Source organism: Sus scrofa, chromosome 13 (genome assembly GCF_000003025.6).
Source record: "Sus scrofa isolate TJ Tabasco breed Duroc chromosome 13, Sscrofa11.1, whole genome shotgun sequence".
Classification (NCBI taxonomy): Eukaryota; Metazoa; Chordata; class Mammalia; order Artiodactyla; family Suidae; genus Sus; species Sus scrofa.
The window spans coordinates 2,258,672-2,547,029 of NC_010455.5; the positions used below are offsets into that span (position 1 = coordinate 2,258,672).

Sequence of the window (288,358 nt, forward strand, 5' to 3'; positions counted from 1 at the left end):
CCAAGAAAGGGTTATACTACTTTAAATGCTGGGAGATCTGCAGGTGGGCCTCTTAAGTGCTCCAAGGATGGGAAATATCAACACCCTTGAACATGTCCTGTTGTTACTGGATCTCTGCCTATGCATTCCCAACTCCGGGACACGGGAAGGGCAGAGTAGGAATGAGAAATAGAAAATAGATCTCAGCTCAAATCATAGGCCATCCTTAGGATGGGTAAGCTTGACCCCTTTATGCCCAGGCAGCCAAGGTCATATCTAAAATAGAAATGCTGGAGTTCCCGTTGTGGCGCAGTGGTTAACGAATCCGACTAGGAACCATGAGGTTGCGGGTTCGGTCCCTGCCCTTGCTCAGTGGGTTAACAATCCGGCGTTGCCGTGAGCTGTGGTGTAGGTTGCAGACGCGGCTCGGATCCCGCGTTGCTGTGGCTCTGGCGTAGGCCGGTGGCTACAGCTCCGATTCGACCCCTAGCCTGGGAACCTCCATATGCCGCGGGAGCGGCCCAAGAAATAGCAACAACAACAACAAAAGACCAAAAAAAAAAAAAATAGAAATGCTTACCCAACCAGGCAGATGAGCAGCTCTACCTCAAAAGAGGGAACACCTACTGTTTCTTTCCCATCATGCTTTAGCCAAAATTGGTTATGATGTAGTATGTTAAGGCAGACACACACAAAAAAAGATAGTATTCAAGGTATTAGGAAAAAAAAAACAGGGTAATACCAAAATGGTTACACCAAAATGATTACTTTTGGGAGAAAAGATCACAGTTGATCATTATTTCTTCCATGTGCATTTCAGTGTTTTTTTATTTTGTTACCATAAAGACAGTTATCATTTTGTGACCAGATAAAAATAATTCTTGTAACAATATAGTAAAATTTTAATGTTTCTAGGAGCAGGCTTGTTCCCTCTCCATCTGCAGTGGGCTACAAAGAGGAAAAAAGAGATTCTAGAAGTCACAGATTCATTACTGAACCAAGAACTTGTCAAAAAGTAAGCTCACTCTGGGTCTCTGAGGGCAACCACCAGCTGCTGGTGACCTGTTATGGACTGGATATTTGTGTCCCCCACAAATTCATATATTGAAGCCCTATCCTCCATTGTGACTGTATTTGTACTTGGAGATATGGCCTTTAGGAGGTAATTAAGGTTAAATGAGGCCATAAGGGTGGGGCCCTGATCCTACAGCATTAGTGTCTTTATAAGAAGAGGCACCAGAAAACAATCTCTGTCTCTGTCTCGGAGGAAAGGCTCTGAGAAGCAGAGAAGGCAGTTGTCGTATAGGCCAGGAAGAGAGCTCTCACCAGGAACCAAATGGCCAACACCCTGATCTCGAACTTACAACCTCCAAAATTGTGAGAAATAAATTTCTGTTGTTTAAGCCACTCACTCTGTGCTATTTTGTATGGCAGCTTGAGCCAACTAATACATGGTGCTCCAGAGGCCCCACACCAGGAACCCTTAATACTGTGTAGCTCTAGAATTCTGTGCAATTGAGGACAGCTCTAGTCCTGTCCTCAAGATGGGCAACTAAGCTGTGAGCAAGCGGAAGAGCTTGCAAAACTGTAGTCATCCTCACTTATCCACATGGCAACATTTTTCATCCTCAGTGAACCTAGACCTTTCGTTTCATATACGCACTGACAAGGTCAGCCTTCATTTTTGAGTCACCAAGTTTTGAAGGACAGGAGTCACTGCAGTGTATGTCAAACTCACTGCTGTTTCCTCTCTATCAACTGCTACATCACGAAGTATAACAGATCACAATGAGGATATCTCACATCACACCAAGAATGCCTTTATTAGTAAGGATGAAATTTGCCCTTTTCCAGACCCCCACTTTGACTTATGCTTCCATGTTCTCTTAACTATAAAAAAAGGAAGTTAAGTTACAACTCATTTCCAAATTAGGTTTTACTCACAAAGCCAAGAACATTTTCTTTTTGCTACAATGCCAAGAAAATTTTGGGTAAGGTGAAGTTTCTTTTACATTCAGTTTGAAATCATTGAAAAACTTTCAGGAAGGTTTCAGTTCTTTTCTGAAATGACTAGAATGCAGTCATCTGGCCCAAGCCCTCACTGAAAGGAAAAGCTTCACAGGGTAAGGAGTTTGACCTCTGAGGTTGTAGCCTGGGCTTCATCACTTATGAGCCGTGGGGCATGGTCTCGGGCAAGGGCATCTCAGTTTCATCAGTTATTAAGACAGAGGCGGCAGTTCTGTGGCTCTGCCTGCCTCTCTGGGGAGATGAGACACACCAGGTTTCACATTCTTCCTTGGTCTCGAATCGGTTGGCATTGCCCCCACAGCCGCCATACCAGAACTGTCGGCAAGCCTGCTCCTCCTTGTTATAGGACCATTTTAGGACGTAGTTCTGGCACTCACCTTCCACTGGATCTAGGGAACAAGGATCTGCAACAAAACAAATACAGGCAGAGCTGAACTACCTGCGTCACAGCAGCAAAGAAGCTATAGTTTGGATTCACAAACCTAAAAACTAATCCTAACCTCACCAACACCTGGCTGTGTGGCCTTCAGCAAGTAACTCACATTCTCTGAACCTCAATTTCCTCCAAATATAAAAACAATATTTAAAAAAGGAAAACTACACCACAAGTTTGTTGTAAGGTGTCACATAACATGTGAAAGGGGCAATACAGTTAGAGCTATTATTTTACACTGAGTATATGACAGATATACCACACAATGTATGAATGAGTGAATGAATAAATCAATAAATCTTTCCTCAATAAAATGCTAACAAACCAAATTCAACAGCACATTAAAAGGATCATATGCCATGATCAGGTGGGATTTATCTCTGAGGTGCAAGGATAGTTCAACATATACAAATCAGCAATTAACAGAATAAAAGATAAAAACCATAGCAGATAGATGCAAACTGTTACATTTAGAATGGATAAGCAACGAGGTTACTGTACAGTACAGGGAACTATATCCAGTGTCTTGGGATAGACCATGATGGAAGATAACACAAGAAAAAGAGAGTGTGTGTGTGTGTGTGTGAGTGAGAGAGAGAGAGAGAGAGAGAGAGAGACTGGGTCACTATAAAGCAACTATACTCTAATAAAAATAAAATTTGAAAAAAATATGGTCATCTCAATACATAAAGAAAAAGCATTCGACAAAATTCAAGAGAACTCCTCACTGGCTTATTATGCTTATTTCCCTCTTTTTTTTTTCAAATCATCTCAAACTCTTGCCAAATCTCCAAACCTTCCAGCCTTCGAATGGCCCAAGCAAATCCATCTAATTTATTATTTACTGAACCTGACACTTGCCCAAGAAGTTAAGGTATCTATTAAAAGAAAAACACGATGTTCTTGGAAAATGGAAAATAGCATTGAGAATCATGGGGAGTTCCCATGTGGCTCAGTGGTAACAAACACTACTAGTATCCATGAAGATGTGGGTTTGATCCCTGGCCTCAAAACTCAGTGTTGTCTGGTGTTGCCGTAAGCTCTGGCGTAGGTCACAGACGCAGCTCAGGTCCTGCATTGCTGTGGCCGTCGTATAGGCCGGCAGCTGCAGCTCTGATTCAGCCCCTAGCCTGGGAACTTTCATAGGCCTCACCTGCAGCCCTAAAAAGCAAAACAAATAAATAATCAACAAGTTAAAATAAGAGCGAGCTCTGGGAGTGCCTATTTTAAATTTTCAGTCACACATGAATTTTCCCAAGTCTGTAACCTTTGGAATCTAGGGAGAATAGATTTCCTTGGGCACACTTTATATCAGGGAAAAAATATTCTTGTGTCAGGTCAGCCCTACAGCACAGAATGATGGTATCCACCAAATGAATTTCCCCTGGACCTTCCAAGCACTCCCAAATAAAGAGGATATTATTGGGATTTCTCTTACGGCGCAGCAGGCTAAGGATTGGTGCGTTGCCACTGCAGTGGCTTAGGCTGCTGCCACGTCATGGGTTCAATCCCTGACCTGAGAACTTCCATGCTGTGGGCACAGTCCAAAAAAAAAAAAAAAGGATATTGTTTTCATAAAGCAATTCATAGTCTTTTCCTAGGAAGCTACAATTCATAGTCTGTTCCTAGGAAGCTGCTTGCTCACCTCCCTCTAATATAATCTTGAAGAAGTGACCAGATGTCTTGGACCTCAGAGAATGAGATCCATTCATAGGAACTGTCTTGTGCCTCAAACAAGCACATCGAAATTGGCCTATTTCATGATTCCATGGAGGCTGTAACACAGGAAGCAACAAAGGCATGGGCAGAAGAAGCCAGAACAAACGCTTCTCCAAAAAAAATGTGAACAAAAAAAAAAACAAAAAAAAAACCCTCCAGGGTGAACTTTTCACTGTACTCTGTGGGTTCAACAAATAGATTTGGGGCTCAGCAACCAGCTGACACTTACCCTGGCCAATCCATTTGGAATTGTTTAAATTGATTCCAAACAGATTCATTTAAACAAACCATTCACTTTTCCTAGCGGCACTTTGTGGCTTTGGTCTTTAGGAAGCCCACCCTTGCCTTGAACCTGGGAGCCCATCAGACAGTGGTTGTTTCTTTTAAGATTATACTTCTTAGGGCCGCACTGTCCGGTAGAATGTTCTTCCCTGAGGAAAACGCTCTATATCTGCCCTGTCCAATACGGTAGCCACTGCCCAGGTGGCTGCTGGGCATCAGAAACGTGGCTATTGCAAAAAAGGAACTAAATTTTTCATTTGATTCCATTCTAAATTATTGACCAGAAAATGGAAATAGCTTATATGGTACAGCTATAGGTGAGTAAAACCTCATTGCTTTAAACCAATTATTTCTAAGAAAACTTAGAAACCTAACGCCCAAGAAGCCTCAGACTCTAATTTTTTCCTATCGGTATGAAAACGTGCCAGGGGCTATTTCACCCATGCAATTATTGACAGCCTCCAATTTTACATGTGGTGTTAATTTTCCCATGAGTAGTAACTTTCAACTTCTCAGAAGAACCCAGCAGCAGCAGTCAGTTTTACTGAAACAAGTCCACAGAATCCAAGAAGGGAAGAAAGAAGAGGGAAGAGAGAGGAGATGGCTGGAAAGGTATGGAGAGCAGTGACAGGGAAAGTGAAATTTTGCTGAGACCAGCTGTCTCCTGATGTACAAGTTTTACCATGTAACCCTACTGGGAGAAGAAAATCACAAAATATATCTGTACATTCTGGAGATTACCCTGAAATTGAAATCAGACCAAGATCAGCCTGGGTGCTGGGAAGAGAGAGGATGTTCATTTAATTCTTCACAAATAGATGCAGCAAAGGCGCCAGAGCTCTGGCAGAACTTGGCCCGAGATGCAGGGGTGCAGAAAGGCTCTGGATGCTTAGTAAGAGCCCTCTCCCAGAGCCATAGAGGGCTCCAAGTTTGGGTAACACCAGCATGGAGCAGTAAAAGATGAGCAGATGCAATCCAAGTAGATGCTGAGGAGAGGATATGGAGATGAGCAGGTGAGGGAGCAATGCCATGGAGACATAATAAAGAACAGGGTAGGAGAGCTGCTGCAATAGCACCAAAAATGTACACAGGGCAGTGGTGGCTAGTGAGACTCTGAGGACCATGCAGAAGCCTGTGTATCCCACTTGGGTTCCTGGACATGATCTCATGACAATGGGGAACCATAGAAGAGAAATGACTGGGCCAGATCTGCATTTTAGAAAAAACAATTTGATCTTCAGAATGCAACTGGGGGGAAAGGACAAATGGGAAGAAATGAGACCAGTCAGAGGACACTGAGATTACACTCGAGGTGGAAGCCTGGGTACAGAGAGGGAAGATGTGGAGGAGAAGAGAGTGGGTCTGAAGGATGCTGAGGAGGGAGCCACGCCAAGATCTGGTACCCAGCTAGGAGTAGAGGTGGGGAGCGAAGAACAGCTAGTGAAAGGTGGGTATGGCTTTCCATGCCTGGGCCAGTGTAGTTCCTTGCAGTAAAGGAATAAGTGGGGAGAAGGTTCAATGAGAAAGACAAGGCCTGTCTGCTTAACTGGGTTTGAGAGGACTGTGGGCATGTCCGATGATGCAGTCAGCAGAGTGGCTAAATATCCTGGTCTGCAGCTTAGAAGAGAGTTACAGGCAAAAGATATGGATCTGGAGTTGGAGTTGTTTCTACAGAGGGGAGAGCTGAAGTCACAGTAGGAATGCCCGATAGTGTGTGTAGACAGCTTTGAGATCTAAGACAGGACCTGGGGAAGGCACTGTGGATTCACCAGGAAATTAATGAAGCCTAAGCCAAAGCTGTTGAAGGGCTCCTTATGTGGGTAAGCCTCTTCTAAATAAATATCTACTTTTGCCCTTAATTTCAACAAGTTTGTATTCTTTAAGAGGGTCCTCTAAATTGTACAAACTTCTGGCTCCATAAAAACTGGATCCTCCTGTTAAGGATGGACCTGGGGAAAGATGGGCTGGTCAGAAGGAGATTAAAAGATAAGGATGTTGTCTCTGAAGCAAGACAGGAGCTGGCTTGAGGAGGGAGCCAGGGGTCACAGTGGCCCCAACCTGAGGCACTCAAGGCGTGAGGTCTCCCAGGGCCCTTTGGTCCTTTTGGTGTTCAGCACACCCTCAAAGACAGGGACAGCTCTTTCCCCTGACTGGAGGGCAGAGAGGAAGGCTGTGAGTGACACAGGGACTTGCAGGAGGTTGCACCTGGCCCCTTTATTTCTTCTGCAAGCAAAAACATCTGCTGAGGGGAAAAGACATGAGGGAAGGAGCGTGAAGAGGTGGTGAAGGCTCAGGATGGCCTTGGGGGTGCAACAGGAGAGCATGGGCAATTCTGGAAACCTTCAAGCTTCTGTGAATAAGGTTGATTAGGTCACCAGGAAGCTCTCTTCCATCCCTTTCACCTTAATTTTGTAAGAAGAGACTCCTCAGGGCCGTGCTTCTCACATTTGGTTGCCCAGTGGAATCATACCCAGAGCCTGACTGAATTGGGCTGAGATGAATTCTGAGCACTGAGAGTTTTTAAAGATTCCCAAATGATTCTAATTTATAGCCCAGACTGAAAAAAATCACTGCCTTAGTAATCCTTAGCAGATATTACATACCAAAAAAATAAATAAATAAATAAATAACAATCAATAAGAGAAGTTTTTCTATGCTTAATGTTTAGCCTAAGGGGTAAAATGTTACTGTCCCTGCTAGGAATGCCTATTCCTGTGTCTATCTGATGTTTGCTTTGGAATCTGAGAGACTGGACACTTCAGCATCTTAACAGCTAACTTGCATGCTTCCTGTGTAGCAAACATGAATTTTCAAGTTCATTCTCAAAACAACCCCATGAGGTAGGGATTCACGTAATCCCCACTTTACTGATCAGAAAACGGAGCCACAACAAAAGTAAGTAACTTTCCCATGGCCACCCAGCTAGCAGCACCAGACCATCTAAGTACATTCAAAACCTCTGGGCAGTGACCTCTCACTTAATATAAACAGGACTGACCACACCACTCACTAGAAACTCTCTCAGCTCTCTTCCTTCTACCCTTTTAAAACTTCAGAGTCAAATTCCCCCATATCTCTTCCTAATGTCTTTGTTCTTTGGCTTAATCTGTGGATCCCATGTGGCAATGGCATTTGTGTTACTAGAGGCTGAATCCAGAATGGATGCTGCAGTTGTTTAACATGGATCCCAAGTGTTCCTTAAACTTGGTCAGAACACATGTGGCCACTCAGAGGTGAAGGAGGCTTCTACAAGCCATTTTCCCCCAAGGTCAAAGGTAGTTTCACCACTTCCAAAACAAACCATTGCTTCTCTGCAATGAAGTACAGACACTCCACAGGGGGAGTCTCCAAAATACTCCCTAAGACAGCTTCTGCTAGCTCTAGTTTTACAGTCAGACAGAGGTCAGCCTTCATATATGGTTTCCTTAAACTAATTTCTTTAGCTACACACATGAATTTGTGCATTTAGAAGGAAACTGTCAAAAGCCAAAGTCGGCATGCTACCACAGAGCACAAGAAATTTTTTTAGGCTAAAGGTGTTAAAAAGTAAACCCAACCCAAAGAGCAAGGGAGAGTAGGGGTTTTACCATAGGCAGTGCCTGAATTTCTTTCTTTTCAGTTTCTTTTGGTTGTGCAGGCTTTTCCTGCTCATTTTCTTCAGCATTGTAGCCACTCTTTTCATCATTTTCGAGTGCCCCTTTCGAGTGCTGAGTGATAGATGTCTTTGTGGCTTTTCTAGTCTCCTCTAGAAAAGAGTCTGTTGCTTGAAGTGCTTCCAAATCACTGGCAAGGGCAGATCTGCCAAACCGGCTCCTGGGCAACCTGCACAGAACCCAAAAACCATGAGAACGAGGAAGTGAGTCCCACCTGGTGCAGCTGGGCATGGGGAACGTCAGGCTTGGGCATCTCCTGAGGACTTTGTTACTGCATCAGCTGTTGTCTTAGGTTTGCAGAGGTATCAGGATAAATATCAGAATAATATGTCTAGCATTATCAGGTTTACTTCTGGGACATGGGATTAGAGGATGGGAACAGGGTAAAATAGAAAATTCTGAGTGTTTGCTTTTATACACTTCCATGCTCTTTGAATTTTCTTCTATGATTTTTTCCATTATAGCTGATTTACAGTGTTCTGTCAATTTCTACTGTACAGCAAAATGACTCACATTATCTTTAATCATATTCCATCACAAGGGACCAGATATAGTTCCCTGTGCTATATAAGAGGATCTCATTGCTAATACCAAAACTAGACAAAGATACTACATAAAAGAAAATTATACGCCAAAATCTTTGAATTTTTTATCGGTCTTATATTAACCTTAATATTGAAGATAAGAAAAGAAAAACCAAACCATATCAGAGTGATCAAACACAAGAGTATCTAAGCCCCAATGGTATGAGTCAGGTCAAGGACTGGCAGGCACTGCCTATGACTTGAGGGAGACAGTCACCCACAGGGGACAGAGCCATGGGAAAAGCTCTGCCCTCATCCTACCTCTCAGGCAGGAGTTGTTGCTGCTGCCTCCTCAATAGCAGAGTGTCCCCTCGGCTCAGGCCCCCACACTCTTCAGTGAGCTCTGGGGGTGGGTACTGGTTTGTTCTACCTGAAGATAAAACAAAATATCAAATCACCTTAAGCACAAAATTATATGAAACTTGAAAATAAAACAAATTAAAATAAAGCATAAAAACAAAATATTATCCATTAAGACATACAACTTTAGACACAAAATGAAATCAAGAGTAAAATATGCTGTCCTTGAGAAAGACAAATGCACCCGCATGTTCATTACAGCACTATTCACAATAGCCAAGACATGGAAACAACTAAATGTCCATCAAGAGATGAATGGATTAAGAAGATGTGGTATATATACACAATGGAATACTACTCAGCCATTAAAAAGAACAAAATAATGCTATTTGCAGCAACATGGATGAAACTAGAGACTCTCATACTAAGTGAAGTAAGTCAGAAAGAAAAAGACAAATACCTTATGATATCACATATCTGGAACAAAGAATTCCACAAAAAAGAAACTCGTTTTTCTGACTTGGAGAACAGACTTGTGGTTACCAAGGGGGAGGGGGAGGGAGTGGGATGAACTGGGAATCTGGAGTTAATAGATGCAAACTGCTGCATTTGGAATGGATAAGCAATGAGATCCTGCTGTGTAGCACTGGGAACTACATCTAATCACTTACGATAGAGCACGATGGAGGAAATATGAGAAAAAGAACATGTATATGTATGTGTGTGTGTGTGTGTGTGTGTGTGTATATATATATATATATATATATATATATATATATATACTTGTGACTGGGTCACTTTGCTGTATAGTAGAAAATTGACAGAACACTGTAAACCAACTATAATGGAAAAAATAAAAATCATTTAAAAAATAAAATAAAAGAGCAACAAAATAAAAAAATATAAAAACCAAAAAAAAAATGACATAAAATCAAAAAGATGTTAATTCAAACAAAGCTAAAAATAAGAAAATAAAAATAAATTAAAATACAAACAAAATAAAAGCATTAAATGCATTCTAACATATAAGCAATATAAAATAAAATCGCACCAAGTTCCCACTGTGGCCCAATGGGTTAAGAATCCGACTGCAGTGGCTTGGGTCAATCTAGAGGTGTGGGTTCAATTCCTGGCCCAGCACAGTGGGTTAAAGGATCTGGCATTGTCACAGCTGCAGCTCAGATTCAATCCCTAGCCTGGAAACTTCCATATGCCATGGGTGCAGCCAGAATTAATTAAATTAATTAATTAAAATCACAACATAAAAGAACAGAACAAAATATGAAATGCAACCTAATATAATAAAGCATAAAAGATAAAGTGAAATGAAAGCAGATTAGAAAAGGTATCCTTTAGCCTGCTTCTCTGTCAAAGAATCATGAAGCCATCAACCATTTATTACAATTCCATCCTCCACCTCCTATAAAGGTAAGGAGTCTAAAGTCCAGCATGGTTCACTGACCTTTCTAGACTCACACAGCTCAGTAGGGGCAAAGCTCAGACTAGAACAAATCACCCATACCCCTCAAATGAGAGGGGCGCAAACGCTGTGTCAGTTCTTCCAAGATGTCCACATCAGACTCCCTTTACTCCTTCAGTGACAAATGGGCAGATGTTCCTCAGGGCTCCCAGGAGGATGTCTCACCCACTTTTAAACTGAGAAACCAAGGTCTCCCAGCAAGGAAGGTAAGAAGGCCTCCCTTGTTCCAGGAGTTGTTTTGGACTATGCCCAGCAGAACAAACTTCTGGAAATGTGACCAGGGTGATACCCACCCCTCAATCCTAACCACTTCTATTTTCATGCCTGGGTTACAGATTTGGTACTAGTTGCCCATAAACTTGGTTTACCTAGTTCCCAGCAGAAGTATGGATACCAAGTCAGGGTGCACGGAAGAATTCCAGCTGAGATGCACTATCACAGTAGCCCCTAAACTTCACTGGGGGCTTCACCCACCCAACCGAGGTGGGAGACATCGGACTTTCACCTGACTCCCTCCCTTCCTGGCAAGTCCCTACAGACCTTGCCATTCAAATGTGGTCCACAGACCAACAGCATCAGTATCAACCAGGAGTTTATTAAAAAATGCAGACTCTCAGGACCCAGCTCAGACCTAATGAATCAGAAGCCAAATTTTAACTGTATCCCCAGGAAATGTATGTGCATGTTAAAATCTAAGAAGCACTATTCCATAGCCCTGTTATGCAGAGAGTCATAAAATAACTATGCCTTATGTATGCATGGCAATGGTGTGTTCATGAATGTACTTGAATATACTCTTCACAAATAGAGAAGAAACTGTAATTCTCATTTTGGTAAAAGAAAATTGAGAGGTTAGGTGGGAAACCTGAAGCCTCTCAGCCACCAGAGGAGAAGTTCCAGACAGGAAACTAGGCTTGACACAGTGTCAGAGCAACATAGTTCAAGGTCTTTAAAAATGGGGTGCTCTATATTCACAATAGCCAGGACATGGAAACAACCCAAATGTCCATCAACAGATGATTGGATTCAGAAGATGTGGTATATATACACAATGGAATACTACTCAGCCATCAAAAAGAATGACATGATGCCATTTGCAGCAACATGGATGGAACTAGAGAATCTCATACTGAGTGAAATGAGCCAGAAAGACAAAGACAAATACCATATGATATCACTTATAACTGGAATCTAATATCCAGCACAAATGAACATCTCCACTGAAAAGAAAATCATGGACTTGGAGAAAAGACTTGTGGCTGCCTGATGGGAGGGGGAGGGAGTGGGAGGGATCGGGAGCTTGGGCTTATCAGACACAACTCAGAATAGATTTACAAGGAGATCCTGCTGAATAGCATTGAGAACTATGTCTAGATACTCATGTTGCAACAGAACAAAGTGTGGGGGAAAATGTAATTGTAATGTATACATGTAAGGATAACCTAACCCCCTTGCTGTACAGTGGGAAAATAAAAAAATTATATAAAAAAAATAAAATAAAATAAAAATGGGGTGCTCCCTAGGGGTTCTGCAGAAGATTTGGAGCTGTGCACAACTCAGCAAGAGTGAAGGTGTGAAGGGCACCCACCTGCCCAAATGCCAGCTCTGTACTTGCCCTCTCTCCCCACACACCACCCTCACCCCACCCCCAGGGCTCTGGGACTGCTCACTTTTTAGGAGATTCAGGAAGGCCCGAGTGAAGCCTCGGGCATAGGCCATCTCCTGATCCGAGATCCCCTCCAGGTGCAAGAGATGCTGTTCGGAGGGGGCACTGGCCACACGAGCCAGCTCCTCCAGCTCGCGGGTCCCCAAGCCCGGGCCCAAGGCCAGCACAAACAAAATGATGCCTTTGCACTTGGCCTCCAAGGACAGAGTCCTTAGCTTCTCCTGGTCCCAGCTGCTGGTCTTGCTGGCCACGATGGCAAGGAGGACCTGCGCCCTCCCGGGCAGCTGGGCTGTCAGGAGCACCCTCTCCAGTGTCCACTCCAGGGCATGACCCAGGGCGGGGGCTCCTGCAAGGGGTGGCCTGCGGCCTCATGCACACGCCTCTGCATCTGCGTCCGGTGGCCGTAGGAGGTCAGGTGGAAGCCCTCACGCACAGGGGGCTGCTGGGCACCCGGCCAGAAGCCAAGGGTCGTGTACGTCACCAGGGCCACGCGGGCCCCATGGGGGGTTGCACTCGGCTGCACAGCCACCTCCACGTCATCCAGCACAGCATCCACCAGAGTCAAGGCAGCACGGTAGAAGCTGGCGTCCACTCCATGGGAGCTGTCCACCACGAAGGCCACGTCCACATCCACAGCCAGCGGCCCCGATGCGTCCCACCCACACTCGGGGGCTGGGAGGCACTGGTCTGTAGGGGAGAGGCAGGGAGAGATGAAGTTACCATATGTCCCTTCCCTTTCCAGGTGCACACCCTTACAGGTACTCAGTAAGGAGAGCCACTGCTGAGGGCTACCTGCGTGGGGTGGACTCAGCCAGCAGATGGGCATTATAAGCAAATGTGCCCATTTTCCAGAAGAAGAGTTGAGAGGATCTGATTCCTTATTGAGCGTTTCTAACCACGAGGCCATCCGACTTCCTAATCCCTAGGTTCACAGACACCTGCCTGGTTCCATCAGGCCTGACCTGTTACTGGGTGTGTGATGTGAGGCAGATTACTCAGCTTTTTCATGGCCTCAACTTCCTCATCTGTCAGATGAGACAATGATAGCAGTAATAATGATACCTCCTTTATGAGGTCGTTTGTGTAGTTTAAAAGGAGTCACACAGGTGAGTGCTCAGAACGATGCCTGGTGTGAAGCAAAAGCTCAGGCTTGATGAAGCCCAGCTGGGTTTCTTCTTCCACAGGAGGGGGATGGAGGCCCAGAGGGACCACATGTCAAACAAGGCCATGGATGTGAAAGCAGTTCATCGGCTGTGACACAATCTACAAACACCAGTTCCTGCATTTGACCTGACCGAGTTCTCTGAGCCAAATCTCTCAAGGCAGATTTAGGTCTTAGTGTGGGTCAAGGAGAGGAACAATTAAGTCCCCTTTTGACATCCCCTTCAGGACTCACTCTGGCCTCAAGTGACGTGGGTGTGGATGAGAGTCCTTCACACTTGGGCACACACGGGTTTCAGCATCACAGTCTCTCCAACCCAGGCCAGTGTGGGGTGTGGGATATGGTGATAGAAGCTGAGGGCTCCAAGACAGGGAATGACTTGCCAATACCAAAACCCCACTGGTGGCCAATGGCAGTTCCAGGCTGTGAACCCAGGACTCCTGACCTCAGTTCAGTTGTCTGTCCTTTACAAAGTTGCCACTGAAGAAGGAACACAAGCCTGGGCATCTATGGAGCCTGGCAGGACAGGCAAGGAAGCAGAGCAGGCCAAGGAAGAGAGAAGGCGGAGAGGGACCATGAGACACCAGAAAACACTCACCCCTCCAAAGAGGGCAGGCACTACTCATATCTGACTGACCACAGCCACAAAGGAATGCAGTGTCTAGATTTCTTTGGACTATTCTGACTTCCTAAGAAGAACCTGGGATCCAGAGTTAACAGGAAATTCCCAAATTCTAAAGCTCTGCACATACCAAGCAAATTATCTGCAAAGCAGAACTGGCCCAGGTTAATTCATGCTGTTGTGAAGACCTCTGTCTGACCAGCAATGCCATCCAGGCTTACCATAGCAGAGTGTGCAGCGGGCCATGTGCTCTACATCTTGCTGGCCCTCTGTCTCCCAGACGTAAAGACGAAATCTGTTGGTTCCATTCATCTAGTGCAAACACACACATAAGGGTCTCGTTAGCCACATTAAATCTCGGACCATGTTTTTCATGCATCTCCCAATTCATACCGGAAAAACATTACTATGATATTTTTAAAGAATATGTCTACTTATATATGTCTACATAATTTGCCATTTCCATTCCAGTCATTTATAGCCATTTATAGTCTCTGATTCTAACGTGGAGGGTGACCAGCGTTGCTGTGAGTACATAAGCTGTGGGTCTTCACACCCTCAACGTGTATAAAACGCAGCCCATGTCAGGCTGTGCTGGAAGGAGGGTCAGGGAGGGGAGGCGTCAATCATTTATTAATTCTGTAAGTCTTCAGTGATCATCCATGGTATGCAATGCAGTGGGAGTTGTAACCCTAACAGGAAGACCCTTCTAGGGTGTAGTCCTAGAGGTTGTAAACCATGAGCATGGAAAGAAGCAGGACCATGACGGAGGCCTCTCCAGAGCATTTCTGGTGTGCAGAGCTGGGAAGAGTGAGGGGGAACCAGGGACAGCTTTCTAAGGGTGGCAAATCTGTTTATCTGCTTCACGGACCTTTCCAATTATGATTAATAGCTGACATCAGGTTTAAACAACAAAGAATATTAATAATAAATCCCACAAGGTCCATGTGATAACTGGCTGGATAAACCAGCCCATTCCCTCTTCTTTCCAGTGTCACAACTAGCCTGCACTTCTACCCTTCCTTGCAGTTAACTGGACCACATGACTGGGGTCTAGCCAACAGCTTGTAAGTGGAAGTGGAAGTGCCATTTCCAAGGCATGTGCTAAATTCCGTTGGCTCCTCAGCCCTCATCTGCCAGCCAGATGTAGAGGATCCAGAAGGTCTTGAGGCCCTAAGGCATGATGGGCCACTGACAGAAGGAGCCCAGGTCCTGAAGGCAGCAAAGCACCCCCTCCCTTCACCCACATACCCAAAGACCCACATAACTGGTGAAAGGTGCGGAAATAACACTTCATGGTGCTAAGCCCCGAGACTTGGGCATAAATGAGGTCTCACAGTCAACCCTCCCTGCAATGCAGACTGTTTGCAGGATTTCCACACCATAATGAAATTAGAAATGCTTTCAGCTTATTTCTCTTAGGAATTGAGGTGCGATTTGCAAAGAGCTGGCTAGCTAAGCTTAGTTGTGGCCATCACAGTGTCCACTCTGTGGAAGACAGGGCCTCCCTGAAGGCCAGTCCATCTTCCTCCATCCCTGAGGCCAGGACCAAGCAGACCTGGACCCTCCTCTGACAGTATGATGCTCGGGAGACACAGGCAGCAGTTACTCTGGAAAAGAACATTCTGTAACATATACTCCATACAGAACTCTTCACTGTTTCCACTTAGGACTGCAACATATCCCAAACATGCTCCCTCACACTGAGCTTCCTTGAAGGAAAGCCCTTGTAGGGAAAGAAATATAAAGAGTGGAACTTTACGCTAAAACATAAAACAAACATGGGAATGTAGCTAAGTCTCCCATGGCAAAAGCAATCTTAAATTATACTTCTTCCTGACTTAGAATCCAAACCGACCAAGACTGATGAAACTAGGTAAATGTCCTCTACATCTGGCTGGCAAATGAGGGCTGAGGAGCCAACGGAATTTATTCAGCACATGCCATCTTGAGACACAAAAGTGACACAACCACATCTTCAAGGAGCTTAAAGACATGAGGAGAAAAATGGAAAAACAATTTTCAAGAAAGAAAGAGACCCAGTAATATATTCTATAAATACAGGAAGAGGAGATTCATTTCAAAGGGAAGAGATACAGGGAACCTGATGAAGACAATGGCATCAGACACTTCTGAGAGAATGAGTAGTATATGCCTGCCTGGCAGAAAAGCAGGGAAAAGCATTACGGTGGGGAAGAATAGCATGTGCAAAGACTCAGAGGTAGGCAGTGGCTGTCCATGAATTCTTTTAATGCCCCACTCCCCCAGAGACTAGAGAACACGCATACCAATGGGCAGCCACACAGAACATCTGAAACCCTGGAACTTCTGATCAGATGGGGGAGGCTGACACAGTGAGTGGAGTGTCACCAACATCCAACATTCAAATCCACTCCACATGGCCATCTGACCAAATCAAATAGACCTAATAAATCACCCAGGATTAGAGAGAACAGTGTTGGCATCGATAAGACAGATTAAGAGCTTTTACTGGAAATCACACAAGGCAAACTGGAAGGCTTCGGAAGTCAGGATTCACAGCAGTGTTCCAGGAGATAGGAGGACAGTGCAGTAACCCTAGGAGCACTGACTTTACTCCGAGGGTTCTGGGAAAATGCTAAAGTGATGTATGTTTTTTTCTTTTTCTTCTCTTCTTTTTTCATTTTATGGCTACACCAACAGCATATGGAAGTTCTCAGGCTAGGGGTCAAATTGGAGCTGCAGTTGACGCCAACACCACAGCCACAGCAATTCAGGATCCAAGCCACATCTGTGACCTATACTGTAACTTATGGCAATGGCAGATCCTTAACCCACTGAGCTGGGCCAGGGATCAAACCTGCACCCTCACAGAAACAATGTTGGGTCTTTAACCCACTGAGCCACCATAGGAACTCTGGTGTACATTATTTTTAAACCACAGGAAATATGGGTGAATTGTGTTACAAAATGCAGAATTTGAGAGAATTTTTAATGTAGTGTGAAAGTTTTCAAAGAAATTCAAATGTACCCTTCAGTTTGTACAAAGGAAGTGTTCACAGGGGAAGTTCTATATAGCACCAAAGGACTAGGTGTGGGGAACTTGAGTCCCAGGCCTTGGTCTGCCAGAATTGGCTGTGTGGCCTTGGACAAGTCCCTAGCCTATTTCCTCAACAACAGAGTTTAAGGTAGCAGTCAAAGCTGCTAAGTTTTCTTCCTGTTTCAACACAGCCTATTCCTCCATTATTGTCTCCTGCATTTGCCTGTGTTCAGGACACTGTGTTACCTTGTCTACTCGGAGCAGCTCAGAGGATGCAATGCCTCTATCTGCTGTCCTGCTGGTTGGAAAACTACCAAATTCAACTGAATTGGCATTTCAACAAAACTTGCCTTTTTTTAAACTTTTCCTAAGAAAAATACTTTTTTGATAATACTTAAAATTTGTACCATTCCAACAAAACTTAAACTTTGGGAACAAGGATACAAAAACACTCTGGAAGCCCACAGGGGACTATGATTCAGTACAGGGTCATCTGAATCTAGATGTCATTAGCATTCAGTAACTTTGGCTTTGGACGGCCAGCCTGGTCCTAGTTGCTGATTTGGTAGACAAGAGGATTCTGGAGAAAGTGCAAGCTAAGAGATCTCATGGGAGGGAACCCCAGAGTGAGAAAACTGGCTCAGTGATTCCTACTGCAAACTCCCATCAGCACAAGAGAAGAAAACCTCGCAAACAGAGCACCTGAAACACAAACCAAGTGAGGCTCAAAGCTTTCCTATGGTTTGAATCAGCACCTTTGGTGATGCCGTCAACCACCTGAATGTCCAGATGTGCTCTTGTGAGACTAACTGTGCACTAAAGACAGGAGCATGTGGGGGAGAGGCAGGAAAGGGTGCAGCCCAGGGATGTGCGTGAACATCTCCTTTTGTTTAATAAACACAGGTAGCTGCTGTGGTGCACGTTCGATACCTAGCCCGGAAATTCGCATGCCACAGGTGTGACAAAAAAAAATAGACACAAAGACACAGTCTCAAAGGATACAGACAACCCTGAAACCTCAGCCCCCAACATTAAAGAAGGCTCCAGGGGCCCTGAGCTGGAGAGGCCCACGGGGTTCAAGTCAATGCTGGGCTGAGCTGCCAGAGGCCATGGGACACATTCATTCCTGGGATTGAGCTGAGGAGGCTCTTGGCTCAGGCAGATGGGAGGAAAGGGGAGAGAAGCAAGCGCCGAAAGGAAGCTTTGCCTCGGACAAGGGCTGACTGGGACCTTAGGGAGGAGAATTAGAAACTATCTGGCATCCAGATTCAGCTCCTGCCAGTGACACAGTCCCACCAGGAACCTGGTGAGACAGCTCACGTTTCCTGGATGCCCCAGTAAATTCAGACTGAGAGTGCTGGGTGGGAGAGTGGGACTCCAGAACCAGACATAGGGGAGTGCCACTTCAGGACCCTGTTGTTTAGAACATGTCGCTTCACCTCACCTCTACAGGTCACTTTCCTTACCTCCTCTGGGAAATGCATTATTGTGATTAACTTGTAGGACAGTGTGAAGAGCTCCTTAGACCTTAACATTCATGGAAACCATTTGAGGATCTTATTAAAAATGCAGAGCCTGGGAGTTATCTTGGTGCAGCAGGTTAAGGATCCAGTGTTGTCACTGTAGGGACTCAGGTCGCAACTATGGTGCGGGTTCGATCCCTAGCTGGGGAACTTCCACATGGCACAAATGCAGCCAAAAAAAAAAAAAAATGCAGAGCCTGATGGGTTAGATCAGGGATGGAGCTTAGGAGTTGGCATTCCTGGGAGTTCCCACTGGGGCTCAGCGGGTTATGAACCTGACTAGTATCCATGAGGATGCGGGTTCAATCCCTGGCCTCACTCAGTGGATTAAGGACCCAGTATTCCTGTGAGCTGTGGTGTAGGTTGCAGACGCAGCTCAGATATGGTGTTTCTGTGGCTGTGGCATAAGCCAACAGCCACAGCTCCCATTTGACCCCTAGCCAGGGAACCTCCATATGCCATAGGTGTGGCCCTGGAAAAAAAAAAAAAAAAGAGTTGGCATTTCTCACAAACCTGAGCTGGTTTAGTCTACTGGTCCCAGGACCACATTTTGAGTAGTGAGGATTGCAGATAACAAGGATGAAAAGCATGTGGTTGGGTCTTCACAGGAACTATAATGGAAGCTTTTGGATTTAATAAAGAGTTACTGGGCAAAGGCATATAGTTAATGACCTTGAGGAGATGGCAGTAACAACGGCCTTCATTGTGTACACACACAGTGAGTATCAGGTGTCCCTGTGGACATACCTCTTATAACTCTCACAGCATACCTGTAAGTTTATCCCCATTTTACAGGTGCTAAATTGAGGTGCCTATGCCAAATTACATGTTCAAATAACACAAGGGACAAAGCCAAAGTTTGAAGCCTCATTGCCTGATTCCTTCCATTGGCTGCTGATTCTGGCTCTAGGGGAGTAACAAGCCAAAAATTTTAAAATTACCCCCCAAATCCCTTTGGCCTTCCTCAATATTTTCCTCTTCTAAAGCTGTTTTTGTCTCCATGGCACCCAGTATAATATTCTTTGTATTCTTTTTAAGAGCAGCACACAGAAATAGAAATCTCTCTCATGGTATTCTTGGAAAGATGAAATTAATACATGGAAAGAACTTGGAACTTTTTGACTATCTTCTTTTCCTGTTTTTGACTTTTTAATAAAAATCTCATTGTGAATGGAGACTCCAGATCTTGAGCAAGCTATTTCACTGCTCTATGTCCTAGTTTCATCACCTAAATAATGGCCCCTTAACACCAGTTATCTCTTCGGTTGTTGTAAGGATTAAGTGAATGAATCAGTTAAGTGCAAGATCTTAGAACAGTGCCTGGATCTATGAACATGAGCTGTTTCCCTTGTTTCAAGGGAATAAATGTTAGACTATTTATAAATAAAATGAAATTTGAAAGGAGACACATAAACTGTAGTTTTCCTCTAATCCTCCACTTTCTGACTTTGTGGGGCAGGGGGATTAAATTGAGTTTTGTGGTTTGAGTTTTATTGTTTAAGACAACATAAAACCCCATCCTCAGAGCCTTTCAGAAAAATCCTCATTTCTTTCCAACTGGGTGTGTTGCATCCCATAACCTTCCCTACTCTGTGCATTATCCTTGAGTGGATCCAGTTAGGAGAATGGGAACGTCCTGTAATTTCGCTTCTGAACTATCTGTCTGAGGGTTCTCTTTGACAATCGTTGGGGCTTTTGTCTTTCATCTCTATGTTATTTTTCAGAACAACACCCAGGTGCTTCTGGAAGAATGATGGGTATTCAACTTGAAATGATTGTATGAACAGGTGCCCTAATGTCTCAGTCCACTTAAACATGCTTGGAGGTTGTGGGTTACATTGAAAAGATTTCTTAGGCCATCTACCAAATCCTCTCAGCCCTAAATAAAATAGTATTATAGTACCATTTAACATCCTTTCTAAATTGCTAAATGTAAGGAAAAGAGTCATCTCCAAGCATCCTGGGGCAAGAATATGTCTAAGAAATGAAGAGGATAGTACACAGAAAGGATAGTACTGAGATGCAAATACATTTCAGCTGGTGGGTTCTTCACACACACTATGACAGCCTTTCACTCAAACCTAAAGCAGCTGAGAGGGCAAGAACATCTTGACAAAGGACCATCCAAATGCTGTCTGCCCAGGACCATTTCTCAGAGAGCAGCACTGGTAAGCATACGCGGGGTGGGGGTGGGGGTAATTGTAATTGTACCCTGAGTGTCAATCTCCAAATGTTAGGGAAGTGCCTTTTTGAAAAGAGATAATTACACCTGGAAGGGAATCCAGATAATGTCTAGTTGTGACCCTCTCTCCATTTTGGAGTTGAGAAAAACGAGACTCAGAAAGACAAAGATCTTTTTCCAAAAGAACTTCAGTGTTGATGAAAGAGCCAAAGACAAAGGTTTCATCTCTAATTTAAACTGCTATGTGTATGAGACAAAAGCAAAAATACACAAATTGGACTACATCAAACTAAAAAGCTTTCCAACAGCAAAGGAAGGAAACCATCAACAGAAAGAAAAGGCAGTCTACTGGATGGGAGAAGATATTTGTAAACCATTTATCCAATAAGTATAGAAAGAATGCATACAATTCAACATCAAAAAAAATGACTCAATTACAAAATGGGCAGAAGACCTGAATAGATATTTTCCCAAAGACATACAGATGGCCAATAGGCAAGTGAAAAGATGTCCAACATCACTAATCGTCAAGGAAATGTAAATCAAAACCACAATGAGATACTATTTCACACCTATGACTGATAGTGAGAATGGCCATTAACAAAAAGAAAAGAAATAACAAGTGTTGGTGAGGATGTGGACAAAATGTAACCCTCTCACCCTGCTGGTGGGAATATAAATTGGTGCAGCCACTATGGAAAAGAGTATGGAAGTGCCCCAAAAAGTTAAAATAGAACTACCATAAAATCAAGTAATTTTACTTCTGTGTACCGAAGAGAACAAAACACAGATTCAAAAATGTATATGCACCCCTAGGTTCATGGCAGCATTATTTACAATAGCCAAGACATGGAAACAATCTGTGTCCTTCCATAGTTGACTGGAGTGTATATACATACACATATACAGACAGGTGTGTGTGCACATGTGTGTGTGTGTGTGTGTGTATAGGAGAGGGAGAGAAAGGGAGGGATGGAGGGAAAAAGAGAGGGAGAGAAACATACATACATATGCACATATACATACACATATACTAGAATATTACTCAGCCACAAAAAATGAAATCTTGCCATTTATGATAACGTGTATGATCCTAAAGGAATAAGTCAGATGGAGAGTGACAAATACTGTATGCTTTCACTTAAGAGTGGAATCTAAAAAAAGAAACAAATGAATAAACATTACAAAACAGAAACAGACTCAAAGATACAGAGAAAACAAACATTACAAAACAGAAACAGATTCATAGATACAGAGAACAAACTGGTGGTCAACAGAGAGAGAAGTGGGGAGGGGCATGAGGGACATAGATGAATGAGACTAAGAGGTACAAAATTCCAGCAACAAAATGAATAAGTCACTGATATAAAATGTACAGTGTGGGGAATATAGGCAATAACTATGTAATATCTTTACATAGTGACATACCATAACTAGACTTGTGGTGGTCATTTTGTAATATATAAAAATATTGAATCATGGGAGTTCCCATTGGGGCGTAGCAGAAACGAATCCAAGTATTTATGAGGATGTGGGTATGATCCCTGGCCTTGCTGAGTGTGTTGGGGATCTGGCACTGACATCAGCTGTGGTGTAGGTTGCCATCAGCTTGGATCCCATGTTTCTGTGGCTGTGGTGTAGGCCAGCAGCTGTAGCTCCAATTTGACCCCTAGCCTGAGAACTTCCACATGCCACAGGTAAGGCCCTAAAAAGACAAAAAAGCAAAAAAAATTAATAATAATAATACATTGAATCACTATGTTGTACACCTGAAGCTAACAAGAAATTGTAAGTCAATTATATGTCAATAAAAATAGAAAATAAAAATAGTAAACTGTGACTTGTTTCACCCTGCCTTTACTAATCCATTTAGGAAGTTACTGAAAGTTGCCATCATCCCTGTCCAGACATCCTGCAAAGCAAGACGGACTAACATGGAAAAAAGAACTCGCCTTGTACAACTTAAATTTGTTTCTCAAAACCCAAGATGTCTTGTTCATCCTTCCCAACTGTTTGCAAATTGTCACAATCTTATCTATTGATTCTTAGCAGCACATTCACAGCTGTGTTAACAAAATCTATCTCCTACCACTTGTGCTGCACATCCAACCTTCAGAGAAAATCAAATGGTCTAGCACAGCTGAATTCCTTAGCTATTAGGTTGAACCCTATAACATTTCCATTTTTTCAACTCAGAAACAGTTGAATATTGGCAATGGAACATAGCTCAACCTGATATTCACCAGCATCCTGAAATCTCTTAGAAAGAGAAGTGCCCTTAATTTTGATAAATCATCCCAGATACTCCATGAGGTATTTACATGGGTTCCAGTTAGAAAAGTAAAGTCTAGAGAATAGATCAGTAAATAAGTTGTGGTTCACATAGAAAACAAACTTATCAATGTGGTCAAAAATGACAATACTACCTAAGGCAATCTACAGATTCAATGCAATCCCTATCAAATTACCATTCACATTCTTTACAGAACTAGAACAAAATATTTTAAAATTTGTACAGAAACACAAAAGACCCTGAATAGCCAAAGCAATATTGAAAAGAAAAAATGAAACTGGAGGAATCATGCTCCCTAACTTCACACTCTACTACAAAGCTATAGTCATCAAAACAGTATGGTACTGGCACCAAAAAAAACGGAAATATAGATCAATGGAACAGGATAGAAAACCCAGAAATAAACCCAAGCACCTATGGCCAATGAATCTATGACAAAGAAGGCAAGAACATACAGTGGAGGAAAGACAGTCTCTTCAATAAATGGTGCTGGGAAAACTGGACAACTGCATTTAAGAGAATGAAATTAGAACATTTTCTAACGCCAAGCACAAAAATAAACTCAAAATGAATTAAAGACCTAAATGTAATTAAGGCCAGATGCTATAAAACTCCTAGAGGAAAACATAGGCAGGACACTCTTTGACATAATCACAGCAATATCTTGTTTGACCCACCTCTTAGAATAAGGACAATAAGGACACATATAAACCAATGGGACCTAATTAAAGTCAAGCTTCTGCACAGAAAAGGAAACCATAAAGAAAAACAAAAATACAACAGACTGTGAGAAAATTTTTGAAAAAGACTCAATTTAAAAAGGTTTACTCTCCAAAATATACAAACAACTCATGCAACTCAACACCAAAAATAACAAACAACCCAATCAAAAAATGGGCAGAAGATCTAAATAGACATTTCTCCAAAAAAGTGTATGACTCATCTGTATGAGATGGCCAGTAGGCACATGAAAAAATGCTCAATGTCTCTAATTATTAGAGAAATGCAAATCAAAACTACAATGAGGTACCGCCTCACACCAGTAAGTGTGGCCATCATTAACAAATCAACAAACAACAAATGCTGGAGAGGATGTGGAGAAAAGGGAACTCTCCTTCACTGTTGGTGGGAATGTACAACCACTATGGAAAACAGTACAGAGGTACCTCAGAAAACTAAATAGAGAGCTAACATATGATCCAGCGATCTCATCCCTGGGCATCTATCTAGACAAAGCTTTCACTGAAAAAGATACATGCACCCCTATGTTCACTGCAGCACTATTCACAATCACCAAGGCATAGAAACAACCTAAATGTCCTTCAACAGATGACTGGATTAAGAAGATGTGGTACATATACACAATGGAATACTACTCACCATAAAAAAGAACAAAATAATGCCATTTGCAGCAACTTGGATGGAACCAGAGATTCTCATAATACATGAAGTAAGTGAGAAAGAGAAAGACAAACACCATATGATAATCACTTATATATGGAGTCTAAAATATAGTACAAATGACCTATCTATAAAACAGAAAAGGTCATGGGCATGAAGGACAGATTTATGTTTGCCTGGGGGGTGGGGGAGAGAGTGGGATGGGCGGGAGTTTGGGGTTGGCAGGTGCAGACTGTTACATTTAGATTGGACGATGGGATCCTGCTATACAGCGCAGGGAATTGCATCCAATCTCTCTGGTTAGAACATGATAGAAAATTTTTTAAAAAAAGAACATGTGTGTATCGGTGGCTGGGTCATTTGCTGTACAGCAGCAATTGATGGAACATTGTAAATCAACTATAATTTTTTTAATTCAACAAAAGAAAAAGAAAGAAAACAAACTTATGGTCACTACAGGGGGGAAGGGAGGGGATAAATGAGGAGGATGGGATTAACATATGCACCACTACATATAAAATAGATAAACAAGGTCCTGCTGTATAGCAAAAGAAACTCTATTCAATATTTTGTTATATAAGGGAAAAGAATCTGAAAAAGAATATAGATAGATAATAGATGATAGATTGGCAGATAACTGAATCACCTTGCTGTACACTTGAAAATGACACATCATTGTAAATCAACTATACTTAAATAAGTAAATAAATAAATAATTTTAAGAACCAATAAAAATAAGTTGTGGTATATACACATACTAGAATACTTAAGAAGAGCAGTTTTTAAAAAAGAACAAATTACCCATAAACACAGCATGGATGAACAAGAGAACTAAGTTGAATGAAATAAGCTGGATACAAAGAGCTGTAGGATTCAATTTTCGAGACCCAGAGCAGGCAGGACCATATGATTGTGACAGAAGCTGGAAGAGTCGTATGGTTCAGGAAGGGTCATGAGAAATCTTAGAGAACACTAAAAAGCATTCAATACCTCAAATTATGTCTTGGGGCTTTAAACACACCTAAAATTCCATCCAACTGTTTCCTTAAAATCAGTATCCCTTACCCACTTTATTATATATATATATATATATGGATTTTCCAACCCAAGTGAAAAAGAGGAAAGAAAATGACAGTCGATGGACTCCCATGGTACAGGTTAGCACAGTGGTTAAGCAAAGACTCTGAAGGCAGATAAAACCTGCCTGCCCCTAATGAGGTATCTGACCTTTGATGACATACTTAACCTCTCTAAGCCTCAGTTTTCCTGTCTCTGGAAGGGAGATCTGCAATGACACCTGCTTTACAGATTTACGGCAAAGGGGGAAAATTCAATAAGACAATGTTTATAAGGTGCATATAGCATAGAGCACTGCTCAAGAGTGGCCAGTAGGTAACAGCAGTAACACTGGTAGCAGAGTCTATAATGAGACATGCCCCCCCTCCCTGCTTATACATAAGTTTCTGGGGAATTCTTCCTCTGACCAGCTTTCTCTCCTCACGTGATCCCTGATAGAAGGGTAGGAACCAGGCACTAACCCCTGGATCCCCTGCCCAGCCGTGGTCCCCCACATACCAACAAGGCATCCGGGAGGTTATGCCCCTCTGTAAATGTGATGACAACAGGGATGACATCCAGGGCACTGAGTTCAAGTACAGCGGTGCTGATGGAACCTGCATCCTGGGTCCAGCCCACCTGGAAGAACACTGCCACCTTCCTCAGCAGATGGCCTGAGCGCACACGCTTGAACACATGTCTCACCACAAACCTCATGGCATCCCCAAGGTTCCTTGTGCCAGAGGACCTGGCTAGGGTGAGTCCCCTGACCGCCTGCAGGAGGGTGGTCCTCCCCTTGTGGTCAGAGAAGCGAACCAGGTAGTCTGTTTTGCTGCTATAGGAGACGATAGCCACCCAGGCACCCGTGGGGCAATTACTCCCACTGATTTCCATCTTCATCAACAGAGACAGTAAAATGTCCCTCATCCTCTCAAAATCCAACTGGGAGACATCATCTGACACATCCAAGGCGAAGACCACCTCAGTCGGGAACAGTGGGCATTTGGAAACACCTAGACAGGTGGATACACAGATTTAAGATTGTCTGTAACGCTTCTCAATGGGAAAACGTTGGAGTGAATAAGAAGAAATGTTATTTACCTGTTGAACAAGCTGGAAGGGAAATTATTTTGGAGAGAAGAGAAGACACTGTTAGTTGACACGAAAACTATCTCCTCTGAGAAATTCAGCTAGTGGCCTGACTCCTACCTGAGTGTGCTAGAGCCCTCACCTTGCTCCCCAATGTCCACGCTCCCTTTTTCCCATGGCAACAGAATCCCAGTCTCTGGCCAGATGAATGGCCACCTGGGATAAAGACCTGCATTTCCCAGTGGGGTAGCATCTTACTAAGTTCTGGAAAAAAGTACCCTTCTCCTTTTCTTTCCCTTCTGGCTGAAGCTTAATGGTCATCTTGGAGCATGAGGTGATTTGGGAAACAGTAACCCCCACCCCACTGGCAGAGGAAGAAAATAAAAAGAACTTGCATCCCTGAGCACAGCGGTGTCCATCAAGTCTGGACTGGCTACCTCCAGGCTTTGACTGGAGAACTACATTTATGTCATTGCCATTGAGCTATACTGAACTTCAGTCTAATGCACTGAGCTACTCTGAAGCTATATACACACAACCCATACACATATACACACATCTTAAACTATACATATAATAAGCCATATCAGTGATATTAATATAATTAATATTATTAATAGCATATTAATGTACTGTATAAAGAATATTGATGTATTAACATATGGTCATATTAATAGACTGTATTAATATGTAAATATATTACTGTCAATACATATTAATATATAAATTATATTAATAATATAACATAACATACTAACATTATATATCAACATGAACATTTTAATATATACAAATATATTAACATTAATTAATGACATACTACATATATTATGTTAAGTGTATATACACAAGTAATATATTTTCAAGAAAAAATTTTGTTTTATTTTATAAGACTCGGAGTTTAGGATATGTTCTATTCTGAATCTTTTTTTCACTTAGCATGTGATGGACTTCTATTCTTTCCATCAATTAATTCAGAATAATCTCACCTGGTCTACTACGGTGGTCTTGTGATTTCTTCCACCAACGTCCCTTTGAAATGAGACTACATGAGCATGTATCCCTGTGTATCTGTCCAATGACAGCCCCATATAAGTCTCTACAGTCATGGCTTTGGAGAGATATTGCCAAATGGTTCTTCCGAAAGGTTGTGAACTTTGGATAGGGATTTTTTTTATTTTAAAAAAATGATATCTTAATTTTATTTTATTTTTGTCTTTCCTAGGGCTGCACCCACGGCACATGGAGGTTCCCAGGCTAGGAGTCCAATCAGAGCTGTAGCTGCCAGCCTACGCCAGAGCCACAGCAATGCAGGATCTGAACCGCATCTTCGACCTACACCACAGCTAACAGCAACACTGAATTTTTTACCCACTGAGCGAGGCCAGGGATCAAACCCGCAACCTCATGGTTCCGTATCAAATTTGTTAACCACTGAGCCACGACGGGACTCCTTAATTTTATTTTTTGACTTCTCGTGAAATCAAACATTTTTCCAGGTTTATTGTTCATTTGTATTTTTTCTTTGCTGAATCTTCCATTCATGTCTTTGGGCCATTTTTAGTCTAAGAGAGTTTTGTACATTTAGATTTAGCAAGTTTTTATTTCAGTTATTGTATTTTGCATCTCTGCTTGCTTAATCCTTAAATCTTCTTATTTCTTTGCTCAGCTTTTCTTGTAATTTATCAGTCTTGGCCTCTAGTTTATTTCCAAGATCTTGAATCATCTTTACTGTCACCAGTCTTTTTCATGGAGCTTGGTAATTACCAGATCTCTTAACTGTTTTTCTGGGGTGTTTTTCTTGCTCCCTTATCTGAGTCATATTTCTCTGCCTCTTCATTTTGTATAGATTTTTGTTTTATTTTTTTATTTTTATTTTGCTTTTTAGGAGGTTCCCAGGCTAGGGGTTGAATGAAGAGCTGCAGCCGCCTGCCTACGCCACAGCCACAGCAATGCCAGATCTGAGCCATGTCTGCAACCTACACCACAGTTCACGGCAACACTGGATCCTCAACCCACTGAGTGAGGCCAAGGATTGAACCTGCATCCTCATGGATACTAGTCGGGTTCATTAACCACTGAGCCACAATGGGAACTCCTGGGTTTAGCAAATGTGAAATATCTGTGTTTGTGGATGAAAATGATTGAGTAGCAGTGATTTTATATATTTCCACACGATAGAGTAAGGAAGTCAGGGTCTCCTCCTGGTTTCACTGCTCATATCGCATATGTTTTTCCCATTTTTCTGTTTGTTTTTTATTTCATGGTGCTCTTGCATATAAAATAGGTTCAATTTTTTATACAGTCAACTCTGAACTCTTTTCCTTGGTGGTCAAGATGATGGTACTATTATTTATGATTTCTAGGGAAAAGGATCCCAGAATCTCCCTGAAGAGCAAATGGATGGGAATGGACAGCACAGAGGAGAATTAGCATCTCATGGGACAGAATGATTGTAGGGAAAACCCAAACTAAGCAATTTGCCAAGTTAGTGTTCCCTCCCTATTGCCAGTAAGTGGAGAAAAGTGTACCCATTAAGATGCAAGTGTCCTGGAGTATGTTGAAGACAGTCAATAAATTCCAAACTGGGAATGTGACAAAGCATTACTTAACGTTTGATGACTCATTTTTTTAAATGTTAGTTTAAAAGGACATATTTCTTACTAAAGGCTCACTGTTGATTACTCTTGTTTAAATGGATGAAATAAAAGAACAGAGCTTTCCTTTGCCTGTTTTGTGGTAAGATGCACCAAGATGTAGACACCCAGGTGTGCAATTATCATGGGCATTGCACAAGATGCCATAGTGTAGTGGAATTTTTCTTTTGTGTGTGTGTGTGTGTGTTTTTTTACGGCCACACCTGAGGCATGTGGCGGGGTGGAATCAGAGCTACAGCTGCCGGCCACAACCACCGCCCATAGCAACTCAGGATCTGAGCGGTGTCTGTGACCTACACCATAGCTCAAGGCAATGCCAGATCCTTAACCCACTGAGTGAGGCCAGGGATTGAACCTGCAACCTCATGGTTCCTAGTCAGATTCATTTCCACTGCGCCATGTCAGGAACTCCAGGTAGTGGAATTTTTCTTCATTGTTGAGATGTCATGCCTTTCATCCACTTCATCCCTTTTTTTTAATTATTTTATTGAAATATAGTTGATTTATAATGTAGTGTTAGTTTCAGGTGTACATCAAAGTTATTCAATTTAATATACACACACATATAAACACATATTCTTTTTCAGATTATTTTCCTTTATAAATTATTACAAAATACTGAGTATATTTCTCCATGCTGTACAGTAGGGGGCCTTGTTTGTTTTCTATTTCACATATAGCAGTATGGATAAAGTAATCCCAACCTCCTAAATTACCCCTCCACCATCAATTCCCTTTGGTAACCATAAGTGTGTTGTCTATGTCTATAAATCTATTTGTTTCATAAATAAGTTCATTTGTATCATTTTCATAGATTCCACATATAAGTGATATCATATGATATTTGTCTTTCTCTGACTTATTTCACTTAGTATGATAATCTCTCTGTCCATCCATATTGCTACAAATGGCATTATTTCATCTTTTGTATGGCTGAGTAGTATTCCTTTGTATACACAAACCACATCTTATTTATCCACTCATTTGTCGATGGACATTTAGTTTGCTTCCATGTTTTGGCTTTGTAAATAGTATCACTATGAACATTGGGGTGCATGTGCCTTTTTAAACTATAGTTTTCTCCACCTCTATGCTCAGGAAATGGGGTATGGTAACTCTATTTTTAGCTTGTTTAAGGAACTTCCATACTGTTTTCTCTATTGTCCACTTCATTTCTGAAACCATAATGGGGAAGATTACTTACCCAAGGGGGGAATGAGCTGAAGATATTAAATTATAAGAGCCTTTCCTGATGGACCATGGCACCTCCCAAACCTCAGTCAAGTCCCTAGAGGATTTATATCCCCAATATGATCCATCCTCACTTCACACCACTGGCTCCTTTTCCCAAACAACTTACGGCAGTTTTCTCGAGCAAGACTGATGATTTCACAAAGCTGTTAGAAAGACGGAAAGAGCATTTAATTTGAAATGTGTTCCTCCTCACCCTCACGACTTAGAATGTCATATGGATTTGATCACGCCTATCTGAAGCTTTTTAATCCACAACGGAAAACCCAAAAGGTGTTAAGAACTAATGAAACTATCCAGAAGTTACATTTCTGAATCCAGTGGATATTTTAAAATATTTGATATACAATATAGTGCCCATATTATTAGAGATACATAGACAAGGGGAATATTTTTTTTAAAAAATCTGTCCCATCAAACAATGGAATCATATCTGATTTTAATAAAGTTTAATTCCAGGAATGTCAGCACAGAAGGCAGAGAAATGCTCTCAATTTTTGATCTCTACCAATTCCTGTAAGATTTCTTTAGAATTCCAGGACATTCTACCCCTAACACCTCCCTTAGAATTCTGCTCCATTCTGATCCTTCCTCTGTTCTGTTCTTCCCTCAATCCCATCACTTCGCACTCCTCAGCTGCCCCATGTCCCTCCCCACCCCCCTCATAGCATTTCTGTACTTGGGAGATGAAAAATTATCATAAAATTGAGATTGTTTTCAGGTGTGCCATATAGCACAGTGACCTGTACTCTACTATGTGTTAGCTTATAAATACTTTATAAGTAATTTTTAAACTTCACAAAAAGGCTTTTTTTTTTTTGCAGAGGGTGGTAGCTTCAAAGCCTTACCTTTCATGCCAACTCAAAAAAAAAAAAATCCAGATTTAAAACATTATTCTACTCTTTAAAATATTTAAATAATATTTTCAGTATTATTCTATTCCTCTAATTTGCTTATAACCTACCAGAGCAATGTCTATAAACTTTAAGTATTAAGAAAACTTTCAAGGAGAAACTAAAGAATCTTTATACATTTCTAGTTTGTGAAAGTGAGAAGCTTTGTGTTTTGAAAAATAATAGGGGAGTTCCCGCCATGGCGCAGTGGTTAATGAATCCGACTAGGAACCATGAGGTTGCGGGTTCGGTCCCTGCCCTTGCTCAGTGGGTTAACGATCCGGCGTTGCCGTGAGCTGTGGTGTGGGTTGCAGACGCGGCTTGGATCCCGAGTTGCTGTGGCTCTGGCGTAGACCAGTGGCTACAGCTCCGATTCGACCCCTAGCCTGGGAACCTCCATATGCCGCGGGAGCGGCCCAAGAAATAGCAAAAAAAAAAAAAAAAAGACCAAAAAAAAAATTAAAAAAAAAGAAAAATAATAAAGTTTAGAATTAAAATCTTCGCCCCAGCAGAAGCAGAACATTGTAAATAAACCATAATTTTTAAAAAATTTTAAGAAGATTCTGTAGCCATTTCAGATATTGGAATAATCAGATAGAGAATATAAAATAACAATGTTCTATATGTCTGAAGAAATAAAAGAGAACTTTAAAAACATGAAAAATAAATTTTCACCTACCGTCATATCTACCAAACCTTTGGGGCCCTTGATGCCCTAGAAAGAACAGAAACGGGTTTAAAATGCAAGATTCTGGAAGTCCAACATATTATTCTGAAAAGATGGCAAGAGAGTTTACAAAAGTTTGCCATGGTATGTAAACCACCTTCTCCCTCACTCCTGGGTCTGGAGTGATGTCTGACTCCTTAAAGAAGGAGGTCAGAGTGTCTAGGAGATTCTAGGAGCTGTGTGCCAGCCCTCAGAGTCAATGATGCCAGGGAGATGCTACATAAAAGGACAGGGAGTTTGTGGTTGGCAGATGCAAATAGTCAACATTTAGAATGAACAAGCAATGAAGTCATAATGTACAGCACAGGGAACTATGTCCAATCTCTTGGGGTAGAACATGGTGAAAGATAGTATAAGAAAAAGAATGTGTGTATATATATATATATGTGTGTGTGTATATATATATATATATGTATGACTGGGTTACTATGCTATACAGCAGAAATTGGCACAATGCTATAAATCAACTATACTTTAATAAAAAAAAATTTTTTTAAGGCTCTTAGGAGACCAGATCATTTTGAGACCAAATCACAGTCTAGGATCAAATTCAGGGAAAGGCCATTTAAGATCCCAGGACCACTTTTAGGCAGTTCTAAAGAAGATCCCAGGGCTCCCCTATCCCTTCTCCTCAGGCCATCCACCACCACCTTATCTACTTCCAAGTGTTACGCAAGTCTTTCTGGGAGCCCTTCCCAACAGATCCACCTGACTCCAGCCACTGTGGGAGTCTGGAGATCTTTGTTCTTATTTAGACTCTACAAAGTAGTTATTTGCAATTTCTGGCACCTCTCTATAATCTCTTCAGCCTTTGCTTCTGCATCTGTAAAATGGGCATGGGTAGTCCTTCTACTTTTAAGTTTTTTAATTCTACGTTTAAGATTGTTGTGCACCTCTCCCATAAACCCTAAGCTACCATGAAACCACCTGAGTCTATGGCCCACTCACTGAAACATCCTTAACAGATGAGGCTTCACCACTTAAGACAAAGGATGGGGCGAAGTAACAACTGTCTTAAATCTTTTCTTCCGTTCATACCAAATGAACTTCCAGGGAATTTTACAGATATTTGTGGGCTTGCAACATTATCAGTTCAGATAAGATTATATAAACATCATATTTGGTCAGAATTTCTTTCTGTTTTTTGCATAAATGTTGTTGTTCATCTTGTTTACACTGAGAAATTCACCCTCCAGCAAGTTTTTTGAATTGCTTTATGTATCTAGACAGATTCATAAATCTCCATACAACATTGCATATCAACCATACTTCAATAAATAAAAAAATTAATAAATCTCCATCCACTTTAGTATCTTCCCCATGTTCAAGCCAAAATATCTATAGCTAATAAATACTATACTGTATAAGGATCTGAAGCTAATGTTCTCTAAAGCAAATTTGGCTCATTCGCCATATAGCTCCTCCTGTACATTTTAAGGGTTCCTATCTTCTTAGAGATGCTTCTAATAAAATCCTTATTCATTTTTACACAAAAGTTGAAAATAAAAGAAAGGAGAAGGGTCCTTGTTACCACTGGTCCTGGAGGGCCTGGGTCACCAGGAGTTCCAGCAAATCCAGGAAGTCCAGCATTACCCTGAAAATGACCAAACCAAAGGAATAAGCTTTCCCCTTGAACACAACGTGATTGAAACCAACAGACCCACTTTGAGATTCCAAGATGTCACTACATCTGAGGTCCAGTAAGTCTGCTCTGGACCAGTTAGTTTATGAACCGTGATCAGTAGAGTGAGACACGGAGACTAGAGGGGGTGAGGTCTCTATGTGAAAACTATCTAAGTCCCCACCCACATACCTAACCCCAGCCAACATGTATGCATACACAAAAACACACACTTCCAAATAAATACACACTTCCAAACAGCCTTAAAGCATGTCTCAATACTCAGCTATGGCTCCAGATCATATAACTAAAAGGATGCAGGATCAGGTGTCAGGAGAAGGAAAAGCTCCTTTATTACCTTCTGGTCTTCTGAAAAGGTCTATGGTAACCATGGACTCACTGATCATCTTATGTGTATTTGAACTGACACAGCATTATCTGCATGTAATCGATGCTTTGTCTTTTTTAAATTTTAAACGAGAGAGAAGTTTAGCCAAGTAAGGTAATATTAGCCAGCAGCAAGCTAAGTTGGGCGTACACCAAGTTTTTCTTTATGTCCTTGCCAGTGTATGAAAATGCCAATTACTGGGTGCACAGAAAATACACATTCTGTTTCTGTTCCTCCTTTCTACATTGAACACTAGTCCACCTTCTTTTCCCATGACGCCTTGCTCTCTAATGCCTATCAGCTAAACACTACCAAGGTTTTAGGAATCCACAGTTACTCTTTCTAAAAAGAGCTGCCAGTGATTATGGCTCTTCCACTGAGTCTTTCGAACTGAAGGATTGGGGTTTTAATGGTAGATTCTATAAAGCACAGTAAAAACATGAAGCTCCCCAAGATGTTAGCCACATTCTTGAGAGTCTAGTCCTAGAACAGACTCAAAGTAAAAGCCTGGAAGAATCTCAAATAAATAGCAATGTTTGACCTGTAGCTAAACTATTCCATTTCAAATCACTTCAATTTCAATTCAAAATCAATTCATTTCAAAATCAATTCTAAATGATGTCTAGATTTACCAAAGACAGATGTGCCCCTAAACTTGTTCTTTAAAAGGCTGATACTGCCTAACAAACTCCAACTCGAATTTTCTGTTGTTATGGTTTGGTGAGCTGCATTTGCATTCAGAAGATAAATGACAGTGGGGTTAAGTGGGGAGTAACCAAGCACAGTATATTCTGAGGAGGACATGGGTTTCCAGCCAAGAAGTTCATTCGCCCAGTGGAAATATCCTCCTCTGAATAGAATGTCACAATGTAGGCCTCTATAGATTTAGGGAAATTCCTTTGGTTCTTACCCTCTTCCCTCTGGTTCCCTTTGCCCCCTTCTCTCCTGGGTGGCCTGGGTCACCATCTTCTCCCTTTAAAGAATCAAAAGTACAACCTTGATTGCAAAGAATATAAACAAAAACAAATGACACATGCTACATACCAGCTATCAGGCCCAAAAAGATAACTTCTTTTTTTGTTTTGTTTTGGTCTTTTTAAGGCCACACCTGCGGCATGTGGAGGTTCCCAGGCTAGGGGTCCAGTCAGAGCTGTAGCTGCCGGTCTACACCAGAGCCACAGCAACACTAGATCTGAGCCATGTCTGAAACCTACATCACAGCTCACAGCAATGCTGGATCCTTAACCCACTGTGTGAGGCCAGGGATCGAACCCACGACTTCATGGTTCTTAGTCGGATTCGTTTCTGTTGCGCCACAACAGGAATTCCCAAAAAAGTTAACTTCTTACTTGTGCGCCAGGGTAGCCAGGAAATCCAGGGTCACCCTAGTGTCAGAAATGAGATAAGGTCTCATTTAGTGTCATGTGATCAAGTCTTTCTTTGACATTCCTTGAGGAAAAAAGAAGAAATGTTAATTTTGAGGAAACAGATTCAAAACAGGTGCTAGAAAAATCAATTATCGCAAAAGTTATTTTCAGCTATTCCCAAGTGGCCATGTTTTATTTCTATAATTCAATGCAAAACAACTTGCAAATGATTTTTACAAATTCTTCTCCCCTCCTTGATATATTTTGTAATGGAATTTTCTCCTTCTTTTTTTTTTTTTTTTTTTTAGGGCTGTGCCTGCAGCATATGTAAATTCCAGGGCTAGAGATCAAATTGGAGCTGCAGCTGCAGGCCTATGCCAGAGCCACAGCAACACCAGATCCAAGCTGCATCTGTGACCTACACCACAGCTCACGGCAACACTGGATCCTTTAACCCACTCAGCAAGACCAGGAGCCACAGCAAACCCACATCCTCATGGATACTAGTTGGGTTCTTAACCCACTGAGCCACAATGGGAACTCCTGAAACTTTCTTTTTTTTTTTTTTTTTTTTTTTTTTTGTCTTTTGTCTTTTTAGGGATGCACCCATGGCATATGGAGGTTCCCAGGCTAGGGGTCTAATCGGAGCTGTAACTGCTTGCCTACACCAGAGCCACAGCAATGCCAGATCCGAGCCACGTCTGTGACCTATACCAGAGCTCACAGCAAGGCTGGATCCTCAACCCACTGAGCGAGGCCAGGGATCGAACCCCAACCTCATGGTTCCTAGTCGGATTCACTTCCTCTGAGCCATGACAGGAACTCCCTGAAACTTTATTCTTAAGCATTTTTATCTATTGGTTTAAATAACCAGAGATCTGATACAATGGAAACCAAGGGAAGGGCCCCAAGCTGACTCTTGGGAAGCAGGTGCTCATTGTCAGATCAAACACATACTACAAAGCACATATTCATTCAACAAGTGTATTAGCACCCACTGTGTGCCAGGCACATCTCCAGACACCAGGAATTCAGTGGTGAACAGAACAAAGACCCTGCTATAAAGGAACTTACCTCCAGTGAGGAAGAGACATACAATCTAAGAGATAAATCAATCTGCTGAAAAGATCAATGCTATTCCAGAAAAGGGATTAAGGAATAAAGAATGACATGGGGATAGTTATTTCATATAAGGGAGCCAGGCAAAACCATTTCATAAAGGTGGCATCTGGGTAAAGACCAGCATGAATTGAGGAAGCATCCTAGGAAAGAGTGTGGGAAAATCCTAAACAAGGGTGTGAAGGTGCACCATGTGTGAGGAACACTGCAGCAGAATGAGGGGGAAGAGATGAAGTCAGAGAGTTCACAGAGGGGCCATGTTAACAGTGGGGTTAACTCACATCGGGAGCCACAGCTGGGCTTTGAGTAAAGGAACACACTTTGTGTTTAAAAATGTGGCTCTGGTTCCTTGAAGGAGAGATAACTAGATGAGGACAGAAGCGGGGGCAGAGCTAGGTGGCTATGACAGTAATCCAGGTGTTAAATCATGTTGACTTGGCCCAGAGGGCAGCAGTGGCTGTGGGGAGATATGATGAAATGCTGGATATATTTTGAAGATGGAACCATCATTATTTGTTGATGGATTAAATGTAGGAGGTGAGATAAAGAAACGTATTAAAGGTGGAACCAGCATCTATCTTGAGTAACTGGCAGGATGGAATCTCCACTCCCTGAGATGGGGAAGGCTGGAGGAAGGGCAAGTTGTCAAGGGACTCAGTTTTGACTGAATGGAGGTTTGATGGTATTAAAGAGTCAGGAGTTCCTGTTGTAGTGCAGAGGATACGAATTCAAATAGCATCCATGAGGATGTGGGTGCAGTCCCTGGCCCCGCTCAGTGGGTCAGGGATCCAGCTTTGCCATGAGCTGCAGTGTATGTCTCAGACTCAGCTCAGATCCCACACTGCTGTGGCTATAGTATAGGCCAACAGCTGTAGCTCCTATTCAATCCCTAGTCTGGGAACTTCCATATGGCACACATGCAGAACTAAAAAGGAAAAAAAAAACTGTTGCTCATTCTTAGGTGTGATGGTTATATTTTTATTTTTAGAGATGCAGGCTGAAATATTTATGCATGAAATATATGGTATCTGGGATTTGCTTCAAAATAATTGGGGGGGCGAGGGATAAGTGAGTGGGACTAGAAATAAAACAAAATAAAACTGGCCAAGGGTTTTTCATTGTTTGAGCTAGGTGATGAGTACATGGAAGGAGGTATCATTACATTAGTCTCCCTACTTGTAGACCATGTTTGAATTTTTTGATAATAAAAGACTGAAAAACAAAGGAATAGGAAGAAAAAAGTTGTTTTGGGACATGCCAACTTTCAGGTATCTATGTGATAAACAACTGGGAACACATCTGAAGCTTAAGAGATTGGTTCAGGCCACACAAATAAACTGGAGACCATAGGATGGATGGCCCTTGATGCCATGAGACTGGAAAAATGCATAAATATGAGGATAGAGTCTTGAGTCTTCCAACATTTAGAGCTCAAGAACATTCAGAAGATCCAGAAACCAGTAGCCATGAAAACCAGGGAAGTGGTGTGTGCTGGATGTTGAGTGGGGGAAGGTTTAAAAAACAAAACTGTCACATGGTGCACAGGAGTAACTCTCCTGGTGAAGTCAAGTAAACATGGTAGTCCTTAGTTGAGAATACTCTATACGGTAACACTCACCTTTGTTCCTTTGCTTCCTGGATGTCCATATCCATCTGGACCAGAAAGACCCTAAGAAAATAATGCACAATGAATAGTAGAGTCATCCAGATCAACACTTGGTCAATAATATTATTTGAACCCTTGGATAAATCAGCAGTGCAAGGAGGTAGAGGAGGCAGAAGGGGCTTGGTGGAGGTTTATCCTACCTTTCCAGGATAAACACTAGACTAACCTTCACAGGACAAGGAGGGGATAAGGGTTAAAACTTTAAAAGACCATGAGATTTATGGGAGGGGGAGGGAGTGGGAGGGATCGGGAGCTTGGGCTTATCAGACACAACTTAGAATAGATTTACAAGGAAATCCTGCTGAATAGCATTGAGAACTTTGTCTAGATACTCATGATGCAACAGAACAAAGGGTGGGGGAAAAATGTAATTGTAATGTATACATGTAAGGATAACCTGACGCCCTTGCTGTACAGTGGGAAAATAATAAAAAAATAAATAAATAAATAAATTTAAAAAAAAAAAAAAAAAAAAAAAAGACCATGAGATTAAGTGCACACACGTGTGTCCGTCTGTGTGTGTGTCTATGTGTGTCTGTGTGTGTGTGTGTGTGTGTGTGTGTGTGTGTTGTTAACCCCCTCTTCGGCAATATTCTGACCTCATCAAGATGCTACTTTTGTTGTAGGAGCCGAATCTCTATACAGAGTTCCCCTGGGTCTAAACTTGCTTTCTTTGTAGGATAAAGTAACAATGGAAGAAGTTCTAGAATTGGAAAATCTCTAGGGATAAAGACAAATTTGGGGGTAAGGGAGACTGGGATAGAGGCAATGTCATGCATATGATGTAAACCCAGACAGACCTGAATTTTTATTCACTTCCAACACTGGTTAAATGAGTGACCTTAGCCAAGTTACTCAACCTCTATAAAGTTTCAGCTTCCTCATGTGCTAAATGCGGATAACAATAGGAGACTACACAGCATGGTTTGGGGAAATGTTAAGAGGGATTATGCATGGAAAGCACTTAGCATGATGCCAGCAACAGAGAAAGTACTTGATCAGTGGCCATTATTCTGCTGCTGATGGTGGCTGTAGTGGTGATGATGCAGGGGACAGTGATGGTGCTGGTGATACGGGTCACAATGACGGCACTGCCACTGGGGAATCTGCTGTGGTGATGACGACGGTACTTATGAAAAAGTTTATGATACTCCTGGGATCTTAACATGTGTACATACAGACAGTGAGCATCTTATAACAAAGAATGAATATCAAAATGAATATCATAACCTTTTAGATATTCTTTGCTGAATGGACAAAGACTGCACCTAAATCAAGTAGATCAGCTGAGGAGAAAAATGTTTAATTCTAAGCTACAAAAATCATTGCTATGACTTAAGGAGGAAAGTTTGAAATATGAGAAAAGAAAGAAAAAGGTAAAGAAAATCACCAAAAATAAATTATGGGGGGTGGGTGATAAAGGATGCAAATGAGGTTGAGTTGCTGCTACTCTAGCCTCCCTCTGCTGAAGGGCATAGTGTCTCCAGCATCTGCAACCCCAGACACCCAAACTGTATATTTTGAAAGTGTCCCCTCTGATGTGACAACTTCAGGAAAGGCACTGCTCCCCAGCTTTGTCTGTCTCAGGAAGAGGTCAGTAGGTACAAGTGTTGCATTATTTTAAATCAAGATATTTTAATAGAATTAAGCAGTGTCAATTTAACTTCATCATCTGAATTGAGTATAGAGGCAAAATATGATTTGCCCTATTTGAGAGTAATCCTATTTTTTTCCCTTTCCATATTTAAGTTTAAGCTTCTTAGGCGTGTTTTTGTTTCCTCTCCTTGCTAACAAATGCAATTTCAGTGCTGAGTGCAAAACAACAGGTCTTTCCTACTGTCGATGAAAGAAATTTCAGAAATGTGAGGTGCAGGAAAGACAGCATTACTCTGTCTCACAAAACTAATCCAGTGAGGTGGTGAATTAAAAATAGTCATGAAATAACTAACTTGCTCTCATGTTCAGAGTGATGAGTAAGGTAAAAATTCTCAGCCCTGCAGACAATCCTGGGTCTCCAAAGATTATTTCTATGCTCTGGATAATCAAATCTGGACTCTTAAAAGTTTGCGACTCTGACTGGTTGTCTTGTTTCTCTGGAAAAAAAAACTCTCATTGTACATCTCTGTATTCCTAAAGGCTCAAATGCTTATAAAATATCTGTCAAACAGAAGAGTCTCTTTAGAAATTCTCTCTTCAACAATATGTGAGAAGGCAAAATAAATCCTTGGATACCTTTTTTTGGCCACAGCCATGGCATATGGAAGTTCCCAAGCCAAGGACAAAATCCAAGCCACAGCTGTGACCTATTTAACACAATGTGGATCCTTAACCCACTGCAGTGGGCCAGGAATTGAACACTCTCCTCTGAAGCTACCTGAGCCACTGCAGTCAGATCCTTAACCTACTGTGCCACAGGGGCTTTCTTGATATAAGGGGTTGGGAAATCTTTGAACTATGTAGATCCATAACGGCTCTAGTGAGCATATCATATTTGTAACCCCAAACTGTCATCAAGAATACTCACACCAGTAAGAATGGCCATCATTAACAAGTCCACAAATAACAAACGCTTGAGAGGGTGTGGAGAAAAGAGTACCTTCCTTCACTGTTGGTGGGAATGTAAATTGGTACAACCACTATGGAAAACAGCATGGAGGTACCTCAGAAAACTAAAAATAGAACTTCTGTATGATCCAGCAATCCCACTCCTGGGCATATATCCTGACAAAACTTTCATTGAAAAAGATACATGCACCCCTATGTCCACTGCAGCACTATTCACAATAGCCAAGACATGGAAACAACCTAAATGTCCTTCAACAGATGAATGGATTAAGAAGATGTGGAACATATTCACAATGGAATACACTCAGCCATAAAAAAGAACAAAATAATGCCATTTGCAGCAACATGGATGGAACTAGAAACTCTCACACTAAGTGAAGTAAGTCAGAAAGAGAAAGGCAAATACCATATGATGTCACTTATATCTGGAATCTAATATACGGCACAAATGAAACTATCTACAGAAAAGAAACAAACTCATGGACTTGGAAAACAGACTTGTAGTTGCCAAGGGGGAAGGGGAGGGAGTGGGAGGGACTGGGAGTTTGGGGTTAGCAGATGCAAACTACTGCATTTTTAAGTGGATAAGCAATGAGATCCTGTGTATAGCATATGAAACTATATCTAGTCACTTGTGATGGATCATGATGGAAGATGATGTGACTGGGTCACTTTGCTGTACAGTAGAAATTGACAGAACACTGTAAACCAACTATAATGGAAAAAATAAAAATCATTTTAAAAATAAATTGACAGAACATCATAAATCAACTATAATAGAAAAAAGATTCTTTTAAAATTTTTTAAAAATAAAAAAATAAAACAATATTCAAACTTTGTCTGGAATAAGAACAAATAAAAAGAAATTCAATCAGGAGTCCAAAACAGAGAAACCAGACTTACAGGTTGCCCTCTTGGTCCTTGTCGACCCAGCAGTCCTCTTTCTCCTGCATCACCAAGCTCTCCCTTTCATAATAAAAGGTAAATATCAAATTAATTTTCCACTATGAATTTATGCAATTTTATGTCATTTTCCTTAGAGATTTGCAGGATTTTTCAAGTCCTATTAGCATCATCCTATAGCCTAAGGTCAATATGATCTTCTAGACTTGGTTAAATCCAGATAAGTAACAAATATAGTAAAGACTTTGGTTCTGAAAGTTAACAAAACCAGGTGTGCAGCACCAATTACAGAATTTATATCGCTACGGCTTTTTTTAGGTTTAAGTGTGGGAATCTATATGTTTGGTGAGTCCATAGGTTTATCTACTGATGCACCTTTTCTACTGATACATGTGACCATCTATCTATCCAACTTTCTATATGTCTGTCTAAATGTATTTTCTTCTCTGCATCCATCTATCCCACTATAAGGTAATGAACAGTCAATATCATCACCAACCCATCAGCCACTCATGGTGGAAATGACTGTCTAAGGAGATACTGAAGAAATATTCACGAGAACCCAAGTTGCAGTCAAGGAAGAACGTTTTTTGACATTTACCTTCATTCCTCTTGGTCCATCTTTTCCTTTTGAACCTTTTGGCCCTCGAGGCCCGGGATTCCCCTGTAATAAGACCAGGGCCCAAATCATCTCTAATGTTTCATACAATTAATTTTATCCTCCAAAGTGTGTAATGTACACATTTAACCACTGAGCTGGAGGCTGGTGTAGGGAGCAAGATGTTTTGGGCAAGAGGCCACATCTACCACAACCAGGATAATTGGAGGAATCACCTGTCTGCTAAAGGGAAAAAAGGCAGGTTTAGGATCTAGTGTTGTCGCTGCTATGGCTGGGGTCTCTGCTGTGGCTCAGGTTCAATCTCTGGCTTAGGAACTTCCACATGCCCCTGCACAGCCAAAAAGAAAAAGAAAGACAGAAAAACACCATCTGATTAAAAGATTAGGAGGACAGATGCCTGGACTTCTACTTTCTCTAAGTAGAAAATATGATGAAGTAAGAATGAAAATGATACTATCAGTTACAGGGCTAGACTTTTCTCCTCTAAGAGATAAATGGCTTAGGCCATCTCAGAGCTAATATTTTGAATCTCTGGATACTCTAATTCTTGGCTTAAATTTTGCTACTCAGATTTTTTAAACTATCTCAAATGCTCCTTGTAGGAAGCCACTCCTGATCGTCCGTCTCAATCTGAACTGACTGTTCTGTGACCCTTGGGATAGTGAGTGAGGGAGACACTAGACCAGCTTAAGCTCAGCCACTTACTATCCAGACGAAAGATTATTTAATTCCTTTGAGCCTCAGTATCCTCATGCATATAAAACTGGGGAAGTTTTAAGTAACACTTCCTTATATGTTTGTACAGGCATAGACTTTATATACATATATACATAGTTTATATAAACTAGTCATTTATGCCCCTTTGATACTACTACTTTTTCATCACTACATTTCCACAATATACCTTCATCAGAAGGGGTACATGGCTGGCAATTCTATCTACTGCCTCAAATCAACTATTTGTAGAAATCCCTGATACCCGCAGATCAAATGCTATTTGTCCAGAAACATGCAGGCACATGAACAAGACATTGGTAATGAGCAGCTGTGTTGAAGCTGTTAATTTGTCAACCTACCTAAGTGTTACTTTGTCAACCTACCTGGGCACCGACTAAGCCTTTTTCTCCAGAAGTTCCTGGTGGTCCTTGCCTTCCTCTCTGTCCCTGGTCCAGAGATGAAATTAAACGTCAACCAATTTTTATAGAGCTATTTTCCATGTAACTGCAAAATCATCTTAGATGCCCATGGAAGCACAAATGTTCACCACCTTCTCATTCATCACACTTGAATCAAGCAGCCTCTGCCCTGTAAAGTACCCCCAGCTTATTCACTCCAAATTCCTTCCATCTGAAGCCCAAAATGTGAGTCCTCAGTATCTATATTTTTAACCATCTCACCTGTTAAATCTGATGAACACTAAAGTTTGAGAACTGCTTTTATATTTTAATGTACCCAACCAATTTTAAATCCTTAAAGAGGAATTAGAGGAGCTGTAGGGATATTGATCTCCTTTGAAAAAAATCAACCTTTTCCTTATCTACACCAAGGCTAAGGACCTGAGTTTGCACTCTGGTATTATCAAGAACCCAAACATATTTAAGTGGCTTAATCTCAGTGAGATTAAGGCACACTGCTAGGGAGTTGTTCATGTTCTCCCCAATTTATTTTCCTCTAGTGATTTTTGACACTTTAATTTGCTCCAGCTTTTCTGAGAAATCCTTTCCTATTAGGAGCTATTAGAAGCATTGATCCTGCCTTCTATACTCCTGAGCAAGGAATTGCAATCATCTGTTTAAACAGACCATCATACCCACACCTCAGTGGGAAGGTGAAACCCAAGGGGAGATTTTATCAATTATCATGCTCATGATTTACAACATGACCTGTACATTCAGCCAGACAACAAAATGAATTTTAAAAAGAAGACCAGGACACAAAAGTGGGGGGGGGGTCCACATTTGAATCAAGCCAGTGATTAAAAAGAAAGCCAAAAACAACTCGAGCTTCTGTCCCTAGGTTCAGATACTATTTTCTATCATAAAATAAATACAAATCTCTAATTACACTTTGATGACCCATTTGTGTACATGTTTTTCATCAAGATGAAAAACAGAAGAAACCTTCTCAAATGACCATCTGACAGGCAAAGGATTTTTAAAATTATAGGGAATGATTCAGTGTGTTAGTAACACTTGTTGTTTTAACGTTCCTCCCCTTGAGGATCCTTGGAAACAACTTGGCTTTTAAAAAAAGAAAAATGTAGGAAGTGCTCCAGAAGGGTTTACAAAAGTGACAGATTTGGGTTATGCTCAGATTTCAGAAGAACACATTAGAAGTTTAATTTCCCCATTATCACCCAAGAGTTTACAATTGGACCAAACTCCTTCAGGGCAAGAACCTTGCCTTAATGCTCCAAAGGACACAGGCCTATTTGCAAAGCACCCTGTGTATACTAGATACTCAATAATATTTTGCTGGTGTTTTCTGCCAAATTAAATTCAATTTTAATGAATTAAATACTATTTGAGTAATTTGCATACACAGCTTCAGAGGCAATAATTAAGGACATAGATTTTATAACCAGACTGCCTGAGTTTGAATCCCGTCTCTATTATTACATGAGCCTGGCCAATTTACCTAACTTCTCTGTCCTCCTACATTTATCCATTATAAAATGAGGGTAATAAAAACTTCTCCACTGGAGTTCCCTGGTGGCCTAAAAGTTAAGGATCCAGCATTGTCACTGCTATGGCTTGGCTCACTGCTCTTGATATGGTTCAATCCCTGGCCCAAGAGCTTCCTCACATCACAGGTGAAGCCAAAAACAAAATAAAACAAAACAAAAATCCCCATTGAAAGATTAAATGAGCTAATACAAGTGTTTGGGGCTGAATCTAGGATATAATAAGAGCTCAGTAAAATTAGCTATCAGGGTTTAACCTTCCTAGAAGAGAGACGGAAAAATTTGTGTTCAGTAGTTCCAACATGGCTCAGTGATTAACAAACCCAACTAGTGTCCATGAGGATGCAGGTTCAATCCCTGGCCTTGCTCAGTGGGTTAAAGATCCAGCGTTGCCATGAGCTGTGGTGTAGGTTGAAGATGCGGCTCGGATCCTGCATTGCTGTGGCTGTGGCATAGGCCAGCAGCTACAGAGCCGATTCCACCCCTAGACTGGGAACCTCCCTATGCCGTGGGTGTGGCCCTAAATAGACAAAAAGACAAAAAAATTAAAAATTTGCATTGGGAGGCCATAGAAGGGAGGCATCTAAGACCCTTCTAAAGACCCTATCAAAGATTCTAAGGTACAGTTTCAAACAAATATTCCTTAGCACTAAAAGCAAGTTCAACAATACAACCTGTGAGCCTGGAAACCCTTGCTCTCCTTGGTAACCCCATTCACCAGATTCTCCATGCACACCCTGTCAAAACAAATAAAACTTAGTTAGTTCATCAGGCATTTTTACTGTTCCTATTGAAGGCAGCCTTCCCTGCAAGATGTCACTTGAAAGCTGTAAGAGAAAGAAAAAAAGATTTGACTGTCTGTACTTAGTCTTCTTAGGATACGGTTTTGAAGAAGAAATGGGGGGAGGGGTCCCACTTAATTGTTTGGGAAAATGCAAAACCATATTCTTACTGTCTTTCCCAGTCTCCTTCCAATATCTTAGCTAGTGATGGAAGCAAACATACTTTGTTTAAATAGCCCAGAGATGGGATTAAGATGGCAGAATAGAAGGACTGGAGCTCAACTTCTCTCCTAAAAACAACAAAATTCACAACTAAAGGCTGAGAAATCCCCACCCAAATGGACCAGAAACCTTAAAAAAGATACCCAACTCCAGAAGAAAAAGAGGAGGCCACATCAAGAGGTAGGAGGGGCGATCCCATGATATAAACAACCCCATACCTCCTGGGTGGGGAAGCCCCACAGACTGGAAAGTAACTGGTTCACAGAGACTCACCTACACGAGTGAGAGTTCTGAGCCCCACATCAAACTCTCAAGTGTGGGGATCTGGCACTGGGAGAAAGAGCCCCTGGAGCATCTGGCATTGAAGGCCAGTGGGGATTGTGCACAGGAGCTCCATGGGACTGGGGAAAATGGAGATCCCATTCTTAAAAGGCACACACAGACTCTGACGTGCACTGGGTCCCAGGGCAAAGCAAAGTCTCCACAGGAATCTGGGTCAAACCTGATCACAGTTCTTGGAGGACATCCTGGGAAAACAGGGGTGAACATGGCTTGTTGTGAGGGAGGGACATTGAAGGCAAAGCTCTTTGGAATATTCAGCAGCAGTGCCTTTCTCTGGAGGTAGCCTTGTTTGGGAAAATCCGGCCCCACCCATCACGCAGTGCTGAGAAGCCCCAGGGCAAACAACAATCCAGGTGGGATCATAGCCCCCCCCCTCAGTAAACAGGCTGCCTAAACACCCCTCAGGCACACAGCTGCCTCTAATCCCATCCAGAGACTAAGCCCCACCCACCAAAGGGATGAGAATCAGCTCCACCTACCAGTGGGCAGGCATCAGCCCCTCCCATCAGGAAGCCTACAGCAAACCCCCATACAGACTTCAGCCACAAGGGGGGCAGACACCAGAAGTAAGAGAGGCTGCAATCCTATTATCTGTAAAAAAGGTCACCACACCAAAAACATATAAAAATGAAAAGACAGAGAACTATAACTCAGAAGAGGGAGAAAGGAAAAACCCCAGAAAATCAGCTAAGCAAGGAGGAGATTCTTAGCCTCCAGGAAAGATGATGCAAGACAACGGAAATAAACTGGAGGCAAAGATGGATAACTTACAGGAAACACTGAGCAAAGAGATACAAGATATAAAACTTAAACAAGAATAATTGCAAAATACAATAACTGAAATAAAAAATTCACTAGAAGCAGCTAACAGCAGAATACAGGAGGCAGAAGAACGAATAAGCAAGGTGGAGGACAGATTAGTAGAAATTACGGACGCAGAAGAGAAAAGAGAAAAAAAGATTGAAAACAAATGAAGAGAATCTCAGAGAACTCTGGGACAACATCAGTATTATAGGGGTGCCAGAAAGAGACAAGAGAGAGAGAAGCAGAGAGAAAAAATATTCCAAGAGATAATAGCTGAAAATTTCACTAACATGGGAAAGGAGCCACTCACTCAAATCCAGGAAGCACAATGAGTACCATATAAAATAAACCCAAGGAGGAATACACAAAGACACATATTAATCAAACTGACCAAAATTAAAGACAGAGAAAATCTTGAAGCAATAAGGAAAAGAAACAAATGACATACAAGGGAACCCAATAAGGTTTTCTGCAGATTTTTCAGCAGAAACTCTGCAGGCCAGAAGGGAGTGGCATGATATACTTAACGTGATGAAAGGAAAAAACCTCCAACCAAGATTACTCTACCCAGAAAGGCTCTCATTCAGATTTGAAGGAGAAAGCAAAACCATCACAGATAAGTAAAAGCTGAGAGAATTCAGCAACACTAAACCAGCCTTACAATAAATACTAAAGGAACTTCTCTAGGCAGAAAAGAAAAGACCACAATCAGAAACAAAATTACCACAAATGACAAGGCTCACCAGTAAAGGTATATACACAGTAAAGATACGAAATCATCCATGCACAATTATACCACCAAAATCAGAAATCATGAGAAGAGGTGGGTGCAAATGCAGGACACTGCAGATGAACTTGCAATTAAGAGAACAACTTAAAACAATCTGATATACATCTAGACTCTTATATCAAAACTTCAGAATAACTGCAAACCAAAAATCTACAACTGATACACAAACAAAGAAAAATCAACTCAAGTACAACACTAAAGATAGTCATCAAACCACAAGAGGAGGGAACAAGAGAAGAGGGAAAGAAAAAAGAGCAACCAAAACAAATCCAAAGCACTTAATAAGATGGCAATAAGAACATACATATCAATAATTACCTTAAATGTTAATGGAATAAAAGCTCCAACCAAAAGACAGAGACTGGCTGAATGGATACAAAGACAAGATCCATATATATGCTATCTTCAAGAGACCCATTTCCCTTCTAGGGACACACACAAATTGAAAGTGAGAGGATGGAAGAAAATATTTCATGCAAACGGGAATCAAAAGAATGCTGGAGTAGAAATACTCATATCAAACAAAATACACTTTAAAATGAAAAATATTTTAAGGGACAAGGAAGGTCACTACTTAATGATCAAAGGATCAATCCAAGAAGATGATATAACAATTTTAAATATCTACGCACCCAACATAGGTTCACCACAATATATAAGGCAACTGCTAACAACCTTAAAAGGACAAATCAACAATAGCACAATTATAGGAGGGGACTTTAACACCCCACTTACAGCAAGAGACAGATCAACCAGACAGAAAATCAATAAGGAAACACAGGCCCTGAATGAAGCATTAAGTCTATGGACTTAATAGACATTTATAGGACATTCCATCCAAAAGCAACAGAATACACATTCTTCTCAAGTGCACATGGAACATTCTCTAAGAGTGATCACATCCTGGGCTACAAATCCAACCTCGGTAACTTTAGAAAATTGAAATAATATCAAGCATCTTTTCTGATCACAACGCTATACGACTGGAGATAAACAACAAGAAAAAAAACTGCAAAAATACACAAACACGTGGAGACTCAACAACATGCTACTAAACAACCAATGGATCACTGAAGAAATCAAAGAGGAAAATAAAAAATACCTAGAGGCAAATGACAACAAAGATACTCCAAAACCCATGGGATGCAGCAAAAGCCATTCTAAGAGGAAAGATTATACCAATACAAGCCCACCTCAGGAAACAAGAAGAAGCTCAAATAAACAAGCCAACTTTACATCTAAAGCAGCTCGAGAGAGAAGAACAGACAAGACCTAAAGTTAGTGTAAGGAAAGAAATCATAAAGATCAGAGCAAAAATCAAGGAAATAGAAAGAAAGAAAACCATAGAAAAGATCAATCAAACAAAAAGTTGGTTCTTTGAAAAGATCAACGAAATTGATAAACCCTTAGCCAGACTTATCAAGAAAAAGAGAGGACTGAAATCAATAAAATTAGAAATGTAAAAGGAGAAGTAACAACGGACATCACAGAAATACAAAGGCTCATAAGAGACTACTATATGCAACTATATGCCAATAAAATGGAAAACCTAGAAGAAATGGACAAATTCTTAGAAAAGTACAATCTTCCAAGACTAAACAAAGATGAAATAGAAAAGATGAATGGACCAATCACAAGAACTGAAATTGAAGCTGTGATTTTAAAACTTCCAACAAACAAAAGTCCTGGACCAGATGGCTTCACAGGCAAATTCTATCAAACATTTAGAAAAGAGCTAACACCTATCCTTCTGAAACTATTTCAAAAAATTGCAGAGGAAGTGATACTCCCAAACTCATTCTATGAGGCCACCATCACCCTGATACCAAAACCAGACAAAGATACCACAAAAAAAAAGAAAACTACAGGCCAATTTCACTGATGAACACAGACGCAAAAATCCTCAACACAACACTAGCAAACCACATCCAACAATACATTAAAAGGATTGTTCATCATGATCAAGTGGGATTTATCCCAGGGATGCAAGGGTTCTTCAGTATCCACAAATCCATCAGTGTGATACACCACATTAACAAACTGAAGAATATAAACCATATGATCCTCTCAATAGACATGGAAAAAGCCTTTGACAAAATCCAACATCCATTTCTGATAAAAACCCTTCAGAAAGTGGGCATAGAGAGAAGCTACCTCAACATAATAAAGGCCATATATTACAAACCCACAGTGAACATCATTCTCAATGGGGAAAAGCTGAAAGAATTCCTGCTGAGATCAGGAACAAGACAAGGATGTCCGCTCTTGCCACTACTCGTCAACATAGTTTTGGAAGTCCTAGCCATGGCAATCAGAGAAGTAAAAGAAATAAAAGGAATCCAAATTGGAAAGGGAAAAGTAAAACTATCACTATTTGCAGATGACATGATACTATACCTAGAGAATCCTAAAGACTCTACCAGAAAACTATTAGAGCTCATCCATGAATTTAGCAAAGTTGCAGGATACAAAATTAATACACATAAATCAACAGCATTTCTATACACTAACAACGAAAGATCAGAAAGAGAAATTAGGGAAGCAATCTCATTTACCATCACATCTAAAAGAATAAAATTCCTAGGTGTAAACCTAGCTAAAGGGAAAAAACACCTGGACTCTGAAAACTATGACACTGATGAGAGAAATCAAAGATGACACAAATAGATGGAAAAACATACCATGCTCTTGGATTGGAAGAGGCAATGTTATCCAAATGACTATACTACATAAGGCAATATACAGATTCAATGCAATCCCTATCAAATTACCAAGGACAATTTTCACAGAACTCAAACAAAATATTTTAAAGTTTGTTTGGAAGCACAAAAGACCCAGGATAGCCAAAGACATCCTGAAAAAGAAAAATGGAGCTGGAGGAATCAGGCTCCCAGACATCAGGCTATACTACAAAGCTACAATCATCAAAACTGGATGGTACTGGCACAAAGACAGAAATATACATCAGTGGAACAGGATAGAAAGTCCAGAATTAAACCCATGCACCTACAGCCAACTAATCTATGACAAAGGAGGGAAGAATATACAATAGAGAAAAGACAGCCTGTTCAATAAGTGGTGCTGGGAAAACTGGGCAGCCACATGGAAAAGAATGAAATTAGAACACTCCCTAACACCATACCCAAAAAGAATCTCAAAATGGATTAAAGACCTAGATATAAGACCAGACACTATAAACCTCTTAGAGGAAAACATAGGCCAAACACTTTCTGACATAAACGACAACAACATCTTCTCAGATCCACCTCTTAGAGTATGGACAATAAAAACAAAAATCAATAAATGGGACCTAATCAAACTTAAGAGTTTCTGCACAGCAAAGGAAACCCTAAACAAAATGAAAAGACAACCCACAGAATGGGAGAAAATCTTTGCAAATGAATCAACTGACAAGGGATTAATCTCCAAAATCTATAAACACCTTCTGTAGCTCCATACCAAAAAAACAAACAACCCCATCAAAAAAATGGGCAGAAGATCTAAACAGACAGTTCTCCAGAGAAGACATACAGATGGCCAAAAAACACATGAAAAGATGTTCAACATCACTAATTATTAGAGAAACATAAATCAAACCACTATGAGGTACTACTTTACACCAGCCAGAATGGCCATCATCAAAAAGTCTACAAACAAGAAGTGTTAAAGAGAGTGTAGAGAAAAAGGAACCCTATTACACTGTTGGTGGGGTTGTAAATTCGTGCAACTACTGTGGAAAACAGTATGGAGATTCCTCAGAAAACTAAAAATAGAACACACATTCAATCCAGCAATCCCATTCCTGGGCATCTATCCAGAGAAAACCACAACTCGCAAAGACACATGTACTCTGATGTTCATTGCAGCACTATGTGCAATAGCCAAGACATGGAAACAACCTAAATGTCCATTGACAGAGGAGTGGATCAAGAAGAAGTGGTACATACACACAATGGACTATTACTCAGCCATTAAAAGGAACGAAATATCAGCATATTTAGCAACATGGATGGACCTAGAAATTATCATGCTAAGTGAAGTCTGCCATACAATGAGATACCAACATCAAATGCTATCACTGACATGTAGAATCTGAAAAAAGGACAGACTGAACTTCTTTGCAGAATGGATGCTGACTCACAGACATTGAAAAACTTATGGTCTCTGGAGGAGACAGTATGGGGGGTGGAGGGATGTGCTTGGGTTATGGGATGGCAATCCTGTGAAAGTGGATTGTTATGATCATTATACAACTACAGATGTGATAAGTTCATTTGAGGAGTTCCCATTGTGGCTCAGTGGTTAACGAATCCGACTAGGAACCATGAGGTTGCGGGTTCGATCCCTGCCCTTGCTCAGTGGGTTAACAATCCGGCGTTGCAGTGAGCTGTGGTGTAGGTCACAGACACGGCTCGGATCCCACATTGCTGTGATTCTGGTGATGGCCAGTGGCTACAGCTCTGATTAGACCCCTAGCCTGGGAACCTCCATATGTTGTGAGAGTGGCCCTAGAAAAGGCAAAAAGCCAAAAAGCCATAAAAAAATTCTTTTGAGTAATAAAAAAAAGAAAAAAATGAAAACTATCTCTTGTAATTATAAAATATTCTAAAAATAAATTTGATAAATCAAGAGAAAAAATAAATAAATAAATAGCCCAAACTCCCATTTTATATAACAGGTTCCTAAAAGCCCATCCATTCCTCAGGGTGTGGGCTAAATGCTCACTGAAGTTCAGGACCCTTATTCCATGTGAGAAAACTCAGAATGCTGAGTCACAGCAACAAGCATGACATCTGGGGACAAAGGCACATAAAGCACACAAAGAAAACAGCAGAAAACTGGCTTTAAAACCCTACAGATTCTTACAGCATTAAGCTACCTCTCTAAGGAAAAGGTGAGCTATGAGAATGATTTATCTGGTAGTTGATTTAATTTCTCCTTCAAATTAATATTTTCATTTCTACAAAGAAGTTACATTTCCCAAAAATGAAGGTAATACCAATTTTTCTCATGTTGCTCACATATTGACTAGGTTGCTGATTAGTCTCAGATTTGCAAATAAAAGAAATCCTAAACTCATAATGAATCATCATGTGGCTCAATTACTTGTGCTTTTTGAGTTTTTTAAACAATTCAGCAAAATGGGAAGCACTTCTATTCATCATTACTATTAAATCATTCTGTTCTTCAAAAGTTGATTTCTAGATTTACAAATGTGAACTACATTTTTAAAGGCATTAAGCTAGAAATTTTGAAACAGATTGTGAAATGTTTCCTAATTTACACATCGCATTCGTGACACTGACAGTGCAACACTTGACAAAACAACATGGCTCTATACAGCAAAGGTCAGACTCTTTTACATTGTAACACCATGTGTATACATTCTTTACCTTTTTTTCAATCGAAGTATAGTTAATTTACAATGGTGTGTTATTTTCAGGTATACAGCAAAGTGATTCAGTTAAACATTTTTTTCTGATTATTTTCCATTGGGGGTTATTATTTTAAGATACTGAATATAGTTCCCTGTGCTACACAACAGGTCCTTGTTGTTTAGCTGCTTTATGCATAATAGTGTATATATGTTAATCCCAACCTCCTAATTTACCCATGCCTATGCATTTATATTAAGGAAATCATTTCAGCAAAAAAAGCAACAACAAAACAAAAACCCTGTAATGCAGTTTTTCTTTATATCACTGACCATGATACCTAAAAAAAGTAGAAATGGCCTAAATGTTCAAGAATAGTTTAGTAAATCATTTTTCTTCAACAGAGTGAGCTATAATGTGATCACAGTAATATTTGGAAACACAGAAAAGCAGAATATAAAATGGTGTATACGTCATATGTGTTAATGTTCCTCAGTCATAATAATACATGTACCACTCTGGTGGGGAATACAGACAACAGGGGCATTATGCATGTGTCAGGGACAGGAGGTCTGTGGGAAATCTTTGTCTGCTTAATTTCGCTGTGAATATAAAATTGCTCTAAAGATAAAGTCTATTTTTAAAATAATAAAAACTACTAAAATAGGTATACATTTATAATAACTCAGTATCTATACTAGTAAAGGAAACACACAAATGTGAAAATAATTGCAGGAGGGTGATGAGTTTGCAGACATTTAAAAATTAGTGATATTCTTAATTTTATTATGGTTAACAAATTAAAGTTTTCCCTTTTGTCAAAATAATCTGTGAATTTATTTGTTTGCCACAGTACAATCTTTTATGTAAATAAAATCTTATTTAGAATTTCATTTCATGCTACAAAATTAACATTTTGTTTATTTCTAGTAAATCGATCCCAAGATTATGTGATACTGACTCTTCTTCTCAAGAATTGCAAAATAAAGATGCTGATATGGAATTCATTGCAACAATAACTTGGGATATGAACTCGCATCTATAGAACACTGATGTAATGCTATGAGCTCATAATATAAACGGATGCTAAACCATCTCTGTTTTGTGACACATTACATCATCAAAATTTTTTGTGTCTAATTCTAAAATAAAAAATAAAACAAATTTGCAAATAAAAGAATTTCATTTTAACTCCTACTACCCATTGTGCAAACTCACTCAGCATCACAATACAAAGACGCAGGGCCAGAAGTCATGTCAGGATATGACCCTTGCACCAGGAGAATGTGGGCAGTGGGTAGTGGCAAGAAGCGAGGATCAGAAATAGGAAGCCAGAAGTCAGTCAACAGAAATATTTTTTTTCCATCGTAACAGCTCATGTATAAACGGAATGTTCACAGGGAAAACCTCCCAAGTTTAATCATCTTAATAATTCATATTAAAATTACCAATAAAAAGGAGTTCCCGTCATGGCGCAGTGGTTAACAAATCCGACTAGGAACCATGAGGTCCCGGGTTCGATCCCTGCCCTTGCTCAGTGGGTTAAGGATCCGGTGTTGCCACGAGCTGTGGTGTAGGTCGCAAACGTGGCTCAGATCCCGCGTTGCTGTGGCTCTAGCGTAGGCCGGTGGCTGCAGCTCCTATTGGATCCCTAGCCTGGGAACCTCCATATGCCGCGAGAGTGCCCCAAGAAATGGCAAAAAGACAAAAATAAATAAATAAAATAAAGTTACCAATAAAAAAGTGTGAGACCAAAGAAGCTTCTAAATCATCAATACTAAACTCACGAAGGAAGAGACTGGGTTGTCTTTTTATTTTCTATACATAAAATATTACGAACTCATTATCACATAACAAGATGACCAAAGAGTATGCAACCAAAATCGTAAGAAAAAGTGCTACAGAAATATGTTAGCAAGTCTCCTAATAGATCTATAATGTTTGGATTTTGTGATTTCTATGACAGTTAATTTAAAAAAATTTTAACTCACTGTGAATTCATTTCTCAATCTAAATAAATATTCACTTTCATAAAAAAATTTTCATTTTATTATGTATCTTGCAAAAGCCAGCATTTCTAATTTTATAGACAATAATGAGCCATATTTTCCCAAGGTCAATGGATGCTGTAATTTGGAGTTCAGCATCCCTGTAAGTTGTATTCTTCCAATAATACTGGCTGATATTCAGCAAGTTAGAGACTCACAGCATTAATGACCATTGCTCTAATACTGGATTAACTAGCAAACCACTGACTTCTTGGATATACCCAATTTACCCTGGAATCTGCAAACAGTTATAAATTTTATATCAGTTTCAAATGCAAATCAAAACTAACACAAGATACCACCTCACACCAGTCAGAATAGCCATCATTAATAAATCCACAAAGAACAAATGCTGGAGGAAGTGTGGAGAAAAGAGAACCCTCCTGAACTGTTGGTGGGAATGTAAGCTGGTACAACCACTATGGAAGACAGTATGGAGGTACCTCAGAAAACTATACATAGAACTACCATATGACCCAACAACCCAACTCTTGGGCATCTATCCAGACAAAACTTTCCTTAAAAAAGACATGTGCACCCGCATGTTCACTGCAGCTCTATTCACAATAGCCAAGACATGGAAACAACCCAAATGTCCATCAACAGACCATTGTATCAGGAAGATGTAGTATATATACACAATGGAATACTATTCATCCATAAAAAAGAATGACATAATGCCATTTGCAGCAACATGGATGGAACTAGAGACTCTCCTCCTGAGTGAAGTAAGTCAGAAAGAGAAAGAAAAAATACAATATGATATCACTTATATCTGGAATCTAATATAAGGCACAAAGGAACCTTTCCACAGAAAAGAAAATCATGGAGTTGGAGAATAGACTTGTGGTTGCCAAGGGGGAGGGGAGGGAGTGGGGTAGTTGGGGAGCTTGGCGTTAACAGATACAAACTATTGCCTTTGGAATGGATTAGCAATGAGATCCTGCTGTGTAGCACTGGGAACTATGTCTAGCTACTTATGATGGAGCATGATAATGTGTGAAAATAGAATGTGTACATGTATGTGTAACTGGGTCACCATGCTGTACAGTAGAAAAAAAACTGTATTGGGGAAATAACTATTAAAAAACAATTTAAAATAATTTTTAAAATAAAAATAAAATAAATAAATTTTATCTCAGTTTCAAAAATCAAAGCATGAATAGAAAAAAGAGCAAACAACTATAGGGATTGCTGAAAAACAGTAAAAAATATAGGGATTCATCAAGATTACAAGGCATTAAATAGGAGAGGCTTTCTATTAAAGATGGCAGTCTGCACACTTTGCTCTCAAAATAACAGGCTGCTGTTCCAAAATCTGTACCCCAGAAGATTACAGTGCAGAGGCATAGACAGCAATCAGCCTAGATTAGAGCAGAAGGACAGAGGGCCCAGGAAAGAGGAACCTAAGAAAAATAAACCTCACATGTTTGAACATACTGGGAGGTTATCAGTTTTGTCAAAGAGCTTTATGGTTAACTAATAGGCACATAGAACACAACCAATGGGCAAAGAGGATAACTCAAGGAATACAAAAGCTAGGTAGCTATAATATTTACTGGTCATCATCTCAACAATGAATTGATTTGACCAAAAGTGGGAAAAATAAGTATATTGTAAGGAAATGTATGAAAGAGATGGATAGGTTAAGAAAACTCCTCATTCTCACTCAAGAAATCAGTAGAAAAACATAAAAAACTGAAAACCAAGAAACAGCAAAGTAAGCACGTTCTTTAGAAAAATGGAAATAATGCCAGAAGGAACAGCCCCAAGAGATGAGTGGTCCTAAAGAGCTGGGAAACAATGGGCAGGGAAATATTTTTCATCTTACACTTACAAGTCCAATTTGATTTTAAACTTATGAACAGGCTTAGCTCTGGTTTAAATTAAATAAAAAGGCATAGGAGATGGAAAGTTTAGGAAACCAAAAATAAACAAGACCCAGCTGAGCAGAGAACCAGCCCACTGTCAAAGGGCTATCTAGATAAACTACATATAGCATTACAAAAGTATTAAATCATTCAAGGGTATGAAAATCCTTCTGCTGCCTAGGGCCACTGAATTTCTCTAAAAATTGGCCTAGTCAACCTGTAGTCTATTTCTTTCTGCCTTTTAGGGGATAAAAACAATAGGCTAAAATGATGGTTGAAAACATTGTTTATTTCACAAGTGTTCAAAAACATCTGAGGTCAAAACTGAATTCAAGACACAAGAAATGGTCGAGTTAAAAATTTATTTCAAATCTATGAAATAATGCCATTTGCAGCAATATGGATGAACCTGGAAACTATCATACTAAGTGAAGTAAACCAGAGAGAGAAAGACAAATGTCATATGATATCGCTTATCCACATTTGTATGTGGAATCTTAAAAAAAAATGACACAAATGAACTTATTTACAAAACAAAAACAGATCCACAGACGCAGAAAGGATAAACGGGAAGTTTAGGGTTGACAGATGCAAACTATTCCATTTAGAATGGATAAGCAATGAAGTCCTACTGTACAGCACAGGGAACTATATCCAGTCTCTTGGGGAGGAACATGCTGGAAGACAGTATGAGAAAAAGAATGTACATATAACATGACTGGATCACTATGCTGAACAGCAGAAATTGATACAATACTCAAAATCAACCATACTCAAAATAAAATAGAATAGAATAAAATAGAAAAAAACTTACAGTTACTAAAGGGGAAGGTGGGAGGGATAAATTAGAAGGTTGGAATTAATATATACACACTACTATATATACAATAGACAACCAAAAAGAACCTACTGTACAGTGTAGAAAACTGTACTCAATATTTTGTAATGACTCACATAGGGGAAAAGAATCTGAAAAAGAAAATATATAACTGAATCACTGTGCTGTACCCCTGAAACTAACATGACATTGTCAATCACCTACATTTCAATTTAAAAAATAGAATCACCAAAAATTGAAAATAAGAGAAAGAAAAAAAAAGAATTACTTCAAATCTTAACATTTCATGAGAAATAATATTTTGCTTGGTGTCAACAAAACTTGTTTGGATTTTTGAGACTTTGAGATTTCTCAATAGCCATGCTTTTTCGACATGTTTGGATTGAAGAGACAGGAGCCCATTCTTTTTGTAACTAAGGTCATTTCCCATCTTACAGACACAAACACACTCACGCATTCCTAGGCTTAGAGATGACATAAGTCAGTCTCTGACTTTTCCTCTATCTCTAAATCATGGGGATGCTGAAAAAAAAAAATTCCAGCAGAGCATGACCAGAATACATTAAATAGGAGTTTACATAATAAGGGTAACTTTCGTTTTGTATAAAAATTTCCAAGAGCATCTTAATCTTTGGATTTGTGGTCTCTGACAACTAACTTCATTTTGCTAAGCCTGTATTTCCTCTCTTATCCATAAAAAGTAACCAATGATGCTCATAAACTTCTAGAAAGGTTTACATGAGGCATATAAATAAAGGTCTAGCTCAGTGTCTGGTGTTAGATAAATCCTTAGTAAAATAAGATTCCCCCATAGAGATATCCCATTCCACCCTCAAATCACACCATTTCTTCTTTGGAAATTGTTAAAGCTCAACTTTTTCCCTTTATTTAGTGACTATGAGACCCCTTATGCACCCACACCAAGTCCTTCTTCTTTAAAAGTCATTATTTCAAAGGTAAAAGCAACTGTTTTAAGATATTAGCTTATTTTCTAGCTAAATGAAATAATACAGCATGCTGGGGAGAGAGCAGAGGAGAACCATACAAACTTTCCCTTCTTCATGGAAAAGGTCCCCATGGAAACTTCCCAGGGATCATGCAACTTCCAACAGCCCAACCAACACCCCTCCTTGACCCCAGAACTATTTAAAGTAGCCATATGTGTAGAACAGAAGCAACTCTTTCCAGAAAGCACTGACCTTCAGCCCCGGCAGACCTTGTCTTCCTCTTGAACCCTAAGGACAGAAGAGAAGTAGAGACCTTATAAAAAGAAACAGGCCGGTTTTCACTCCAGCCTACCTCTCTCTTCCACAAAAGCAGATAAAATACATCCCGGAAGCAGCTGTACCTACCTGAGGGCCAGCATTGCCGGTTTCCCCCTGAGGTCCATCAATACTAGAACTTCCCTGAAAAGAAAGAGGTAAAAGAAAGATCCGTTTAGATGCCTACACATATGGTGAGTTTACTCTCTAGACATGAGCTGTAAAAATAGAAAATATAGAAAATATTAGCTCATCCCATGTGGCTAATATTTAAATTAATCTAAAGCAAGTTAGGAGTTCCCTAGTGGCTCAGTGGGTTAAAGATTTGGTGTTCACTGCTGTTGCTCAGGTCACTGCTGTTGCACAGGTTTATTCCCTGGCCTGGGAACTTCTGCAAGCCATGGGCATGGCCAAAAAAAGAAAAAGTTAAATTAAAATTTTAGTTCCTCAGTTACAGTAGGCACATTCAAGTGTTCAGTAACCACATGTAGCCACATGTTCAGTGGCTTCCACATTAGACTGTAAGGATATAGATTATTTCCATGACACAGAAAGTTCTATTGGCTAGCACTCCTCTGGAAGCAAATGGATTTAGTTCTGGTATTTTAAAATATCCATGTAGGAGTTCCCATTGTGGCTTAGCAGCTTAAGAACACAACTAGTATCCATGAGGATGTGGATTCAATCCCTGGCCTTGCTCAGTGGATTAAGGATCAGACATTGCCACAAGCTTTGGCATAGGTCACAGAAGTGATTCAGATCTGGTGTTGCTGTGGCTGTGGCATACGCTGGAAGCTGCAGCTCCAATTCAACCCCTACCCTGGGAACTTCTATATGCAGCCCTAAAAAGAAAGAAATAAAAAAAATCATGTAAATATATTAAATGCTCCAACAAAGAGTCATAGACTGGCTGAATGAATACAAAATCAAGACCTATATATATGCTGTCTACGAGAAACCCACTTTAGATCTAGGGACACACAGAGACTGAAAGGGGATGGAAGAATATTCCATGAAAAGGGAAATGAAAAGAAAGTTGGAGTAGCAATACTCATATCAGACAAAATTATCTTTAAAATAAAGAATGTTATAAGAAACAAAGAAGGACACTACCTAATGACCAAGGGATCAATTGAAGAAGACATAACAATCATAAATACTGTATGCAGCCAACATAGGAGCACCACATTACATAAAGCCATAGAAGGGGAATCAACAGTAAAATGGGGGGGGGGAACTTTAACATCTATGGACACATCATTCAAACAGAAAATCAATAAAGAAACACAGACCTGGAGTTCCCATCGTGGCGCAGTGGTTAACGAATCCGACTGGGAACCATGAGGTTGCGGGTTCGGTCCCTGCCCTTGCTCAGTGGGTTAACGATCCGGCGTTGCCGTGAGCTGTGGTGTAGGTTGCAGATGCAGCTCGAATCCCGCGTTGCTGTGCCTCTGGCATAGGCCGGTGGCTACAGCTCCGATTCGACCCCTAGCCTGGGAACCTCCATATGCCGCGGGAGCGGCCCAAGAAATAGCAACAACAACAAAAAAAAAGCCAAAAAAAAAAAAAAAGAAAAAAGAAACACAGACCTTAAATGACACACTAGACCAGATAGAATTAATTGATATTTACAGAACATTCCATCTAAAAGCAGCAGAATACACATTCTTTTCAAGTGCACACTGAACATTCTCCAGGATAGATCACATCTTGAGCCACAAATAAAAACCTCAGTAAATTTAAGAAAATTTAAATCATATGAAGCACTTTTCCTAACCACAAAGCTATGAGACTAGAAATCAACCACAGTAAAAAACCAGCAAAAAATACAATCACATGGAGGCTAAACAATATGCTACTAAACAACCAATGGATCACTGAAGAAATCAAAAAAGGAAAACAAACGAAACCTAGACACAAATGACAACAAAGAAACAATGATCCAAAACCTGTGAGACACAGCAAAAACAGTTCTAAGAGGGAAATTTATAGCAATACAATCTCACCTCAGGAAACAAGAAAATTCCCAAATAAACAAGCTAACCTTACATCTAAAACAACTAGAGAAAGGACAAACAAAACTCAAGGTTAGGAGAAGGAAAGAAATAAAAATCAAAGCAGAAACAAATGAGATAGAGACAAAAAAACAATAGCAAAGGTCAATGAAGCTAAAAGCTGGTTCTTTGAAAAGATAAAATTAGGAGTTCCCATCATGGCTCAGTGGCATTAACCAACTAGTACTCATGAAGACATGGATTTGATCCCTGCCCGTGCTCAGTGGGTTAAGGATCTGGTGTTGCCATCAACTGTGGTATAGGTTGCACATGCAGCTTGGATCCCTCATTGCTGTGGCTATGGCATAGGCAGCTGCAGCTCTAATTCAACCTCTAACCTGGGAACTTCCATATGCCATGGGTGTGGCCCTAAAAAGACCAAAAAAAAGATAAACAAAATTGATAAACCTTTAGCCAGACTCATCAAGAAAAAAATAGAGAGGGCTAAAATCAATAAGAAATGAAAAAGGAGAAATTACAATTGACACCACCACAGAAATACAAAGGATCAGAAGAGACTACCACAGGCAACCATATGCCAATAAAATGGACAACCTAAAAGAGATGGACAAATTCTTACAAAGTTACAACCTTCTAAGACTTAACAAGAGAGAAACAGAATGTATGAATAGGCCAGTGACGAGTACGGAAATTGAAAATATGATTTAAAATTTTCCAAAGAACAAAAGTCCAGGACCTGATGACTTCACAGGCAAATTCCATCATTTAGAGAGCAGCTAACACAGACCCTTTTGAAACTCTCTTCTCAAAAATTGCAGTGGAAAGAATACCCAAGCACATTCTATGAAGCCACCATCACCCTGATACCAAAACCAGACAAAGACACCATAAAAAAGAAAACAGGCCAATATCATTGATGAACATAGATGCAAAAATCCACAACAAAATATCAGCAAACTGATACAACAATACATTAAAAGAATCATACATCATGTTCAAGTGGGATTTATCCCAGATTTTCAAGAATTTTTCAATATACGCAAATCAGTCAATGTGATATACACTACATCAACAAACTGAAGAATAAAAGACATTTGGTCAATTCAATAGAGGCTGAAAAAGCTTTTGACAAAACTCAACACCCATTTATGATAAAAACTTTCCATAAAGTAGGCATAGAGGGACCATATCTCAACAAAATAAGGCCATATATGACAAATCCACAGTAACATCAATCTCAATGATGAAAAGCTGAAAACATTTCAGCTAAGATCAGGAGCAAGACAAAGTTGTCCAATCTCACCACTTTTATTCAACATAGTTTTGGAAGTCCTAGCTACAAAAATCAAAGAAGAAAAAGAAATGAAAGGAATCCAAATTAGAAAAGAAAAAGTAAAACTGTCACTGCAAATGGCATGACACTATACGTAGAAAATCCTATTCAGGTCTTCTGCCCAGTTTTCAGTTGGGCTGTTTTTGTTTTTTTTGGTTTTTTTGCTGTTGAGTTTTATGAACTGTTTGTATATTCTGGAGATTAAGCTCTTATAAGTAGCCTCATTTGTAACTATTTTCTCCTATTCCAGAGGTTGTCTTTTTTTCTAGTTTCCTTTGCTATGCAAAAGCCTGTAAGTTTGATTAGGTTTATTGGCTTATTTTTGTCTTTATTATTAGAAAAATGCAAATCAAAACTACAATGAAGTACCACCTCACACCAGTCAGAATGGCTATCATTAATAAGTCTATAAATAACAAATTCTTGAGAGGATGTGGAAAAAAGGAAACCCTCCTCACTGTTGGTGTAAATTACTACAACCACTATGGAAAACTCAGAAAACTAAATAACTAACATATGATCCAGCAATCCCACTCGTGGGCATATATCCTGACAAAACTTTCATTGAAAAAGATACATGCACCCCTGTGTTCATTGCAGCACTATTCACAATAGCCAAGACACGAAAACAACCTAAATGTCCATCAATAGATGACTGGATTAAGAAGATGTGGTACATATACACAATGGAATACTACTCAGCCATAAAAAGAACAAAATAATGCCATTTGCAGCAACATAAATGGAACTCTCATGTTAAGAGAAGTAAGTCAGAAAGAGAAGGACAAATACCATATGATATCACATATCCGGAACCTAGCATACGGCACAAATGAACCTATCTACAGAAAAGAAACAAACTCATGGACATGGAGAACAGTCTGTGGTTGCCAAATGGGAGGTGGAGGCAGTGTGATGGACTGAGAGTTGGGGGTTGGTAGATGTAAACTATAGCATTTGGAATGGATAAGCAATAACTTCCTGGTGTATAGCACAGGGAACTATATCCAATCACTTGTGATGGAACATGATGGATGATAATGTGAGAAAAAGAATGTATGTATATCTATAACTGGGTCACTTTGCTCTAAAGCAGAAATTGTCAGAACATTGTAAATCAACTATAATTTTTTTAAAAAATGGAGTTCCCATTATGGCTCAGCAGAAATGAATCTGAATAGCATCCATGAGGACGCAGGTTCAATCCCTGGCCTTTCTCAGTGGGTTAAGGATCTGGCATTGCCATGAGCTATGGTGTAGGTCACAGACATGGCTCTGATACAGAGTTTCTGTGGCTGTGGCATAGGCCAGCAGCTGTAGCTCCAATTCACCCCTAGCCTGGGAACTCCATATGCCACAGGTATGGCCCTAAAAAGACCAAAAATTAAAATTAAAAATTAAATAAAATAATAAAAATTTTAAAATCCTGAAGATGCTACCAGAAAACTACTACAGCTCATCAATTAATTTGGTAAAGCTTCAGGATAAAAAATTAATACACAGAAATTTCTTGCATTCCTATATATTAACAATGAAAGATAAGAAAGAGAAATTAGGGAAACAATCCCACTTACCATCACATCAAAAAGAATAAAATACCTAAGAATAAACCTCCCTAAAGAGGCAAAAGACCTATACTCTGAAAACTAAAAGATACTGATGAAAGAAATCAAAGACGACACAAACAGAAAAATATACCATGTACTTGGATTGGGAATATCAGTATTGTCAAAATGGCCATACTATCCAAAGCAATCTACAGATTCAGTGTAATCCCTATTGAATTACCAATGGCATTTTTCACAGAACTAGAGCAAAAAAAATTTTTAATTTGTATGAAAACACAAAAGACCCTGAAGAGCCAAAGCAATCTTCAGAAAGAAAAACAAAACTGGAAGAATCAAATTCCCTGGCTTCAGACTACATTACAAAACTACAGTCATCAAAACAGTATAGTACTGGAGTTCCTATTGTGGCTTAGTGGCAACGAACCCAAATGGTATCAATGAGAATGTGGGTTCATTCCCTGGCCTCGCTCAGTGTGTTAAGGATCTAGCATTGCCATGAGCTCTGGTCTAGGTCACAACATGGCTCGGATCCCATGTTGCTGTGGCTATGTGATGCAAGCTGGCAGCTGCAGCTCCAATTTGACCCTTAGCCTATAGCCATATGCCACAAGTGTGGCACCCCCCCCCAAAAAAAGAAAACAGTATGGTACTGGTACGAAAACAGACATATAGATCAGTGGAACAGTATAGAAAGTCCAGAAATAAACCCACACACATATAGTCAATTAATCAATGACAAAGGAAGCAAGAATATTCAATGGCGAAAAGAAAATCTCTTCAATATGTGGTTCTGGGAAAACTAGACAGCTACACATAAAAGAATGAAATTAAAATATTCTCTTACACAACACAAAAAATGGATTAAAGGCCTAAATATAAGACCTGATACTATAAAAATCCTAGATGGAAACATAGGCAAAACACTCTTTGAGATAAATTGCAGCAATATATTTTTGACCCACCTCCTAGAGTAATGAAAATAAAAATAAAAATTAACAAGTGGGACCTAATTAAACTTAAAACCTTTTGCACAGCAAAGGAAACCATTAATAAAATGAAAAGACAACCCAAAGAATGGGAAAAAAATCTTTGCAAACAACTGACAAGGGATTAATCTTCAAAATATACAAACATCTCACACAGCTTTATATAAAAAAAAAAAACCAAACACTCCAACTAAAAAATGGTCAGAAGATCTAAACAGACATTTCTCCAAAGATATACTGATGGCCAAAAAGCATATTAAAAAGATGCTCAGGATCTCCTTGTATATCTATTCTAAATTGTGTCTGATAAGCCCAAGCTCCCAATCCCTCCCACTCCCTCCCCCTCCTGCTGAATAGCATTGAGAACTTTGTCTAGATACTCATGCTGCAACAGAACAAAGGGTGGGGGAAAAAATGTAATTGTAATGTATACATGTAAGGATAACCTGACCCCCTTGCTGTACAGTGGGAAAATAAAAAATTATATAAAAAAAAGATGCTCAACTTTACTAATTATTAGAGAAATGAAAAATCAAAACTACAATGACATAACACCTCACCAGTCAGAATGGCCATCATTAAAAAGACTACAAATAATAAAAGCTAGAAAGGGTGTGGAGAAAAGGGAATCCTGCTACACTGTTGGTGGGAATAAAAACTGGTGCAACCACCATGAAAAACAGTATGGAGGTTCCTTAAAAAGCAAATTGTAGAACTACCATATAATCCATAAATCCCACTCTGAGGCATCTAAACAAAGAAAATCATTATTTGAAAAGATACATGCACCCCAAGTGTTCATTACAGCACTATTTACAATAGCCAACATAGGGAAGCAACCTAAATGTCCATTCTTAAAGGAATGGATAAAGAAGAAATGGTACATATATACAATGGAATATTATGCCATAAAAAGCATGAAATAATGCCATTTGCACCAACATGGATGGACCTAGAAATTATCATACTAAGTGAATTAAGTCAAATACAAATATCATGAAATCACTAACAGTGGAATCTAATAAAAATGATAGACTGGAACCTACAGAACAGAAACAGACTCAAAGATTTTGAAACCAAACTTATGTTTACCAAAGGGGAAATGTGGTGGGGAGGTGTAAATTAGAGGATTGGGATTGATGTATATACACTACTATATATGAAATAGATGGGAAATAAGGACCTACTGTATAGGACAGGAAAATTTAATCAACATTGTATAATAACATATATGGGGAAAGGATTTGAAAAGGAATGGATATATGTATATGCATCATTGATTTACTTTGCTGTACACTTGAAATTAATACAACTTGTATTCCAATAAAATAAAATAAAATATCCATGATGTGTGCATCTTTCCCTGAAGATTGTCTGACAGCTCCTCAGGGTTCACCATGCTGGGACAGCAGGCATCCATCTCCAACAAGACATGCTTAATACTTGAAAAATGTACAAACAGAAATGGGATGCAGGAGAGGTCGTCTCTGCGTACACCGGGTGATGGATACAGGATGGTGATGGATACAGGATGGTGATGAGGGGAAGGCTATACAGTCAGAATGGGGAAATCCTCTACTGTTTTCACTTCTTTAAGATCATAAGGGTGAAAGTGAGTGATGTCCAGAGCAAAAATGAGTCAACATTTCAGGTGAAGTGAAAAACCAACTTGGGTCTCAAGTGGGGATATTTTAGTTAATTATTCAGTGACGTTACATGCTAATGCAATTAAGAATACATAAATTGAGGAAAATATGAACAGAAACAAAAAGATTATGTGCAAAGCTACTCTTCCAACTGTGACTAATAACAAAGTAAATCCTGAAATAATTTAAGTATCCCACAATAGAAGGGAAATGTTCATTAAAGTAGAATGTTTATCAAAATAGTGTAACAGCAAATAAAAATTACGTAAACCAGCTATAATGGAAAAACTAAAAATCATTTCAAAAAATTACATTGATCAAAAGTTTATAAAGTAGAAAAAAATTGCTACCATGTTGTTCTTTTCAAGTATGCTAAATTTTGTGAAAAAATAACTTATTCCAAATAAGCAGAAAGACAAAATGATGATTCCTCTTTTTTTTTCATATTGTTCTAGAAATGTTTTTAATGAGGTCATGGGATCTTCTCCTGACTTTTTCAAGGAGAGTAGCTTCGACCTCAGCAAGTTAGGAAAGTCCAATAAACTGATGGTTTTCTTGGTTACTGGAACAACTGCATTTTTTCTCTCTACATTTTACTCCCACATTCCCAAGGATCTGTAGTAAGTGTTACTTTTACAATGGGAATTTTTTTGAATAAAGTAGGTTACATGAGGGAGAAGGTTTTAGGTAAAGAACTCTCAGATTTGGTCTAGATATAATAAAGACCCTTAAAATGTTTGTCATTTAATCATTTTAATCATTTTAATGGTAAATAATTTTTTTGCGGTCAGCACTGTAAAGGAATTATTTGGGCAGATGTGAGAACCACTGGGGAAAAGGCTGTTCAGAAATAAGAAATATACAGAGTATCATTTCCCAGACTGGTTAATCATTGGAAAGAAGGGGGAAAGTATGTCTACAATAAAGTCTGGTGGACACTCTCTTAATCCAGTAACAAAAATTAATGTACCAATAATGAGACAGACTGACAGTGTCCCTCCTGGTGTGAAGGGTCCAGAATTAACTGATCTCCTTTCAAAAAATGTCTAACCTGCATCTAGTCATGAGAAAACAATCAGGCAAATCCTAACTGAGGAATGTTTAGCAAAACTGGTCTGGAATGTCAATGTCATGTAAAACAGACAAATAATTGGGCAACGATCATGGCTAAAAAATACTACAAAGCCAAGACAAGTAATTGCACCATGTAGTCCTTGACCGAGTCCCAGAACAACAGTAAAAACAGCCAGAATGGGCATTTGGGGGCAAGCATGGCAATCTGAATATGACCTATACATTAGAAAATAATTTTTCATAAATACTAAAATTTTGAATGTGATGATTTTGAATGTAGGAGAATGTTCCTGAAGGATATATGTTAAACATTCAGAGGCAAAATATCATGATACTTTTAATTAATCCTCAAATGATTCAGCAAAATATATACATATATTACCTATGTATTTGTATAGATAAAGTAGAGTTCCCATTGTGGCTCTGCAGGTTAAGAACCTGACATAGTCTCTGTGAGGATGCAGGTTTGAACCCTGGCCTCACTCAGTAGGTTAAGGATCTGGTACTGCCACAAGCTGTGATGTGGCTCAGATCCAGTGTTGCTGTAGCTGTGATGTGGGGCTCAGCTGCAGCTCCGATTCAACCCCTAGCCCAGGAACTTCCATATTCCACAAGTGTGGCCATAAAAAGAAAAAAAATAGGATATAAAGCAAATATGTCCCAATGATAACAAATGATGTTCACTGTGCTAGTCTTGAAACTAAAACTTTTTCTGCAGATTTAAAATTTTCCAAAATAAAAAGTTGGGTAAAAAGTAATACATGTTCATCATAGAATATTTCAACAATTCAGAAAACAAGCTTAAGGAAAAGAAATGCCTTGGAGTTCCTGTTTCAGCTCAGTGGTTTAAGAGCCCAACTAGTATCCATGAGGATGCAGGTTCAATCCCTGGCCTCACTGAGCAGGTTAAGGATCTGGCATTGCTACAAGCTTACAGTGAAGGTCAAAGATGCAGATCAGATCTGGCATTTCTGTGGCTGTGGTGTAGGCCAGCAGCTGCAGCTCCAATTCGACCCCTAGCCTGGGAACTTCCATATGCTGCAGGTGCAGCCCTAAAAAAAAAAAAAAAATTTAAAGAAATGCTGAACTGTTGGGTGTTTTTCCTTCCAGGATAAACAGATATATTCTACAATGCGAACCCTTTGTTGAATAGGGGAGTTTGTAATTTGGTTTTTCACTTAATGTTATACCATGAATGTTTTCCTTGTTATGAAATAACCCTCTAAATTATTTTTCATGGCTTTATAATATTCTAAGCCATGTGGATGTGCCATTATTTATATAAACAATCCCTTATCGTTGGACATTTAAGCACCAAAGTGATTAAAAATCACTACATTGACCATCCTTGGGGCTAAATCTTTGTGTTTGTCCATGATAAGCTTCTGGATAAATCTCTAGAACTGGAAAGACCAGGTCAAAGGATATGCCCGTCTTCTACCATGGCATCTGCTTCCACTGTGACTACACAACGCTCCCTCCTGGCTAAGAAAATCTGTTTCATTTGGTTCGACCACACTCTCAGCCCCGAGGGATGAATTATGACAGGTCTAAGACAATCATGGATATCTCATTTCCCTTATCAGAGAACTTCCATATGCCGCAATGCAGTCCTAAAAAAAAAAAAGACAGGAGTTTCCGTGTGGCAGTGGTTAATGAATCCGACTAGGAGCCATGAAGTTGCAGGGTTCAATCCCTGGCCTTCCTCAGTGGGTTAAGGATCTGGCGTTGCCGTGGGCTGTGGTGTAGGTCGTAGAGGCAGCTTGGATCCCCCGTTGCTGTGGCTCTGGTGTGGGCCGGCAGCTGTAGCTCCAATTGAACCCCTGGCCTGGGAACCTCCATATGCCATGGGTGCGGCCCTACAAAAGACAAAAAATTAAAAAGTAAAAAATAATAATAATAAATATCATTAAAAAAAAAAAATCAGCAGTCCTAATGGATGTGTGTTGTCTGATGGCCTCCCCAAAAGGTTGTCTTGATTTTCATTCTGCCCAGAGGCGTGAAGCCGTGACAGATTTCCCATCCTTTTCCACATGCTTGTCTTATGGTCAAGGTTCTCTGCTTGGTTTGAAAAACTATCATCATCAGGGCCCCTTCCCCATGCACATTACACCAAATCTGCTCCTGACGCAACTCAGAATAATACCAAGGAAAGACCGCCCTCTAGTGGGCTCTCTTCTCATAGCACTTAACAGGCTAGAATGTCAGCAGCCCACAGCCTCAGGCTTAGGTACCTGGTGGGAGTGACTCCGATTATCCAAATCTATTCAAAGAACACTGAGTTAGGACCCTTATTTGAGCTCAGCACTGGAGGTGAGCACGGGGATGGAGATGCAGTATGACAGTTTTTGTCTGGGCACACAATTCAGGGACCTGGTGTTTAAGGTTAACCCTTGGCTAAAGTCAGTGATGGAGACCTCTGAAAGGTGCAGGCAGGAGGCTCTCTCCACTGGCTCTGCTGCTGTGACAGACACAGCCCTGAACAGTTTGTCTAGAGGCAGCAAACCATAGTTTATATGAATCAGTACTTTTCTTTCCATTGCAACCACAGACTCCTAGAAACTTTGAAATGGTTTTTCTAATAGTCCGAACTTGTAGATGAGGAAACTGGAGCCAGGATGGGTTAAGGGTTGCTGCCCTGATGTTCTCTTAGCTCAATCCCATAGCTGAGTGAGTGGCTATTCACAGGGCTCTTTGACATCAACCCAAGAAAGAAAACCCTTTCAGTTGGTTCAAAATCACTGCAATTGACAACAGGATGAGAAATTCTTACAAGTCATGACAATTTTCTCACATATCTACGCAAGGAGCTCCCATGGTGGCTCAGCTGATTACAACCCCAACTAGTATCCATGAGGTGGTGGGTTCGATCCCTGGCTCCACTCAGTGGGTTAAGGATCCAGCGTTGCCTTGAGCTGTGATGAAGGTCACAGACACAGCTTGGATCCCGCGTTGCTGTGGCTGTGGCATAGGCCAGCAGCTACAGCTCTGATTCGATCCCTAGTCTGGGAACTTCCACATGCATCTTTTTACAAAATTATATAAGATTGTATTAAGGGCCTTGGGCATATATAAAAGGGTTGCAAACCGGTCACAATCTGGGGAGAAGAACTGATGTCTAAGGTTTGGTCAAAGGATGCAAATTGGAGTTCAAAGCAAACAGAAGTTCTCTACAGTTGCAAGCATTTGGCTATGTAGATCTCAAGCCTGGAAAATGGGAGGGATGAATGGTGTGGGCAGTGGCACTTGGGTTGTTTTAGTCATTTTCAGAGTCGTGCGTTTTAATGTTTGAGGCATAAAAATCTAAAAATAGCTTCCAACAAATTAGTCAAGGCAACAAGTCTTCTTCCTTCTGTAATGACTCTTGTCCTGATGCTTGTAGTATTTGGAACTAGACAAGGATCTTACCTTTAAAAATAACTACTACCTGATACACATAATTAACAGTGGCAGTGATGAAAAGTAAGCCAGCAGTGTGATGACCCTCAGCAACTTTTAAATCAAGACATTATTTTAAAACTGGAAACATCTTAAGCATCGAGTCTGATAGTTTCATTTTCTTCTTTTTGTTTTCCTTTTATGGCTGCACCTGCAGCATATGGAAGCTCCTGGGCTAGGGGTCAGATCAGAGCTGCAGCCACAGCAACACCAGACCCAAGCCGCATCTGCGACCTACACAGCAGCTTGCAGCAATGCCAGATCCTTAACCCATTGAGCAAGGCTAGGGATCAAACTCACATCCTCTCGGACACTATGCTGGGTTCTTAACTGCCAAGCCACAATGGGAGCTCCCTTATAGTTTCACTTTGAAGATGAAGAGACCAAGAACAAAAGAGGTAAAGTAACTTATATTACTCATGTGAAAGATAAGATTTGCTCAAGGAAAAAAAAAAAAAAAAAACTAGGAGACAAGGATGGTAGGTGGATGTGAGTGGGGATTAGCATTCAGCTCTGCTTTCCACGCACAGTGGATTCCCACAGGTTTGCACGCTGGGTTTTGTTTGTTTTTGTTTATTTATTTTTTTTATTTATTTATTTTTGTCTTTTTGTCTTTCTAGGACTGCACCCGCGGCAAACGGATGTTCCCAGGCTAGGGGGTCTAATCAGAGTTGTAGCCACCAGCCTACGCCAGAGCCACAGCAACTCAGGATCCAAGCCGAGCCTGCCACCTACACCACAGCTCACGGCAACACCGGATCCTTAACCCACTGGCAAGGCCAGGGATCAAACCCTAACCTCGTGGTTCCTAGTCAGATTCGTTAAACATTGAGCCACGACGGGAACTCCACTCTGGTTTTCTTTGCTGTCTGAATGCCCAAGTCTCCCATCCCAGACAGCATCTGCTCCCATGGGTACCAGTACCCCCAAGTGAACAGAGTCCATCTTACCTGGTGTCCACGCCTTCCTTTTTCACCCTTAGGGCCTTGGATGAAACCATCAATTCCAGGATCCCCCTGAGAAAATAAAAGGTTGTTTAGCTCAAATGGACGGGAAAGACAAGAAAAGTAAGTACAGGAAGTATAAGTTTTAAAAGAAAGAAAAGAAAGGAACCAAAGGGGTACATTTTCATTGTGTGGGCCTTCTCAGGAATCCCAGAAACCCAATGCAATTAAAATTCCAATTTTTTTTTTTTGGCTTTTTAGGGCTTCACCCATGGCATATTGGAGCTACAGCTGCTGGCCTATACCACAGCCAGAGCAACGATGGATCCTTAACCCACTGAGCGAGGCCAGGGATCGAACCCGCACCCCCATGGATACTAGTTGGATTCGATCTGCAGAGGCACGACGGGAACTCGCTCCAAACTCTTTAAGAGCCCAAATGTTCTATAAGATGGCTTTCCTCTCAAATCTCTTATTTGTTGCAATACTAAGACAGGCTGAGCAGATGTCTCATTAATGAACAATTCAATGTTCTCTGCCTCTACCCAAGCACAGTTCACAGTCCCTGGATTAAAGCAGCAGACATTCTTCAATCACCACTCACAGGATCGCCCCTTAGCCCAGGCTCTCCACGCTCACCACGTTGTCCGGGTGGCCCCGTCAAACCCTAAAATCACATTAAAAAAAAAAATCACTTTCTAAAATCATGTATTGCCTAAAGGGAGAGGGGACGTGAGACTCCAATTAAAAGAGCAATTTAGTACTTCATCTTTAAAGCATTAGCTGCCAAGAAGGTGAGGTTGAGACATAGAAAATAACCTACCTTTATTGGAAATATGTGGTATGTTTGGCCTAGGTGTGCATTACCTCATTTAACCCTCACAAACTCAAGAATCAACCCATTTGGGCATGAGAAAATCAGATCCCCATCTCCCAATCACCAATTCCCTGGATCTTTCCACAACTTCCTGGTGTTCCAACACAAAAACATACGTAAGAAAAAGAAGGTTTTGCCCATCACAGATATATACACAGCATTAGCAGATCAAGATGTCATGAAAAAGAGGAGAAAAAAGAGAAAAATGCATCCAGAGCTCCTGACTGCTATAGACAGGGAAACAGAGAAGTGGAGCAACTTTCCATAAGACTACGACATGATGAGCAAATGTTGCTTCCCTTAAAACCTGCTGTTAATAGTACCATCTCTGTGTCATAGTTCCCACAGAGCCAGAGAGTCACAGGAACCTTCCTCAGATGATGTTATGTACCTGGTTCTGGAGGGTACGAACCACATTCTGAGAATACTGAGAGGGGACCCCCCTGAGATCTGGCTTTTAGACACATGGGGAATAGGGTGTTCTCTGGCCTCCACAAGAAGCCACCTCATATTGTTACTGGAGACCTCTCCTTACCTCTTCCCTGGCCTGATATAATAGTAAGAGGGGGTTTTTTAATTCCACATTCCAATCCTGCTGCTTAATGTACTAATAAGGCTAATTTCTTTGAAATCAAGACAACTTTCTCATTTGCGAAACAGATATGTCTTATAGGGCTGTTATCAAGATTCAGTGGAATAATAAATTAAAATCATGGACTTGGAAAATAGACTTGTGGTTGTCAAGGGGGTGGGGAGTGGGATGGACTGGGAGCCTGGAGTTAACAGATGCAAATTATTGCCTTTGGAATGGATTAGCAATGAGATCCTGCTGTGTAGCACTGGGAACTATGTCTAGTCACTTATGATGGGGCATGATGTAAGAAAAAAGAATGTATACATGTATGTATAACTGGGTCACCATGCTGTACAGTAGAAAAAAAAATGTCTTGGAAAATAACAATTGATTACAATTAAAAAATAAAAATAAAATTTAAAAAATGATGACTACAAAGCCTGGCATATGGTTCCTATTATGTTTTGTCCAGCATAGAGTCCCTCTTTTTTCTGACCCAGACACTAATCTTCCAAACCTGTAGCTTTGGACATGCGTCTTCCTTGCCCAGAAACTTTCAATATACCTGATTGCTCAGTAGAGAAAAACAAAACCCTTAAATGTAGCATTAAGTCAACTCAACGCACCCTTCCAGACTTCCCTCCCACTCTTTATATTTTTTTTTCCTCACCCTCCATTCCTACTGAAATGGAATCCTTGTTTGTCCAGACCTGCCCTGAGTTCTTCTAATTCTAAGCTTTTCCTTTTTTGTTAACCTGGGATACCCTGTGTGTGTCTCTCACAGAGGTCTTGTGTAGAGAATGCCTTGATTTCTTGCATTCCCAGAAATGCCCAGGTCCTCTCCACCCTAAATATACTCTCAAGTGCCCAGGAGGGAAGGCTGGTTTCTCCCCGCTTCCTCTTCCCTCATGATCTGGCTATTACTCATCTCATCTTCACTTCCTCAATGAAGCCTTCCTGATGGCACAGGCTCGATCAGACCCCTCTGTTATTTACCTCCCCCTTCATGTACTTATGTCAGCAGTAGTCTTACATCTACTTCCATGATTAGTTCACTCATGTCTGTCTCTCCCCATAGAGGCCAGTTCTCAGATACAGAACTTGTACCTGTCTTGTTCCTCATTTTACACTCACACCTGGATTACAACAGATGCTCAATAAATTCTGATGACTGATTGGATGGAGAAAGGCCATTCTGTTTCAGATTCCTCTCCAAGCTCCCACTGACTCTTTATTTGCACCATTCTTACAGATTTTATTTTATCCTATCTTACATTAGGGTCCTTCCTGTACAAATATTATCTCCTGCCCCAGTTAACCAGCTCTTTATTGGTCATAACTATGACTTATGTATCTTTGAACCCTTCTTTGTGTCTACGAAAACGTCCTACAGGTAGGAAGCACTTAACAAGTGTTTATTGAGTTTAGCAAAATTCAGTGGAAACTGAAGGCTCTCCAGTCTTGAATGAGTGTAGTCTCCTCTACCTTCTCCAAAATCTGATCCAAAAACTGCAGGCTGAAAACTGAACCTTGATCAAGAGGCATGTCTTATGACACTCTGATTCACTTATCAGGAAATCAATGCACATCTAGGGATAAAAGCATTACTCTAATTCCATGAGAGGTACAAAAACATAAATAAAATTTTACCCCCAGTGAAATGTAACCCAGTGAATCAACAGAAGCTGATTACAATCCTGGGTTGAGACAGATCCTTCAGGGTGGATTCCATAATTGATTAATAATGTCTGCCATGGGCACAGCAAGGGAGAGGTACACTACATATGCCAGGTTTCTGCCTCCCTTTACACAAAAAGATAATGTCAAGCCAATAGTGTGAACAGTGTACACTGGAAGGATGCAGAGAAAGAGGAGATCACTACATCATGAGGAGGAAAGAGAGGAGATGGAAATTGAAGAAAAAGTGATACACAAATAAAGACTGAAGATCGAAGCAGGGAGGGGATAAAGGAAGATGGATTTGGAGTTTAAGATTAGCAGATGCCAACTATTATATATAGAATGGATAAACAAGGTTCTACAGAAATACACACAATGCAGAGAACTACATTCAATATTCTGTGATAAACAATAATGGAAAAGAATATGAAAAAGAATGAATATATGTACTTTGCTGTACAGCATAAATTAACACAACACTGTACATCAATTATACTTCAATAAAATAAATTTAACATAAAAGATAAAGGTAGGGAAAAGGTTTCCAGGATGGGGTACCCAACACAGACCAAGACACAGCAAAAGGACTCTTCAGGGGAGAGTGAGAAGCACAATTTGGCTGGGAAGGACACTTCTTGACTGAGATTAGTGAAGCATGTGGTTGAGAGGCCTTGGATGTCAGACTAGATCACTGGTGTCAGGAGCCATGAAAAGCTTGAGATTGGAAGTGAGGCACATGATAAAGTATAAAAGTAATTTGGTTTATATTACTCATTTCACTATCAGCAGAGTCAAGCCTTAAATAAAGTTTCCAAATATTCATCTTGTATTTATCACCCTTTAACTCCCACTAGTACTAAAGCCACTAGCGGATTCTTTCCCAGAGCCAAGGTCAGTTTGTGAGGCAGGAGTATGAGAAACTGGAGAGAAGAACATCCTTGCACTTTACCCTGTTTCCTCGATCTCCTTTTTCTCCAGATGACCCTGGGACTCCACGATCACCCTAGAAAAAGAAATACGAAGAGAATCTTTGTTACATTAGTCACGCGGAAACTCTTCTCAGATAGTTTCACGTTTTTGCCAAGAGCAGAAAGTTCTAAATCTGCCTGCATGATAAGACTAGATGCCCTGAACAGTCTTCCCTTTGAAAAACAACTGAAAATCCAGACAACAAATTAAATGACATCTTACATACATAAGTGAGCTGCTAAAGAAAAAGGGACATCCTTGGAGTTCAGAATAAAGAGAAAGCAGGAAGTAATAACCTTTGGCTGATCCTCTGTGTATGGTGTGAAAAACCACAGGTGGTCACTTATTTTAACATGGTCCCGGGAGTTACTGCCACCACAGACGTGGCAGAAACAAGCAACCTCTACTCAAGCCTCGATGACTTCTCACAGATAAAAATTCCATCAAAAATGAGTTTCCACAGACATAGAAACAAACTTACGGTTCCCAAAGGGGAAAGGCAGTGGCAGAGGGATAAATTAGGAGTTTGGGATTAGCAGATACAAAAAAACTATGTGTAAAATAGATAAACAACAAAGTCCCACTGTACAGCGCAGGGAATGATATTCAATATCCTGTGATAAACCATAATGGAAAAGAGTATGAAAAAGAACGTATGTATCTATGTATAACTGAATCACTTTGCTATATTACTTTTGCTGAAACTAATACAACACTATAAACCACCTATACATCAATTTAAAAAAAAATACAAAAAAAAAAAAAAAAAGTAGTTCCTGTTGTGGCTCAGCGGTAATGAACCCAACTATTATCCATGAGGATAAGGGTTCAATCCCTGGCCTCACTCGGTGGGTTAAGTATTCGGCATTGCTGTGAGCTGTGGTGTAGGTCACAGACGTGGCTCAGAGCCTGCATTGCTGTGGCTGTGGTGCAGGCTGGCAGCTGCAGCACCAATTAGACGCCTAGCTCGGGAACTTCCGTATGCCTCAGATTCAGCCCTTTTAAAAAAAAATCTAAATAAATAAACCTGAAATCTTAAAAAAAAAAGTTTCAATCAAAAGTCACAACACACATAAGGGAGAAGACAGCAGAACCAACAGACAACAAATTACAAATTTGTAATAACTATAGATATTGAAATTATCATGAGAATGTTTAATTCATTTAAATAACCAAAAAGAATGAGTAAAAAATCAAGCAACTATATATTTTGTGAAAGGACCAAGCAGATTTGAGAGTCAAACAGAATTTCTTAAAGTGAATATTAGAATAACCAAAATTAAAAATCCAATTGGCAAGTTAAATAGCATATTAAATACAAGTGATGTAAAGACTGGTGGACTAGAAAATGAAGGAAGTATTCAGAATGCAGAATGCAGAAAGATAAAGAAATATAAAATATGAAATAGAGGCTAAGGTACATTGAGGATAAAATGAGAAGGTTCATAAATTTGTAATTACACTTCCATAAGAAAATAATAGAGAAAATGGGGAATTTTTTAATTTCAAAATGATAATAAGTTAAGGGTTTCCAAAACTCAAGAGATGATACAGATGCTCAGATTCAAAAGCCTAATAAGTCCCAAACAGGCTAAATGAAAATAAATCCACACCTGTACACACCGTATTGAAACTGCAGGTAACAAGAAACAAATGGAAATTTGTAAAACAGCCTAATTTTTGTAAAGATTGCTGACAAAGGAAAAACAGTTATTTGATGAGCAACGTGTGTGTGTGTGTGTGTGTCTTTTTAGGACCACACCCACAGCATATGGAGGTTTCCAGGCTAGGGGTCAAATTGGAGCTACAGCTACCGGCCTAAGCCACAGTTCACGGCATCACCGGATCCCTGACCCACCAAGCAAGGCCAGGGATCAAACCTGCATCCTCATGAATACTAGTCAGATTCGCTTCTGCTGAGCCATGATGGGAATTCCGACGAGCAACGTCTTAACAGCAAAAATGAAAGAAGGCAGTGGAAGCCAGGAGACTATGAAATTACATTTCCAAAGCATTGAGAGAAAATAATTATCTACCCAAGAACAATCTTTCAAGAAGAAGGGTGAATTCATAAGATTTTCAGAGAAAAAAACAACCAAGGAAGTTTACAACCTTCATTAAAGAAAAACTCTCTAAAAGTTGTACCTTAGGCAAAAGAAACATTAATATTTTCATGTCCTTTTGAAGGCATCAGTGGTAGTAATAAATACTTGGGTAAAGCCAGATAAGCACTGACTACATAAAACAATAATTAGAACAATATCTAGTTGGTAGAATTTAGCAAAATAAAAAGATGGAAAGAAGATATTGGACAATAATATGTGCTATGGGAGCTAAGTTTCTTGGTCCTTATATTTTGAGGATAGGAGAACATAGGAATGTTCCTTTAAAAACTAAATAGAGAGTTACCATGTGATACTACAATCCCACTCCTGGGCATATATCCAGACAAAACTCTAAATCAAAAAGATATACACACCCTAATGTTCATATAGCACTATTCATAATAGCCAAGACATGGAAGTAACCTAAATGTCCATCAAAGATGTGGTATATATGTCTAGTGGAATATTACTCAGCCACAAAAAAGAATTAAATAATGCCATTTGCAGCAACATGAATGAACCTAGAGATTATCATACTAAGACAAAGACAAATATCATATGATATTGTTTATATGTGGAATCTAAAAAAAAAGATACAAATGAACTTATTTACAAAACAGAAAGAGACTCACAGACATTGAAAACAAACTTATAGTTACCAAAGGGGAAAGGAAGTGCGGGAGGGATAAATTAGGAATTTGAGATTAACATACACACACTACTATATATAAAAGAGATAACCAACACAGACCTACAGAATAGCACAGGGAACGATACTCAGCATATTATAATAATCTAAAGGAAAAGAATCTGAAAAAGAATATATATAAAACTGAATCATGTTGCTACACACCAAAAACTAACAAAACTTTATAAATCAATTATATTTCAACTAGAAAAAAGAGCAAATACATAAATTAACTTTAAACATTGTTGAACATGCATGTTTTTTTTTTAATTTCTAGACTAATCATGACAAGTATAAACTATTAACGCCCCCAAACTAGTGAGGGCAGGGAGGGGCTGGAGACATGTAATGAAAAATTTTCTGTACCGGTTCTCCATCCAAGCCATCAGGACCTTCCTCACCAGGGCTGCCCTGTGGAGCAAAGGAAGTTGAGAACTTTAGGGACAAGAGGACCAGATTACATGGCTATTGCTTTGATGTCAGTTTCCTTGCTAATATTGTCCTCAGTTGGCAGAAGAGTCCACACCTCCCAAAACAACATTTATACACTGCATTTAAGTGTTAAAAAGCAATGGTTATTTTCTTCCTGAAATGGATTAGTGTTACACACTGTTTTTCCTGACAGTTTCAGGTGCTAAAGAAAAAGATCAGAAAAAAAGGAACTCGGATTTTGAATGGATAGAAAGACCTCCTTTTAAATGTTCATGCTGTGACAGGTACTGTAACTCCCTCACAAGACTGAATGAAACATTTCTCACGGTCGTCTACATAGTAACAACGGTCTTTTTGCCATTGATTTTTTTTTTTAATTTAAAAAGACTGGCAAATATGCCAGAATTAATCTGCATAATGGAAACTTGGAAGACTGCAGATTAAGTTAGAACTAAGTAAGTGTGGATGCGTGTGTGTGCATTTTGAAAGAGTTAAAATGAAAAAAAAAAAAAACTTCCTTAGAAAAGAACTGAAAAAACAGGGCTAACTAGTGATGACAACAAAAACTAGCAGCTGCATCGTGACAGCCCATCAAGAACTCCATCACTTTCAAATTATGAGGCCTTCACTTTGCCAACTCTCTCAAAATGACGGTTCAAATATTTATTATAAAGGATCTCTTGAAGAAAAAAATTTGGAGTTTTGCAATCAGAAAAAGATGCATTTTACATGTGTGGGATGGTGGATTTACTCCTACTGGTCACAAATCAGGTTTTAGGCATATTTTTTTAGCCAAAGTACAGCTGAGTCAGTAAATGAAAATATGTACACAAAATTCTTGGACTAAAATTACACCGTATATTTGTCACAGGCCATAGCAGGTGCATGATGGTACCAAGAGGCCTCAGTAAAGGAGCTCTATCAGCTCTTGTACGACCTGTTCATCACTTTGCAACCATTCTCAAAGATGATGTGGGGAACAGACGAGATACCTAATAAATGTTTTTTGAAGGAATGAATGAGCAAATGGATACTTTGCTCCTGAATCTGAATGTAAAGCCCTTCCCTATTACACAAGCGCCGTCCTAGCATCCCTCTCCCATGCGACACCCAGCTTGACCAGACCCTTCGGACCACACCTTGAATTCAGGACCAACTCTTCCAGATAAACATATGGCTCACTTACTGTACAGTTAGCAAGGCTTGAAAATTATCATAAAGATCCCTGCCTTAAACCTGAAATACACACCTTACAAACAGCCATTCATTAGCATGGCAGTTTTGCTGTTAATACTATCTGACGTACCCCCTTTTCTAAAAGTGTTAGGCCCCACCTCACTCCAGCCAAAGAGAAACAAGTGAACTTGGTATTATGTTTCCCAAAGAAACTATTCTCCAGTTTTAGAAGAGTAAGGAATGTCACTCACCTTTTCTCCTGAAAATCCTCTTGCTCCCTAAAATTAAGAAGAAAGAAAAACAACTGAGCTTGAATGAGACTTTAAAATCATAATTTTATTGAGGAAATCATGTGTTCCCTAATTTTAAGAAAACGCAATTTTTAGATCAAAATGAAGATTTCTTCTCCAGGAACCATAAGGAGCATCGCGGTATTCTGAGTACCACTCCCCTGAACCTGTGACATGGAGAAAACTGCGCCTTCCAACTCCTTACCCTTTAGGAGTGAGCCAAAAACAGTAGTGACCTGCCACTTATTTTTTTTATTAAAGCATATTTGATTTACAGTGTTGTATCAATTTCTGATGTACAGCAAAGTGACCCATATATATATATACCCCTCTCTCTCACAGTATCTTCCATCATGTTCTATCCCAAGAGACTGGATATTGTTCCCTGTGCTGGACAGTAGGACCTCACTGCCCATCCACTCTAAATGTATTCGTTTGTATAAACTAACCCAAAACTCCCAGTCCCTCCCACTCCCTCTCCCCTCCCACAGCTTGCCATTTACTACAACAACCACATTTCGTCAAACAAAAATGAAACGCTATGCTGACTAACGAGCATGAGAAGGCTTCCAGGAACAGGAGGACAAATTAATTGGAAGAGAAACTGGTCAGAATATGCAGAAGACAGTCCCTGTGTTCAGAAAAACTCTATAGGGCTCTGAGGCTGTAGAAAAAACTTTCTGGCCATATTAAAAGAGATTCTCTAATCCTAGAAGGTAAAGATGCATTTAAGGCAACCATTGCAAAGTGGTGCCCTACCCATTACCCTTTAAATTTCATTGCTTTCAATATTTCATAATAACCTATAAGGTAAAATAATCTTAAAAAAATATGTATATATGTGTATATTATGTATTCTTTTTTCAGATTATTTTCATTGTATATTTATTTATATAGAGATTATATTTATGTATGCAGTTTATACATATATATGTAACTGAATCACTTGCTGTATACCTGAAACTAACATTGTAAATCAACTGCACTTCAATTAAAAAATTTTTTTCAGAGTTCCCATTGTGGCGCAGCAGAAATGAATCAGACTAGAAACCATGAGATTGCAGGTTCAATCCCTGGCCTCGCTCAGTGGGTCAAGGATCTGGCATTGCTGTGAACTGTGGTATAGGTCGCAGATGTGGCTCGGATCTGGCATGGCTGTGGCTGTGGCCTAGGTCGGCAGCTGTAGCTCCGATTGGACCCCTAGCCTGGGAACCTCCATATGCCTCGAGTGCAGCCCTAAAAAGCCAAAAAAAAAAAAACTAAAAATTTTTTTCATTGTTCTCAAGCCCAATTTCCAAGTGCCAATTCTGTGACTCTTCTTCTGGAGAATTTTTTCTGGTACCAGAGGCTGTTCACAGCACAGGACATGCCAGAAGTGTTGAAGAATTATGCCCTCTGAGAACAGCCCTCAACTAATCCTGAGAGAATTTGGTATGTGAATATCCCACTTCCCTCACGCCTCCCTTGGAATAACATTGAGGTGCACATCTGACACTGGCTCCCAATATTCCCAAGCAGGCCTAAGCTCTGTCCACCCCCATCAGTAATCAGAGAATAATGCACCCTTTTTAAGCCACCTTCCCTCCCGTTTGACCTTTCTACTCCTCAACCAGTGTTCACTGTGGTCCCCTCCCAATAAACTACTTGCACTTGATTCCTTTTCTCAAGCTCTACTTCTGGCTCTACTTCAGTCTGAGAAAGAGCTAAATCATCATAGCTATGCTGAAGAATTAGGATTTTCCTCAAACTCAAGGGATTAAAACAAATAGCACAATGGTTCCACAGCTCCAGGTCATGCTCACCTTGGGCCCTCTCATACCCCGGCATCCTTCATCACCTCGGAGTCCAGGAAGACCTCGGGGGCCTCTTTCTCCCTGTGGAATAGATACATGTGGAGGCAGTGAAGTAGGTCTCTCAATCACCACCCCACCAACTCCAACCAGCAATAATAACTGTCAGAAGGACTAAAATAGGCAGGGTCCTTATGACCCTGCCACATCCTCAAAGACCTGACTAGATCACCTGCAAGGCAATCAGAATGTTCACCATCCCTCTAACCTGACTCTGGGACTCACCCCCACCCTCCCCCCCTTATAAGGAAACAGCTCATTGCCCCCACCCCCAGGGAGCAAGAGAGCAAAGTAACCTGTTGCTTGTTTTTGCTACCCCTCTGCTGCAGCAGGGACCCCAAATAAAGTCTTGCCTGAATTTCTTTCTGGGCTCCTATTAATTTCTGTTGGTTAAGGAAGGCCAAGAACCCAGGTCAGTAACAAGAGGGCTCTCTCTATTACTTTGAACTTTGAATGGCATGGTATTGCCACCCAGTCAGAGTTAATTTGAGATATCTATGGGATGTTTATGGAGGTAACCAACCAGATCAGTTAAAAAGGGGGTGGGGGGAAGGAGGTAAGGAAATCTAACAGAGATTATTTATTACATATGATGGTGAGACCTCACAATTTCAAATAAATTAGACTTTTAACAATTGCTTTCACAAACCATAGATTTGTGATTACGTATAAAAATACCCTCACTACAAAAATGAAGCAATGGGTTTTTGAAGCTGAAAGCAAAATTTGCAATGACATGGGAGTTCCCTGGTAGCTCAGGGGGTTAAGGATCTGGCGTCATAGCTGTTGTGGTCTAAATTCAATCCTTGGCCTGGGAATTTCCACATGCCGTGGGTGCAGCCAAAAAAAATTTTTTTTTTGCAATGACAGACTTTGTAAACAGACATAAAAGTGGTTTATCCTTAACAACTCAAGAAGTGAACAAAATGTACCCTTGGGCACTTCATGTGATGTTTCCAAAAAGTTGTTGCAGTAATGCTGAAGAAACTGATATAGAAATTACATGGGAAGAATTGTTAATAAAATGGTTTGATAATACACGAGAAAAAAAGAATTTCTATATAGCTTTTGTATGTAATGAAAGACTTTAAAGTGTTTACATATAACTAAGTTAAATGCTATAAGTAGACATTTGTCTCACTCACCTACATCTCTAAAAGTTTGTATTTTCCAAATCGGGTAAAATGTTTTTAGGATATTCTTACAAAAACACTGGAGTTGTCATTTTTTTTTCATTTTATTGAAATATAGGTGATTTACAATGTTGTGTTAGTTTCTGTTGTACAGCAAAGTGATTCAGTTATACATTTATATGTATTCTTTTTCATATTCTTTTCCATATGGTTTATTCACAGAATATTGAATATAGTTCACTGTGCTATACAGCAGGACCTTGTTGTTATCCATTCTATATATAATAGTTTGCATCTCCTAATCCCAGTCTCCCAATCCATCCCTTCCCCACCCACCCCTTGACAACCACAAATCTGTTCTCTATGTCTGTAAGTCTATTTCTGGTTCGAAGAAGAGTTCATTTGTATCATATTTTAGATTCCACATCAAAGTGATATAATATGATACTTGTCTTTGTCTGACTTACTTCACTTAGTATGATCCTCTCTGGGGCCATACACATTGCTGTAAATGGCATATTTCATTCTTTTTATGCTGAATACTATTCCATTGTATATCTAAGGAGTTATCTTTATTTTGGGCACATATGTTAAATTGTTTGGAGAAGAAAATTTGGACTCATTCAGAATTAAGTTCCGTCACATTTAAAATCTGATGTCCTGGAGTTCCCATCATGGCTCAGCAGTAACGAACCCAACTAGCATCCATGAGGACACTGAGTTCAATCCCTTGCCTCATTCAATGGGTTAAGGACCTGGCATTGTGCTGAGCTGTGGTGTAGGTCACAGACTTGGCTCTGATCCCACGTTGCTGTGGCTGTGGTGTAGGCCAGCAGCTGCAGCTCTTATTTGACCCCTAGCCTGGGAACTTCCATATGCTATAGTTATGGTCCTAAAAGGGCAAAAAAAAAAAAAAAAAAAAAAAAAAAGCATGATGTCCTGTTTGTTCATAGCAGTTGCTTAAAGCTGTCAATTATATTCATGACTTAATAGAAGAAATGACATCACCAAAAGCTTTTCAAATGTTGGGCCAGTGCAAATTATTATATGAGAAATGGGAAAAATAATAATAAGAAAAGTATCTCATTTCGCAAATGAAATAAAGAAATGTATACACGATGTTTAGTCATGCATCTGAAACAGAGGAAGCTCACAAAAAAATGTTAGCTATTTTCTTCCTATGGAAGTTACATAACTATTTTGTGACCTTAGATAACCTAATTTGATATGATAACTAAGGCTTTGATACGTAACCAACATGTATTTAAACCACCATCTCATTATAGATAAATTTTGAAAATATCCAAGTGGCTGGCAAATTGTATTTTCCAAAGGTGGCCTCAAGGAAATCTCTGCATTTTTCTGTCCTGTGACCTTGCACTGCTGCATCAAGAGGAGGAGTCTAATCTCCCACCCCCTCTGGAATCTGGTCTGGATTTAGTGACTTCCTTGTACCCAAAAGAATGTGGCCAGCAAGCTACCACCTGATTTCTTTTTTTAAAAACCACCTGACTTCTGAGGCTGCTCAGAAGCTGGATGCCCCAAGCCTGGGTTCCTGGAATGGACCCTCTCTGTGAAACCCAGCAGCCTTGCAGCTCCACCTGAGCCTGCCCTTCCTTACCTCAGGCCCTCCAGGCATGGAGAAAAAGCAGTCCTCCAGCCCCAGGCTGCCCTGGGGGGAAGGGCAGCCTATCCCCTAGACACCCAGCGAACAGCAGGTCCACTGTCCGCTTTCCAGTTTCCCCACCAGAGTCCCTGAGGGTGACTATTATTTACACCACAACAGTGTTGTTGGGGGTAGAAGAAATCGATTACTTGAACACTGAGTTCCCTTTTATGATAGGGAAGAACAAATCTGACTCCATATGCGATCCATTTCTTTTACTATAACCTCTGTATTCTATTGCTTTTGCTACAAGTTAATCACAAAAGGGATATTTCCCATAGCTTAAAGTATACACAATAGCCCATCTCCAGGAACCCTGCCTCCCACACCTGAGTGTTAAATTAAAATAACATTTATTTAGCTCACAGGAAACATCCTGATGAGGCTCACCCTGAATGGCTGCAGGAAAGAAGAAATTAACAGATCCTCTCCCGAGTCTGGCCAGAATCAGGAACTATTAGAAATAACTTATCATCTTTTTTGCTTTACCTCCTCACCTCTCCCTATTTGTTCTAGAAAAGGAACTAGCATCCAAACCCTGGACACATGGTTCTTTGGGACATGAGTCTATCTTCTCCGTCTGGTTTTCCAAATAAAGTCCATACTCCTTATCCCAACACGCCTTCTCTTGAGTTATTGGCCTGCTGTGCAGTAAGCAGTACAGCTTGGACTCAATCAATAACACTTGTATACTTTGAACTTGAATGTGCAAATCCTGGGCACATTCTGAAACCCATGCACCTGCAAGCACCATCTCTACCATTGAACAGACCAATCCAACCTCCTTTGCAAGGAAGCAACATTACAAGCCATTCAGAGGATGACATATTTGAAGCCACCTCTCTCATGAGAGATGCAGGACAAAAAAAAATGAGCCCTACTGAGCTGTGCTGTCACATCGGCAGCTATTGGTGTGAGTACCTATTGAGTACTTGAGTTGTGCCTGGTCCAACTGAGACATGTTCTAAGTATAAGATGTTCACTGGATTTCAGACACCCTATTTTTTTTTCCCCACTGTACAGCAAGGGGGTCAGGTTATCCTTACATGTATACATTGCAATTACAGTTTTTCCCCCACCCTTTCTTCTGTTGCAACATGAGTATCTAGACAAAGTTCTCAATGCTACTCAGCAGGATCTCCTTGTAAATCTATTCTAAGTTGTGTCTGATAAGCCCAAGCTCCCGATCCCTCCCACTCCCTCCCCCTCCCATCAGGCAGCCACAAGTCTCTTCTCAAAGTCCATGATTTTCTCTTCTGAGGAGATGTTCATTTGTGCTGGGTATTAGATTCCAGTTATAAGTGATCATATGGTATTTGTCTTTGTCTTTCTGGCTCATTTCACTCAGGATGAGATTCTCTACTTCCATCCATGTTGCTGCAAATGACATTATGTCATTCTTTCTTATGGCTGAGTAGTATTCCATTGTGCATATATACCACCTCTTCTGAATCCAATCATCTGTCGATGGACATTTGGGTTGTTTCCTGTCCTGGCTATTGTGAACAGTGCTGCAATGAACATGCGGGTGCATATGTCTCTTTTAAGTAGAGTTTTGTCCAGATAGATGCCCAAGAGTGGGATTGCAGGGTCATGTGGAAGTTCTATGTATAGATTTCTAAGGTATCTCCAAACTGTTCTCCATAGTGGCTGTACCAGTTTACATTCCCACCAACAGTGCAGGAGGGTTCCCTTTTCTCCACAGCCCCTCCAGCACTTGTTATTTGTGGATTTATTAATGATGGCCATTCTGACTGGTGTGAGGTGATATCTCATGGTAGTTTTGATTTGCATTTCTCTTATAATCAGCGATGTTGAGCATTTTTTCATGTGTTTGTTGGCCATCTGTATATCTTCTTTGAGAAATGTCTATTCAGGTCTTTTGCCCATTTTTCCATTGATTGATTGGCTTTTTTGCTGTTGAGTTGTATAAGTTGCTTATATATTCTAGAGATTAAGCCCTTGTCAGTTGCATCATTTGAAACTGTTTTCTCCCATTCTGTAAGTTGTCTTTTTGTTTTCTTTTGGGTTTCCTTTGCTGTGCAAAAGCTTTTCAGTTTGATGAGGTCCCACTGGTTTATTTTTGCTCTAATTTCTATTGCTTTGGGAGACTGACCTGAGAAAATATTCATGATGTTGATGTCAGAGAGTGTTTTGCCTATGTTTTCTTCTAGGAGTTTGATGGTGTCCTGTCGTATATTTAAGTCTTTCAGCCATTTGGAGTTTATTTTTGTGCATGGTGTGAGGGTGTGTTCTAGTTTCATTGCTTTGCATGCAGCTGTCCAGGCTTCCCAGCAATGCTTGCTGAATAGACTTTCTTTTTCTCATTTTATGTTCTTGCCTCCCTTGTCAAAGATTAATTGACCATAGGTGTCAGGGTTTATTTCCGGATTCTCTATTCTGTTCCATTGGTCTGTCTGTCTCTTTTGATACCAGTACCACACTGTTTTGATGACTGTGGCTTTGTAGTATTTCTTGAAGTCTGGGAGAGTTATGCCTCCTGCTTGGTTTTTGTTTCTCAGGATTGCTTTGGCGATTCTGGGTCTTTTGTTGTTCCATATAAATGTTTGGATTGTTTGTTCTAGTTCTGTGAAAAATGTCATGGGTAATTTGATAGGGATTGCAGTGAATCTGTAGATTGTTTTGGGTACTATGGCCATTTTTACAATTGTTTTTTTAGTTTTTTTAAGGTAGAAAGTTTTTTAATTATATAAAATTATATCTGTAATTCATATTATATTTCTAGCTCTGTACTAAAAGATCTTTATAATATATCTTGGTTTTAGGGCATTACGACAGCAGAAGAGGGAGTTTCTGTTGTGGCTCTATGGTTAACAATCTGACTAGGAATGATGAGGTTGCAGGTTCTATCCCTGGCCTCACTCAGTGGGTTAAGGATCCAGCATTGCCAGTGGCTACAGCTCCAATTAGAACCCTAGCCTGGGAACTTCCATATGCCACAGGTGCGGCCCTAGAAAAGACAAAAAGACAAAAAAAAAAGACTGCAGACAGGGCACAAAATCAATCTCCTGCCCTAGACAAAAGAAGGCTTGTTTATCCTATTTGTCTGAAATTGGCATCAATGATCCTACTGGGTTGCTCAGACCTTAAACTATTCTTTTAATCTTGGCCAGGCTCATGGAACCACAGGTCAAAAAGAAAAAATAACACTTAAGGACAATTTAAATCATCATTAAAACCAGGACGGAATATTTTCACCACTCCTAAACAAAATAGCGAAAGTTCACAATTTCCATTTCTGAATGTATCCCTAACATTGGAATCTACACTTAACTGAGGGAAAATAAAAAAGATGAGCAATTCTCCCATAAATATAATCAAAGAAACAGATCAGCTAACATAGGTCTCAACAGCTGCATTTTTCTCTAATTTCTGCTATTTTCCAAGCTCAAGAAGCCTAAATGTTCAGAATAATAAAGCAACATGCTACTCTAAGAGGAGCATTATAATGTTAATGCTTGCATAGGCCAGTACTATGAAAAAATGGGGCCCAGGACTCCTCAGGTCCCAGAGACCACTTGGGAGAGTACTCACAAAGTTAAAATTGTTTTCCCAATTACACTGAAATGTTTTCTTTTTTCACTCGTATTCTCTCTCAGTATACAGCAGAGTTTTTAAGAGCACACAACAAAAGATATGACAACAGACTCAGTACAGAAGCAGATATACATATCCAGCTGTCGTTCAATAAGTAAGACATTAAGGACATCTGAAAATAGATAAAACAATGCCACTCTTCTCACTAAAACATTTTGTTTTAGAAAATATAGTTATTTTTATAAAGGAATAAGGTATCATTTATGTTGTAGGTTTATTTTTGTTATTCTGAAATAAAATCAATTATTTTAAATTACTTCAGTTTTAATTTCTAATGTGGTAAATATTGGTAGTTAGAAATCATATTTTCAGGGTTTGCCATCACCTTTGAGAGTGCAAAGGTATCTTGAGACCAAAAAGAAGGAAAATGAGTAGTTTATACATACCAACTTTTAAACAGACACCTACGGCTGAGTGATTTTCCATCATTTAAAAATTAACTGGAGTTCCCGTCATGGCTCAGTGGTTAACGAACCCAACTAGTATCCATGAGGATGAGGGTTCGATCCCTGGCCTTGCTCAGTGGATTAAGGATCCGTCCGGCATTGCTGTGGCTGCGTAGTGTAGGCCAGCAGCTGCAGCTCCTACTTGACCCCTAGCTGGGAACCTCCATACGCTGTGGGTGCAGCCCTAAAAAGACAAAAGACAAAAAAAAAAAATTTAACTGAAAATGATGAGGTTTTAAATACTCCTGGTATATATATGATGTAATAAAGATGGTCCCCACCACATTCTAGTCTCCAAGCTAACAATTCTTTCTGTAATACACATCTTTCTCCATGACCACATGATAGATAACTTTTCCTTTCAGGGATATATCTAGGGTTATATGCAAAACCCACTGTAACTCCACTGCCTCTTCAGCCACTCAGACAGAAGGCATCTGAGTGATCCTGTTGGAAGAATGGTTCTCTTCAATTCATTTTGTTAAGCTATTTACAAGCATGGATGCTTCATTAATAGTAACAAATTATCTGCAATTTTTCTCCCAAATTAACAAATAATCTTATAGAAATGCATGTTACACCACACTTACAGTTAGCCCAGAATCACTGATTAAAAAGCCAAATGACCATATTTCATCATTAAACACCTTCCAGAGATTATACCTTCACAAACTTTATCCACAGGACACTTGTTGCAGTAAATGGTTATTTTTATACTGCTATCTTGAACCCATTTTAAATGGCATGGATGAGAAAAACCTTCATGGTTAAGCACAAATAAGTATGGCTAATATTTGACGCATTCTACCATATTCCTTCAAAGAAAAAAAAAAGTAAGAGTCGGTACTTACATGAGCACCTTCTTCACCAGGATGACCAGGTAACCCATCCACACCCCTCTCTCCCTGAGAAGAAGAGAAAAAACATAAACAATTTGGACTCCAAATTCTTCATTTCCCAAATCTACATGAAATAAAAACTGTTATTAATAAAGACCTGTCTCATTGAGTGGACATTTTATTGAGAATCTACTAAATGTCAAGCATAAAGAACAGAGACATATAAAAACCAATACTCTTGGTCTGCATGGAAGTGAAAACTTGAATACCTACTTGTCTTTATAGCCCAGTACATCAACAGTTTTATTTTTCTAAAATACCTTTTTTAAGCCATGCTATTGCAAAAAATCCAAGCCAAAAACTAGCTTCTAGTTAAACGTTAAGAAAAACTTGAAAGAGGGCTGTGAACTGGTTTTACAAAACATCAGTAAACAAAGATGTTACAACCCATAGTATTTATGAGAAATGGCTGTTTATTTCTGCATGACTCGGCTATTTAGTCTCTCACTCTCTCTTTCTCTTTTTTAATTTCTTATTAGATACTCACAAATCATTTCCTCTCAAGGAAGTCTTGCTAACCATTTTATAGCCACAGGTGTCTATTTAATCTAAAAAGATATGGGAGCCACTGTCTATCTGTAATTAACAGATACGAAAGTAACAGAACCAAGCCCTGAATTCTAACAGACAGAAAAAAATAGAGAACAAGACACTCCCATCTTGGCCTTTAGGATATTTTAATTTCCAAAAAACATGTTAAGAGGTTTCCAGGCTTGATTTTCTGATCTTCCAATTCCATATTTAAGAAAAACAAGAGAGGAGAAAAATCTAATGCTAAGGCATAATTACAATTTATTTTTCCAAAAAAATAGTTATACACCGTTCTAAATTCAGATTGATCTGCAAAGTAAGACCTCATTTTAACCACCTCATGGAAAATCTTACAAAAAGAGAATGTAAAAGCTAATGGGTTTTATTCAACCTTATACATGGATTTGTGATTATAGCCCCATCATAAAGCTGTAGTCCAGTGGGAACAGAACCTTGTGTCCCTGGATATCTGAGAACTGTTTCCACTGAGATATCTGCCCTTAAAAATACGAGGTAGTAATTTTCCTATCACTCAACCCTAGAGTTAACAGAGAGGTGCATATTAACAACCAGTAAACCAATGAGTGAATCCATCCTCAGAGCTTAATACCATAAAACAATATTAGATCAGAGAGAAAGAGGCATCAAATACTATCAAGAAAACAGATGTTAGACAACTGACAACTTTGTGAAAAAGTGACAACTCCTGTGCAGTGGTACAGTGTGTGAAAGTGTTTGTCAAATAAATATAAGCAGACAGCATAACATAGAGGAAAGAAGGTGAGCCCAGGAGTCAGGCAGACATAGGGGCTTAAATCCTGAAATGCACATTTGTAACTGTCTGAAGTGGTGTTTCTTCTCCAATCCTCAATTTACCTCAAAGGTCTGTTAGGAGGACAGAGGTAGAGAAGGTGGATTTAAGACATAACACTAGCCTGGTATGTAGTGGATACAAAGTGTCACCTCTCTCACCCACCAACCATGCACACCCAGCAGGTTCTCACCTTCCTCCCTGGGCCCCCAGCATCACCTCTGTGCCCATCTTCTCCAAAGCACTTTGCATATATATTACAGCATGTTCTTTCCACAATTGTGTCCTAAAAACAGATATCACATATGATTTTTTTCGTTGCTATTATCCTACACCACATTACATACTAAAACAAAATTCCCTTAAGGTTTTTAAAATTATTAGAATGAGCAGACCTAGTGAAGCATGGTGTTTAAAAAAAAAAAAAACTTACAAGTTGCTTCAGTACGATGCTGGGGAGGGATTGCAGTGTGATGCTTAGAGGTTGAGTGTATGCAAATCCTCTGCCAAATTCTAGCTCCTGGAGCTCTTCTAATTTATGGACACCTTCAAGGCCAATAGTTAGGAGTCCAGAGAATCCTTCAAAAGACCAGGTGGGCTATTTACTTGCATATAATAAATAGGTGGGCTATTTACTTGCATGTCTTTTGGATGGTCTGTCTTTGTTTTTTCCCCAGATGTTCATCCATCATCCCACCCTTCCTATATCCTCATTTGTCCTATCACAAACTGCATTTTTGTTAAAATCAAAACCAGCTCCTGGAGCATCCTCTTGAAGAATTGGTCTGATAGCTTTCAATCCCAGCAGCTGAAAGTTAAATAGTTAGATGAAACAACAGAGTGAGACAGGCTGGGACCTGGGACCTTTGACTAGGGTGCTTGTACCTTTCAGCTTCTCCTCCGGCAACAGATAACAAAGTAACTGTAAGGGACTAAAAATAACTGCATAAGGCACATTTGGAGCACATTATGAGCAACAAGGTACAAAAAGACCAAAAACCCACCTGCCACTTCTGAAGAGTAAAGAGCAAAGGCCAGTACTGCACATGATCCCTGCACTCAGCAACACCCAAGCCACCCCCAGGGATGACCCCTGGACCTGCCCTACCCCCATCCCATCTAAGGGACCAGCTTACACCCCACACAAAGGACCAGGAGGGAGCAAAGGCACTTAACTTGTTTTTGTTGCCTCATGCATACGTCCAAATAAAGCCTTGCCTGAATTTCTTCTCTGGCTTCTTATCAATTTCTATTTATTAAGGAATGTAAGAACCCCAGTTGGTAACAAAAGACTCTCACAGCTCCCTTATAGCCTCTATTTTTTGTTTCATAGAGGTTTTCACCCACGATTGTATTAAGTTACATCCTTTAAAACCCATATTTGAAGTAGACATGTGGTTTACTCTTAGAAATTCTGAAAGTCATTGGAATTGTTCTTCAATATTCTGGTTCCTCTACTTAAAAGCAAAGGATAGAATTTCACTTCTTTGGGAAAGTTATAAACTCTGATTAAACCTCCATTCCTTACCTTTAAAAAAAATAGTTTCTATCTCATGAAAGTTAGAACTGTCCATATGGCTTGCTCTGACCAGTGAAATGTGATCAAAAGTGACCTGGGTGACTTCCTGGGAGAGATTTTAAGAGCAGGGCACACTCTACCCTATTTCCTTCCCCTGCCACAGCAAAAGACCCCTCCTTTGGCCTGAGTCCTTGAGTGATTAGAATGAGGCATAGATGAATGGACATGAGGCGTAAGATTTAAGCCACTGAAATGTGAAGGTTGTATATCATTGCACCTAGCCCCTACTACTGATGCAGGCAATAAAAGATAACCTGGATTTTTCCATATAACAGAAAACATATGGACAAGAACACTTTTCAAATTTGGCTAGAAAGCACTGCCGAATTTCAGAACAAATATTATTGTTAATATCATAAACATTAAATCACATACACACACATCAGCTTTTCACTATTGTAAACAAGCTGTTTTAAAATCCTGTGGCTAAAAGTTGTATACATTTCTTAGCTATTCCTTAAAATAAATTCCTGGAAATGGAATTGCTGATCTAGCATGTAACCAAAGTCTGCAGTCCTTTGTCATATACTCCCAATTCCCTTCCAGAAAAGCTGCAACATTTTAAACTTGGAGTGGCAATCTATGCATTAAATTCAGTTGAAGCCAAATTGTCACAAAAATACTCCATGTAATGCAAACTTTATTAAAATATCCATGACATTTTTTACAGAACTAGAACAAATAATCCTAAAATTTATATAGAACCACCAAAGACCCTGATTTGACAAATCAATCTTGAGGAAAGAAAGAACAAAGCTTGGGGGTGTCATGCTCCCTGACTTCAGACTATACTACAAAGCTACACTAATCAAAACAATGTGGTATTGGCACAAAAACAGACACATATACACTGGAAGAGACTAGAGAGCCCAGAAATAAACTCACATACTTATGATCAATTACAACAAAGAAGGCAATTTTATACAATGGAAAAAAGATTATACAGTCTCTTCAATAAGCAGTCCTGGGAAAATTAGACATGTAAAAGAATGAAATTAGAACATTTTCTCACATTGTATACAACAATAAACTCCAAATGGATAAAAGACCTAAAATATAAAACCAGAAACCAGAAACCCTTAGAAGAAAACATAGGCAGAATACTTATTGACATAATTGTAGTGATATTTTTTGGATTTGTCTCCTAAGGCAAAGGAAACAAAAGCAAAAATAAAGGAAGCCCAATTCAATTTTCAGAGTTCCCCCCATGGCACACTGGGTTAAGAATCGAGCTACAGCAGCTTGGGTCACTGCATAGGTGCAGGTTTGATCCTATGCCCAGTGCAGCAGGTTAAAGGATCCAGAGTTGCCCCAGCACATAGGTCACAGCTGTGGCTCAGGTCCAATCCCTGGCCTGAGAATTTTCTCTATGCTGCAGGTACAGCCATAAAATTAAAAAAAAAAAAAAAAAAAAAAACTTAAATGTTTTTAAATACCAAAGGAAACCATCAACAAGTGAAAAGACAACCTACTGAGTGGAAGAAAATATTTGCAAATGATATGACCAGTAAGGGGCTAATATCCAAGGTAGATAAACAGCTTATATAACTCAGTATCAAAAAAACAAACAAACAATTAAAAAAATGGGCAAGAGACCTGAAGAGATGTTTTTCCAAAGAAGACAAAGAGATGATCAATAGGCATAGAAAAAGATGTTCAACATCACTAATCATCAGAGAAATGCAAATCAAAACTACAATGAAGTATTATCTCACACCTGTTAGAATGTCTTTCATCAAAACGTCTACAAATAACACTGGGATTCCCATTGTGGCTCAGTGGGTCAAGAACATGACATAGTGTCCACGAGGATATGGATTCAATCCCTGGCCTCACTCTGTGGGTTAAAGATCCAGTGTTGCCACAAGTTGTGGCAACATCTCAGATGCAGTCCGGGCAGCACTGTAGCTGCAGCTCCAGTTTGGGACCCCTAGCCTAGGAACTTCCATATGCCTCAGGTGTGACCATAGAAAGGAAAAAAGAAAGAAAGAAAAAAAACTACAAATAGCAAATGTTGTCGAGGATGTGGAGAAAAGGGAACCCTAGCATACTCTTGGCAGGAATGTAAATTGGTAGAGCTGCCATGGAAAACAGTTTGGAGGTTCCTCAAAAACTAAAAATAAAACTACCACATGATCCAGTAATTCCACTTCTAGGTACATATCCAAGGAAAATAAAAACATAATTTGAAAAGATAAATTTACCGCCATGTCCATAACAGCATTATTTATAATAGCAAAGACAGAGGCAACCTAAGTGGCCATCAACAGATGAATGGATGAAGAAAATGTGGTGTATACAGTTGATTGTTGAACAACATGGGTTTGAATTGCACCTACATGCAGACTGTTTTCAATAAATAAATACTATAGTACTGCGTGATATACACCTGGTTAAAACCATGGACTCAACTGTAATTAAATTGTGGATACCAGGTCCAACTGTAAAACCACACATGAACTTTCAGCTGCACAGAGTGTTGGCACCCCTAATCCCTGGGTTATTCAAGGGTCAACTGTATATACAAGGGTATATTACTCAGCTGTGAAAGACAGAAAGGAAGAGAGAGAGAGAGAGAGGAGGGAGGGAGGGAGGGAAGGAAAGAGGCAGGCAGAAAGGAAGAAAATCTTGCCAATGTAACAGCATAGGTGGACCTGGAGGTAAGTAGGTCAGACAGAGAAATACAAATCTTTCAAGTTATCACTTACATACTTAATCTAAAAAATAAAGCAAATGAGTGAATATAACAAAATAAAAACAAATCCATAGATACAGAGAACAAACTCAGGGTTACCAGTGGGGAGAGGGAGAGGGAAGGAGCAAAATGCAAACAGGGGATTAAGAAATACAAACTATTATGTATAAAACAGGCTACAAGGATATATGGTACAGCACAGGAAATATAGCCAATATTATATAACTCTAAGGGAATATAATCTATAAAAATATGGAATTACACAAAACAAACTCACAGTTTTCAAAACCAAGTAAGAGTTTCAACTAAAGAAACAAACCTCCCCTACCGCGCCCCCAACCCCCAGCTAGGGAGGCAGCTACTTGCCTGACAGCAGCTTTGCTGGCCTCATACCGCCATTCTTGTAATCTTGTAGCAACTACGTGCCTTATGTCCTTGCTAGCAGCTCTGACATATCAGAGCTGTTTATCAGTTTTGTTTTTGTAATATTGTCATATTGTATAAAAGCTACCAGAACAAAAACCTGGTGCTCAGACTGGAGGCGACTCCTCTGAGCCCCCGTTGGTGCTGAATAAACCCAGCTATTCTACATCTCTGAGTGCGTAGTGCCACTTGTCTCTTTCCGGTGCCAAGGTTTCTGCAACTATCTTATGATTACCATAGGGGAAACTGTGGAGGGGAAGGAGGAATTAAGAGGATGGTAACAACATATATTCACTGTTGTATAAAATAGCTAATTAACAAGAACCTACTATATAGCACAGGAAAATCTACTCATAGTTTGTAATAACCTATATGGGAGAAAAGAATGGATATATGTTTATGTATAACTGACTCACTTTGCTGTACACCTGGAACTAATACAACATTGTAGGTCAACTACACTCCAATAAAAATTTTAAAATAAATAATAAAAATAAAATAAAATGTCAATATGACAACGCACAAAATAAAACATACAAAAAATAAAACTGAATCACTATGTTGGACACCTGAAACTAATGTAAACCAACTATACCTCAATTATATGGATATATATGTACATATATACATATGTATGCAGCAGTCCTTGGAGACAGATAAAAAGGAAGAATCAAGAAGTAAAGGAGGGGGAGTTCCCGTCGTGGCGCAGTGGTTAACGAATCCGACTAGGAACCATGAGGTTGCGGGTTCGGTCCCTGCCCTTGCTCAGTGGGTTAACGATCCGGCGTTGCCGTGAGCTGTGGTGTAGGTTGCAGACACGGCTCGGATCCAGTGTTGCTGTGGCTCTGGCGTAGGCTGGTGGCTACAGCTCCGATTCGACCCCTAGCCTGGGAACCTCCATATGCCGCGGGAGTGGCCCAAAGAAATAGCAAAAAAAAAAAAAAAAGAAGTAAAGGAGGGAGGAACTGTTACCCACCAGGGTTCTCGGCCTCCTTAATCAATAGAAATTGATAAGGGGCCAGAAAAGAAATTCAGGCAAGGCTTTATTCCTGGCAGGAGCGGAAAGAAAGCAACAGTTTCACTCATTGGGGGTGGTGGCGGGGGTGGCAAGCTAGTTCCTACATGGGGTGAGGGTTGGGGCAGGGCCAGAGGGGTGACAGGTTGTCTGGCCATCTCTTTGGCGATGTTGTGTGCAGAGCGCATGTGTAGCACCCTGCTTTTGCTCTTGGCTCTTCAGAAGTGACAGTTGGGTTTTTTTGGTCTTTTTGTAGCTTGTTGGTCATAATTTATTCCAATTGCTCATTCATGCAGTTATTTTTAGTCCCTTATAGCTTCTTTGTATTTTGTTGCTTAAGGAGATGTTTGTCCTGATACAAGCACTGTAGCCACTGCAGCAAAGGGTCCCAGGTCCCAGCCCACCTCAGAAAGGCAATGGAAGAAGTAAGGCCCCACTTTAGGGTGATTTTAGAGTTTAGGAAAGAGACATTTTGGGCCCCTAGGTAGCGTAAAAGAGCAGAGAGTGCCTACCACCCCCACGAAGTAGGAGCTGCCTCTGCAACCCTCCAAAGCAGATGCCAGGTGCTGTCTGGTTACCTGTGTCTCAGTCAGAGCGACCCTTAGTCAGTGTTGGGGATGTGGAGCCCCCGGCCTCCTCAGACCTGAACAGTCTCCTAATTCATATCAAGAGGGAAACTGGATCAGCCTCCCGGGCACTGAACTCTGACCACCTGAGTTAGCATTCAGGAGCTCACAGTTCCAGGAGCTCACAGTTCCAGTGCCATCTGGAATCTGAAAGACTGTCTCAGCCCCTATGGGAGGAGCAAGGCCCGCAAAGGGCAACTCCAAGCACTTACCCTTTTTTCGGAGAAGCTCAGATGTTTCTTTCATTCGCTCTAAATCATCATCCAGTCCATCTGTAAACACTAAAAGGACCTGTTGTTTATGAGAGAAAAAAGCAGGTAGGGGAAGCAGGAAAAGAGGGAGGAGAAACGGAGAAGAAGGAAAGGTAATGGAGAAGATGGATGCTATAAGTTTCACATTTCTTAAAAAATGCAAAGTAAGCGTAGTTCTTCTGGCTGCATCCAAGCTTTCACTCTGTTCTGCTCTGTGTCATCGATGCATTTGTTGCTTGATTACACATTTCTCTTGTCCTCTCTCATACACATCCCCCTACCCCACCAAAAAAGGAATGAATCAGTTTAACTGTTTGCTTAAAAAATATATTCCAGTAATTCCCTTTGTGGCTCAGTGGTAATGAACCCGACTGGCATCCTTGAGGACGCAGGTTCGATCCCTGGCCCCTCTCAGTGTGTTAAGGATCTGGCATTGCCGTGAGCTGAGGTGTAGTTTGCAGACACAGCTTGGATCTGGCATTGCTATGGCTGTGGTGTAGGCCAGCAGCTACAGCTCCAATTCGATCCCTCCTAGCCTAGGAACTTCCATATGCTATGGGTGTGGCCCTAAAAAAAAGACCAAAATATGTATATACACATATAGTCCAAAAGTTGTCTTCTAATATTCATCTTTATAATGCAAAAATCCCCAAATTGTAATGCATTTTCTACAATTGTTACCTTTACTCAAGAGAAGCTGGAGGCCTGTACCTCTTTTCCCAAGGATAATACCCAGGTACATAAAAACAAAATGAAACAAACTAGAAAAGAAGACTTTGATTCAGCCCAGCCATGAAGAATCTGGGCTGCTTAATGTATAACATCCCATAATCCATGCTTATTTTAAAAATAAACTTACACATACACTATACTATTTCCTTCTCCCCTGGAAGTTTCCTTCATCACCTACGTAGAAAATTTCAACTTAAAAAGCGAATTACACTTTTCAAGAAATAAATCTACTGGATGCATGATTGAAGGGAAAATCCAATGTAACTTTCCAAGTTTGAAGAACATGATTTCCTAATAAATGTCCCATGAGATCTTTTAATCTCTGTGGACTTCTGTGGGTGCACAGTCTGGGGTACCAGGAAGGGAGGAGGTGGACTGTGCCAGCAAGCCATTAACTGTCACCAAAGATGGTTCAAGGGGCTGATTGGAAAAATAATGGACCCTACCCTACATGACAATGAGTGACCACAGGAGTTAATATCTTCCAAGTGTCTCTGGAATGAATTTATGCCATGGCAGAATCACTAAACTGTGGGTAACTCGAGGGCAGGGACTTCATCCTTTTGCCCCTACTGGCATTCAGCACAGAGCCTCTAGGGTTTAGTAAATATTTGCCGACTGCATGAGAAAACTTATTGGTCTTTACTGAGGAAGAGTTCCTCTATGTAAGCTCTCAAGTAAAGAACAGTTTGGTTGGCCTCAGTCACAAAAGCTGTATCCCTCCCACTGTCTAATGGTTCCACAACATGGGTTCTCAGCATTTATTACCTTCACTCTGGCAGAAGAAAGACGGATAGCATTATTTCCCAGAGAATGCAAAAAATCCGCATCCATATGGTTGCTACTGGCAGCCTGATGAATCAAGAACTTCTGAATGGCCTCATCACTGTACTTTTCAAAACCCGAGTCAAAGATAAGCTGGCCTTTTAAGCCAGGAACCAGGTAGCGGAGCATCACGTTAGTCTGACCAGGAACGCCACAGCTGATGTTGGAAAGCATAGCCAGCTCCTGCATCAGCTCTGGCAGTAACCCTTGAAGCCTCTGCTGAACTTGCCTCGTGGGAGTGGAGAGATCAATTCCTACAGACAAGTCTACATTGCATCCTTTGAAGAGAGAGAAGAAAATCAAATTAGTCATCTATAGATTCACGACCCAGCCCAGAAGATATCGGCCAAGCTGGCCCTGCAAGAAGAACCTGCAGCCAGCCCACACAAGTGTAAGCTAAACAGTGGTGTTTATTGTTTAATTGGGGGGATGGCTTGTTACACAGCAAAGCTAACCCATACATATATACTGTTACATAACTATGCCTCTGCAGGTCCTAGTCCGTCTACCTGAAGTGTCCTTCTCTAAACAAAGATTCCCTCATAGTATGGATTATGTCACCTTACTTTCCCAGTGTCTAACACACATGCTCATTATATGACTTCCCAATGAACAAAGATGAAAATATGAATGAGCCTTGAGTCTCTCTCTTTTTTTTTTTTTTGGCATGTGTGTCTTTTCTAGGGCCGCACCCACGGCACATGGAGGTTCCCAGGCTAGGGGTCTAATCGGAGCTGTAGCCCCCGGCCTACACCAGAGCCACAGCAATGCAGGATCCAAGCCAAGTCTGTGACCTATACCAGAGCTCACAGCAACACCGGATCCTTAACCCACTGAGCAAGGCCAGGGATTGAACCCGCAACCTCATGGTTCCTAGTCAGATTCATTAATCCCTGAGCCACAATGGAAACCCCGAGCCTTGAGTCTCTTTAAGCAGGAGCTGTACTACATCCTTCTCCCCCTGGAAGTTTCCTCCATCACCCGCACACGTACTTTGTTTTGTGGAGGCATATTAGACATGATCAAGACTGACAAGCATTCTCAATTTGATGTTTCTTCTGCTTGAAAATATTTAAGTCCTCCTGGAAGGGTGTAACTAGAATTTAAAGGCCATTGATCTTTCAGGCTATACCCATCCACTCATAAGAAAACCATCCATAAAATTCCACTGAGGATACAAAAGTTGATCATCACAGATGTACCTGGATCAGAATTTGGGTGAGTAACTTAAAACATAACTTAATAATCATAAAAAGAGCCACTATTATTAACTACTCCTGGATAACCAGGCATAACACGGGCTTATCAGGGCAAGCTGGGACATGTAGACAGTTTCTCCTAGATCAGCACATATTAGAGTATTTGGCTCAAAATCAATAAAAACAAAACTACAGATAGGGGTAATGGAGGGGATTTTGATGAAAATAAATAAACACTGGACCCTTCATCAGTGAAAAGGGTTAAAAGAGTGGCTTAAAATTTCTGAGGGCCCTGAGATCCAGGGCTGACCCGTGAGTTTTCAATCCCCAAAACGTCATACCCATGTTAGCTGGCCAAATATGTTTCTGGAATTGAAAAGATATAAAATACCTTCTGCCCCTCCCTCCATATAAAACATCTTGGTTTTCTTTTGATTTTTAAGTCTCTGATTGAAAGTCACCAAAAGGAGTTCTCACAGATACAAATTTTATTTCTATATCAGATCTAAATTCAGGGGAAAAAAAGGAATTTTTGAGTATGGCATATTATTCCAACATTTCTAATTTACATTTTCCTCAAGAACATTTTCAGCTGGCTTTATCCTGTAACACCAGTAGCATTTTATTTCCTTGTTCATGGAGAGGGTTGAACTTCACCAGATAACCTCTAAGGTTTTCTGATTCAGATTTTTGATTCTAGAATTAATTAGGTTTTAGCCATTATTAAAGCTAAGACAGAGCTGGAAATAAATATAAATCCTTGGTTCAAAATAATCTAAAAACAGAAGCTGGAATCCTATATCTCTTCTGCTCCCTCAGGATAATACCCAAGCACATAAGAACAAAACAAAACAAAAAATAGGACTTTGATTCCTGAAGAATGCGAGCTGCTTAATGCAGGATATCCCATAATCTGTGCTTATTTAAAAAAAAATAACTTCACGCATGCATTCATTTCAATTGAATTCTGAATTCACCAAACACACTCCAAGGTCGGGAGATTCTTTATACAGTACAAACAAAATTAATAACACTCTAAAAAATTGGCTCTGGCTTTTGACACCAAACTGCTGGGAAGTTCAAACACTGCCGCCATTATTTCCCATCAGAGTTAGTTAACTTCCCTGTTTTTCTCATATGGAAACAGAGTTGGTAAGAATACCGTTGGCACAACATTGTAAACCAACTATATTGTAATAAAAAAATACTAAAAAAATATAATAGTATCTACTTCACATGGGGTTGATATAAGAATACTGGGCTTTAATGGGTTTCATTATATATTATTCCATATGATTTTATACTATATAGTATACTTTATTATACTATAATATACTTCACTACACATTACTGTACAATTCTATGGCATTCTATGCTATTCCTTACTAACCATACCATACTATACTATGCCATACAACCCCCCTATTCAAAGTGTGATCCCAGACCTTCACCGTCACTTGGGAGCTTGTTAGAAAGGTGGAATCTAGAGTTCCCATTGTAGCTCAGTGCTGATGAACCTGACTAGTATCCACAAGGACACAAGTTCAATCCCTGGCTCTGCTCAGTGGGTTAAGGATCCGGCGTTGCTGTGAGCTGCTGTGTAGGTTGCAAATACAGCTTGGATCTGGCCTTGCTGTGGCTGTGGCATAGGTTGTCAGCTGCAACTCCAGTTTGACCCCTGGCCTGGGAACTTCCATACACCGCAAATGCAGCCCTGAAAAGACCAAAAAAAAAAAGGAAAGCAGAATTCCAACCCAACCTACTGAATCAGAAACTGCATTTTAACAAGATCTTCAGGTGATTCAAATACATGTTAGTTTGACAGGCCCCGTTGTGCTTTATGACACCATATCCAAAGGCAACAGAAAACAGTACTTAGTACACACACTCTAGATCCAGACTGCCTCAAGCTCACATCTCATCTCTATGATTTACTTGGGCCAAATAACCTGACTTTTTAGTGTCTTAGTTTCCTCATTTGTAAAATACTATCTATTAAAAAAGTTATGTGAAGATGGAATGTTTTAACCTATGGGATCCCTTGGAATAGGGCCTGCATAAAAAACACCATCTAAAAGTTAGCTCTTCCGATTAAGAATGTGGTTGTGCTAGAGAATCTCAGGGGTGGGAGGTGGGTCGTCCACGAAGACACTGTCTGGTCAACTGCCCCTAAGAGGCAAGTCTTAGGGAAAAAGCAGAAGGAGACCCAGATTGTTGGGAAGAGGAACTCTTGTCTCTGGATCTTGCTGTTTGGGATAAAAGACTGAGTAGATAAAAATGGGATTGAGGATGACCTTCCCCCTAAGGAAACCGACTGGCAACAAACTAGAGAGACCCGTGTATTATTCTCTACTTGTTTTCCTTTCCCTGTACCCCAGTCTTCAGTAGGTTGTGTTTGCACATCCCAGTGTGGTTTCATCTCTCTACAAGGAATAAAGGAAGACTTGTGAGGACTTAGTAGACAGTTCTGAGAAGGAGCAGCCCTTCAGAGTCCAGAGTGGTGATGACACCGGAATGATTAAAAGGGGGGAGGGATGGAGTGGGAGTTTAGGATTAGCAGAGACAAACTACTGTATATAGGATGGATGAACGAGGTCCTACTGTATAGCACAGGGAACTATATTCAATGCCCCGTAATAAACCATAATGGAAAAGAACATAAAAAAGAGTAAGTGTGCATAACTGAATCACTTTGTTATACAGCGTAAATCAACAGTACTTCAATAAAATAAGTTTTTTTAAGGAAAAAAAAAAAAGGTTCTCCAAGGGACGCCTGGAAGGATTAGCTTTATTTTATTAAGAGATCCAGCTGGGTCCCTGACACCTACCATGGGTTTGCAGTTCAAATAACAAATCCTCTGTCACTTACCTTGCGGAATGCAGACCCTGTAAAGAATTTCCTTCTCCAGGTTTTGCAGGGAGTCAAATTTTTCTTCATAGTACACTTTGCTCTGGTCATTAGTGATCTCCAAAAGCTGAGCGTTTTTGGCTTCTCCTACCCCAATGGCAAAAATAATTATGTTTCTGTCCCTGAGAGCCTGGGCTGGTACGGCTACATTGTCGTGGGCGACCCCGTCAGTGATCACAATCAAATACTGAGGAACACTGGGCCTCCCTCCTCTAGAACTGCCAAAAAACGGCAGAGTGAAGCGCAAGGCTTTCCCAGTGTAGGTGCCATCACTGATTTGCTTAACATTTGAGATGGCTCTGTGAATGTCCACTTTTGAGGAGTATTGGTTGAGCCTGAATTCTTCCTGGGGGTTTGAGCTGAACTGCAGAAGGCCAATCCGAATTTCATCAGCACCAATATTAGACTGGTTCACCATTCGCTTCATGAAATCCTTCATCTTTTCAAAGTCTTTTGAGGAGATGGATTCTGAACCATCCATAAGGAAGATAATGTCAGCTTTCCTATTCTTACAGGCTGTGGGGTGAGGGGAGGGGGCAAGAAGCAAAACAGAACATCCACTCAGAGTGTGAAACCAATTCATTACAAATCTCTAGAGAGAGTTGGAGTTGACAGCTATACAACATGAAAGAATTTTTAAAGGGGGTAGAAAAGGAAGTCAATAACATAAATTTGCTGTGACCTAGCACAAAGTAGTCTCAAAATAAAACACAGCTATATGATAAAGATACAAAATTTGACTGGCTTAGTTCATTCTAGGTCATGGTCACTCCATGTCCAATGCTCACTTTTAGACCTGTGAATCTACACTTTGAGAATGAAGCCTCTTCAAATAGATTCAACATATATACTTGAACGGGGGAGAGAAATTGAAGGAAAAAATTCTTACTCTCTGAGGAGCAGATGTCCTGTACCACTTCTTGTTGGATGGCCTTCAAGGAATCAAAATCATGCACAAAAAACATTCTGTCTTCAGCTATCTCTCGAAGCTCAACAGTGTTAGCATCTCTGACTCCAATAGCGTAAATGGTGACTCCATCTCCCCTCAATGCCTCTGCAGCCTCAGCCACCGGGTCCATAGATTGGCCATCAGTGATGACGATGAGATACCAAGGCACGTTGCTGCGAGCAGTGTCTGCAAATATCTTAACCATGTTACCTAAAGCCTGACCTGTCATGGTTCCACCTCCCTTCTGCTGGATGCCATCGATGGCCACCTTCAGCCTTTCCACACTGGGATGCTGGTTAAGGGTAAATTGACTATTGATTTCATCTGAGTACTGAACAACTCCAAACTGTACTCTGTCAGGCCCGATATGGAACATCTTTATCACTTCATTCATGAACACCTTCATTTCCAAAAAATCATTGTGGAAGATGCTGCCAGACCCATCAATGAGGAAGTAAATGTCTGCTTTCTCAATATGCACACAGCCTAGGCAAGAAGAAGCAACCCATTAGAACAGCACATCAGGTGGAACATAGCAAAGCTGTTGATATGGATCCTCCCACATGCCCTCGGCCCTCATTGTTGCCTTGTTATTAAAAACACCTGAGACCCTGCCTAGGATACTCTCAGTCAGGAGCATGATCAGCCCATACACTAGGCAAGCCTAGGAGGGAGTTGGAGCAGCCAGGAGCCTGTGATTGGCAGGGGGTAATGAATAAATACCCCAGCTCCTCCCCGCCCTTGGGTGGGACGACACAGCCTCCATGAGTCCACAACAGTGCCTTCAGCAATAACCAGCTTACCAACTCAGCTTGTACTAGCTGCCTTCCCAGCCTCTCCCCCATCTCTACTCCCCTGACAGAGCAGAGACTCACCTCCCAGATAAATCATTTCTATCTATATTTTCTTTTCAGAGTCTATTTTTGATGAACTCCACTTAGAGACATGAGGTAAATATTACTTGACACTGCTCAAGCGAGGATGTTGAGAACAGCATCCTGAACAACATGTTGTGACAGTAAAATATCACAGCATACTTGAAGCTATGGATTGTCTCAGCACCCATTATCCCTGCTTCTGTAATAGCGAAGAACAAATCTGTCTCCATATTAGACCTGTTTCTTTTACTAACTTTTGTGCTGTTGCCTGTGCTCAGTCATTCTGGCTCTCACCTTTTGTAAAGCAATGTTGCCATGGAGTTCCTTTTGTGGCTCAGTGGGTTACGACCCTGACTAGTATCCATGAGGATGTGGTTCAACCCCGGGCCCCCCTCAGTGAGTTAAGGATCTGTCTGTCACTGCTGTGAGCTGTAGTGTACATCGCAGACGTGGCTCAGATCTGGCATTGCTATGGCTGTGGCATTGGCCAGCAGCTGTAGCTCCAACTCAACCCCTAGCCTGAGAACTTCAATATGCCAAAGGTGTGACCCTATAAAAAAGAATGTTGTCTGTACTCTGAAATATGGAGAATAGCCTATTATCAGCACTCTGACCTTTATGGGTCCATTCATATAGAGATAAAAAGAACAGAAAATAACAGTTGTCTTGTTGGAGGTTTGCAGGAACATAGTAACTTGACCTACCTGGACAGCTGCAAGAACAAAGGATTCCCACACTAAGCAGCTGGCAACAACCAACCACACCCCTCCCTCACCTTTCCTATAAAAGGCTTTGCTGAAAGCCTTCAAGGAGTTCAGTGTTTTTAAGGAATAAGCCACCTATCTTCTTGCATAGCCCTGCAATAAACCTTTCTCTGCTCCAAAACTTTCTCTGCACCAAACCCTTTGTTTAACCTCACTGGGTGTCAGGCACCCAAACTTGCATTTAGTAGCACTTCCCCTGCAAGTTATACTGGGTTTTTTGTGGGTTTTGTTGCTGTTGGGGTTTTTTTGGCTGCCCAGAGCATATGGAGCTCCCAGGCCAGGATCAAATCCAAGCCACAGTCTCCACCTAAGCCACAGCTGTAGGCAATACCAGATCCTTAACCCACTGTGCCAGGCAGGGGGTCAAACCCACATCCTAGGATGCCATTGATTGCATTGCACCACAGTGGGAGCTCCAAGTTATATTTTTTAAATACGTGGACAAGAGAGTATACTTTCTAAAACTTAATTTAATTTGATTAACTAAAGTTAATATAAAACTTTCAATGAGCCTTACTTAAATGAACCATTTTGTATTAAAGCCTAGACTCCAAAGGACAAAAGTCTCTGTATTTAAATCCTACCTCCACCACTCACTAGCAGGTTTCACCCCACTGCATTTCCCTAATATGTCAAATGAGATTTTTTTTTTTGTCTTTTTATGTTTTTTTTAAGGGCCTCACCCAAGGCATATGGAGTTTCCCAGGCTAGGGGTCGAAATCGGAGCTGTAGCTGCCAGCCTATGCCACAGCCACAGCAGCTAAGGATCTGAGCCATGTCTGCAACCTACACCACAGTCCAGAGCAACGCAAGATCTAAGCCACATCTGTGACCTACATTACAGCTCACAGCAACGCCAGATCCTCAACCCACTGAGCAAGGCCAGGGATCAAACCCACAACCTCAGGGATACTAGTCGGGCTCATTACCGCTGAGCCAAAGCGGGAACTTCCTCAAATGAGAATCTTAACAACTACCTAGTAAGTTTACTGTGAAGATCAATAAGATCATGGAAACACAGCAGAACTAAGTATTAAAAAATCACAGTTATATCACTCATTGTTTTATTTTTGTCCTCTAGCACATCCCCCACCACCACCCCCGGAAAAATGAGACACAATTTTCTTCTTGATCATTTCAGCCTTGTGTTATTAATCTCTGGAGTCCCTCAAGCCAGGAAAGAATCAAAAGCTTTTTCATGTTCCTGGCCAAAAGGGAAGTGGCCCAAAGCAGGAGCTGGGCTCCCTTGCTCAGGCCATCGTTTGGGAGGACTTTGGTCCATGTAATACGTGAGACATCCTTATGCTTAAAAAAAAAAAGGTATTTGTTGTTTACCTGAATGAAATCAAAGTTAACTGGGCTTCCTATATTTTATCTGACAACCTTACCCTAGAGGGGCAGGCATAGGAAAGGTTGTGGCTTTCAAAGTGTTGGCTGAGTGCTTAAGAGAATGGAGAGGCATTTAGGAAAAGAGAAGGCAGAAAAAGGAGCCTTACCAGCACCCACTGGTAGGAAGTCTGTAGCTGTCCTGGGTCTGAGAAAAAGACCACCATGCAAGAAGAGACAACTCTGCAGCTAGCCCCACCCAGGTTTTCTGTACCATCCGCAGGAGCCAAGAGACTCAAGTACTGCCTGATATGATGCATTACTGCCAAGCTTGGCAGATGGAAATTTGGGAGGAGGGGGTTAAGTCTGATGCTGCTATGCATGCACATCTATTACATACATAAAATGCTTAGCAGAGGATCTGACATGTAGCAGATGATCAATAAGTGGCAATATTATAATTACCCAGGACAAAATTCTGGTAAAATAGCCCCAACATCTATTTACCTCTAAGTTACTACCCCCAGCCCCAATCATCCTAGACTTTGGGCTGATTTTCCTGATTCTAGGTTTCTTTTTAGCTGCTATAAAGCCTGGAAAAGAAATCAACTCTCAACTCTTTATACCATTTGTGAACCAAAGGGAGGGCAAAGGAGGTATCTCTCTCTCTTCCCTACAAAATACAGGCAGGGGGTGCACAAGCCAGTGAAATTCATATTTAATGATTATGCTCCTCATTCCCCAAACAGAGAAAGGGCCTAAAAAATACAGGCCAGGGAGTTCCCGTCATGGCTCAGTGGTTAACGAATCCAACTAGAAACCATGAGATTGCAGGTTCGATCCCTGGCCTCACTCAGTGAGTTAAGGATCTGGCATTGCCATGAGCTGTGGTATAGGTCACAGACTTGGCTCGGATCTGGCGTTGCTGTGGCTGTGGCGTAGGCCAGGGGCTACAGCTTCGATTAGAACCGTAGCCTGGGAACCTCCATGTGCCTCAGGTATGGCACCAGAAAAGACAAAAAAAAAAAAAAAAAAAAATACTGTCCAAAGAGAAATACAGGAATTCATTTAGATTTGTTAAATCTCTAGGCTTCCACACAAGTAGTCAAGAAATTACAAAATCATTTCATGGTTATTTTTAAAAAAGGAAAAAGCTCAGTGATTTTCTCCAAAGATGAAGAAGATAATCACAGCCTTGAATTTTTAAGTTAATCATCTACATTTCAAGTTGCCACCTTTTTTCAATAATTGTGATTCAAATCTAAAAAACACTAGCATAAGTGGACAAAAATAGACAAGTAGACAGACAGACACAAAGATATTTACGACAGCCCAGAAGTGACAAATTTGGGATTTAAAATTAAGGCATTTGCGGAGTTCCCTGGTGGCCTAGCCGTTAAGGATTCAACATTGTCATTGCTGTGACTCAGGTTGATTCCTGGCCCAGAAACTTCCACATGCCATGGGCGTGGCCAAAAATAATAAAATTCAGGCATTCAGGCAGTTTGGGCACAGCGAGCTATCTTGTAATAAGCTGTAACGGAAAAGAATCTGAAAAAAAAGTGTGTGTATAACTGAATCACTCTGCTATACAGAAGAAATTAATATTTTAAATTAACTATACTACAATTTAAAAAATCCGGGCAGTTTGGCCTCAGGGCGATATACTTGACTTGTATGTTTCTCTCGTGTTTTTCTTTTAACTGCGGATACAGGAGCAGCTCTCCTAACTGACTTCTATAAGAGTAACTCGCCAGATAACTGATATTCTCTCTTCCCTCTGGAACACAAGTGCTGCTCCCACAATACATTGAGTGCCTCCCCTTGAGACCTCCAGTTGAATACAGCTCTGCTTCGCTCCATGGAAGATTAAGCCTACCAGGAGTGACATGGGTTTGTCTCCAGCCTATTTACGGCCGTTTTGTTACAGTAATTACACAGCAAGTCAAGAGGATGTGAGTGTGAATAAAAGAAGGTTACTGCATCTATGAAAACCAGGTTAATGGCGTAGAAAAGACCCAATAAAGGCAAGTTGTTGTAAAAGAAATTGGTGATGTACTAGACAGCATTGCAAAAGATGATTGCATTTTGAGATCATAAAAATCAATAAGGATTTCTGTACTGAGACTGTTTCAAAAGTTATGTTCTCTTCCCACATGAAAGAAACAAACTGGAAATTATGAGAAAATACACATCGGATGATTAATGAAGAAAATACATGGAACTCCAATCAGCGGGGCTCATATTCAAAGAAGACGTGGCCCTGCAGAAGATTGGCAAGTTAGGGTTCCTTCACTATGTTTTAAGTTAAAATGTTTAAATTCAAGAATGTTTGTGTCTTTTTAGAAATAAATCCCTGCTTTAAGTGACTATATTTGGTCAATCCACACTCAGATCTCTACAGCTTCTACTGTAAATATGCACATATTGTCATCAAATTCTTTGTTAAAAAGAATGAGGGGTAAGAAGAGGGAAGGAGTTCCCTGGTAGCTCAGTGGGGTAAGGATCTGGCATTGTCACTGCTGTGGCTGTGGTTACTGCTGCGGTGCAGGTTCAATCACTGGCCTGGGAGTCGCTGCATGTGGTGGGCACGACAAAAAAAAAATAAGAGGGACGCATGTTCACTTTTTACTTCATATTCTGCACTGTACAGAATCAAAACACAATTAGGATTTTATGCTTTGTTTCTGTTTTTAAATGAATTGACTCCAGACTCTTTTCTTAGGTGAGGGGTAGAGGAGGTAGGTGTATGGAGCAAGCAGAGTAAAGATTTTTTTAAAAAAATAAAAGATTACATTTGGAAAAGATGCTCCTACCTTCTTGTAGGGCACGGCCCATCCCTGACACGAAGGCCCTTGTGCCCACAATCTCAGGGCAGAGCTGGTTCTTAATCTTGCTTCCCACATTGGCCAGTTGCAAATAATCCAGGGGGATGACATGTTTCCAAGGAGGATATGATGCTATCTTTTCCAGGTCCATGCTCTCCGAGTCATGCTGGATGCCCACTGCGTAGATGGTCACTCCTGCCCTTCGGAGCAGGGAAGCTGGTCTGGACACGTTGTCCTGGGAGAAGCTTTCCGTGATGACCACAGCCACCTGCTGCACACCTTGCTCAGACCTGCTGCCCTTCTCCCGAATGAACACCTTCTCCCTTAGGAAACCCAAAGCAGTGCCAGTCTTGGTCTTTCCTCTTCTTTCCCTATAGGCTAATTTGTCCAGATGCTCCAAGATTTGAGCTGGATTCTGAAATGCATCCAGTGCAAACTCCAGCCGTGGTTCGTCACTGTAAAAGACCAAGCCAACTCTCACAACATCCGGATGAATACTTAGAGAGCCAATGGTGGTCTTCAAGAAACTGACGACTAGTTGGAAATTCGATTGCCCAGCCCTGCTAAATTCCTCAATGAGGAATACTAGGTCGGCCGGAATAGCAGTCGGGCATGCTACAAACAAACAAAAGCAGAAAGAAGGGCTTCAGCAGGAGGATAGAGGAATAAAGACAACACTCATTTTGTACACAAAAATAGTATTATGGTCTACTTTTATATACTGTGATAATACAGTGAGTGTTACAAATTGTAAATAGTACATTTTATAATAACTTACTTAATGATAATTAGAAGTTAGTGGAAGCTTTATGACCATCACTTGGCATGACAGTCAAAGAACATCACGGGGCTCAAAATTTTTCTCATGCAAGTATGTTTACATCACTTGCAAAATATGTAAATATATGAATAGCCACAAGAAAGTGCTTTCAGATCATTTTTCAATTCATCTAAGTCCATTAGAAACATCTGAGCCTTGTTTGACTCGTGGTTTGTTTGTTTCTTCCTGCCTTTTTCTGGTTTCAAGAAGCCCTGGGTCAAATTCCCATCTCTAGGCCTGACACATTTTTTGTTGTTGTCTTTTTATAGCCACACCCTAGGCATATAGAGATTCCCAGAGCTGTAGCCGCTGGCCTATGCCACAGCCACAGAAACGCCAGATCTGAGCTGCATCTGTGACCTACACCACAGCTCACGGCAACGCCAGATCCTTAAGCCACTGAGCAAGGCCAGGGATTGGACCTGCATCCTCATGGGTACTAGTCAGATTCGTTTCCACTGAGCCACAGTGGGAACTCCAGGCCTGGCACCTTCTTGATTTAACAATTGTTCCTCTTTTGGTAAAAGATGGAAATAACAAATTGGTGACAACTCATACACCTTTCTCTGCTAAGTTTCATGTCATTTTAACAGAGGCAACAGGAAATATTGCAAGTGGCTGTGAAAAATCTTTGTCCAAAAATTGAGACAACCGGATGTTTCATTTTGCTATTGAAAGAACTATTTCTTTAACCTGCCTCAAATGGGCTAATGGGGCTCTGAAATGCATCAACTCCCTTCCAAAGGGAGTCCAGAACTTTCCCTCCCAATTTAAGGCAGGGCCTGATGTAGGGAAAGCTAATACCAAAAAGGTCCAAATCTACTTTGACATAAGAAAACAGAAATCTCTCTAGCAGAGAACCCAAACCACACATGCAGAAGGCTGAAACCAGTGTGAACCAAAGTTTAGAGAAGAAAATATAAGGGGAACATAAAAACCCTTTGACTTATCTTTGGTCTCCTGATGTCCTGAAATTTTCCCTTGGCCCTTTTTTTAAATAAAGAATCAAAAATCAATCCTAGATATGAAATTACCATAACACTGTAAAACAAATATACTTCAATAAAACAAACTTTATAAAAAATCAATCCTAGATTTAAAATGAGGGTGTTGCCCCTGATTTTTCCAAGTGTGAAACGCCTTCTCTAGAAACTGCAAGTATCTCTGATGTCTCCCTTCCTTCACCTGCAGGTACCCATTTCCTCATTATCAGAGCCACCATCAAGCTAGACCCAGGCATCCTCCCTTTGTAGAAAGAAGACAGCCCCCAGCCTTAAAGTCCTTCTGAGTCCTATGGAATCCACCTTCCCACTGCAGCCTTCCTAAAAGACCACTTTGGCCGTGGCATTTTTTTTCTGCTGAAAAAGTGCCTCTGGGACTCTATTCTGTAAGAGAGGCTCATCCTACCTCATCCAGTCTCATCCCTCTATTTCTAAACTCTCCCCCCAAATCTCAACTGGCTCCTTTTTTTCACTTTCTTCTACATCTGTCCAGCCCATTCCCACTCCCACACCCTCATTCTTCCCCTAAGCAAGAAGGTCCTCCTCCACTTTCCCATCACACCCATTATTGAGAGACCAACACAACCCCCCAGAGCAGGTTCTCCGCTACACTCTCCCTTTGCTCTATTTCTACTTCATGTAGTGTCCATAGGTGCGTCTTCATTCCTAGTTATCTCTGCCTGGATTTTCCTCTTCTTATCTCACATGTGCTTGTCGTTTCTGATTATAAAACACCAAGGACTCCATCTCAAGCTCTAGATGTTGAGAGGTCTGGGCAGAGCTATGACAGTTCAGAGAAAGGAGGAATCACTGCTATCTGTGGGGATGCTCCACCAGGCAGGTAACTTAAAAACTGAAGGATAAAGTTTTGACTGTGGGCATTTCAGGCTGATAGTGTAGTCTGTCTAAGGGCAGAGACAGAGATGAGAAAGCATGACACATACACATAAAACGGTGAGTGTTCAGTTTGGCTAGTGGTTAGAATGTATAAAAGTGCTTGGCAGGAAATTAACTCGGTGGTTCTCAACCACTGTACCCATCCCCAGGGCATGTTCAGAAATATGTGGCGGTGTTTTGAATCATCCTAAGATTTAGGGATGCCACTGGAAGGGATCTAGGATATTAGACCTTCAACAATGCACCAGACAACCCTGCACTATGAATTGAATCACTCAAAATGCAATAGCATCTCCCCTAAGCTTCTTGAATGCTAACCTAAGGAAGGCGTTTACTTCATCTCCAAGGAGAAGTCAGAATGCTCTTTCTGGAAAATGTATATAGTAACTTGGATTACTGTTCAGAAATATTCACTCCCTACACCTTACTTCCGTGAGAGGAATATACTTTCTTACTCCACTAATGATAACATAGCCATATGATTTGCTTTTGCCAATGGGATGTTAGCAGAGGATGAAGCAGAGGTCTGAATAATGCTTTTGCAATTGGGTTTTCTCTCTTACACAATTCCCATGGAAAGGATATGCCCAGACTAGCCTAATGATCTCAGGAGGAAGTTACAGAGCAGAACAAAGGTAAATCAGCCAACCCTCAGCCAAATCCCAAATCTGTGAATAATCCCAGGTAACATCAGCAAAGCCTAGTGAGGTTGAACCCAATGAAGATCAGCTGACCCCCAGCAGATCTGTGAAAATGAATGACTCTTCATCCACCGACTTTTTGGATGGCTTGTCATGAAGCATTTTGGGGACCATAGTTAACTAATACAAGGTACATGCAAGAGGCAAATCCATGCCTCCTCCTCTTCCCCATCCTCTGGTGCTACTATCCTGGTACCAAGGACCCAGAAGGCCCTCTTTCTCTGCTCTTTCCCAGACTTTCCTAGTATGCTAGACCCCCAGTGGCTCACACACCTAGGGAACAAAGCTTACCCATTACAGGCTCCTTCTCAGCTTCATTTTTGGTCTCGAGCTTCCCAGTCCCTTGGATCACCTCACTCACATCCTGCATCACCTGTCTAATGCTTTCCTGTCCTTGTATCTCATATACAAGGGGTAGTGTCCCCATCTCCTCAAGTTCTCTCTTGTCAAAGTCTTGAACACCCACAGACATGACTCTCACGCCTTTCTCCCTCAATGTCTGTGCAGCATCGCGGACCTCATCCTCAGATTTGCCTGCAGTAATGACCACTGCATATTGGGGAACACCCTGGAGAAACCGGCTTCCCACTGCCTCCTGGAAGAAGGTCTGATGGAGGTATCGCAGAGCTTTGCCTGTCCTCCTGGAACCTCCCCGGGGCACAAAGTGTTCACGGATGTGAGCCATCATCTCATCTGGGTCCAGTAGGTGTTGAGCAAAAATTCAGTGTGACCTTGAGCACCATACTGAGCCAGCCCAATCTGATACTTGTCCCTGCCAATATCCAGCATGCCAACCACTCTGGAGATGAAATTCTGCATCCACTGGAAACTGGTCTGTGATGTGTTCTGTGAGGTGTCAGCAAGAAAGACCACATCTGCATAGCGCTGGGCAGATTCTGGAATGAGAGAAGTGGGGAGGAAAAGACACAGAGGACAAAGCGCATTAAATCAAAATCTCATGAAAATTGAATACAAGGATGGCCTTGTGTGAGGAATGTAGAAGGAGAGGTACCATATTTGTGTAGCACTGTATGTCCTGTACCTCCAGATCTGCTGTGTAAGACTCTATCACAGGCTCTCTCCCCCCATACCCTGCTGCCTTTGCTGTCTGTTTTTTAGACTAAAATGCCTTTCAATTACGCTTTTTCAACCAAAGGAGGAGGCAAAGGAAATTAACCTATACTAAGTAATTGCTTTGTGCCACAGGGTTTTTTACGCTATCTGATTTCATCCTCATAAACCATGCTACTAGCCCAGTATTATTATCTTCATTTCGCAGATGAGGAAAACAGAGGGTGGAAGTGAAACTGCTTGTCTATACTTGCAAAATTAGACAGTGGCAAAGCCAGGATTTAAAAAAAAAAAATAGCAGGAGTGCCCATTGTGGTTCAGTGGTAACGAGCCCAACTAGTATGCCTGAGGACTCATGTGCAATCCCTGGCTTCACTCAGTGGATTAAGGATCCATTGTTGGAGTTCCCATCATAGCTCAGCAGAAATGAATCTGACTAGAATCCATGAGGACACAAGTTCAATCCCTGGCCTTGCTCATGGGTTAAGGATCCAGCATTCTCATGAGCTGTGGTGTAGGTCACAGATGCGGCTCAGATCTGGCATTGCTGCAGCTGTGGAGCAGGTCAGCAGCTGTAGCTCTGATTTGACTCCTAGCCTGGGATCTTCCATATGACATGGGTGCAGCCCTAAAAAGACTAAACAAATAAATAAATTTAAATTTAAAAAATAGGTCTTCTGGACTCCAAAACCAGATGTTCTTTTCCTCCCATGAATGGAAAAGTCTCCCACGTTCTCCAGAAGGCTCCTACTACAAACGGTGTAGATTGGCTCTTACTGGAATTAGACATCCCAGTTGGAACGCTGGGATTTAACACAGCTTCTTACCTTTGATCTTGCCCTCTACTGCTGAGCAAAGAGTCTGGAGAATGCTTCCAGAGAAATCCTGCAAGATGTTGAAGTTCTCAGTATTGAAGAGAAACTTCTCCAGTGGCTCACTGGCTATTGTTTGCAACTCCTGGACATCCTGGACGTTGACTCCTACCACGTACACAACAACCCCATCTTCTTTCAACTTGTCAGCTGCCTCTTGGACCTCATCATTTGACTCCCCATCTGTCACCAGGATAACTATCTGAGGAACCCCGTCCTTGGCCCGACTGCCGGCTGCCTCCGTCAAGTAGTTGGTCCTGATGAACTCCAGGGCGCTCCCGGTGTTTGTACCTCCCGTACGATAGGGCAGGTTCCGGATCTGCTCTAGGACCACACCCTTTAGAGGGTACTGGTTCAGCTGAAAAGCTGGGTAGATGTTGTCATTATACTGAGCAAGTCCCACTCGGACCTGGTCACTGCTGATGTCAAGCCCCAAGATGACAGAGTGAAGGAAGTTCTTCACCTTCTGGAAGTTCTGGGGTCCAATGCTGGTTGAGCTGTCTACTAGGAAGACGATGTCTGCCAGGGCTGCTTCTCTGCAAGCTGCAAGAGAGGACCAAAGGGGTGGGGCCTGTGGGTCTTCACTCACAATGGGTAGAACCACTGGAGCCGAATGGTGCAAAGAAAGGGAGAGCAATGCCAGGCAGCCTACAGGCCATGGTTCTCAGGCACCTCTAAATGACAGTGTGCTCAAAGGAGTGACAACATCCTTCATGCCTCACCTTCCTTCCACTCATCATGTTCTAAGGTTTCTGTCCTGCCTCCATCTTTCGATCCACTTGGCCAATCCCTTGAATCTCATTAAGGAGAAAAGCCCTTGTGTAAAGGCTTCTCGGCATGCTGAGAGAGGGCCTGTCTCTTTTTAGAGGGAATAAACATTGACTCTAGGAGGGTGCCCAAACCAACTAGTCAGGCAGCTCGACACACTCCATATTCCATAATACATCTCATTGTAGTTCTACTACTTTGTAGCCGTGTAACCTACTTATCACTCACCTCTTTGAGACTCAGTTTTCTTCTCTGTAGCACTGAAGTCTTAATACCAGTCCTCAGACTCTCATAGGGTTGTTTTGAGGATGAGAGAGGATAAGCTGTAGCAGAGAGTATCAGTGCTCTGCCCAGGTCCTTTTGGATTTTTTTCTTTTTTAAATTTATTTTATTGAAGTACAGCTGATATAAATGTTGTGGTAATTTCTGCTGTACAGAAAAGTGATTCACATATATACATATATATCTGTATATATATTCTTTTTCATATTCTTTTCCATTATGGTTTATTACAGGATATTGAATATATGCTATCCAATAGGTCTTTGTTGTTGATCCATTCTATATATAATAATTAGCATCTGCTAATCCCAAACTCCCAATCTATCCCTCCCCCACCCCCTTCCCCCTTGGCAACTAAAGTCTGTTTTGTATGTCTGTGGGTCTGTTTTTGTGTCACAGATAAGTTCATTTATGTCATATTTTAGATTCCACGTATAAGTGTTATCACATGGTATTTGTCTTTGTCTGGCTTACTTCGCTTAGTATGATAATCTCAAGATCCATCCATGTTGGTGCAGGTTATTTCATTCTTTTTTATGGCTGAGTAATATTCCACTGCTTGTATATACCACATCTTCTTTGTCCATTCATCTGTCAGTGGACATGTCCACATCTTGGCTATTGTGAATAGTGCTAAAATGAACATAAGGGTGCATATATCTTGGATTTCTTTTTTACCATTTCTGTACCTTGCCCCATGGAGGACTTCTCTTCAGCTGTTACAGTTGTTAAGCCCACAATATACAAAGGCCTAGCTCCTTGCCTTGGGTCAAGAAAAAACCCTGAAACATAACTTACTGAGTTCTCCTGTAAGCTTAAGCTATAACTACCCTCTGTGAAAGTTTTACCTGAGATCATACCCCTCCTTACTTTCCTCTACTTCTCTACCCTGCATCCTCCACATCCTCACCAAATTCTTTTCTGAGCTCTTCCGTAATACATAATGTTTCCAGGGAGTTCCCACTGTGGTGCAGCGGAAATGAATCCAACTAGTATCCATGAGGATGCAGGTTCAATCCCTGGCCTTGCTCAGTGGGTAGGGGGTCTGGCACTGCCATGAGCTGTGGTGTAAGTCACAGACACAGCTTGGATCCTGCGTTGCTGTGGCTGTGGCCTAGGCTGGCAGCTGTAGCTCCAATTCAACCTCTAACCTGGGAACTTCCACATGGCATGGGTATGGCCCTAAAAAGGAAAAAGTAAAAATAAAAAAATAATACTTCCAAATCCTTGCTTCAGGCTCTGCTTCTGAAGAACACAATCTAAGACATTTTTTCCATTGGAATGGATCTGCCCTAAAAGCCCTGGAATCAAGGTCAAGTTCTGCCATCCAGTTTTGTTGTCTTTGGCCTCAATTTTCTCACCACAAAAAGCAAATAATGATACTAATTGCCTTATGTATCTATGTAAAAAACACTAATTGCCTTATGCATCATACATATCCTTAAGTATCTAATAAAAAAAAATTGCCTTATGTTTCTATCAGTCAGCAATGTAAACAAGTTTTGAAAATGATGTAACTAAGCAAATGGCAGTTATTATTACTTTGTATATAAAACCTCTCTGTAAACCTTGAGGCACTATAAAAAAGTAAGGTGTATAATCTGGCTATACAAATACAATACTGCCACCACATACTGTGGTATCAGATGGATCAAAAGTTTTAGCACTTCTTCCACTTCGCCTACTCTATGTACAAACATCAGCATAATGAATAAATAATGAAGGTCCTATCCTCTTGTGGGTTTTGATGGAACTCATAAAAAATCCTTTCTTTCTTTGTTCAAACATCTATGCATTCTTAAAGAGTTTAGTAATTAATTTATAAAGAATTTCTACCAGTGTATGCCCCATCACCACCAACAGATGTATAAAGTTGATGACAGGTATATCATCACAAGTAATGACCATAATGCTTCTGGGTACCTCTGATGGGCTAAGTGCTATAATAAGCACTTTAACTGCATAATTTTATTTAATGCTTTCAACAACTCTCTGAGGCAGGTACTATCATCTTAGGAAGAAAATTTAGATTCAGAGAGATAAAGTAGCTTGTCCAAGATGACACAGGAAGTGCAGAACTGGGATTTTTAACCCAGAACTTTCTCTTTCCTAAATTCAGCCTCTTAATCAGCACATTATACCAACACATTGGTAGCAGAAAAAGCAAGCTTCCTCAGGGATCTTCAGGCCTTCTCCCCTCCTCTGCCCTCCATCCAGGCAATATGGGCAGGTTAATCTAGGATGATAATCTCATTCTAGGAACAAATGCTTTTTCCTTCAAAAGCAGACTAACACTATATCCACATATAAAACCATCGTAACATCCACAGGATTGATAAAAAAGAGTTGAAGTTTTTTGCCAATATTTGGAGAGGAGCATAAAGTGTAGCTGGTTTCATGAAATTTTACAATTAAAATTAAATACATACAATATCTGGGAAAAACTCTAATTTGAAAAGATATATGCACCCCAATGTCCGTAGCTGCACTATTTACAATATTCAAGACATGGAAGCAACCTAAGTTTCCATCAACAGATGAATGGATAAAGAAGTGATACATATACACAGGGAAGAACTATTCAGCCAAAAAAAAGAATGAAATAACGCCATTTGTGGCAACATGAACAGACCTTGAGATTATCATACTAAGCGAAGTCAGATAGAGAAATCCACATAATACCATATGATGCAACTTATATGTGGAATATTAAAACAAATGAACTTGTTCATAAAACAGAAAGAGGCTCACAGACATAGAAAACAAACTTATGCTTACCAAAGGGGAAAGGGGGCTGGGGGATAAATTAGAAGATTGGGATTAGTAGATACAAACTATTAAATATAAAATAAAAATGGGAGTTCCCATCGTGGTGCAGCAGAAATGAATCCGACTAGGAACCATAAGGTTATAGGTTTGATCCCTGGCCTTGCTCAGTGGGTTAAGGATCCAGCGTTGCCGTGAGCTGTGGTGTAGGTCGCAGACGTAGCTCGGATCCCTCGTTGCTGTGGCTGTGGTGTAGGCCGGTGGCTACAGCTCCAATTCAACCCCTAGCCTGGGAACCTCCATATGCCACAGGAGCAGCCCTAGAAAAGGCAAAAAGACTAAATAAATAAAAAATAAACAGGGTTCAATTCCTGACCCGAGAACTTCCACATGCTGTGAGAGAGGCAAATAAACAAACAAACAAACAAAAAAGACATACAAAATAAAAACCTAATTGTTATTATCAGATTCAGCAGACAGTACATTTCAATAAACATAAGAGGACAAAGTAAATAATTGCAAAATCTGTATATGTTGTTCAACGAATGTGCAATTAATAGGTGATTAATATAGATGACTGCAAGTATACTAATAACTTTCTGTAGTTGTCAAAAAAATCATAACTAAACAAAAATTATAAGTAAAATATGTTTCTCTACTTTGAATGAAAAAATAAAAATAAAAAAATTAACAACAAGGACCTGCTGTATAGCATAGAGAACTATATTCAGTATCTTGGAATAAGCTATAACGGAAAAGAATCTGAAAAAAGAATGGAGAGATAGATATATAGATAGATAACTAAATCATTTTGCTATACACCAAAACTAGCACAACACTGTAAATCAACTATACGTACATTAAAATTAATGAATTAAACAAGCACATACATGGAAGGGATACATCGGAGGGATGAAAAAGAAATAAAATGGTGACTTCTAGATCAGAAATTAAAAGGGAAAAGCCTTTGTACCTGGAGAGACATGGTCAACCGGTGGAGCTGCCTTCGTCAAAGTATCACAAAGCTGCTGCCGAAGCTTGGGGGCGAGACTGCCCAGACCAGAGAAGTTGGACACAAAGGAGACAAACTTCTCCGAAGGGCTGCTAGCAATCTCTCTGAGCTCCCCTGGAACCGCATCTCCAACGCCAACCGCGAAGAGCTGGATGCCTGCACTCCTGAAGGCCTCAGCAGGCTCCTGCACTTGGTCCTCTGTTGGGCTTGCGCTGATCACCACGGCAACCTGAGGCACGCCCTGGCTTGCCCGGCTCCCTGCGGTTTCCTGGAAGTGGTGATCCAGAAGGAACTGCAAGGCCAAACCCATCTTGTGGCCCCCAGGCATAAATGGAAACCTCTGGATGTGTCTCAGCACTTCGCCTTTTCGGTGGTAGGTGGAAAGGAGGAACTCAGATTGGGGCTCGTGGCTGTATTGGGCCAGCCCCACGCGGATTGCCTCTTTGCTGATGTTGAAGCCATTGACCACCATAGACAAGAAGCCCCGCACACTGCGGGTGTTTTGGGGGCTGATGCTGGTGTCCACCAAAAACACGACGTCTCCCACAGAGGCCTCCCTGCACACTAGGGAAGAGAGTCCACTTAAGATAAAACATTACCAAGTTGGCAGGTACTGGCTGTGAACACATCTGTCCCAATTCAGAGCCTTTATGCCCGCACGGCTCTTTGATGACAGCTAATATGCACACAGCCCAGACACACTGCCATCATCCTACATTTCCTCATAGCTTCCTCTCCCCTTTTCCCCTGTCATCATCTGCTCCATTCTAATAGACATGAGACCCTGCAATTAGACCCCTGACCATGGTCATCTTTCATCCCTTAAACTTCATAAAAGAAACCAGCTTCTACTGGTAAAGGATGCTATTGAAACCCTCACCTAGACCCCCTTTGCCAGTGCTTCAAAAGTTACCTGCTTAGACTGTCCAGAAACTTGCTCCTGGCTGAATCTGGGAACAACCTCATCGGGAAACACCTAGAAAGTTATATGGCCACCACCACCTTGGGTGGCCAATCTCTTGGAGATACAAACACCCTGTCCCCCTTGCCTTCACTGAAATCATCCACGGTGCTATTTATGCTCCAGCAGCTCCCATAGTCCAGGCCAAGGCTTGATTTTGGAGGAAGCTGCATCCTTGCTTGGCTGCTTCTCCCCTTAGCCTACCTCAACTTCTCTTGCTCTTTTCCAAGTCCTAAAGAGTCTTCCTTCAAAACAACACATTCACCAAATCCCTGTCCCTATCCCTGTCCCTGTCTCTGGCTTAGGCAACCTGACCTCAGGCATTAGCTTTCCAGCTTTGACCTCTGCACTCCCTGGCTGCTACCTCATCAATGCAAGTTAGGGTCCCCGAGGCACAGGGAGGCCAAACTAGCTGAAATGCTGGAGTGTGGAGCAGATAAGGGTTTATTGCAGGGCCACGCAAGGAGAATGGAGTAGGGACGGGGTGGGGGAGGTGATGAGTTCATGACCCCCCAAAATCCCAGACTCCCTGAAGGGTTTCAACAAAGCATTTATAAAAGCCAGGTGAGGGAAGGGAGTCGCAGAGAATGTGATCAGCTCATGCACAATTCTCTGACTGGTTGATGATGAGGCAACAGGGCAGTTAACATTGTCAATCCTTAGATGCCAGAAGGTCTGGAGGTTACATGCTCATGATCTTCAAGTAGTTAATTTCTTCCATTTGATGGTTGTTTTTAGCATCTGGAAAACTCAGGAAATATGCATGAGATACTATTATCTGGGTACTTCAGAGAGGCGCTACTGCAGAGGATGTGGGAGAGGGGTCTGTCCCCAGAAGGGCCCATAGGGTCCTGCTCAGTTACATGGCCCCATTTAGTTTGATGGCTGGCATTTCCCTAGGTGTGGCTCACATTTGTCCTTTGGTCCCCTGAACTCAAAGTTGCATTGTGCAACTACTTCTCCCAAAACCAGAACCACAATCCCAACAGTGGCCAAGCCAAGTGGTACTCCAGCTGGGCCCACCCTGGTCTCCAGCACAGAGGAAATCAGACACCAGGTGGCTGCGGGTCCTAAGCAAACAGCTCATCTTTCTGGTTCTTGGATTGTTTTCTCTAGAATAAGAGGCTGACCACATGATCTGATCTCATCCAACTCCCACTTTGCTTTTCTGTGACCCAGTGCATAATTATCCCACACTGGTTAAACACATCTTGCCTTTGGTTTTGTGCCAGGAAGCTTAAAATACTGGCTTGGGCTGGCCCTGTGCTATCTCTTTAGTTTTGTCTCACTGTCCTCTATACTTCACTCCTTGTGTTCCAGGCTTCTTCGTCCAGCTTCTCAAACTCTCCATGCTGCTGGCCTATAACATGCTGTTCCTCCCCGCCCCCGCCACACTGTTGGTGAGACTGTTAGTTGATGCAGCCACTGTGGAGAACAGGATGGAAGTTCCTTAAAAAAATAAATATAGAGCTACCATATGAACCAGCAACTCCAATCCTGGGCAAATATCTGGAAAAGATGAAAACTCTAATTCAAAAAGATACACCCATCCCGATGTCCACAGCAGCACAATTTACAACAGCCAAGACATGGAGGCAACCCAAGTGCCTATGGAAAAATAAATGGATGAAGAAGCTGTGGTACATATATACAATTAAATATTACTCAGCCATAAAAAAAAAGAATGTAATAATGCCATTTGCAGCAACATGGATGGGCCTAGAGATTATACTAAGTGAAGCAAGTCATACTGAGAAAGACAATTTCATGGGATATCACATATATGTGGAATCTTCCAAAAATACAAATGAACTAATTTACAAAACAGAAAAAAACTCATAGACCTAGAAAAGAAATTTATAGTTACCAAAAAGGAAAGGGGGGGAAGGGATAAATTAGCAGCTTGATATTAACAGATATACACTACTATATATAAAATAGATAAACAACAATGTCCTACTATATAGAACAGGGAACTATACTCCTACCTTGTAATAACCTATAATGGAAAAGAATCTGAAAAAGTTTTATACATATATATATATTTTTTTTTTACTTTGCTGTACACCAGAAACAAACACAGCATTGTAAATCAACTATACTGCAATTAAAAAAAAACAAAACCTGCTTTTCTCTCCATCAAGTTTCTTGTTCCCCTTTTTTTCTTTCTTTTTTTCCTTCTTCTGGTAAATTCCCATAAAATGATGTTCTTTTATCTTGGTTTGTGATGTAACATTCATTCCTGTGTTCCTGTGCTTATACACATCTCCCCAACCAGACTGTGCACTCCACGAAAACAGATGCCTTAAGTTTTGTTTGTCTGTCCAGCACTCAAGTGTCTAGCATAGACTAGTCCCAAAAAAATATTTGAGGAAGGAAATGTTTGGGAAAGAGAAAGGGAGAGAGGAAGGGAAAAGACGTCACTTACATGGATGGAAATATTTAACATGAATGAAACCAAATAACGGAATCAGAAAATCCTAGAGCTAGAATAACCCTATAAGACTACGCAATGTAATAATGTAGCCATTAGGTACATGTGAGTGTTGAGCATTTGAAATGTAACTAGTGCGACTGAGAGAAAAAAATTTAATACTTCTGAACTTTAATTTATTAACGTAAATCGTCACATTGAACAGTGCAAGTATAGAATAACGTCTACAATTCATCCATCTCAGGAGTTCCCATCACAGCTCAGTGGAAACGAATCTAACATCCATGAGGACGCAGGTTTGATTTCTGGGTTAAGGATCCAGTGTTGCCATGAGCTGTGGTGTAGGTCGCAGACACAGTTTGGATCTGGCATTGCCGTGGCTGTGGCATAGGCCAGCAACTACAGCCCCAATTCAACCCCTAGCCTGGGAACCGCCATATGCCACAGGTGCGGCCATTAAAAAAAAAAAAAAAAAAATTCATCCATCTCACAAATAAGGAAAATAAGATCTAGAATGGCAAAGTAACTCATGTAAATCTGTTCAAAGAGCCAGTATTAGAAACCAGGTTCCCAGACGTCCGCTGACATAAAGAAGATTAAATGTAAAGCCCACATTACAGAAAGACAAAGACCACATGAGAGTTTCGGCAGAGAAGGGCTGGAGAAAGTTGGTGTACTTCAAGGACAGTGAATTCATTTGCCACTCAGAAAGAGAAGCACCCTGTGATATCACCTACATGTAGCTTCTAAAAATGACACAAATATGACACGAATGAACGAAAGAGAAACAGATTCACAGATATGGAGAACAGATTTGTGGTTGCTGAGAGGGGAAGAGGGTGGGAGAGGGAAGGATTGGGAGTTTGGGATCAGCAGATGCAAACTATTGTATATAGAATGGATAAACAACAAGGTGCTACTGTATAGCATAGGGAACTCTATTCAATATCTTGTGATAAGCCACAATGGAAAAGAAAATGAAAAAAGAAAAAAATATATATATAACTGAATCACTTTGTTGTACACCAGAAACTAATACAACATTGTAAGTCAACTACACTTCAATAAAAAAAAAAAATTTTTTTTAAATCCACTTATAGTGAGCCCCACCTCTGGGAAGTTTGCCTAATCTTGATTACAAACCCAAGAGAAGTCAGGATTATTGAACAGGGAGATTGTAAATGAGGCCCTTTGGCCTGCAAAATGCAATCCTTTCGGGAGGAGAAGATTCAGGAGTGCTCCAGGGAGGACTGACTGGTTTGTCCCCCTAAAATCTCTCAGAAGAGATCAAATTCAGACCAGGAAGTGTTTCCCTGATCTTCCCAATCAGGAGAACTCTCACAGCTGTAAGTATCTTCCAGACAAATAAGTGTTGCTGTCATCATGGGCAACTTGAGAGATGTTTTACATTTCCATACATTCTTACTTTCTGAACCACTAGTTCTTTGTCATTTTGGAAGGTATTTGAAGCATGGGAGCATTCACTGTCAGCTTCTGTTCACAGTGAGAGGAATCAGCTGAAGGGAAATTTAGAGAGCTTCCTAGTTTTTTTCCCCCAACAAATAACAGCCTGTGTAATTATATTTGAATATTTAAGACTCCATATTGTCTCGGTGGGAGCTTCAGGCTACTCATACAATCTTCTCTTGATAATTTCATCTTGAAAAGTCCCCATAAGTTAAAATGACTGCCCAAAAAAAAAAAAACTGCAGAGGTGTCCCTAGCACGTCCCTAGCACTCATGGAAACTATCCATCTTACAATGACAATTATTCCAAGGACAAGCACAGCCAAAGGAGACAAAGCAAAATGCTGAGTCGACAGAGCACGCCCGTGTTTACAAAAGCATTTGAGAGGCCAGTAACACATTCAGAAAGACAGTATCTTTTTTTTTTTTTTTTTTTTTTTTTTGTCTTTTTGTCTTTTTGTTGTTGTTGTTGTTGCTATTTCTTGGGCCGCTCCCGCAGCATATGGAGGTTCCCCAGCTAGGGGTCCAATCGGAGCTGTAGCCACCGGCCTACGCCAGAGCCACAGCAACGAGGGATCCGAGCCGCGTCTGCAACCTACACCACAGCTCACGGCAACGCCGGATCCTTAACCCACTGAGCAAGGGCAGGGACCGAACCCGCAACCTCATGGTTCCTAGTCGGATTCATTAACCACTGCGCCACGACGGGAACTCCAGTATCTTTTTTAATATCTATTTTTTTGTCATTTGAGGTTTAGCTTTGAAAAAAAAAAATAATCGTGTGCCCACCATTTACTAAAAGCTTCCAGATTCTAAGTTCTCCTTAAAAGAATCATTTCCCTTTTGTTCATTTTGAAACTCCTATAGTATTTTCTTTTAATGTGGTCACGAGCACTATGTTCCTGGCAAGGTCATTGTTTTTGGCTTAAAGAATCTGATGTATTACCAGTTCTCTGTGATTTGATGAAACCAAAACTAGTCGCAAGGAAGATGATCCCCAAAACGTCGTCCCAGTCTCCATTCTAGATATGTACCTAGAGAGAAAGAGAAGCTTCAGAATTAAATGAGTGCATTATATTGCATATTCATTATACCTCAATACAGTTGATTTAAACACACACACGCACACACAACTATGTCTTTCCCCAGACCAACGGAAGCTTTATAAAAATAAAGAAGGACATGTTGCCACATTTTTTCAGTTGTGCAAGGAAAACAGTCTTGCTGACCCAACTCAGGAAGAATTTTGTAAACACCCAAATATACCTCAGACTTCAACTGTTTAAAGTGGCCCAGATATGGCCATAAAAGGAGAAAGCATATAGAGCAAGAGAGAGAACTACCGTTTCACACTCTGAATTCATTTGATGGAACATAAACATTTCTGGATGATTTTGCTTGTATTTTTATACAAGCACTGGATGACCTGATAAACACTGTGGCATGTCGAAGTATTCGAGTACCTCAAAAGCACATCTGCCTGATGAAATCAAGCTAGACTGAAAATATTTTATAAGTTCCCAGAAGAAGGAGGATGCTGAACTTTCATCCCCTAAACTTGGATCTAGTTCCAAAGGCCTCCACAAGAATTATCTACTCCCAATTCCATTTCTAGTTTTTGACCCTAAGAAAGTCCATATGGTTAAAAATGAGAACAACATAGCAATAACATTGAATGAGATATTCCAACTGGAACAGGAAACACCTCCTATTTTTTTTCTTGGCCTTGTCCATAGCATGTGGAAGTTCCTGGGCCAGGGATCAAACCTGCGCCACAGCAGAGACCCAAGCCACAGAAATGACGATACTGGATCCCCAAGCCACTGAGCCACACAGGAATTCCATACCTCAAATTTATCCTAGTCAGCCAGTCTCGCAACTATTCTCAGCAGAATGCAGTCCAAGATTATAAGTATGGATTCTTAGAGTCAGACTACCTAGGTTTGAATATCAGATCCACTACTTAGTTGTTCATCTTGGGCAAGTTGCTTCACTTCTCAGTTTCCCCATTGGTAAAATGTGGGCAATAATAGCATCTACCTCATAGTCTTGCAATCAGGATCAAATAAGTTCATTATTACAAAACACTTTATACATGCCTGGCACAGCAAAAGCACTCTTTAAGTGCTTATTAAACAAAATAAATCTTCTTGGAAACCCACTATGTAAAAGTGAAAACATGTTCCTCCTAATTTGAAACTCAGGATCTGTGGAGATATAGAAGCCCAATATTTTACATTGTGTCGTAATAAAGCCGTTATTTTATTGCGTGAACTGGAGTCTGGCACTTGCTGTCTGCTTCTACATGGACTGAATCACGAGCCACTGCAGCTGCTGACCTTCAACACCCCCTGAGAGGATCTCAGGGTGGAGATGAGGAGCGAGGCTCTCTGTGCTCTGGGAAAACTGTGCTTCAGATAGTTACACATTTTCAAGAGAAGATTTCATAAGCCCAACTCTTGCATCTCCCTGTATTTAGAAAAGCACTAAAATCTTTCATGGTGACATCTGCTCCTGATAACTAGCAGTAACCCCACAAGACCAGCAGCAAACTTCTGTAAAATGTGTGCATGCCTGCATGTACCTGCTCCCTTCACCAAAATCACATATACACTGGAGTAGTGTTTCAGAGCCATCTGAAATGCTGCCCCAAATAAAACTTAACTCTCTGCTTTTAAGTTATGCATATTTTTAAGTCAACAGTTGTTTATATTTTACTTTATATTTTTATTTGATTGATTTAATTTTTAAGTTCAATTGATTGCTGCTCCGTAAGTTTCCTCCCTTAAAATCTGGGAAAGGCCAGCAAAGAAGGCCTTACTCTGTTCATATTGCTGGTGAAAATGAAGAAATTGAGTCCCAGAAGTTTTTTGTTTTGTTTTGGTTTGGGGTTTTTTTTGTTTGTTTGTTTTTTGTTTTTTTTTTTTTTTGGTCTTTTGTCTTTTTAGGGCCGCACCCACTGCATATGGAGGTTCCCAGGCCAGAGGTTGAATTGGAGCTACAGCTGCCAGCCTACACCACAGCCACAGCAACTTGGGGTCTGAGCTGCATCTGTGACCTACACCACAGCTCATGGCAACACCAGATCCTTAACCCACTGAGCAAGGCCAAGGATCGAATCTGCATTCTCATGGATACAAGTCAGACTCATTAACTACTGAACCACAACGGGAACTCCTAGAAAAGTTTACTTAACAGTCCCAGGGCTACTCAGCCACGCACTGTCAGGTTGTGTCCCAGGTAACCTGACCCCAGGTCTAGTGCATGGCTGTACCTCAAACATCTGCTTCAAACCCTTCAATGAAAATCTCCCAAGTCCAGACAGTCACTCAGCTCCTCAGCATTTTCCTCTGGTGAAGTGAAGACCTGTGAGCAATCTCCCAGGGGGTGAAAATGAGAGCTCAAGGCCCAAGTTCCTTTATCCACCAAGTAGGTCTTCAAAGAGCATGATTTTATGTCCAAAACACCATATTAGGTGTTCTAGAGACCAGAATCACAAACCTTACTTTCATGTTGAAAGTAGTAAACAATCTTTGGGAGGAGATACATTTTTACATATGGGAAACAATAAGAAATGTTCAGTAAACTTTAAAGCGCATAGTTAAACTCAACAAAGATCTTAAGCAGGAATCTCGCAATGCCTAAATCACTTTGCAGTCTCAGGCCCTTTAAGCGGAATGTTGTGTGGAAATGATACCACAATGCCCAGAAATAGCAGCCACACAGCAGCTGAGTCCTTCCTCTCTGCAGAAGGTGTTAAGTGTAGCCACCCTGCTTCTCTAAGACACACTTCTACCGTGCATGCTTAATTTGTGCCTTGAGAGTGATCCAAGGCTGTGAGATAACCACATCTGCTTTTATTATTTTAAGCCAACGGAAATACTGGAAGTCTTCAAAGGAAGCCCATAGCCCTTGATTCTGGTTCCAGCTTGATCATGGGTTCTGTGGACTTGAGCATGCCAGTTCACCTCTCAAAGTTGATGTGATGATTCTGAGGGGGTTGGCAGTGATTTGGGACAGCTATTGTACTGCTCACTGTATTACAAACGTTCCCCAGGGTATTGATCCAGTGATTTTCCAATAAAAAGAAGTGATATTTCTCTGTTCCTCAGTTTCTACATCAACCTCCCATTAACACCTCCTTAAGGAGGCTTATGAGTAATTTGAAAGAAGATACTTTAAGAGTAAATTTTTGAATTGACAGAAAACTGTAAACCAACTATAATGGAAAAAATAAAAATCGTTAAAAAAAAAAAGAAGAAGAAGAAGAAATTTTTGGAGTTCCCATCATGGCTCAGTAGTAATGAATCTGACCAGTATCCGTGAGGATGCAGTTTCAATCCCTGGCCTTGCTCAGTGGGTTAAGTATTCAGCATTGCCATGAGCTGTGGTATAGGTTGCAGATGTGGATCGGATCTGGAGTGGCTGTGGCTGTGGCACAGGCCAGCAGCTACAGCTCCATTTCGACCCCTAGCCTGGAAACTTCCATATGCTACGGGTTCGGTCCTAAAAAAGACAAAAAAAAAAAAAGAATAAATTTTCTATTCCCCAACAAACTTTCATCTAAAGGCAAATAAATGAAAGCATGAGTCTTAAAGGATGGACCATTCTGATGGATTGAGGATAGTGTGAGGGTAAAGAGACTGAGAGTTTGAACTAGGAACAATGATTCAAAATAAATTCACGCATTATTATGAATGTTATTATAATAAGATACAAAATTTCCATTTTTTTTACTCTTAGGTAATAAAGTTAGATGAAACATAAAATCTTTAAGTAGGGTGTTTACATTTTCATATTCCATTATGTCCTAATTATTAGTATTAATGCAATTAGTCATAAGAAACAAGAAGTATTTTTACTTAGTTGTAAATAAAGCAATAACCTAAAGAATAGTTTATGAAAATCTAGTCGGAAAGTTAAAAGCTTATAAACATTTTACAGCTGTGCATGTGTTATATCAATGAAGAGAAAAATGCCTGTAGATTGACTTAAATATCTACATTATGTACATTATTTCATGAGGGTGTTTATATCTAATTCAAGCTGCTGAAAGGGGTCATATTTAAACATGTAGGGCTCGTCATAGAGACAAAAAATGAAGCCATTACATGAATTGTAATTTAAGTAGAGATAATATAGGATACCAATTCTTTCTGGAAATAATTCTACTGGCTATGGGGTAGAAAGATACTTCTCTCAAACTATGTTGCTCAAACAGTTAACTGAAAAATCTGTTTCTTCAGATTAATTCATTCCATTAAAAAATTACTTTGCAACTGGAGTTCTCTAGTGGCTCAGTGGGTTAAGGATCTGGTGTTGTCACTGCTGTGGTAGGGGTCACTGCAATGGCACGGGTTTGATTCCTGGCCTGGGAGCTTCTGCATGCCACCGATAAAGCCAAAAAAAAAATTACTTTGCAAAAACCATAGTAATAATCAATTCAAGGGTGAATCATCAAGAGATTTTAACACCATTGGGTAAAATTGTGTTGGGAAATAGGATTTTGACACAGTTTCAAAGTATCTCCTGACAAATTACCTACAAATTATAAGGGGCAAAAAAGTACAATGGAGAAATATGATGGACAGACCTTAACCAATGCTCGAAATTAATATCAACAACAGTAGGATAGGAGTTCCCTTGGGGTGCAGTGTGTTAAGGTGGCTTTGGTTGCCACTGTGGTGAGGGTTCAGTCCCTGGCCCAGCAACTTCCACATGCCACAAGCACAGCCAACCTGCCCCCCAAAAACAACAACAACAGCAACAATAGGATAAACCAACACCATAGTCCTGATATTATGTGTGAGAAAACTCAACATCATTTTTTGGAAGTTCTCCTCAAAATCCATAACCTAAATCTAATACTGGGCAAACAATCATGTAAATTAAAACTTGCAGACAGTCTAAAAAGCAATGGGCCTGTGCTCCTCAAAAATATGAAAAACTGAGAAAATGACTGAGACTAAAACACTCTAAAGAGATATGAAAACTAAAGGCAATACATGATCTTGGATTGGGAAAAAATGCTATAAAGAACATTAAGTTAGCAACAGGTAAAATTTTAATATGGACTGTATATTATATATTATTCTATATCAATGTTAAATTTCCAAATTTCAATCATTGTATTGTAGTCACATAAAATAACGTCCTTATTAAGAAATACATGTGCTATACTATGAGGCAGAGGGTCTTAAGGTCAGAAATTAACTCTCAAGTGTTCAGTAGAAATAGAATAACTCAGAGAGAGAAGAGAGAGGAATAAACACTGCAATACTCTGGCAACTTTTTAAGTGTCTACTGCTTTGCAGACAATATGTCAGGCACTAGAAATAACAGGATAAAGACATAGTTATTTTATCTATGAAATAGAAACAGACTCACAGACATAGAGAACAGACTTGTGGTTACCAAGAGCAGCAAGGGAGGGATGGATGGAAGTTTGTAATTAGCAGAGGCAAACTATTATACATAGGATGGATAAGCAACAAGGGCCTGCCAAATAGCATAGGGAACTGTATTCAATACTTTGTGATAATCATAATGGAAAAGAATATGAAAAAGAAAATATAGGAGTTCCTGTCGTGGCTCAGTGGTTAACGAATCCGACTAGGAACCATGAGGTTGTGGGTTTGATCCCTGGCCTTGCTCAGTGGGTTAAGGATCCGGCGTTGCCGCGAGCTGTGGCATAGGCTGGTGGCTACAGCTCTGATTGGACCCCTAGACAAGGCTCGGATCCCGTGTTGCTGTGGCTCTGGCACAGGCTGGTGGCTACAGCTCCGATTGGACCCCTAGCCTGGGAACCTCCATATGCCACGGGAGCAGCCCAAAGAAATGGCAAAAAGACAAAAAAAGAAAGAAAATATAGATTCATCTCTGGTGTATTGAATCACTTTCTGTACACCAGAAACTAACACAACATTGTAAAATAAATTATACTTCAATTAAAAATAAATAAAAAGGAAAAAGAAAAAATTTGGAAAAAAGGAAATAATTCTTTTCCTCCGAGGACTTGGAGCTCTGGCAGAGATCTTTCTTTCCTGGATAAGTTGCAGTATCATGGGGCAGAGCAATATATTGCTTAACTTTACCCAAGGTAAAGAACACAGTGGGGAACACCTCTCTGCGTTTGGTTGAAGGCTTCACAGATGATGCTGGAGCTGAGACTTGAAAGACAAGGAGAAATTTGCAAGTGAGCAAGAGGAAAAAGGGAGTTCAGGCAGGCAGACAGACTGTGCAAGAATGAAGGAGACACCTCAAATAGAGCTCACCCAAGGCCCCGGGAGATGGCATCTGGCCTGTGAAGGACTTGTTCAAGTCCTCCTTGGTGCCCACAAGGCAAGCTGTATCACAACTGTGGTGAACCTAATGATCTTCTGAAATGCCCGAACCTAACTAACTAGGTGATGAGTTCCTGCTGTGGGGCAGCTGAAACGAATCCTACTAATATCCATGAGGGTGTGGGTTTGATCCCTGCCATTGTTCAGTGGGTCGGAGATCCAGCATTGCCTTAAGATGTGGTGCGGATTGCAGGTGCAGCTCGGATCTGGCACTGCTGTGGCTGAGACTAGGCAGGCAGCTGTAGCTCCAATTAAAACCCCTAGCCTGGGTACTTCCATATGCCACTGGAGTGGACCTAAAAAAACATAAAAACAAAAAACAAACAAACAAAAAAAACTAAGGTGGGATAGCAGTTCCCTGTTGGCTCAGCAGGTTAACAATCTAGCTTTGTCTCTGCTGTAGCGCAGGTTCATTCCCTGGCCCAGGAACTTGCAAATGCTGCGTGTGCAGCCAAAATACAATAAAGAAAGAAAAGAAAAGAAAAGGAAAAAGAAAGAAAGAAAAAGAAAGAAAAGAAAGAAAGAAAGAAAGAAAGAAAGAAAGAAAGAAAGAAAGAAAGAAAGAAAGAAAGAAAGAAAGAAAGAAAGGGTAGGATTTAAAGGGGGGACTGTAGGGGGGCGCCCTGGGCAGAGTATCTCAGTATTCAACCATAAGCCACCTTGACTTCATTTAATTAGACCAACAGTGATTTACAGATTGATCTCTTTCAAGGTTTCTGTTCCTCCTCTGTGGACCTCTCAACAATAAAAAGATGCCGCCTCTAACGTTCTCTATCAGGGGCTCTCAAACCTGAGCATCACATCGTAATCACCCAGAAAGCGGGCGCTGGGGTTGGCGACCTTGGCGGTTTCGGTCCTGCAGCTGCTACTCCTCCGCCCGGGTGGAGGCGGAGGCGCGCTCCACCCTTGGCGCTCAGCCATGGTGGCGGTCCCGGAGCGGCAGCCTTCCAGCATAGGCGGGGCGGGGAGTCGGGGGCTGAGTTGGGTGTGCGAGGGGCCTGAGGCTCCACAGGCAGCGAGCTCCGGGGAGGCCCTCGGCTGGAGACCAGGGCGGTAAACTGAGGCCCCAAGAAGGGCGGAGGATCCAAGGTCACTCGGCGGGTGGGGCCTTCCTGAGCGCCCGAGGCCACGCGTGCGTCTCCCGCAGCGCTCAAGGGGGCTCCGAGCGCATGGTGTGCGCGAGTCTGTGGGGACCGCGGCCCCGGAGCCGCGGGCGGGCTGGCTGGCATCCATCAAATTTGACCGCGTACAAGTATTTTTTTGTCTTCCAGCGCGGGGGCCACTAAATCCCACCCTGGAGAAAGAGTAGACATGCCCAATTTGGAGGGGTCTATGGTGGCTGATGGTGGAAGAAGCGAGGATGGTCCCTCCGAGGGGCTCCTTGGATGCTGGCTCAGGGGTCGGACTGCCTGAATCTCTACTCGCTTCAATTTCCCCTCCGCAAAATGAGGATGTGCAGATCATCTTCAACCCCTCCCCACCCCGGTTGTGAGTTTTGTGAGGCCAAGTAGAAGACTGGGCTCAGACGCTAGCAAATATGTTAAGTGTGAAAAATCTTCATTACTGTAATCGCTAATAAACCTCGTCCAGGGTGAAAAAAAAAAAAAAAAAAAAAAAAGAATGACCCAGAAAATCTGTCAAAATCCAGCTATCTGGACCCCACCTCCGGAGTTTCACTGGATTTGGGTTAGGACCTGAGGTTCTCCGATTTTAACAAGCTTCTGGTTTGATGGTCCATGAACTACACTTTGAAAACCACTCTTCTATGCATTTAGCACGCAGTAGTTCTCACTCAAGCAGATGTCTGCTGCGATTGCCTTCAACAGCATCTCTAGCTCCACATGGGGAAGATCAAGCGTCTCTAATCAAGTACATGGGGAAAGGGAAGAGACCAATTAAAGAATGTTTTCTTTGTATACATATGATTGCAAGGTAAGCAGAAGCTTCAAAATATTCCAATGAAAGACCCAAGGCAAATGTGCAAAATTAACTTTTTTTTCAATTTGCTTTCTAATTATAATTTATTCTCTGAAATAAAGAGGTATTTCTCTTCTTATTTTTATTTTTCTCCAGTCACTTAAGCAGGTCACTTAAAATAACTTAAGCACTGCAGTCTTGAATTTCTCACAAGATGGTCTTGCAAAGTACCACATCTGGGCAACAGGAAGCTCCAGAAGACAAACAACTGGGGGACATGAAGAGATTCTTCTGTACACATCACATTAGAATCCACAGAGCATGTTTGACAGCGAAAAAAAACTAAAGGTTACCCTTTAACCTAGAGCACAAACATTAACATTTTCCCTTGTGCCCATTCAGAAACCTCATGATGGTTTGGATATGTATACAATTTTGTTGTAAAATATTTGAGGGAGCTATGTCAAACATCTCAATGACAATTAATGTGTCATTAGGCTCAGAAAAAAATAATAAGATGCAGAATCATGGCACGTTCCTCCAGAGAGGGCTGAGGGTTTCAAACCAGAGTTCAGTGGAGTGCTGAACTCTGATACTGAATAAAGGAGCTGATGGCCATGATACTCCCATCAGCTGTGCTCATTACAGGATTAGCCTACGATTAATTTGCGAGATGTTTACAATTTTGCAACTGAAAAATAATCTTAGCTGTTGATCAGTTTTAAACTATCCCGGGCCCTCTGATATCCTGATTCATCCAGTTCCCAAGAATGCCTGCTTCATACCTAAATTATGACATTTGTCATATTTTTGGTCATTAACTGCTTAATTGTTTATCCCCTGACAGGACTGTGAACCCACAGAGAGCAGAGCCTTGGTCTGGATACATTGAAGCCAACTAATAAATCTTCCCCTTTCATGATCATTATGTAAAAGATTAAACAAATGGCTGAGTAATTCAATTCAAGGAAAAAAGAATATTTACTCAAACTCTTTCAACTCCATCACCCCTGCATTTCATGAGCACAGACTCATCAGAGAAATAGGAATAATTACCCTGTCTTTCTGAGGTATTCCATGCAGGAAGGATGTTTACAATCCATGAGGCAGGTCAGGCCTCTCCAAAGACCTGGGTGGGTCAGGGCACTCTGATACTCTGTACCACCTGACACCAGGAAACACAGAAAGAGCAGGCCAGATACAATGGCCTTCTGCCATTGTCTAGACCGGCATCATATACAAGCTTCTTTATTTATGCCCTTTAAGAAGAAGGCAGCTCCAGAAAGTATAGAGAAAGTATTATACGGAACTGTAAAAATTGCACAGAATTTGACTTTGAATTTTCTGGTTCAAGTGTCAGTCCCCACTACATTCTTGTTATGTCGTTTCCTGGAAACCTGTTGATCTCTCTTAAGGCTCAGTTCTGTCAGCATAAAATAGAGGCGACTTGCCATCACCACTTGGCAGGGCTATGGTGAGGTCACCATAAGCTAATGGAGGAGGATGAACTTGGTCAAAAGCCATAAAACTTGATTGGTTACCATCACTTTTGTTGAGCAATAATGTATGAAACAAAGTCCCCTAAATTTAATCCATTCTCACTGATAGAACCAACTCTCAGCATTCTACATTCCAAGAGAAATGCTTTGCTTGAATCAAGGGGCTGTGACTACAGATTTGTTTCATTAGGCTGATAACTATGCTATGATGAGAGTGAGCTTTTGGATTGTAACAGACTATTTACAGCTAAATCAAAGGAGTGGGGCACCAGGTGTGACAGCAAGGTGGTGGCAGTGTGGTCATCTAGATGAGATAAGCTCTTTGAAACTAGCCAACTATGTTCTTTGAGCTAAATTCCCCTTTTGTCTCCAAAACTTCTGCTTAAAAACACTAAGTGCCATTAAACTACTCTTTGTATGTTTTTTGAATACGTTAAATAGTGTATAATAAAATTTGTAAAGACAAATTGAAAGAATACCCACTAAATGCAGCAACAGAAACTCACCAGCCTTCAGAAAGATAAAGATATTTCTTTACAGATGATGGAAAGCATTGGCTAGGCTACAGAACTTTCTAAAGTTTACATAATTAAAATCTGGGGATTAAGAATATGCCACTTACACCTCTCCTCTTGCTAGGAGTCTGCACACCATTCCTCAGCCCCAACGCACGTGCCCACGTGCACACACATCCACATATGTGCACGCACCTAGCAGTCTCTTATCCATCTTTCAAAACCCAGCTCAAATGTTACCTCCCTAACTCAAGTCTGATGGCAAATCGCTCCCTGTTCTGTGCTTCCTCTGAACCTTGTACCCATTTCAGTGAATAACTTTGTTAAGACTGTCTTCATCATATAAATGATATCATATGATATTTGTCTCTCTCTGGCTGGCTTACTTCACTTAGTATGATAATCTCTAGGTCCATCCATATTGCTGCAAATAGCATTATTTCATTCTTTCTTACGGCTGAGTAACATTCATTGATTATATGTGGAATCTAATTTTAAAAAATAAATAATGTGAAATAAAATGATGCAAATGAAATTACATACAAAACAGAAATAAACCCACAGACAAATTTATGATTAGCAAAGGGGGAAGGAGGGGGAGGGATAAATTAGGAGTTTGAGATTAACATATATGCTCTACTACGTATTTTTAAAAAAAGGTCCTACCATATAATACAGAGAACTATATTCTGTAGTAACTTATAAGGGAAAAGAATCTGAAAAAGAATATATATATATATATATATATATTTATTCTTTGTGAATCAACTATACTTCAATTTAAAAATTAAATCAAATAAAAAACAAATACTTTTTTTTTAAAAAAAGACTGTGTCTTTATCCCTAACGTATGCTCAGCACCTAGAACAGTTCCCTTCTTGGCTCTTTCCTTTTTTTCTCTCCCCTCCTTCCCTCTTCCCTCCCTCCCTTCATTTCTTCCAATTCATGTTCATGCAGCTTTCCCATAGCAGAGCCCAAACCATGGAATTCCCATTAACTCCTCTCCCATATGCTCACCCTAAATTCAAACTGTCAGGAAATCCTCTTGGCTCCATCTCTAAAGCTGAATATCCAGAAACTCATCCTGTCTCCACTCCAACTGCAAATGGCCTTGGTCAAACCACTATTTTTCTTGCTTGATTACTGCTGCCTTCATAGGTGTCCCTGCTTTTAACCTTTCTCCCTGAAATCAATTCCCAACATATATCCAGGGAAACCCTTTGAAAGCCTAAGTTATCTCCACTCAAATCCTTCCAAGAGCTCGTTTCACTCTGGGTGAAAAGACGAAATAGGCTGCAAGGCCTTATGTGATCTGGACCTTGGTTTTCCCACTTCCCTTGCTCATCATACCCTGATCATTTTAGCCTCCTGGCTGCTCTTCAAATAAGCCAGTTACACTGCCTGTTTCGGGTCTTTGCACACACTGTTTCCTCCATCTGGAACACTTCTTGCCATATATCCACACAGTCAGTGCCCTCACTTACCTCAAGTCTTTGCCAAAGGTCACCTTCTCAGTCAGGTCCACCCTAGGCACTCTACTTAAAATCCCTATCCACCCTTGTCTCCCAGCACACCCACCCCTCTCACCCACTCCTGCATTTCCTCTTTTCACCTTCTAACCATATTTATCACGGTTTGTATTAATTATCCATTACCACACCCCCACCTTCAGCTAAATAGAAGCACCATGAGACATATTTTTGTTTCCATGACATATCCCCAGCATCTGGCACATAGGAGGAGTTCAACCTCCTCAAATATTTGTTGTAGAAATTCATTTGCTTAGGAAAGAAACATGATTTCCTATTCTTTTGTTTTGTTTTGTTGACTTTTCAGGGCTGCAATTGAGGCATATGGAAGTTCCAGTAGAATCAGAGCTGCAGCTGCTGCCTACACTACAACTATAGTCAAGCCAGATCTGAGCCATGTCTGTGACCTCCATCACAACTCAGAGCAACACAGGATCCTTAACCCACTGAGTGAGTCCAGGGATCAAACCTGCGTCCTCATGGGTGCTAGTCAGATTCATTTCCACTGAGCCATAATGGGAACTCCATGTATGATCTTTGTTAAAGGAGTCGTGTTTTCAGGTTCAGGATACATTAGGCCAAAATATCAGGTAGATAACGTTCATCATTTCATTTCCTAGTGACTCTGTAATGTGCCATACTTGCTGTTCCTGCAAAAATGTGGACAAAGCCTCCTCACTCTTGGCCAATGGCAGAATAAACAGATCTATGGCTTTCAGTGCCAATTCTATGTGTCAGAAACCACCAAACAGAATTCTGTGATGATGGGAGAAGGATGGGGAATAGGGAGGTACACACTGAGGGGCTGAAATAAAAAAGGGTTATTCTGTATTTTGTATGCCCTGGGCCTATTTCCTATCCTCTGAAGATGCATGCAAAAGAGAATGAAATGGTGGTATGTTTTTCTTCTGTAGATCCTGTGGCATAGCTCTCAGCCAGTATTTAATTCTTTCACCCCACATCTTAATAGTCATCACCACCCCTATGTGTGTTCAGTGAATTTTAAATGTTGAAATCTCAGCCCCGATTACCTAAAAATTGCACCCGAAATCTAATCCTGGTAAATTTCACCCTAAATTGCTTTATAAAAATCAACATTTTCTTTCTTTCTTTCTTTCTTTCTTTTTTTTTTTTTTTGACTTTTTAGGGCCTCCCCCATGGCATATGGAGGTTCCCAGGTTAGGGGTCTAATCTGAGTTGTAGCTGCTGGCCTACACCAGAGCCACAGCAACGCGGGGTCCAAGCCACGTCTGCAACCTACACCACAGCTCACGGCAACGCCAGATCCTTAACCCACTGAGGAAGGCCAGGGATCAAACCTGCAACCTCATGGTTCCTCATCAGATTCATTAACTACTGAGCCACGACAGGAACTCCAAAATCAACATTTTCTTGAATTGAAGTATTAGGGAGAAATGTACTGATATTTACGATATACTTTAAAATGCACTTTTATTTTTTCTTTCTTTTTTTTTTTTTTTTTGTCTTTTGTCTTTTTGTCTGTTGTTGTTGTTGTTGCTGTTGTTGCTATTGCTTGGGCCGCTCCCGCGGCATATGGAGGTTCCCAGGCTAGGGGTTGAATCGGAGCTGTAGCCACCGGCCTATGCCAGAGCCACAGCAACGCGGGATCCGAGCCGCGTCTGCAACCTACACCACAGCTCACGGCGACGCCGGATCGTTAACCCACTGAGCAAGGGCAGGGACCGAACCCGCGACCTCATGGTTCCTAGTCGGATTCGTTAACCACTGCGCCACGACGGGAACTCCTTTTCTTTCATTTTTAAAGTTTTATTGAAGTATAGTTGATTTACAGTTCTGCTATACAACAAGGAAATTCAGTTATACACACATCCAGTTTTTTCAGATTCTTTTCCCATATAGATTATCAGAAAATACTGGGTAAAGTTCCCTGTGCTATACAGCAGGTCCCTATTGGCCAGTCATTCCTTACACCACAGTGTGCAAATGACAGTCCCAATCCATCCCGTCCCCACCCCCCACCTTTGGTAACCCTAAATTTGTTTTCAAAGTCTATGAGTCTATTTCTGTCCTACGAATAGGTTTGTTTGTATCCTTTTTTTAGATTCCACTATAAGTGATACCACATGACTTTTTTTTTTTTTTTTTTTGTCTTTCTCTGGCTGATTTACTTCACTTAGCATGATAACCTCTAGGTCCATCAAAGAGACTCTCATACTAAGTGACGTAAGTCAGACAGAGAAAGACAAATACTATATGATATCACTTATATCTGGAATCTATTATATGGCACAAATGAACCTATCTATAGGAAAGAATGGAGAAAATCATGGACGTGGAAAATGGACTTGTGGTTGCCAAGGGGGAGGAGGAGGGAGGGAGTGGGATGAACTGGGAGTTTGGGGTAGATATAAACCATTGCATTTGGAGTGGATAAACAATGAGATCCTGCTGTTATTGCACAAGGGACTGTATCTAATCCCTTGTGATGGTACATGATGGAGGATAATGAGAGAAAAAAATGTATATGTATGTATAACTGAATGACTTTGCTATACAGCAGAAATTGACAGAACATTGTAAATCAACTATAATAAAAAATTTTTAAAGAAATTAAGCACTCATACATCAACTATACTTCAATAAAAATTATTTTTAAAAAATCTCTAGGTCCATCCATGTTGCTGTAAATGGCAACATTTCATGCTTTTTTGAGGCTAAGTAGTATTCCACTGCATACATGTACTACGTTTTTATCCACTCCTCTGTTGATGGACGTTTAGGTTGCTTCCATGTCTTGGCTACCGTAAATAGTGCTGCAATGTTTGAATTATGGTTTTATCCAAGAAAATCATGGACATGGAGAACAGAATTGTGGTTGCCAAGAGGGAGGGGGAGGGAGTGAGATGGATTGGGATTTTGGGGTTAATAGATGCAAACTCTTGCCTTTGGATTGGATAAGCAATGAGATCCTGCTGTATAGCACTGGGAACTATGTCTAGTCACTTATGATACAGCATGCTAATGTGAGAAAAAAGAATGTATACGTGTGTGAGACTGGGCCACCTTGCTGTACAGTAGAAATTGACAGAACACTGTAAACCAGCTATAATGGAAAAAATAAAAATCATTCTAAAAAAAATAATTATGGTTTTCTCCAGATAGATGCCCAAGAGTGGGACTGCGGGATCACGTGGTAGTTCTACTTTTAGTTTTTTGAGGAACCTCCATACTGTTTTCCATGGTGGCTGTACCAACTTACATTCCCACCAACAATGTGGGGGGATTTCCTCTTCTCTGTACCTTTTCCAGCATAAAATACATTTTTAAAAGGATAGATTAATGGATGGATACAGGAATGGGTATGTGATTAAACAAATATATAGAACGTTAATGGTGAATCTACGTGATGAGTATATACGTATTCTCTGTGGATTTTTAAAATTTTGCTATATGTTTGCAATTTTTCATTAAAACTCTAAATAATCACCATACAAAAGAATGAAATAATGCCATCTGCAGCAACAATCCATGGCCTTGGGCCTAGAGATTATCATACTAAGTGAAGTAAGCCGAAGACCAATACCATATGATATCACTTACATGTGGAATCTTTTTTAAGAAATATATGAATGAACTTATTTGCAAAACAGAAAGAGACTTACGGACATATAAAACGAATTTATGGTTACCAAAGGGGAAAGTAGGGGAGGGATTAAAAATAAACCAACAAGGACCTACTGCATAGCACAATATTTTGTAATAACCTATAGGGGGAAAGAATCTGAAAAATAACTGAATCACTTTGCTATATACCTGACACTAACACAACATTGTAAATTAACTATATTTTTTAATCTAAATAATTATTTAAATTATTTATCAAAATCGTGTATGGTAGTCAAATGAAAAGGGAAATGGGAGTCGAATTATATGAATCCTGGCAAGCTAGACAGAAAAAAACAACTCCTGTTTCTAACTCAAAAATTCCTCCATTGCCCCTGGGGATTCTCAGAGGTGGAGTCATCTTTTACTTGACTTTTCTATCCCTACCAAGCTTGTTTGTTCGTTAAATCTTTAGTGTGTTCTTCCTTCACCCCACCGTTCTAATACTAATCTCCATGTTTAAAGGCTCCCAATGATTTGCAGGAATGAAATAATTCATGGAACTTGCACGAGTCCCCATAACATAAATCAGGATCCCCTATCCAAACAGATGGCAAATTCCAGGTGCAAATCTCAAAATGCTTCACAATTACGTGCTCAATAAAAGTTCAGAGAGTTAGACCCCTTTTTCATCATAGTTTTTGCTTTAGAAGTTACTGCTTCTCTGGATCTCTAACAGATGTTCTTTGGAGGTTTTTTCTGTATGTTTATCTCAATTTCTTTCCACCTCTTTGCTGTTGAGGTCTCCCAGTCTTTATCTCTTTCTCCTCTGCCTGTCTATGTATCTCTGTCTCTCTCTGCCTGGAGATGAAAGAGAAGCCGTACATTTGCAAAAATAAATGGAAATCAGCTAAAGTTCCCACCTATGTAAGACTGTCCTGGGAATGGGAATATCCTCTTACCTGGCAAAACCTTTCAAGCTGGTCCTTTTAATTTCTCCTTCTTGTCTTCATCCCTTAAGAAGCTGCTTACGCCTTGGGAATTTCCTAGAGTATAGGAAGGCTTGAGGGCACAATGACATTTCAGCTATTCCAGTGTTTAATACTCTCCTTAGGGAAATGAAGGGGGGTGAGGGGAGGAGCAAAGACTGTGTTTACGGGGACTGACACATCGCTTGTGCTCACACTTGATTTATTGCCATTAAATAAAAAATGGTCCTTCATCCTGTAAACATGGCCTTAAAAATAAATATAAAACTTGACAGGGAACGCATTCACCAAAAATAGTAATAATAATCATAAAGTAGTGTAAATGAAACTTGCCCTTTTAATTTTAATTGAAATTTCCTAGAAGAAAAATTTATCATAATTGTTCCTATTTCATTGGTTTAGTCTCCCCCTAAAGTCCCTAGGCAATAAGCTGAGAGCAGGAAATGTGTGTCATTCAGATTTGTGTCGTTCTTATTCCCTAGCAAAGAGCCTTATACGTGTTAGTTCTCAAAGCAGCATATGAAATGGATAGATGGATGGATGGATGAATTGAACAATGACAAACACTCCCTGCATTGATAACTTTTACTCACTCAGGGTCAAGCTGAAGTGTCTCTACTTACCTCGGATGCTCTAAGCTAGCCCACACCAACCAGATTAGAAATTAGGATGGAGTCTGAGGAAATACAGAGATATTTAGAGGAGTATGTGCATGAGTGAGGGTAAGAATCAAACTGCTATACCATGAGACCTAACAATAATATGGCTTAAAGAACAAAGACAGTCATTTCCCTCTCCAATAGTTCAGTCTGAGGTGGGTGTTCCAGCTTGGTAAGCCGCTTTCCTCCACTCAGTCATTCAGGGACCCAGGCTAATGCAGACACACCATATTCAACAGGTGACCTGAGGCTTCTGTAAGTAGCGCCAGGGTAGCAGGTGGGAAGAGTGAACAAGCTAACCTCAAAGACATCCTCCCAAACAAAGTGTTCACCTGCCTTCCATTCACATTCCCCTGGGCAAAGCTGAGTCTCACAACCACACAACCACCACAGCAAGGAGGGCTTGAGATCTGATTTTCAACTAGGCAGCCAGGTGCTCAGCTCAGCTCCATTACCACAGAAGGAGGAGAGAAAGGATGGATGGGGGAGGGGTATCAGCGACCATCTCCTTCACATTTGTACACAAGTTTATCACCATTATCTCAAAATCTGAAGACCCAGCTGGGAATGGAGTGCTCTTTAGTTTCTGGCGTAAGTATTTGAGGAAATGGAGTCTAATGAGGTTTCCTGAAGAAAAATACAAACTGTCAACAGAAAGACAGTATATTATTAACAGAGTTGAATTCAAGTGTCTGTGTTTTTCCAAGATTGTTAAGTGTGACCTAAAACCTAGACAGCCTTTTACATAGAGGATAACCTCTAAAGTGATAGGTTGATTCACTCTTCACTAATTTTCCCTTAATTACTCATGATATAGAGACAAAGGGGCAAAGTCACTTTCTTCTTGGAAGTAGGGTCCCCTTGCAGGTAGCCAAGAGGGCGTAGGGGCGCGCTCAATGTTCTGCCTGTCTAAGGAAAATAGTTAAGTTCTCATATGTAAAATTCTTCAGCAAAAACAGGGAAGCTCAGATATTTAATGCCAATCATTGCTTTCAGTCTCCTGTTCCCTCCTCTGCTCAGATGCCATCCACCTTCTCCCTCTGACTCACCTAACAGCATCCCCTTCCTCTAGTCTCCCCTTTACTCCCCAGACAGCAGCCTAGACCCCAAGATGACTTTAGGCTCAAGGACTTGAACTCTCTCCAACACTGACCCTGGCTAGGCAGTAAGATCCTTATTTCTTCCACTGCTTCAGAGCATTCCTTGCTTTTGCTCTACCCAGAATCCTCTCCCAGACCTTCAAGCCATCTTCTCACTTCTCCAGTGTGCTTTTCTCCCAGAGGGAGAAAGCTTACCATCTTAGTTTGGGTTCTCTGAGATGAGGTCTTGGGTGTAGGCAGTTCATTTGGAACAAGGGTGGGGATACAGAAAATAAGACCTGAATGAATAAAGCCAAAAAGTGAGCCTCAATGAGAGTTACTTCTGTAGGCAATTGGGATCTGGTCCTTCTGGGGACTCTCTGAGAAACTCAGAATGACCCTCAGAACTGTTCCAGGGAGAGGCAGTTGTCTTAGTCACCTTTCGGTGGGTGAGGGCCGTCCCTGGGGGCAGGCTGCGGAAGCCTGCCTAGTGATGGAGAAGGCCCTCGGTACCGAAGCTGAAAGTCTCTGCAGAAGGAAGCTGTGTGCGCATGCTCAGAAACTGTCCACCTGCAGCCACAAGTGAACTCTGAGGTGCACTGAGGGGACTGGGACATAGCATCGATGGTGTCTTCCTAGCTTCTTCAGAGCAGAATCTCCTCACTTGGAGTTCCCTCTTGGCCTAGCGGGTTGAGAATCCTGCATCGTCACTGTTGTGGCTTGAGTCACTGCCATGGCGCAGGTTCATTCCCTGGTCTGGGAGCTTCTGCATGCTGCGAATGCGGCAAAAACAAAAGAAAACAAAAAAATCCTCACTTAAAGCCTCAGACACCCCCTCCCACTGACTGTTCTCACTGTGAACGGAAACAAATTCATCAGATCAGAGTTCACACTTCCTCTTTGCTCTCGCAAACATTTATGTAAAAAAATCAGTCCACTATTGAGCTCATCAGGGATTACGGCGTTGGTTTGCTTCCACTATATTTCCATCACTAAATTGTGAGCTCATCAAGGATAGAAATTCTATCCCCTTTAACGGTCGGCATATAGTAGGATCTCAACAAATATATGCAGAGTGAAGAAATGGCAAATAATTACCTCAGTGATATACCTCAACTCCAACATACCTTCTCCAACTACTCCTTGTAACTGACAGAATTTTCTCTCTTAACTCACTCCTTGATGTTTGGCTACAAAGCTATGCTGTCATTTCAAGAGAGAACTTGTTCAAGTGCATATCTGGTAAATAGAGGGGGGAGAATCTCCTCTGTGAAGCTATGGGGGGAAATGATTTTGTTAATTACAAAAAGAACATGAGAAAGCTACTTCTCTAAAATCATGGAATGGCAGAAACTTTGCTGTTTGAAATCACATTTAGTGAGAATGAAACACTTCATTCTTGCCCGAAGGATCTAAGTCCTTTTAACATAGAAAAACACCTTCAATTTCCAACCCAGGAGCTGAGCTTCAGATAACAGTTTTGCACATAACATTCCACATTTATCTTAACTTGGTTGTTTCCAAGGAAACAGGTCTCTGGGTTCTCATCCCAGCCCAGGCTGGTGTCAACCTCTTTATACCTGGGCCTGCTTTGCTTTGAGCCAGCACAACACGGCTTTGTTGAAATGTTACCTAAACGCACCTCTCCCCCAAAATGCTGTGACCAGCCCGCGTCTTCCTTTGTCTGGTGTGGTACCGCAGCATTCCTCTGGAGGGTGGTCCCCTCGCTCATTGACCTAACCTAACTTTGTTGGACGGCAGCTGCGTCCTTGGTGGTCTCTATCATGTGGACTTGATCATCTCTGCCAATTTGTAGCACAGATTTTTTTTTTATTGAAGTACTGTTGATTTACAACGTTGTATTAGTTTTATAGGTACAGCAAAGTGGTTCAGTAACATATTTTTCAGATTCTTTTCCAGTATAAGTTATTACGAGATACTTATATACTTCCCTGTGCTGTACAGTAAATCCTTGTTGTATAACTATTTTACATATAGTACTATGATTCTTACATGCCCTTTGTGGGTGAGAAATGGCAAGAAGGGAAATTATGCAATCAGTGTAATCTGTGATTCAAAATATCTTTGCGGGGTCTCTGGGAGATAAGATGTTAGCAGCAATGAAGAAGACAGGTCACTATTGACTCCACGGCCTATTATGAGACTCCATCAGAAAGAAGTTCCCACTGTGGCATAACAGGATTGGTGGCCTCTTGGGAGCACTGGGACACAGGTTCAATCTCTGACCTGGCACAGTAGGTTAAGGATCTGATCTCGGAGAGATAGCAGTGAGTGATGGCTTGGAGCAAGATCTTATTTCTCTGCTCAGGAATCGAACCTGGGCAGCCTGGATGAAAACCAGGAATCCCAGCCACTAGATTAGCTGAAGGCTGAAAGTAGAATTGGCCTGAATCTTGCCCACTGTTGAAAGCAAGCATGTCCCAAGGAGGCAAAGACTATGAAAACAGGTATAAAGTTTATTGTTAGAGTCACAGGACAACATATGGGAGAGCACAAAGAGAAGTAGTTTATTTAAGTCAAAAGCAAAGAATACACACCCTAAAGGAGAGTGAGAGTGGGGGTGTCCCCTCGAGTGAGGCGCGCACCAGAGAGGTGATTTAAATCACTTATATAGGACAGTTCTTCCGGGTCTTTACCTTTGGCCAATTATCTTGCTACGTTTCTCACACCTGACTGGACACAGGACCATCCCCAGTATGTGTGTGCATCTTTTGGCAAAGATGGATTCCAGAGCAAAGGATGCCAGGACAGTATCAGGAATTATTATGGCCTGGCGCCCCATCCCTTTCTGACCCTAGAAGCCTTACTGTGCATGTGTAATAGGGGAGATCTCCTTGGCCCCAGGAGAGATTGAAACAGTCATCTTATCTTTCAACGCTAGCAGAGCTCAGTTCCTGCAATTAACTTTCTCCTTGAAGTGTCAAAGAGAAGCAAGGCCCAATCTACTCGGCCAATAAGTCCCAGCTGTTCTCAGTCCAGGGGCCCATCTACCTCCTACCTCAGATCCGGCATGGCCAAAGCTTCAACTTGGGTAGCAACTGCACCTCAGATCTGATTCCTGGCCCAGGAATTCCATATACCACAGGGCAGCCAAAAAAGAAAAAAGAAAAAAAAAAAATGAAGTAAAATAAAAAACTCGTGCTTATTAGTGCAGTTGTCTTCCATTGGTGACATCAGCCTTGTCTCCCTCTCAAACTCCCCTTGATATGGCAGCTGGAAGATATGCTTAGGATTACAGTCTTGCTCCCCTCCCCCAGCCCCTAGGAATGGAGGCATAAAGACCTTCCTCACTGGGGCCAGACAGGAAGGCATCAAGGATTTTAAAACTCTCCCCATCCATCCTCACCCCCAAACTGGATCCCCGTGAAGACGAAGAGTTCCAGTTATCCCCAACAAATGCTGGCTGAGGATCTACAGTGGGAACAGGACTAATCCCCAAAGCTATGTTGCTTGGAAAGTCAAGATTTCTGCACCCATGACAAAGAGTAGACAAGAAGGGACTTAAAAACCAAACATAAACAACAAACAAACAAACAAAGCAGCTAACTTTTGTGCAGTCAAAGCCAAGGCTTTTTTGGTCCTTCATAGGATGTCCTTATTTTCAAAGCTATACACAGAATGTTTAGTAATTCTGTTAGACAACTTCATCAAGTTTCAGGGAAACAGGTCCAAACCCATTGTGGAAGAAAGAGAATTGGCTTTGTGTCTTTGCCTGCCAAAGTCACATGTTTAACATTAACTAGGAGACAACTTGTGTGAGAAAGAATAGCATTTCTCCCTACAAAAAGAAAAAGTTGCTCAATTTTCATATGACGTAAATTATAAGATCAAAAAGCCTTAGGGGATAATTGATCCCCAGATTGGCCATAAATTTAATCTCCAGTGACATAATTTAGAGTTGTGAGTGATAAACACTGCTCTCTGTAATATTCTAACAAATGTAGCTTCTTGTAATGCAAACTAGTGGTCCCAAAAGTTAACGGTCAATGGTCTTTCCAAGGTTTGTATTAAGTAAATGTTTGACTATTACAGGAAACTGTGGCTTTGTAGAAAACTGACTTAGCCTGAAAATCAACTTTCTGGTGACAAGATACAGGTTAAAAATAAGTTTAACCCTAATTTATTTGCAACTGATATATGAGTATTTTCTAATTTCCTAATCTAGATCAAGCAGTGTTTTGCCGTTCAAAGGCAGACTTGCTATTCTTTCAGATTTACTGCTATGGAGATTATTAAACTTAATTTTAACCAAGGATGATTCAAAGATGTTCATTCCTACACCAGCCAGACGGAGCCCAGTGAGTCTTCCCAAATCCTGTGATACAGTTGGTACAGCCTTTAAAACACTTTCCCACAGTAGAGCTTGTGGGTGGCAGTTTCCAGCTGTGCTCTAGGAAAAGTGGATTGCCCTAAGGTGAATGTTCATGTAGCATTTAATCAAAAGGTCACACACCAGAGATGGCTACAGTCAGTGTTTTAGCTCTCTTTATCTCCAGCCAACACAAGGTATTTTGTTAATTAACATAATGATCATTGGAAATGGAATTTCTCTGGTGAGATTCATGATAGTTGAGAGGGGTGAATTTGCCAGAAACACTCCCATTACTGTAAAAACTTAACAAGCCCAGTGTCCTTTGGGAATGTTCCCAGAGACTTGCATATCTGAGGTTTGCCAAGCCCTGATCTGGAAAGATTCTTGATCCCCTCAATCTCCTAAAAAGTGAGACCAAGTGTGCCCCTAGAGCCCTGTGGCCCCTGGAGAACCATTCTCTCATGCAAGGTGCTGTCAGGAATTTCTGCCAGACAGATAACCAACCAGGCTTTCTCCATCTTGCCTCTTTGCAGGAGGTCTATAAACTAATTGTTTATAGACTAAACTCTGTTCTCCACTGCATTAAGTAGTTTTTACCTGCATTAAGTATAAATTAATACTCTGTTTTTACCTGCATTAAGTATAAATTTCTAAATGTGTTCTATCTGAGACTTGCTGTCTTCTAACATAACGGCAAAGACCTATATCTATATGTGTAGCTCTAGCTTCTAACTATTGGACATTACAGATATTAACCAAAGACTAAAATAAAATAAAAGCAGAGAGCCTAGTCATTGAGAACAACCACATCAACATAGGTTGAAGTGCAGGACTATGCAAAGTGCAAAGGGAGGTGTCTACCTTTTTTCTATTGATGGATTTTTTTCCTCTGCTTAACTGTAACAGGAATTTAAGCAGCTTATAATAAAAAGGTATCTCAAATAATAAGCACAGAACAAAAAGAGAGACCAAGTGGGAGCTCCCCTTGTGGTTCAGTGGCAATGAACCTGAGTGGTAACCATGAGGATGCGAGTTCGATCCCTGGCCTCACTCCGTGGGTTAAGGACCCAGCATTGCCATGAGCTGTGGTGTAGGTCACAGTCACAGCTTGGATCCTGCTTTGTTGTGTTTGTGGCATAGGCTGGCAGCTACAGCTCTGTTTCGACCCCTAGCCTGGGAAACTCCATATGCCGCACTTGCGGCCCTAAAAAGCAAAAAAAGAAAAAGAAAACAGGAGAGAGGATTATGATGGTGGAATAGAAGGACTGGAGCTCAACTTCTCTCCTAAAAACAACAAAATTCACAACTAAAAGCTGAGCAATCCCCACCCAAATGGACCGGAAACCTTAAAAAAGATACCCTACTCCAGAAGAAAAAGAGGAGGCCACATCAAGAGGTAGGAGGGGCGATTTCGTGATATAAACAACCCCATACCTCTGGGGTGGGAAGCTCCACAGACTGGAAAGTAACTGGTTCACAGAGAGAGACTCACCTACAGGAGTGAGAGTTCTGAGCCCCACATCAAACCCTCACATGCAGGGATCCGCCACTGGGAGAAAGAGCCCCTGGAGCATCTGGCATTGAAGGCCAGTGGGGAGCTCCATGGGACTGGAGAAAATGGAGATCCCATTCTTAAAAGGCTTTGACGTGCACTGGGTCCCAGGGCAAAGCAAAGTCTCCACAGGAATCTGGGTCAAACCTGATCACAGTTCTTGGAGGACATCCTGGGAAAGCAGGGGTGAATGTGGCTTGTTGTGAGGGAAGGATATTGAAGGCAAAGCTCTCGGGAATATTCAGCAGCAGTGCCTTTCTCTGGAAGTGGCCATTTGGGGAAAATCTGGCCCCACCCATCAGTCAGTGCTGAGAAGCCCCAGGGCAAACAACAATCCAGGTGGGATCACAGCCCCACCCCCATCAACAAACAGGCTGCCTAAAGACCCCTCAGTCACACAGCTGCCTCTAATCCCATCCAGAGACTAAGCCCCACCCACCAAAGGGATGAGAATCAGCTCCACCTACCAGTGGGCAGGCATCAGCCCCTCCCATCAGGAAGCCTACAGCAAACCCCCATACAGACTTCAGCCACAAGGGGGGGCAGACACCAGAAGTAAGAGAGGCTACAATCCTATTATCTGTAAAAAGGTCACCACACCAAAAACATATAAAAACGAAAAGACAGAGAACTATAACTCAGAGGAGGGAGAAAGGAAAAACCCCAGAAAATCAGCTGAGTGAGGAGGAGATTCTTAGCCTCCAGGAAAAAAGACTTCAGACTGTTGATGCTGAAGATGATGCAAGACATTGGAAATAAACTGGAGGCAAAGATGGATAACTTACAGGAAACACTGAGCAAAGAGATACAAGATATAAAACTTAAACAAGAAGAGATGCAAAATACAATAACTGAAATAAAAAATTCACTAGAAGCAGCTAACAGGAGAATACAGGAGGCAGAAGAACGAATAAGCGAGGTGGAGGACAGATTAGTAGAAATTATGGATGCAGAACAGAAAAGAGATAAAAGACTGAAAAGACATGAAGACAGTCTCAGAGAACTCTGGGACAACGTGAAACACACCAACATCTGTATTATACGGGTGCCAGAAGGAGAAGAGAGTGAGAAGGGGACAGAAAAAATATTCCAAGGGAAAATAGCCAAAAACTTCCCTAACATGGGAAAGGAACCACTCACTCAAATCCAAGACACACAATGAGTACCATATAAAATAAACCCAAGGAGGAATACACAAAGACACATATTAATCAAACTGACCAAAATTAAGGACAAAGAAAATCTTGAAAGCAGCTAGGGAAAAGAAACAAATAACATACAAGGGAACTCCAATAAGGTTATTGGCAGATTTTTCAGCAGCAACTCTGCAGGCCAGAAGGGAGTGCCATGATATACTTAATGTGATGAAAGGAAAAAACCTCCAACCAAGATTACTCTACCCAGCAAGGCTCTCATTCAGGTTTGAAGGAGAAATCAAAACCTTCACAGATAAGCAAAAGCTGAGAGAATTCAGCAACACTAAACCAGCCTTACAATAAATACTGAAGGAACTTCTCTAGGCAGAAAAGAAAAGACAGCAACAGGAGACAAAAATTCCACAAATGACAAGGCTCACCAGTAAAGGTACATATACAGTAAAGATACGAAATCATCCATGCACAATTATGCCACCAAAAATCAAAAATCATGAGAAGAGGTGGGTACAAAAGCAGGACACTGGAGATGAACTTGCAATTAAGAGACAAACAACTTAAAACAATCTGATATACATCTAGACTCTTATATCAAAACTTCAGAATAACTGCAAACCAAAAATCTACAATTGATACACAAACAAGGAGTCTCTGAAGAAGAAATATATCTCACAGTAAATAAGTGCATAATCCACCATGAAGGGGGTCATTTGACATCATTCTTGAAATACTGAAGTCTTCTTAGATCTGATTCTGATTTCCTCTCCATCAAAGAATTTATGATAATGATAATTAAATAATGCAACTGTACAATTAAATAATATAGTTCTACAAATGTATTATTAATAAAAAAAAGAAATACAAAGAAAATAGGAGAGAGAGGGAGACAAAAAAGCAAGAATGGAAGAAAAACCAAAAACTGCTGGCTGAGTAAAGGAGTAGAAATTGAGCATAGGGTAATCAAACTACAATGGAAAAAATAAAAATCATTTGAAAAAGGAAAAAAAAAAGAAATTGAGCATAGACCTTGGCTTTGAACTTTGAAACAGGGCCAGAGTAGTGTGACTGGTCTGGAACGGTGCCTTCAAACAACCCTGATCCACCCCACGGGGGATGCACCAAACAGAGTGACACTGACAGCCTTGTCATGTTTATTATTATTGTTATTATTATAGTTTATAGTTGATATACAGTGTGAGCCAATTTCTGCTGCAAAATGACTCAGTTATACATATATCGACATCCTTTTTTATATTCTTTTCCATCACAATCTATGTCCCGGGAGATTGGATATAATTCCCTGTGCTGTACAGTTGACCTTGTTGTTTATCCAGCCTTGTCCTATTTATGACCTTCATCCTGACTTCTCAACACTTCTCTTATCCTTTTAATTGGTTTCCTGTTTCCTGCCTTGGCTTCTTCCTCAGACCTAAAAATGCCCAATACGTTTTGTCAAAGCGTAATTTGAAAGTTATCATAATTCTCCTATGAATAGATAATAAGCACAAAGTGTTATTTAATTCATTAAGGCAGAAACCAGCAGAAAGACAAATGAGAATATGAGAATTCTGGAATAAAGGCATGCTAAAAATAAGAATGCTAAGTCAGACACAAGGCTGATTAACGTCATAAAAGACAATAAAACCTTAAGTTTTGGGGTTATCTTCTCCCCTGGACAAGGAAAAAAAACATCCTTTCTCAGTTCAATGCAACTTCATCTCTAGCTTTTCAGAAATGGAAAACAATGGGATCTAATCAAATTTCAAATAGCAAGTCAAAGTTATATTCCCTGGGATTCAGATGACCCTGAGGCAGGCTTATTAGAAAATGCTCTAGTGACCAGATGTCAGATAATCATATTTTTACTGTACTCCCAACTTGTGGACAATTTTCCTGAACAGCTTTTTTTTTCAAACTTCAATCAACAAGTGACCTACTTTCCTTCTGACTGCTCTGCTGTGATTAAACCCCAGAAACAACTCCCCCTACACACACACACACACACACACACACACACACACACACACACACACCCCATTGCCACTCCTTGCAACCAGGGCATATCCATGAGGCTTGCACTGGAGGTCCTGATGGACTTTGTATATTACTTAACTTGATTTGGTCAACAATTTGGGTGAAGCAAAAATTGTCCAGCACAACCAAGGATCTCAAATTTTAGTATTCATAAAATCCTCTAGGGACTTGTGACCCCATGAACTTGGAGTGGGGCTCAGATATATTTAACATTCTTCCTCAAGTGATTCTTGCTTTTCTACCTTCCAATCCGTGAGCTCCCGAATCTCCATTCCCCTCCTGATTTGCTTACTTCCTGTGTTGCTTCCCAGGAATTTGCAATAGGATAAAAGATTTATAAACACATACTTGCTTTTCTTCCCCACTTCCCACCTGGGAATCAGCACTAAGGCACCTTTGCACCTCCCCCAGTCAGCCTCAGGAACTAAGTGAAAATCCTGTTTCAGCACAGCTGAGGATTCAGCTGGGTGTTTGAGGAAGAGGCAATGGAGACCATTACTTGGGTTGAGAAGGGAGGCAGGAATGTCCCCAAGACCATGACCTTGGAGTAGGGCTTGGGAGAGTTTCCACACAGGACAGAACCTGGGCCCTGCATGCCCACTGAGCCCCAGGAGATGAAGGCTTGTGGTGAAGGTGAGACCAGGGCAAATCTGAATCCCAGGGCAGCTCATGGGGGTGCCTCTCTGGCTTGCTGGGTGCAAGTGGGAGAATCAGTCTGGAGGTGTCCACCACTGTAGAACCAGGAGGCTGAGCCCATCTTAGGGGACCTTGAACTCAGGACCCCTCCTTCTCCAAGCTGAGGGTTCTTATTTGACCCTGTGGAGATGGAAAGAGAATCCCAATAATGTGTGAGGTTGAATTTCCTACCAACCAGGAAGAGGCAGGACAAGGTTAATGCTTGGAAAAATCTAATCGCATTGAGAGAAAAAGGTACACAGAGGAAATTTAGCGTAGTTGTTGAGTGCAGGGAGATCAGGGCCTAAAGTTCTGGATTTAAACCCTGTCCCTGCCTCTTACTAGCTGTGTGACTTTGTGCCAATTTCTTAATCTGTCTGTGCCTCAGTTTTCTTGTGACTAAAATGAGGATAGTAAGAGCCCTGATATTGTAAGAGAGCTAAGAAGTTTGAATGAGTTAACCTAGGCACTAGAACAATGCCTGGCACATAACAAGGGTTACATAGGTATTTTCTGTCATTCATATTCTAACACTCAAATCCTTTGGAGTCAGAGCCACACCTGCCACATTCGCAGGACACACTGATGAACTGTCAGGAACAATTTTACCCTTCAGCATGTGTTTCACTTTTAACTGTGCCTAACTTTGTTCCTCCTCAGAAAGTTGGGTTCTGGAGATTAAAGCTTGTTTGATGAAGCTGCCCTGGGGGCAGTGGTGGGGTTGGGGTTGGGAGAGATATTTGGACCAAGTTTGCAGGAATATGACTTAAGAACTGAAGAATGATGTCATATTTAGAGAGAAGTTGAAAGTTTTTTCCTAAGAATAGGACCAAAAAAACATGGTTATTACCACTTGTATTCAATACGATTATAGGTATTATATTCGATGCAATTTAATAAGAAAAAGAAAGAAATCTTCAATGGACCTAGAGATGATCATTCTAAGTGAAGTAAGTCAGACAAAGACAAATATCATATCTATCACTTCTATGTGGAATCTAGTTTTAAAAATGACACAGATGAACTTATTTACAAAACAGAAACAGACTCACAGATTTTGAAATTAAACTTATAGTTACAAAAGGGGAAATGTTGTAGGGGGATAAATTAGGAGTTTGGGATTAATATATATATACACTACTATATGTAAAATAGATAATCAGCAAGATCCTACTGTATAACACAGGGAACTCTGCTTAATATTCTGTAATAACTTATGCAGGGAAAAGGATCTGAAAAAGAACAGATATATTCATTTTTGTAACTGATTCACTTAGCTGTACACCTGAAACTAACACGATATTGTAAATCAACTATACTCCAGTAAATTTCTTTAAAAAAGAATGAATCTTGGGAGTTCCCATCGTGGCGCAGTGGTTAACGAATCCGACTAGGAACCATGAAGTTGCGGGTTCGGTCCTTGCCCTTGCTCAGTGGGTTAAGGTCCGGCGTTGCTGTGAGCTGTGGTGTAGGTCGCAGACGCGGCTCAGATCCCGCGTTGCTGTGGCTCTGGCGTAGGCCGGTGGCTACAGCTCCAATTGGACCCCTAGCCTGGGAACCTCCATATGCCCTGGGAGTGGCCCAAGAAATAGCAAAAAGACAAAAAAAAAAAAAAAAAAAAAAAAAAAAGAATGAATCTTGTAAGAGTTGGGAAGAAATAAAGCTATCACAGTTAAACTATTTAAAAAAGAACTGAGGAATGAGAAGAATATGGTTATATATATATACATATATATATATCCTCTATATTCAGCTGTTCTGATGATTCATTTCTTTTTTTCACAAATTATTTGTACAGCTGAATTTATTTTTTAATCTTTTATGTTGCATGAAAAAAATACATGTTCCAGAGTATTAACAGAAAATCTAAAAGAAAAACAAAACAAAACAAAACGAGCAAGCCTAAAGGAAAAAAAATATCCCCCATAACTATAACCCACCACCAAGAAATAATTTTAGGGATCCCTTTTAAAAAAAGGACAGTGTGCTTTGCTTTGCTCTTTAAGGCTGTTTGGCTGTGGTATGAGATGAGCTGGGTGCAGCTGAGAAAGAAAAGAGCTGGGCCCAGAGGGCTGAGATGAAGACATGGCTTGGCCACCAGCCCCTAAGCTCATCTCTCTGATCAACACGGAGCAGACCACAGGCAAGTTTTTCTTGATAAGTCTTTGCTGAATCCAAAGGATAAAAGCTGCACTTAGAGCAAATTTTAGCCTCTGGCCCCAGCTTCTCACCACAAAAGCTCGCGACATCAGTCCCTCTGGAAAGCTCATTCAAAGGCTGGAATGAAGGAGCTGATTGCTGGGTGAAAGAGGAAAGGCTTTGTTTCTCTGTCTATTGGAGCAGGGCTTGGCCTGGCATTCAGGCTGCCAGGCACGTGCACAGCCCCAGGACACTGAGCCAGCCTCACTGCTGGCCCCAGGACTACGTTCCCCCTGAACAGTTCCCTTTTTTCCACTTTGGAGAAAAGCAGGTCCCCTAGTTCAAGCCTTAGACTCAGGGGCTTGAAGGGAGGCAATTCTTTCAAAGGTGAGCCCAACCAGAAAGTAGAAGGGAGGGGATGGGGAGAATGAGACAGGGAAGGGGAGAGTCGGGTACAAGGCTATGTTAGTAGAACCACATCACTGCTGCTGTGAACAAGGGGCTGGACCTCCGGCAACCACTCAAGAAGCTTGAGGAGTGTGTTGAATGCCTCCTAGAATTGTCTACCTAAAAGATAGGGGACCAGGGACACTTTGGTTCCTATTCCCTGTTGATAGAGGGTGACTCCCAAGGCATCAATTTGAAGCCAAGCCTACTAGAAGGCCCAAAGGATTCCTGTTAGCGCTGGAGACAGCCTGCAGCAGAGAGCAGGAAAATACAGGGACATACACTTGTAAGCCAGGGTGAGGGGATCCTGGCTTTCCAGAACTCTCTACCACAGCTGCCACTAAAGTTATAGGTGGCCTAAAGAGACATGACTTGGGGGCCAGTCATGCCCGCTCACCATGGGATGAGATGGGTGCCTCCCACCAGGTTCCAAATTTCCAGGCACCTGGCTTCAGACCCGTTTCAAAGACAGAACAGTAAAGACTCAATTAGAATGGCTGCAATTCTGGGAGCTCCCATTGTGGCTCAGTGGTTAATGAATCCGACTAGGAACCATGAGGTTGCGGGTTCGATCCCTGGCCTTGCTGAGTGGGTTAAGGATCCAGCGTTGCCGTGAGCTGTGGTGTAGGTTGCAGACACGGCTCAGATCCCGTGTTGCTGTGGCTCTGGCATAGGCCAGTGGCCACAGCTCCAATTAGACCCCTAGCCTAGGAACCTCCATATGCCGCAGAAGCAGCCCTAGAAATGGCATAAAGACAAAAAATAAAAGAAGTAGAAGAAGAAGAAGAATGGCTGCAATTTTGCACTCTCCGGAAATGGCAGAAAAGGACTGAATCCATGTCTGCTGCTACTTGACACACTTAAGCCCCCAAGCCCACTTGTGGCAGGAGAACACTGGGACCTTCCCCTCTGTCCTTTTCTCCTAAAAAGTCCCCCTTCCTGGCAGCCCAGAGCAAACTGAGTCTTCTGCTGGGCCCCTGGTCCTGTAGAGAGGCAGTGTATATAGCCTGGGCTAAATACATGAGCCTAAGATTCCTGGCTCCACCACATTCCAGCTATTTGACCTTGAGCTGGTTACCTCATCTTTTTATGTCTTAGGATCCTTGGCTGTAAAATGGGATAGTTATCATACCTAACTCATGGCACAGGTTAAGGATTAAATGAATTAGTTCTTGTAAAGCACTTAAAAGGCAGAACTCAATAAATTCATTCAGCAGTCACTCAACAATACTTACCGAGCAACTAACTACTTTACGTTAGATTCTGTTCTGAGTTCTGAAGAAGCAAGAGCCAATGAACAGGCAAAGCCCCTTCTCACCCCTTTCCTAAATCAAGTTTGAGTTTGCATCAGAATTACTTCAAGGGCTTATTAAAACTCTGGTTAAGATGCCCCACCTCCAGGGTTTCTGACTCAGTAGGTCCAGAGTAGCACCCAGGAATTTGCATTTCTAACAAGTTCCCAGGTGGTGGTGCTGCTGCTGCTAGTGGTCCAGGGGCTGCACTTCCAGAATCATTGTCCGGACCTATATTCCAGAGGGAGGAGAGCAAAGATAAATACATACAGTATATGTCGGAAGGCTATTAGTGATGTGGAGAAAACAGAGCAGAGCAAGGAGGTGGGGGTTACCACCTCAGTGGGGGTCAGAGATGATTTCTCTGATAAGATAGCATTTGAGGAAAGGTCTGAAGAAAGGTAATGAGAAACTCATGTGTTCTGAAGGGAGTGAATTCAAGGCAAAGAACAGCAAGTGCAAAGGCCCTGGGGCAGGAGCATGTCTTGGGGAGTCAGTGTTACCACTGGGCTAGAAGATACTTTGGTGTCAATCACGTCGGGAGCATAGCTTGATAGGTACAGCCCAGACTGGATTTCAGCTCTCCCTGCCCCCTTGTCTGGGTCCTTCCTGCAGGGCACAAACCATACAATGGTGGTGGCCTTGGGAGGGCTCAAAGAACAGCAAGGAGGTCCCAGTGGCTGGAGCCAAGTGAGTGAGGTGAAGAATAATGGGAGATGAGAAAAATAGGCAGGGTGTTATAGGCTATGGTAAGGACTCTACCCTGGATGCAACAGGAGCTGTCAGGAGGCTCTGAGCAGGAAGTGACTCAGACAGCTCTGCCTGTAAGGTGGGAAATAGACTATTGTCAAGCAAAGGTGGGAGTAGGGAAGCCACTGAAGAGGCTATAAGCACTGGGTTTATAGAAGTACTATTGTAGGCAGTGGCTCCCATAGTGAGCCTGGTGCTGCCCTGCCTGGAGGAACACACAGCCCAGTTGGGCAGCAGTTAGAAGAAACTCCTCTTCATCCTGTCTCTGCTAGATACTGTGCATTGAGACAATCGTTATTATGCATTCTTCACACATTATATTATTTCATGTGGGAAATTTATACTATTTAATCAAGAACTCCATGAGCTAAGTGTTATCAATACAGATGAAGAAAATGAGTCTTGGAGAGGCGAAGTAGCATCTTTCCTGAATTCTCACATCCAGGTCTCTCAGGCATCCTCTCACTGCCTCTAGATACAGCTGAAGATTGCAACTACCTAATGAATAACTCGCTAAAATGTAAGTTAGTGTTCATTCAAATTGCCCCTTTAATAGTCATTCTTGGAGTTCCCTTTGTGGCTCAGCAGGTTAAGAACTCAACATAGTCTCCGTGAGGATGCCAGTTTAATCCCTGTCCTCCCTCAGTGGATTAAGGATCCGGCGTTGCTGTAAGCAATAGCATAGGTCACAGATGTGGCTCAGATCCAGCGTTGCTGTGGCTGTGGCTGTGATGTAAATTTGACCCCTAGCCTGGGAACTTCCATATGCCGCAGATGTGGCCATAAAAAGGAAAAAATTTTTAAATAATACTAGTTATCATCCTTACTTTTCTTGGGCTGAAGACGACTGGAGTGTAACCAGGGACCTAGAAACAACACCTACCCTTTGTCAATCTCTTATACCCTCATGTAAAAGGTTTTCTGGGGAGGGTGGAAATAAGGTTTGAGAACCACCACAGAGAAGTGTCCAAGTTACTACTGCTCTATAACAATGGCCCAGTACTTAGATGCTTACATACCTTTTGTATCTTGCTAACAATTTTGTGGGTCAGGAATTCAAGACAGCTGTCAGCGTTTCTCTCTCTTGGGGAGGGTCTCCGATATAGTCAGGGTTTCCAATGTCCGCTGGGATTGTGGTCATCTCAAGGCTACACTGACCTTGAGATGAGGATCCAAGGTGCCTCATCATGTACTTGGCCAGCACTTAGACCTTTCTGTGGCTGGTCATTCTGCTGGGCTGTCAATCAGAGTGCCTACCAGTGGCCTCTCCAACATGGTCTCAGAATGATCAGATTTTTTCCATGGTGGCTGCTTTCTGTAGAGTGAGCATCCCAAGAGAACCAGGTGGAAACCACATGGCCTTTGATGACACAGCCTTGGAAATCATATAGTATCACTCCTGACATGACTATCGTCAAAGCCCAACCAGATTCAGAGGGGGGGCATAGACACCGCCTCTCAATAGGAGATGTGTCACAGACTTTGTAGATGTGTTAAAAACTTCCATGAAGAAGTGGTCATCTGGCAACGTTCAAAAGCTGCCTGCCTAACTCATGTCCTTTGCTGGTGGGAAGGTCAATTGGCATGAGCCTCATAGAAACCAATTTGGAACTATTTACCAAAATTATAAAGGCATGCACTCCTAGATAGAGCAGTTCCACTTCCGGGAATTTACCTTACTGTGTGGTCAACTCAGATCACAGCAAGTCATCTTTAATGTCTCGGGGTGTGGAAGATGTCGCACCAGCATTCCCCCTGGAGACAAAGTGGGGGTATTTTCTCAAGTTAAGGAAACCACAAGATTTTTGAGTAATAGTTAGGATTACTCAATAAATATTCAATAATCCTAACTATATTTCTTGGCTGCCAGTGTGGCCAGCATGCTACCTGCTTTACATCCATTATTCTAGCCCTTCGTATAACCCCCTAAGTGTAATTATTTCTATTTCTCTGGAGGTTTGGAGCAATGCGACTTGCCCAAAGCCACACAGCCAGTGAAGTGCAGGACCTAAAATTCATGATCCAGTTCTGCCTGCCTCTACGTCCTGACTCTCCAGGCCACAGGGACTATAATTCAGTCTTTAAAGCTACATGCTTTCATTTGAAAAGCTTAGTCTCTCTGTATTTTTAAACCACTGCATCATATAAGAGAATATTCCATTAAAAATTGTTTCCTGTCAGAAGTAACACGTAAAAATGATTCCGGGAGTTCCCGTTGCGGTTCAGCGGAAACGAATCTGACTAGCATCCATGAGGACGCAGTTTCGATCCCTGGCCTCACTCAGTGGGTTAAGGATCTGGCGTTGCCGTGAGCTGTGGTGTAGTTTACAGATGTGGCTCAGATCCCGAGTTGCTGTGGCTCTGGTGTAGGCCAGCAGCTACAACTCACATTAGACCCCTAACCTGGGAACCTCCATATGCCGTGGGTGCAACCCTAAAAAGACAAAAAACGATGACTCCATACACTTCTTTGAAGGAGAAAGGCCATGAGATTAATGTTTGTACTGAACATTTCCTTAGAAATTGAAATTATTCTTGCAGTGTGTAAGTAGAACCAGTTTCAGTTCACATATCTTGTTAAGAAATTCCCTGAAAATCGAATTTAGGTAAAATATTCCTCCATTTCTACTCTTGATGACACTGCACAAGGGCAGCTGGAAGATTTGAGAAGAACTGCAATATAGATCAGAAATGTTCCTTTACTGCCCAAAATAAAATGTAGGCATAGATCATAAACAAAAATGTTTTGCCTTGGGGTTCCCATGTGTCTCAGTGGGTTACTGATCCACTATTGTCATTGCTGTGGCAAGGGTTTGATCCCTGGCCTGGAAACTTTTGAATGCTGCAGGCACAGCCAAAACAAACAAACAAAAAAAATGTTTTGCTTTAGCAAGTTAGCCCACACCGTCTCCACTCCCCAACTTCTCACAAGTATCACTGAAGGGAGCTGTGCACGGAGAAGCCGCCCCATCCAAGCACCTCACACACACTTACACACTCACACACATGCATTACATACGCACAGCCTCACTCTTTGCACCTGAAATTTAACCCCTACTCATGTCACTGAAAGACAAATACACAGATGCGCCATCTTAGCAAATTCTTTCCTAGTTTCTCAGGCTAAATGGATCACGATCCCTGCCCATTTACAATAGCTCCCTATTATTCTAAATTTCTCCCGTGACTAAATTTAACAGCACTTGTAAAAAAATTATGAAAATCACTCTTTCCCAGCTTGCTTGCTTTCAGCTTCACCTAATCCAGCCTCTGACACTGCAGCATTAAATGAAATCCCCTCCCCCTCCCAGGCTTTCTGTGTGCTGTCTCTCCACTTTCATTCTCGACATTCTCCTCCACCTTTTCTGATTCTACCTGCCTTCTGAGTCTGCACTGAGATCAGGCTCTTCCAAAAGCCTTCCTGTAGTACCCTACTGTGAACTAAGAATGCCACCTGCCACATCAGTAAACAAAGGATGTTGTAGACCTCAAGCCATTACTTTATAGCCCTGAGGGAATTCAGGATGGAAACTGGGTTGCCATCAAGCAGTCAGCCGTGCAGCTGACCCCCAGCCGTGCAGCCGACCCCCAACAGTGCACCCTGAAAAGACACAGGATGAGAAAGCACAGGATTCTGGCCCCAGAGAGCTGAGATTCATATCAAAGGAAGGATTTCAATGAGCCCAGACTCTTACATCATCCCATGTATAGAAAAGTCCTAAATTTTGTAACTTGAGATATCTGGTTTTCTTTAATTAATGGTAACCTTTCGATGTTCCAACTACCTTGTCTTTGTTGCCAAAAAAACTCCCATATATCCTGGCTCCCCTACTTGCTTCTTCAGAGGAGTCTCTCAGAGTTACCTGAGAGGCTGTATCCAGGCTTAAGTGCTCAGTTTTGTTCACTGAATAAAACATAATTCTCAACTTCTAAGTTGCGTGGTTTTTTTCAGCTGACACTACCCACCTCCAATGGCCCCCAGTATTTAGGACTTTTAGGATGCAACTTAACAGTCAGTTGTCTATGGCCCTGTGAACTCTCTAGTGCAGCCCTCCACAAATGCTGGCGTGGATAAGAACCACGTAGAAGGTTTGCATAGACTGCTGGGCTCCACCCCCAGCGTTTGTGATGCAGCAAATCTGCTGATTCTGGAGCCAAGAAGGAGCATCTCTAACAAGTTCCCAGGTGATGCTGATGCCGCTGGTACGGTTTAGGGTGAGAATGGCTGGTGCAGAGCACAGACTAGGGGGCCTGCCAGCTACCTGAACCTGGGTAAGTTACTTCTCTGTGCTTCAGCTTCTTCATCTATGATAATACTACTTCAAAGGATTGTTGTACAGAACTGAAATAACGTATTTTAAAGGGTTTAGTACAGTTTCTGGTGCATAGTAAGAGCTCAATACATGCAGTAGCTATTCTTCCCAGAAGAAAAACATGTAAACCTTCTCAGGAATTACCTCTATAACAAGCTAATTCCCAGACTGTGGCTTAACAAAGCTCTGGACTGTGGACTTATTGGCAGGGCTGTTGCATCCTGTGCCAGAGTTTGAAAGGAAGTTACATGAATCTTTATTCACCCACTTAAGTCTTTATCTGGGAGGGGCAATTGAGGATAACATTTCTCATGGTGATAAGACCACCTCATCAAAGCTAAACACCAGTGAGTGAGTCAACTTTCAATTCAGAATAACTAAGTTCTCCAACTGATGATTCTGTAGAAATATTTTTACCTTATTATAAATTCTACTAACAGACAAAAAGCAAAATAATCTATAGTTTTCCCAAACTATAAACTATTGTATACAGGATGGATAAACAATAAGGTCCTATTGCATAGCACAGGGAACTTTATTCAATATTTATAACAAACCATAATGGAAAAGAATATGAAAAAAGAACGTGTGTGTGTGCGCATGCATGTGTGTGTTAACGTGCGTGTGTGTGCATGTGTGTGTGTGGGTGTGTATGTATATATATATATATATGTAGCTGAATCACTTTGCTGTATACCAGAAACTAACACACATTGTAAATCAACTATACTTCAATTTTTTTTAATTTTAAAAAGTAAAAAACCAGGAAGTCTATTACATCCTCCAAAATTCCCACCCCATTGTTTCTCCTGCCAGTTCCAAATGGAGATCTCACACTTCTTTAAACTTAGCATCTTATTCACAACATCTGGGGCATGAAAAATGTTGATTTAGTCGATCAAGCCATTAAACAATGTAACTGTTGAGAGGTCTCTTTATCTAGTGTATGACATTGGTGCAATGGCCATAAATTCAGAAAACAGTGCGAGTCATAAGAAATCAGTGTGTATATACAGGCATCACATTTTCTTGATTGTGTGTCTGTTTGTTTTTTGTTTGTTTGTTTGTTTGTTTTTAGGGCCGCACCTGTGGCACAGGGAAGTTCCAGAGCTAGGGGGCTAGGGGTAGAATCAGAGCTGCAGCTGCAGGCTTATGCCATAGCCACAGCAACACAAGATCTGCGCTGCATCTGCGACCTATACCACTGCTCTCAGCAATGCCAGATCCTTAACCCACTGAGCCAGGGATGGAACCTGCATCCCCTTGGATAATAGTTGGGTTTTTAACTCACTGAGCCACTACAGGAACTCCATGTTTTTTTTTTTTTTGTAAACCATGCCTGTATCAAGATTTGATCAGAGAGGCAGAAACACTACGAGAAATACATATATTATATATATATATGTAATATATACATAATATATATATTCTTTTTTTATATTCTTTTCCATTATGGTTTGTTATAAATATTGAATAGAGTTCCCTGTGCTATGCAATAGGACCTTATTGTTTACCCATCCTGTATATAATAGTTTATAGTTTGGGAAAACACACACACACACAATAAACGTTATATTACAGTGATTTGAACTTATACCAATTGTGAGAGCTGGTTACACAGTTTATGGAGAGCTGTTGTTTCCACATCCTGTGTTGGGAGCTGAGCTGGCAGGGCTGGTTGGCAGAAAGAAGGGTGGATATGAAGTGGGAGAGAGCAGGACTGCTGGAGCATGCTGGAAAGCAAGGAGTGGAGGGACCACGTCCTTCTCTCACCACCTCCCAGCCTCCATCTGCAAGTGATCTGCAAATGAAGAGCCCTTTGTCATGGAGGGAAACTTGTACCTGGCCCAGAAGTTGGAGAAGCCATACAGGAGATTAAGCAGAAGCTGAGGACCTGTGGGCTTGGCTGCTGCCCCACAGCCCAGGTGAGCCAGTAATGAGTAACAATAAGCCTGAGCGGCCACAGTGACTGGTGCCCGGACAGACTTTCCAAACCTGAAAGATGCTGTAGCTGCTGAGTCTCTTCTGCCCCCCCACATGCGCACGAAGCATCTCCTGGGGCCCATGTGGGATGGAAATCATGCAGGAAAGGGATTCTGAACAACACAGTCTGACTTAGATGAGTTGAGACAGTACATATGTTATCAGATCAGGTCTGGCTGGTTGCCATTCAAAAAAAATCAATACTCAGAGTTCCCTTGTGGCCCAGGATTAAGGATTCTGGCATTGTCACTGCTGTGGCTTGGGTTCAATCCCTGCTCTTCCAAATGCTATGGGTGCAGCCCCCCAGAAAATCAATACTTGAGAAAGGCAAAGGTGGATGGAAAGGAAAGTTACTTTTTTTTCCCAGCTGTGCCTGTATCATATGGAAATATGGAAGTCCCCGGCCTAGGGATGGAATCTGAGCTGAGGCCTACACCACAGCCACAGCAATGCCAGATCCAAGCCACATCTGTAACCAAAATCACAGCTTGTGGCAATGCTGGATTCTAAACCCACTGAGCAAGGCCAGGGATCGAACCCACATCCTCACAGATACTATGTCATGTTCTTAACCTGCTGAGCCACAATGAGAACTATAGGAAGTTGCTTTTAATCAGAATGCCTTCAATATGGGAAGAGAGTGGACTCAGTGTCCCCAGAGACACTTCCAAAGATTCTGCTCAGCCATGAAGATTTTTAAAGGGAAACAGGCAAGTAACCTCTGTTAATCACTGAGATGGGGGGTAGAGTTATTGCTGTCCCCCACTAACTTACTGACTTACTTCAGGCTTACTGACTGCTCATGATCTTCCTCTAGATGTTATCTGGTTCATATAGTATGTTCTGGAGACTACTGAAGGGGAAGATAAGGAAGACATCTGGTCATCCATTAACTACTTATTCTTCATTTCTACTTCTTTGATCTATGGAAAGAACCAACCGATTAGGCAAGGTATTGTGTGATCAAAAGATTTGAAAGGTGTGCTAGAGCCTGGGGTGAGTATAGCACGGGAGTGCCTGGTTTCATGTTGGTAACAAGACAAAAGGGGCCCACCCTAAACAGCTCTTTCCAGCAAAGAGCCCTTTCCTGCCAAAGCTGCTTACAGAAATCCACCCCCACCCCAGGGGAACTGACATTCACCCAGCACTGGGTCCAGAACACACTCTCTACCCCCCTCAAGAGGGTGTGCCGCCTTGCTGCGTCTCAGAGGATCAGCTGGCAATCGACCAGTTCATTATCAGAAAAGATGCTAAGAGGAGCAGAGTTCAAACTGCCCCCTTATCAAGTTCAGTGCATATCATTCGTTTCAGGTTTTAGTACCAGTTGGACATGTGAGACAGCTTTGGGTAGATTCTTTATGCGTTTGCCCTGCAGAATGAAATGGGGAATGTGGGCTGGCATCAGGAATCGGACTTCACAAAAATCCCCTACTGTGAAAGTGAGAATGCAGATGCCCAGGGACCCTGGCATGGCAGGTCTGGGAAGAATCCCAGGAATCTGTGTTTAACACCTTGAGATGCTCAGGCAGGTCCACACCTCCAGAAAGACTTCTGCAGAGGCCTGTGAGTCACCTTGCAGACTCCCAAGTCTTTCCTGTCTGCCAAAGCAGGTGACTGTAGGCTATTTTAACTGAGGAAACAGCAGAGAAAATCTTTACAGAAAGGCAGAAGCAGGAAATGAAAATCGCTATTTATTTTAGCATCATGTTCCCCAGGTTATTTGGAATTCTATTTATTAGGGGTTCATAAATGGAACCTAATGGCTGCAGATTGCATCCTCCACTACGAGTCTGCATGACTTCACCACCTCCAAGCAGCCGCAGGTGCACTAGCGCCACCTGGAGGTCACTATGAGCACGTGCTAAGCACAAAGCAAGACATCCTTAGTGATTGGGAGTGTCATAACTGAACTTTGGGAATCACCAATGGTTTGAATTTGAAATTTTAGTGACAGATAACTTTGGGAATTTCCCGTGTCCTTCCTTGATTGTTTAAAAACATAAAAAGATCATGGAGTCTTGACTTTGGCAAACTTGGTGTAAACCCCAAGTAGGTGACGGAGGTGATGGAGACATCACCTACAAGCTTTGCCCTTCTTGTGTGCCTGGCTGCCTCTCTTCTCAACTCACCAGCCACATACCGGCGTGAAGCAATGGCAGCCTGACTCCGTGGCATTAATTACCTCTCAGTGTCTGCGCTCAAGGCTTGTCTAAAGCAGGGGAGGCTTGGAGCAACTGAGGAAGTTATGAGCTCTGTGTACATTCCTGTTGTAAGCTTAACCAGAAGGATCCAGAACCCACAAAAAGTTGTTCGCTTTTCCTTCTCAGGAAAATTCTTGGGAACATTCTACCCAATCCCTCAGAAAATTCCAATAAATGGGAAGCCCCTGTTGACCAGAATGATGACAAACTCAAGAAAATCCACTCTTGCATGTTTTCCCTCTTCTATTCATGTTCTCTTGCCAAAATAAACTTCCCAGGCCCCTGTCTCGTGTTCTGCATTCTCAGGGGATCCAGGCCAAGACAAAATGTAACCTTATACCATTTATTATCCTCTGGGGTTCTTAGTTTTCTCAGCTGCAATATATTATTGCAACATTCTACATCTTCTCAAGGATACTGCGAATACAAATTAAAATCCTGCAGGAAAAGCAATTCCACAGTGCCCAATTCATACCGGAACCCTCTTTTCCAGCAGGAGGTGTCTTTGATACCTGGTAGCTTCTTGGTGGGGGCAATTTCCTCCTAAAGCTGGGCCATCACTACCAGTATCATATTCACTGTCACCACCACCACCACCACCATCAAGACCACTCTCAGCACCACCGTCACCACTAACCCATCATCATCATCATTCTCACCACCATCAGCACCACCGTCACCATTAACCCATCATCATCATCATTCTCACCACCATCAGCACCACCACCACCACTAACCCATCATCATCATCATTCTCACCACCATCAGCACCACCGTCACCACTAACCCATCATCATCATCATTCTCACCACCATCAGCACCACCGCCACCACTAACCCATCATCATCATCATTCTCACCACCATCAGCACCACCGTCACCACTAACCCATCATCATCATCATTCTCACCACCATCAGCACCACCACCACCACTAACCCATCATCATCATCATTATTCTCACCACCATCAGCACCACCATCACCACTAATCCATCATCATCATCATCATTCTCACCACCATCAGCACCAACCACCACTAACCCATCATCATCATCATTCTCACATATTTACATTATGGTTTACTCTTGATGTTGTACATCTTATAGGTTTTGAAAGATGTATAATGACATGCATCCACCATTATAGCATCATATACAGTAGTTTACTGCCCCAAAAATCTGCTGTGCTTCACTTACTCATCCCTCCCTCCCCTCTAGCCCCTAGAAACCACCGATCTATTTATTAATTCCATGTTGCCTTTTCCAGAATGTTGTACAGTTTGGTCATATAGTATGTAGCCTTTACAGACAGGCTTCTTTCACTTAGTAATATGCATCTAAGTTTCCTCCATGTCTCTTCATGGCTTGAGAGTTTTTGAGTGTCGGAGAATATTCGACTGTCTGGATGTACCATGGTTTAATTATCCCTCCTTCTGCTGAAGGACATCTTGGTTGCTTCCAAGTTTGGCCAGTTAAGAATAAAGTTGTTGGGAATTCCCATCATGGCTCAGCAGAAATGAACCTGCCTAGTATCCATGAGGATAGGGGTTTGATCCCTAGCCTTGCTCCAAGGGTTAAGGATCCAGCATTGCCTTTAGCTGTGGTGTAGGTTGCAGATGTGGCTCAGATTCTGTGTTGCTGTGGCTGTGGCATAGGTTGGATGGCTACAGCTCTGATTTACCCCTAGCCCGGGAACTTACATATGCCACAGGTGTGGCCCTAAAAAAAAAAAAAAAAAAAAAAAAGAATAAAGTTGTTCTAAACATTTGTGCATGGGTTTTTGTATCAACATAAGTTTTCAGCTCACTTGACTGTGATTACTGGATCATATGGCAAGAGCATGTTTGGTTTTGTAAGAAACTGCCAAACTGTCCTCTAAAGTGGCTCTACCGTTTTGCATTCCCACCAGCAAGGAATGTGAGTTTCTGTTGCTCCATATTCTCACGAATATTTGCTGTTATCAGTATTTGGGATTTTCCACTATCCTAATAGGTGTCATGGAATCTCATCATTGTTTAACCTGCACTTCCCTAGTGACGTTCTATGTTAAGCATCTTTTCACATGCTTATTTGCCATCTGTACATCTTCTCTGATGAGGTGTCCATGCAGAACTTTGTCCATTTTTTAATTGGGTTGTTCATTTTCTTTCTTTTTTTTTTTTTTTTTTTTTTTGTCTTTTTGCTATTTCTTGGGCTGCTCCCACGGCATATGGAGGTTCCCAGGCTAGGGGTCCAATCGGAGCTGTAGCCACCCGCCTACGCCAGAGCCACAGCAACGCGGGATCCGAGCCGCGTCTGCAACCTACACCACAGCTCACGGCAACGCCGGATCCTTAACCCACTGAGCAAGGGCAGGGACCGAACCCGCAACCTCATGGTTCGTTAACCACTGCGCCACGACGGGAACTCCCATTTTCTTATTGTTGAGCCTTAAAAGTTCTTTGTATATTTCATATCCTAGTCCCTTATCAAACATCTCTTTTGCAAATATTTTGTCCCAGTCTGTGGTTTGTCTTCTCATTACCTTGGGATGAACTGGATTCTAACCCTAATTATATTAGCAATAAATTACAAAAATAACAAACCATAAAAACCTTACAATTGAAGTTTCTGCTATGGCACAGCAGGTTAAGAATCCAACTGCAGAAGCTTGGGTCACTGCAGAGGCACAGGTTTGATCCCCAGCCCAGCGCAGTGGGTTAAAGGATCTGACATTGCCACAGCTGCAGTACAGGTCACAGTTGTGGCTAGGATTCAATCCCTGGCCATGGAACTTGCATATGTCATTGGTACAGTCATAAAATTTAAAAATAAAGGAAAAAAAACCCTTGTAATTAAGCTTCTTCTTTCATCCACTAAGTCCTTTACACCACTTTATACATTGCGAGCATCTACTACACACTAGCAAAGAAAATTCTGGGCTTTTCTTTCAAGGAAATTTCTGAGTAGTGAGGGAGACTGACAGGCAGAGAGAGAGGATCATGATGCAGTGTGACCAATTCCATAACTGGGGAAGGTGAGGAGAGCCTGATCCAACTGGAAATGGGGAGTGTTCAGGGAAGGCTTCCTGAAGGTGGTGACCTAAAGGAGGAGAAGTTAGCCAGGTGTAATTGGGAAGAAGTGGTAGCATCCTGGCAGCAGGGACAGCACAGGTAATGTCCCAGAGGTGACAGAATGTCTGCATGGCTTCACAGAACTGACTAAGGCAGCCATGGAGTGTGCAAGGCAGGGGAGAGATAGAGCCACATCACAGAGGGAGCAGATGCCACACTAAGGAGTTGGGACTCAGTTTTTCTGCATAAATAGGGTCCCTAAAAATATTTTTTCCTGAGACTATAGCCTTGGAAAAAACTAGCCCAAACTAGCCCACAAAGGGAGAAATGTTTCATTCGCATCTAGTTTTCTAGAAGATTCTATCGAGAAATTAGAGATGGTAAGGGCTCCAGGGAATAACATCTCCATAGGCCTTGTTTACTATAGGGAGTGTAGCTACACCCAGATTGGACATTAATCTCTAACCCACTCCTCAACTGATAGAAAAGGAATGAGAGGAATGGTGGTTCCGTCTAAGGGAACAGAGATGCTAAGACTTACCAGACATTTCCACCCCTAAGACCCCTATTGGACAAGGACTGGGATATAGGTAACTGGGCAAGGCCAATGGGAGAAAAACACATTCTTCTAGACCCCACGTTGGTAACCCCCATCTTTAAGGGACTAAAATCCCCTATAAGACTATAGAGAGAGGGACACTTCTTCCCCCTCCCAGCTGTCCTGGGAGCTGTTTCCTTTCCTGTATTAAAGACTTTGCTTCCAAAAACAAAACTAAACTTTGAGATGGGGTTCAAGAGGTACTGATGGACCTCACAGCCACTTCCCACCCCTCCTGTGGTGACACCTGTGGAAGTCACCCTCACACATGGACAGGCGTCTGTCTGACGGCAGTGTCCTGGGCTTCCTCACGACCTTCCTGCCCACACCCGCCAGGCAAAGACAGCTGGAGCCTTGGTCGTGGCTGTCTCCTAAGAGTCCTAGTATAAGGAAAGCAGGGCTATTAACACTAAACCCTGCCATCATTTCTAAGAATGAACTACTGGGGATTATCCCTAAGATGACCATGTGTGCCTCTGGCCACCAAAGCAAAGGCTTTCTTCCATGAAAGGTGATGTCTCTCTTGTGAAACCAGGTTTCACCCAGAGCATGGCTTGAACACTCAATAAACACTTGTGTTAAGGAGACCGAATTTCACACACTAGCAAATGATGTCAAAGTCAGCATGGGGGTATTTGATAATTGAATGTTTCAGCATTTGCAGGCTAAAAGAAAGCCTCTACCTGCAATTTTAACCTTTTCTTCCCCTCTCAGGAATTATTTTCTTGAAAGAATACATTTTTGAAATACTCTCCTAAATCTCCCCTTTACCTTTTATTCTTTAAAGAAACATGCCAAGATGAGGAAAAAGTGAAAAACTTCCTCTCTGTAAAAAGAGAAAATGGAAAATACAAACCTCTGGTGGGATTGAGCTTTCCTGGGATCCCCTGGTACCAACTTTTTCTTTTCATAAACTGATGGTTTAGGACAAAGCTAATATAAATCCCTTCATGAGGTGAAATTTGTCATCTTTCCTTGAATGAAGCCTCTGAAATGTTTTCTTAGAAACTAGTTTAGGAGTTCCTGTTGTGGCTCAGCGGGTTACAAACCCGACTAGTATCCATGAGGATTCAGGTTGGATCCCTGGCCTTGCTCAGTGGGTTAAAGATCCCGCATTGCTGTGGCTATGGTGTAGGCCTGCGGCTGCAGCTCTGGTTTGACCCCTGGCTTGGGAACTTCCATATACCTCAGGGGTGGCCCTTAAAAAAAAAAGCAAAAAAAAATTTTTTTTTAATTAATGAAAAAAAAAAGAAAGAAAATAGTTTACTGGAAGATTTTAGTCACCAAGACAAAGAAAGAGAGCAGAAAAGCAAACATATTGATGGACTTGAACGTTACAAGCTTTGCTGCCCTGTGAAACTGGCAATAACAGAACTTTCGTCAATTGCGTTTTCCAGGAATGGCTGTGGCAGTAGCTCCATCCCCACCCCACACCCCTGCACTTGTCTTTCTTGTTGCTCCCCGGTCAGAGGTGATGCCCATGCCCCTCCCAGTTTCACTTACCTGTGACCAGCAGAATGTGGCAGGAACATGCTGTGTGATTTCCAAAGCTGGAGCCTAAGAGGCCATGAGGCTTCTGCCTGGTTCCCAAGGCACTGGTGCTTGGAGCCCCACAGCACTGTGGGACAAGGGCCCCTGGACCACCACGCTGTGAGGAAGCCAAATCAGGCGCAAAAGCCATGCGTGGGCACACTGGGCAGTGGGCCCAGCCTCTGCATCCTTCCAGCCACACACGTGAGGAAACAAGATTCAGGTGAGTCCCGCCCCCACGTCATGCCAGCGCCAGGCTTCGGGGCTTCTCAGTCAAGGCCCCAGACACTGTGGCACACAGACAAGCTGTCCCTGCTGTACCCTTTCCAAATTCCTGACCCACAGAACCACGAGCATTTGTGTGTCATGCACCAACTTTGGGCTGCTTTGCTACATAGTAATAGTCAATAAAACACCAGCTTACACACATTTAAAATGTACTAAGTGCTGCTATTCTGTCATGTGTGTTACATATATGCACTTAGTTACTCTTCCCAATGATCTTATGAGGGAGGGGACCGTTCTTACCTCCATTGACAATGCAGACATTCCATCCCATGACCAAGGTGAAGCAGAGAAGTGGCGAATGGCGCGTATGTGTGTTTATCTGAGAGGTGGGAAATCAAAAATACAGCCTACAGACCTCATTTCAGCATTTCAGTGCTTTGCAAAATTAACACCTTTTGGTATTTTTGCGTATATGTGCAATACATAAATACCCCCTCATTGTACAAAGCATCGAACAGCTGCTAGGCACCATTTCAGACCCTCTTGGCCTCATCAGTTTCTCACTACAACCATTGAGACTGCTGCCAGTTCTTCGTGGGTTTTACCTTCCTAAGCCTGTGGCTCATAGCAGCTACACTGGCTTGCCGTTGAATCCACTGCAGAAGCCCACTCGGCACCCTCACTCATGCAACCCAGAAGGGCCAGAAGAGTCAGCACCCCATGGACCAGCGGGGATGGGTAGATGCGTGCTTCCCCCTTTCCTCCACCACACCTGACAGTCCTGAGACTCAGTTCTTTCAACAGCTTCTTGCAGAGGACTCCCATGGGGCGAAAACAGTTTGTAAAGAGCCAGTTCAGTGGCATCTCTGAGAAGGTTCCCCCTTGTTCCCTGCCTCACCATCACCCTCGCTCCAGCTCCCTGGGCTTGCCCTTCCGAATAGCAGAGGAGCCTGCTCTCTAGGGAACTCAAACTGCAACACTTAGTGTCCAGGCAGGATGCAGGCATACTGAGCAGTACAGGAAATCCTCCTTCAAAAACCCTCCCAGCCCTTCCCCACACACTCCTCCCCTCCTGCTATCAATAACATTGTGTGCATCCTTCCAGGCTCCTCTTTATGCATTTATGTATACATACATATACATGTATATATACATACACAAATAAATATTTATATATACAGGAATACAAATCTTCTTTAAATTTACATATATTAAATCATACTCTTAGCATGATTCTGAGTGCTTTGTTTCTTTTACTTAACAATATATCGTGGATATCTTCCCAGAACGTTTAATTTCGTGAAAGAATAAATCATACATAGAGTTAGCAAATCTGTGGCTATGCAGTTGTTTCCCATGCAAATTGTTGAGTCATGTGTGAGGGGGTCAGTGAGTGAAGGAACAAAGACAAAAGCAGGATTTATAAGAGCTGGGAAGACTACAAAACTTACAATGGCTCTTAATTGAATAATTTTTTAGCTGACAGCTGGCAAAGGAGCAGCCTGCCCAGAGTGAAGCTTGTGTGCTTGAAGAGACAGACCAGGCACATGAAGGAACACAGCTTCGGCAGTTCACAGATTATCCGGAAAACCCTGAGTGAGGCAGTGGAGCCACATGACAGCTGCCTCCGTAGAGCACCTCCCAGGATGCCCTATGTCACCTCCACCTGCTCCACCAGGTCTGTGACATTTACCTGGGCAGAATTCATCCCATGTTAAGCATTCAGAGCTGCTCGGTCAAAATGTCCTCATCTTGCAGTATGGGGTACACTACTCCCCAAAAAGCTGGAAGAGACCCTGGGGGTGGGGGGTGAGCTTGAGAAGATGGGCCACACTGTGCTCAGGTTGTGAGCATACCATTGTGAATCTCTGGCTCTCTTCCTACGCACACCCTCCCAGGCAGAAGCAGCAAAGCATCCTTGTGAAATCTGGGCTTGCAGAGGCTCGGGTCCTCTCCTCCTCAGCTTCCTTAGAATTTCAGCCTCTCCTCCTCCACCTGAGTATGGAATTCCCCAGCATGGCTTTTCCTAGATGCTTATGGAACACAAGGAAGTTCCCGTCATGCACACAGATCTGTCTCTCTCTCTCTCTCTCTCTCTCTCTCTCTCTCTCTCTCTCTCTCTCTCTCTCTCACACACACACACACACACACATACACACACACTGTAGCATCATACATTCTGAGGAGTGATGTGATATGGAAGGACCAGGATAAAAGATAAGCCTGGTCCTGTCCCCATCCTCCTAAGATTTAAGCACAACCTCCTATCACTGTGCAGGGCTTCTAGAAATGTAACCTATGCAGGAATCCCACAAAGACCTGGTTAAACACTGCCTGTGATTCAGCAGACCTGGGTGGGGCCAGAAGATCTGCATGTCCAACAGCTCCCAGGTGTGTGGCTAATGCTGCTGGTCCAGGGACCACATCTTGAGTAGTAAGGTCACTGAGCATATACAGAGCATCCCCAGAACTGGCCTCCAAGGCTGTGGCCAGCAGCCCCAGAAGGCACATAGGTCCGGCCTCCAGCCTAGTCGGCATCAGGGTGAGTGCCCTGTCACCCTCTCCTTCCCCTCTCTACAGTCCCATGCCCAGCAGTAAGCACTTCTCCACTCCAGCTCTACAAAGCATTCAGCACAGGGCTTTCCTTCCATGTAATCATGCTCAAGGCTGCGTCCTAGCCTCAGAAGATCCATTACAAACTAACCACATGACTTGGACAAGGCCCTAAACTGATGGGAGGGATGCACTCCTCTTTCAAATGGGTAGCGATATGTTTGTATATTTATCCATCCCTTCAATAGAAATTTATCAGGACCCAGTGTGTGCCAGACTCTTCCATGACAGGTTCAAAGAAGGTGTCTATGAAAGTACCTAAAAAGCAAAAAGTGCTTTTACCCAAAGCGTGGTCACCAATGTTAAGAGTAGCTTTATTCTTTTCTTCTTAGGGCTGTACCTGAGGCATATGGAAGTTCCCAGGCTAGGGGTGGAATTGGAGCTGCAGCCACCGGCCCACACCACAGCCACAGCAACGAGGGATCCAAGCTGTGTTTGTGACCTACACCACAGCTCATGGCAACACCGGATCCTTAACCCACTGAGCAAGGCCAGAGATCACACCCACATCCTCATGGATACTAGTTGGGTATGTTAACCACTGAGCTATGATGGGAACTCCAGCAGCTTTATTCTTAAAAGCCCAACACTGGAAACAACCCTAATTTCCGAAAATAAGTGAATGAATAAACAAATCTTGGTGTCGCCACACAATGGAATACTATTTGGCAATAAAAATAGAAATCATTACTAATAGGCACGAAGACATAAATGAATCTCAAACGTATTATAAAAGAATATAAACTGGGGAGTTCCCATCATGGCGCAGTGGTTAACGAATCCGACTAGGAACCATGAGGTTGCGGGTTCGGTCCGTGCCCTTGCTCAGTGGGTTAACGATCCGGTGTTGCCGTGAGCTGAGGTGTAGGTTGCAGACGCGGCTCGGATCCCGCGTTGCTGTGGCTCTGGCGTAGGCCGGTGGCTACAGCTCCGATTCAACCCCTAGCCTGGGAACCTCCATATGCCGCGGGAGCGGCCCAAGAACCAAGAAATAGCAAAAACAACAACAACAAAAAAGACAAAAGACAAAAAGAAAGAAAGAAAGAAAGAAAGAAAGAAAGAAAGAAAGAAAGAAAGAAGAAAGAAAGAAAGAAAGAAAGAAAGAATATAAACTGGGATTGCGTATTTCTAAAACTTTAAGAAAGACAAAACTAACACAGAATGACAAGTCAGGGCTGGCCTGGAATTAGAGGGGTGGGAGATTGATTTGAGAAGGCATCTGGGGAAATTTTTGAAGTGATAGTGTTTACATGGGGTATACAAATTTGTCAAACCTCATTGAACTGTGTACTTTATTTTCTTATTTTTATTTTATTTTATTTTTTGCTATTTTAGGGTCAGACCCACAGCATATGGAGGTTCCCAGGCTAGGGGTCCAATTGGAGCTACAGCTGCAAGCCTACACAACAGCCACAGCAATACAGGATCCAAGCCACCTCTGCAACTTACACCACAGCTCACAGTAATGACGGATCCCCAACCCACTGAGCAAGGCCAGGGACTGAACCCACATCTTCATGGATCTTAGTCGGGCCTTGTCAACTGCTGAGCCACAAAAGGAACTCCTGAACTGTGTGCTTTAAACATGCGTATTTTGGAGTTCCTATTGTGGCTCAGTGGGTTGGGAACCCAACTAGTATCTATGTTAGATCTCTGACTTTGCTCAGTGGATTGGGGGAATCCGGTGTTGCCAAGAGCTGCAGTGTGGGTCACAGACAGAGCTCGGATCTGGCATTGCTTTCATTATTAATAAATTGTACCTAAACAAAGCTGATTTTTAATATGTAAAAAAATAAGGACTACATACATATTACTTCTTATTTTTCTTATCCTTATTATTACATTTTAAATTTGCCAGCCAAGCAATAGTAATTTATTATTTCATTCAACACACTTTTAAAATTCCATGGGCTTGACACTGGGGATTTTAAGGAAATGGAAACAACAGCTCACCTGGTAGAAAGAGAAAGTTTCGCACCCACAATTCAAGCATCATTGATAATTGCTAAGAAGGAGATTTGTCAGGAGCTCTAAGTTCTGGAAGAGCAGCATCAAAGTCTCACATTGTGTGCGAAGAAAGGAATGCAAGCAAGTCGAGTCCCAAAGGTGGAACAAAAGCAAAAAGAAGAGGAAGAGAGGATGCCTGGGGCTCTACCAGAGGCGGGAGCATTGAGCCCAGGACATAGGAAGGATTGGGCATGCTTGATTCTTGCTGTGAGGAGGTGATGGCCACGAGACCAGAGAGCAGTCAGTGCTTCTCATACTTGGGCTGAATCAGGATCACCTGGGGAGGGGGCCAGCTCAGACCCAGAGTGCTGGGCCCGCCCCCAGGGTTTCTGGTTCCAGAGGTCTGGGCGGAAGGCGCATTTCTGACAGATTCCCAGATGAGGCTGATGCTGCTAGTGCAGAGGCTGCATGTTGAGAACCATCGTTTTAGGTTTGAAAGGAAGCATGGGAAACTCAAGGTCTGTTCCCAGCCAAGATTCTGGACCTTGACCCATCACCTTGGAATTTCAGTGCTTAAACACTCAGCACATCCTGGTAATGTTGCCAAGACAGGGTGAGTTAAGTCCCTTCCCTGTAGTCCCACCTCTGCTCTGTGTGTCCGTGTCCTTGAAGCGTCCTTCCTTCCTTCCTAATGGCTTCTTCTTCCACCCTTCAGGGTACTTTGCTTTGATCCTGGAATGTGTATGACCACTGCTTTTTCAGGCTCCACTATCTGCACAACTTATAAAGAGCTCTGAAGAGCTATCTGGGTGCAGGCGTGTAACCCTGAGGTGTTCCCACGCCCCCTCCAGACCCTACCCCTGGTGCCTCAGTCCCCAACACCTTAGAGAAACTGTCAATCCCAGTGACCGCCTTCCCTGCCCATGTGGTGGGAAAATGAAATAACTTCCCAACCCACAAATACTGCTGTGACTTCCCACATGTGAAAAGCAAAAATAACTGTTGGTCCTTTGGTTTCTTGGTCCTGTTGGCTCCCTTGTTCCGATAAGGGACCAATTTTTCATTTCATTGACAGATTGGGAACATTAAAATTAGAAACCAAAAGAGAAGATTCCAGTGAAGGAGAACACAGATAGGTTTTGTTTTCTAACAGATTTGATAACTTTGGACTATTTGAAATGTTAGATCACTATATAAAATGGCCGTGTTAGAAGGTCAAAACAGGCAAAATATTTGCAATTTCACATGGTTTGACATAATTATGTATTTGAATTATATTAAACATAAAATTTTATATACATCTTAATTTGTAATAAATATTAAATACATATCCAATTCTATCAAAATTCACAAATATTCTAACTATATAGTGTAAGATATTACGTATCTGTAATATGTTACTTATTAATTATACTTATAATTTTAAATGTATTTTAGCTATATATATTCTATTACATATCCTAATCATATACATCCTAAATCATGTATATCCTAATTACATGTTAATTATATTCTAATTATGTATCACCTAAACTTAAACTTTATTATATATGTATTGTGTAGATAGATATAGATATATACATTAGGCTACATGTAAAATTATGATATATTTATACTATTAAAGTTATGTGCACACAGTCACAGCAGATGGAATTCAAAGTCTAGCCAGTAATCAGGATGGTTCTGTTTGGTCCTGTTTGCACCGTGACCACAGGTGGATTTCTGAGGGCACAGCACCACCATGTGCCTCTTTATGGAACTACATGTGTTGCCTTAGGACTTGTGGTCCCTAGTTTATTCATTAAATAAGTATTTATTGAGCACATGCTATGAAACTTACCCTGGGATAGACTCAGAGCATGGCTATATCCAGTCTGAAGCCTCCCTGGGACTCTCAGGGCATGTTAGTTTCATGCCCCAGACAAAGAATGTCAGTATGAGAAGCAGGCTGAGAGGAGAATGGGGGTTCATGAGTGGGCCTCTGGACTGGGGCAGCACTGCTCAGCCCTAGACAGTTGCTCCAAGAAGGGAATGTGGGAGTTCCCGTCGTGGCGCAGTGGTTAACGAATCCGACTAGGAACCAGGAGGTTGCGGGTTCGATCCCTGCCCTTGCTCAGTGGGTTAACGATCCGGCGTTGCCGTGAGCTGTGGTGTAGGTTGCAGACGCGGCTCGGATCCCGCGTTGCTGTGGCTCTGGCATAGGCCGGTGGCTACAGCTCCGATTCAACCCCTAGCCTGGGAACCTCCATATGCCGCGGGAGCGGCCCAAGAAATAGCAACAATAACAACAACAACAACAAGACAAAAAGACAAAAAAAAAAAAAAAAAAAAAAAAAGAAGGGAATGTGGCCAAGTATGTTTTCCCCAAGAGAAGCCAGAAATTCAAGTGTTAGTGTGAGACTCCCTGGTTTTTAATAACAACTAATTCTAATTATTTCTAAAAACCATGAGCAGACATGGGGCATCGGTGGACTACATTCAGCTCACACCCTGCCAGGCCAGAACCCCTGGTATGTGTTTTCTTTGTCTCTTCCAATCATTCTAGGGCCTCTAATGAATGAGAGGGGGCAAATGCTGTGACCCTTGGGATGCAGCGAAGAGCAAAAATGGACACAGTCCTCACAGTAGGAGGCTACAAAATGGCAATCTCCCAAACTTCTGATTTATCCCTCGGGACTAATGCATACACACTACTGTATATATAATAACTAACCAACAAGGACCTGCAGTATAACACAGGGAACTCTGCTCAATATCGTAATAATCTGTAAGGGAAAAGAATCTGAAATATATATATATATAACTGAATCACTTTGCTCTACTCATGAAACTAACACAACATTGTAAATCAACTATGCTTCAATAAAAAGGAAAAAAATAAAACAAAAATACTGATGATTTAAAGTTATCATCAATAACAGAACCTTAATGTGAACAGGATAAATGACAATTTTCTAATATCTGCATTAATGATAAAATTTTCTAGACTTGGAAAAAGCATCCCCATTGACCCTACTCGGGAACAATCTGCACATCTGCCAGTTTTGAATCTTTGAAAGCCACAGAACAGAGACAAGGTGATAAGGAGGAGCCAAGAATTCTAATAAAAGAGCGAAGCAGCTTCTTAAATACATTTCACCATCCCAGGTGGGTATTGAGTCGATAGGAAGAAAAATGCACAAAGCTAGACAACCATACCTTACAGTGTTGGTGGCTTGGCTATCCACTCACTGGGGCTAGATGGGGAGAATTTGGAACTAAAAATCTAAATTAGAACCTACTGGAATGACTAAAATTAATAAGGCTGACAATCTAAAGTGTGAATGAGAATGTAGAGCCACTGGAATGCTCATGTGTGGCCGGTGGGTGTGTAAATTACTACAACCACCTTGGAAAACTTTTTTTTTTTGTCTTATTTACTTTTGTCTTTTTAGGGCCACACCCAAGGCATATGGAGGTTCCCAGGCTAAGGGTCAAATTGGAGCTGTAGCTGCCGGGCCTATACCACTGCAACGTGGGATCTGAGCCATGTCTGTGACCTATACCAGCACTCATAGCAACACTGGATCCTTAACCCACTAAGCAAGGCCAGGGATCAAACCCGTGTCCTCATGGATACTAGTGGGGTCCATTACCATTGAGCCACTACGGGAACTCTGGAAAACTGTTTTTAAAGCTGATCACATGCATAGCTTTGATTCAGCAATTGCATTCCCAGGTATATATCCAGGAGAAATGAGTGTATATGTCCACTAAAAGCTAGGTTAAAAAAAATGTTCTTGGTAACTTTATTCATAATAGCACAAAACTGGAAACAACCAAATGTTCATTAAGAATGGAATGGATAAATATGCCATAGTTATGCAAGTAAATATCATGTGGTTTTTTATTTTTTAATTTATTTTATTGAATATAGTGGATTAAAAGCGTTGTGTTAGTTTCTGTTGTACAGCACAGTGATTCAGTTAACATATACACTTTTATATTATTTTCCACTATGGTTGATTACAGGATATTGAATATAGTTTCCTGTGCTATACAGTAGGATCTTGTTGTTTATCCATTCTCTATGTAACAGCTTATATCTGCTAAGCCCAAACTCCCACTCCATCCCTCTCTCAAGCCCCTCCGCTTTGACAACCACAAGTCTGTTCTCTGTGTCTGTGATTATGTTTCATAAATAAATTCACTTGTGTCATATTCTAGATTCCACATATAAATGACATTATATTTGTCTTCCTCTGACTCACTTCACTTAGGATGATAATCTCTAGGTCCATCCATATTGCTGCAAATGGCACTGTTTTATTCTCTTTTATGGAAGAGAAAAATATTCCATTGTGTATATGTAGCACATCTTCTTTATCCAGTCATCTCTTGATGGACATTTAGGTTGTATCCATGTCTTGCTATTGTGAATAGTGCCGCTATGAACATAGGGGTGTATGTATCTTTTTGAGTTATAGTTTTGTCCAGATGTATGCCCAGGGGTGGGATTGCAGGATCATATAGGTGACTCTGTTTTTAGTTTTTTGAGGACCCTCCATACTGTTCTCCATAGTGGCTTCACCAACTTACATTCCCACCTACAGTGTAGGAGGAGTCCCTTTTCTCCACCCCTTCTCCAGCATTTGTTATAAAATTTGTACCTTCTAATACTCTGTACTAACCATTTCTTCTAGACATGATCAGTGTTTCTGGCAGGATTTATATTCTGCAAATTAAGTACTGAAGACCTATGGAGAAAAATAGAGGTTATGAGTGGATCATTCATAACCTAAGCCACTTGGTCACCGAAGCACTATCAAAAGGGATAATTGCTATCTTGAGATAATCATCTTGGAAGGTTTTCCCAGATGTCTAGTGGCTGCCTCAGAGGACATTTGTAAATGGACCAGGACACCATGTGGGATCCTGAATGGCATTCTGAGACAGCACAGGTGGAATCCCTATTCCCACTGAGCCAGTGGCTGCTCCTACTTAGAACCTGCACGACTCCGCCAAGCAGTGTGCAAATCAGACAGGTGTTCATGGTCAACTTTCTTACAATAGAGCTAAAAAGGATCCTGCCTGGGTCGTTGCCATCTGAGAGCTTTGCCTGTCATTTCTCACTGATGTTTTTAATTCTGCTCACATAACCTGGCTCCCTTTGTACAAACCAACACAATTGTCAGCTATTGGATAATAGGAATACCTGCTATAGCAAAACCTAATTTCTTTGGAAAGGGGGGGAAACAATCATATTCTCAGTGCTTACTTAATAAACTAGTTTGAGATCATCAGAAAAGTATAAACTCCCTTAATTTTATATCACGATGCACGTCACCTGTGGATGAAGAATGTCACCTGCCATATCAATAAACAAAGGATGTTGCAGCCATTAAGCCAGCAGCCACTGCAGCCACTCTGACTGTGCACCCTGAGGGGATTCAGGATGGAGAAAAGCAGGATTCTAGCCTTAGAGAGCTGAGGTGTATATCAAAGGAACAATTTCAGTGAACCCAGACGCTTCCCCATACATGGAAAATGTTGAATTCATTAACTCGAGACATCTGTTTTCTCTTTAATTAACAGCAATCTTTTGATGTTCTGATTACCTGGTTTTTGTTGCAAAAACTCCTGTATTTCCTGGCTCCTCTCTTACCTCTTTGGAGCAGCCCCTCAGAGCTGAGAAACTGTTTCTTGGGCTTAAGCCCTCAGGAAGTCTGTCGAATAAAACATAATTTTCAACGTTTACATCATGCAGTTTTTTCAGTTAACACACCTTTGGGAATTTATAGAGTGGAAGGAAGCACTTTCACTGTGCTACCCAGAATGAGACTGTGGATACTGTTGTAGATGTCAGCCAGAGGGATGCTGTAACTACCCAAACAATGAGAATTTTGTCATCTAGTTGCAAGAACTTTGGCCTCCTTTACTAGAAACAATGTATTTTCTTTGCTCCAGATCTTACCATCAGATCTGGCATCGTTAACTATATTGTATAATAAAAAAATAATTAAGGAGTTCCCATGGTGGCGCAGTGGTTAACGAATCCGACTAGGAACCATGAGGTTGCGGGTTCGGTCCCTGCCCTTGCTCAGTGGGTTAACGATCCGGCGTTACCGTGAGCTGTGGTGTAGGTTGCAGACGCGGCTTGGATCCCGCGTTGCTGTGGCTCTGGAGTAGGCCGGTGGCTACAGCTCCGATTCGATCCCTAGCCTGGGAACCTACATATGCCCTGGGAGTGGCCCAAGAAATAGCAACAACAACAACAACAAAAAGACCAAAAAAAAAAAAAAAAAAAAAATTAAGATAGAAGTACTTTGAATAGGAAAATTAAACACGAAGAAATATTAGCTCTTTCTCTAGGCTGTAAAAGCAGTATGGCTTTCTGCGATCGCTACTTCCTAGGACTGAGAACCCTTTAAAAAATCCCTTTTAGTAGTTCTCAGTCCTATGGAAGTAGCAGTCGCAGGAAGCCATACTACTTTTACAGCGGGGAGAAGGTGAAGAAGGAGGAACTGAGAAACTTAGGCAAGGGCCACATGCACTGGAAGGCTGAGCTAAAGGTGATTTTGCAGAGGGAGTGGTTGCTTGGGGATGCATATCCTATCAGGGTGAGGCAGGAGGGGAGGGGGCAGGGCACAACCTTTGAAAGAATGACATTGCCATGGACATAATACAAAGTAGCCAGAACCAATTAGACCCAAGATGGCAGAAGATTTGACTTCCAGTGGAGCTTGAGCCTCATTACACACTCATTGCAATGCATTAGCTAAATTACATGCCCACAGGCACCAAGAAATTCCCAGACCGACCTTAAAAGGCCAAAAAGGGGGTGGTGGCCCAATTCCTGGAAATTCCCACCCCTTCCCTGAAATAGTTGGAATAATCCTCCCACTCATTAGCCTATGGAATTTTCCGGCCAGTAAAAACTCATCAACCCCTCCCTAAATAAACCAGTTTTTCCACTTAGTTCTCTGGGAAGAGCCCTCTGGCCTGCCCTCTTGTGCACCTCACAAACATCCTATATTAATAAGTCCATTTGTTGCCTATTACTACTTTTTTCTTTAGGGCTGCCTCCATAGCATATGGAGGGTCCCAGGCTAGGGGTTGAATCAAAGCTGTAGCTGCCAGCCTACACCACAGCCACAGCAATACAGCTTCTGAGCCATGTCTGTGATCTACGCCACAGCTCATGGCAACGCCGGATCCTTAACCCACTGAGCAGGGCCAGAGATCGAACTTGCGTCCTCATTCCTCATGCATACTAGTCAGGTTGGTTTCCACTGAGCCATGATGGAAATTCCTCTTGCCCATTATTTTGCATCTCACTAAATTCCTTCTGTGCTGAGACCTAAAGAACCTGAACTTCATTAAGTCCTGACACCAGGTTAATGATTTTAATGAAAACACGGGATTCAAGTCCCAATCTAGTTTTGGCTAGATTCGAGTTCCAACCTGTAGGTTCAAGCCCCAATCTGAGTGGTGCAGTTGGTTTCAGCAGCAACTTGCTGGAGGGTCTGGGCAGAAAATGATACAAATGTATTTATTTACAAAACAGAAACAGACTTAACAGACTTCAAAAACAAACATGGTTACAAAAGCGGAAGAGAGGGCCTTGAGGGTTTGCCATTGTCATATGCCGGCTGTTGTATATAGAATGGATGATCAATGGCACAGGGACCTCTACCCAATATTCTAGAATAACCTATATGGGAAAAGAATCTGAAAAGGAATGAATATGTGTATATGTATAACTGAATCATTTTGTAGTAAGGAGAAATTATCACAACATTGTAAATCAACTACAATTTAACAAAACTTTAAAATAATTTAAAAATTTAAAAGATACAAATGAACTTATTCACAAAACAGAAATAGACCCACAAACATAGAAAACAAATTTATGGTTACTAAAGGGGAATTAGGAGGTTGGGGTTAACAGATACACACTACTATACATAAAATAGATATATATAGCACATGGAACTGTTCTCAATATCTTGTAATAACCTATAATCTGAAAAATAATATTTGTATGTATTACTATGTTAATTATTAATGTTTATATATAACTGAATCACTTTGCTGTACACCTGAAAATAATACAACATTGTAAATCAACTGTACTTCAATTAAAAAAAAAAAAAATCCAAACCCTTGGCTCGGACAACAAGGCCCTGCATGGTCGGTGCCTGACCCCCACATCTCTGGCCCCCACTTTGCCCCTCTCACACTTTCTGCTCCAGCCACACTGGCCTTCTCTCCAATCTTGTTCAGCCTCGTCACAGGGCCACTATACAAGCAGGCCTCTCTATCTGCAGGGACATCTTTGCTGACTGCCTAGTTAAGTCAGTTTCCTTTTCATAAGCTCTTACAGGATGGGGTTGACTACCTCTGGACGACTCTTCTCCATCTGTAACTATTCACTAGCTTTTTTTCTTTTTAACTGACATCTCTTTCTCTACGAGATACAAAGCCCCATGAGAGGAGGGCTCTTCCTGTTTTCAGGAACCATTGCATCCACAGCTGTTGGCAGTCACCTACCTTCTCCCTGAGACCCCTCTAAAAATTTTATTTTGGTCTTTTCTAGGGCTGCACCCTCGGCATATGGAGGTTCCCAGGCTAGGGGCCTAATAGGAGCTATAACTGCCGGCCTCCGCCACAGCCACGTGTGATCCAAGCCGCAACTGCGACCTACACCATAGCTCATAGCAATGCTGGACCCTTAACCCACTGAGCGAGGCCAGGGATCAAACCCGCAACCTCATGGTTCCCAGTCGGATTCATTAACCTCTGAGCCACGACTGGAATGCCAAGACCGCTCTAAAATTATGAAGAGAAATAATGTACAAGCCAGAGGACTGACATGGCAAAACGTGGGCCCAGGTAACCTGCAAATCTGCTCTGCTGGCTCATAGTGTTTAAAAGACACTGAAAGTTGTGTCCCTTTAAAAATCAGGGATTTCACGCTAAAATTTGAATTTCTGGCTTCCCTTGATTAAAAAATTGGAGGCCAGAATTCCTGCTGTGGTGCAGTGGGATCGGTGGCATTTCTGCAGCACCAGGACACAGGTTTGATCCCCCGCCCAGCACAATGGGTTAAAGGCTCTAGCATTGCCCCAGAGTACGGCTGGCATCTGATCCCTGGGCTCATGCTACCTTGAACTGCCTCCAGCTGAGCAGTGGCTACCCCAGTTAGGTAGAGATAGGGGGCTCTACCCTGAACCTGCTTCCTTTCTCCATTTCTCACCTCGGGGATAGAACTATAAGCCCCACAGAGCCGTAGGGAGGCTCTGGGAATAATCACGGTCTTCGTCACTGTAAGTGTTCCAAACACATGTTTGTTGAGGCGTTCCTGTCATGGCGCAGCGGAAACGAATCTGACTAGGAGTCTTAAGGCTGAAGGTTCCATCCCTGGTCTCGCTTGGCGGGATATGGAACCGGCATTGCTGTGAGCTGTGGTGTAGGTCACAGAGGCAGCTCAGATCCTGCGTGGCTGTGGCTGTGGCTATGGCTGGCAGCTGTAGCTCCAATTCAGCCCCTAGCCTGGGAACCTCCATCTGCTGCAGGTGCAGCCCTAAAAAGCAAAAATAAGTAAATACATGTCTGTTGAAAGAATAAATTAGTGACCATAATAACATTTGTGCCGTAACCTGCCAAGCTATAAAGCTGCAGTGCCACATCGAAACACAAGGTGGCAATGTGCTCGCACAAATCCATTATGGCTGCTAACGTTTTGCAGTAAATAGGATGAGTTGTCCTACAAACCCATTTCCTTCAGTTTTTGTTTGGTTTTTCAGTTCTTGAGGTGTTTGTTTGTCCATTTGTTTGGTGAGATAGCAACATACTCCTGTGTCCAAACAAGCCTTTTCTCAATTTTTATTACTGGCCAGACTTCAAATTCAGGACTGTATGAGTGTGTTACGTAATTAGAATGTGTATAATAATAAGCTTATATGAAATTAGGCTTATGAAATGTGTATATTAAATGTATACAAATACATTTAAAGTATGTATTAACAAAAGAAGATAATTATCTATAGTTAGGATATAGTTAAATATATATATACACACACATACAAAACACACACATATATATTCTAATTTTAGGTATACATTTGATTAGGATATACAATTAAGCTATATGTAATATAAGCTATTGTATGTGTAATTACATATATTTAATTAATAATATATAATTGATTTACACAGAGGATATTTTAAAAATTAATATATGTGTATATAATTAGAGTATACATTTGATTTAAGCTATGTATATTTGGAATATACATATATAACTGGGATTTATATATACATTTTTGATATAAACATAATTAGGATATATATATGTACATTCAGGTTAAACCATAGGAAATTAAAAATTATAGCATAAATTCAACTGTTTTGACCTAGAAAAATGGCAATTTCATATAGTCTAAACTAATCTCTCAAATGGGCCAGAATAATCATATCTGCTGAAAAATGAAGCTCATTTTGTACAATTTTCCCTCAGAATCTTCTGTTCTCTGTTTTTAGTTCCAGTGTCCCCAATTTGTCAGTGGTTTGAAAAATTGGTCACTGACCGTACCAGTGAGCAACTCTCATAAGAAACCAGGAACCAGTGTGTGATGTCACCAAGTGGTGTTTTTTGGTAAGGAAATCATTCATTTTTCCATTAAAAGCAGACCTCATTTTATTATGCTTCAGAGATGGTACATTTTTTACAAATTGAAGGTGGCAACCCCGCATTGAGCAAGTCTAAAAGTGCCATTTTTTTTCAACAGCCTTCACTTACGTGGTGCCTCTAAGTCCCATTTTGGCAATTCTGGCACTATGTCAAACTTCTTCATTATTACTGAATTTGTGATGGTGATCTGTGACCAGTGATCTTTGATGTTACATTGGAATCTCTGGGGGCACCACAAACTATGCTTATAGGAAGATGGCAAACTTAATCCATAAATGCTGTGGGTAACATAACACTATTCCTATACACTAACACAAACAGGAGGAAATTGAAACTAAATAAATAACACCATTTATTTTATTCTATTTAAATAATTTATTTATTTATTTAGTCTTTTGTCCTTTTAAGGCCACGCCCATGGCACATGGAGGTTCCCAGGCTAGGGGTCTAATCAGAGCTGTAGCTGTATTCCGACTGTTTTCTCTCCCTCTCTTCAGGCCTCCCTATTCCCTGAGGCACAACAGTATTGAAATTAGGCCATTCAATAGCTCTGCAATGACCTCTAAGTGTTCAAGTGAAAGAAAGAGTCACATCTCTCACTTTAAATCAAAAGCTAGAAATGATTAAACTCAGTGAGGAAGACTGAAAGCTAAGCCTCTTGTGCCAAACAATTAGCCAAACTGTGGCTTCTAAGAGGGCTGAGAGAGGTAAGGAACTGCAGAAGAAAAGCTTGAAGCTGGCAGAGGTTGGATCATGAGGGTTAGGAAAGAAGCCGTCTCTATAACATAAAAGTGCAATGAAGCAGCAAGTGCTGATGTAGAAGCTGCAGCAAGTTATCCAGGAGATGCAGCTAAGATCATTAATGAAGGCGCTGTAGTAAACAAGACTCCAGATAAACTCTTTTCTTGTTTGCAGCCTCCTGCATTATTTTTTGGTTGATAAACAGCATTTCTTCCTCTGCGACACTCTGTGAAAGTCCACTGGGCTGCTTTGGATGCTCTCCTCTGCCCCTAACTTACCTTTCTCTCAGCCAGTATCAAAGGCTATTTGAACGGTTGGCTTCTGCATGTCTTACTCACTGCAGAGTGAGTGGTTTTCGTCATTTCGTTTTAATCTCCAGTGTCTGGCCAAGCGAATTCTTACTATTTGTTGAAAGAAGTAATAAATTACCATTACTGGGCTGGCAGCTTTAAAAAAGAGTAATATCACTACTACCACCGCTACTACTACTACCACCACTACTACCATTACTACTACTACCACCGCTACTGCCACTACCACCATTACTATTACTACTACTACCACAACTACTACTACCATCACCATTGCTTCTACTACTGCCATTACTGCTACTACTACTGCCATTACTATTGTTACTACTACTATTACTAGTACTACTACAGTTACTACTACTACTACCGTTACAATACTATTAGCAGTACATTTGCTACTGCTACCATTACTATTATGGCCACCTTAACTACTACCGTTACAATTGCTGCTGCTACTACTAATACCACAATTACTACTGCTACCAATACCATTACTATTACTGCTATCATTACTATTACTACTAATAATAAACACTGCTACTACTGTCACTGCTATCATTACTATTACTACTATTACCACTATTACTACTATTACCACTATTACTATTACTATTACTACTACTCTGTTTCTACCTACTGTGGCCCAGAGCAGTGCTATTTCCATAAGCCTCTGCAAGTCCAGATTTCACAAGGATGCTTTGCTGCTTCTGCCTGTGAAGCCATATGTAGGAAGGAAGCCAGGGATTCACAACAGCCTGGGATTCCTGAGCAGGATGTGACCAGTTTTCTCAAGCTCACCTCTCTCTCAGGGTGTCTTCTAGCTCTCTGGGGTGTGGAGCTCTCATGCTGTAGGATGAGGGAATTTTATTTTTTTTATTTTTATTTATTTATTTATTTATTTTAGGATGAGGGAATTTTAATCAAGACACTCTGAGTGCTTAACATGGGACAAATTCTGCCAGGGTAAATGTCACAGACCTGGCGGACCAGGTAGAGGCTATATATCCCGGTAAACATTCTCTGCAGGTAGCTGTCATGAAGCTCCACCACCTCACTTTCAGGTTTTTCTGGATAATCTATGATTGCCAGATATAAAGTCAATATATACATATTAACACTATTTCTATACACTAACACAAACAAGAGGAAATTGAAACTAAATAACACCATTTATTTTATTTTGTTCTATTTCATTTATTCATTTATTTATTTAGTCTTTTGTCCTTTTAGGGCCACACCCACGGCATATGGAGGTTCCCAGGCTAGGGGTCTAATCAGAGCTGTAGCTGCTGGCCTATGCCAGAGCCACAGCAATGCCAGATCCAAACCAAGTCTTCAACCTATACCACAGTTCATAGCCATGCCGGATCCTTAACCCACTGAGCAAGGCCAGGGATGGAACCCACAACCTCATGGTTTCTAGTTGGATTCGTTTCCGCTGCACCACGAAGGGAACTCCAAATAAGTAACACCATTTAAAATAGCATCAGAAGTAAGAAATGCTTATAAATCTGTCAAAAGATGGATGTGTAAGACCTGTGCCCTATAAAACCTTGCTGAGAGCAATAAGAGAAGCCCTCAATACATGACAAGGTTTACCATGTTCATGGAAGTCTCAGTGTTTTTAAAGACTGTAGTTAACTTTGAAGCTTTAACTTGCTTTTCCCAGACTTATCTCACTCTCTTTCATTTATCTTTGTATCTTCAATGTTTTGCTCTGTGCCTGGCACCAAGTAGGCATTCAGTGATCAGCAAATAAGTGAACAAGGAATAAGGGAATAAATGAGAAGGTATAGGGAGGGATCACAAATCCAGGGAGAGCTAGAAAAACCCCCTTCAAGAGGAGATAGGAATTCTACAAGCTGAGACGAAAGGGGGAACAGTAGACACAGAAGCCCTCTTCTGAGTGAGCAAAACTGCATTCGTCTGCTGTAGCTTGGGGATCAGTTCCTGCAAATATCTTGGGAACACACCCTGAGCTCCAGTTCTAAGGAAACTTCTATTCTGTGTTAAGGAATTTTTACTTCATTCTTTAGAATCAAGATAGGGGAGGGTGTATTGAGTATATTTAGCAGGGGAGTGACTCACTCAACATTTTGAAATATTTATTCAACACCTGCTCTGGACCAAAGCTTGGGCTTAATTCTGGGTTTAAACTGATAGAGACAGAAACCATCCCTGCTTCAGTTATTAAACTGTAGCAGCTAATAATGGGAAGCAGGCAGAGTCAAATTCTCCATCTGTGCGCTTTACAACCATCCAATGAGATAGTTATTAACTTCACCAAATGTGAAGGAACAGTTATGGAAATTGCGTCCCATTTAAATGCAAGCCAACTGACTAAAAAATTTTTATTGAGGTATAATGAAGGAAAATTAGAAGTATGCGTTTAAAATGTACGGTGTAATAATAGGTCTTAACAAATGCATGTGTTTTTGGCATCACCTTCAAGACACAATACATTTCCATCGCCTCCAAAGAAATAAGAAATGCTTATAAATCTGTCAAAAGATTCTCTTATCCGTTACCAAACATTGATGTGATTTTGTCACTGGATGAGTCCCCTGAGAGTGGGCTCTTGTTCAACACTAATAAATCAATTGTCCGAGGAGACGCATGACTGACAAAGCAAAAGACTGTTGAAAAGGGGCACTTCAGCAGAGAGCAGCAGGTAACAGAAACCAGGAGAACTACTCTGCCTTGTGGCACACACTCTCCGGTTTTTGTGGTAGCAGGCGGGGGCATCAGATTTCCAGATTGTCTTTGGCCAGTCACCTTGCTCCTGCCTTCCTTTGTTCTGATCAAAGCCCTTCCTGATGGCTTATGCATCTCTTAGTCAAGGTAGTTTCCAGCATGAGTGTTTCCAGGAGGTTAGCAAGACATATAAACTGGAGTCTCCTGCCCTTCTTGGCCCCTCCTGAGCTTCCTCCAGGTTGGTTTTAGGCCCTTCACTGGTTTTGTGTTCTTTTGAAGCATCCTGATGTGGGAGACTTAAGCAAAGGTGTTACATCCTGTGTGGGAGACTTGAGCCGAGGTGCTACTACGGTGCTAGCCAGGGCAGGCGGTTTGGGTCCATGGTTCCCTAACAGCTTCACACGTTATTGATTAGATTCATCTTTTCTGGTGTTTCTTATAAACATAGTCACAGTTGTACTCTCTCATCTTAACATACAGTGAATTTCGAGTTTTGTCAATATTGTGGTGTCTCTCACTAGTTTATTTTTATTATTGCTGAATACAGAGTTTTAAAGAGAAAGACCATTAGCCAAGTAATCACCTAATTGAGTATTACAACAGCATTGTTAACCTAAGGATAAGTACACATTGTTATTACACAATTCAATCAGTACTATAACCTCGGAAAGTTATACAGGGTTAAAATTGAATTTGCGGCTATAAACTTATTAAAGAGTATCGCATAAGAATCCTATGTCCTTACTGTATTTCCCTAATTTTTAAAAAAGCAGCCCAGAAGATGGGAAGAGCTCTCCGGCACCGGGGGGGGGGGGGGGGGGGGTGGGGAGGCGGGAGTGGGTAGAGCCCCGTAAGGCGCATGCGCCCCTCCTCCCTAATCTGGCCAGCAACAGCCTCGCAGGGCACTACCACCTGCGTGTAGAGGGCGGAGGCAGCGTCCGCTCGGACGTGGCACCGGTTGCGTCGGTCCAATCCTGGGCGCAGTGGCGGTCACGTGCACTCGGCCCCGCGGAGGCCGGGCCCCGCCCACCGCCCCCGGCGCCCTGGCTTCACGGACTCGCCTTACCCGGCCGGCCGCGCTTGCGCAGTGCGACCGGTGGGCGGGGCGGGGAATGCGGCGGCCGTGGAGTCAGGCTGCCCGCCGGCTGGGAGCCGGGTCTGTGCTGAGGGGCCGGCCGCTGTCCTTCCTCAGCCGCCGGAAGTGAGCTCCAGCATTTCTGCGCGGCCCGGGCCTCGCCTGGGCAGCAGGCGGCGGAGGACCTCGCCGCGGGGCCGCCATGGACGCGGCGGCGCTGGAACGGGATGCTGTGCAGTTCGCGCGGCTGGCGGTGCAGCGCGACCACGAAGGCCGCTACTCAGAGGCGGTGTTTTACTACAAGGTGGGCTGGGGGCGGGCCCAGGTGCTGCCTGATGGGCTTCGCATCGCATCGCCGCTCCCGCTGTCCTTCGGGGGTGGGGGACGGTGGCCCCGCTGAGAGGCCAGGCCTGTCCCCGCCCCCGCCCCGGAGTCCTCCTCTTGGGCTTGGTAGCCTCTCCAGGGTCGGGTCCGTCCTGAAGGCGAGGCTGAGCTGTCAGCTCACTGGGTCTCACTGTCTTGGATGTACTCGGAGACAGTGCGTGCTCAGACGGACTCAGAAAGTCAATTAAAAAGAATAAAGCATCGGATATCCTAGCGTTTGACCTGTATCTTTGTTTTTCTACGCCTATGTGTCTACACACCTTTAAAAAAACCCCAAATCGTACTGTTTATACTGTTTTAATCTTTTCATTGAAACTTTTAAAAAGTTATGAATTTTTTTAAGATTCATAATATTACCTTGTTAGTGGATGCATTCTGTAGCTGTGTCTTGGTGTATTTACAAACTCTTCCGGTCATTTTATGTTCATTTATGAACATTTATATTTTGATCTTCAGCGTCATAATATCCTTATACTCATGCTTTACATGTTTCTTTGATATTTCATTTGGATAATTATTGGGGCCAGAATTATTAAAGACTAGGCGCTTCACAGTCCACTCTTTGCTCCCTAATCCTGAGGATTTGCAAACACAACTGTCTCGCTGCCGTCTTGCCCTGCGCCTCCCTGCTGAGGTAGCTGTATCTTCTTGATATTACTACCTTTTCTTTTAGAAGCAATGTCGACTGATTATACAGTAGTAGTAAATTTTTCCTATAAACGTATATGCTGTCATTAACGTGTGGTTTTTTTTCAGGTTAATATTTAATTGCCTTTATAATCTATATTTAGAGACTTGATGTGTTTTAGAATCATTCCTTTTGGACTTTTTGTTGACAATTTCATTAGAGTGGTATTTAAAAAGTAAAACTCTGTTTTAGTTTTGTGCAATAACTGACCAATGTTTGTAGGTGAAAATAGTGCCATTTGAAATAGCTAAGGCAAAAGAAAATACTGTGCAGTGTGCCTCTTGTTTTGCTGTAAGATTTGCTTGTTACTATGAAGAATTTCTTTTCCTTGAGAGTCAGAAAAGTGGTTGTGCTTGTAGGAGCTGTTTATGTAAACTATCAGATATTTAGTGTTTTCTGTCTTCATACTCTTCTAAAAGGGGTTCTTTAATTGTTAGTCACTTTCAAGTATAAATGAAATGAGTAAAATAAAGTTGATGCCAACAGTTTTAAAAATTGGCTGTAATATTTACATATAAGGTTATATTTTCCTCCCTCCCCTGAGATATCTGAATTACTGAAATCTGAGGAAAACGTATTTTTTCTATCCCCAATTTCAATTTGGACCAAAACTGTACTCTTCTTATTGATTTTGTAGTTTGAAGGAAACAACTCCAGCTCTAATAACTGGATCAGTGGGTGGCTTCTTTGGATCCAGATAATCAGGCATGAGGTTCTTTGAAGTACACATGCTAAGGTTACTGCAGAGAAGGTGGTAGTACCTGGGAAAGTCTCTCTGTGGACTTTCTGTGTGGTAGCATTGGTCACCCTCTCAGAATGCTGATGGTGAGAATGAAGGCATTTCCTCACTAGCCACAGCCTAACTGGCTGAAGAAGTTATGGAATAGTGGCAAGACAAATCCAGATTTTCTTAATTAAAGTGTTTATTTTATACAACTGAAATCTACCATACAGTGTGTCCCCCCTTGACAATATTTTCTGTAGAGGAAAAGATTTTCTTTCCACTGTGAGATAACCTTTAAAATCTTTTTTATTGGAGTTCCTGTTGTGGCGCGGTGGTTAACGAATCCGACTAGGAACCATGAGGTTGCGGGTTCGGTCCCTGCCCTTGCTCAGTGGGTTAACGATCCGGCGTTGCCGTGAGCTGTGGTGTAGGTTGCAGACGCGGCTCAGTTCCTGCGTTGCTGTGGCTCTGGCGTAGGCCGGAGGCTACAGCTCCAATTCAACCCCTAGCCTGGGAACCTCCATATGCCGCAGGAACGGCCCAAGAAATAGCTAAAAAAAAGACAAAAAAAAAAAAAATCTTTTTTATTGATACTTAGTTTTATTGATTATTATCTGTTCTGATGCATTCAAGACTCAGTTCACTTTTTTGGGGTGTATAATTTCGAGTCTGACCTGTTGCATAAATAAAAAAGAAAAGGAGTTCCTGTTAAGAATCTTACTAGTATCCATGAGGATGCAGGTTAGATCCCTGGCCTCACTCAGGGGGTTAAAGGATCCGGCGTTGCCTCGAGTTGTGGTGTAGGTCACAGACATGGCTTGGATCTGGCATTGCTGTGGTTGTGATATAGGCCAGCAGCTCCAGCTCCAGTTAGAACCCTGGCCTGGGAACTTCCGTATGCTGCAGGTGCAGCCCTAAAAAGACAAAAAAAAAAAAAAAAGAGAGAGAGAGAAAAAAACATATAAACCACAGCTATTCTAAGAAAATGTTTACAATGACCTTCTTCTGTTTGACTTCATACATTTTCAACAGTAGGAGAAAATTGAGAATATTCAGAACCGAGAAAAGGTATTGAAGGATTCTATAACTCATTTACTTTATCAAAATATTACTGCTATCTTAAAGACATTCTTGTTTTGTCATTCGTAGAAAGCAGTAGTGAGTTAAGAAAGTGTTAAAAAAAATTCAAATTATAATTCATCTGTTAGATTCCCTTGAATTCTTTTTTTTTTTTTTTAATTTTTAGGAAGCTGCACAAGCTTTAATTTATGCTGAGATGGCAGGATCAAGCCTAGAACACATTCAAGAAAAAATAAATGAATATCTGGAAAGAGTGCAGGCTCTACATTCAGCAGGTTGGTAAAGGACTTCACTGTATCACTGTATTTTTTTTTTCCTCTCTCCCATCACATCTTACTTTTCCCACATATTCTCTTTCTTTTTTATTTTCATCTTTGATTCTTGATCCTTACTCTCTTGCTGCTCATTCCTCTTTGGATAGTCACATTTTAAAAAATCATCATATGGAAATAAGTGATACGTCTGTGAAGAGGAGCCTTAGAGGTGATAGAGGCCAGCCTCCTAATTTCCCAGCAGATGACGATGAGTTATCTACCTTCTAACCGTGTATCTTGGGCAGCGTCCGGATTAGGACCCTGGTTCAAGTCTGCTTTTAAATATCTGTCACATGCCCTCTCCTGCTATTAAAATTAAATGACTCCTCCTCTTTAGTGTCTAAAGACTTTAGCAGTGGGTTCACAGTCTTTACTGTATCATTATCCTCAACCTTCAGACCTTAGCTAAACTCTTTTTTAAAATGGTATCTTGGAAAAGCAACATGTAAGTAGAGTCCTGGAACAACTTGTATTTATTTTTGTAAACAGTGTGGCAAATGGCTGTGAAACAAGTACACAGGCTATGTGATTGCTGTTCTCTTAGAGGTAAATGGCTCCTGGTAAAATCTGCTGTTCACATGGGTAGAAAAGAAAATGACCATCTACTGACACTTTGTTTTAGAAAAGTGTTCATGTCACTAAGGGCTCTTTTTAACCCCTTTTTTGTTGTGGCAGTATAATAAAGCCACAAGCTTAGGGGAGGCTTTACTTTCTGTTTTTTTTTTTTTTTTTTTTTTTTTTTTTGTCTTTTGTCTTTTTAGGGCCGCACCCATGGCATATGGAGGTTCCCAGGCTAGGGGTCGAATTGGAGCTACCTACAGCTACTGGCCTGTGCCACAGCAACACAGGATCCGAGCCATGTCTGCGACTTACACTACTCACGGCAATGCCGGATCCTTAACCCACTGAACGAGGCCAGGGATCGAACCTGCCACCTCATGGTAACTAGCCGGGTTCGTTAACCACTGAGCCACAACAAGAACTCCAGGGGAGGCTTTACTTTTCACCACTCATTTTGAGGACATATGAGCAGTTTCAAGCTCATAGTTAGGATAAAGTTGATTTGATCATTGGATTTCTTGTTAGGACCATCTCCTTACAGACATGGTAGTTTCATTTAAAACAGTGTGCAGAAATGGCATGCATTGAAAAGTGGTCTGCCTGTGCACCAGGACCTCATGTAGTGCAAAGTTACACTGATTCATGTATTCAGAATGCCATGTAATTCAAAGGCACTTCATCTTCCCAGCTAAGTAAATGAAGTTCTTAAATTTATAAAATGTGGTATTTATATCAGGCACAGAATGAGCTCTAATCTCTTGGAGCGTGAACACTTGCCAGTGAAACAGAAGTTCAAAAAGGATTTCTAAGCATAGTAAACCTTGGAATTCCCATCTTGGCTCAGTGGAAATGAACCTGACTAGTATCCATGAGGACACAGATTCAGTCTCTGGCCTTGTTCAGTGGCTTAAGGATCCAGCGTTGCTGTGAGCTGTGGTGCAGGTCGCAGACGCAGCTCGGGTCTGGCACTGCTGTGACTGTGGCTGTGGCGTAGGCCAGAGGTTACAGCTCTCATTTGACCCCTAGCCTGGGAACCTCCATATGCCATGGTATGGCCCTGAAAAGACTTCAAATAAGTAAATAAATACATAAAGCATAATATACCTTAAATGTTTTGTCAGCTTTTTGACTTATTTTGTTCAAGAAGTAGAATGTAATCTGGTGAATTAAATGGTTTACTTAAATATCGTATTATCATTTCAAGCAGAAGAGTCCTTTATCAAATAAAAATCAAATTTTTTATCAAATAAAAAGAACCCCAGTTCTTTTTTTTTTTTTTGCTTTTTAGGGCTGCACCTGCAACATATGGAAGTTCCCAGGCTAGGGGTCCAATCCGAGGTGCAGCTGCAGGCCACAGCCATAGCAACTCGAGATCTGAGCCACATCTGCAGCCGGTACCACAGCTCGCAGAAATGCCGGATCCTTAACCCACTGATCAAGGCCAGGGATCCAGCCTGCATCCTCATGGATACTAGTCGGGCTCGTTACTGCTGACCCATGGCAGGAACTCCCCAAAACCCCAGCTTTTAAAATATGAAATCTGCTGACAGTCAGGTGATTTGAGAGATGGGTTGACTTTTGGTTTAGGGAAAGGTAACCCAGCTTGAAATTCTCCAGTGTAGTTTAAAAAAACTCAAGACTCAGAATTAAAAGATCCGAGTTGAGGAAGTTCCCATCGTGGCTCAGCAGTTAACAAATCTCACTGGCATCCATGAGGATGTGGGTTTGCTCCCTGCCTTTGCTCAGTGGGTTAAGGATCTGGCATTGCCGTGAGCTGTGGTGTAGGTCACAGACGCGGCTTGGATCTGATGTGGCTGGGGCTGTGGCACAGGCTGGCAGCTATAGCTCTGATTCGACCCTTAGTCTGGGAACCTCCATACGCCATGGGTGCAGCCATAAAAAAGCAAAAATAAATAAATAAATAAATAAAAGATCTAAGTTGAGTTCCTGCCCTTCTACTTTTAGCTATGAAACTTGAGGCTAGATAGTCATTCTCAACTAGAATCGATTTTTGCCCTTCGGGAGACATTTAACAATGCCTGGAGAGATTTCTGATTTTTTATGCCAGGGGGTGCAGTATGCTGCTAGCATCGGGTTGGATAGAGAGCAAAGATAGTGCTACAGGGAAGAGCCTACAGTGCATAGGATTGTCCACAGCAAAAAATTACCCGGCTGAAAACGTGAGTGGTGCCAAGGCTGAGAAACCTTGAGCTAGACAGTTTAACATTTATTCTATAAATGGATTTAGTACATACTTTAGTGTGTTACTGAGGGTTGTAGTTTTTAAAAGATTAAACTCAATTTTGAGACAATTTAAAGCTTTTAAAAATAACACTTTTATTGAGATATATTTCACATACCATAAAATACACCTTTTTATAGTGTACACTTCAGTGGTTTTTAGTATATTCCCAGAGTCGTGCAACTATCACCACTCTCTAATTTCGGAATATTTTTGTCACCCTAAAAGAAACCTCTTATTTAGTCACTCCCTATTCTCCCCACCCCCTGGGCCCTAGCAACCACTAATCTATTTTCTGTCTCCACGGATTTGTCTATTATGGATAGTTCAGGTGAATGGAATCATCCAGTATGTGGCCTTTTGTGTCTGGCTTCTTTTATTTAGCATAATGTGTTCAGAGTTTTTCCATGTTGTAGCATATATCAGTGCTTCATTTCTTTTTATGGTTAAATAATATACTGTTGTATTAATATACCGCCTTTTATTTATCCATTCATCAGTTGATGGACAGTGGCTTGGTTCCAGTTTTTGGCTTTTATGAATAACGCTCTTCTGAACACTTGTTCATAAGTTTGGGTGTGGACATATATTTTCAGTTCTCTTAGATATAAACCCAGAAGTAGAATTGCTAGGTCATAGGGTAGCTTAATATCTAACTTTTTGAGGAACTGCTAAACTGTTTTCCAAAGTGGCTATGTGATTTTATAGTTCTACCAGCAATATATGAGGGTCCCATTTCCTTCACATCCGTATCAACAGTTGTTATTTTCTGTCTTTTTTATTTCAGCCACCCTAGTGGGTGTAAACTGGTGTCTCATTGTGAATTTGTTGTGCAGTTCCTTGATGGCTGATGATGTTGAACATCTTTCATGTGCCAGTTGGCCCTTTGAATACCTGTCTGCTCTGGCAAAATGGCTATACGGATCCTTTGCTCTTTGTATAAGTCAGGTTCTGCAGAGAAACAGAACCATTGGGGTGTACATAAAGAGGTTTATTATGAGGAATTGGCTCATGTAATTATGGAGGCTAAGAAGTCCTACTATCCACCTTCTGCAAGCTGGAGCCCTGGGAAAGCCGGTGGTGTGGTTCACTCCAGGTCCAAAGGCCTGAGACCTGGGTTGCTGATGTGAGTTCCAGTCCGAGGGCAAGAGAAAACCAGTGTATCAGCTTGAGCAGTCCTGCAGTGAGGGCAGATTCTCCTTCCCCTTCTGCCTGTTGCTCAGTTCAGGCCAACAGTGGATTAGATGATGCTCACCCACACCGGGGAGGGCTGTCCACTTTCAGCACCAATGCAAATGCCAGTCTTATTCAGAAACATCCTCACAGACTACCCAGAAGTCTTGTTTAGCCAAAAAGCTGGGTAACCTGTGGACTAGTCACATCAACACAAGTTGATGACATCATCAGTCCTCACCCCTGTTTTAAATTGGGCTTGTCTATCAGACACAACCTAGAATAGATTTACAAGGAGATCCTGCTGAATAGCATTGAGAACTATGTCTAGATACTCATGTTGCAACAGAAGAAAGGGTGGGGGAAAAACTGTAATTGCAATGTATACATGTAAGGATAACCTGACCCCCTTGCTGTACAGTGGGAAAATAAAAAAAATAAATAAATAAAATAAATAAATTGGGCTTGTCTTTTTATTAGATGCAGGTCCTTCGTGGGTATGTATCTTTATGTTAGGGACAAACCCTTATTTCAGGAGTTCTCATTGTGTTGCAGTGGAAACGGATCCGACTAGGAACCATGAGGTTGTGGGTTTGATGTTTGGCTTCACTCAGTGGGTTAAGGATCTGGTGTTGCTATGAAGTGTGGTGTAGGTCACAGATGCAGCTTGGACCTGGCGTTGCTGTGGCTCTGGCATAGGCCAGCAGCTGTAGTTTCAATTCGACCCCTAGCCTGGGAACCTCCATGCCACAGGTGTGGCCCTAAAAAGACGGAAGACAAAAAACAAAACAAAACACGCATATTTCAAAGAGCAGTAAAAGTATATGATCGCTTATTCTGGATCCAGATGAATAGGAAACAGCATGAATTTTATCATCAAGGTCTAGTATATTATAACTATTATCTGTACTGAAAAAAATTTTTAATTACTTTGAAACATAATTGAGTTTCTTTAGATTTATTATTTTCCACTTTTTTTTTTGTGGGAAGGGTGTGTGAGAGGAGGACTCCTATGTTTTTTAAATAAAGAAAGTGCTGATAGGGACAAAAATTTAGGGAAAAAATTTTTAAAGGATTTTTGCTAAGCTTTTTAAATGAAGGATTATAGAGTTTTGATAAAGAATGTAGTAAAATGGTTATGTTGTTCCCTGTGATACATGTATATGTGTAATAATTTCTTTGGTGTGACTCTTTTTCTATCCCAGTTCAGTCAAAGAGTGCGGATCCTTTGAAATCAAAACATCAGTTGGACTTAGAACGGGCTCATTTCCTTGTTACGCAAGCTTTTGACGAAGATGAAAAAGGGAATGTTGAAGATGCTATAGAATTGTATACAGAAGCTGTAGATCTCTGTCTGAAAACTGTATGTATAACAGCTACAAGTTACATTTGGTGGAATTGTACTAAGAAATTTCTCCCCTTACTAGTGAATTTCACTTAATTCTTTAAAGAAAACAAACCGTCCTATTATTACAAATGAAACTAAGTTACTCCTCCTTAAAAGATAATGAAGGAGTTCCCGTTGTGGCTCAGTGGTAATGAATCCGACCAGTATGCATGAGGATGCATGTTCCATCCCTGGCCTCAATCAGTGGGTTAAGGATCCAGCGTTGCCATGAGCTGTGGTGTATGTAGGTCACAGATCAGACTCGGATCCTGCATTTCTGTAGCTGTGGTGCAGGCCAGCAGCTGCAGCTCTGATTCGACCCCTAGCCTGAAAACCTCCATATGCCGTGGGTGAGGCCCTAAAAGAAAGCAAAAAAAAAAAAAAAAAAAAAAAAAAAAAAAAAAAAAAAGATAGTGAATAGTAGAAATGAGTAATGGATTTTAACATCTTGTTCAAAATTTGGCAGTATTGAGATCAAGTCATTAGGCAATTGTTTTTTAAATTACAGGTGCCATTTTTTTAACCTTTTTATACCCATATAACTAAAGTAAATTTATTACAGGAAGAATTCACCATCACAAATCTATGAATTTAAAATAAACATCCCCGTTTTTGGTTTTATACACTTAGAACCGAGCTAATGGTTTGGGAGAGCTTTATTAATGCAGTATAAAGTCTGTGTGTGGAGTAGTCTTTACTGCCTCCTGAGGAGCTCCAAGAAGCATCTAGTGTTTGAGAGCAGCTCATTTGGCAGGTGGACGTGGTGACATGGGCAAGAGTGGTATTCTCAGTACATCGATCAGAGTACTGGCTCTCTGTTCAAGGTCTTTTGTTCAGAGGAACATCTAGCTTCATGTATGTAGGTAACTGAGCCTGCGGGTAGATGCTAGTCTGTTTTTATTTTGTTTAGTTATATAAATTTCAGTGTACAGCATTATTCCACATCCGTATACACTTCAAAGTGGTCACCACCACAGCCTAGTTACCTTCCATCGCTGTACAGTTGCCCTCTTCACCCACTTTGCCCATCCCCCCAACCCCCTTCCCCTCTGGAAGCCACTCCTCTGTTCTGTCTCTCTGAGTTTGTTTTTGTGTTATTGTTTGTTTATTTGTTTTGTCTTTTAGGTTCCACATATGAGTGAAATCCTGTGGTACCTGTCTTTCTCCTCCTGACTATGTCACTTAGTACAGTAGCCCTACTCTCCCCAGGTTCCTGATGCCCAGCCTTATGTGGCACTGTGATTGTATGGTTGTGATCCAGTTATCACCTGCCCACATTTATTGGTTTTAGACTTTACCTTAGTAACGAGCGCTCAGCACAGTTTGAAATGTTACCTTGAAGGACGAAAATAAAATGTCTTGGTTGATTCTCTCATAATTTTAAGAAGTGTAATGTACATTGTAAATTCTTCTTGCTTAGAATTATCATGAGTGAAGCACATTAATAATTGTACCTTGGAATGTCTTTCTTTCAAGTCTTATGAAACTGCTGATAAAACTCTGCAAAATAAACTGAAACAGTTGGCTCGACAAGCACTAGACAGGTGAGTTTTGGTCCCTTGAGTTCTTATCCTTGGATAGCAGTGTGCCGTGTCACTTCACTGAAACAGGTTTATCTGCATGTGAGGTGGAGTTCGTGGTAACAAACCTGGGATCCAGACAAGTCTGCCTTCTTTCTCCAAGTAAATTTGTTCCTCTCTTGTTCCCTGCTGCTTTTCCACATGTCACTTTGGCTCATTAGATGGTAAACTACTCAGGGGAGCAGAGGAGTTTCACCTGTGTCCTCATCCCTGCTTGAAACTCAAAAAACAAGTCAGTCAAGAATCATTTTATTTAGTTTTTGCTGTGTCTAAAACAAAAATGAGGAGTTCCCATGGCTCAGTGGTTAATGAACCCAACTAATATCCATGAGGACACGGGTTCAATCCCTGGCCTCACTCAGGGGTTAAGGATCTGGCATTGCTGTGGCTGTGGCATAGGCTGGCAGCTGTAGCTCCAATTCGACCCCTAGCCTGGCAACCTCCATATGCTGTGGATGCAGCCCTAAAAGACAAGACAAAAAATAAATAAATTAATTTAAAAAAATGAATATGGCATTTGAAATGGAAGGCTTCCCTTCCGTTGTGTAGTTTCAGACTTCCAAAGAGGAGAATTTCCAGTGAGCCTTCCAGTGCTACTACTGGAAATGGAGAAATTGAGAGTGAGCCACCATGTACATACTCCAGGTCGTGCATGTGTGTGGCTCCCTCCATGCATCGCTCTTTAATAAGGCATGCCCTCTCTGTTCTTTTTTTTTTTTTTTGGTGTTTTTAGGGCCACACTCATGGCATATGGAGGTTTACTTGCTAGGGTTTGAATTGGAGCTGTAGCTGCTGGCCTGCAGCACAGCCATAGCAGTGCCAGATCCAAGCCACGTCTGTGACCTATACCACAGCTCATGGTCACGCTGGATCCTTAACCCACTGAATGAGGCCAGGGATTGAACCCACATCCTCATGAATACCAGCTGGGTTCCTTACTGCTGAGCCACAGGGGAACTCCTCCTTTCTATTTAAAATTGAATCTCCTCCAGTACTTTCATTCTGCTTACTCTGTTCTAATGTTCTTTCCTAAAACTCCTATTACTTTCTAAGGTATATGAGATTTACCAGTGTATCAAATTTGTTACTAATGTCTGTGTTCCTTCCAGCCCCCCAAACACAAGCTCTGTGAGGGCAGAGAATTTTGTCTTTGTTCGGTGCTTTATCCAGGTACCTAGCAGAGCGCCAGACACACAGAAGGTCCTCTCTAGGTGTTTGTTGAAAGAATGAATGGATTTGCACCAGAGAATTATACCTCTTGTATAGACGAAGCGTTACAAAGGAAAAGGGTGGAAATGACATTTACAGTTGTAGCATGAATTAGTAAAACATCTCCTTTCGAGGTTCAGACTAGGTAGCTGTGCTACCCCAGCCCTTCTTTTTTTATTGAGGTGTAACTGTTCTCCTCCTTTTCATTACCATCATCTAGCCTTTAGTTTGTTTCTCCACATTAAGGAAGATGTGGGCCCTTGACGTATAGTTGTCTTCTGCATTTTGACTTCTTTCACCAGTCAGAAGCATAGGTGGCTTTCATTACATATGTGGGTAACCCATCTAGTATCTCTGAGTTGCATCCTCAGCACAGGGGCATCAGTCAGTCATGGGCACCTTTGAGGATCTGTTCAAAAGAATGGATACACTCTCTAGGAAAAAGGTACATAACATTTATTTATTTATTTATTTTGCATGTAGTTTCAGAGCATTTGCAAGACTCCTAAGTCTCATATATGAACCTCAGGTTAACGACTTCTGTGTTTGGAAGTCCAAATTCCTTTAAATATCAAGTGATGCCTTCTATGATCTAATCCCTGCCACTGGCCTCACCTCCTGCTGCTTCTCTTTGCACTGTTCACAGGGGCTCCCTCCATTCTTTTGAAATTCCCTTTGCTCACTGCTGCTTCACATGTCTGCATGTGTGCACATCTTTTGCTGTACTTTGAACCCTTCTCCACTCCCCAGGTGAATTCTTCTGGACTCTTAACATCAATTCATAAAAATGTTCGCAGACTCATTATTTTTCCAGTGTTAAGTCAGTAACTTCTGCTGTGCATTTGCCCATGTGGGATTCTTCCAGCCTCTGTCACTTTTGATGCAGTTGTCTTTCTTTCCCCACAAAACTAGGAGCACCTTGAGAGTAGGGGTTCTTCCATACATTCTTGTATCCTCCTTACCTTACTTTCTATCTGACATGCTACAAATGTTCAATTAATGTTGTCAGTGGAATATTACTTGCAAAAAATAATATATATTCACCTTACTTTTGGGAATAGCTTGAGTAGTGAATTGTTGACTAGTATGTAAGAATTTTATATACTGATATTATATTAGGGATGCTCGACTGGTTCTTGAGATAAATTTTGTGTTCTGGAAAACTTTAATGTGAGAAAAACTAGAATGGTTTTTCTGTACCTCTCTCTGTTACAGAGCGGAAGCATTGAGTGAGCCTTTAACAAAGCCATTATGCAAAGTCAAGGCAACGAATATTAAACCAAAGCCACCTCCAACAAGAACACATTTTCCTCTAGGAACTAATCCCTTCCAGGAAAGACCTCAGCCGTTTATAAGTCCACAGTCATGTGATGCACAAGGACAGAGATATACAGCAGAAGAAATAGAAGTTCTCAGGTAAATCAGTTTAGGATTCATTGTAATGAACAAGTTTGTTAACATAATCAGTGCTCTAAATATTATTCTTGTTAGGCTTGCTGAGTTGTAGTTACACCTTTGTTATAGTGTGTCATGCTATTATGTAATTATAAATTATTTTGTCATAGTCACAACTTGGAATAGTTGAAATTTGTTCTAATATACCTTCATAGTCACATTTCCATTAGACATAGTTTTATCTGAAAATCCTAGCATTCTTCAAAATTGAATAGTAAAAGTTATGGGGCAAAGTAGAGCTGTGGCAGACTGTTCATCATCTCTGCCACCTTATGACCAGAGCTCTAACGGGGAAAAAAATGTTACCTTGAAGTAGCAGTCTAGGCCAGAGGCAGCAAAGGGCAGTCTTAAACTCTGAATGGTTTTTTACATTTCTTTAAAGAGATGTAAAAAAGAAAATAGAAGAGGCCCAGAATATGTGACAGAGACCTCACTGCAAAGCCAAAACTTATATACTGTCTGGCCCCTGACAGAAAAGGTTTGCCAGCCTCTGGGCTGGGAAGCCAGCTCAGTGTCTGGAAGCAGCCTCAGGGGATATTATAAATACAGAACCCCAGAGGCCGTGGAAATCCTTGACTGCATTTTTGAGCCAGTGTGGCCGCTTTTCCCTTGGGCTCTAGCCTGCTCAGAGCTATGCACTTAGTGAAGTTGGCAGAGGGGTTCCTTCCTTTGTGGCAGCCATTTGAATACATTTTTCTCTCTTTTCCAGCTGAAGATTTTAATTTTACTCCTACTAATTTGGTCCTCTTTGCCTAAGAAAAAAATGCGTATGAACCAATACAACACAAAGCAGGACAGAAAGGGTGGTTTTGACCCGAGAGACATTAACATTTAACAGTCTGGCTACTTAAGCATCCCCATGCTCCCTGCTGCACACATTTGAAATTCCACACCACAGTTAGAACGACTTTGTATTTCTGCCTAACAAGATGTAGCTATCCTTCATGTAAGTACAAAGCTGTCATCGTTCCAGAATAAGGTTACACACAGCTGTCCTTCACCTGCTGTATTAATTTGTCTTCAAATTCAGTTACACTGAGTATTGTTACCTAGAGACTGAATTATGAAGTCAGCCCCCAACTCCTTCTAAATAAAACGAAGGAAAGAAACAGAAAGAGGGGTTCCCGTCGTGGCGCAGTGGTTAACGAATCCAACCAGGAACCATGAGGTTTCAGGTTCGATCCCTGGCCTCGCTCAGTGGGTTAAGGATCCAGCGTTGCTGTGAGCTGTGGTGTAGACAAGGCTCGGATCCTGCCCTTCTGTGGCTCTGGCATAGGCCAGCGGCTACATCTCCGATTAGACCCCTAGCCTGGAAACCAACATATGCTGCGGGTGCGGCCCTCAAAAAGACAAGACAAAAAAAAAAAAAAAAGGAAAGAAACAGAAAGAAATAGCTAATATATGCAAATACACAAAATAAAAAGAGAATGTGCAAAGCTTCTACAAACCACATTTCTTTAATTTGTTAAGAGGCCATAATTGTTATCTGTGCAGCTTCCTTCTTTACTACCTGGTCCTTATTCTCATAACCAAAAAATATAAAGAACGTATTTCTCAGAATTATAAATGTCATGTTTTTTAAAGCTCCAAATAACTAAACAACTACTTTCTCTCTTGGGCCTAGGATCCAGTTTGCTTTGTGTCCTGTGGCACTTTCAGTACCTCTAGCATAGGCCTACCTTGAGATGGTTTTTTTGTTGTAAAGGATGTTAGTCTTAAAAGAATAACTGAATTGAATTGGATCAGTTATTTTCTAGTATTCAAGCGCTTTGTGAAAATTTTGTTTAAATAAAGTTATCAACATTACATAAGATTGTCAGTTTTATTACAGTACCATACATTGCCATTTTAAGGAGTTTAAATAATATTGGTAATTAAGGCCAACTTCAACATTTACTTTAGTTTTTTCCTTTTGTTTTAAAGAACAACATCAAAAATAAATGGTATAGAATATGTTCCTTTCATGAATATTGATCTGCGGGAACGTTTTGCCTATCCAATGCCTTTCTGGTAAGTAAGCACAATCGCAATTTTTACTTTCAAGATTGTTTTAATTTTTCAGTATGTTACCTTATCCTCTGAAGTCCAACTAAATTCATAGCCTTGAAATGAACATTTGTAATAAAATTTGATTGGAAAAGAGGCATGGCTATGGGAAGGCCATGGGGAAATGTTGAGAGAGTGCCTCTGGGCAGTTTCCCGGCCATGGGATGTGTGGGTCCCCTTTTGCCTGACGTTACACTCACAGTGTGTCCCACTGTACTTGGCACAAGTCGATGAATGTTTGTCCATTTGGTGTTGGATCACAGCAGAAGTGCAAGTCAGCAGAGGCACTGAATGGAAAGGGGAGGAAAATGACAATATATGGTTCCTTACTAAGAAAATTCAATTCTAGGAAGGGTTCATTATGCTACCCATAAAAAATAAGTCTGAATAATATAGGGGAAATGCTACAACATAGTAAATTTTAAAAGAAAGTTACATCCAAATTTTATTTTTCTTTTCTCATTTTTTATAGATCTACAGAAAAAATGATGATAAGTTATACAGCAAAATGTTTATAGTGGTTTTCTCTAAGCAGCAAAACGTGATTTACTTTTTAAAACATTTTTATTTTGCAGAATTTCTACAATGAGCATGTTCTGTATATTATCAAAAAACATCAGAGAGTTGAATGCTTATTATGTACAGAATATATAAAGGCTCTATAAAGAACAAAAGAGCTGCTCTCTCATTTCAGGTGTTTTACTCTTCTTAGATTGGTCCAAGTTAGACATGTCAGGGCCCAAAAGTTATAAGGTTTTCACTCAGGCAACCATGTGATGCTGGTGACAATTGGGATCTAAGAAATGTTTCTATCAAAGAAACTTAGAGCACTGACATTAAGGACACAGAGTCCAGAGCCAAGCACATCACAGAGTGTCATTTCCTGTGTGATCTTGCAAGGTTTTAATCTGTTTCAGATTTTAAAATAAAAATAGAATCCCTCTCAGGGTGTTAATATGAATATTAAATGAGTTGATAAAATATAAAGCGCTTACAAAGGTTCTTATTATATAGCAAGCACCATATAGTAAGAATTAACTGGTTTTGTTTTTGTTTTTGTTTTGTCTTTTTGTCTTTTCTAGGGCCGCTCCCACAGCATATGGAGGTTCCCAGGCTAGGGGTCTAATTGGAGCTATAGCCACTGGCCTGCACCAGAGCCACAGCAATGCAGGATCTGAGCCTCGTCTGCGACCTACACCACAGCTCACGGCAACACCAGATCCTTAACCCACTGAGCAAGGCCAGGGATCGAACCCGCAACCTCATCGTTCCTAGTCGGATTCGTTAACCACTGCGCCACGATGGGAACTCCAAGAATTAACTGTTAAAAATAATTATTTTGTTAAATACTAAATTATATTACATAATTTGGCTGTACATTTCAAATACTTTAAAAATGTTTATACCCCTTTGACTGGTGATTTCTCCTCAGGAAACCAATTCTGGAAAGTATTTATTTACAGATGTAGTCAAAAATTTATGTAAAAGCTATTTATCAGTATTGTTATAATTATGAAAATATGAGTCAGTTATTCTAGGATGCTCGTAAATGTTTACATCCAAGTGGAGGTATAAACTTGTAGTTTCAATCTTTGTGTAACAGATTAAGATAGATCATATTTTTAGTGCTCATACAGCAGAATGTCCCTAAGAAGAATTTTGTAGAGCTAGTGCCTACAAATTCTCTACAAGAATTTTGTAGAGCCTCTGGCAGGTGCTTAGTGAATACTTACTGAGTTAATTAAATTTGAAGTAAAAAGAAGAGTAAAATTATTCTAATGGGTGAGACTTTTCCTTTTTTTGTTTTCTGGATTATTTTACAGTGAGAATAATCAGAAGAAAAAGTAACAGTAAACATTTTACAATTCACAGCAAAAGGCTCCACAATTCATGAATCTTTGGTTAGAAAGGTTAAATTTTTTTCTTTTCTGGTCATGCATTATAATAAATATTATATTTATAGAATATTAAACATTTTTAAAGTTCTAAGAAAAAGCATTGAATTTGGTAATTTAGTGGAGACTTTTAAAAAATATTAAAGAATATTGGGTTTACTGAATTATGGTTCACATGGCAAGTTAAAAAATAACTGTAATCCAGTTACAGATTTGAATCAGCCGTATTTTTTCTCTTCAGAATTTTGTAATGGTAGTCTATAAATTCTTCTAGCTTCACTCAGCTGTCTGTTTACACTCAGCTCCTGATATTACACAGGTACCAAAATGTTGCCTAAAACATGAGTAGTTCTAAAGGTAGTTCTTTAATCTCTAAAGGTTTAGAGATTTCATCCAGTGAAAAAAGCCAGTACTTGAACTAGAAGTTTTCAGATCACACCTGACCATAAAACTCTTTCTCCTAATATCTATGAATATTCTTTTTTTAAAAAATGTTATATTTGTTTCAGTTTGCATATCATGTACCATATATTATCCTAGAAATCTTTTGAAACCCAAAGATTTGTTACCCTTGCTCTAGAAAATCTTTGAGAAAAGGTAGATTTTTAAAAATGTGTGCTATACATCAGTTTTAGAACAATATTACCCAGTCTGTCCCATACACACTGTGAGTAGATGGTGGTGGATAAGAATGATGGATGTATGAGTTCCCGTTGTGGCACAGCGAAAACAAATCCAACTAGTAAGCATGAGGTTGCGGGTTTGATCCCTGGCCTTGCTCAGTGGGTTAAGGATCCTCTGTTGCCATGAGCTGTGGTGTAGGTTGCAGACATCACTCGAATCTGGTGTTGCTGTGACTGTGGCTGGCAGCTAAAGCTCTGATTCAGCCCCTAGCCTGGGAACCTCCATATGCTGTGGGTGCGGCCCTAAAAGCAAAAAAAAAATAAAAAAGGAATGATGGGTGTGGCCTCAGAGAACTATATTCAGATATCCTTCCTGCCACAGCTCTACAGCTGTCACAAGTTATATTATTAATCACTTAAAATCTTTTCCAGTGGAGTTCCCGTCATGGCTCAGTGGTTGGCGAATCTGACTAGGAACCAGAAGGTTGCAGGTTCGATCCCTGGCCTTGCTCAGTGGATTGGGGATCAGGCGTTGCCGTGAGCTGTGGTGTAGGTCGCAGATGCAGCTCCGATCCTGTGTTGCTGTGGCTCTGGCGTAGGCCGGTGGCTACAGCTCCAATTTGACCCCTAGCCTGGGAGCCTCCATATGCCATGGGAGCAGCCCCAGAAATGGCAAAAAGACAAAAAAAAAAAAAATCTTTTGCAAAAATATTGCTTTAATAGAGTTGTTCTGAAGGTTAAACGAAAAATACATGTGAAAACTTTTGTATGATGCCTGGCATGTGATTATTTATTTATTTATTTATTTGTCTTTTCTAGAGCCGCACCCACAGCATATGGAGGTTCCCAGGCTAGGGGTCAAATTGGAGCTATAGCTGCTGGCCTAAGCCACAGCCACAGCAACACAGGATCTGAGCCTTGTCTGTGATCTACACCACAGCTCACGGCAATGCTGGATCCTTAACCCACTGAGTGAGGCCAGGGATCAAACCCTCAACCTCATGGTTCCTAGTCGGGTTTGTTAACCACTGTACCACGACAGAAACACCTGGTATGTGATTTTTACTCAGAAATTAGGTGCAGAGAAGACTTTGTCAAGAGCCAGCATAAAGATCTGTAGCCTTCTTTGTCCTTTTGAATGAATCAAATTGTATTGTTAATGGCTCTGTTTTATTGAAACTGAATTTCTTGAATATAACCCATGCTAAATTAAACTTTTACAGTGTATTCTTTTTTTTTTTTTTGTCTTTTTGTCTTTTTAGAGCCGCACCCCTGGCATATGGAGGTTTCCAGGCTGGGGGTCTAATCCGAGCTATTGCTACCGGCCTACGCCACAGCCACAGCAATGCCAGATCTGAGCCGCATCTGCAACCTACACCACAGCTCACAGCAATGCTGGATCCTTAACCCACTGAGCGAGGCCAGGGATTGAACCCGCAACCTCATGGTACATTTTTTTAATTGAGGAAGATGATCAGATTGACTGGATTCAAGCTTCAATGTAAAGAGAGACCAGAGAGATTTTATAGGACTGCATATGTACAGCTATAACCACTATACCAAAAAACCAATTTTCTTGGAAATTTAATTTTGCTTTTGAGACATCTTTTGAAATTAATTTTATTATTATTATTGTATAATTTTTATTATCATCTCAGTGATAGATGTGGCAAGCTACCATTATCACCTAAACAGAAAGCTATGTTTTCTAAGTGGGTGCGACCAGAAGATCTGACCAACAATCCTACGATGATTTATACTGTGTCCAGTTTCAGCATAAAGCAGGTAAACATATATTTTAAATGAAAAGCTAACATTTTTAAAGTAATTTATATGTAGATTTGACTTTTTTCTTAGATTTTTTTATTATGTATTCAGATAGTATATTTGGAAAAAATATTCTGAACACTTAAACTTACTGAGATGTAACTTTTAAACAATTACAAATTTCTATATACACTCCATTTATTAAAATGTGCTTGCAGATGAGAAAGTTGAGAATCTGAATTTTAACTGTTAAGAGAACAGATAGAGGAGTTCCTGGTGTGGCACAGTGGGTTAAGAATCCAATGGCAGTAGCTCAGGTAGCTGCAGAGGTGTGGGTTCAATCCCTGGCCCGGTGCAGTGGGTTAAATGATCCAGCATCGCTGCAGCTATGGCTTGGATTCAGTCCCTGGCCTGAGAACTTCCATATGTTGCAAGTGCAAACATTACAAAAAAAAAAAAAAAAAAAAAAAAGGTAGATTAGACGTAAAACAGAAAGATATTGTTTAGAGGCAAAACAATTCTATGGCTTTATTGCAAACTTTATTAATTACATTTTAGCATTGAAGGCACAGATGTTTTCCACATTAGTTAACACTAATTCAAGACTCTTTTGATGTGCATATGCATTTTAATTGGCCATATTATAATAACCAACTTTTTGAAAATGCTTTTAATTTTTTTTCATTAAAGAGAGTGTGATTCAGTGAGTATGCTTTTATCCATGTAGGAATACATCATTCATTGTTTAATCTAAATTAACTTCAATGAAATACTTTGTTTTTTTTAGGATTTATTTGAACAAAATAGGTGTTATTGGCATTGTGACACTTGTATTTATTGTTTTCCTATCCATGAGATTCTTAAGAGATTTAGCATAAATCTCTTCCTAGTCAAGGGATTTAGTGTAAGAAGTCAGGCTCTAGGTAGAATACTTAAAATATTGTAGTAATGTTGAAATTACATGAATGAATGAATATATTAATAAATTCTTTTAACAGACAATAGTGTCAGATTGTTCCTTTGTGGCATCACTGGCTATCAGTGCAGCTTATGAAAGACGATTTAATAAGAAGTTGATTACCAGGTAAAATTTTATATTTGTCCCTTTAGCCCTTTTCATATAATTGTCTCTTAGCTGGAAATTAAAAACTTAGGCTTTATCTGCACAGAAAGTGAGGAGGGCACATAACTTAGAATATCGTAGCCCTTGTGTGTCAAGCAGATGGTTTGTGAATATGAAAAGATTTGCTAGGACAGTTAAAAAACATGCACATGTAGTTAGAATAATATATATGAGATACATATGTTTTGAAATAAATGAAATTGACCAAATTAAAATCACATCATACTTATAATTGCACTGTAGTATGTGGTAGCCACTAGCCACATGTGGATATTGAACACTTGAAATGACGTAGTCTGAAATCAGATAGGCTCTAAATATAAAATGTATCAGATTTTAAATAGCAAAAAAAAAAAGTCTATTGGAAAATATCTCAAATTTTTATATTTATTACAGGTTGAAATCATAATATTTTTACATATATTGAGTAAAATGAAACTTTTATGTAAAATACATGTAATGTAAAATAACATTTCTCTTGGCTAGAACTGCTTTAGCATATGCTGAAATGTTACTGAAATACTTTTTTTTCAATTTTTAAAAGTTTTATTAGCTTAAAAATCATTCACTATAAAAAAAAAAAAAAACCATTATGGTTTTTGTACAACTTTTCCTAAGGGGGTTTTGTGTGTTGAGTCCTGAAAAAACAAAAGTGAATTAGGTACTGGCCTTAGTTTCAAGCTATTTGCCATCTTGGATAAACAGACTGTGTAAGTAAATCATATGCAATTTGTGAAAGAAAATTAATATGATAGTTTCTGCAAGTATCTTGTGCTAAGTAAAGAATTGTGCTAATTTTGTCACTGTCAGAGTTATAATTAGTCACCTTAGTTGTGGTTAATTGAAAGGGGCTTCCCTTTATGTCTTAGGGCCAATAGTAGGTTTACTTCACTTCACTTTCACTTCACTTCTACTTCACTTCACCTTGCTTCACTTTACTTTTTAATTCACTTCACTTCAGTTTACCTTTCATCCTCACTTCACTTCATCTTTGCCACGCTTCACTTCACTTTGCTTCACTTCATTTTCACTTTCCTTTTACTTAGCATCATTTCACTTCTCTTACCTCCTTACACTTCACTTTTACTTCACTTCCATCTCACTTCACTTCACTTCACTTCAATTTGCTTTACATGTTCTTAGTCTTTTTAGGTTCGCACCTGCAGCATATGGAGGTTCCCAGGCTAGGGGTCTGATTGGAGTTGTACCCACCAGGCTATGCCACAGCCACAGCAATGCCAGATGCGAGCTTTGTCCATGACCTACACCATACCTCATGGCAACACCAGATCCTTAACCCACTGAGCAATGCCAGGGGTCAAACCTTCAACTTCATGGTTCCTAGTCGGATTCATTTCCTGTGCGCCATGATGGGAATTCCGGTTATTTTAACTGACTTAAAATATACTTACTTACTAGAAAATTTATTAGGGTATAAAATTAAAAACTTAGTGTTTTTCAGAATATTGTGAAATTTATGCCTGCTATATGATGTCATAAGATACATTCTTCATTTATTTATCTTGAATATGCCCTTTGGCTAGGGTAAAATTCTTTTTTTTTACTTTTTGTCTTTCTAGGGCCACAGCCACAGCAATGCCAGATCCTTATGCTACTGAGCGAGGCCAGGGATCGAACCCATGTCCTCATGGATGCTAGTCGGGTTTGTTAGCTGCTGAGCCACAACAGGAACTCCTAAAATTCTTTTTCTATTATAGACCTCTTAAAGAAGAATATTCTTAGGTTTCTTTTTATAAAATTGCTAAGATAATAGCCTAAATAAAATATACTATTCTGCATAGTAGTTTATATTGAATATTAATGTTGGCTTTTCAATATTTCTTTCCTTACTAAAGCATCATTTACCCTCAGAATAAGGATGGTGAGCCAGAGTACAATCCATGTGGAAAGTATATGGTAAAACTTCACCTCAATGGTGTCCCTAGAAAGGTGAGTAATGTCTCCCTCCATTCCAGACCCTTCTCTCTCTCTTCCCCACTTTTGAATCCTGAGTGAAATCATTAAGAAACGTTTTTTGTGTAAACATTTAAAAAGTCAGCTTAGCTGATTTTTGACTCTGTGATATTATACATATAACTACCAATAACATCATCAATAATAATTAAAAGTAAAAATCATGATAAGCATAAAATCTTTTAAAAAATGGGTTTGAGAAAATTTATAGAAGATTCCAAGAAGTAACACTGAGCTAATGATTGCTAACGCTTAAAATGCATTTTAATCTGATGATTAATTACCTTTTTGATTGAAAGAATATTAGACTGGAGTTCCCGTTGTGGCGCAGTGGTTAACGAATCCGACTAGGGACCATGAGGTTGCAGGTTCGATCCCTGGCCTTGCTCAGTGCGTTAAGGATCTGGCGTTGCCGTGAGCTGTGGTGTAGGTTGCAGATGTGGCTCAGATCCTGCATTGCTGTGGCTCTGGTGTAGGCTGGCAGCTACAGCTCCGATTAGACCCCTAGCCTGGGAACCTCTATATGCCGCGGAAGCGGCCCAAGAAATGGCAAAAAGACCAAAAAAAAAAAAGAATATTAGACCAACCAGGTCTGTTAGGTTAGAACAATTTATGTATGTGTAATCATAAATTGAGATGAAAGACACTTTAATATTGTTTTCCTTTGTGAAATACATACATAGTCTTAAATTGCACTACTTTATAATTTCTTTAAGGATTCTGAACCACGTTGTAAAGGCCTTGAATTGTTAGGCTTCTCTAGCTTCTGCTGACTGCTGGTGGTCCATGGATCAATATCAGCATCACCTGGGAATTTGTTAGAATTGCAAAATTTTAGGCCACATCCTGGACCTACTGAATCAAAATAGGCATTTAAAGGAGAGCCCTTAGTGATTCCAGTGTAAGAAGCCAAAAAGACGCTGAGTAGCTGAAAAATAATTAGACTTTGATGTGTACAGTCTCACCTGGAGCACCTGCAGAATGGATTGCTGGGTCCCACCCCCAGAGTGCCTGGTTCACTGGGTCTGTGGAGGAGCCAGAATTTGCACATCTAACGGGTTCCTAGTTTAGGATGATGCTGTTGCCTGAGAGCACCCTTTCAGAACCACCACTCTAGCTAATTTCTTAAAAACTAAACGCAGTGACTGAGAATGGTTTTTCTGAATTTTGAGTTTTTGATAACCTCTTGTTTAAAGACTATTTCAGAATGCACTTGCATATTGTTAACATTAGATCAAAATTCTTTTCTTTTTGTTTCCCAAATCACTCTTTAATGTGAATTTGAAACCATATCTTTGTGGTGATTACTTCTATGTTATAGAAGTGTACCTCTATAATATAGAAATCTATATTATGTAAATGTATTTTTAATCATAATATTTTACAACTGAACATAGCATGAGCCCTTTTGCAGGTTTATGTTAATAGTGTTATTTACCTTAATAGTCAGGATCTTTTGTAATTATTTTAGATATAACATTCCTGTCTAGAATCCCTAATAATTTTGCTGGTAGATCTGTAACATTTAACCAGTTGGCTCAAAGTTAATTCCTGACAGATTAGTTTGTAAACTTGAAGAAAGACATCACATAACATTTTGTAATTGAGCAGATTCTAGAAATGTGAATAGGCATAGCATGCCTTTTATTTTTTATCAAGATTACATTTATTTTTGTTTTTTTTTTAATTTCCCAATGAATTTTATTACATTTATAGTTGTGCAGCGATCATCACAACCAAATTTTATAACACTTCCATCCCAAACCCTCAGTGTATCCCCTCACCCCCCAGCCTGTCTCCGTTGGAAACCATAAGTTTTTCAGTCTGTAAGTCAGCATCTATTCTGCAAAGAAGTTCATTGTGTCCTTTTCTTTAGATTCCACATGTAAGCATTAGCCTTTGATGTTGGTGTCTCATTGTCTGACCGACTTCACTTAGCATGATAACTTCTAGGTCCATCCATGTTACTGCTAATGCTGTTATTTCTTTCCTTTTAATGGCTGAATGATATTCTTTTGTGTATATGTACCACATCTTTATCCACTCCTCTGTCAATGGACATTTAGATTGTTTCCATGTCTTGGCTATTGTGTATAGTGCTGCAATGAATATTGAAGTACATGTGTCTTTTTGAGTCATGGTTTTCTCTAGATAGATGCCCAGGAGTGGGATTGCTAAATCCAATGGTAATTCTATTTTTAGTTTTCTGAGAAGTCTCCTTACTGTTTTCCACAGTGGTTGCACCAATTTACATTCCCACCAACAATGTAATAGGATTCCTTTTTCTCCACACCCTCTCCAGCACATCTTGTTTGTAGACTTTCTGATGATGGCCATTTTGGCTGGTGTAAGGTGGTACCTCATAGTGGTTAGCATGCCTTTTATTTTACCAGTATGAAAGGTGTGGGGGTTTTTTGATAGAATTTTGAGATACTTTGTACCCATTAAGGAAATTAATGTTGTCTTTGTGCAGGTGATAATTGATGACCAGTTACCCGTTGATCATAAGGGAGAGTTGCTGTGTTCTTACTCTAACAACAAAAGCGAACTGTGGGTTTCTCTCATAGAAAAAGCATACATGAAAGTCATGGGAGGATATGATTTCCCAGGGTCCAATTCAGTAAGTAACATGATGGTCCAGGCACAGACTTAGGCTATCTAATATGGCATTTAAATTTGAAAGATTATAGGTGTGATGTATTTGGTTTAAATGAAAACGTTATCATGTTTTCTCCATTCCAGACCCTTCTCTCTCTCTTCCCCACTTTTGAATCCTGAGTGAAATCATTAAGAAATGTTTTTTGTGTAAACATTTAAAAAGTCAGCTTAGCTGATTTTTGACTCTGTGATATTATACATATAACTACCAATAACATCATCAATAATAATTAAAAGTAAAAACCATGATAAGCATAAAATATTTTAAAAAATATTGATCAGTCACCTTATTATGGGAGTGTGTATTTTCTTTTATGAGGTTATTAGCTTATTGTATAGATTTGGTAGTCGGGGAAGCCTGAAGTGTATGACTGTTCTGTTGGGATACAGGGCCAATTAATTATAGCGTACCTTTGCAAAGAAGCCTCTTCAGATCAAAGGGATGTGTCATATTGTCATCCTTTTTTTTTTTTTGATTTGTAAATTCAGGTGCAAGGAGTTTTTTGGTTAGTTTTTCCCAAACTTAACACAACTTAACCTGTAAAATCAAGGTATGAGCCAGTGTCCTTTAGTTGTAAACTACTTATGCCAGAAATTAGACTAGCTTGTATGAGGATCCCACCTCTCAAGAAGTGTAAAAATTACATGAAGTAATATATGCAAATCACCCATTATTCATACCTGGTTAATATCCTTGCCTAGTATCTAGCGTCCTACATTTTTCTGGTTCTTATAATATATGCTAGTTAAAGAATGTGTAGATTATAGGATGTTAAAATTTCTTCCTAGCCTCCAAGTTAAATTGCTCTGTCCTTTAAATATTTTGAGTTTAGCTTTCTATCCATTGCCTGTTAATTTTACCCAATGCAGCTTGGCAAGATAAGGAATGAGCATAAACTTGTAAAACATTAGAAAAGTGATGTCATATTGTAAAAACCCACTAAATGGTGAGTCACTGCCATCATCATCATGAAAGCAGTCTTTTCTTTGAAATGTTTTGAGTTTTCATATTTATCAGTAAAACAATTCTGTTTTATTTAGAAAAAGCAGCAAAGATTATAAGGAAAAGATAAGCTTGTAGTTAAATCCAATAGGAATTTGAGTTCACTAAGAAATTTATTACTAGAGTAACTCTGGTTATAGCTCTGGCGCCAGTTCAGTCTCTGGCCTGGGAAATTCTGCATCCCGCGCATGTGCCCCCCCACCAAAAGTAGTGTATTACTGGTAGAGAACAGCTTACTACCTTCTGATTTATTCCTGTCAGAATCACCATATCAAATCAATGAGATTCAATAACTACCCTGGGGATTTATTCAAGAGCTTGAGAACAATGTTGACATTCCCGATTGTGTTTACCTTGCAGAATATTGATCTTCATGCACTGACTGGGTGGATACCAGAAAGGATCGCCATGCATTCAGATAGTCAGTCTTTCAGTAAGGATAATTCTTTCCGGATGCTTTATCAAAGGTAAACCTCTCCCTTCCCCACCTTTCCCTTTGCCATACTAAAAGAGACTATTGAAAACCATTGTGCCTTCTTTAGAATGGATATTGCAGAGGCTATCATTTTCAGTTACTGGGGAACTTGTGTTTTTATTTTTTTTTTTATTTTTTTTTATTTTTAATTTTTTTTGTCTTTTTGCCTTTTCTAGGGCCGTTCCCACGGCATATGGAGGTTCCCAGGCTAGGGGTCTAATCGGAGCTGCAGCCACCGGCCTATACTAGAGCCACAGCAACTCGGGATCCGAGCCGCGTCTGCAACTTACACCACAGCTCACGGCAACCCCGGATCCTCAACCCACTGAGCAAGGCCAGGGATTGAACCCACAACCTCATGGTTCCTAGTCGGTTTTCGTTAACCACTGCGCCACGACGGGAACTCCGGAACTTGTGTTTTTAAAATAGACTTCACTTGATGCACTCATTCCAGCCAGCCCTCAGTCATCCTCAGTGATGGGTACAGTTAATCCAAATGGTAGGTAACCCAAATATTTAAATCTGGAATATATCATATGGAAAAATCATTTCCTACTTCCTAAGTATTTACGATCTGAAGGAAGGTGGGAAAAGAGAAGAGAATATAAAGAGGAAGGTAGCTTAAACCTTAAATGGGTAATTCACGTGAAGGACTGTGTGCAGTAATACACATCCATTACTGAAACCAGAGAATTCAGTAATTTGATAAATAAAATGATGTGACTTTGGGAGAAGTACATGTAGTATTTCACCTCTTCATCTTTATTTGTAAATCATTTGAAAATTTAGTGTTCATTTTCCTTCATTGATAGGTTTCTATCTAAGCATTAAGTTATCTAAAACTAGGAGGGGAAAAAAAGGAAATGTGATTATTTTTCTGATGTACTGTGAAATAGAAATACACTTCTTATTGAATGTTCTTCGGGGGCGGGGTGGGTGGGTGTTGGAAATAACCCGTTTTAGAAAAGATTTCCAATTTGTGAAACGTTTCATGTAAGCCATGAGACTGAAGGAAAGATGAGGTGCTCTGAGGTTGCAGGTGTCTTTTTCTTTGACTTCTGGTGGGTTCTTTCCAGGTTTCACAAAGGGGATGTCCTTATCACCGCGTCCACTGGAGTGATGACTGAAGCTGAAGGCGAGAAGTGGGGGCTCGTTCCCACACATGCTTATGCTGTGTTGGACATTAGAGAGTTCAAGGTATTGTGTTGTCTTACACTTGTTTCTCTTTTTTCTTGTTCACGATAAGATATTGCAAGGATTCCAAGTGATACATGAGACTTTTCAATACTGACAAATCAAGGTTTAGGCCAAGTTTTAAAATCATTCCATCTGTTTCATTCAACAGCTTGATCTCTACCATTGGAAACTATGAAATAAAAAGAGGGGAAGTATAACGATGGTGGCAGCACAGATACTGATGACAGAACAGAAACTTTTTTCCTCCCACAAAAGTAACAGGGTTGAGGTGAACACACATCCCTCAAGGTTTTTGGGCTGGCTGTTGGCCTTGGGAGTCAGTCGCAGTGTTAGGCCGGAGAGCCTAATAGATATTTAGTAAATACTTTTATGACGACCAAAAATAAGAGAATAGCTGTGAATAAGAAACATGCCTGTGGGTTTGCAAGTGTTTTCCCAGCAGTCCTTACATCCTGTGAGGCTTTTTCAGACCCTTTCTCTGTGTTCAGGTGTTGGAATGGTTGACTTCATTAACATGTTAGGGATTAGTCTTTTTAACTGGCTCTGTCCTCTGGATTAGGAAAAATAAAGATTATTAAGAAAGAACTCTTTTTCCTCGGTGATATAGATCCTAAGCTGTCTAGTTACTGGAAAGCTTAACTAACAGCGTGTTCTAGTTTCTTCTGCTTAAATATACAGAAAGAAATCGAGACCTCCAGCAATAACAGGGTGCGGTACTACTGTGTATTAATTAGACTGATTTTCTTTTTTTGTTTTTTTCTGTCTTTTGTCTTTTTAGGGCCGCAATTGCAGCATGTGGAGGTTCCCAGGCTAGGGGTCTAATTGGAGCTACAGCTGCTGGCCTACACCACAGCCATAGCAACACCAGATCCGTGTCTGCGACCTACACCACAGCTCACGGCAATGCTGGATCCTTAACCCACTGAGTGAGGCCAGGGATCGAACCTGTGTCCTCATGGATGCTAGTCAGATTTGTTTCTGCTGAGCCATGACAGGAACTCCTAGACTGATTTTCTTATGTGGCACGTGGAACTATTTGAATTTTGAAGGCAGTAGGGACCTGCTGCAACATTTTAAAATTTATAGTCTCGAGGCTTTCTAAATCAGCCACCACTGTGGCACCTCCCCCCCAACCATAGAATTGTCTGTTCCTTTAAAAGTGATACAAAAATTGACTACATAAAGCAAAAAATATAAAAATGTATGTGAAATTGAATAAGCTGAGATGTTTGTGTTTGTTATAGGAATGCAATTTGCTGTAAACAATTAAAACATTGGAAATAACAGTTGCTATTATTTAGTAAGGATTTTATTGTTAGAACATCCTGTGCGATAGGTGTTTAAGAAAATGTTTGGCAAGAGATTTAAATTTATATTATGAACGAGTCAATATGAAAGTAAGCTTGAATTTGAGGAAAATTTCTTTATATCATTTACTCGAGAAACTAGAAAAATAACATGTGTAAAGAGAAAAATAGGTACGTATAGTGTGACTTGGAGAAACATTGGAGTTCTCCGGTGGCGCAGTGGGTTAAGGATCTGGCATTGTCACTGCAGCAGCTTGGGTCGCTGGTGTGGTGGGGGAATTTTGGTCTGGGAAATTCTGCATACCATGGGCATGGCCAAAAAAGAAAACAACATATTAAAAACTGTTGAGTTATAGTAAAGTAAGAACTTCAAATTACAGCCGTGTTAAAAATCATTAGCGTTATTCACACAGTATCAATTCCACATGTCAGTTATTCTGTTAGGGCTGTTGGTTTTGTTTTGTTTTTTTAATGATTAAGGCTGTTGTATTTTTTTTTTTTAACATTTTTATTTTTTATTTGAAATGGAGGTATGGTGATACACATTGCAAAGTAATCACCATTAAGTCCAGGGATCACCTCTCACCGTGCGAAGTTAAGACAATATTCTTGACTGTCTTCCCAATATTCTTTTTTTTTTTTTTTTTTTGTCTTTTTTTTTTGTTGTTGTTGTTGTTGTTGCTATTTCTTGGGCCGCTCCCGCGGCATATGGAGGTTCCCAGGCTAGGGGTTGAATCAGAGCTGTAGCCACCGGCCTACGCCAGAGCCACAGCAACGCGGGATCCGAGCCGCGTCTGCAACCTACACCACAGCTCACGGCAACGCCGGATCGTTAACCCACTGAGCAAGGGCAGGGACCGAACCCGCAACCTCACGGTTCCTAGTCGGATTCGTTAACCACTGCGCCACGACGGGAACTCCTTCCCAATATTCTTGACTGAACATCCCGTTTATTCTGTAACTGGGAGTGTGTGCCTCTTGATCTCCCTCACCTGTATTACTCATCCCTCCACCCCATCCCCCCTCTGGCAACCACCTGGTTTTTGTCTCTGTATCTATGAGTCTGTTTCTGTTTTGTTATGTGTGCTCATTTGGTTTGTTTTTCAGATTCCACATATAAGTGAAACCATATAGTATTTATCTTTCTCTAACATTTCACACTTAGCATACTATTCTCCAGGTCCATCCATGTTGCCACAAAAGGCAAAATTTTATTCTTCTTTTTATGGCTAACATTTCATTGTATATATACACACAAGAAACTTCTTTATCCATTCATCTATCAATAGACAGATAGGTTGTTGCTGTATCTTAGCTATTGTATATAATGTTGTAATGAACATTGGTGAGCTTATGTCTTTTTTGGATTAGTATTTTTGTTTTCTGTAGATAGCTACACAGAAGTGAAATTGCTTGATCTGATGGCTCTCCTATTTCCTAAACTTATGAGAAATTTGCATATGTTTTCATGATGGCTGTACCAATTTCCATTCCTACCAAAAGTGCATGAGGGTTCCCTTTTCTTCCCATCCTTGCGAATGCTTATTATTTGTTATCTTTTTTACTGTAGTTATTCTGACAAGTGTAAAATGGCATCTCATTTTGGTTTAGATTTACATTTCCCTGATTAGTGATATTGAGCATCCTTTCCTGTATGAGTTGGCCATCTGTATATCATCTTTGGAAAAAATGTATATTCAGGTCCTTTGCCCAGTGTTGAATTGGGTTATTTTTTATGTTGAATTGTATGAGTGCTTTGTATATTTTGGATATTAACCCTTAATCAGATATATTGTTTGCACATGTTTTCTGTCATTCAGTAGGCAGCCTTTTCATTTTCTTGATAATTTCCTTCACCTTGCAAAATTTTGTAGTATTGATATGATCCCATTACTTTACTTCTGCTTTTGCTTCCCTTGCCTGAAGAGATAGATACAAAGAAAATATTGCTAAGACTGATAATAAAGACCATACTACCTCTGTCTTCCTTTAGGAGTTTTATGTTTTACATTTAAGTTTTTAATCCATGTTGAGTTTATTTCTGTGTATGATATAAGATAGTGGTCCACTTTCATTTTTTTGCGTATTAGCTGTCCAGTACCTAACACCATTTATTGAAGAAACTGTCTTCCCCATTGTATATTCTTGGCACCTTTGTCATAGACTAGTTGGCTGTGTACGCTGTGGGTTCATTTCTGGGCTCCGTTCTCTTCCATTGATATGTGTGTCTATTTTTGTGACATACTGTACTGTTTTGATTATTATAGCTTTGTGGTATAGTTTGAAATCAGGAAGTGTGAGGCCTTATAGCTTTGTTCTTCTTTCTCAAGATTGTTTTGGCTCTTCAGGGTCTTTTGTGCTTCCATACAAATTTTAGAGTTGTTTCTTCTAGTTCTGGGGAAAATGTCTTTGGTATTTCAATAGGGGTTGCAGTGAATCTGTAGATTGTCTTGGACTATATAGTCATTTTAACAATATTAATTTTTCCAATCCATGAGCACAATATATTTTTCTATTTGTGTGTGTCATCTTCAGTTTCTTTCATCAGTGTCTTATAGTTTTCAGAGTAAAGGTCTTTCATCTTTTTGGTTAGATTTATTCCTAGGTATTGGGGACGTGGCTCGGATCATCAGTGTCGAAAAATGAGACATATGAACACGAGGAGATCTCGACAAGGCTCTTTACTTCTGCAGAAGGGCGCGGGTGCTCAAAAAGTGCACACAGAGAGAAAAGACCCTCCCTATTTATTCCTAACACAGGTGATGTGCCTGTCCCCTTCCCATTGGTCAGGTCAGGGCACACATTTTTCTCGGTTGGCTAATTTGAAACAAATTGTTACTGGGAGAAGAGGGAAAGAGGAGGGGGATCACAGGAAGGCATTTCAGGTGAAACAGAGCAAAATGGAGTAACCAAGATTTCCTCTGATAGAAAAGACATTGTGTTACTTCCCACAATTACCCCCTTTCATTTTTTTAATCAAATATTCTTTTCTTCAAACTCTGAGCATTTTTTTGTGTCTCATGCTCTATTGTGTCCATCAGGAGTATATTGGCTTGGTGGGGAGGGGGGGGGTCCCAGTTGCTTTGTTAGGGCAGTTTCTATTAATTTTTTAATAAGTCCCCTGGCACAAGGAATTATACAACATGCAATTAAGACAGGGACATTAACTACAGCAATTTGAGGGGTAAAGATTGAAGCTATTAGTACCTTTCATTTCTTTTTTTTTTTTTTTTTAAACCAATTTTCTAAAAGGTCTGTGAAGGGGTCATTAATACCAGAATTCTCTGAAAGCTCATCTGCTAAGGTTGTTAATCCACATAGGGCCTTGTTGATGGTGCTGTCTGGGGTGTTGTTGGGAATGACTGTACAGCGCTGGACACCAATCATTACACAGACTCCACCCTTTTCTGCCAGCATTATGTCTAAAGCAAGTCTGTTTTCCCATGCCATTTGACTAGTTGGCCCTAGCTAGCGATTCAGCTATTTCTTTAATGGCATCTCTAGTGTAATTAATGAATCTTTTTTGATTGTAAAAGATGTTTATCCAGTCAACATTTTCATTTATGGTTGACCTCCAAAAGAGAGCAGATTCAAACCTGGCAGCTACCTGATTTCTTGCCTTAAATTTGTTTGAAACACCTATTGAGTCAATATAGACTTGGGGGGGGGATCAAAGGACCCCCCCCCCATAGGGCTAATGTCTCATTTCCTCAGGTTTGGCTGAGTTTGAGATGGGGCCTAAATGCCAGGGTGAAAGGGATGGCTGATTGCACCAAAGTACAGGTGCCACTTTGATTTTCTGGAAGGATGCCTGTTTGTGGACTCCCACAATACAACCAGACATCTGCCTGGGGCACTTGGAACTGGGATTTATTGTGCGGGTGATGTAGGACCGGCTTTCACTGGACCTGGTCAGGTTGCCTAAGAAAGTCACCTTTGCCTCTTGTCATTTTAGACATGAGGAGAAGTTGACATTTTCATTTGGCTGCTGAACAGTTCTTGGGGGCTGACCCGCAGAACTTTTGACCTCAGGGAAAAGCAGTGACAAAGGCTGACTGGACTCATTATTTCAAGCCATTTTGTCCTGGAAGCAGGTCATCACACATTCAAGACCCTGTGGGTCTGATGACCATCCCAGAGGAAAGGGAACCGCTTGGGTCTCCGGTCTCCCTGTGGCACAAGTGTAACAGCTGCCTTTGTGTAGTGTGTCCACAGAGTATTTTATCCATTTCAATCACGCATTTGTGTCCCCATATCCTGTTTTCATACTCACAGTCAGCCTTCCTCCAAAGGTGAGTTTTCCGTTTCCTTCAGTTAATAGGGCAGTGGCGGCCACCAACTGTATGTACTCAGCCATCCTCTGGCGACAGCGTCCAGGAAGCAGGGAAGAAAGGCCACCAGCTGGTGATTTTCCCCATGTTTCTGTGTGAGGACCCCTAGCGCCGTCCCCCAGACCATGCTTACAAATAAATGAAAAGGTTTTTCCAAAGGATGGTAGAGCCAGAAGAGGGGCACCTGTCAGCACCTCTCTTAAATCCCTAAATTGTTGTACCTCCTCCTGGCTCCATAGTAAGGAAGGTATCAGGGTCTTCCTCTACAAGCTTGGAAATAGTCCTTTTACATTATGTCCTTTTTAGTATACACAGTCCCCTTGTTGCAGGTTTTGGGGTATCTGATTTTTATCCAAAATAGATTACTGAGATAAAGTTTAGAAAAAAGTTTAGAATGTTCTTTTAGAATCTCAGTTAAACTTTGCAGCAATGTAACATAATAGCAAAGAACTATCTAGGAAGTAAATCTTAGTGATACTGACCACAATTAAAAGAATGAGATTAACAGATTTAGCAAGTTTTCATTGAAACATCTTTCTCTCTAAATTTACTCTCATTTTTATCAAATATTAGCCAAACCAAGACTAATTTATTTGCCAATTAAGACTAGTGTCGACAACCTTGGTCTCATCATTTACGTGAATAAAATTGATCATGTATATATATATATATATATTTTAATTGGCTTTGTTAGAACTTTATGAAGAATCTTAGACTAAGCTTTTAAAAGGCACCTCAGGGCCAGGAAAGTCATGCCAAGGGTTTGTCTTAAAGATTTTTATCTTAAAGATCTTGGTAAATTCCTTCCCTTTTAAAAACCCAGATACCTTGAGATTTTTGCAGACTACATACAAGGTGGCCTTCCTAACTATCTGACAAAACTTCTGGGAACCTGAGAGTTTCCATTCTCTGAAGAAGTCAGGTAGAGAAGAGAGAAATGTTTCAGTTCTTTTTACAAAGGTATAATTTACCAAATTGATTGTTGGGGAGAATTTCTTTATACCTGGAAAACACAGATTAAAAGCCAGTATTATTTTAAATGGAAACCATAAAATTATAACCATATTCACCAGTTCACACAGTCCAGTGTAACCTATCCTTTTTAACTGTTTATGAAATCATCAATTTCCCTTTTAGAATTTTTTTTTTTAATTTCTTACCCAGCTCATCATTAAGGTCTGGAAGGCAGAAACTTGTATTTCTTAAAAAAACAAAACAAAACAAAACAAAAAAAAACTTTCTATAGATCTTCTAGAAAAGGAAACATTTTTGCAAAGGTACCAGACCAGAGTAAAGCCATTAAGTAACAGTGACAAAAGGCTTAAGGCACATTTTACAGTGCAAATTGAAATGAAACTTGGTAACTGTTGTGACATAACAATTTGAAATAAATAGTAAAAAAAGAATTATAACATAGTACCAGTATATATCCAAATTTCAGAAACTTGTAAAAGTTCTAGAATATCTGTATTAAAAACATTATTTATCTATATAATAATTCTCTATGTATTTTAAACATTCCAAATAATTCTAGTAAATTTAACTTTTTTTTTTTTTGAATGCCTCAGGGATCCCTGGAAGCATTTTAAAGTTAGCTGAGTTAAAAGCACTTTAATTGGAATTTGATAGTGTTTATAAATAAATGATTTTTTAAAATTTGTTCAGATAGAATCATACGTTGCTGTGGATAATACTTCTTTCTTAACCAAAGTTACAAGAGATCTCAAAAGCAAATACAGCAGATCACTTAAAAGAACATTATGTAATCTGTTGTCAAAGTAGCATTCCAAGGAAACTTTGTTTTCTTAACAAAGAAAAGCCAAGTTCAAGTTTTGTCCCAGCTTATTTTAAAATTTATTTACTCAGTTAAACTTATTTTAAACTGAGTTCTGACAGTGTATAACCCTTCTCTCAATGTCTCCTTCCCACAAGCCTTCCAGAACTTTCTGTATCCATTAGTTTGTCCCCCATTTTCCATTTAAAAGAACAAGCTAGAAGACAGACTTAACTCTTCTTTTCCCTTGATATAATAGAATTCCATTCCTCATTCCTTGTAACATATACCTTTTATTTCTCTCTTAGTAAGTTCTCTAACAGTTTATCTTTCCAATCCTTTATTTTATATATATATATTTTATTTATTTTATTTTATTTTTTGTCTTTTTGCCTTTTCTAGGGCCACTCCCATGGCATATGGCGCCTTCCCAGGCTAGGGGTCTAATAGGAGCTGTAGCCACCAGCCTATGCCAGAGCCACAGCAGTGTGGGATCCAAGCCACTTCTGCAAACTACACCACAGCTCATGGCAACGCCAGATCCTTAACCCACTGAGCAAGGCCAGGGATCAAACCCACAACCTCATGGTTCCTAGTCAGATTCATTAACCACCGCACCACAATGGGAACTCCTATATTCTATTTATTTATTTGTTTTTACTTATTTTGTCTTTTGAGGGCCGCACCCGAGGCACATGGATGTTCCCAGGCCAGGGGTCCAATCAGAGCTGGCGCCACCAGCCTACGCCACAGCAACAGCAATGCCAGATCCGAGCTGCATCTGCAACCTACACCACAGCTCCTGGCAAAACCAGATCCTTAAGCCACTGAGCGAGGCCAGGGACCAAACCAGCAACCCCATGGTTCCCAGTCAGATTCGCTTCCACTGCGCCTGTGACGGGAACTCCTGACATTGTTTTAACTCTTGCCTAAGTCTGGAATAAGGCCCTGCCCTATCCTTTGGTTTCATTGAGGTGGTGGTCTTTGATCCCATGGGCCAGAGCCGCATGCTTGTGCCTGCGGCCTAACCCTCCTGTTCTGACTCTGAGCTGTGGCAGTGAGCTTGCGCCTGGGTGGTGGGCTCTGCGCCTCTCCCTCTCCCATGTTCCCCCTGCAGTGACAGCGGTGGCGGCTGTGGCTGGAGGGGTGCCAGCGCCATCTTGGGGATTGGAAGGTGGCAGCAGCGAGCCAAGGGGTGCCATGGAGGGGAGGAGGTCCCAGAACGTTCTTGGGTTTCCTCCTCATTTCCCTTTTGGTCCCATGCTCTGAGGGGAGATAAGACCACCAGTCCCTGCCGCCCACAGAGAGCATAATAAATTTCCTCCTGAGACTCCAGTGACTTGTCCTGGACAAACTGAATGAGCAGTTGCCAGACCCAATCCTCGTCTGATCCAAACTTTGGCCAGAAGACGGATGGGGCGAGCATAGGTGTCTGTGTCCAGATAAAACAACAATATTTAATCATTCTTCCCTTCTTTTTGTCCCTCATCCGTGGATTGTCGCCCCAATACTTTAATATCAACCCCAGAGGACGGTCTGGAGGAATTTGTCCCCCTCCCCCATTCGACCCTCCAAATGGAGGGACAGTTTGGGAAGACTTACTCCCCATTTCCCAGGATCATGTTCTGACCCTCTGATTTCATCTGAAATCGCTGGTCTCGTGAGACCCTTTGAGGCTTACCAACCCCCATCCCCCACCACCAAGGAGGTACTCGATTGCACCCACGGTCTTCCCTACCTTGGTCCATTAATGGAAGTTGCCTGGTCATCGAGCGATCTCCCGCATTGTTGAGAAGTTCACAGGTGTGGACTTCTCAGTTTAGGGCCACTGCAACAGGCCGTGGGACGCGTCTCCCCTCCTCGAGAGTCCGTGCCCCAGTGGACCCCAAAACCCGGATAAGCCCCCAAGTCTGCTGGGGACATGGCTCTGATTGTCAGTGTCGAAAAATGAGACACATGAACACGGGGAGATCTCAACAAAGCTCCTCTGCAGAAGGACGTGGCTGTTCAAAAAGCAAGCACAATAAGAAAAGACCCTCCCTATTTATTCCTAACTCAGGTGATGTGCCTGTCCCCTTCCCACTGGTCAGGTCAGAGCACATTCTTCTCGCTTGGCTAATTTGAAACAAATTGTTACTGGGAGAAGAGGGAAAGAGGAGGGGGTCGCAGGAAGCCCTTTTGGCAGAAACAGCAAAATGGAGTAACCAAGATTTCCTTTGATAGAAAAGACATTATGTTACTTTCCATATTATTTTTGATACAATAGTAAATTAAATTGTTAAATTTTTTCTGATAGTCCATTGTCAGTGTATAGAAATGCAACAGATTATATTAATTTTGTGCCCTCCAACTTTACTGAATTCATTTATTAGTTCTTAGAGCTTTTTTAATGGTGTCTTTAGGATTTTCTGTATAGAGTGTCATGTCTTCTGCACACAGTGACAGTTTTCTTGCCAATTTGGATGCTGTTTTTTTTCTATTTTCTGCTATGTTTATGACTTCCAAAGCCATGTTGAATAAAAATAGTAAGAGTAGACATCTTGTTTTCTTCCTGATCTTAGAGATGTTTTCAGTTTTTTACCATTGAGTGCAATGTTAGTTGTGGGCTTATATCCATATATGGCCTTTATAATGTTGAGTTATGTTCTCTTTGTAGCCACTTTGTTGAGAGTTTTTATCATAAATGGATGTTGAATTTTGTTAAAGTTTTTTCTGTCTCTATGATCGTAGGATTTTTATTCTTCAGTTTTTTAATGAAATATTATCACCTTGATTGTTTTGTAGACACTAAACCATCCTTGCATCCCTGGCATATATTCTACTTGATCATGGTGTATGATCCTTTTTTTTTTTAATGATCCTTTTAATGTATTATTATATTTGGTTTGCTAATTTTTTTTTTTTTTTTTTTTTTGTCTTTCTGCCATTTCTTTGGGCCGCTTCCACGGCATATGGAGGTTCCCAGGCTAGGGGTTGAATTGGAGCTGTAGCCACTGGCCTACGCCAGAGCCACAGCAATGCGGGATCCGAGCTGTGTCTGCAACCTACACCACAGCTCACGGCAACGCCGGATCGTTAACCCACTGAGCAAGGGCAGGGACCAAACCCGCAACCTCATGGTTCCTAGTTGGATTCGTTAACCACTGCGCCACGACGGGAACTCCTGGTTTGCTAATTTTTTTAATATTTTCCTTTTTTTTTTTTTTTTTTTTTTGGTCTTTTTGTCTTTTCTAGGGCCGCACCCGTGGCATATGAAGGTTCCCAGGCTAGGGGTCGAATTGGAGCTGTAGCCACTGGCCTATGCCAGAGCCACAGAAATGCCAGATCCAAGCCGTGTCTGAGATCTACACCACAGCTCACAGCAATGCTGGATCCTTAACCCACTGAGCGAGGCCAGGGATCAAACCCGAGTCCTCACGGATGTTTGACAGATTTGTTAACCACAGAGTCAGGACGGGAACTCTGGTTTGCTAATATTTTGTTGAGGATTCCTGGATCTGTGTTCCTCAGTGATTTTGTCCTGTGACTTTCCTTTTTTGTGATGTCTTTGGTTTGGGTATCAGGGTAACGCTGGCCTCCAAGAGTGAGTTTGGACACATTCCCTCCTCTTCAGTTTTTTGGAATAGTTTGAGAAAAATAGGTGTTGACTCTTCTTTAAGTGTTTAACATAATTCACCTGTGAAGCTCTCTGGTCCTAGACTTTTGTTTGTTGACAGTTTTTTAATTACTGTTTTAATTTTAGTAGTGGTAATTGATCTGTCCATATTTTCTGTTTCTTCCTGATTCCATCTAGGGAGATTGCACATTTTTAGGACTGTATCCACTTCTAGGGTGTCCGTTTCATTGGTGTATAATTGTTCCTAATAATTTCCTATAACCCTTTGTATTTCTCTGGTGTCAGTGTTCTTAATGTTTATTAAAATTAATGAGGCTTGTCTTCATTATTTTGGGGTATGTGTGAAGAATTTCCTGGGTTCATCATTTTTATTTTATTTTTGTGGTCTGTTTTGAGATACTTTTAGTTCTGACTTATATTTTAAAACATTTCTGTGTTTATTCAGACTTTTTTCTCTAGAATCTTTTTTGTGCAGGTTGGCCTCACCTTTGACTTGAAACTACTCCTAATCTTATGTCATTTGTAACTTTCTTTACTTTAGTAATATTTTCTTACTAACACTTGAGTAAAAGTGCTGTTCTCTTGTTTGACTGCCTCTGACCCCTTGTGTGTTTAAGGTGTAGATTTTAGTTGCAATGATCCTCATTTGGATCATTTTTTGGCCTCCTCCTTGAGGTGATGGTACATCTCTGTTTTAAGCTGCTGTCTCTAAGTCCAGATGAATCCTGCCAAGGAATTTCTGAACCTATCTAAGGCATTTCCTTTGCTGTCATTTAGAAGTAACTTTGGAAATGGGATGTTTCGTCAGAAACAAGATTCTTTTTTTAGTTCTCCAGCTTTTCTTCTCCTAATCAGGTTCCTCTGAATTGCTGGTTTTCTCTCCAGACAAAAACTTAGTGCCCTTGAATGTCAGTGATACCTGGGACCTGCCTCTGAAAAGCTGAGCAGCAATTTCCTCTTCATTATGCTCCCTTGTTAAGCAATGATAGAATCCTGAAATAAGGAGATTTATTGCTGAACAAGGCTTTATGAAAAGAAAGGCGCTAGAGTTCAAAGTTTGTTGGATGCTGTGTGGCAGGGGTGAAGGTGAGACACAAGTGACATAGAGGAGTAGAACAGAAATTATATTTATGAGATTCTAGGGGATGTGGCCTGAGAGAAATGAGTCTGGTTTGTGTCCAGAAATCACACCTATTCCAGGCGATGATATGCCACATTGAAAAGAATACTTTTTTTTTATGTCTTTTTAGGGCCGCACTTGCGGCATATGGAGGTTCCCAGGCGAGGGTCTAATCGGAGCTGTAGCTGCCAGCCTACATCATAGCCACAGAAATGCCGGATCCTTAACCCACTGAGAAAGACCAGGGGTCGAACCCATGTCCTTGTGAATCCTAGTCAGGTTCATTAACTACTGAGCCACAACGGGAACTCCAAGAATATAATTTTCTAAGTTGACTCCTTAAAATAAGACAAATACTCTTTTGTATTTACAAGCTCTTTTGTTTTTCTGAATCAATGTAATCAACTCTTTAGACACATCTGGTATTTATTGAGCATGTACTATGTTCCATAAACTCAACAGAGACTTCTGAAGAATTTTAATGTTGTTTTTACCACTTGAAGGAGTTTATAGTCACCCTGGAGAGACAAGACTCCTGTATTTGCACAAGTACGAAATGGTATAAGGGCATATTATTTGTGATAAACTAATATAATATGGGTTGTTAGCACTATGAACTCTACAAGAGAGGTAGTATTAAAAGGAGAAGGAAGTACTAAGTGCTAGAGACTTTGCATATGTTACTCCATTTAATCTTAGCAACAACTCAGAGTAAATGATAAAGCTGATAAAAAGTAGAGCTGGAATTGGGGCTTATTTCATTCTGACTCCAAAGTGCATGTTCTTTCATCACTTTAATCTTCACTGTTAGATAGTAGAAGAAACCAAAGAGGATCTGAAAGGAAGATTAGTTGAAAGGGATGAGAGAGGGCCTTCTAGGAACAGGAGCAAGCATGAGCAAGTACATCTAGAGGTGAAACTGAATAAGGATTATTTATGGGCTTGTGAGAGGAAGGACTAGATTAGAGCCAAATCCATGGGGTATGAGTACAGGAAATAGTGAGGCCAAAGTAGAGTGGCTTTAGAAGAACAGGAAATGCTTGCTGCCCTAAGGCAGCACTGCCCAGTAGAACTTCTGCGATGATGGAATGTTTTGTGTCTGTGTTGTGCAATGCATTAGCTACTAGTATACTTGGTCCTTGAACTCTTGAAATGTGGCTAGTGTGACCAAGGAACTGATTTGTAAACTTAATTTTAATTTAAATAACCATGTGTGAGGAGTCCCCTGGTGGCTTAGTGGGTTTAGGATTCAGCATTGTCACTGCTTTGGCACAGGTTCAATGCCTGACCTGGCAACTTCCATGTGCCATGGGCAAAGCCAAAGAAAAAACCAAATCAAAACACGTATGATTTGTGACTATCATATGGACAGCACAACTCCTCTAGGGGTAGGTAGCCATTTACAGTTTTTGATTAGATGTAGGACTCAGAGAAGCGTTGGTTAAGGAATAGTAGTTTCAGGTAGATTTGGAGGGAAAAGAATTGATAATTGCATACTTACTGGAGAATGCTCTAATAAAAATATGATAGAACTGTGTTGCAACTTTGTTATCTCCTGTTTTTTGTTTTTTGTTTTTTAACAGGGGCTGCGGTTTATCCAACTGAAAAATCCTTGGAGTCATTTACGTTGGAAAGGAAGATACAGTGAAAATGATGTAAAAAACTGGACCCCAGAATTGCAAAAATATTTAAACTTTGATCCTCGAACAGCTCAGAAAATAGACAATGGTAAATATCTTTTTCATTTAATAATATTTAATCTTTAAATAATGTGCTTTCATAATATTAAATGTACTTTAACTTAAATCATTTATCATTAAGATTTTTTTACATTAACAAAGACATCTAATTTTTAGGAATATTTTGGATTTCATGGGATGATCTCTGCCAATATTATGATGTGATTTATTTGAGTTGGAATCCAGGTCTTTTTAAAGAATCAACATGTATTCACAGGTAACTTTTTTGTACATTTCAGAATATGCTTTATCATAGTCTCTCTTTTTTTCATTTAAAATGAAATTATTTGGGAAGATTGCTGTTCTATCTTCTATCATACCTACAGATTACTATCATGTAATAGTTATTTCCTTTATATGCTTCTTGGTTATGCTAAAGTTTTTTTAAAAAAGAAAACCTGATGACCTGATTGTATTTGAAACACAACACTTTTTTTTTTTTTTGTCTTTTTGGTCTTTTTAGAGCTGCACCCACGGCATATGGAGACCAGGCTAGGGGTCTAACTGGAGCTGTAGCTACTGGCCTACACCACAGCCACAGCAACACCAGATCTGATCCGCATCTGTGACCTACACTACAGCTCACAGCAATGCCGGATCCTTAACCCACTGAGCGAGGCCAGGGATTGAACCCTCATCCTCATTGATCCTAGTCCGGTTCTTTAACCACTGAGCCATGACAGGAACTCCCGAAACACAACACTTTTTAAAGTAGTGTTTCATTTTAGCGCTATGATAAATTTAATTCTTACTGTCTTTGTTGATTTTGTCTCTTAGTACTTGGGATGCTAAGCAAGGACCTGTGAAAGATGCCTATAGCCTGGCCAACAACCCCCAGTACAAGTTGGAGGTGCAGTGTCCACAAGGCGGCGCTGCAGTTTGGGTTTTGCTTAGTAGACACATAACGGACAAGGTACTGATACCCTTCTTTTGTCCCATATAGGAATTCTTTTAAATATTACTAGACCTTTGTGAGCGAGATAAATAACTTGGTCATCAGCCTGTTTCATTTATATAAATGGCTTGAAAATAGTGTTTTCATAAATGAATGTTTTCCTTGAAGGAAATTGGTATTTTGTAATTATAAAAATTCTCATACCAGAATCATCTCTGAAGAAAAATATGAGGGAGTTTATGCTTTCCAGTGAGGGTTTTAGTGTTGATTATATGTGCTTTAGGTTTTAAGAATATTAACATTAAAATATGTTGAAGAAGGTTTGAAAATGTTGATTCATTGGCCTGGTATTGTAAAAGATAACCACAATTTTAATGGTTGCAGAGGTTTTTGTTTTTAGTATATTGCTTCTAAATTTTAGTATATTTCAATGTGGTCATCTATTGAAATGACAGTTTAATTCAGAAAAACATTTTTTATGGCACTAAATAAAAATGCTCTTAAAATTTGAAGTAATCTCCTTCCTCTCCTGTTCCCCATTCCATACACACTTTTGAGCCCATTTTCCTAAACACATTGTGTTCTTTGTGCTTTCAGGATGACTTTGCAAATAATCGAGAATTTATCACAATGGTCGTATACAAGACTGATGGGAAAAAAGTTTATTACCCAGGTATGTTTAGTAAATAGACATTCAAACAAACATTGAAATTCTATTTGTGTGGTGCAGTTGAAAATGACAAACTTTATATAGTGGAGAAATTAGTAAATTTGCTGATAAACTGATCGAAACTACCTTAGTGTTTTGTTTTGATTCATTTTTGCTTTAGAGACCTCAGGAACTTGGGATTTCGACACCCTTGCGCATTGCTATCAGAGCTTTATTTCCAAAATTTAAATCAAAACCTTTTTCTCTGGTCAGAAATTCTGTGGTTCTCCATGGACTCTTGAATGAATCTAGGCTCTTCAGTGTGGGGTCTAAGGCTCGTTATATTCTGGCCTTGGCCTTGTTGACCCCCTGTATCTCATGCCCCATCTCTTCCCAGTATCCTCGGCACGGGACTGCCCACTCCTAGACACATCATACCCTGTTGCCCTTGCACCCCTTTTCACACAGTTTCTTCTGCCAAGAACCTCTCTTCTCCCTGCCCTCCGCCCACATACTCCTTTTACCCTATTCTGAGTAATGAACTTGGTTAAGATCCAGCTTGGGTTTTTTCCCCTGTGATAGCCTTCCTGCCAGGCAAAGTAAATCTTTCCCTCTGCAGAACTCCTCAGGCATTAACATTTTGTTAACATTTTGATACTGTTTCGCTTTCATAATAAAAAAATTTTTATCACTTACTATATGATAGGAACTGTTAGTTTATGTTCTAGTCCGAGAGACAAATAATGAGAAAAACAACAGAGAGTGATACGTGTGTGTAAAGAAATAAATAGGATCACATGTTAGCGACTGCTTGGCTACTTCGGTTGCATGGCCATGGACAGCTTCTGAGAAAGGATAAGACAAGAAAAGATAATGACAAACAGGCATCAGTCTCACAGAGAAACAGAGGTAAAATCATTACAAGCAGAGGAAACAGCAAGTCCAACCTTAAAATGAAGAAAAAATAGTGTTTTCTGGGAACAGAGAAAGGCCAGCAGGCCTAGGGAGGTGTGGTGTCAGAAGTGGTCAGAAAGCATGCAGACAGAGAGCACATGAAGGCACGAAAGCCACAGGAGGGGTTTGGATTTTATTCTATATGCAGTGGGAAATCTTTGAAGACTCTTAATCGGGTAAGTGACATGATCTGTTTTTTTTTTTTGTTTTTTTTTAACAAAATTCTTTGTAGAATATATAGGAGGGGACGAACCATGGAAGCCGAGAAATCGATTAGGTATTTATGTATGTGAGAAATGATGGTGGTGTAAACTTAGGGTGGTGAAGAGTTGACAGATGTGGGTCAGGATTGTCAGGACTGTTGGGTTAACACCGAGGCAAAGAGGAATGAAGAATGATTCCTGGGTTTTGTTTGGGGTTTTTTGCCTTAGGCAATAGAACATTTACTGAGACAGTAGGTGTTGGTGGGAGCAGGGGAGGCAGCAGGAGTTGTTGTGGAGTAAAACTAAAAGTTAATTTTGGGTTTTGTTAAATTGGAGATGCTCTTTACCCATCAAAGTGAAGGAGCCATGTAGACAGTTGGGTCTTTTAGTTCTGGGGTAAAGGTTAGAGCTGCAGAAACAGGTCGGGGAGTCGGGGTAAGGTACACGAGTCACGTCTACAGAGTCCTGGGTACACTGATGAATACCCAGTGCCTGGCCCTTGGACTCTGGCATCTTAGGTTGAGCAGAGGACAGTTTATCTCAGAAGAATTTGAACAGAACACCTGATCACATAGCGTAAGGTTTCATGTAACCCGAGGGAGGAAAACATTCCATGGGGAAAAGAGTGAAAATTGCATACACTGCTGTATCTGAGGTCCAGTGAGACTAGGTTAGAGAAGAGACTGTTGGACTAGCACCCTGGCAGCATCACTGGCTGGGCCGGAAGCCCAGGATGAGTGGTTTGAGGATGGACGAAGCCATCACCCACAGTTCTTGAAAGAAGGCTGTGCAGAGAAATGGGCAGTGATGAGGGAGCTGGGGTCCCAGTGGTTCTGTCAGGTTTCATCTTGCTCGATCATAGGAAAAGATGGCCTTCTCCCCAGTTATGCTGTGTGGAGGGCAGTCACTGCTTCTTACTAGCTGGTATCTTGAGATTTTCTGGAATGGGCATGGTATGTAGGATGACAAATATCCAGTTAAACTAGCCAAATTTTCCATTTTTCACGTTGGTCATTATACAACCAAAAAAAGCACAAATGCTGTGTGTATCCTTGTAGCATGGCTTTTGAATTTCAAACAACCTGTTACTCTTTTTACTTGAATTTTTTATTAAAACAGTGCTTCATCTCTTATACATTGTGACTTTGCCATTTCAGGGTACTTTCTGGTTTACAGTTTATTTTCATCACAGCACTCTGAGGTAAATTGGACAGGGCTTATTTTTCTCCATCTGACAGAAGAGTAAACTAAGACATAGGTCAGAATCTGTTCAGGGTCACAGATATGCCTGGTTTGTATTTTTTTTAACCCTTCACACCAGATCACACCACCTAAAGCATGAGAGACTTACTGCCTATTTAAGATACTAAAATGTTTAGTTTTCCTACAAATCACATTATAAGTGTTCCTAAATAGGCTGAGTGATGTAGCGTTGATCCTAAATGACGTATCTTAATTGATATGCATGAAGTGATTTCATTGTCTTGATTCATGAGACTGTCAGAGAATGTATCAGGTAGCATTGTCTGTGATGGAAACATACTGGAAATAATCTGAATTAACATATCGTCTGCATGACTCAATGGGGATGTATAGATAAAATGTGTCCTATTCATGATGGCATATGATATTGCACACACATATCCTTTTAAAAGGAATAAACCATATCTATGTATCTCAAAACGTGTGGAAAATGAAAGACGGAAAACAAGATATATACTATCTGATTTTTTTAGTTATATGTTCACAGAAATAACATTATCCATTGTTTTTAGGGGTGTGTGTACATGTGTATGTGTGTGCGTAAGTCTGAAAAGATGCCCATTGGACCCTTCAGAGTGGAATGGCCTGAGTCTTCAGGGTGGTGGTTAAAAGGAACTTTGTTTTGTAAAGAAGATAGTATGACCAAACCGTGTTTATTCTGAGTGGGAGGGAATGTAGATATATGTTGTTATACTTCTTTATATCTTCTTAAAACTTTCCTCAAAAGAAAAAAAGCCAATCTCTATTTTATAGTCCTCTCCTGGGAGAGAGAAATGCAAGATAGAGCAAACAGCAGGGATTATCTTGTACCTCACTGAATGTACTCCGAAAGATTGCTTTTTGCTTATTATAACTACTTAAAGTTTTAAATTTTGTTAAGTTTTAAATTGAACTTGTAATTCTTTATACCATTATATTTTCAAGGTAGAAAAGGGATGTCCAGCCATTGAATTATTTTTCCTACCATCAAACTTAGATTTTAAAACTAAAGGCCCGTCATCTGTAAACCTACTTGTTTATTTGCAGCTGACCCACCTCCATACATTGATGGGATTCGAATTAACAGCCCTCATTATTTGACTAAGATAAAGCTAACCACACCTGGGACCCATACCTTTACATTAGTGGTTTCTCAGTATGAAAAACAGAACACAATCCATTACACAGTCCGGGTGAGTAAAGCAATGTATCATGACAAAGCAATAATAGAAAGTACGTAACATGCTCTGCTTTCTAAATGGGATTATCTACAGAAAAAGTGTATTTCTGAAAATTGATCTTTATATATTGTTGAGTGTGATCTTTATATATCTGTATAACAGCTTAATAATAAATTATGATGCTTCTTGCAGAAAATAATGCTTTTGATCAGTAACGTTTTTCTGTGAATAACATTTTGGGCTTTTTTGGGTTTTTTTTTTTTTTTTTTTTTCCTTTTTAGGACCACACCTGAGGCATATGGAGGTTCCCAGGTAAGGGGTCGAATCGGAGCTACCGCTGCCAGCCTATGCCATAGCCACAGCAATGTCAGATCTGAGCCGCATCTGCGGCCTACACCACAGCTCACAGCAATGCTGGATCCTTAACCCACTGAGTGAGGCCAGGGATCAGACCCGCAACCTCATGGTTCCTAGTCCGATTCGTTTTCATTGCGCCACAACAAGAGCCCCTGTGAATAACATTTTGAATGAACATTTTAGTTTTCAGAGTAATAATTAATCCCGAGGTATGTTGGACTAATAGATTTACAGAGTAAGCAATAAAAACTCCTTTCGTCTACATAGTCCTTTTATTTGCTTTAAAAAAGAAGACTTTGAGGGCGTTCCCTGGTTGGTGCAGTGGTTTAGGAACCTGGCATTGTTCATTGCCGTGGCTTGGGTGACTGTTGTGGCTCTGGTTTGCTTCTTGGCCTGGGAACTTCCACATGCTGTGGGCTCACCGCCATCCCCCCGCCCCCTGCTGCTCAAAGAGAAGACTTTAAACTTAGTGAAAGGAAATCAGTTGCCTCTAAACGTACTGCTCTCATTCATCTGGGAAGGTCACTGTAATTTTGTTCTGCATAGATTTGTTTGCCATAGATCAGTAAAGAAGCTCAATTTGAACAGATTTTTTTTAGTGACGAGGGGACATTGAGGAGCTGCATTGGGAATAAAGAATGCTTTGTTCTGCAGATGCAGAAGCCAAGGCCTAGAGAGATTGTGGTGTGTCCTGAGTCACACAGAGTGAGCAGAGAAAGCCAAGACAAGACCCCTAGCTGCCCAACTCAGTTCTTTAATCCTGCCCTGATCCCAGGCTGCCTATAGAATTAGGACTTTTATACAGGCCAACTAAGTTTTTAGCCTTCCAAAACATTCTTTTATCACTTTAGTTATTTTTATAAGTATAAACTTTATCATCATCATAATTTTTTTTAATTCTAGGTATACTCAGCGTGCAGCTTTACTTTTTCAAAAATTCCTTCACCATACACCGTATCAAAACAGGTAAGAGCATTTCTTCTGTGGGTCAGAACCACATTGAACTCTTAGAATTCCCTTTCCTTCTTCTCCTTTTCTCATTTTTTCCCCACATTTAACAATTTGGGGACAGGTGTGCGAGGGAAACGTGGTCTCTAGTCTGGGTTGGAACACAAGATCCCTCATGAGCACTGTTAAGTAATTCTGTGGGGAAAAAATAAATTTAGAGAAAAGAGATTAATGCAGATCTTGGTCAGCGGGGGAGGCCATGTGGATGGACCTTGTGAGCAGAGTTTGAGGTGGATTCTGCAGGGTGGGCTGGACGTGTGTAACAGAATTTGAGGGAGAACTTGGCAGAGATTCTTGGCAGGGAAGACTTGATGGAGGGTTGAGAGATGGAGATAGGGCTGAGAGCAGCCAAGCAACTGAGCTGACATGGAGAGTTACATGCTCTCAGTGGCAAATAAAGCCTGGCAGTCGGGAAGCCCGAGTGGAGAGTTGCTGCTTTTTTTTTTTTTTTTTTTTTTTTAAGGTGCAAAGGAGTTGAAGAATGTGAAGGTTGTTAATACAACTTTGTTTTATTAGATTAATGGAAAGTGGAGTGGTCAGAGTGCTGGAGGATGTGGAAATTTCCAAGAGACTCATAAAAATAACCCCATTTACCAATTCCACATAGAAAAGTCTGGGCCGCTGCTGATCGAACTAAGAGGACCAAGGTCTGTGATAAGTAACTTTCTTAATGTTATATTTAAAATGAGTTTAGTGGAACAAAATAGGGTTTTGAAATACACACACCCACACACACACACATATATACACAGACACACACACACACACACACACACACACTCATGTGGACCTTCGATTTATGGGAAAGGTGGTCTTACAGAGGAATGAGGAAAGAACACTATTCAGTAAATGGTGCTGAAATAATTAATATCCATATACCAAAAAGGTGATGAGATCCCTGCTTCGCATCAAACCTAAAAATCAGCTGCAAGTGGATTAGTAATGTAGGAGATACTAACTTCAGGACCAGGAAAGATTTCTTAAGACTGAATGAGCAACACATTGAAAGATTTGTAAATACCCTACACTAGTAAGAAGAAAAGTCTACAGTTTTTAAAAAAAGAAAACCAAAAATAAACAAAAACTTGAACAGGTATATCATAAGAGAAATTATCCAAACAGCCAGTAAATTGTAAGAGGCAAAAATGTGAAATGTTCCTCAGTGGCATTTAAGATTATAACACAGGTGGATGTAGCAGTGAAAATAAATTACAGCTCCCCACAAGATGACAGGACAGTCTTAGGAATGATGCTGAGCGACAGAAGCTGCACCACAGAATATGAGATCCCACTGGCGTGCAGTTTTGAGCAGGTAAAACTAAACTACATGCACACTTAGGTAGTCAGACTACAGACAGAGCAGGAAAGCGACGACCAGACAGGTGAGCTCTGCCAGACAGGGGCTGTGATCAGAACAGCACAGAGGGACTTTGGCCCTGAAAGGGTTTTGTTGGTCAAGGTGGTAACTCAGGTGTTTGTTCACTTTACAAATCATTTGCTAAGCTGTGTGTTTGTTTTATGTGCATTGCATTATATTTCGCAATTGTAGAAGGTTTAAAAAATATAGGAAGCTATAGGTGTGGCCATAAAAACAAAATACAAGGAATACAGATTTTAAAAGTACTTGCTAGCTTCTAAATAAAACTAGCCTTAATTTTGCCTGCCTGTAAGTACAGACTATTTTGAAAGGAGCCACTAACCCTTTAAGTAAAACTAAGCTATTTTTCTAGACATTTAAAAAACCTTTAGGAGTTTCTGCTGTGGCACAGTGGGTTAAGGATTTGGCATTGCCGTAGCTGTGGCATAGGTTGTAGCTGAGGCTCGGATTCGATCCCTGGCCCAGGAACTTCCATATGCCACAGGTGTGGCCAAAATAAATAAATAAAAACTTTACTACCTTGATAGATGAGATAGGTACCTAATTACCCTTTTGTATTTAATTTCTAGGTAGATTGATCATGTAAAAATGTTTATCAACAACATGTGTTTTTTTGCTTTTCATACACCTGTTCATATCTTTTGCCCACTTTTCTGTTGGAATTGTCGTGTTTTTCTTTTCTTTTTTTCTTTTTTTTTTTCTTTCTAGGGCCGCACCTGTGGGATATGAAAGTTCCTAGGCTAGGAGTCAAATCAGAGCTGCAGCTGCTGGCCTACGCCACATCCATGGCAGCTGAGGATCCAAGCCGCATCTGTGACCTATGCTGCAGCTTGCAGCAACACCGGATCCTTAACCCACTGAGCGAGGCCATGGATGGAACCCATATGCTCAAAGACGCCATGGCAGGTTCTTAACCCACTGAGCCACAGTAGGAACTTCCATGTTTTTCTTAATTGTAAGCATCAGTAAGGGCATGTATGCAAGGGTATTAACTCCTTCATATATTTTAGGTCTTTTTCCCAGATTTTTTTTCTCACATAGAAAAAATTTTCATTTTAAAGTAATCAAATTTATTTCTTCTGGTTTATTTTGCTGTGGGCAGGAACTCTTGCTCTAATATCAAATTAATGTTCACACAGTCTGTCTTCTGGTCCTTTTATGGGTTTATTTTTTACCTTCTATTTTTAAAATCCATATGGAATGTATTCTATATTAGGTGTGAAATATAATTTAACAAATGTTTTTCTGAGTTTTGTCACTTTATCGGTATCCACATAAATAATCCTTACCCTGATTTGGAATGCCTGGTCTATCAAAGGCTATTTACTTCCATAAATTTAGATTTTATTTCCAGGTTTTCTCTTCCGTGCCACTTTTTCTGCCTAGTCTGGAATTCTATCATTTAAATTTAACATTTTTCTGTGGGAGTCTATGATAAAAATATAGTCTCTTCTAAGTAAGTTTAATAAAATATTAATCTTTATGGCTTCAGTTTAAAAATATAAATGGTGTCTTCTGCAATTAATTGAGTAAAAATAGTATGCATGTGTCTCGGAGTACTGCTTCCTCCTACTGAAGCTTCAGAAGCATATACTTAATTGAATAGTCCATCCGCACCTTAGGTATAGTTATTCTGGATATGTATTTGAGACCACCTAATAAACGGCAGTGATTCTGTTCTTTGTAACATCTAGGCAATACAGTGTTGGGTTTGAAGTTGTAACTGTTTCTGTGGTGGGAGACCCCGGTCCTCACGGCTTCCAGAGGAAATCTAGTGGTGACTACAGGTAAGATTGGCACTTTTATCTAATGTATACTTTACTTTCCATGGCATCACCTCCTACAAACCTTGTTCTGATTTTCCCTGAACACAGGTGTGGCTTTTGCTACCTGGAGCTGGAGAGCATCCCAGCTGGGATCTACAACATCATTCCCAGCACTTTTTTACCTAAACAAGAAGGACCCTTTTTCTTGGACTTTAATAGTGTTATCCCCATCAAGACAACACAACTGCAGTGATGAAGGAATCAGAGCAGTTGCTGAATTTTAAACTTGCCAAACATCAATCCTTCAAATGAGGACGCACACCTCTGGGACACTGAACAGTCAGAACAGGATGAAATCTCTCAAAATGTTCCTGTGGAATCTGGTGCTGAAATCAGGGTGTTTGGTGAGAACGGAGTGTAGTCACAGTTACCTGCAGTCACTTAGAAGTATCATTTATGCGGTTTTGTGTATACATGGAGTGGGCTTGCATTTAGGGCCACATTGTATAAAAAAATGGAGGCGATTAAAGATTAGACTCAGTCATGCACTGAGCTAGATGCCCTTGTGAAGAGGGAACTGAGACCAGACGAGGAGAGTGAGGGATGTAGCTCATTTGAGTGGAACAGGAGGCCAGGACTATAGTCTGAGATAGTTACACAATGTTCGTGTTTCGGGCAGGGCATGTTTAAAGGTGAGCCTGCTTGTGTTGTGGCTCTACTGTACACCCTGGGCATCTGGTCGCCAAACAAACCGTGTTCTTAACCAGAAGATTTTAATCCTGCACTATTTATGACTTTAAATGTTTATTGTTGCCCAGAGGTTATGAGGAATAAAGCTTTAAGAAAAAATACTAATTTAGCATGAAGAGGTTCATGCTCAGAGTAAAGGTTGTTGAAGTTGGCGCCCTGTCTCCCATTGAATCATGTAGAGAGAACTGAAGTGATTCATCAGTGCAGTTTTTACTTATCAGGTTGATGAAAGTAGTAGTCTGAGACATTGAAGACATTACAATTAAGTTTTTATAGTCTTTCTTTAATAGTTCTGTAGTTCAGTGCTCTTACGGTAACAGCACTTGAAAGAAAATACAATTGAGAATTTAATATATGGCGAGTGGGTTGCATTGGGAAAAAAAATGCCAAGATACTGTCATGTGTAAATTCCCAGTTGTTTACATAAAAATTCATCAGAGTAGAATGATGCTTAATATTTTAAAGATCTAAAAATGATTTCAGTGGCGTTTTTCATCATCTCTATTAAAAACTCCTTATTTTGTATTTCTATTACCTTTCATTGAAATAAAATGTTTGTTTATACTTACGGAAATTGCATAGTTTAACCTAGAGAAATTATTAAAGGACTTCCTTTGGTACATTCCATCTAAAGAGAAGTTATTACTGCAGGAAAATTCACATGTTCATGAAAAAAAAAAGGCTTCTTTTACATTCAGGGTGGTGTTAGATTGTTGCACTAATGAAATTTCACTTTGGTAAATATTTTTGGTGCTTTCACTTTTAGCATATTTTAGTGGATTTTCTGTGATTTTTCAAAAGAAAAGTCTAAAGCATAAGTATATTTATTATAACTATGACTTGAACCTTTTGTGTCAAAAGATCTTATATAGAATGCAAACTAAGACCTAACTCCTGCCCTCAAAAATCCAATGGAGACTTATATAAACAGTTTACTGTACTGTATGTAATGCTGACTTTTGTAACAGCTCTAAGTAGAGCCTACAACGTACGAGGAAGGGAAAGATTCATTTCGGCTGGACCAGTACAGAAAGAGTAGAATCAGCTGGGGAGCTTCTCAAAGTCCAGTGCCCAAGTGTATTGGAGTCACTTACTCAGCCTCTAGGGCTGAGGCCTAGGAGACTCAGAGGCCTCCAGCTTGAGCACCTCATCTTTGCTTTCCTGTCAGTGCATCTCCGCATTACTCGGCTTTAGTAGTGAAGTGGAATTCTAGTTCAAACCTGGTAATCAGGGCTTAAGTTATTAGGATCCAGGACCCTAAGTGAATAAAAGAACAAATGGCCATTGCATTCCATGCTCTTCATTATGGCAAGAAGGTTGCCTAGGAACAGAAGATTTAGGCAACATCAGGATTTCTGATGGAAGTCAAAGAAAGTTAGACATTTTCTTAAGCCATTTTTATTACACTCAAGGTATTAAGACAAGTACAAAATAACCTCATAATTAGGATACTGTATCAATCATTAAAAAAGGAGAAAACACGATAGTATGAAGAGATTTACAAATGACAGATATATAAGCTGACAGAATTAATGGACAACTTGAATGGGGTTGCTTTTTTTTCTTTTAAAAATCGAAGTTTTAACAGAAAAGGACAAATGAAATACAAAGCTCTAAATGCATGTAACCATGAAAACAAGAACAGCAGTCACATAACATACTATTAGCATAACAGACGCCACTGCTTCTATTTAACAGCCTTTGCCAACACATGCCTACTCCCTTTCCTAGCTGGAAGGAACAGTTTCCTCTAAGAAATACTAGTGCATCATAATTTATTGTTAAAGTTACAACCTATGGAGAAATTAACACCTTGTCGATCTAGAACACTGGCAACCATTCCTCACATGCAACTTCTCTTAGAATAAGTCCCCTTGGCTGATGGGATGAGGTTTATGCTACAGAACCTTCTCCCCAACAGCCACGAACCCCCTTCTGTGACAGGCCCCTGCTGCCCTTGTCCCCCTCCCCAGACCAGCATTCACCTTTCCCACCCCCAAAAAGTGCAGCTCATGGTAAGCTTATATAGAAAATGATTTTAATGGGTGTCCCACCAAATATACTCTTCTAAAATCCCCCTCCATAAATCAGAGATAATGAACATGAACTGTGTTCTCGGATTTTTTTTTTTTTTTTTTGGAAAGCTTTCACTGGGTCAAAAAGGTGTTGAGTTTTGTCTCATGTATTTTTTTCCTTTAGATCCCAAGGGATCTAAAGGAGAAAACAGGTCATTTTCCCAGATGACCCTGGCCGGGCTCGGTTTCCCATCCCCTTTCCTGACTCGGGGTCTTTCCCAGGGACCAGTTATTGCTTCCATGACACGGTGACAAGGAACGTCCTACAAAGGCTGTGGGCCTGCTCACAGCCCACCTGCAACGACACCTCTGCGCTGAAAAACGCTCCAGCCCAAGAGCTGTCACCCAGAAGAAACATCTTCTGCCCTCAAGGTCACTGAAACGTTCTTAGTGCAGTTTAGAGGAAATGCTAGGATTTGGCATACATCAAAGGATTATTGGCACAACGCTCTCCGTACAGTTTCGTGTATAAATATCGCTGTGTGCTTAGGCCAGAGCCACGGCTGGATCAGCCGACCTGCACCATGCTCATGTCCACGAGGACCTCGTCTCTGCCCTTGGAGCCCTGCAGGGACAGCTGCCGCATCCTGTCCTCCAAGGCCCGGGCCTCGGACGGGCCACTCGGGCTCTTGCCGTTGTCACCGCCGCTGCTGCCGAGACCCCGATGACTGCCGGCTTTGTCACTCGTTTTATTTTCTGCCCCTTCTGCCCTGTCTCCTGTAGAAACGTAAAGATCAAGGCGTGAGTACCAAGCCCGTCAGCCGGCTCAACCCAGACTCTCCCAGTGCTGCTCCACCGAGCCTGTCACAGAAGCCCCTCCATCGCGTTAACGTCTCACTGCCTGTGTTTCTCGAGAAACTCCGTATATCCCTCATCTTTAGAGATGAAATCTGTCACACCCCTGTGACAGCTGGGAAACAGACCTCTCTAGCAGGTGCTTGTCAAGAGGACTATTGTGATGAGAGGCAGAAGGACGCTGATCCTGGTCAGGCACGGAGCTGGGAACCATCTCTGTCCCCACCCCAGCACGTCCCCAGCACCCCGGCATCCAGGACGGGCACTCACCTCGCTCCACCTCGCACTCAGGAGAGGAGGCCCCACTGCACTCGCTGCGAGGTCCCAGCACCGGGAACATCATCCCGAACTCCGACAGGGACACAGGGCTGGGCAGGTCCAGGCTGCCCGGCCTCACGGCCACAGGGCACCGGTCAGGCACCTCGGACGGACTTGTGGGTCCTGAGCTGAAGCTGGACACAGACTGGGTTTCCGAGTCATCTTCAGACACGAAGGTGCTGCAGTTGTCATCTTCGAAGGCCTCGGAGGCCACTAGGATGAGAGGGGACAGTCGTCACACAGGTCTGAAGGACAGCAGCCCGGCCCCTACACACCTCCAGATGTGTCCACTGCTGGAGGAGCTGGGCAGGGGCTGGGAACTGCAGGACCCGGCCACTGTGGGCACCTGATGAAAGGGACGTGGCTCGCCTGTACTCGAGTGGCCAGGCTCTGGAGCACCCTGAAGAGAAGCCGCTGGGCCCCGTGGCTGGTCAGTATCCTTCCCGTCACTTTACAGCCCCTGCCTTGGAAGTCACCGTCACCAGACCCTGCCTCATGATGGAAGGTGAATTCAGCCAAAGATACGGGGCTTTTCTTCACCCCAGTCCCCAAGATAGATCCCCAAGAGCACAGGAAGAGGGCTGGCCTGCCCAATGCATCCTAAACAAAGCCAGCCAGACTTGAGGAATCTTCCTCCGTTCTGTGGGAGCAGCAGGAGCTGCTGGACGAGACAGCTCTGTGCGGAATGTCTGCTGGGACCTCTGTCTCCCTCCAAGTAACTTGTGATCCCATAAAAGACATGCTTAGAGCCCACAGAGATCACCATTTGCCACAAAACAAAAACAAAAACAAGCCCACAATACCTTTATGTTGCTCTGTAGCTTGTGCCTTACTCGTTTTGTGGACCAGAATAAGCAAGGCCCAGAGATTCTGGTGGTTTAAAAGCTGCCTCGGCCTTAAACTATTTACTCCTCAGCCCACATGCCATCCCACGCCCTTGTCCTCCTCCCTCAGCTTTAAAAACGACCTGTGGCATCCCATGGAGGACTGGCGCCCATGAGAAGGACTGTGATGCTGGGCACAGACAGTGGGCTCAGATCTGAGAGCAAATCCTTTCTCCGCTATATGCTCTGTAGCCTCAGTCAAGTTACTGAACCTCTCTCAGGTTCATGTTCCTCTCCTCACAGGTTTACGAGATGGTGAGCACTAATGTGCTCACATCACTGATGCTCAAATTATAATTCCTTCTTTTACCTGGGGCCTGACGCGTGAACATCTGTTGGCTGAATTAAAGCCCACCTGAGGAAGGTGGCAAGAGCCATCACTCCACAGAAGGGGCAAAAAAAGGTCCCGGAGGCGGCACTGGGGGAGGGAGCGGGGGTTCTGGATTGACATAGGGGGAGCCGAAGCAACTCTCTGAGTCAGTTTCCCAGGGGTGGCCAGACACCACATGCATTGTCCATTGGGGGCTGGCACTCCTTCAATTAAACCTGACCACTGCTCTACACAGTGGACATCAGGGACTATCATGTGCCCTGCTTTACTGGGGAAGAAAGAGATAGAAGTTACATGCTTGCCCGCATCACGTACTAGTCATGGTGCAAAGGCCAGGACTCGAATCAAATCGGATTCCAAAGTCCCTATTCCAGACAACTCTTCATCCCTGCAGGACTTCTCAGAGCCTGGAATGCCCTCATATTACTTGGGGATGAGAGTGTGACATTTTCCAAACATGACCACAGAATCCTGATTCTGCAGATACACAGCAGCATCTTGGTGACTAGTGTCCCAAAACAGGGTGGGAAGGGGGTGGGGGAGAGAAGAGCAGGAGCAGGCCACATGCACCCCCAACTCACCAGAAACAGCATCGGGCTCGGGCTTGCCCCCTGACAGGTCCTCAGTGGCTGTGCTGCCCCCCTCAGCGCCGACGCCACGGCCGCGGGGCCCCATGGCACTGGAGCGCCGCCGCTCATGGATCTCATCCGAGATGGTCTCCAGGTTCCTCAGGGCCGTCTTGTACTCGCCCTTCGCCAGGGCCAGCTTGGCCTGCAGCTCATCCACTGTCTTCTTCAGCTGCTGCTCAGAGAGAGCAGGAGGCTCAGTGAGCGAGGCTGCCGGTCCATCCACCCACCCCCACCCTCTGCCTCAGGATGCTCTTGAGTGACTGACAGGTTCAAACACGCGCGCCTATCACTCCACTCTCAAGACCCCTTCCCATCAGATACAAGAGCAGCCACCACCCACCAGCTCCCAGCCTGGTGACAACTTTAAGTAGGTCACCCAGAAACCACTACTGGGAATAAACCCATCAGGGCGTCAGGGACCCACAGAAGTCCCACATTCCAGCCACCAGATCTAGGAGCTGTGGTTCTCACACCTGAGCTGTATCAGAACCCCCCTGGGTTGGGGGGGGCAAGGGGGGGTGCCAAAACCCAGAAGGCTGGGCCCCACCTGCAGAGCCTCTGTTTAGTGGGTCTGGGGAGGGTCTGGAACATGCATGGCCCACAAGTTCCTGTGCAGATGCTGCCGGTGCTGGGGGTGCACTGGGAACCACGGACCGAGCTCAAGACGGAAAGTGACTGCATGCAGATTCAGAGAGTGTCAGAGACCACTGAGGAGGCAACAAGACCCTTCAGACACCTACAGGATGTCTCCTCACTCCCCCCCGGCAACAGTGAGGCTGTCTGAAAGCCCACTACAGAAAGGGGGCATTGCGTGCAAAAAACTCTGATCCGCTACAAAGCCAAGGCCAGACATACCTCAAGTTGCAGGTAGTACTTCGATTTGAGTTCAAAATAAGGCCTGTAGAAGACAGGAAGAAAACATGTAAGAGCACGATAACACAGTGACCCCAATCAACCCCCTGGGTTATCTGGGAGGCAGTGGCTCAGCTGGCAGGGTCATCCTCCAGCTTCTACTCAGCTTGACGAGCCATGAGATGAGGAGGTTGCTCCCAGTTCCTGGGCCTGATGGATACAGACGCTCACCCAGGGCCGAGCCAGAAGGCCCACCTCAAGATGTGGGAAACCCATAAAGGTGTACACATACCCCAGGGCCCCACACCCTGGCTCACTGTCCCCTCGGGAGGCTATGCCCGGCAGCTAAGGTGGCCTGACCTCCTCTTCTAGGAATGAACAGCAGATAGGCCGGGAAGGAGCCACCTCAATGCACACCTAGCTCTGCCAAGCTCACTCAGGGAAGAGAGAGGACTGGACTCCCTCGCTGAGCACACCGGGGCCATTGCAAGGACCGGAGCTCAGGCTGGCCTCTGGGCCTCTGTGCAGGATGGGAGGGATTGCAGACCCAGCCAGGTCATGGGCAAGACAGAGGACAAGAAAGGCCAACACTCTACTTGGTCCCCTGGGTTCTAGGTCAGCGGGAAGATGCTGGCTTTTTTCAGGAACTTGGGTGTTGCAGCTTTAGGAGTAGACAGTGCTCTATTCTTGAGCTCTTCCCCCTCCATGAAGCTGGGGTCTGTCTCTGGCTGTGAGGCCTAGGTCCTGTCTCTGCTTGGAGGCCCCGCAATTTTGAGTGAAGCAGGCGCCTGTCCCTAAGACCACTATCATATAAAAATACACAGGAGCTGGAGGAAAAACTCCATGGAAACCAGTTTTGCGCCACTTCCCCAGCTTTTGGTCTGTGAAGGATGTGTATTATGTATACAGCTTACCCCATCCTGCTGACAGGTAAACTGAGGGGCAGGCTAAGGGCACAAACTGAGTTTCCCAAAGCCCAGCCCCAGCCCATGAGCCAATTAAGAGTTTGCTTTTGAAATTCCTTTTTCTGTGCCTCCCAGGTGGGTCATACCTGGAGCAGCCCCACCCTGGGAGGTGGTTACAGAGGACTTGGGGGCGGGGGAGAGGCAGAGGAAGCCTGGGCAAGGGGCTCAGGTGGGCCAGCCCAAGTGCACTGTATAGAAACGGTTGAGAAGATGCAAAGAGGAATGAGCACACAGCCCAGGGACCCCACGGCCCAGGCTCACTTGGACTTGCTGATGGCTCTCTTGAGTTTCTTCTCCAGCTGCCGCATGCGGCCCATGGCTGCGTTGTACCTGGCCGCTGTCTCCTTGTGCACCAGCTCACTCCTCGTCTTGGTCTGCTCCGCCTCCATGACCTTCAAATGACAGCAGAGGTCAGCCTGGCCAAACCCAGAACAGCCCCTCATTGGCTAATTAAGTCATTTTTTAAAAATTAGGAGTATGGTGCGTTCTCGTCATGGCGCAGTGGAAAGGAATCTGACTAGGAACCATGAGGTTGAGGGTTCGATCCCTGGCCTTGCTCAGCGGGTTAAGGATCTAGTGTTGCCATGACTGTGGTGTAGATCGCAGACGCAGCTCGGATCTGGCATTGCTGTGGCTCTGGCAAAGGCCGGCAGCTGTAGTTCCGATTCAACCTCTCACCTGGGAACCTCCATATGCCACAGAAGTGGCTCTAAAAAGAAAAAAAAGAAAGAAAGAAAAAGAAAAAAAAATTAGGGGTATGGGATTAACAGATACACACTACTATATGTCAATTAGATAACCAACAAGGACTTGGTGTATAGCACAGGGAACTTTAGTCAATATCTTGTAATAACCTATAAAGAAAAAGAATCTGGAGAAGAATATATGTTTGCATGTGTCTAACTGAATCACTTTGTTGTACACCAGAAACTAACTCATTGTAAATAAACTCCACTTCAATTGAAATTTAAATATATAAAAACTAAATAATAACAAATTAGTTATGGAAATTAGTGGGCAGCCTAAGATCAAACAAACTCCCAAAGAAAATAGGATGACTTTCCCTATTCACCTACTCTGGAAAAGGAAAAGTCATGTCAGGTTAGGTTAAATAGCCAAATTGGCTGAGCAGAAAAAAAAGAGAAGGGAAAACAATGATCAGAGAAACACAGGAAATATTTTCTGATTCAGTCCATGCCCACTTCCTCCGAGCAGTCATTATGGGCATCTCTTGCTCCTGCCCTGGGGCATGGCAGGCAGGTGGCAGCAACGGGAACTCAGACCACAGAGACCCTATAAAACCAGGAGCCCTACAAAACCAAGCATATGCGCACACATCAGGACAGCAAGGCAAGGGTGACCTCAGCTGTTTGGCCCCTTCCCAAATACCCTGAATTGGCTGGTATGCACACAAGAATCCAAGATCCAGAAGGGTCAAACTGAACAGGTTTTGATGTTCACAAAAATTTATGAGCCGGAGACGCATCAGTGTTCTGGTGGGAATTTTTTTTTTTTTCTTTTTTTAGGTCTGCACCTGCGACATACGAAAGTTCCCAGGCTAGGGGTAAAATTGGAGCTGCAGCTGCTGGCCTACACCACAGCCGCAGCAATGCGGGATCCGAGCTGCATCTGCAACCTATGCCACAGCTCATGGCAACGCCAGAACCTTAAGCCCGCTGAGCAAGGCCAGGGATCAAACTCACATCCTCATGGGTACTAGTCAGGTTCATTACCACCGAGCCACAAAGGGAACTCCAGGGATACTTTTTAAATGAGTTAAAAAGCCAGTAATCAAGGGCTCTCCAAGGAAATAAATAAATAGTTCCTTGGTAGCTCACTGGGTTAAGGATCTGGTGTTGTCACTGTTGTGGCTTGGGTCACAGCTGTGGCGTGGGTTTGATTCCTGGCCCAGGAACTTCCACATGCTGTGGGCACTGCCAAAAAAGGGGGGCTCTCCATGGCCCCAAACCAAGCAGCTCAAAGGCATGCATGTGGGCCAGGTAAGCAGCTCTCAACTTCCTTCTCATCTTCTATTTAAAACTCACCCAAGTGTTACAAGACAAACTGGAGGAAAAGAAGCAAAGTGGGTCTAGAGGGCCATGCTTCATTTTATCTGAAGAGCAGCAGAGAGGAGCCCAGAGGATCCTCAGCCCACTATCCAGCAGGACAGTTTCAGGAAGACACCACCCAGGAGGTGGCCAGCGTTCTATCACCCCCTCTAGGTAACAGCCACAGTCAGCCCATAAGTAGTTTACTTATGTACTTTTTTTGGTCTTTTTTATTTTTTAGGGCCGCCCCTGGAAGTTCCCAGGCTAGGAGCCTATGCCACAGCTCGTGGCAACAACAGATCCTTAACCTACTGCACAAGGCCAGGAATCGAACGTGCATCTAGTCAGATTTGTTACCACTAAGCCACAATGGGAATTCCTACTTATGCACTTATAATAAGGGTTGAAGTGTCAGGAAAAATTCTGAAAGACTTTAATACAAGCATAAAAATGACAGGGTGTCCTATTTAATGCCCTCTTCAGGTTATCTCTGGCTTTCACTGTCTTGGAGTTATTTTGCCATCCTGTAAGTTGTAGGAAATTGATAGTAAGATAAATGATTCTTATCCTTACAAATGAAGGTAAAGCGTGTCCAGTGGAGATGCATTTGATTATTGACTACTGTGTAAATATTGACCAACTCTCTGTTTGTAAATTCATTTCAGCACTCCTAGCCTTCTGTATGAATGAGTGTGTGTGTGTGTGTGTGTGTGTGTGTGTGTGTGTTTTTTAAATTCTCCTTTACAAGAGCTATTTACAACATCTTAGTTCTGTTCTTAATTAATAAGTTAAGTAAAATCTCACCGGGGAACATTTTATATTTATCAGAATTAAACCTTCACCTTCTTTAAAATACACATCTTTAGGAGTTCCCGTCGTGGCGCAGTGGTTAACGAATCCGACTAGGAACCATGAGGTTGCGGGTTCGGTCCCTGCCCTTGCTCAGCGGGTTAAGGATCCGGCGTTGCCGTGAGCTGTGGTGTAGGTTGCAGACGCGGCTTGGATCTCGCGTTGCTGTGGCTCTGGCGTAGGCCAGCAGCTACAGCTCCGATTCGACCCCTAGCCTGGGAACCTCCATATGCCGAGGGAGCGGCCCAAGAAATGGCAAAAAGACAAAAAAAAAAAAAAAAAAAAACCACACATCTTTAAACAATGGTTTTAATGTCTGAGACACTTATGTGTGTGTGTGTGTGTCTTTGAGGGTGGCACTCACGGCATATGGAAGTTCCCAGGCTAGGGGTCGAATTGAAGCTACAGCTGCCGGCCTACACCACAGCCACAGCAACACGGGATCCGAGCCATGTCTGTGACCTACACCACAGCTCAGGGCAATGCTGGATCCTTAACCCACGGAGTGAGGCCAGGGATAGAACCCGAGTCCTCGTGGATGCTAGACAGGTTTGCTAACTGCTGAACCACAAAGGGAACTACCAGCAGTAACTCTTTAGTCTTAAGTCTTAGCTTTAAGCATTTACTGGTGTATCCTTTCTCAACATTCAAAACCCAGGCATGTCAGACAGATGAATGAAGACCACGTATTGTGGCGATTTGTTTCACTACAAGAGGATTCCATGCAAGGTTCCCCTTTAAGGAGCTGAAAACATTTTAAATAGATGATCTACGAAAGCTGTGATTTGAGGCCTGTGGTACAGAGCGTCCCCAGCAAGAAGCAAGGTTCTTGCTGGCTGCACACAGGCCCTCGTGCTTTCTTGGCTCCTAGTGTGCAAAACGCAGCACAGGCATTCTAAAATTAAACACTCAGAAGGCTCCAAGCCTTTAGCAATACTGCCAGTGCAGAATGAGGCAGCAGTGTCCCCCGCCTCACCCCTACCAGGCCACAGTGACCATCTCCTGTCCCAAATCCCCGACCCCACATGCAACTCCCAATCTTGGAGAAGCGCCCTGACTCCACTTCCGGCCCCCAAGGGGAAAGTCACAAGCAGATGCCTCAGTTATGTCTCCTAGGTAACCAAGCAGCCCCTGGATCTGAAGCTTGGAATCAGGCATGAACTTTGTGCCCCAAAGGAGGAAAGAAAGGTGGGGGGTAAGGGTAGGGGGTGGCATGGGGAGTCTCTGCCCAGAAGGTGGAAGCCACAAAAGGAAGCACAATGCAGATGTCTCTGCAGGCCTCCAAGCGGCCAGAATGCAAGTGCTGCCCAACTCCAAGGCACCAGGCCAGGGGTGGGGCCATTTTGCCTGGACTCCAGGCCCCTGTGCCCACCTCTGCACCATGCTCTCCAGTTTCCCACCAGCATATTCAACTCCGAGCCTCGCGTACTGATTAAGCACCTACTCTGGGCACAGAATGCACTAGAGACTAAACCCCAGGCCACAAGCTTCATGGTACAGATGCCCAGCAGCACCGCATCACTCAGGCAGCTAAGATCCAGGCTGCTGGGCCCAAGGTGGCCTGGGGGGGTGGCTTGGCAGCAGAGGTGGCACTGGGGGACTTGGTGTGAGGTCCTGGGGGAAAGGGCTGGGGGGCTTGGCCCAGCCACGTGTCCACTCTGTATGGGGATCCAGACGGGAGCAACACTGGGCTTCCTGCATCCTTCTCCACAGCTGGCAGGCACCTGGAGGAATCACTGTCCTGCACAACAGTCCTGGCCTCGCTCTTCCCAAAGAGGACTGGGTGCCAGGGAGGACCCACGAGCTCCATGCTGACCTCTGGGTGCCTCGTTCCTGGGGTTCCCCAAACGGCAGACTTGTACTCCAGCCCGTCGTTATTAGCCTCAAATGCCCAAGACCTGACCACCTGCTGCTGCCCAGTGGGAAGGTCTGAGGCCCTGGGTTTGAGGCCCGAGTGGCCAGAACAACACAGCACCATGCCCCAGGCAGGCAGTGTGCAGCGGGCCCTGTAAAGAGCATGTGGGCCAGCCGCTGCTGGTGCTTATACTCTGAAGAGCCACAGGCCTCCTCCTAGGTCAGCAGGACAGACAGAATGGGGGTCCAACACTGCTGACTGGCCCCCTCCTGGGAGCCACAGGGCAGCCCAGGCCCTCTGCTCACAGCCACACACACAAGACACTCCAACAGACACTTCCTGCCAGGATGCCAATGCGCAGGCCAGCCAGGGCGTGCCAGCCAGGCTGGGTGTCCTGCCAGCAGAAGGACCTCGACTGACCAGGAGATGTCCAGCCAGCACAGCTGCTCTGCCTCACCTTAAGCTCTCCCAGCCTCTCTCCCAACCCTGAGGCCTCCACCCTCATCCCCAATATCTCAGAGCCAGAAGCAGGGTCCTCTGCTCCCGGGAAGGCAGTGTCATGGCCTCCTTAGATTCTCGGCCCATTCAGGCTGCTTTCAGATTCTTCCTGCAGCCCTGGGCACACGGGGCCTGCGAAGGTAGCTTCTCACGGCTGCAAGGGATGGGTGGTCCATGCCCACCAGCACAGGAAACCTGGCCTGACGACTTGTGTGCATCCCAGGGCTCAGATCCAAGCCCCAGGCAGCCCCTTGTGGGGCCCAGAGAAGAGGCTGACTCCGTGTCCTTTCCTCGCTAGCAGCTGCTGGTTCCTAACAGTTCGAGCCTCCCCACCTCCAGGCTACATCATCTTCCTCTCTGCAGTCTCTCTGCGCAGACACCAGAAAAGCCAGCTTCTCCCTCCCAGGATGCCAGGGCTCTGCTCTCCCTCCCAGAGGGTGAAAAGCTATCACCTCCCTACAATGGCTGCTTTGCGGACAAACCAGGTGAAGCTGGAGGGGTGGCCTCTGCCGCCTAAAGTGCACGTGGGAGCAGCAGGGACTCCTCACCCCCCGGGAGGCCACTCCAGTGCCCCCCAAAGCCCTGCTGACCCCAGCACTGAGTGAAGAACTGTTCCTCTGTACCTTCCTGGGGCCTCCATGCAGCCTAACCACAACCCAGGGCTCTGGCATCTTTTTATGGTCTTGAGTGTGTCAACTTCAGCCTGGGTCCAAGAGGGGCTGTCACCCCAAGTCTGAGGGAACAGAACTCAGGCCTCAGGCAAAGAACCTGGAGACCCCAGAGCTCTTGCACTGTGCCTGGGTGGGGGTCATGAAGCTCAAAGCTCGGCCACTTCCTCAAGACAGCGTGTGCCTTTCCGAGCTCTGCATCTTTCTCAGACCCTCACATGGCACTTGCTTTAGGAGAAGAGGGTGAGTTGAAGCGTCTTTCACCTGGAGGAACAGGCTTCCTGGAGGATCCAGAGGTCAGCTGAGGCCGTGTTCTAGACCTTACACTGTCTTCAGCTACCAGCATTCAGGCAGCTGAATGTGCCAGGCCCACCAGCCCCGGGAACTGCTCAATCAGAGGGTGGTTCACAGCAAAGCCACACAGGGGCATCTGTACCCCCATCACATCCAGAGAGCATGCCCCCTCTAGGCTGGGTTTCTCAATGACACAGGGATGTGGCCGAGGACAGCTCTGCCACTGGCTCTCTCTCATGCTGTTTCTCCTTCTCCTTCATCAGGTCAAGGAGCAGCATCTCGGGTCCATGAAATTGGGAAGAGGAACAGCAGCTCCAAGGTGGAAATCCTGGCCTGTGACCCAGAAAACCTGCTCATCTGCAATGGTCACCCCCCACGAGCAAGAAACCTTCGGTGGCCTCAGTGAAGGCACACCTCAGATGCCCCTCAGGAGCCCCACATAACATCAGGAGCCCAGGGCTGTCTTGTACAGTCACCTAAGTTGTGCACTGCACAACCCCAAGAAGCACCATTCCCAGTGACTGGTATGGATGGTGCTTCTGGAGTCTTGGGACGCAGAGGTCCTGAGGATATCTCTCCTTGACTGCCACTTACTATCCACTAGGGCCCCAGGACTTTAAAAGTAGAAGGGAAGAAAAGCAGAAACACATTCTTTTTTAAAGAACATTAAGTAATTTCTGAAATGATTTCTGACTGGCTGATTTGGATCTTGGTTGGGGTGGAAGGAGGGCAGGAAGAAAAAGCAGGCTTCAGCTTATTTCTTCGAAAGAGCTACTGTTTTTTTTCTTCCTTCTTTCCGTCTTCCTTTCCTTCTTTCTCTGTCCTTTTCACATGTCAGGCTTGTAGATTTCTAAGATTTCCCATCTCCCTTTGGTATTTCCCCAGTGGACCCAGGAAAGCTGTACCAGTCTGTGCTTGGCTCTCTAAGCATCCTGTCCACTAGGGGGCAGGAGTCCCCAGGCCATGCAAGCCTGGCCAGGAGCCTCGGGCTTCAGGAGAGGTGGGACAGGCAACAGAGACTTGACACCAAGTCTAAGTCTTTGTGTGTCAGGCATTCTATTTAAGGAATCACAAGGCCATCTTTAACTCTCAGGTCCCCAAGGGCTTGAGCCACTGTAGGTGACATTGAAAAGAGAGCCTCTGGCATCAACTCCTGACATTTCTTTTCTTTTCTGTCTTTTTAGGGCCGCACCTGCGGCACATAGAGGTTCCCAGGCTAGGGGTGGAATCGGAGCTGTAGCCACTGGCCTACCCCACAGTCACAGCACTGCCAGATCCGAGCCACATCTGCGACCTACACCACAGCTCACGGCAACACCGGATCCTTAACCCACTGAGTGAGGCCTATATCAAACCTGCGCTGCATCCCCATGGATACTAGTCAGATTCATTTCCACTGAGCCACAACGGGAACTCCAACTCCTGACATTTCTTTTTTTTTTTTTTCTTTTTTTGTCTTTTGTCCCCCTGGGGCCGCACCCATGGCACATGGAGGTCCCCAGGCCATGGGTCTAATCGGAGCTGTTGCCACCACAGCAACGCAGGATCCAAGCTGCCATCTACAACCCACACCACAGCAACGCCGGATCCCCAACCCACTGAACCACAACCTCATGGTTCCCAGTCAAATTTGTTTCTGCTGTACCGCGACGGGAACTCCAAACTCCTGACATTTCTACTCCAGCCCTGCAAGGCAGCCTCTTGGGGAGTCCAGACGAGGGTTACAGCCCCCACCCACTCCCTCACCCTCCATCCAAGGCCTCAGTTGGAGCTACAGAAGCCATGTGTCGCCTTGCCCCTCACCCCATTGCAACAAACACGGCGGGGGTGGGAGACAGGGTGTAAGGAGAAACAGGCTGCAGGAGAACGCCCAGGAGCCTACGAGGGACAGGAGAAGTGACATGTCCAGTTGCTCCAAGTGCTGTCCCCATCACTTCTGATCTGAGCTATGTGGCCAGGGGGCAGGTCTTGGGAGATTGTAAAGGGCCAGAAAATGCTGGCACCAAACACAGGCGTCAAAACCGGATGAAGATACAGCACAGCCCACTTTCCGTGCACACGCTGGCTCCCCAGATTCAGCCCAGCCCGAAGACCAGTCTGCGAACCCCCTTGGTTCTGGCTTTATCTACCAGGAACCCTACTTTTCACCAACAGCACACATGTGTGAGTCCAGGCCCAGCAAAGTAACCCAGGTCCTCCACCTGGCACTCTAAACCTGGCCAGTCCCCCAGGACTCGGAGGGGACCCTGGGGAATGACCTCGTCCCCCTGGGAAGCCTAATCCAGTCAGAACCATCAGGGGTGATCTGAACTAGACGCACCTCAAGTGATGGGGAAGGGGTACAGACACTGGGTGACTGTCATCGCCCACGACGGCTTAGTCCCAGGCCTGCAGAGACCCCGTGGAGATGACCACCTATGGTGTACAACATGCCTGGGAAGGCGTCTCTGCTCAGAGCAACCAGCAAGGAGTCGGGATCCATTGGGTACACCATAACCCACGGGTGTGGGCACCCCTGACACAGACACCCACCCAGCCTCCTGACCCCCACCCCTACGCCTGCGCAATGCATACGTGCACACGCTGGCACAAGCCCAGCACCCTACCCCAGCCCAGCCCCCTACTCCAGCCCCCGGCACCACAGGTGCACTCAGCATGACTCCTACCCTCTGGGTGGCGTGGTTCAGCATCTCCTGCCAGGCTGAGTCGAACTGTCGCTTGTCATCCTCCAGCAGCCGCTGCTCGGCCAGGGAGATGGTCTCCTTGGCGGCACGGAGCACCTCCGTGGCCCTTTGGAAGTCCTGGGTGGCTCTCTGGGCTTCCAGCTGTGCCTGTACAAGAGAAAGCTCATGAGGAACCAGACGCAGCAGGGGCTGCTGCTGCTGCTGGCCCATCCTGCCCTCCTGAGGGCCTGGCCCGGTCCTGTCCTCCTGTGCCTGTCCAGCCTGGGAATAGGCCAGGCACCTGCAGGTCCTTGTAGATCCTGGGTGGAGGGAGTGGAGGGTCTTCACAGCCTGGGACCCAACAGACCAGATAAACATGCCAGCTCTGGGTCAGGATTGGAGACGGCAACCCAGCCCACATGCGGCAGGTACAGCTGGCTGGGGCCCCTCCTAGAGCAGCTCTCGTTTGCTAATGAGGTCAGCGGTGGCAGTGCTCCCCAGCCCCATGTGAGAACGAGAAAGGCCCCAGACAGCACCATCCAACGGTGTCACTCTGAATGGAAACCGTGGCTCCCAGAGGCTGGGGCTGCCCTGAGCTCACAGAGCCGAGCCCAGATTCCAGCAGCTCCGGGTCCCACCCCCGGAGTGGTGACTCTGCCAGAGAGGCTCGCACTCCAATCACACGGGCTGACACCAGTGGTGGGTGGGATGGGTGGAGGGAAGGCCCTGTCACAACACCATCCCTGCTTTCAAGGAACGTCAAGTGGGAGAATCAACCGAAACGACAGCCGATAGCCTGGCCTAGGAAGAAAGGAAAACGTGAATCCAAACTGAATGGAAAACACTCCACATTTCAAAGACTTACTAAAGGCTCAGTCCAGAAAAAGAACAGCTATCTCCTTAATAATGTCCATGTTGACCACATGATGAAATGATGACATTTTGTACATACTGGGTTAAAGTATTAACACTAATTCCACCTCCTATTTGCAATTTTTACTGGGACAACTAGAAGACAGTAAGTTCATAGCTGACTCACATTCCATTGCTTTTATACAGCAGAAACACATCCCCCAAAAGTGGACCATGTAATTGCATCCGAAATTGGCAACAAACCCTCATCACTGCTCTTGGCAGGCCCACCTTGAACTCCTCACCAGAGTTCAGGCAAGGCCGTGCCAGATGCTGGTCTGCTGCAGCCTCCTACCCAACTGCCTCGGCTAACTGGATCCCTAAGTCAGTTACATAAACTGGGGACACCCCAGGGGCTGTCCCTGGGACTCAAGAGGCAAAGGGAACAATAGGGCCCCCACCCATCCCCAGAGCAAGTCTCATATGACTGAGAGGAAGTTCTCAGAAACTACAGGCCCAGGACACTTCCCAAAGACAGTTAAAAGGAACAAAATCAGTTGGAGCCCATCAGCCCCCAGGGCGAGGGACAGCTGTGTGACCCTGTGGGTGCCCCCTCCATCCTTCAGTGACCCTGTAACTGGGTCACGCCTGAGCCGACCCTCAGGTGACGACAACCCAGTCAGGGAGATGAACCGGGCATGGACATTCAGAAGTAATAAGATGAGGAGTTCCCACTGTGGCACAGTGGGTTAAGAATCCAACTGCAGCAGCTCAGGTTGCTGAGAAGGCGTGGGTTCCATCCCTGGCCTGTGGATTAAAGGATCCAGCATTGCCACAGCTGTGGCTCAGATTCAGTCCCTAGCCTGGGGAATTTCCATATGCTGTGAGTGTGGTCACTAAAAAAAAAGTCACACAGTGAGGGGACGGAGAAATTCCTTCCGTGGAGAGAATCCAGGGAGACCTCTTACAGGAAGATGACACTGAACTGAGGCCTGGAGACAGGATGATCTGAAAACACGGCTTGGAGGGGAGCAGGGAAGAACAGAATATTTAACCAGGTTGTCTGCAGAAGGCTTGACAAAGACTCCCATCAAGGTGTCAAAAGGGAGTCAGGAATGGAGGCCTTGAGGAGTTCCCCTCATGGCGCAGTGGAAACAAATCTGACTAGGAACCATGAGGTTGCGGGTTTGATCCCGGGCCTCGCTCAGTGGGTCAAGGATCCAGCATTGCTGTGAGCTGTGGTGTAGGTCGCAGATGTGGCTCGAATTTGGCTTAGCTGTGGCTCTGGCAAAGGCTGGCAGCTGTAGCTCCGATATAACCCCTAGCCTGGGAGCCTCCATATGCCGCAGGTGTGGCCCTAAAAAGGACAAAAAAGAAAAAAAAAAAAAGAATGGAGGCCTTGAATGAAAGCCAGGCTAAAGCTTCAAGCATGAGACCTGCTTGCTGCAGACCCCTCATGTGGTCCTGGGACCATGCAGGTGCGCCTCAGTGACACAGTGGGGACCAGAGGCCACCCTCAAGAACTGACATGTGCCCTGAGAAGACACTGGACAGCACACTCAATGCTCCAGAGCCTGGGCTCCAGGCCCACTGCTCTTCCTCCATGGGAGGACAGCCCTCAAGGCCCCCCCTGCCCCACTGTGCTGGAGGGCACCTCCCCCCACTGCACACAGACCACCCACAAACTTCAAACAAGCATCAGCGGGCCATAATTAACCCCACAGGAGTCTACCATTTTCTGAGACGGGATCTGTAGTTGTTAAAAAAAATTTTAGTATTGCAATTCAGCAACATTTAAGGCTAAACTCTTTCTCTAGGTCTCCCTGCTTGGATTGTGAAGTTTTTTTTCTTCCAAGAAAGCAGCAGCAACAACAACAACAAAAAAAGATGCTCTCGTAGGGACTTTCTAGAATGCGGCTGCTGTGACCTGAACCCAGCCCCTCCGCACCCACTGCCATGCATCTGCTGCATTCCAAGGAAACCATGTCCCTACAAACAGGGAAAAGAGGAGGCCCGTCTGAAGTGACCTGGAAGAACATGATCTGTCAACTTCCTGCGGAGTTTGTGAAGTTTCCACAAGGTTCCTTCCCTCCTGTGGTATCAGAAATGTGCCTTCCTTGTCATATTGTGAATCCTGCTAATATGAGGATTTGGTCTATATTTAATCTACAGAAGCCAGATGGCATCTATCACTTATCCATCCATTCATTCAAGTAAGTGCTGGACATCTGTTCTGTTTCTACTCTCTACTCTCTCCATCTTTCTTGGTAACAGAGCCCTCATGTCTCCAGGTGAAGCAATGTCCCAGCCAAGACCCTACTTCCCAGTTGTCATGATAGCTAGTTACTTTCAGCTAATGAAATATAAACGGACACTGAGTGAGACTTCCAAGAGCACTCCTCCTGTCTTTCCATCTGTGATATTAATACAATGGCTGGTGCTTCAGCAGCCATTTTGGATCATGAGGCAACTCTAAGGATGAAGGAATAGTAAATTAGGTCCCTGCCCTAAGTTGACTTTTTACAGGACAGAGACGATAAAATCTCATGTTTAAGCCAGTGTTATTTGGGGTTTTCTGTTATATTTAGTCAAATCCCAACCTAAATGATAATACACCTTCTCATCCTCAGATGAGCTACTCTGCAAACCTGACAGACATGACTACAGCAGTCTACATAGACTGGTCAAATCTCCTTCAACTTCTTTCTGGCTGCTCACAGCCCATCCTATGACTATTAAGCCCAAGGAGACAAACTTTAGGGGGTTTCCTAAAGAATTCCAAAGATCATGGCCTCTTTGTAAGGCATTTCATAAAACATTTTCTAAAGCCACACACACGAGGAAGGACCAGGCATGCGCACACAAGGGGCAGGAGGGGAGCATGCCCTCTCTCCCCCACAGCAGGACGGAGGCCATTCAGCATTGATGAGGAAGCTCTTAATGCCAAGTTCTGGGCAGGAGGGGTCCACACCAAAATAAGGGGTTCTGACTCAGCTGGGTAAGCAGAATGCTCATTACAAACTCCAAAACAAGATCGCAACAAGTGACAGAGGAGTAAAGCACATGGGAATATCAGAAAGAGAGAGTAACTTGTCTCAGGTTTCTTAGACAAAGGGAAGAGTCCTCGGACGAGAGGGTGTCAGGCACCAGGCTTGGCCATGGAACAGGGAGCATCCAAGAGCTTACACATGTCTAACTGAGGAGGCCTGGCTTGGAGATCACTTGCCAGGGACCTAACAGGATGCATGACAGAGCCAATTTAGAAATTCAGAAGCTAGTTTAGAGTCCAGAAAAGAGCAGGCTACCTAGTTCTCTCCATCATATGAAATCTTTGGCACAATCAGTGATGTTGTACCTTCAACTCCAACAAAGGACCCAGGCCCTGGTATTAATGCATTATCTGGATAAGAGACCTATACTTGCAAGCTCCTGGGTGTGAACATAGCCCAGAGGCTCATTCATGGCAGGGAAACCCAGGTAGCAAGAGCTGAGGCCTGCCTGGCACCGCACTGAGGAAAGGCTGGCAGAGCTGGGCTTGAGCTATAAGATGCAACACAGGAAAAATGTCAACTCTATTCATGACTCATGAGCGCTATCGGCTTTCAGAGAGACAGCTTTATAGAAAAAGCATTAAAAGCTGCTCGTGGGAGTTCCTGTTGTGGCTGAGCAGTAATGAACCCGACTAGTATCCATGAAGAAGTGGGTTCAATTCCCGGCCTTGCTTAGTGGGTTAAGGATACAGCATTGTTGTGAGCTGTGGTGTAGGTCGCAGACTAGGCTCAGATCCCGAGTTGCTGTGGCTGAGGCGTGGGCCAGCAGCTGTAGCTCTGATTCAGCCCTATCCTGGGACCTTCTATATACCACAGGTGCAGCCCTAAAAAGCAAAAACAAACAAACCAACCTTGCTAAAACTGTATCTGTGCCTCCTCCCCCAGCTCAAAGCCCATGGAGAAAAGTCCCAGATGCCTCTCCAAGCCGTCTAAGGAAGAAGAAAGACCCTTGATGGCCCCAGCAAGGAGGGGATGTCCAGGACGAATATCAAGGTGGGCAGGAGACAGGGCGTCGTTCTCAGCTTTACTCGAACTGTCCTATGCTCTGAGCAATGCAAGAGTCTAAGACTTTCGATTCTGAAAGTTTCCTCCTGCCACATCCTTTCAAAGCTGTCTGAGGTTAATGGAAGAGTAGCCAGAGATGGGCATCAGCAATTTTGACCCTGAGGATATTCTGGACAAAAACATGTTTTTGTTTTGTTCTTTTTTTTTTTTTTTTTTTTTTAAAACAGCCGCACCTGCAGCATATGAAGTTCCAGACCAGGAGTCAACGCAGAGCAGCTGCAGTTGCAGCTTACACCACAACGGCGGCAACACCACATCTGAGCCAAATTTGCAACCTATACTGTAGCAATGCCAAATCTTTAACCCACTGAGCGAGGCCAGGGATGGAACCTGCATCCTCACAGAGACAGTATCGGGTTCTTAACCTGCTAAGACACAAGTGGCGTTCTCAAACATTTGGTTTTTTTATTGAAGTATAGTTGATTTACAATGTTGTGTTAATTTCTGCTGTACAACAAAGTGACTCGATTATGCATAAAAATTTCTTTTTCATTATGGTTTATTACAGGATATTGAACATAGTTCCCTGTGTTATACAGTAGGACCTTGCTGTTTGTCCATCATATACATATAACAGCTTTCATCTGCTAACCCCAAACTCCCAATCCTTCCCTCCCCCCCCCACCCTCCCCCTTTGGCAACCACAAGTCTGCTCTCTATGTCTGTGAATCTGTTTCTGTGTGGTAAATAAGTTCTTTTGCGGACACAAACATTTTAATCAGAAGCATTTCCTAGACAGACTGTCATGAAGTCCATGTAGTTCCTTGATCATTTTTCATATCCAGTGTTCCTAATTTTTTTCATTTTTTTTACACAAAATTATTTTCATTAGGATCAGTTCTTTTCAATTTCAGATCAATCTGAGCCACAGAACAGTTTCATACACCAACCTTACTAATTATAGCCTGTGCTATGTTGTTTTCCATTATTTCTATCAAATTCAATTTTCCTGGACCAATTTTTTGCAGTTCTAAAAATCTGTTGAACATATGGGCCGTCAATTTTTAATCAGTCTCAATCAGTGTACATGTTATCATGTACAGTTGGAGTCATGACCAGTCAATATTAAATTGTATGATATAAACATATTAAATAATATATATTACAAATTAAAGATCTGTGGTATGTATTTCTCATTAGCGAAATTTGAGAAAGTCGTGAGCAGTTTAAAGAGATATAATACGGGGCCTGCAGCTGGTTTAGTGGAAGGCTACAAAGTTCTTCAATATATGGTAACGCCAAACGAGCCCCAAGGGATAAGAAAAAATATCAAGGTCAAATAGTTTTACTCTGTCCTGGGTTTAAGATAAGATGTTAAAAAACAAAAACTAAGAAGCTATCACCTGCTTCAAAATAATACAGCTAGAAGTGAGAACTGGGGGTGGGAGGATAAAGATGAAATAAGACTGGCCATGGGGTAGTGATTGCAGAAGCTGGGTGAAGGCTATACAGGCTCTGCAACACTACTCTATTTTATAGATAGATAGATAGATTGACTGATTTTTAGGCCCACACTGGTGGCATATGGAGGTTCCCAGGCTAGGGGTCAAATCAGAGCTGTAGCCCCTGGCCTATACCACAAGCTACAGGAAGGTGGAATTCAAGCCACATCTGTAACCTACACCACAGCTCACAGCAATGCCAGATCCTTAACCCACTGAGCGAGGCCAGAGATCTGAGTGAGGCCAGGGATTGAACCCAAATCCTCATGGATACTAGCCAGGTTTTAACATGCTGAGCCACGAAGGGAACCCTCGATTTTATACAAAAGGAAAAAAAAAACAAAAAACAAAAAAAGAAACAAAAACCTGTTCTCATTTGTAATTGCCTACTTATGATTCTCTAGAACTGCAATGTCTTATGCAGGAGACACTGGCCACCAGTAGCTATTTATATTTAATTGCAATGAAATAAAATTTCAGTTTCCTGGTTGCATCAGCCACATTTTAAGTTCTCAAGAGCCACGTGTGGCTGGTAGCTGCCACACTGAACAGCACAGACACGGGACATGTCCACCATCACAGGAAATTCTACTGGACAGTGCTGGCCCAGACACTGGCCAACACTGAAATGAAGACTGGGGGAACGATTCAGCTACCACCCATAATCTCTAGTTTGTGTTCATAATCACTATTTATTAGAGAAATGCAACTCAAAACTACAATGAGGTATCACCTATCTCCAGTTAGCATGGCCATCATTAAAAAGTCTATAAATAACAAATATTGGAAAGGATGTGAAGAAAAAGCAACTCTCCTCCACTGTTGGCAGGAATGTAAATTGGTGCAGCCACTATGGAAAACAGGATAGAGGTTTCTCAAAAACTAAAAATAGAATTACCATAGGATCCAGCAATCCCACTCCTGGGCATATATCCAGAGAAAACCGTAATTTGAAAAGATACATGCACCCCTGTGTTCATAGCAGCACTATTTACAATAGCCAACACATGGAAACAACATGAAGGTCATAGCCAGATGAATGGATAAAGAAGATATGGTACATATACACAATGGAATACTACTCAGGCATAAAAAAGAATGAAATAATGGCATTTGCAGCAACATGGATGGACTTGGAGATTATTGTACCTAGTGAAGTAAGGCAGAAAGAGAAAGACGAATGTCATAAATCACTTATATGTAGAATCTAAAATATGATACAAGTGAACATCTCTATGACATAAAGACGGAGATCATAAATACAGAGAACAGCCAAGGGGGAGGAGGGGCTGGGAGAGGGATGGATTTGGAGTTTGGGATTAGCAGATGCAAACTATTATATATAGGATGTATAAACAACAAAGTCCTAGTGCACGGCGGAAACCATATTCAATATCCTATAATAAACCATTGCGAAAAAGAATATATATATATATGTATAATTGAGTCACTGTTTTGTATAGCAGAAACTAACACAACACTGTAAATCACTATACTTCAATAAAATAATTTTTTAAAAAACCTAGCATCTTCATTCCTGCTCCATTATAAATAAACACCTACTTAGAAGGTCTCTTGTGGCGCACAGGGTTCGGGACCTGGCGTTGTCATTACAGCACTTGGGTCACTGCTGTGGCATGGGTTCTCTCCCTGGCCTAGGAACTTCCACCTGCTGCAGATGTGGCAAATACAACAGAATAAGTTAAATCAAATCAATCAATGAGTATAATTAATTAATTTTAAAATAATAAAGGGAACCTGGGGGTGCACTGTGGTGAGACCCTGTATTTGGGGAAGGCCCAGCCACCCAAAAAGGTGCTGTGACCCAGTTTCTGGAAGGAGGATCCTCACTCCCCCCACCTCAGCCCAGTCACCCAGGGCCCCAGACTGACCAGGACTGGGTCTGACTCAAGGGTTTCTGTTGGGGGCCTCAGGGAGGTACATCTGGGATGGAGTCTACTTTGTCCAGCTCCTGGGAGAGGCGTCAGCCTGCACCTCGCCTCTGGACACCAGCACCCACGTCCACAGCACACCTGCTGGTGTCTCATTCCATTCATGCGCCACTTATCCCTTGGTCTCAGGCAGGCACCGTCTGCCTCGCTACAGAAGGTCCCTGGTCCAGCCAAAAGCTCCTGGCAGGAGGGCACGGGGCTCTTAGCCCAAGTCAGAAGGTCAGGGCTGGTCAGCCTGGGAAGGGCACATCTCACGCGGGCCCCCAAATCAAACCCTTTCTGCTGCTATGGGGACACAACAGATTCTGAGCTTCTCTGCACCGGCCCCCTCAGCCAGAAGTGTGCCCCCATCTTCCCCCAGGGTTCCTCTCACCCACACTTCCTCTCAGGTTGGCTGGGCTCCAAGCTGGTGAGGGCAAGTCCAGAGCAGGCCTGGGGCAGGGGACAGCAGCAGTGCCCAAGGCCAAGGCCCCTGTGACCTAACAGCGCCCCAGGTGCTGCCACCACACCTGGATCCCTGGCCCACGGGGGTCAAATCATGGAGTCTTTGGGCCCAAGGAGCTAACAGTGTGGACCAACCATTTTGTTTCATAGAAGAAAATTCATTGTGGTTGCCAAGGGGGAGGGGGGAGTGGGATAGATGGGGACTTTGGGGTTAAAGATGCAGACTATTGCCTCTGGAATGGATTAGCAATGAGATCCTGCTGTGTAGCACTGGGAACTATGTCTAGTCACTTATGATGGAGCATGATAATGTGAGAAAAAAGATTGTATCCTTGTATGTGTGACTGGTCACCATGCTGTACAGTATTTAAAAAATTGTACTGGGGAAACAACAATTGATTACAATTAAGACTACTTGATAAGGAAAAAAATAATGGAATATTCTCTGCAATAAAATAAATAAATAAATAAAATTATCAGTGAAAAAAAAAGAAAATTCAGGAACCTCACAAGGAAACTGGCTGCTCAGAGGGACGAGTCACCTACCACATCTAACTTCTTAAATACGTGCTACCTCGGGGAGTCCCTCTGCTGTGGGGAGCTTCCCCCAGTCAGCAGGGCTGTGCTTTCCTCCCTGCAAATCCTTGCATTTATTTCTGTCTCAGTCTTGCTCCTCCCCCCACCCCACCCCCAGTCATTCCCAGCACGTAAGAAGCACAGCATCCCCCAGCCTCAATGTCAGAAGAACACACACACCCATCAGGGGAGCTTCCCTGGGAAACGGCGCAGCCTGGCCGGGATAGGGTGGCAGGGAGGAGGCTGACCACAGCCTGACGTTTGGAGGCAGGGGAGGGCGCTGCTCTCCTACGGATGGCACCCTCCTTCCTGGCTCCGTGAGGAGGATGGAGCGTGGGAGCCGAGAGGTGGGTAGATCTAGAAAATTAGGATGTCAGAACGGGGAGCCGCATCTCACTCCACTCAGCCACAGCCAGAGTCACGCATCTGAAGGCATCAGACGCCCTTGGCTAAGCTCTGTCCCTACCCTTACCTCCTCCTCCTCTCCTTCCTTTCCAGCCAGGAGCCAGTTGACCCTCAGCCCATTCTGCCTCTACTGGGGCTCATGAGCAGAGCTGCCAGCATCTCCAGGGTCTGCTCTCCAGAAGGTGGTCCTACCATGTGGACAAACAGGCCCCCTTGCAGTTCTCCAACCCCAGGGCCCCGACTGCTAATACACACCATAGTGCCCACCAAAGAAACATTCCCCTGTCTGCACAGAACTGGCCTGGAGGCCAGGGGACAGCTGGGCCACTAAGAGGCAGTGTCCTGCTTCCAAAGGACTGGCAGCAGTGGGGGATACTCCCCACACCAACAATGACCATTGTCTTGGGTCTACAACCTTAAACAAGTCACTGGAGTCCTGAGCTTGGAACACCGAGGGCTCTGTGACTCCCACGGAGGCTGGGTCCCATGGTCACGTAATTACAGTGGGACTTTCAAGGCCCGCTCTGGAATGCAGTGTCTGGCTTAGACGTGTGCAAACAGTCAGCAGCCAGCAAGATAGCCACCAAGCTATTTTGCTTTTGCTGTCAGCTTCATTATAGATATCTGCAAACTTGTAGGAATAAAAAGCTTACAAAATTACTTCTTGGTGCACTTCTTAATCAGCTGTTCCTTTGCTATTTATCTACCACACAGTTCGTTCCTTAAATTCAAAAAACTGTGTCAGCGCCATTGAGTAACAGCACAATATGAGGGAAAAGGGGAGGCTCTTTATCAAAGAGCCTATTTATCAAATCAAAACATGACAGCCGTTTCCAGTCAGGGAAATCTGAAAAAGGACAGGCCCTAGATGATACTAAAAGAACCGTTATTAGTTTTGTTAGGTGTAAAATGTGATCCTGTAAAGAAAGGTTCTTACCTGTTACAGAGAATGCTTATATATCAACTATTTATGGGTAAATACTTAAATAGCAAGTATTCATGGGTAAATGCTTAAACACTTAAATATCAAGCATTTATGAGTAAAGTGACGTCAGCATTTTTTTTTTTTTTTTTGCTTTTTAAGCCACGCCTGCAGCATATGGAGGTTCCCAGGCTAGGGCTCTAATTGGAGCTGTAGCCGCTGGCCTATACCACAGCCACAGCAACACTAGACCCGAGCTGCCTCTGTGACCTACACCACAGCTCACGGCAATGCTGGCTCCTTAACCCACTGAGCAAGGCCACCAGGGATCGAACCCACATCCTTATGGATACTAGTTGGGTCCCTTACCGCCAAGCCACAATGGGAACTCCCTGTGAATAGCTTTAAAATAAAAACTGGGGGAGTTCCCATCGTGGCGCAGTGGTTAACGAATCCGACTAGGAACCATGAGGTTGCGGGTTCGGTCCCTGCCCTTGCTCAGTGGGTTAACGATCCGGCGTTGCCGTGAGCTGTGGTGTAGGTTGCAGACGCGGCTCGGATCCCGCGTTGCTGTGGCTCTGGTGTAGGCTGGTGGCTACGGCTCCAATTGGATCCCTAGCCTGGGAACCTCCATATGCCGCAGGAGCGGCCCAAGAAATAGCAAAAAAAAAAAGACAAAAAAATAAAAATAAAAAAATAAATAAAAACTGGGGAGGGCAGGTGACTGACACATGACTGCAAGAGGTTAACCACTGCTGATGCTGGTGATGAGCAGTGATTAATCTCTCCGCTGTTGTGCACATGCGACACATTCCATAATAAAAAGTGGGAAAGAAATGCTTTTTAAAGCCTTTGGTTTGTCACGACCACTTTTGCTATTTACCTGCTACGTCATTACAAGACTCAAGAAAATGCTACCCACTAAAAGATTAAGGAAAACAATGATATTGGTCAAGGGTGGTCCTTACTTAAGGCAAAACTTAAGCTAAATAAAAACATAAATAAATAAATAAAGGAGTTCCCGTTGTGGCTCAGCGGAAATAAACCTGACTAGTATCTGTGAGGATTCAAGTCGGATTCCTGGCCTCACTCAGTGGGTTAAGGATCTGGCGTGGCCATGAGCTGTGGTGCTGGTCGCAGACATGGCTCAGATCCTGGCATGGCTATGGCTGTGGTGTAGGCTGGCAGCTGCAGTTCTGATTCGATCCCTAGCCTGGGAACATCCATAGCCGCAGGTGCAGCCCGAAAAAGCAAAAAACAAAAACAAAAACAAAAAAACACCTGTAGAATGGCCAATGAGGGGAAGTAAAGAGCCAAATTTTAGCCAAGCAGGAGACAGGTTTATGAGATTGGGAGGGCTCCCGACCCCTCATAGCCCACCTTGCCCATATGCAACCTTTAAACACAACATATCAAAATCTGGGGAGTCCCATGTTGGGCCCCCTACATCCTATTAGAAGCCAAATCACTCCAGCTGTCTGGAATTTCTCATCTCTAATCTTGGTCTCTTCTGCTATGGTGTAAAAACCCTCGGCTCTTGTCCCTAGCAGAGACAGGGGGAAAAAAAACACCCACTATGGCGTTCCCGTCATGGTGCAGGGGAAACGAATCCGACTAGGAACCAGGAGGTTGCAGGTTTGATCCCTGACCTCGTTCAGTGCATTAAGGATCCGGCGTTGCTGTGGGCTGTGGTGTAGGTCACAGACGTGGCTCGGATCTGGCGTTTGCTGTGGCTCCAGCGTCAGCTGGCAGCTGTAGCTCCAATTCGACCCCTAGCCTGGGAAGCTGCATATGCCATGGGTGTGGCCCTAAAAAGGACAAAAAAGACAAGAAACGAAAAACAAACAACCAAAAAAAAAAAAACCCACCCACTTACAATAACAAAGCATATTTTTGATAGAAAGCACTTCCAAGGAGGGCAGAAACCAAGCTGTAGAAACCTGAGTAAGCCTGCCCTGCCCTGCATCTCACTTCTCTTGCCAGGAGGATACAAGGACCCAGGGCAGGGGTTTATTAAACCCCTGTCATACCAGGTATTCACCTACAGAATCTAGCCAATACCCCTGCTAGTTAGTATTGCTGTACTCATTTTATACCCAAAGAAATGGAGATTGAGGAACTGATGGAAAGTCTCATGGCTAGAAAGAAAGGAGACCAAAGAAACTTAAGTGTCCACTGACAGAGGAATGGATAAAGATGCAGTACATATATACCATGGAATACTACTTAGCCATAAAAAAGAGTGAAATAATGCCATTTGCAGCTACATGAATGGACCTAAAGATTATCATACTTAGTGAAGTAAATCAGACAAAGAAAGACAAATATCATTATGAGTTCACTTCTATGTGGAATCTTTAAAAATCATACCCATTGTGGCTCAGCAGTAATGAACCCAACTAGCATCCAGGAGGATGTGGGTTCGATCCATGGCCTCGCTCGGTGGGTTAAGGATCCAGTGTTGCCGTGAGCTTCGGTGTAGGCTGCAGACATGACTTGGATCCTATGTTGCTGTGGGTGTGGCGTAGGCTGGCGGCTAGAGCTCTGATTTGACTCCTAGCCGGGGAACTTCAATAGGCTAAGGGTAAGGACCTAAAAAGACAAAAAACAAACAAACAAACAAAAAACACCCAAATGAACTTAACAAAACAGAAAGAGACTCACAGACATAGGAAACAAACTTATGGTTCCCAAAGAGGAAAGACGAAGGAAAGGATAAACTAGAAGGTTTAGATTATACACAGTACCATAAATAAAACAGACAAACAGGAGTTCCCATCATGGCGCAGTGGTTAACAGATCCGACTGGAACAATGAGGTTGCGGGTTCGATCCCTGGCCTCGCTCAGGGGGTTAAGGATCCAGCATTGCCGTGAGCTGTGCTGTTGGTCGCAGACACAGCTCGGATCCTGCATTGCTGTGGCTGTGGCATAGGCCGGCAGCAACAGCTCTGATTCAACCCCTAGCCTGGAACCTCCATATGCCACGGATGCAACCCTAGAAAAGACAAAAAACAAACAAACAAACAACAACAAAAAAAAACCAGATAAACAAAGGTCCTATTACATGGCACAGGGAACTATACTCAATATTTTGTAATAAGAGAAAAGAATCTGAAAAAGAATACGTATGTTTAACTGAACGACTTGGGCTGTACACCTGCAACTAACAGGACACTGTAAATAGGGAGAGAGGGAGAGAAGGAGCGATGGAGGGAGGCCAAGCCTCGGACCCAGGCCCCATGACCCCAGTGCCCTGGAGAGGAAAAGCACCAGCACTGGCCTTGTATCAGTCCACCACTCCAGCAGGGAGGCTGATAAGACTTGATGTCTCTGAATCCTGATGAGAAACCACAGACCCCACTGGGCTACCCCCAGTTCGATAAACTGTCTCCATAACACCATCTGCACATCTACGTTGGCCAAGATGTTCTCTCCATTAAGCATCCAAAGGTTGGACAAGTCCTGCCCAATCTCCCCACCCCAAGCTGTGTACCAAGGACCCAATGGGCTCTAAGGAGACCTCCGCAGATGTTTCCAGCATCTAACACAATTAAAATAAATGGGGGAGTTCCTGTCATGGCTCAGCAGAAACGAATCTGACTAGCATCCTGAGGACACAGGTTCGATTTCTGGCCTCGCTCAGTGGGTTAAGGATCCGGCGCTGCCATGAGCTGTGGCATAGGTCGCAGATGAGGCTAGGATCCCACATTGCCGTGGCTGTGGCTTAGGCCAGCAGCTACAGCTCTGATTCGACCCCCTAAGCCTGGAAACCTTCATATGCCGTGGGTACGGCCCTAAAAAAGAGAGTCAATCAATCAATCGATAAAATTAAAAATAATAAAATAAAATAAAATGGTTCAACAACACTCCTCTTGCCTCTGAGACAAGAAATGCCCTGTAATGGGAGGATATGTCAAGGACCCCTTCCCTGCCAGGCTGGGATTCGCAAAAAGGCACTTCTCAGTTGGAAAGCTTCCAGACACTGGCCAGGATCAGTTTTCTGCCAGCCGGTGCCTCCCTGGCACAGCTACCTGGCCTCACTCCAAAGAGGCTGCAGTTAACAAAGGCAGAGACACACCCAATTCAGACAAAGCGACTTCCATTTACACAACTCACTGGGCAACTAGGGATGGATGGTTGGGAAGAGGGTCCTCAAAGCTCTCTACTCTTGGCCTGGGAGCCTGGAAGATACCCACAAAGAGGGCAGAAAGGAAGACCAGAGGTGGGGGGAGAACAGCAGGACAACTCAGCCCCTGGGGCCACCAACACATGCTCAAAGACCAGAGACCCCTGGTCAGTCCCCCAGGCCAAGGATCCTCAGAGTTGGTGCTACAGCAGAAAAGCTGGCAGGGAGGTCCTGTGATTTTTCTCCAGAGCATCACCCAGTGCCTGCAGAGCCTTGGTGATGGAGAGACTGTGTTACTGATTTTTTTTAATTCTCCACATCTAGCCAAGGGGCCAGTACACTGCAGACGTTTAAAAAATATCTGTTTATATACAACTACAGATGTGATAAATTCTTTTGAGTAATAAAAAAAAAAATCTGTTTAATTTAGGTACCAAGCTAGGATACAAATGACCAACCACAAACAACTTCCTGGTGGTCAGTAATTTTAGGGCACCTTCTGCAGCTCCCACAATCAGATCAACATGACTCTGGGCCCATGTATCATAATAAAGGGCCCATTTATGTGGTGTGAAAATGCACCTCACTGTATACACCAAACCATGCGGTGTGAATACCACTCTCTTCAGATCTAAATAATCCCCCCTTCTACTCTGCCTGGTCTCCTCCAAGTTGAATGACATATAACCCAGAGCCCAATGGGTCTTTGGGAAATTTGTTTGTGGGTCAAAATTACCCTCAATTCATAGGATCAAATTTCTACAGTTATTATTCAATAATCTGCAACGTTATGAGATAGTGGATCTGGGAAAACACTCTGAAAAAACTGTGCAACATATGAACATACTGACAACCCCTCTCAAATTATTTTATCCTTCACTTGGTCTTCTTGACAAGACTGCAAACGCAGGGCAGTGATGTTTTGTATATCTGTGAGTCCCCACCACCAGGACCGTGACTTGGAAACAGGCACCTTAACAAGCCCTTCATCAGCCTGGGGACCTTGGCTGCCCCATTCCCACCCTCTCAGGGGTTCAGCCTTCCTTCCCTGGGTCACTTGGCACCAGGGGTTGCTGGGATGCTTGAGCACAGCCAAAGGAGCAAGGGATTCACTGAAAGGTCAGCCTCCCTCCCCTCCAACCCATCTTCTGCTTCTGGGTCAGCATAACTTGGCTCCATTTTTTTTTTTTTTTGGCCACGCTCATGCCATGCAGAAGTTTCTGGGCCAGGAGTGGAACCTATGCCATGGCAGTGACCCGAGCCACAGCAGTGACAATGCCGGATCCTTAACCTGCTAGACTGCCAGGGAACTCCTGACTGGGCTTAATTTTAACCACCACCTGCGAGATCAGCTCCAAAAGAACTCAAGGTCAGGGGGGCAGAGATGACAACGAGAGCCTAACGTAATTGAGGGAACACAACACATCTCCCCCCTACCCCTGCCTAGCTCAGTCTCTGGAAAAGCAGGAGGGGGGTGTTGCAACACAAGTGCACGCATGTGAACGTGGCTGTGGGCAGCAACCTCTGGCCAGAGGAGGCTGTCGCAGTGACAGAACGCAGAGCACACACATCCAAGGTCTGGAGCCCACACCACGTCAAGCACCCGGGCAGCTCTGAGACAGACAGGAATGGCCTTGTAACAGGGCCAGGGCAGCAGCAGGGGCCCCTGGCTTGGGGCAGCCAGGTGAGAACCAGGTCTCAGCAAACCCCCTCCATCTACCTGGTATGGCCAAGCAAAGCAGTCTAAGGGACTCAGACCTTAGACCAGCCACAGGGAATCAGGAACAAACTGTAGCCAGCGGAACAAAGAAAGAAAAAGGAAAAAGAAAGACAGTCTGTGAAAGAATCCAAGGTCTCAAGACTGAGAAAATTTTGCCTGAAGCCGCTGAGTAATTTGGTCAGTCCAGCACCCCTCCTTTCACTCTGCGCTCATTTCACCTCTTCTCTGCAGCCCGAGTCAGGAAGAAGTGCAAAGGACAAGATGCAATCTCTGTTGTAGAGGAGCTCAGATTCAGGGCAGGATTCTTAGCCCTGGGTGCAAAGGGTAGGAACCCAGACTTGGAACTCGGGTTGCCCGAGTCAAATCTCAGCCAGGCCACTCATGAGCTGGGTGACCCTGAGCACCTCAATTCTCAGTGCCTCAGTTTCCTCATCTGCAAAATGCAGACAACAGAAGCCACCTTGTGGGGTTGCTCTGAGGCGCAGGTGAGTTAACACTGGTAAAGCACTCAGAAAAAGCACGTGGCGAGTGGCATAGACATGTCAGCTGTTACACCAGCATGCATGATGGTATTTGCATATGGTTATTAACCCACAGGACATGTACAACTCTGAGGAAGAGCTGATGATTCCCATAAAATTGTGTTTATAATGTCTATACCTATGCACATCTATGTGTGTTCTCAGAAGATGACATCCGTAACTTCCATCAAACTCTTAAAAGCTAAGCTGAGGGAGAGCCTAATGCACAAAGGAGCCTGCAGGAAGTCTTGAGAAGGTACACTGACCTGTGCCTTTATTTCATCAGGTCATCAGGCAAAGGATAAAAGTAGTGCTTCCAACAGAACTTCCTGCAATGATGGAAATGTCCTCTAGCTGCACTGTCCCCAGACAGTAGCCATCAGCCCCCTATGCCTACTGAGCATTTAAAGTACGGCTGGTTGCAGCACTATTCACAATAGCCAGGACATGGAAACAACCCAAATGTCCATCAACAGATGATTGGATTCGGAAGATGTGGTATATATACACAATGGAATACTACTCAGCCATAAAAAGGATGACATCATGCCATTTGCAGCAACATGGATGGAACGAGAGAATCTCATCCTGAGTGAAATGAGCCAGAAAGACAAAGACAAATACCATATGATATCACTTATAACTGGAATCTAATATCCAGCACAAATGAACATCTCCTCAGAAAAGAAAATCATGGACTTGGAGAAGAGACTTGTGGCTGACTGATGGGAGGGGGAGGGAGTGGGAGGGATCAGGAGCTTGGGCTTATCAGACACAACTTAGAATAGATTTACAAGGAGATCCTGCTGAATAGCATTGAGAACTTTGTCTAGATACTCAAGTTGCAACAGAAGAAAGGGTGGGGGAAAAACTGTAATTGTAATGTATACATGTAAGGATAATCTGACCCCTTTGCTGTACAGTGGGAAAATAAAAAAAAAATTAAATTAAATTAAATTAAAAAAAAATAAAGTACGGCTGGTGAGACTGAAGGACTGACCTTTTTAGTTGTATTTCACTGTGTTATTTATACTTAAGCAGCTATATGTGGCTACTGGCCACCGTTTTGAACCTCACAGAGCTAGTCAGTCTGAGGAAGAAAACACCCCAGTCAAGGAAAACAGGATGTGTGTGGATGCAAAACACCCTGTGATGTGCCCAGAGGTTGTGAGTCAAACAGTGTGATGGAGCCTGGGCAGGGGCAGAGGCTCAGCGAGGAGACGGGCTGGGAAAAGCCTTGTGTGCTGCTCAGGTCCGGGCTTGTCACCAGAGCCAGAAGCAGCTGTCAGGCAGGGTTCTCCAGAGAAACAGAACCAATGGGATGTTCACACACAGATGGTCCCCAACCTAAGATGGTTCAACTTATAAGTTATCAACGTCACGATGGTGCGGGAGTCATACGCATTTGGGAGAAACCACAGTTCAAATGCAGACCTTTCCCCAGTTGAGCGATGTGCGGTATGACTCCGTCTCTGATCCTGGGCAGGGCGGCTGCAAGGGTTAACACGCAATACGCTGATGACCGTCTGGACCCCGTTCTGTTTCTCCCCTGCAGTACAGCATTTCATAAATTCCATGAGACAGTCGACCTTGGAATACAGGCCTTGTGCTAGAGGGTTCTGCCCACTCGGTACAGGTTCTGAGCCTGTGTACGGTGGGCCTGGTTGAACTGGGATGCTCGGTAGGCTAGGTGTATTAATACACTTTCTTCTTCTTCTTTTTTTTTTTTGTCTTTTGTCTTTTTAGGGCCGCACCTTCGTCATATGGAGGCTCCCAGGCTAGGGGTCCAATTGGAGTTACAGCTGCTGGCCTACGCCACAGCCACAGCAACATGGGATCTGAGCCACGTCTGTGACCTACACCACAGCTCACGGCAACACCAGATCCTTAACCCACTGAGCGAGGCCAGGCATTGGACCTGCAACCTCATGGTTACTAGTTGGGTTCGTTAATCACTGAGCCACTACAGAAACTCCTTTAATACAATTTCAACTGAGGATATTTTCGACGGATGATGGGTCTACTGGGACACAATCCCACCATAAATTGAGGAAAGGCTGTGTATACAAAGGGATTTATTTTAAGGAATTAGCTTATGATCATGGAGGCTGGCAGCCCGAAATCTGCAAGGTGGGCCAGCAGGCTAGATAGAGACCCAGAAGAGAGCTGGTGCTGCAGGGCAAGTCCACAGGCCTCTGCTGCACAATTCCCTCTGACTCAGGGGAGGTCAGTCTTCCAGTCTAGCCAGGCCTTCAACTGATTGAGTGAGGCCCACCCACATGACGGAAGGCAATCTACTTACTCGAATACCATGGATGTAAATATCAACTTCATCCAATACACACCCTCACAGAAACATTCAGAATAATGTCTGTGAACAGGCACCTGGGCACCATGGTCCATCCAAATTGACACACAAAATTGACCATCACATCCACTAAAGTTTTTGAGCAGGACTATCAGCAAAACTGACTTTGGCAAGATTCAGTTGGAAGGGAGTGGGGAGAAGTGGAGAAGGGGGCACTGGGAGACAGGAATATCAGCTGAAAGGCGATTTCAATAACCCAGGCCAGCCATGAGGGCTTCCACCAAAGAAGAGGTGATGGGGAAATGATTTAATTAGCATCTGCTAAAAGAAAGTATGAATGGATTCTGTGACTTGACAAGACCACACACACACAAACACACACAGACACAGCTTTATAGGAAGTTCGCATTTCCTCCTGGGACTCCAACACAATGCAGAGGAAAGGAAGTTTTGTAAATAGCACACAGGGATGGAAGTGATGCAGCAGAGAGATACAGGATTTGCATCATTTGCACTTCCCTCCTTAGAGGAGCGCTGTGCCTGCTCTGTGGGTCACATACGCCCAATTCTCACTCTTTCCAACCAAGAGCCTCTCTTAAAAGTAAGTAACCACAGCACAGACCTGGAAAAGTTGGTTAGCTGGCCCCCAACCTATGCTTCCCTTCATCCTCAGAAAGAACCCTGCAAGCTAAAAAACTTCAAGCCATGGAGCACTCCCCATGACCATGTGACTATGTCCTAGGCCTGAAACAGAAGCAGGGTATTGTCTGGGACTTCTCAGTAGATGCTTTAAAACAGGAAGGGCACATGTCCCTTCCTCTTCCTCTCTTCCTCCCTCTATCCTGAAATACAGATGTGATGGCTGGAGCTCCTGGGGCTATCTTGGACCATGAGGTGACTTTGACGATGGGACTCACATACTAAGATTAAGCAATACGTAGGATGCTGGATCTCAGATGATCGTGGGCTCATGGCATCAACCTAGATCGCCTAATTCAGGTCTTCCTTTAGGTGAGAGAAGGCATTCTTGTGTGTTTAGGCCACTGTTGTTCAGTCTTCTGCTACTTGCAGCCAATGCAATTCCTGGTTGATACAAGCTAAATCCATTATTTTGTACATAAGGCAATACAAATTTCAGAATTTTAGGCTGTAGAAGTTCATCTGTATATCTTCATATGGCCTTGGGGTTAGTATGGGGCCAGAGAGAAGAAGAATCCATATAAATTCATACAGTGTCTTACATCTCATGACTTCCTTCCAACAACTGCCCTCAGAGAGGCCCACTACAGATGCCTTCAGCCACCCTGGTTGGGTGCTCAGGGTCAGTGTGAAAACGTCTCCCAGTCATCTCTGTCTAAAGAGAAACTTCACTCAGGTGGCTTAAGCCTAAGGTCAAGGAACTTAAATTCAAAGAATGAGAGAAACTCTTAGAAGATACACCATGATTTTTAGAAATAAAAAACGCCTGGCACCTTCTCTGCAGCACAGTGCTTTACCAAAAGGCCGGGGAACACGCTGGAGGCTGGTGCTGAATTGATGAGCACGTGATATTTTTTTTTGTTACTTCCACTTGAACCACTTCCTCAAAGTGAGGCTTCCTAAAACCAGCAGATCACTGCCTTAAATGAAGCAAAGAGGCACCCTTTGTCATGAGAATGCAAGCTCCCTTGGGCCTAGGGAAATTCTAAATGGAAAAATGAATAAACAAGCACATGAAGAAATGACCAAACGAACTACTAAAGGCACTCGAGGATGGGGAAGAGGGGAAAGCTGGAAGGAGGCCAGCACTGGGGAAGTCAGAGGAAGAACGGCTGCGGAGCCCGCCTTCTGGAAGGTGATTCAGAAGATACTCAGTGGGTGTGGCCACCCATGGAGCCCTTCAGAAATCATCGGTCAAGGAAGGGGGTCAGGAGGGGACAGAGAAGGTCTCAGATTTGCCCACTTATCTCTGACACCCCATTTCCTCATAGAAGCGCCAGGCTGAGGACTAGGACAGCAGGGTGAGCGACCTGAGGGTGTTTTAGCAGCACTGAACCACCTCCTGCCCTGACCTGCACCTTCGCCACACCTGCCAGGCGGGGACCACACCCTCTCCACAGCTCCACACATTGTGACTTCAGGAGCCCTCAGAAGGGGCGGCTGACTCCGAAACCACTTTCTCCATCTGGCTGATGACTCAAACCGCAAGTTCCCTCCTCGGCAGGGCTGCCAGATTTAGCAAATAAGAAATACAAGACTCTCCGTTCCATTGGAAGTTCAGGTAAACACATCGTCTGTTTTAGTGAAGGGTACCCCAACTACTGTATGGGACAGAGCAACGCCAAAAAAACCCCGAAACGATCTGAAGTTCAAATGGAGCAGGGTGACAGGTGCCCAGTATTCTGTCTGCTAACCCCACCTCTGGCTTGGACTCCACCAGGACCTTCCACTAGGCAGAAATGAAAACTCATCACCAGCGTTGACTCCTCAGCCCTTCCCTCTTGGTATGACGCTGATGGTTCCTCCACACACGTTCCAAGAAGCTCCTGCTGGCCTCAAGCTGGCAATCAGCATCCCACCAGGCCGGAAGCAGAATGTCCTAAGCTATGCGAGTATTTTCCAAGCAGGACTCCAATGTCCAAAGATCGTAAATCTCAAAGCCTTATTATTCACCCACTGCTCAGAAGGAATGAGCCTATCAGATTCTGAGGGGGAGGTTTTCCTAGAAGAGAAGGGGGGACATGAAGTCACACTGGGAGGGGTGGGGGAGAGGAGAGGAAGGGAGGAAAGTGGGGTGGGGGTGGGGGACCCAGGCGAAGGAAGTTAGGTCAAAATGCTCAAGAGAATGTTCCCACTAGCTGGAGACCAAACCTTGTTGCCTGGCAACACGAAAGGCCTGTGTGGAAGAAACTTGTAGCAAAAACATATCCCATGCTCTGATTTTCTGCAACTGAGAAACCAGTCCCCCTAGTGCTGCCTCCATGGGATGCCACTGGTTTACAAGAGGGGAGAGAGAGGACGGGGTGAACCATGTCCATGCAGTGATTGTATTGATTTTACTGGCGACTGATGGAAGTGGGGAGGGAGGTGGGGAGAAAAGAAAAAGAGAAACATCCCAGCAGCCTTGTGGTTTCAGATTTGTGGAGCAAAACTCCACATCCTGCTTCCCCTCCAACTGCCGTCCTGCGGTGACACACCACATCTGTCCGCTTCAGGCAGCATGTCACCCACCAAGAGGGACTTTAGGTAAGCAGCCAGGCCTCAGTGAAGGAAAAAGGAGATGGTCCCTGACAAGTTTCCAACCAACCAGACGGGCTGGGGAGCATCTCCAGCTTCATGCTGCCCCGCTGAGACTCTGCTGGCCACCAGCCTCATTCCTGGCTTCCTGCCACCTGCCAGGCAAGAAAGGGTCAAATGCCAGTGGACCTCACCCCACAGGAGAGAAAAACCTCAGATTAGCCACATTCTGCTCCAGCCACAGGAAGATGGAGGATGCCTGAGGCAGAGCCCACCAAGGAGGGGCAGTGGGGTGGGCAAAAGGGGTGGGGGGTGGGTCCTTTTGACAGACGCCTCTAAGCCTGTTCTATATCAGGAGTTTTCACCTGTGTTCAGAGACTGCCCCTCATCTCCTCACTGACCCCACCTTTTTTTTTTTTTTTTTTTTTTTTGGCTGCCCCTTTGCATACGGAGTTTCCGGGCCAGGGATCAGATCTGAGCTGCAGTTGCAATCTAAGCCTCAGCTGCGACAAAGCCGGATCCTTAATCCACTGTGCTGGGCTGGGGATGAAACCTGCATCCCAGGGCTCCCAAGACGCTGCTGCCCCCATTGCGTGACAGCAGGCACTCTCCCACTGACCCCATCTTGATGCAAGATTCTGGGCTGCTGCTTCCCCAGAATCTCCAACCAAGACTGCAAGGCAGGACACGGTCCTGCGGGCAAGGGAGGGTTAACAGCACACCCCCTACCCTGTCGTAAATCACCAGGAACACTGCTTGGGGACACGTGGCTGGTCACCCAGCTGCTTGCCCTCAGCCCAGGCGCCCGGGTGATGAGGTTCCCAGGAACTGGCCTGTGGCCACCCAATGCGAATGTGACCGGGGCCAGGGGCACGGACGTCACCAACCGACCTCCTCACCCAAGCCCCAGGCGGAGAGCTGCCACGCAGGTAGGCAGGAACAGCGACTGGGAACAAGGGGGTCAGGATACAGCTACACTCAGGTCCCAGGAGGGGAACAAGTGTCCAAGGGCCACCACTGAGTCAGCGAGAACCACCTAGGGCAGAAAAGGCAGCGAGATTCCTACAGATAAGTTCAGCCTCTCCTTTTAGCCCTACAAGCTGATTATTTCTGTTACCTGCACCCCTAAGATGTGTCAGCATGTAGTTAAGTTTCCTAAAGCCCCTAAATACTGGCATTGAGCAACAGGCAGCAGCCAGAAGATGAGGGTTCAAATCTCCCCTCTTGTCCTAACAAGGCTCGTGGTCTGGGAACATTCCTTTACCTCCCTGAGCCTCAGTGATTGTCCCCGCCGTGTGACGACAATAATGACCTTCTGAGAAGGCCTGATGGGTTCATGTCCTCAAGGGACTGACCCCTGTAGGACCAGGAGCCCTGTAGATCCTGAAAAATGGGGGCTATGGGAGCCCCTTGAATAACCCGACTTCTCTAAGCCTCAGTTCCCTCCTCTCCAAAGAGGTATTTTAAAAACAGTGCCCTGGTGCGCATAGAGCACTTGGGAAAGTACCTGGAATACAAAGAGCTTTGAAACAACTCTCTCTTCCTCCTCCCCTCTGTCCTTGACCCCTGACTCGGCTCTATCTCCACACACTGTATACCAGTCAACTGTCACCTCTGTGCCGTTGACACCGAGCACACCCTCCTGGCAATGTGCCTAAATCGTCCTAAGGCTCCCACTGAGGCAGCCACCACTGCCAGAACCTTCGGGAGAGTGAGCCCACCCCTTCTGCCAAAGCTGCACCTCATGTTCCCCCTATCTGAGTCAGACCTTGGAGTTCTCAGGACTTGCACTTAGCAGCTGGTTAACCACCTCGTCAGACCCAGTCCCCCTCCGTACCCTCCCAGGTGAGATCACGACACCACAGAGGCTCAGGTGAAGGCTTAGAGAATGGTCTTTGGGATGCAAGACTAGATTCCTTGTCTGTATTGTGGGGTCAAAGGATGGAGCTAAATGGCATCCCTGCCTAGAGCAGGACCCGGGGTGCCCAGCACACTCCTAGACATGACATGGGCATCAGGGCCACATCAGCTTCTCCAGCGCAACCAGGGCCCACATACCAGAGCCACCACAATTGTGCTGCAGCTTCTCAGCCCAGTCAGGAGGCCGGGCTAGGGCTGCAGGCCCTGCCTCAACAGGCCACACGGTTCCCTCCCCACCTGGTCCTGCAGCTCCCCCAGACCCCGCCAGATGGACTCACTCCAGGTCACATCCACGCTGGAGTCCTCCTTGGATTACAGCTCCTCTGTCTCTGACCCAGACTCTCTCGTAGGCAGGGGCTCAGGTGTGCCTTCCCCAGCCTTCCAGACACACATGCCCCCAGTGGCCTCATTCCACCGGTCTTCTGGTGCTGTCTACACCTGTGCCATCAAACCTGTTCTCTAGCAGGTGATCCTCCCCACTGGGCTTTCCACTCTCTGAGTACAGCTGATCCTCCTCATTCATGGATCCCGCATCCGTGAACTTGCCTACCTGCCACAATTATTTGCAACCCCCAAAACCAACATTTATGTATGGCACTGTCAGGGTCATTCATGGACCAGCCCAGGGAAGCAAAATCATGTATGTCTCAATGTGTACGATGCCAGCGGGGGCCAAACATGGCAGAACCCCTGCCTTCTGGCCCAGCTCTCACGCTCCAAACACACGTCCTGTTGGGTGCCACGTTTTTCATGTTTCTGTGCTTTGCATTAGTGGTTTCTCTCTGAATTGGCACCCAAGCCTAGTGCTAAGTGCTGTGTAGGGTTCACAGCACAGGAAGGTGGCTGACCCCCTTACGGAGAAAATGCGTGTTTCAGACGCGCAGCTTCCAGGTGTGAGTCACACTGGTTGTTAGTTCAGTGTTAATGAATCAACAATGCGGCACATTCAGAAAAACGAAGAGGAAACCTGCAGATCTACGCAAGAGGCAGCTCTGGTCAGTGCTAACGTAGAGTCTGCAGTGGACAACGATGCTGCAGAAACGTGGCTACATGTGTGGACTCCACGTGGCAACAACGCCCGAGAGTCACCACCAATCGAGACGGCGTAGTGGTCCACACGCAGCAACACGCGTGATCATACTAAGCGAAGTCAGCCAGACAGAGAAAGACAAACACCATGTGAATTTCATTTTAAAAACGACATTGAAGAACTTATTTACAAACAGAAATAGGCTCACGGATTTCAGAATCAAATCTATGGTAACCAAAGGGGAAAGAAGGGGGAGAGATAAATGAGGAGTTTGGGATTAACATATACATACTACTATATACATGTGTGTGTGTGTGTGTGTATAAAAAATAAACAACAAGGACCTATGTATAGCACAGGGAATCTATATTCGATATCTTGTAATAGCCTATAATGGAAAAGAATCTGAAAAAAGAATACATATATATATGTATTAGCTGATTCACTTCGCGGTACAGCAGAAACTAACAACACTATAAATCAACTAAACTTCAATTTAAAAACAAAAAGCATAGCGAGCAACAGCATGTGAGGCTGAAAGCTAGGGAACTTTTCAGTTACATCCCCAGGATGAAGAAAACATTCCTCCTTTCTTGGCTAATGTTTTATTGTCAAGAAACACTGTGTAGAGTTAATTGTGTGTATGAAATATAGATTAAAGAAGGTGTCTTGAAAGAGAAACACACATGGAACAAGACTATGAATGGATTGGTTGATGAAATGGTGACCAGAGGCTCTCGGGAAGGACCCTCTGTTTCCCTGGGAGCAAGGCCTCACTCCATTTCTCAAATGGGGGTGGGGGGGATGGCACCCCCCCCACACACATACACCACAGGCATCAATGCAGATCAGTAATAAAAATTCTACTTTTGGGAGTTCCCGTCGTGGCGCAGTGGTTAACGAATCCGACTAGGAACCATGAGGTTGCGGGTTCGGTCCCTGCCCTTGCTCAGTGGGTTAACGATCCGGCGTTGCCGTGAGCTGTGGTGTAGGTTGCAGACGCGGCTCGGATCCCGCGTTGCTGTGGCTCTGGCGTAGGCTGGTGGCTACAGCTCCGATTCAACCCCTAGCCTGGGAACCTCCATATGCCGCGGGAGCGGCCCAAGAAATAGCAACAACAACAACAACAAAAGACAAAAAAAAAAAAAAAAAAAAAAAAAAAATCCTACTTTTGCCCAAAATACGCCATCCCACACAACTTTTATAAGACTGCTAAAGGCAGAGTTCCCTAGTGGTCTAGCAGTTAAAGGACCTGGTATTATCACTGTTGTGGCAAAGTGTGATCCCTGGTCCGGGAACTTCTGCATGCTGTGGGTGCAGCCATTAAAAAAAAAAAAGACTGCTAAGAGGGAAATGTCAGCTCTACAGGACAGAGCCTTTGTTCTGTTCTTGACAAGTGGCCCAACTGTACCCAACATGTAGAGGGAACCCTGTAAATACTTGCTTAATGAAAGAAAACAATGAACTAGAAGAAAAACAAATAGCTGGACAAGTAAAGCGTATAACCCAGACATGACATACCCTTGAGTGTGCATCCCAGCTCTGCAGAGCCTGGGCCTCCTATTCTCCACAGATATTCTGCAAACAAAATCGAAGTCCAGATTTCCCAACAGAGACCACAGCCCTCTGTTCCTCCTGTAATTAACATAAGGATGTGATGCACGTGACCTGCCTCATTTCATTGGAAACCTGATTTCCCATGCATTCAAGGTCTGCACCACTCATCTACTCAGGCGTGGAG

General features: G+C 42.2%; 3 protein-coding genes across 3 annotated transcripts in view; 1 reads left to right on the plus strand and 2 right to left on the minus strand.

The window, feature by feature from the left end:
* Window positions 589–134,635, minus strand: LOC100517188 (collagen alpha-4(VI) chain-like). Its single transcript, XM_021071496.1, is given in 40 exon segments — window positions 589–2,411; window positions 8,029–8,263; window positions 8,940–9,048; window positions 12,129–12,479; window positions 12,482–12,811; window positions 14,130–14,220; window positions 25,902–26,395; window positions 26,484–26,495; window positions 30,489–30,525; window positions 31,952–31,987; window positions 33,531–33,593; window positions 34,919–34,981; window positions 35,358–35,393; window positions 38,113–38,163; window positions 41,629–41,691; window positions 42,230–42,292; window positions 43,348–43,410; window positions 45,605–45,667; window positions 59,202–59,237; window positions 59,355–59,408; window positions 72,275–72,340; window positions 72,873–72,935; window positions 76,349–76,402; window positions 79,528–79,572; window positions 81,021–81,047; window positions 82,862–82,933; window positions 90,624–90,677; window positions 92,207–92,299; window positions 92,447–92,592; window positions 98,564–98,642; window positions 100,103–100,437; window positions 104,228–104,782; window positions 105,156–105,701; window positions 111,000–111,626; window positions 114,722–115,126; window positions 115,129–115,326; window positions 116,329–116,916; window positions 121,163–121,765; window positions 127,010–127,085; window positions 134,219–134,635. Coding segments are annotated over 40 exon segments (7,314 nt in total). The 3' UTR covers window positions 589–2,396.
* Window positions 193,714–244,904, plus strand: CAPN7 (calpain 7). The gene is given in 21 exon segments (NM_001097443.1): window positions 193,714–193,819; window positions 196,558–196,666; window positions 201,887–202,044; window positions 203,545–203,612; window positions 206,073–206,273; window positions 208,236–208,322; window positions 212,535–212,661; window positions 213,642–213,727; window positions 215,623–215,716; window positions 218,214–218,360; window positions 219,762–219,868; window positions 220,953–221,073; window positions 234,805–234,949; window positions 235,078–235,177; window positions 235,738–235,873; window positions 236,453–236,528; window positions 239,951–240,096; window positions 241,345–241,407; window positions 241,966–242,096; window positions 244,522–244,614; window positions 244,702–244,904. Coding segments are annotated over 21 exon segments (2,442 nt in total). The 5' UTR covers window positions 193,714–193,717; the 3' UTR covers window positions 244,847–244,904.
* Window positions 245,611–288,358, minus strand: part of SH3BP5 (SH3 domain binding protein 5) — an 81,320-nt gene continuing 38,572 nt past the window's right edge. Inside the window, exons 4-9 of the mRNA XM_003132063.5 lie at window positions 261,071–261,235; window positions 252,454–252,584; window positions 251,231–251,273; window positions 250,328–250,547; window positions 248,484–248,744; window positions 245,611–248,135 (exon numbers count right to left, since the gene is read on the minus strand). Of these exons, the coding sequence (XP_003132111.3) occupies window positions 247,927–248,135; window positions 248,484–248,744; window positions 250,328–250,547; window positions 251,231–251,273; window positions 252,454–252,584; window positions 261,071–261,235 (1,029 nt within the window). The 3' untranslated portion in view covers window positions 245,611–247,926. The remainder of the gene's footprint in view (window positions 248,136–248,483; window positions 248,745–250,327; window positions 250,548–251,230; window positions 251,274–252,453; window positions 252,585–261,070; window positions 261,236–288,358) is intronic.